The sequence below is a fragment of the Budorcas taxicolor genome, chromosome 19 (assembly GCF_023091745.1).
Source record: "Budorcas taxicolor isolate Tak-1 chromosome 19, Takin1.1, whole genome shotgun sequence".
Taxonomy (NCBI): Eukaryota; Metazoa; Chordata; class Mammalia; order Artiodactyla; family Bovidae; genus Budorcas; species Budorcas taxicolor.
The window spans coordinates 49,963,879-50,217,282 of NC_068928.1; the positions used below are offsets into that span (position 1 = coordinate 49,963,879).

Here is a 253,404-nt window from a genome sequence, read left to right on the forward strand (position 1 = left end):
AAGGAATAAGCATTGTTTAATTTCATGGCTGCAGTCAGTATGCCTATTAAATCACATTTCAATTTTGTTGTTTTTGACTATTTATTTCCCACAATTTCATGATGTAGTACTGGTCTCTGAGCAGCTCAGTGACCCTTCCTTTCACTTATGGTCCCGCTGATGGGGATTGAGTCTGGTGCCTCTCCTCCCTGCTCTCCTTCACAGCAGAGTAAACAGGCTGGGAGGCCCTACCAAGCTCACCAGAAAGTAAACGGCTTGCAGGCTAGCCTTCCAATTTCACAGCCACTTTCCGTCTTTCTCTGAGGGTCAGGTTCATCGCACATCTCAGGTCATGGAAGATGATCATGTTTCCTAAGTGCTTGCAAGGCCCTCTCTTGTTTCATCTATTTATATTTTACTCATTCATTCTCTGCTCTCATATGCCTGACCTCACAGGCAGCCCCGCAGAGGTATGTGTGCATGTATTTTTTTTTTAATCTCAAGAGATGATAGATTTAAACGCTAACTCTTACTACAATTATTAGCAAGCTAGGAATAATGAAGAAGATCTTTAACTTGCTATGGTAACAACATGAAGCCTACAGCAAATATCCTTTTTTTTTTTAAACTTTAAAATAAACTGTTTATTTGGCTGCACCGTGTGGCTTGCGGGATCTCAGTTCCATAAACAGGGATGAACTCAGGCCAGAATTCTAACCACTTAGGCAACCAGGGAATTCCATAAACTATTTTATTATAGTACACATGTATGTTTATACAAAGGGCTTCCCTGATGGCTCAGTGGTAAAGAATCCCCCTGCTAAGCAGGAGACATTGGTTCAATCCCTGGGTTGGGAAGATCCCCTCAAGAAAGAAATGACAACCCACTCCAGTATACTTGCCTGGGAAACCCCATGGACAGAGGAGCCTGGCAGGCTACAGTTCATGTGGTTATGAAAGAGTCAGACATGACTTAGCAACTTAACAACAACAACATGTTTATAGAAAAGCTGTGAAGAGAATACAGAGTTCCCATATACCCCACACCCAGTTTTCATCTATTATTAGCTTACATGAATGAGTATGATACGTCTCTCATAATTCATGAGTCAATATTGATACATTATTAACTAAGGTCCACACTATTCGGGTGGCACTAGTGGTAAAGAACCCGCCTGCCAGTCTAGGAGATTTAAGAGACCTGGATTCGATCCCTGGGTTGGGAAGATCCCCTTGAGGAGGAAAGGGTAACCCATTCCAGTATCCTTGCCTGGAGAATCCCTTGGACAGAGAAGCCTGGAGGGCTACAGTCCATAGCGTCGCAAAGAGTCAGACTCGACTGAAGCGACTTGGCACACATGCACTCTGTTCAGGCTTCCTCAGGTTTAACCTCATGCCTTCCGGCTGCTCCAGGACCTGTCCCGACCTCACATGACACGTAGTCATCACGTCTCCTCCAGATGCTCTTGGCAGGGAGGGTCATTCAGACTTTCCTGGTTTGAACCACCCCAGTGCTTTGGAGGAGGGCTGGGCAGGCATGCACACACTGTCCCTCTGCTGGTTTCTCTGATGCTTCCTTGTGTTTCTGGGCTTGTGGGTTTGTAGGAGCAAGACCACTGAGGGAAATTCCCCTCTCACCACATCCTGCCAGGGCTGTTCTCTCAACACGACTCTTCCTGTGCCCTTGGTCACCTGACTGAGGTGTGTCTGTTAGGTGTCACCACTGAGGAGTTCCTCTTTCTCCCCCTATCCATCCCGTTCTCCCCGGAGAGGGGACCCACACTTGTGGCCCATACTTACGGAGGCTTTGTTTTCCCTCCCAGAGGGCAGAGCATCTACATATGTACCTTCAGAGTCTTTCACACAGATTTGTCTCTTCTCCTCATTCCTGTATTTATTCAGCCATTTTTCTATCAGTATGGACTCATGGATACCTATGTTTACACTGTGTGTTTTCATCTGAGGGCTTCCCTGTTGTTTATTTTGTTGCTCAAGCTATTCCAGCCTCAGGCTTGGGAACTCCTTTGCTTTGTGTCCCTTTTAACAGAGCCCCTTTGTTGTGGGTGACTGTTTCACTTTGTTTTTGCGCACTTCTTCCCTTTCTAGCTATATTTGCCTGCTAGGGATACCATAACAAAGCACCACAGACTGGGAGCCTTAAACAACAGAAATTTGCTTTCTCACTGAGATGGAGACTGCAAGTTCAAGATCAAGGTGCTTGCAGTTTGGTTTCTCCTGAGGCCTTTCTCCTTGGCACTCCTTGGCCATCTCCTCCCCATGTCCTCACACAGCCCTTCCTTTATTTACTCACCCACTCCTGCTGTCTCTTTCTCTTCTTGTAAGGACACCAGTTCCATTGGATCAGGGCCCCACCCTTATGACCTGATTGAACCTTGTGCGTGTGCTATGTTGCTTCAGTCATGTCCGACTGTTTGCGACCCTGTGGACTCCAGGCATGAATGCTGGAGTGGGTTGCCTTGCCCTCCTCCAGGAGATCTTCCTGACCCAGGGATCAAACCCTAGTCTCTTATGTCTCCTGAGTAGGCAGGCAGGTTCTTTACCACTAGTACCATCTGAGAAGCCCACTCTAACCTCTTTAAAGACCTTAATTACCTCTTTAAAGACCCCGTCTCCAAATACAATCACTTGGGGAGTTAGGGCTGCAATCTATGAATTTTGTGGCAGGGTGGAGGGGGTAGATTTTTGGCCACAGTTCAGTGTACTAACGTGTATGTATACACATATCTATAAATATTTCTACATGTTCCCACAAGTATCCATAATAAGCATGAATTCCTATTGATGTCTCTAATTCTATCACCTCCTCCTAGCCTTTTCCCTGCCCTGTCTGTAAACTCCCACTCCAACAGAGAGAAGCGGCTCACAGCATCTACCATCATACACTCAGTAGTTCAATTGCAAAGTGCCTGCATGGTGGTTTCAGAGTTAACTGGTCCCAGTGGGAAACAGCATTACCAACTACAGTACAGGTCTATGTACTGTTCTTTTACTTTCAGTCTTAGAGACCGACACATTCCCGAAGTCACTTAGGTCAGCACCTTCCCTCACCCCTTTCAGTGAGATGGTCTCAGCTACAAACTGTGGTGCTGGAGAAGACTCTTGAGAGTCCCTTGGACAGCAAGGAGCCCAAACCAGTAAATCCTAAAGGAAATCAACCCTGAATATTCAGTGGAAGGACTGATGCTGAAGCTGAAGCTCTAATACTTTGGCCACCTGATATGAAGAGCTAACTCATTAGAAAAGACTCTAATGTGGAGAAAGATTGAGGGCAGGAGGAGGAGGTGGTGACAGAGGATGAGATGGTAGGATGGCATCATCGACTCAATGGACATGAGTCTGAGCAAACTCCAGGAGATAGTGAAGGACAGGGACGCCTGGCATGCTGCAGTCCACGGGGTCCCAAAGAGTTGGACATGACTTACTGACTGAACAACAACAACGTGTAATGTAGCTGGATTCTTCTGTCATTCCATCTGGAGATCCCCATCTCCTAAATGATCCCTTTAAATTTGCATACATTAAGCCTCATATAGTCTCTGGGTTTTAACAAACGTACACTTTCATGTGTCCACCATTACATTACCATACAGAGTAGTTTCACTGCCCTAAAAATCTTCTGTCCTTCAGCTCTTCTTCCCTCTCCCTATCCCCACCCCTACCCTTGGTAATCATTAATCTTTTTGCTTTTTTCCAGAATGTCATATAAAAGGAATATACAGTATATAGCCTTTTCACACGGACTTTTTTCAATGTAACATGCATTTATGATTTATCCATGCTTTGTGCGACTTGACAGCTTGTTTTGCTAAATAATATTCCATTGTGTGGATGTTCCAGTTTGTTATCCACTCATATAGTGAAGGATATCTTGGTGATTTCCAGTTTGGGGCAATTATAAACGAACTTGTTAAAAATATTTGCAAGAAGGTTTTGGTTGGATGTAAGTTTTTAACTGTTGGGTAAATACCTGTCTGCATGCCTTGGTCCAGGCTGCTATGACATAACACGCAGCCTGGGTGGCTTAAGAAACAAACATTTATTTCTCACAGTCTGGAAGATGGATGGCCAAGATTGAGGCGCTGGCAGACCTGGCTGTAATGGAAGCTGCTTCCTGACTTGCAAAGACGTCTTCTTGTGTCCTCACTTGGCAGAAAGCAGAGAGTGAGAGTGAGCTCTCAGGCCTCTTCTTAGAAGAGCATTGATCTCATCAGGAGCTCTGCTCTCCTGACCTGTTGTCGTTGTTTAGTTACTAAGTCATGTCCAACTCGTTGTCATCCCTGGAGTGCAGCATGCCAGACCTTCCTGTCCCTCACCATCTCCCAGAGCTCACCCAAGTTTGTGTCCATTGAATCGATGATGCCATCTAACCATCTTATCCTCTGCCGCCCCTTCTTTTACCTTCAGTCTTGACCTACTCACCCCACCAAAGGCCCCACCTCCTCACACCATCACACTGGGGGCTAGGATTTCAACATAGGAAATGGCATGGCGGGGGGGCAACATTCATTCAATAGCAGGGCATGACAGCTGGATACTGTAGTCTCTGGGCTGGTCTTGGTCTGAGCCACCACACATTCTCCAGCCACCAGTACTATAGGATTGGGGGCATGATTTCCCCTGGTCTTCTGTTTCTGCTGTGCTGACAGCTTTTTAATCAGTAACAAAATAGACTAAATCTGTTGTATTCAAGACACATGTCAAGTGCTTTTCTGTCCCTATCAATTTATTCATAGGATCTTTCTCCTTTATTTATGGAATGAATTTGGATTGATGTGTTTGGTGTTAAACTAGAGAAACCCAGACCATAAGGTCTATTTCTCACTTATAATCATGAACTTTGTTCATTGGCTCCACCTCGCAGCATGTGGGATCCAAGTTCCCTGACCAGGGATAGAACCCACTCCCCCTACAATGGAAGCACAGGTTTTTAACCACCAGACTGCCAGGGAAGCCCCCTATAATTGGGCCAAATATTTTATTTCAGATGTTCTGCACCCACGTTCCTGAGTGAATGGGCCTCTCGTTTTCCCTTCCCATTTGTCTGGTTCAGAGCCAGACACAGTGAGCTGGACGCATCCCACACTCTTCCACTTTCTGGAACATTTTGTCCAAAGCAGGAATTAACTGGTCCCTGGAATCAGGGTGGGACTCAACTCACAAAGCAGCCTGGGCTCCAGACTGGGAGAGAGGAGGGCTTGGACCATCACTTTTTAGTTTATTGCTGTTTGCCCTTCTTTTTGTGATTATATTTTTTTTTCTAAGATTTATCTACTTCATTTAGGTTTTCAATTTTATTAGTTTATGAGTGTCCCTAATTCTATTATTTTAAAACCTGTGTTGTGTCTGCATTTATTCCCTCTTTGTATGTTTTATTCGCAGTGTCGTGCTCTCCCCTTCTTTCTTGCCAGAGTGTTTTCATGTGATTGTTCTTCCAGAGAACCAGCTTAGGGTTTTGTTTATCTCCGCTCTTCCTACTCTCTCCCTCCTCCACTGATCTCTGCCCTTTCCAATTTCTTTTTGTGTGTTCTCCTTCTTGTTTCTTGGGCTTGCCATGAGTTAAACTGCATTTCTGGAAGCCATGCTTGGTTGGAGCCGAGGTGGTCCTGAGTCAGCTGCCTTCCCACCCCATCCCTCTCTCGATGTCACAGAGATTGTTTCCCACAGTCGTGACTGTTGCCCTTTCCTGGGGTTTGTGCATCCTGCATACTGCAAGACCCTACACCACATTCTCCTCCACCTCTGCCCTGTACTCCTAGGCAGGTGTCCTCAGCCTCATTTGAGACACTCTAGCCTTGATTTGACCCCGGAATCCTCAGCTCTTGTCCCAGTTCCCAGGGCACCCCTCCTGGAGGCCTACCAAGGGAACAGGTTTCAAACTGGCCGGGGTTGGGTCATTCAACCAGACACCTTCTGCCAGCTGAGATGGTGGGGTGTTCTGGCTGGAGGGCCCCTCTGATGTCAGAGGCCCCAGCCCCCACCCTGTCAAGGACTGTGCCATGGAACCTTCCAGGTGTGTGAGGCCCCAGAGGAAGGGGTGTTCTGGAAGTGCCTGTGGTCACCAGCTCACTGGTGGCATCCATAAAGGCTTTGCCCACCTGGGGCAGAATCTTGGCCCAGTGACTCACTGCCCAGTCACATAGCACAGCTGGAGATGCAGAGGTTGGCAGGCGAGGGGTCTGGGCTCTACCAGCTGGCCTGTCCACAAGGCACACAGGGTGGCCACAAGAAAGGGGAGACCACCCGAGGCCAGAGAAAAGCCAGCAGCTGCAGCCCATCAGAAAGGGGATTTGAGGGTGACCCCAACTTCCTTCTGTCCAGGCTAAAACCACAGGTGCCTCAGCCGTGTGGGCATCACTCCCTGCCCATAGGCTGCCATTCCTGGAAGCTGGGACAGCATCTACAGCCCTGCCCATCCCCAGGGTGAGGAGGAGAGGGCTCTCGAGGGAGCTGGATGGACAAGTAGGGGCAGGAGCAGGTCTAGACCCCAACTAGAGGACACTCCCAATCTGCCTACAGGAGATGACAGTGGACAGAGAGTGGTGGGGTCAGGCTCTGGGCCAAGAGTAGAGGTGAGAACCCAGGAGAAAGGCCTCCTGCAGAAGGGGCTACCTCCAGAGACCCTTCTACTCATGCCGGGGCAGGGTTGGGGGCCAAAGGGGTGCTGCCCTTGGACCCCAGAGAGGCTGTAGGGACCTGCTTCCTGTCCAGGAGTAGGGCTGGGGACCACTTTGGGGGAACCCTCTTGCATCCACTGACCATGGGTGACAGCAGTGGGAGCTCTGGGAAGTACCTGCTCTTTACAGGCCTGCCTGAGCCAAGGATCCAGGCTGGAAACCAGCTCCCCACGCTGAAAAGCAAACAGGGAACCACAAAGAGCGGGTGGGGAGCTTGGGCTCAAAGGTCAGTGTTGATTTGCTTTCAGAGCCAGGTTGCTGCCTCAGCGCCTGCAGGCTCTCTGTCTGTCCTGTCCAAGTGCTGAGGACCTGCTGAGGCTGTGTAGCCAAGTCCCTGCCCTCCAGAGAGGCTGGGGCGGGGTTGGGGCGCTCCCGAGCTGGGCCTGCTAACACAAAGACGGAAGACATGACCCATACCCAACCTAGGTGACCGGTCGCCTCTTGAGTGTGCCCCTCCCCACGCCTCCACAGATCTGAGGCTCAGAACTCCAAATGTCCAGTCCCCTGCCTTACAGAGAGAAGGGCAACACACTTGTGGGTGTCCTTGAGCATGCCCCCCACCCCCACCAGAGGCTGGCACAGTAGAGCCATCCATCCACCAGGCCTCCTCCAAGCTCCAACCCTCACCTAGCCCAGGTAAAGGACCCACGTGGGGGTCAGTGGGCAGAGATGCTAATCAGGCGCTGGGCTCCGTCTAGGGCAGGGAGCTCTCCACCTTGGCCCCTGAGACACTTGGAGCCAGATCATTCTCACTGAGGGGCGGGGGGTGTACACTATGCGCTGTAGGATGTTGAGTATCCTCCACCCATGAGGTGCCAGTGACCGCCTGACTGTGATAACCCAACATTGCCAAACGCTGCCCCACCACCACCCCATCCCCACGCCAGTTGCGGCCCCTGGCCTCCAGCAGCCCTGCCCAAGAGAGCTTTCTGGAATGGTGGAAACACTCTGTTCTATGCTGTCCAATCCAGGCATCACCGAGCACATGGAACATGGCTGGTGAGACCAAGGAACTGGGTCTTTATTTTACCTCATTTTAGTGGCGCTAAATAGCTATGCATGGCTAGTGGCTGCCTCTACAGCAAATACCCCTCAGTCCTAGCCCAGCTCTGGCCTCCACCCCAGTCTGGCCTGGGCCTGGGCTGACTGTGGGAGCTTGGTTGGCGGCATGAACTCACTTCCGTTTCCTTCCTGGTGTGGGTCAGGGCTGCACACCTCTACCCGATGAGTCATGAGGCTGGCACAGAGCACCCAGAGCCTGGAAGGTTGTTCTGCCCAATCCCAAGGGTCCTCTGTTAGGCCGGGGACCCTGGATGACCCCAGTATTTTGTGGAGTTTTCCTTGGCCAGTGGCTGTGTGCTAGCTGTTTGGGAAACACTCACACATACACACACACACACACACACACACAAGCTGCTGGAAGCCAGAGACCGTAGCCCAGTGCCCTGCTATGCCTGTCTGGAGCCTGTCTTGGAGCTCCACAGTTCACTTCCCAATGGTGGGTTCGGTCCCCTAGATAGGGATTCACTGGGCAAGTTAGGTTAATTACGTGGGGATGATAATACTAACTGGCGGCAAGGGGTGGTCACAGAACCTGCACCAGGACCTGAGCAGGAGGCTCCTGAGGAGGGCCTGGCCCTGGACTGAGATGAAGAAAGCATCCCTGCCTGGAGGGCACTCTGCTGTCTGAGATGCCCCGGAGGTTGGGAGTCAAGGATGCAGCTGGAGAAGCCAGGCCCAAAGCACAGGCAGAGTGGTTGCGCTCTGGGCCTGGTCTGTGGCCCCTGAGGCAGGCCCTGCCGTGGTCCCCACGATCCCCATGCTAGCCCTAGAATCATGCCCTAACCCCAGGGTCTCCTCCTGCTTCCAGGGAGAAGCTGTTAGCAGAAAAGGCATGCCTTTCAGTAACAGGGAGCAAAGTTCTTCAGGTAAGGGAAGGGGAGAGGCTGAGAGCAGGCTGCATGGTGACCCCAGGGTGATGGAGACAGTCCAGGCTCTGGGCCGCACCCCAGGAGAGTGGGAGCTTGGAGCAGAGAGTGAGAGGGCTGATGTGTAGGCCTACTGTTTAAAGGTCAAAGGTGGTTTCCATCAGCCAAGGTGTGTGTTCCCACGAAGGAAGCACAGCTTCACCTTGGTCTCCGGGAAGAGTGAGGAAGTGAGCACGTCTTGTGGGCTGATCTTCCCCTCCCCCTCTACCCTGGGAGCAAAAGGAAGGTTGGTCGTGCTTGTCCTGGTGGCAGTGGAACCCTGGACCCATTATGCCCTCAGCTAGCCCGAGGGGAGCTTTCCTCCCCACTAGGAAGGCCCAGAAGAGCAGCTCTCAGACAGCTCTTCCCAATGCTCAGATGAGGGCCCCAAGAGAGAGTTCCCAGCTCTTGGACTGCACGCTGGGCCCCTGGATGGGGCGGGGCCACAGTGAATTGTGTGTGGAAGTGGTACTCCCACCCCTGCCGACCCACAGAGGTCTCTTCATGTGCTCTCCCTTTTGAGAAACCGGCTGCTTCATCTCTCTGGGCCTGTGAATGACTAACAAGCAGAGTCTCCTCCCAGCCGTGATGGGGGATAAGCAAGAAACTCTTGCTTTTTGTTCCTGGGGGCTGAGGTCTGGGGGCTGTTTGTTACTCAGCTTATCCATCCAGGCCTGACTGAGACAGTCTGTACCTATTTGATCTCAAAGTATTCAGGGCTGGGGACTGGAAGGTGGCTACCTGGAAGGGGCTGGGAACTTAGGAGAACGCCCCCCTCCCCAACTCAGGCAAGAAACACTGGTTCATTGTGGGGACTCAGGAGAAGGTCGGTCAGAGAGCAGGTGTTGGTGGGTGGCATACCCAGCCCCACAGAGAGCACTGAGGGTCCAGAACTTTGCCCACTTTCCCTGTTCTTCCTCCAGCTCCAGTTCAGTTCAGTTGCTCAATTGTGTCCGACTCTTTGCGACCCCATGGACTGCAGCACACCAGGCTTCCCTGTCCATCACCAACTCCTGGAGCTTGCTCAAACTCATGTCCATCGAGTTGGTGATGCCATCCAACCCATCTCATCCCCTGTCATCCCCTTCTCCTCCTGCCCTCAATCTTGCCCAGCATCAGGGTCTTTGCCAATGAGTCAGTTCTTCGCATCAGGTGGCCAAAGTATTGGAGCTTCAGCTTCAGCATCAATCCTTCCAATGAATATTCAGGACTGATTTCCTGTAGGATGGACTGATTTGATCTCCTTCCAGTCCAAGGGACTCTCAAGAGTCTTCAACACCACAGTTTGAAAGCATCAATTCTCCAGCTCCAACCACCGGGGTAAAAAAGCAGACACAGGAGATGAAGGGACTGTCCCCTCCAGTACCCAGAGCTGTAGGCGACCTGGGCCAGCGAGAGACTGGACCTGGGATCTCTGGAAGGCTAACTACCTTGGGGTTGTTGTTTTTTATTTATTTTTGGCTGTGCTGGGTCTCCGTCGCTGCTTGGGCCTTTCTCCAGTTGTGGCGAATGAGTGCTATGTTCTAGTTGTGGTGCCCAGGCTTCTTACTGCAGTGGCTTCTCTTGTTGGGGAGCACGGGCTCTAGAGCTTAAGGACTTCAGTAATTTCAGCCTCCAGAGCACAGACTTGGTAATTGTGGCACATGGGCCTAGTTGCTCAGAGGCCTGCGGGATCTTCCCCGACCAGGGATCAAACACGTGTCTCCTGCATTGGCAGGCAGAGTCTTTACCAGGGAAGCCCCCTGGGACTTGGGTTTTGATAAATGAAGAGGCCAGAAACCACGGATCTGCCCAGAAAACCCATCGGGCCTGGAAAAGCAGTTTTCTCAGAGGAGGCTCGGGACAGTGGGGAGGAAGTTGTAGCTGCTCCTTGCTCTGGCCCCCAGATTCAGGCTGCCCAGCCATTCCTGGTCCTCCCTGCTCCTTCCTCTCCCCACATGGGCTCCCCTGCGCTCTGCTGCTGCCCTGGAAGCCCTGCAGTATTTTCCATTCATCCATGATGTTCCTTCCCCTTCCTGATGTTAATAAGCACAGTTTTTTTTTTTCTGCTGTTATTTGAAAGGAAGACACCAACTATTTTTCTCACCAAGACGCTCTACTCCTCACCCTGCACCCCATAATAAGATGAAATCTGTGGAACAATCTTTCCTGTTTCCCCCTCCTGATCACCTATCATGAGACCTGGGGAGGAGCCTATTCCCTGACCCCTTCCCCTCAATTTCAGATCTGGTAGTGCTAGCCTACTGATAGTGGCTTCCCCGGTGGCCAAGTCGGTAGAGTCTGCCTGCAATCTGGGAGGCCTGGGTTCAATCCTGGGGTCAAGAAGATCCCCTGGAGAAGGGAAGGGCTACCCAGTCCAGTATTCTTGCCTGGAGAATTCCATGGACAGAGGAGCCTGGTGGGCTACAGTCCCTGGGGTCATAAAGAGTCAGACATGACTGAGTGACTAACCTTCACTTTCAGTCTGCTGATAGACTTCTTGGCAGCCACCTCTATGTATCAAGCATCTTTATTTTTAACACTTACTTCCCCCAGGTCCCCAGATATGACCACTACCTATTTTCCAGCTATATGCCAGCATGCATGCGAGTATATGTATGCAAACCACATGTATGTGCACATGTGTATCTGGGCACACATCTGCATGTATGTCTGTGCATGTGTGTGCGTGCAGGTACACATGTGAACTCCCAAAGCACACATGCATCCGTGATTGTGGTGTGCATATACACACACACCTATGTACAGGTGCACACATGCAGGCACGCACAATGCGTCTGTCTGTGCCGGCATGCATATGTACAGATACGGGGCTGGGGAAAGACAGTTCAGCACAGCTCTCGTGGTTCCTTTATGTCTCCGCCCAGAGATCTGGCTCTGTCTCGTTCTTGTTTACCAGGAGGCCTCTCTGGGCCCCTTTCTGGTTGGGCTCAAGTTGTCAGGTGCCGGCACATGAGTTCTGGGAGTGGTCCAAGCTGTTCAAAGATGCTCTTCCCCCGCCTCTGCAGGTTTCCGGTCACATAAGGAGCCCAATGCCAATCTGACTGTCTTTCCTTTGTCAGCAACCTCTTTCTCAATGAAGCTTTGAAAATCTCTTTCCCCGTGGGATTTAGGAGTTTAACCAGGATGTGGCTGGGTGGGGCCTACCTTGGCCTGCCCGGAGCTCGCCGGGGCTAGCATGCCTGCAGCCTTGGATCTTCTGGGATATGTTCTATTATCTATCCAGTGCTCCTGGTTGCACTGACCACCTGTTGCTTTTGCCCCTCTGGGACTCCATCCACAACTGAGGTCTAAGCCTTTCACCTTTTCTTGTGTGCCTTGCCTCTCCTTACATTTTCCCTCTGTGATATGAGGTGTTCCTTCTACCTGGACATCCAGGTGTTCTTTGATAGCCACCTCTCCTTCAGTTCATTTTTCTAGTTCAGTTACAGGGAGTCCGCTCTGCATGTGAGCACGCTAGTGTGTGTGTGTGTGTGTGTGTGTTCAAATGTGTACACACAGGTTTTCTTCGTCGGAGCAGAGGGGTGGGATGTTCGCATGGCCTCCTCTGGCAGATCTTCCTCTTTGACTCCTGGGCTTGGGTCCTTGTCCCCCTGCATCGTTGCCTCGTTGGTACTGGGTCTGATGGGAGGGGATGCTGGTCTCAGCATCTGTGGTCCCACCAGCGAAGAGGACGAAGCCACCATCGTGTCCTGGACTGGTGGCTGCCCTGGGCTGGCTGCCCTGGGCTGGCCCACTTGCCCCCTTCCTGGCACCATCTCCACGGCACCTGTGGCCTCATCCACAGTCTCGGTTACAGAGTTAAAACACAAACAAACAAGCAAGACCCGAGCACACAGCACAATACTGTTGCAGCTGTGTGAAGCTCTTGGCACCCAAGTGAGGAAGGCAAGAAAGACTGGAGCCATCAGAGTTACAGCGGGCAGGGAAGGTGGGCGGGGCTGTGTGCAGGGGAGGGGTAAGAAAGAGCAGGTGCTGAAGGGGGCAAGCCTTCTAGGATGAAGGGTCCCAAGTCCCCTGGAACCTCCTCTGCCCCTCTTCCCCTCTGTCTCTTTTTCAATCCATGGATTTTTTTTTTATGTGTTAAATATACATAACATACACTCACCATTTAAACCACTAAGTGTACAGTTCAGTGGCATTAAGTACAATAAGTACATTCATGCTATTGTGTAACCATTACCACCGTCCATCTCCAGATTCTTTTTCACCTTCCTAAACTAAGACTTTGTCTCCATTAAACACTAACTTCCCCTCTCCCTCCTCTGGGAACTTCTACTTGACTGTCGCTATGAATTTGCCTGCTCTAGGGACCTCATGTACATGGAATCAGACTGTCCTTGGCCTTTTGTGACTGGCTGATTTCATTCAGTATAATGTCTTCAAGATTCATCCACGTTAAGCACTTGTTGGAATTTCCTCCCTTTTTAAAGGCTGAATGATATTCTATTGTATGTATGGGCACACCTCATTTTCCTGTGCTTTGCAGATATTGCATTTTTAACATTTATTTTTATTTTTGGCTGCATTGGGTCTTTGTTGCTTTGTGCAGGCTTTCTCTAGTTGCGGTGAGTGGGGGCTACTCTTCCTTGTAGTGTGCGGGCTTCTCACTGTTGAGAGGCTTCTCTTGTTGCCAAACACAGGCTCTAGGCTCGAGGGCTTCAGTAGCTGCAGCAGGTGGGGTCAGTAGTTGCAGCTTGCAGGTTCTAGAGCATGGGCTCACTAGCTGTGGCACAGAGGCTTAATTGCCCCACAGCATGTGGAATCCTCCCAGACCAGGTATTGAACCCATGCCCCCGGCATTGGCAGGCAGATTCTTATCCACAGTGCCACCAGGGAAGTCGTGCTTTTTTTTTTTTTTTTTTTTTACAAATTTGAACATTTGTGCTCTGTGTCGAGCAAGTCTATGGACACAATTTTTCAACAGCATTGTTTTAAAATTAAGGTATAGGGACTTTCCTGGCCATCAGTGGTTAAGACCTCGCACTTCCCCTTGCACTTCCAATGCAGAGCACACTGGTTTCATCTCTGGTCTGCAAACTAAGATCCCACATGCTGTGTGGTGTGGCCAAAAGATAAGTAAAATTTAAAATAAAATTGGGGTATTTTTAGCCATAATGCTTTTATACAGTTAATAGACTATAGAATAGTGTAAACATAATTTTTACTGAAGTATAGTTGTACAACATTATTATATGCTACAAGTGTACAATACAGTGTTTGACAATTTTTAAAAGTTATACCCCATTTGTAGCTATTATAAAATAAATGGCTATTATTTTACATTATAAAATAGTTGGCTACATCCCCTGTGTTGTGCAATATATCCATATTTCTTACTTTATACATAATAGTTTGTATTTCTTAGTCCCCTACCCCTATATTTTTCTTCTCCTTTTCCTCTCCCCACTGGTAATCACTAGTTTGTTCTCTATCTCTGTGGGTCTGTTTCTTTTTTGTTATATTCACTAGTTTGTTATATTTTCTAGATTCCACATATAGGTGATATCATACAGTATTTGTCTTTCTCTGTCTAACTTATTTCACTTAGCATAATATCCTCCAAGCCATCCATGTTGTTACAAATGGCAAGATTTAATTCTTTCTTTTTTTTTTTCATTAAGTCGCTCAGTCTTGTCTGACTGTTTACAATCCCATGGACTGTAGTCTACCAGGCTTCTCTGTCCATGGGATTTTCCAGGCAAGAATACTGGAGTGGGTTACCATTTCCTTCTCCAGGGGATCTTCCTGACCCAGGGATCGAACCTAGGTCTCCTGCATTGCAGGCAGATGCTTTACCCTCTGAGCCACCAATAGTCCATTATACATATATACACATCTTCTTTTTTTCCAGTTTTATTTATTTATTTTACTTTACAATATTGTATTGGTTTTGCCATACATTGACATGAATCCGTCATGGGTGTACATGTGTTCCCTATCCTGAACCCTCCTCCCACCTCCCTCCCCATCCCATCCCTCTGGGTCATCCCAGTGCACCAGCCCTGAGCACCCTGTATCATGCATTGAACCTGGACTGGCGATTCGTTTCACATGTGATAATTTACATGTTTCAATGCCATTCTCCCATATCATCCAGCCCTTGCCCTCTCCCACAGAGTCCAAAAGACTGTTCTATACATCTGTGTCTCTTTTGCTGTCTCACATACAGGGTTATCATTACCATCTTTCTAAATTCCATATATATGTGTTAGTATACTATATTGGTGTTTTTCTTTCTGGCTTACTTCACTCTATATAATAGGCTCCAGTTTCATCCACCTCATTAGAACTGACTCAAATGTATTCTTTTTAATGGCTGGGTAATATTCCATTGTATACACATCTTCTTTACCCATTCATCTGTTGATGGACGCTTAGGTTGCTTCCATATCTTGGCCACTGTAAATAATGCTATGAACATTGGGGTCCCTGTATCTTTTTGAATTTGTGTTTTCATATTCTTTATATTCTACACCCAGAAGTGAAATTGCCGGGTCACATGGTAGCTCTATTTTTAGATTTTAGAGAAACTTCCATACCGTTTTCTACAGTGATTGCACCAATTTATAATCCCATCAACAGTGAACCGGGGTTCCCTTTTCTCCACATCCTCACCAACACTTGTTATTTGTATTTTTTTTGATGATAGCCATTCTGACAGGTGTGAGGTGGTATCTTGTTGTGGTTTTGCTTGCATGTCCCTGATGATTAGTGATGTTGAACATCTTCTCACTTGCTTGTTGGCCATCTACATTTCCTCTCTGGAAAAAGTGTAAACACAGCTTTCATATGCACTGTTGTTGTTCAGTTGCTAAGTCATGTCTGACTCTTTGCAACCCCATTGACTGCAGGATCCCAGGCTTCCCTGTCCTTCACTATCTCCTGGAGTTTGCTCAAACTCATGACCAGTGAGTCAGTGATGCCATATAACCATCTCATCCTGCCCTCAATCTTTCCCAGCAACAGGGTCTTTTCCAATGTGTTGGCTCCTTGCACAAGGTGGTGAAAGTATCGGAGCTTCAGTTTCAGCCCCAGTCCTTCCAATGAATATTCAGGGTTGATTTCCTTCAGGATTGACTGATTGGATCTCCCTGCTGTCCAAGGGACTCTCAAGAGTCTTCTCCAGCACCATAGTTCAAAAGCATCAATTCTTTGGCGCTCAGCCTTCTTCAAATGCACTAGGAAACCCCAAAATTCAGGTGACTGACTTTACTGTGATATTTGTTTTGTTTTGATAGCCTGGACCTGAACCTGAAATATCTCCTAGGTGTCCTGTCTATCTATGCTACATTTTGTTTATCCCTTTATCCATCTTGGGTTGCTTTCATCTTTTGGTTATCCTATCCTCTCTTGAATTTCTTGGCGTTTGTTAAAATCACAGAGACGTCGAAATTGCAGGTGCCGTGGAAAATCTCGGAATTTTAGTCAGATGGCCTCTCTGGGCCTGTTTCTGCATCTTGTAATGATGTAATGATGATCTCTAAGGGAACAACATGAATCAGCATTCCTATGGTTTGTTGACATGTAGCAGAAAGGAGGAGAATCACTCCTGGGTGCTCTGGTAGGAGCCAGTCAAGGAAGGTGGCCATCAGGTCAGCCTTCCCTCCAGGGTGTGAGCCTGGGCCACAAAACCCCTCCTTGGTGACCCTGGGCTGCCCCAAGCTCTGACCAAGGGGAAACCACAGGTGGATACAATTTGCAAATAGCCTTGGCCCCTATGATAGCTTATGGTGAACAAAGTCGGATTTGTGATCTCTGAAGAAGATTTAGCTTCAGGACCAGGGACCAGGCTGATCACTCAAAGACTTTCGTGTAGCAGAGTTTTATTAAAGTGAAAAAGGGACAGAGAAAGCTTCTGAGGACAGAAAGTGCTCCCACTCACTAGTCTTACCAAGGCCTTGTATACTTTACCAGACCCACTCCTACAACATACATCTTAACAAGATCAGAACTAACAACAGAAAGGTCTTACCAGACCCACCCCCACAACATATGTCTTAAGATAACAAGATTAGTCAGAAAAACTTGTTAAGGAGAAACATGTTCTTGAGAAAGATACATTGTTATATTGACTAAAACAAAGCAAAGTAGAAAAAAACCTTTTATCTTCATGACCCAGATAACCACCATGATGTGATTACTGGGCTAGAGCCAGACATCCTGGAATGGGAAGTCAAGTGGGCCTTAGGAAGCATCACTACGAACAAAGCTGGTGGAGGTGATGGAATTCCAGTTGCGCTATTTCAAATCCTAAAGGATGCTGTTAAAGTGCTGCTTTAATATTTCAGCAAATTTGGAAAACTCAGCAGTGGCCACAGGACTGGAAAAGGTCAGTTCTCATTCCAATCCCAAACAATTTCAATGCCAAAGAATGCTCAAACTACCACACAATTGCACTCATCTCACATGCTAGTAAAGTAATGCTCAAAATTCTCCAAGCCAGGCTTCAACAGTACATAAACCATGAACTTTCAGATGTTCAAGCTGGATTTAGAAAGGGCAGAGGAACCAGAGATCAAATTGCCGACATCCATTGGATCATCAAGAAAGCAAGAGAGTTCCAGAAAATTGACTATGCCAAAGCCTTTGACTGTGTGGATCACAACAAACTGTGGAAAATTCTGAAAGAGATGGGAATACCAGACCACCTGACCTGAGCAATTTGTATGCAGGTCAAGAAGCAACAGTTAGAACTGGATGTGGAACAACAGACTGGTTCCAAATCAAGAAAGGAGTACGTCAAGGCTATATATTTAAATAACCCTGCTTATTTAACTTATATGCAGAGTACATCACGAGAAACCCTGGGCTGGATGAAGCACAAGCTGAATCAAGATTGCTGGGACAAATATCAATAACCTCAGATATGTAGATGACACCACCCTTATGGCAGAAACCAAAGAAGAACTAAAGAGCCTCTTGTTGAAGTAAAAGAGAAGAGTGAAAAAGTTGGCTTAAAACTCAACATTCAAAAAACGAAGATCATGGCATCCGGTCCTATCACTTCATGGCAAATAGATAAGGAAACAATGGGAACAGTGATTTTACTTTGGGGGCTCCAAAATCACTGCAGATGGTGACTGCAGCCATGAGATTAAAAGACACTTGCTCCTTGGAAGAAAAACTATGACCAACCTAGATGGCATATTAAAAAACAGAGACATTACTTTGCCAATAAAGGTCCATCTAGTCAAAGCTATAGTTTTTCCAGTAGTCATGTATGGATGTGAGAGTTGGACTGTAAAGAAAGCTGAGGGCCAAAGAATTGATGCTTTTGAACTGTGGTGTTGGAGAAGACTCTTGAGAGTCCCTTGGACAGCAAGGAGATCCAACCAGTCCATCCTAAAGGAAATTTATTGGAAGGACTGATGCTAAAGCTGAAACTCCAATACTTTGGCCACCTGATGCGAAGAACTGACTCATTAGAAAAGACCCTCATGCTGGGCAAGATTGAAGACAGGAGAAGGGGACGACAGAGGATGAGATGGGTTGGATGGCATCACAAATTTGATGGACATGAGTTTGAGCAAGCCCCAGGAGTTGGTGATGGACAGGGAAGCCTGGTGTGCTGCAGTCCATGGGGTCGCAAAGAGTCGGACATGACTGAGCGACTGAACTGAAAACAAAGCAATGTAGAATAAAACATCTGTCTTTTTCTCCTTAAGAGCCCCAGACCCCTTTCTCCTCCTTGGGGACCCTGGACTTCTTTTCAACCTACCTAGGAATTGACTCTCTCACCTAACCCATTAATTGACTCTTGCCAGTGACCCGTGACCTGGGGCAGAAAAAGAACCAAGGACCAAGACCAGTCAGTCAGCTGAAGATGGCACAGCAGGGAGGTCAGGGGAGCTCAGGGACAGAAATTACCTGAAGCCAGAGCAGCTAGCCAGAGGAGGAAGGAGAACAGAGGCAGTGGCTGGGAGGTATGGGGCTACAGTGAGATACAGCAGCCAGAGGACCCAGAGCATCTCCCAGATCCTACCCAGGCCCAGGTCAGGTGTCCTTCCAAGGACACAGGCACATTCATATGCCTCGTGTCTCTGGAGACTGGGGTGTGTATCTATCCCTCTCCCCCAAAAGGGTCTGACAACCCACAGCATGATGCCAGGATAGGATAAGGGAGGTGTGTGCTCTCAGGGGACAGGAAAATGCAGACCTTTGCAGCCTGATGTCAGCCCTGGTCTGACCTCAGAGAACACAATGGCTTCATTCATGCATGGGACATGCAGGAGTAGGTGTGGGGTACAGGCTTCTTTTGGGGGTGATGAAAATGTAAAATTGACTGTGATGGTGGTTGCTATATACTAAAAACCACTGGACTGTACATGAATTGTATACTCCGAAAGGGTGAAATGCGGTTTATCAACTCAATCTTGATAAAGCCACTCACAGAGGCGCATAGTCGTACCCAGCAGAAGCCCAGGAACCCTCTGCATACCAGGACACACAAGGTCTCAGCTTGCTTCCTTCACGCTCTGCTTTCACATGAGGGCAGAGGACAGGCTGGGCAGCCCCCTCCCTCAGAAGCTTCCTCACCTACCCAGGGAGTCACAGGGAGTTTGGGTTAAAGCAAAGGGGACCACGTGTTTGGAAGTGCATTAAAACTGCAGTGCCAGGTGGAGCGGGGATGGTCTGCATAGAGAGACACAGGGCTCTGACAGCGACATGCAGGGGATGGAAAGCAGTGTCAGGGACCCATGGGGAAATCTGGGCAGCAGAGAGGGGCCAGGAGGGAGAGGATCGGGTGAAAGGCCTCCAGCCTTTTGGATAAGACTTTCCTTCTGCAGTTTTAGATTAAAATAAAAAGACGCTGGGCAGAGGCAGATGGACCCCCAGCCCATTGAGGAACACACCTGGGGCAACCTGAGTGTGAGTGAGTTTTTGCGGGGGAGTGCTGGTAAAGTCAGTGTCCCTGCTGGAAGCAGAATCATGAGTCTTGGAGGGATGCACTGAAACCCACCCTGGCTGTGAAAGTGGGGTCTGAACCTGGCAGTTCTGCTTGGAAATGGCCTGGCCTAGGAGCTGGAAGTTCATCCATGTAAGTCATTCATGAAGTCAGGGTTTACTGAGTGCCTACTATATGCCAGGTGCAACCTGGGTGTCAGCTTGGAATCAGCCTGAGTTGGGATGCTAATGAGGCCATTTCCAACAAAAAGAACACTCACCTATGTGGCAGACTCCAGGCCACATGCCAGCCTTCCGGCCATGTTATTCCTGGTCCTGATATCATGCCCCAAGGGAGGGTCTAGGGCACTGACTTTGACCTTCTCAGGGTCACACAAGAGCAGGGATAGAGGGCAGAACATGAACACAGAGAGCATTGTGATTCCCGAAGGTGTATTAGGCCCCGTCCCAGGAGGCCAGAAGTGGGGAAGCAGCTCTCACTGCACAGCCTCTGCAAGCCCTGGCCCTTGGAAGTGTGCTTCACAAATGGGAAACTGAGGCACACACAGCAGATGGCCATGGGATTACCCTGACCAATTCTGGGGGCGGAGAGAAAAGGAGAAGCAGGCAGAATCCTGGGGCATGAGAGGAGCCCAAAGAGCTGCAGCTTCTTGTTGAGAAAGGACACTGAGGCCCCAGCAGGGGACTGCTGACCAGCAATCAGCCACAGGGCAGCTAAGGGAGTGGCCAGTCCAGTATTTCCAGGAAGCTGGGGCCAGACCCCTTTCTGTTTCTAGCCTGCACTCGTGGTTTCTCTGATGGGGGGACTGGGCACCTCAACAGCATATTCTGCCAGCAAGGCTATTTTTCACTAGTTTGCCAAAAATCTTCCCAACCCCCTAAGACTGAGAAACTAGGTTCACCACTGTGCGTGGATATGACATGGTCCTGATTGCCCACCACTCATTAGTGGTTGACCCCAGTTTGCCTTGAAGCCTCTCATACTGTCTTCCGGCACTACTATGTAACATTCAGGAACTGATGCTTGCTCCTCCAACCTGACCACCAATAGTGTTCAAACAGGGGCTGTACTACTGTGGCAGAATGGTGGAGAGGGAAGACTTGTGAATGGAGAGACCAGGCAGTTTCCTCCTCTGCATAATAGAGATGATGATCCAGAATCAACAGCCTGTGCAGCTATCTCACTCACACCTCTATGTAACCCCTGTGCTCAGAGTAGTATGCCTGTTGGCTGTCCAAAAATATGCATTAACAGCTTGTTCATGGTTCCTTCTTTTGGGTTGGGGTAGGAGATAGGCCGAGAGAAGAATCCAGGTGAAACTCATTTCCTTTTGGTTCAGGGGCCTCTCTGAAGAGCCAAAGCAGATTAAATGAAAACGGAGATCCAGTTTCCAGGAGACAGAACTGGAGAGGCAGGCGATGCAGGTCTCATCCTCTGAACCACGGTAACGTCAGCTTCACCTTTCAGCCTGACGCCAGAGGTCCTAGGACTGCTCCTCCTTCCGACAGAGGCTTGAGCTTCCTGTCGGCCCTTGAGCCTGCTGTAGGCCCGGGGCTTGGCTCATAGGGTGGGAGGGGAACTGCACAGTGCACGCCCTGGCCAGCCCAAGAAACCTGTGCACACTTGTGTCCCGGCCTGTGTCACTTCCTGCAGGCACCTGTGCAGGGAAGGGCGTCCCCACTCCCACCACCCCGGCCGCCGAGAGTCCCAAAGGCGTGGGTCTGGGGCCTGGAGAGACAGGCTGTCCCCTCTCTCCCTCCGGCAAAGGGCAGTGCCTGGAAGCCTGTCCCATGCCTGTCGCGAGGAGACGCTGGCTTCCCAGACACCTGCGGGGACAAACGAAGTCCCTGCGAGAGCACGTGGATCCTGCATGCGGAAAGGGACCAGGCAGGGGGCTCTCGGCCAGGGACTGCTGGGCGGGGGTGGGCAAGGAAAGGGGAGGACTGGCCGAGACACCCGTGAGTCGCGACTACGCGACACAGCACTGGCTCCAGGCCCAGCCCTCACCCAGGCTCTCTCCCGAGGCCCCGGCCGCGCCCCTAACCCCGCCCCTAGCCCTGCCCCTAGGCTGCGCGGTCTCGCCGCCTGCCCCTCCGCCCGAAGCCGCGGCCCCGCCCCTCGGCCAGCACAGCCCCGCCCCACTGGGTTGCTAGGGGAAGTGACGTCACAGCGCGATGGCGGCGGCTCCTTCAGGCAGCTGAAGGGAGATTTAGGCCCGGGAGATCCGAGTCCATCCGCGGCGGGGAGAGGGCGAGCGGGGCCGGCGGGGGCCGGGACAGGGGCGGCGGCGCTCGAACTGTCCCATCCGCCCCGTATTGAGGCGCTGGGAGCGGCGGGGCGACCGGAAAGCGATGGTGAAAGCGGGGCCGTGAGGGGGGCGGAGCCGGCAGCCGGACCCGCAGTAGCGGCAGCAGCGGCGCCGCCTCCCCGAGCTCAGACCCAGGAAGCGGCCGGGAGGGCAGGAGTAAACCGGTCCCGCCGTCGCCGTCATGGAGCTTAGAGTGGGGAACAGGTACCGGCTGGGCCGGAAGATCGGCAGCGGCTCCTTCGGAGACATCTATCTCGGTGAGGCGCCCCTCCCCCCGGCGCGGGCCACCCCAAACCGGCGTCCGCCGGCCCCGGTTCCGCTCCGGCCTCCGCCCCGGCGACCCCGCCCCCGACGACTCGAACCCCAGGCCCGACCCTCTTCGCCGCGGGCGGTGAGCCGGGTCCCCGCTGGTTCGGATCTCCCAGCTCCCCAGGCAGGAACTTCTGGCCTTTTTGACCCGCGCCCCTGCACCCCACCACCCCACTCCGAGGGCACCTGCTTAACCTGAGCTCGCGGCCCCTGAGCAGCGGCCGGGAGCCTCGGTTAGGCCCTCGCTGCCCGCTCTGCCTGCCCCGCTTGGTGTCCGCTCCCAGTGGCCCCCCCAGGCAGACAAAGGCCGTCGGCTAGTGCGGCTCCCACGTCCTACGCCCGTGCGGCGGGCACGAGAAGAGTCCGGGGCTGGCCGAGGCTTCCTCGGCGCTCCTCGTGACGGTGCAGCCTCAGCTGACCAGCCCCTCTGGCTCGGAGCCTGGGTCGTAGACCGCAGGTGGCGCACAGGGTCGCCTGGGGGCCAGTAGAGAACATGTTGCGCATCCAAGTTCCGTACTAGGTACCTCGGCTTAAACGAGAATGACATTCAGGTGATTCTGGACAAAGTCAGCGTTAGGGTGTTGGCAGACTTAGAGGCAAATAAAGTGGCAAAGCTCTACTCATTAGCTTACCCTTTTGCTATGAAAATTCTTCCAGGTAGACGAGGGGAAAGATTAGAACGTTCCGGATGGCTTCAGATTTCCAGTGAAAGAAAGCGCATATACATGTGTGTGATAAAAGGTTGTCTTGAGTCTTACAGTTGACAGTTTAAAAATACCTTATTGGGTTTTCCCAAAGGAATAATTGTATATAAGTTACTCCTACCCCCACATTTGGGGACGTTCAGCCTGGCACGCGGTGCGTGTGCAGAGGGACTCTCATTGCGCAAGTTTGGGGGTAAACATGCTCTGTGCTTGCGCAGCCCGCTCTGGTGTTTTTGTTTGGCTGGTGTCAGGGAGGGTCAGGAATAGCTTCGTTTGTCAGTAATGCTTCTGGTTATGCCTTTCAGATGGTCCCAAGTCCGTGTGCTCACTGCCCCATCCTTGGCTATAGTTCCCAAAAGGATGCACAACCTCCTGGGCTGACAGTGTAAGAGGAATCAGCCCTTAGGAGAGTTCCTAACTGTTTTTGGTACCCTTACCATACAGGGAAACCTGTCACATCCGTGTGTGCTTTACTGCCCTGCTGAGTAGAATACACTTTAGAGACACTTGGGTTTTGCTGTTTAAATATTTATGTCCGGTAGTCAGCAGTTGCCTTCTCAGCAGTGTTTTGGGAGGCAAAGTGCTGGGTAAATGCATGCTGTTTGCCTTATTTATAGAACAATAGATTTTGGCAAAAGTTTTAACCTAGGATCTAGGAGCCATACTGAAAAGCCAATCCATTAGCCACCTTTACACTGATAGGAAAAAGTCAGTGTTTTGAAACTTTGTGTTCTCTGGTCTGAAACCTTGCCAGACAGCTCTCTGCTTTCCAAAACTTTGTTCAGTCAGAGTGTGGAACACTGTCACCAGGTCATTCACAAAGAAGTTGAGAGTTTTGCAGGAGACCCTGTAGGCTTATTCACAAGTGTGTCCTTTGGGCCTCACCTTGTTCTGGGCACACCAGTGGTGCTTGATACAGATCATCATGCTGACTGGTCCCAGAGGGATCTGTCTTCAGTTTTCTCCTTCACATTTATCCTAAGATGGATTGACTGTGCCTCTTGAGTGCTCGTTATGAGTACCCACATGGCCCAGCCATTGGAGTACACTTAGAGTTACTTGTGTGCAGTTGGATACAACCAGTTATTTTCGTCAGCCTTGGCTCTTGGCCCATGTAGTGGTGGCTTCAGGCTACATGCTACCTCACTGAGAAAAATGTGACATGGTCTTGTTAGATTGAGATGTGACTGGAAAAGTGGGTCAGAGGTGGTTCAGTCGCTAAGTCGTGTCTGACTCTTTGTGACCCTGTGGACTGCAGCACCAGGCTCTCTGTCCTCGACTATATCCCAGAGTTTGCTCAGAATCATGTCCATTGAATTGGTGATGCCATCCAACCATCTTACCCTCTGCTGCACCCCGTTCTTTTGCCTTTAGTCTTTCCCAGCTCAGGGTGTTTTCCAGTGAGGTGGGTCTTCACATCAGGTGCCCAAAGTATTGGAGCTTCAGCATCAGTCCTTCCAATGAATATTCAGGGTTGATTTCTTTTAGGATTGACTGGTTTAATCTCCTTGCAGTCCAAGGGACTCTCAAGAGTCTTCTCTAGCACCACCATTCGAAAGCATCAATTCTTCAGCTCTCAGTCTTTTTTATGGTCCAAGGACCATGGGATGTATTGAGTCATCTGTACCACTGTTGTTTCTGGGTTTCCTTTTTTTTTCCATTTTTTAGGCAATTAATTAGTCATTAGTTGAGGAATGAGGAATTTGGTTCTCATCTTAAAATTATGTCCCACAAATTATAGTATGATGACAATTAAAAGTTGTTCCAATTGCTGTCACTTTGCTATAGGTCAGATCACTCTGGACGACTCCTCCTCCACCTTGCTTTGAGTGTGGGGTTTGGGGTCTTCTTGGACTTTGTAGCGCTTTCAGATGTTTGAAGCTGAGGGTTAAGAGCTGTCCTTCAGCTTGCTAAATGCCTTATGAACCAAGAAGGCCCAGAGCTGGCCTCCCTTCCCAGCAGCCTGCTGTGCTGACATGCGCACTCGGCACAGTGCCCTGCAGTTTGTTCCAGTCTTTCCCAAACTGTGAGCCCCCTGTTCTCATGGAGCTCTATTCTTGTCCATGTTTGGCTTGTAGAGGTGATTACAGTACCTTGGACCCACCCCGCTTTGTGATTGGTGGAATGGAGGAGGTTTTCTTCCTACCAGCTGTTGGCATTTGTACTTGATCCTGACAATCAGTTTGTCAGAGGATGGCCTCATCTGTCCAGTCTTCAACCCAGGTGGACTTTGCGGTTTGACTTTATCATATACACAGACACTTTGGGGGAGCTAAAGCTTAGTAACCTCTTCATACTTGGCTTTCATGTTTTTCCCTTCTCTGACTTTCATTTTTCTTCAGTGGGGTGTCTGGCACGCAGTAGAGGTTCCAAAATGGCTGACTGGCCAGGAGAGGAAAGCTGTTGCCAGTATGCAGCTCTTGTAGTCATACGCCTGTGTCCTTTACGGTGGTGGCTTGAGTGTTTGTAGATACCAGGTCAGCTGCTTTGTCAGTGGTTGTCCTGCAAGAGTAACTTTTGACCTGCTGTTGAGAGGCCTCTCCCTATTTCTTAAGATAAGACAGCCATCAATGGGAGTTAACCTTTCTCTTCCAGGAAAGGGCCAAGCTTAGAGTTAAGTTCACTTCATTTATCCTCTGTCTTTGCTGTCAACTTGAGGGACATAATTTTGTTTTCCTAGGACCAGCATTAACCTGTGTCTAAACATAGACTAGTGAGAGGGAACTCTCGTCTGACCGGCAGTGGAACTGCGCAAAAGAGCTGAGGTTGTTGGGGGATAAAACATCTCACTATAAACAAACATTAAGAGTAATCATGAAGTGCCATTTGGTTTTGACGTGCTCTGAATCTAGAACCCAGAGCTCAGTAATACCTTTCCAATTTTTTTGTTCCCCATCTAGAAGTATTTATAAAAGTTACCTGTTGTGGAAGGACCAAGTTTTGTCATTTCCAGTTGTGGCAGATGAGCACTTTTGTTAAATAAGATTAAAATGCAGCAGTGTCATGTTGCCATCAGAGCTCTTGGGTGCTTCCTCACTATCCTGTATTTCCCCTTTGTGGATTCGTGGCAGTTTGAGGACAAGACGTGGGCCAGCGCTGGTGGTAGAGCACAGCGGCTGCTGTCAGCCAGGGGGGTTGGGACAAGACTGCAGGGCTCCAGGGTGGTGCACCTCAGTTTTGCTCAGGGGTCTCTCACATTTAGTTCCCATGGAACATACAGAACTTGAAGCTCTGCTTCTTCACCCAGCGGTGAAGACCTTTGAGAGGAGACAGCCTGGAGTGGGTGCTGCCCTCAAGTCTGTTTGGCAGAGAACCCATGTCCAGCCTTTCCTCTTTCAGTCATCAGACTCAGGGCACCCTTCACATCTGTGATGCTGTAGAGGGCTGACTCTGTTGCTGATATGATCGTGGAGGGGGTGGACTCTGTGTCCTGGTGTAATCCTAGGGCAGGCTGACTCTGTTTGCTGGTGTAATCATAGAGGAGGTGAGCTGTTTCCTGGTGTAATCTTAGGTGAAGCTGACTCTTGCTCTGTGTGGTCTTGGGGGAGGCTGGCTTTGTTGCTGGTGTGATGTTAGGGGAGGCTGGAATTCAGTTGTGTTTCAGAGTTGCCTGTGGTCATTTGTCAGTATTGCAGGGTGACTCAGATGTTAGCTTTATCAACCATGATACAGTGGAGCTAGAAATGTTCTCAGCCTTCTTGAAGGTGTACGTTCAGTAGGTAGCCTGTGCAGGCTCAGGCTGTGTTGTCATTGAGATGCCTCTTGGCAAGGTTGACAGAACAGACACAGTTGAAAGAGCAAGAGTGCTATAGTCAGAGACTTCCTGATGCTCCTGCTTTGGGGGAGTAGCTGAGGCAGCTAGAAAGATGAGTCACCCGTTCCTCATGGGCTGGCAAGTTCAGTTCAGAGTTCCAGGTCCTCACAGGAACTCAGAGGTCATTTTCCACTTACACAGTACATTTTAAAATGACATCATTTCTCTTGTGATTATGTAAATTATCCCAATCTGAGGCAGGAAGCACAAAATGTATTAACTATCTTTTTTCGGAGTGCCCAGGAGTTTTTGTGGCATGTTAAATGGAGTTTTTCAGTTCAAGGTGGTCACTAACAGTGATCAAATGGTAGTTATTCCCATGGAACCCCAGCATTGGTGACCAGCTTTGTACCTAGGGCCACTAGAAATGGATACATTTCAAGCACCTGTCTGAGCAGACTAGAGGAGAAAGTTTCTCTTTCTTGGGCATTTACTGGGTTCGTGAATATCAAGCAGACAACTCTCCTGCAGGTCTTCATTGTTCTAGTGCTTGCTGACCTTACTCTGCCTTTTGTCCGGGAGTCTCAGTGTGCTTTGTAACCAGCAACCCATTCATCCCCACAACTCCAAGAAACAGACTCCTGGTCTCCCCTCTGAACTCAGATGGAGAGAGAAACTTGAGTTCCCAGGGACGGGCAACATTGCTTTGCCCAGCGTGGGTCTAGGTTTCGTCTGGGCTGCTGGAGCCAGTGTTAATTCCTTCGCAAACAACTGTACTTCTGGGAAGAATTAAAGTGCTTTAACTTAGAACTGGTGAGGAAAGCAAGGGGAGACCTAGGTATGTGCTGTCTAAGACTGCTTTTCCTATTCTCTAGTGAATGTGCCTTGGGAGGGCGAGGGGGGTCTTGTAGCATAGCTTTGAGTCAGACTGGCACTCAGGAACATTTGTGTGATAAGCCTGCATGGGTAGTGGTTGTCACGTATGTAAGTCCACATTGTAGTAAAGAAGAGAATGGGATCGTGAGGTTAAACCTCTGATCTTCAGTCATGGGCTTGTGATCAGGAGGTGTGAGCAGATATGTTGCTAGTTTTAGCACAAAATTGGCAAAAGATGAGTGACAAGTACGTATTGCATTGGTGTGATTAGGGCTTTGAGGACAAAACCCAGTCCTCATCCAGTGTCTGTAGGAGACACAGAGCAGTGTCCTGGTCCCTGGGAGGGAAGGGATGTGCTGGGTCTCCCTGGGCCTGACCTGTGTTGGGCAAATGATGGCTCCTGCCGTGTCGTGGGAACCAAGCCCCCTTGAGGACCACCCTGCTGTTTGTGGCTTGGTACTTGGGCCGCATGGACTGAGATGGGCTTAGACCATGTGGTTATTCAGTGGAAACCCAGCTTTCCCTCTGGAGAGAGGATTGTACACCCTTGAGGCCTATCAAGGAAGCATGGAGAAATGGGGTCGACTTGAAATGTGTTGCCCTGGGACTCCCTATGGTCTAGCCTAGGGTGGGTGAATGCAAGGCTGACCAGCAGGCTGGATGAGAAGGTTCAGACCAAGTAGGGGTCCTGTGGAGAGAACTGTACAGCCTGTCTCTGGGTCTCTGGTGATCAGCGGAGGACCATATGGAAGTGGTGGCATAATGCCATGTAAGACTTTTCTATACATATTACATACTCCCGTTTTAAAAAGTGAAAATAAGGTTATTTTCCCACAAGGATTTATCTACTGCTGACACCATTTTGTAGTAGAAAGTGGAGTACATCCATCAGCTGGTTGTCCTCAGAAGATTCTCATAGCACTGGTTTCTCCAATGTGTTGTAACATCGGGTTAGGTGGGAGATACCAGATGATTAACATTTGTGTTTTTTTTTCTTTGCCAAGGTACGGACATTGCTGCAGGAGAAGAAGTTGCCATCAAGCTTGAATGTGTCAAAACCAAACACCCTCAGCTCCACATTGAGAGCAAAATCTACAAAATGATGCAGGGAGGAGGTAATGATTTTTACCTATTAAGAAAACCAAGGTGGTGTTTGATAAGGGAGATGGCAGATGTCATGAATCACAGTCTGGTTGATTTGGAAAGGGTGCAGGAACGTTCATATCCTTGACCCCATCCTTTGGCTTCCTTCAGATACTATCTGAGAGGCCTGCAAAGGGCCTCGCTCGACCAACATCATTTAATGCTCTTTGCACGAATATTCCCTTTCTTAGGTTTTGTTATGTACTGGTGTCTTTGAACACGAGCTTATGTCAGCACTGACATGAAGCTTCCTGCTGATTCTCCTGTGCTGTCTCTGTCACGCTGGCAGCTTTGGGATGGTCCACAGACTCTTCCTCCTGAGTGAGACCCCTTCCAGCTCAGTTACTGTCTCGCTTCTGTGAAACCTCTCCTTGGGCTTGAGGGTATCTGATGTCAGAGAGCACCCATCCTGATTTCAGAGTCTCCCTTTTAGAATTCTCTAGACTTTGAGGATGTTTGGCTAATAGAGCAGGAAGGGGTCTTATTGGGGGTCTCAGTCCTGAAGACACTGCAGCATTTTGAAGGGTGTGCCTGTGCTGCTCCCCGGGGAGCTTGGAAAGCCTTGGCACAACCCTGAATGTCTTGAATTTCTCTGGGGACAGGGCTTTGTGTGTGAAGAATAGCTGTGTTATTCCCTTCAAGGCAGAAGCCCCCATGATACTTTCAGAGTTGGGGATGGGGGTAGGCTCCTAGGGCTTTGCCAAAGGAAAGCTTGTCTTCAGCAGAGTCTGTGTTGGCACTTTTGTCAAGTGGAAAGGGAGGACTGGTGAGGTGACTTCTTGGCATCTTTGCTTCACAAAGCAGTTTAATCTGTGCTACTACTACCAGAAACAAATTTGTGCTACTACTACCAGAAACCACCATATCTCTGTTGACGTAGCACAAGGTGTCTCTCTAGCAACATATACATCTTAAACAACATTCAGAGTCCTGTGAGATGATTGCAGAGGGGGTGTCCAGTGCCTCTTGTCCCTGGTATTAAGAGACCAGAAAAAACTGTAGGTTCTCGGATGGCACATAGACAGGAGACTCCCTGGCCCCTCCAGTGCCCAGGAGAAGTTGACAGAGGACCCTACCGGTGTGTCTACCCTCTGGAGGCCCTCAGTGAGCTTCTCAAGCACCAGGTGTGGTCTACACAGCTTTTAAGGTGGTGATGAATAGGAACAGGTGACTTGAGATATGGCCTTCATGGTGGAAGGAGCTTGGTGATGGGGATTGGATGAAACCTTCTGACTGAAAAGCCTGTGCATTTGAGGAGCAGCATCTCTGGGAACTCAGAAGCTGGGTGCCCAGGGACAGAGGGAAGGAGAAGAACTGATGTCAGGGAGGAGCTATGGAGTAGATTAATCTATGGAGTAGATTAAGACTCAACAAAGGGAATTCCCTGGTGGTCCAGTGATTAGGACTCTGCTTTCTCCACTAAGGGCACAGGTTCAATCCCTGGTCAGAGAACTAAGATCCTGCCTCAACAGAAAAGAGTTTATTTGGGTTAGAACAGGGTCTCTCCTCCGAAGCGTTACTGTTTATAGTGGAAGCTGTCTCCTGCATGGAGGACAGAGAGCAGCATCCTAGGTACCAGTAGTCCCTCACCCCCTCCCCCAAGTTGGGGTGATCAGAAATGTCTGCAGATGCTGCTAAACGCCCCTGCGTGTACTTTCCGCTTAGACCCCCTATTTTAGAATGCAAAAGATCACTTACGTTAGTCTTCCCATGCCCTTCCCGTAGGATCATGGAAACCCATCAGAATTCTAGAAAAGATATTCTCCTGTCTGACCCTAGCCACACGTAGATCGGGTTTTACTCTTGCTTCAGATATACACTTGGTGAATTCTATCAAGATGTAAATGTTTGTTTTAGAAAACTGATTCTGTCCGGGAGCAGAGGGCTCCATGCTGGTACTGTTTTGTGAGCTTGTCCTAGCTGGGATGGCAAAGGAGATAGAGGCCTCTGCCTGGAAACCTCATAGCTCTCCTGTTGGCCAGCCTTCTGTATCCATCTTAGGTGGTGCATCTCTGATACGGTTTTTTTTCTTTTTATGCTGAGCTCTGGGCTTCTTTGCAGACAGTTGATAAATTGACAGCATCATAGGAGAAAACTTGTAGCCCAGGGCTTGCTTTGCCCTCTCTAGCTTGTAGTACAGTATTGCCTGGGTTGCTGCCTGGTAACAGTGGCCTTGCAGTACTCCACTAGAGAGAGCTGCTGTGCTGGCTCACTCAGGCCACCTAGGGGAGGGGTTGGCATTTAAAAACAACAACAACATGTTTTGGGGTGTGGATGAGGTGGGTGAAAAGTTTCGGTTGTATGGTAGCATTTGGTAACCAGATTTACAGTGGTGATCATCTTTTATTAGTGTATACAAAGATGAAATTGTATACTTGAAACTAATATGTTTTACACCAATTTTACTTCAATAAAAGCAAAAGCAAAAAAAAGACACACTAGTGTCAGGTATTGTTGAAAGTGTTTTTACATGTGCTGGCACATTCACCACCACAGTCCTGTGCAGTAGGTATCATCACCCTCATATAATGAAACTGAGGCTGTTTCTAAAGAACACAGATTTGAACATGAACACTGTAGCTCCCAGACCACTCCTACAGAGCAGCCCTCCATGGGGGTCAGCAATCAGGAACGAGCCCCAGATCTAGTTGGTGCAATAGATTAAAAAACTTGAAATAGCAGAAATAATTTTAAGTTAATTATGTTGGTGAAGGACTTGGGTGGACACCCAGTTTTTATCAAAACAAAGTGGACTGCCAGGCAGAACCTAGAGGCTGACTGCACTTTCCAGTCCTAAGAACCCCACAAAGTATATTTAGACCACATTCTCCTTGGGAAACCTTTGAGTGGAGATCTTTTGTTTAGGTCAGAGCTACTTCTGGTTGAGGCTTGTGGCGGGTTGGGAGGAGAGGGTGGGCCCTTTGTATGAGAATTCAGGCCAGGGGTGAAGGGTGGGAGCTCTGCGCTGATGGTGGGTAAATGCCACCAGTGACTTGGCAGTAGAAACAGGTGGCCTCTCACCCAAGTTCACTCTCATTTTACATGCCTGGTCAGTTCCCACAGTATATTTAAGACAGTTATGATCTTTTTTATTAGGAAAGGTTTTACAGTACCTAAGAACATGTAGAGCTCGTGGCTATTGGAATACTAAAATGAACCCCCAGAACTCCCATGTGCTTGAGAGAGAGAGCAGGAAGGCCTTCGGCACCTGTGTGCCCACTCCAGGACTTCTCTACAGCTGCCCAAAGCCTGTCTGTCCTTGCTTAGTTTGTTTCTTTTTTTTTTTTCTCCATTATCCTGCAAGAAGTTAGTTTTTTAAAATCTAATGACATTGCCCAGAAACGTTTGGCCATTGTATTTACAGTTGTTTTAAGGTTGAATTGCCAAACACTTCATGAACAATTGTATTTGCATTAATACTGAGTCCCTATGTTTACATTGAAACTTTCCACAAATCCAATGGAAAGCATTTACCTAGCGGTATCCCTCGTTTTTCATCCCCAGGCATGTATTTTGGTTATCTTTGGACTGAATGAGGGAGAAAGTATTAAGTGTCCAGACCTGCACATAACAGTCCAAGTGACCCATTTCCCGTGTTAAGGGTGAGTGAGCAGGGGCAGCTGAGTGTCCCTGGCGTGGCTGGTCACCAGGTGGCACTCCCGTGGCTGTGTCTCTCACCTGCGGCCTCACATGTCCTGCCCCAGCCCCAGGAGCGGCACTCTGGCATCCCAGGTGCGTTCCAGCTTTCTGGTCTCGCTGCATCACACCTCTGAGGTCATGGAGCAGCTGTCTGTGCACAGGGAGTGGGGTTATTCTTGTGAGTGGCTTTAGAGTTGATTGTTGCCTGGACCTCAGCGTTTAGTTTGTAAGACAGTCTGCTAAGGGTGAAGCAGGCTGCGTAGCATCTTCCTCTCTGGCCAGGGAACGGAGAAGAGGAGCACCCTGCTTCTACTGCGTCTTATCCTAGGGTGATAAGGTGTTGTTGGTGTCGCCAGTAAGAGACGGTGCTGCCAGTGAAACAGACCCTCAGAGCAGATGAGTGGCAGGTCCGTGCCCGACGCCTCCCTGGTTCACACGCTTCTGAACATGAGTAATACAGTCTTACTGTGTGTATTCTACAATTTTCCTCTTTGACCTGCTGTGTTCCTGAGGTTCTTCAACGTTGACACAGTTGTGGCTCGATGGATTTCGTTGCGGTTTATAGGCTCTTGTGTCTCCATAAACAGACCTCCCTGTGTTGAGGAGGAGCCCTGGCTGGCTTCTAGGGTTTTGCTCTTAAGCGTGGAGCCACAGTGACTCCCTTGCCCATACCCGCTGGTGCAGAGCCTATTGGTGGAAAGGCATTCTGTGAAGCAGGCAGGTGCTCGGCCTGTAGGGTGGCACCCCAGCCACAGGGATGTGTTCCCAGGTGGTTACCCACATTTGCCTTCACCTGGACAGTCTCAGGGGGCTCCTGTTAGATCCACATCATCTTCAACCTTGCCATTAATCATTTTTCTCCAGTGTGACTTGGCATGTCTCAGCTAGCAGAGAAGGGGGAAGTTTCAAAGAATAAGGATGGAGAAGAAAGAAAATTTACTTGTGCATGATCTGACTTCCTACGTAGGAAACGAGCAAGACAAGTTAGAGTGGTGAGCCAGACACTTCAGATCAAAGTATAAAATTAGTTGTCTTATTACACCAACAACAGTCAGATAGGAAATATAATTCTTTTTCCCCTCAATGCAAGCGAGTGTTTATTCTTTACATTTGACAGGGAAAAGAGCCAGCCCATGTGACAGGACATGGCGAGTGAGAAAGGAAGTGGGGGCACAGCAGAGTCAGCCACTGAGTCTTTGCTTTCCAGGGGTGACGTCCCTGCAGCCCCAAGGCTGAAGTCTCCTGTAGTTGGAGAGCAAGGGGAAGGGGAACCAGGAGAGGACAAACTACTCCTTCCTCATAAATTCAAGATTTCAAACAAAGCTTTGGTGTCTAACAGAGAACATGGAGTTATATTTGTTTCCTGTTGAACAGAGACATTACTTTGCCAACAAAGGTCCATCTAGTCAAGGCTGTGGTTCTTTCAGTGGTCATGTATGGAAGTGAGAGTTGGACTGTGAAGAAAGCTGAGCGCGGAAGAATTGATGCTTTTGAACTGTGGTGTTGGAGAAGATGCTTGAGAGTCCCTTGGACTGCAAGGAGATCCAACCAGTCCATTCTGAAGGAGATCAGCCCTGGGATTTCTTTGGAAAGAATGATGCTAAAGCTGAAGCTCCAGTACTTTGGCCACCTCATGTGAAGAGTTGATTCATTGGAAAAGACTCTGATGTTGGGAGGGATTGGGGGCAGGAGGAGAAAGGGACGACAGAGGATGAGATGGCTGGATGGCATCACGGACTCGATGGACCTGAGTCTGAGTGAACTCCGGGAGTTGGTGATGGACCGGGAGGCCTGGCGTGCTGCGATTCATGGGGTTGCAAAGAGTTGGACACGACTGAGCAACTGAACTGAACTGAACTGAGACAGTCATGTGGCCACTTGGATAGACGTTTCTTATACTTGCACAAAAGCTCTTGAGTGACCTTGAGATACATACATCTTCCCCTGAGTGGTCTCCCAACCTCACTTTCTACAAAGAAGCCCCCCCACCCACCTTGCTTCTCTCTTGCCTAGGATTTGAGATTAAAGTAGGTTTGATCCATGCAAATTCAGCAGTGCGTTTGTCATGAATCATGTCAAGTAATGGCCTTGACTTGGAGTTGGGAACAAGGAATGGAAAATTTCTGGCTGCTTCAATACTTCTAGACAAACATTTTGAGTTGTGGAGATACCCCCACAGACTAAGGTACAGGTGTGTTGGTAAGGATGGAGAAGGGAGTAGGAGTCAAGTTTTTAGTACAGAAGATTTGGTCTGAAATGGGGGAAGGTAACATGAAAGAAGGTCTTAAGACCCGTTTTGAGATGGGGGGTGGGACACCCCCAGATTTGTGTCTCAGATCCTTTGCCTGGTGCACAGCCTTTTATCTGGCTCTTCTTTGAATACAGTAGGAAGCTTGCAACCAACAAAACCCCAGAAGAACATGGGAAAAGGCCACTGCCTTATATCTACACCGACTAAGCTACCTGGTGTTATTTCCAGATCAGTGACTCATGAACTCCTGTGAAGCCCCAGCAGAGAGTGAGTGGAGGGGCAGACACTGGGGCGACAGAGCCCAGCCTCAGACGCGCATCCCTCCGCGTGCTCCAGTGCAGCCACCCCGTTCCAGCACAGAGAGTCCCGGCTCGGGAACTGAGCCCTTTGCCTTCAGCTGCCACAACACTGACCACTGCTGCTGGGGGCAGGTTGCTGACGCCCGACACTAGGAAGAAGCCCTTGCCTGTGGTCTTGAGAAGCCAAGGCAAGAAAGCTCAGCGTTATTAAAGCCTAAGGATTTTGCTTCATCTTCACCTGGAAGCTCGAGCTGCGTATAGATAGAGGTACCCTTTGAACCCACTTTTTACAGACACACAGGAACCTTGATGAAGGCTCAGGGAGGTGAAGCAGGTCTTTGCCTGGGATCGGAGGTCCGAAACGGGAATCCCTCATCACACATACAGACAGCCCTTACCCAACCATGGTTTCCTCTTGGTGCTATTACCTGGTCCTGCCTCTCCTGACCTGTCTACACCACATTTCCTGCTCAAACTGATTTCCACATGGGGCAACAGTTAAAACCTTGTCTCCAGTGGAGCACTGATGGTAGAGAATGGACTGCTCGAGACTGAAATACACAATGGAGCATTTCTATGAAGGAAAAAGTTAAAATGCAGATGGTTCATTTGCACATAGCTAGTGCAGCTTGGCATCCTGAGAAGGTGGGCCCTGGGGAGCAGTAAACAAGTGGTGCTGGCTTCGGTGGAGGGAGAGGGCTAGCAGGTCTGCAGCTGTTGCCAGCCATCTCTGCCTGTCCTCAGTCCCGTGTCCTATCCCAAGAACAGGTCAGGAGGAGGCCGGCGGAGGAGGCCTGCCTCAGCCCTGAGAGGGGGGTTCCCAGAGAGCAGTGGCGTGTCCTGTGGTCTTGTGTTCAGCCTTCTCTGACGCAGGAAGTGTTATTACTACATAGCCTTCCACAGGAAAACACTTCCGTGTCTTGGCCACTTGCAAAAGCTGGAAATTTGGGAGTGGAGACCAAGAGGTATGCGGTTCTGGAGGTATGTCCCCCCCGCCTGCAAGTACTTGCCCAGAGCGTTCTTCCTCTGTCTCACCCCTCCCCTTGCCAAGAAGGAAGTGGGGGGATGCCATGAACCCTGCCTGAGATCCATGGCAGTGTCCCTACTCACCCTTTCCCTGCTTTTGCCACTGTGCTCCTCAAACCTTGGATTGCAAAAAGATAGCCCCTACCGTGGCTGCTTTCAGCCCCCTGGTGCCTCTCACTCCACCTACAGAACATCTACCAGGACTGGTGACTGGAGAGACTCCATTCACTTGGGGGACTTCTCAAAGGTCAGCTCCACTGCTTTGCCCTCCTTCAGGTTCCATAAGCCCTCTGTGTACAGCTCACTCTAGGGCTTAGAGACATCTACTTGGAGGTCAGGTATGACCCCAGGGGTCATGGATGGGAAGCTGAACCTGGCGCATAGTGACCCACTGGCACCTTGGCACAGCCACCTGCAGACATCTCGTTGGACAAAGAACCTAGATCCCTGGTCAGGTGGCTGTTGGCCCCAGAGAAGTCCAGAGGCCAAAGTGTTGTTCTTATAATACTGTTTACAGTAGTGAAAGACAAACCATAAGGTACAGAGGAATAAACCCTAAGCCAGGTGTGACCTGTATGTAGAAAATGCATTGGGGGATACTGATGAGGACTCAAGCAAGCGGAGACATTCTGTTCATGGAGAGGACGACTCAACAAGATGTTGTGTTCCAGAGCTGCTCAGAGAGAGGGCTCAGGGGATTCTACTCAGAGTCCAGCCGGGCCCTCCCCCCACGGGACAGGCTGACAGATTTGAAGAGCAGTGAAGGGCCAGGTTGACCGAGACGTAAATGCCACACACTCAGCCGGCACCCAGATGGCAGCTTCTAGTATCACTCCCCACCAGGAGGAGCCCAGATTCCAGGGTGAGGCGGGAAGAGGGACGGTGAGTCTGAAGCAAGTGACTGAAAGGAAAGACGTGCTTAGCCTCTAACAGGTACTCTGGCAGGAGTCCCGAGGACACAGGAACGCACTTGAAGTGGCTTCAATTAAAGCCTCATCATGAGTAACGGATTATAATATGTGGAAGAGATTCTCAGCACTTCTATTCACTTCATAGTTCTTTTGGACAAAAAAAAGAAAAGGTATCCGAATTGGCAAGGAAGAGGTAAAATTGTCCAATGTGCAGGTAGGCGTGTAGAAAACCCTGTGTACCGACTTCACACACAAACTACCAGAACTGACAATGGATTCATCAAGGCAGCAGGGCACAGGCGCAACATAGAGGAGTCTGTGTCGTTTCTTTACACTAACAGTGGAATCACACAAAGGGAAGGTGAAAAGACAGTCCGTTAAGAATTATACCAAATAGTATAAAATACTTAGGAATAAGCCTAAGCGAGGAGGGTGAAAGACATATGCTGAGAACGACAGAAGGTTGATAAAGGAAATTGAGGATGAGTTAAAGAAATGGAAAGATACACCGTGCTTTTGGATTGGAGGAATGAATACCGTTTAAATGGCCATGCTACTTAAAGCAATCTACAGAGTGGATGTGACCCCTATCAAATTAGCCATGACATGCTTCACAGAACCAGAACAAATAGTCCTAAAATTTATGTGATACACGGAAGAGGGGAGAATTCATGCATCCACAATACTCTGCACACCCACACACACAATCCTAAAATTTATATGACGCATGGAAGAGGGACGAGTTCATGAGTCCACAGTGCTCTCCACACACACAATTCATGAGTCTACAGTGTTCTATACAGAGGCGCATGCACAAAGTTAAGCTCCACAGAGGGGCAGAAGGAACAATCAGATGGAAACTTGCCACTTTGTGGACACTGTTTTGTTACTTGATAGGTTTAAAGGGTAATTGGATGGATACAAACATACCAGGTTGGTACAAAAGTAAATTACTGCCAACCCTGAATTTTAAATCACTTTAACTAGGCTCAAAGACATCTTTATTGATCAAAACAGGAACCATTACAATGAATACATTGTTGCAAACAAGAAATAAGTTTGTTTATTCAAATCTGTAGCATAAAAATCTGTGCTTCAGGATTAGACCAACTTTTGGGAAGCGTTTTCTGCCTCTTGCTGGTTGTAGAAGCATTTTGCTTGCAAAAGAAGGTTGTTGAGATGCTTGAAGAAGTGGTAGTTGGTTGACAAGAGATCAGGTGAATATGGTGGATGAGGCAAAGCTTTGTAGCCCAATTTGTTCAACTTTTGAAGAATTGGTTGCACGAGGTACAGTTGGGTGTGTTGTGGAGAATTGGACCCATTCTGTTGCCCAACACAGCCATTGCAGTTTTCGGTGCATCTCATCGATTTGCTGAGCATACTTCTCAGATGTAATGGTTTCACTGGAATTCAGAAAGTTGTAGTGGATTAGACAGGCAGCAGACCACCAAACAGTGACCATGACCTTGTTTTTGGTACAGTTTTGGCTTTGGGAAGAGCTCTGGAACTTCTGTTTCTTCTCAGTCCAGCCCCTGAGCTAGTTGTTGCTGGTTGTGGTATAAAATCCACTTTGCATTGCATGTCATAATCTGATTGAGAATGGTTCATTGTTTTGTAGAATAAGAGAAGATGACACTTCAGAACAACAGTTTTTCAAAATTTTCGGTCAGCTCTTGAGGCACCTACTTAGCAAGCCTTTTCACCTTTCCTATTTGCTTCAGATGCCAAACAACCACAGAATGGTTGACATTGAGTTCTTTGGCAGTTTCTCGTGTACTCTTAAGAGGATCAGCTTTGATGATGTTCTGAGTTTGTCACTGTCCACTTCTGGTGGCCAGCCACTACGCTTATCTTCAAGGCTCTCGTCTCCTTTGCAGAACTTCACATACATTCATTAGCAGTTCCTGGGTCAAATGTAATGATATTGCAAGTTGTCTCTGCTGCTTTCCGACCTATTTTGTACTCAAATAAGATTGCTTGAATTTGCTTTTTGTCTAGCATCATTTCCATGGTCTAAAATAAATGTAAAATAAACAGCAAGTAATATATTAGCAAAAAAAACATAAAGTGAGAAATGGACATTAAAATGATGCATAGCATAACCACATTGAAGAATGTATTCCATTATTAAACAGCAAAGTTCAGCAATGCAAAACCACAGTTACTTTTACACCAACCTGATACAAGTTCAAGTATTGACACTGCCCTCAAAGCTTCATCCACAGATTACTTTTTTTTCCCTCACAGATTCAGTTCAGTGGCTCAGTCGTATCCAACTCTTTGCGACCCCATGAATCGCAACACGCCAGGCCTCCCTGTCCATCACCAACTCCCGGAGTTCACTCAAACTCATGTCCATCGAGTCCATGATGCCATCCAACCGTCTCATCCTCTGTCATCCCCTTCTCCTCCCGCCCCCAACCCCTCCCAGCATCATGGTCTTTTCCAATGAGTCAGCTCTGCATGAGGTGGCCAAAGTATTGGAGTTTCAGCTTCAGGATCAGTTGCAGATTATGTATTAATAATAAAGAGGGGAATTCCCTGGTGGTCCACTGGTTAAGACTCCATGCTTTCACTGCCTAGGACCCAGGTCCAGAACCTGGTGAGGGAACTAAGATCCCACATGCCCTGCAGGCACAGCCAAAATAACTTACAGTAACAAAGAAAAAGTACTTTTTGTTGGAGAAATCTGGCAGATTTCCATCTGTCAGGTGATCAGAACCAGCAATCAGGCAAATCCAAAACTGAGGACCATTCAGAATTGACCTGAACTCTTCAAAAATTTCTCTTTGATAGAAGATTAAAAAACTGTTGTAGACTTAACCATGACGACTGCATGGCAGTGCATGGTTCTAGATTGTGCCCTAGGCAGGGGGACTGCTGTGAAGGACATTACTGGGACAGGCAGGTGGACCAGTGTGGTGTGGACTGTGTCTGCGCTGTGTCACACATGTCGCCTGCAGTGCCGTGCCGCCACACTCAGCTGCAGAAAGACCCTCGTGGGCACAGGATTCTGACCTCAGTGGAGGAGGTGTAATGGCCAGTGAGGGAGGCCTTGTGAACAGACGTGGCTGAGGTTGCTGAAAGTCCTGCCTCCCCTCACCCCAAAATCCACTTCAGATGGCTCAGGTGACTTTAGCGTGAAGAGAAAACTAAAACATTCTGGTTTTTTTTTTTTTTTTTTTAAGCAGCGTTATTGAGAGGAATCAAACTGCATGTATTTTGAGTGTGGTGGTTTGAGAATTTTACCACGTCTGTCCTCTCAAGAAACCATTGCCGTAATCAAGGTGACAAACATATCCGTTGCTCTTCAAAGCTTGTTGGGTCCTTTTGTGCTTCCTCTACCCCCGCTTTTTGTCATCTGCTTCTGTTGCTATAGGTTGGTTTGCATTTTCTAGAGCTTCCTGTGCAACGAGTAGTACTGTGTGTACTTTCTTTTGAGAATCTATGTGTCAATGGTTACTCCTTTTTATTGCTGAGAGTTATTCCCTTGGATGCCTAGTTTCTTTATCCCTGCACCTGTTCATGGGCACTTGGATTTGTTCCAGGTGTCAGGCACTCCAAACAAAGCTGCTGTGAACTTTCGTGTATATATGGACATTCATATCCTTTTCCTCCTGGGTAAGTGACTAGGAATGGAATGGCTGAACCAAAAGTAGTGAATGTTTTTTCTCTTTGAAGAAACTGCCAGACCGCTTGTACTTATGTTCCCACCAGCAGCATACAAGGGCTTTGTTGGTTCATATCTTTCAAATAACTTGTTTGTTTCACCTAAGTTACTGAATGTATTGGCATAAAGCTGTTTATATTGCCCCATGTTTGTGCGTGTTCAATTGCTTGGTCATTCTGACTCTTTGTGACCCCACGGACTGTAGCCCCCCAGGCTCCTCTGTCCATGGGGTTTTCAAAACCCTAGCAAGAATTCTAGAGTGGGTTGCCATTTCCTACTCCAGGAGATCTTCCCAACCCAAGGACTGAACCTACGTCTCTTGTGTCTCCTGCATTGGCAGGTGGAATCTTTACCATTGAGCCACCTGGAAAGCCTGAATCTAGTGATGTTGCCTCTCATTCCTGTTTGTTTTGTTGTATTTGTTTTTCATTTTGTTGTGTTTTTGGTTGTGCCATGCAGCTTGTGAGATCTTAGGTCCCAGACCAGGAATAGAACCTGGCCCCCCAACAGTGAAAGCACGGAGTGCTAACCAGTGAACCTCCAGGGAATTCCCTCATTGTTGCTGTTGGTAATTCGTGTCTTCTCTGGTTTCCCCTGCAGTCTCATTAGAGACTTATCAACAGTCTGCTCAAAGGACCAGCTTTGGTCTCAGTCATTTTCTCTTGTTTCCTAGTTTTCTGTTTCATTCGTTTCTGCTGTGATCTTTTATTTCACTTCTGATTGCTTAGGGTTTAACTGTTTTCCTAAGATGGAAGCTGAGATCATTGATGTGTTTTCTATAGTATAGGCATTTAGTGGCTATAAAGTTTTCCCCCTACCATAGCAACATCTCAGATCCTGATGAGTTTTCTTTTTCCTGTAGTTCAAAATGCTAATTCCTCTTTTGATCCATAAATTATTTTGAACTGTATTATTTAGCTTCCAGATATCTGAGGATTTTTTCCCATAGAACTGTTATTTATTTCTAAATGAATTCCACTGTTTTCTGAGAAAATATGTTGTATAACTTGAATCTTTTTAACTTTATTGAAGCTTGTTTTCTGACAAGAATGTGATGTGTCTTGATAAATGCCCTGGGGGGAAAAAGCTTGTTCTGCTGCTGTGAGGGGTGATTGACGTCTCTAGTCAGGTTGTGGATTTGTCTCTCTCCTTGCGGTATTGCTTCATGTATTCTGTTGTTATCTGTGTGAACACTTAGAATATATGTTTTCTTGATTAGCTGTTGCGTTTATCACTGAGATGACTGGTAGTATCCCTGGACAGACTCTTCTGCACCAGTCTGCCGTGGCTGATGCTGACGCCGCCCCTCTCGTCTGATGCTGGTGCGGTGCGCTGTCCTCCTTGTGGCCTAGTTGTGCCTGAGGAGTGTTTGGTGTGGGTCCTTTCTTTTCCGTCTAGTCTGAGAAAGTGTGCCTTACCTGTGGGGTTTACATTCAGTGTGATTAATGACAGGATTGGCTTTGCTGTTATTTTTGTGTCATCTGGTCTTTGCTTCAGTTTCCTTCCTTTTTAACCTTTTTTTGAATTGTTTTTTATGTTTTTTTTTTTTTTAAACATTTCTAAATGATTTTTCTTGTGATGACCTCCTCTGTTGAATTTTTTCACTGTCTTTGTGGTGTTGCTCTAGTGGTTCAGTTAGGGTCTGTCATCTCCAGCAGGATGCAGAGGAACCTGACCTTGTGGACTACTGCCTTGCCTGCCTGTGTGATAGTGTCATGTGTTTTATTTACATGTTGTAAACGCTGCAGTGCATTGTTATTTTTGTTTAAGCAGTCATGTCTTAATATTTTATTTTTTGCTGCTCTGGGTCCGCGTTGCTTTGCGTGGGCTTTCTCTAGTCGAGGTGAGCGGGAGCTGCTCTTGATTGCCATGCGTGGGCTTCTCACTGTGGTGCTTCTCTTGTCGTGGAGCACAGGCTCTAGGTATACAGGCGTCAGTAGCGGTTACAGAATTTTGGGCTCAGTGGTTACGGCGTGTGGGTTCTAGGGCACTTTTGAGCTTCAGGAGTCATGGCATACAGGCTCAGTAGTTGCGACTCCGGGCCCTGGAGCATGGGCTCAGAGGTTGTGGCGCGTGGGCTTAGTTGCTGCATGACAGGTGGAACCTTCCTGGAGCAGGGATAGAACCTGTGTCCCCTGCATCGGCAGGCAGGTTCTTAACCACTGTGCCACCAAGGAAGTCCCATAAACAGTCATACTTTTTAAATTTAAAAAATTTTTAATGTACTTTTGTTATTTCCAGTGCTTTTCATTCCTTCTGTAGCCCCACACTTCCATGTGGCATCGTTTGCCTCCTGCCTGAAGGACATCCTATTAACATATCACAGTGCTGGTGATTGATTCATCACCCTTTGTATATCTGAAAATATCTTCCTTTTGTCTCTGCTGAGGTTTTTTTCGGCAGATTGTCAGTTCTTTTCTCAGTTCTTGGAAGATGTTTCTCCACTCTGCTTTTTTTCTCTGGCTGCCTTCAAGGTGTTCTGTTTATCACTAGTGAGCAGTTTGACTGTCATGTATGTCAGTGTTGTGCTCTTTATGGTTCTTGTGCTCGGGGCCTGTTGGGCTTCTGTGTTCATGCTAGGCCACAAGCTTTTGTCACATTATGCCTTATAACCTATGGACTTTGTTAAGTTTGTTCTCATGTCATGTGTAAAATGTATTTTTAAAATATTTATTTGTAAAAGTGAAAAGTTGCCCTGTTGATATCAAAATCAAAAGTATTTAGCATCTTACAGTGCCAGAAAGGAATGCAGTGCTCAAAACAGCCTGCAGTGGTGGGGTATTAAAGGGCCCCAGGAGCTGCTCGCTGAGAAGCAGGCAAGGCTGGGATGCTTGGAGCAACAGAATAAGTGATCCAGTGTTGGAGTACAGACCAAAATGTAACACAGACACTCGTGGGCTCATACTGATGGGAAAAAATAGCAAGTAAGTAGATGAGAAGAGACACATCTGTGTGGAAGCATTCCAAGTCGTACATATAAATGCTCTGCCCTCTGGGAAGGGAGCCCAAAAGCCCTCATAAGTGACATCTCCGCAGGGAGGACTGCATGGGCAGGGGAGGAAAGAGGAACTCCCCAGTGGAGACACATGACAAACGCACCTCAGCCACGTGACCAAGGGTACAGCCATGGTGAGGAGTCATGTCGACAGCACAGCCCTGGCAGGACGTGATGAGAAGGGCACTTCCCCTCTGTGGTCTTCCTCCCCAAACCCACAAGCCCAGACTAACAACGAGAAAAACAGACAGGCCAGCAGAGGGACAGCCCGTGCATCACTGCCCAGCCCTCCTCCAAACCTTCGGGGTCGTTCAGACCAGGAAAGTCTGAGAGACCCTCCTGGCCAAGAGCAGCTGAAGGAGACGTGACGACTACTCGTCATGTGAGGTTGGGACAGGTCCTAGAGCAGCCGGAGGGCGTGAGGTTAAACCGGAGGAAGTCTGAGTAGTATACACTTCAGTTAATGACAGTGTATCGGCATTGGGTCATTAGCTGTGACACCTTTACCATACTGGTGCAGGATGTCAGTCGTAGGGAGACTGGGACCCGGTTGTGGGAGCCAGTGAGGCTCTTCCTCCTGAGCCCCTCACTCCACCCCCACTGTGAAATTGGCCTTCCAGCCTCTCCCCACGTCACTTCTCGCTGCTCCTGCCCAGCCGCCCCCCATCAGCATCACAGGCACGGGCATCCTCAGTGCAGATGCACGGGAGGCGGACTGACGCAGACTCTCTTGCAGTGGGCATCCCCACCATCCGGTGGTGCGGGGCTGAGGGGGACTACAACGTCATGGTGATGGAACTGTTGGGACCCAGCCTGGAAGACCTCTTCAACTTTTGCTCTAGGAAGTTCAGTCTCAAAACCGTCCTACTCCTTGCTGACCAAATGGTAAGACTTCATTTTTCTCCACTGAAGGGCAGCCCACGTGCTCAGCACAGGGCTGGTTTGATTGATCAGTCTGATGAGGCCTTCAGGCTTGTTCGCTTCCTTTTTGTGCCATGCGTGCATACAGAGAAAACAGAAGCTTGTTAACTGTGCAAGAGATAGTGACCCGTGGAGGCCAGGGCATGTTTGCAAGTGGGCCAGGGTTCCCCTTGCAACCTCAGGCTGCAACCTGGGGTTCCCCAGGCTGCAACCTGGGGTTCAACCTGTCACCCCTGCTTCTCCACCTGCAGATTAGTCGTATTGAATACATACACTCGAAGAACTTCATTCACCGAGATGTGAAGCCGGACAACTTCCTCATGGGGCTGGGTAAGAAGGGCAACCTGGTCTATATCATTGACTTCGGGCTGGCTAAGAAGTACCGGGACGCCCGCACCCACCAGCACATCCCCTACCGTGAGAACAAGAACCTTACTGGGACGGCGCGGTACGCCTCCATCAACACACACCTTGGCATCGGTGAGCCCTCCCGCTCTGGCTGTCCTGCAGCCTCTTGGGGCCCCTGAGGGTTGGTTGTGGCACACTGGGTATAGAGGCTGGCATCAAACCTTCGTAGCAAAGGCTGGCATCTGGGCCTGCAGACCTTGTGAGGCGTGAGGGACAGCATGTGCTGGGGCTTCCTAATGGGTGGCAGTGCATCTCCTAACGGCACAGCAGGGTTGCTTCTGCAGAAGCAAAGACTCCACGTGTCCTTCTCTAAGGCTCTGAGTTTATCCCCAGGCAGCATCTGTGGGGTGTTGCTGTGCATGCTCAGGCACACCGCCCTGACCTGCTCTCCTCTCTATCCAGAACAATCTCGAAGGGATGACCTGGAGTCTCTGGGCTACGTGCTCATGTACTTCAACCTGGGCTCACTGCCCTGGCAGGGCCTGAAGGCTGCTACCAAGAGGCAGAAGTATGAGAGGATCAGTGAGAAGAAGATGTCCACTCCCATCGAGGTGTTGTGCAAAGGCTACCCTTGTGAGTGTCCGGTGGACAGTCAGCCAGTTGTAGTTCTGTGGGAGGGCAGGGGCCTGTGAGGTCTGGAAGAAGGACTAGGGAAGCCCCCCAGAGGCTGGCTGTCCAAAGCCCCCTCAGCGCCCTGCATAGTTAGGGAGCTGAAGACTGGGCAGGTGGCCTCCCCTCCAAGTGGCCACAGCCTCTGTCCCTGGTGCTCCTCTGCCTTCCTGAGCCGTAACTCAGGGAGTTTTCCTTTTGTTGTTGTGAGACTTCTCCTGGGATAAGTGTCTCCGATGAAGCTGTTATGCTCTGTGGTGCTCAGTTTTCTCATCCTCTTTCCCCAAAGCATGCCTGATGTTTCAGGCTTCAGCGTTCGCAGCCTCTCTCTGTGGCCGTGGGTGGTCAGAGGTTCTGTGGACAGACACCATTTTGGCTCTCAGGCAGGAATACTGCTGGTTACCTCTGAATCTTCTGGTGTTTACAGCTGAATTCGCCACGTACCTAAATTTCTGCCGTTCCTTGCGTTTTGACGATAAGCCTGACTACTCATACCTGAGACAGCTCTTCAGGAACTTGTTCCATCGCCAGGGTTTCTCCTATGACTACGTGTTCGACTGGAACATGCTCAAATTTGTAAGTGTGCTCCCAGCTCACTGACCACTCAGCGTGGAAGGCGCTTGCCTGTCAGCAAAAGGCTGCCAGCTGCTGCCATCCCTTTCTGGGAGCTATAGGGGGTGGGGCTTCAGGAGGCATGGCTGCCACATGGGGAGCACAAGGGGTTCTGAGAAGCAAAATGCCAGCAGGCAAGCCAAGGAGGCACCTCAGGGCCACGATGGAGTCCACAGTGCAAGTCTGCCCAGACCAGGGCTCTCATTTGAACTTTGCGGTCCTCAGGATGTTGTGACTGCACTGGTCTGTGAATTCCTTGTCAAGGGGATGTGACTCCCACCGGGCGGGGTGAAGACATTCCCCTCCTCCCCTCACCTGGCTGTGCTGAGGCCCAGCCTCCCAGGGGTTGGGTGGCCTGGGAGGTGCCGTGTGTTAGGTCTCCGTTTGGCCTTGTGAGGAGCTAGACCTAACATTTGATTTCCTTTGTCACCCAGTTTGTTCGTTAAGTATGAGCCCGTGTTTGTGTGCATGTGCACTGTCAGGACTCGGGGTGGGATAGAGTGGGAGCTTGGACTTCAGTTTGTTTCCTCTAAAACAGGCCACCTGTCTCTGAGTCTGTTGTAGGAGTTTGTTTAATCTTTGACACTACAGCCAGAATCCCAGTTTTTTGTTTTAATTTGCACTTTCTCGTTCATTAAAAATGTGTTCTGTGAGCTTAAAACAAAAATTGGCATATTTCTAGGGTGACAAAATCTGATGGAGGAACAGAACCTCCTCCTCAGAGTGCAAAACAGGAAGCCTTATCCCGTGGCCTCACGGGTGCATGGGTGCTCACACGGACCAGATCAGGGCAGAGAACCACAGCCTCCTCAAGCTGGTGCCAGCCCACAGAGCCAGCGTGCCCTGGACCTGGCCCGTGCCATCCTGCCAGACCTCTTTATTAGGATGGCCTTTGAAGGACAACCTTTGGGGGCAGTGCTGCAGGTTCCTTGGAGTCTGCACATCAGGGTGCACTTCCTGCCAGAGCCACTGTAACAAATTTTTTGTTCTTACATCGTCACCCCTCACAGGGATTCGGCAAACCTCTTCTATAAAGGGCCAGACAATAAATGGTTTTATCTCTGCCATCTGTGTGGCATTGTGACCGCTCGACTCTGTGTTGTGTATAACTGGACAGCCACCAAAGCAGTGCGTCAGTGAGCAGGCATGACTGTGCCAAGAAAACTATTTGCACAAATGAGTGTGGCTGCATTTGGCCCATGGGCTGCAGTTTGCAGATTCTTGCCTTACGGTGCTGGTGATTAGGACATAACCTTTACTAGGACAGGTACCCTGGCGTCACCACTTAAAATCCAGGGTCCCTGTGCTTCTCCCTGAAAGTGTTGACTAGCTGTTCTGGGAGCAGCTAGTTTAGCTGAGGTGGTGCCCACTGCCTCGCCACCTGGGATGAGCCTGGCGGCTATTCTCGTCTCATGCACACTAGCAGGACATCGACTCGAGCCAGGCATCTGGGCTCTGGTTGGACTCTTCAGCTGACCAAATGCTGTCCTTTCTTTCTGCCTGTCGCATGGGTGCCTTCCCCCAGCTGTTGCCACGTTGGGCCGCCTCTGACCTTCGCTGGTTCCCATCCCCACATGAATAATCGCAGAGAAGAGGGCTGCCAGATGCTGTTGGTGGTTGGGTTCTGAGGAGTGATAAGGCGACTGGGTGGAGGTTTCCTCTATTGGGAAAGGAGACAAGCCCGGTTCCGCTCGCCCTCGGTCGTGGGACGGGTCAAGCGCGCCCCTGGAGGGAGGAACGCCTGACTTTTGTCAGAGGCTGCAGACTTCGGGGGGGCCTGTTACACATGCCCCCGTGTTTTTTCGAGTGGTGGCCAAGGGCCTCAGGTGGTTTTTCACCAAACCCAGTTCAGTTCTGGTGTCGCCCTCTTTCCTCCATAGGGAGCCAGCCGGGCAGCTGACGATGCTGAGCGGGAACGCCGGGACCGAGAGGAGCGATTGAGACACTCCCGAAATCCAGCCACCCGCGGCCTCCCTTCCACGGCCTCGGGCCGGCTGAGGGGGACACAGGAGGTGGCTCCTCCCACCCCCCTCACCCCTACCTCACACACTGGTGAGTGGTCCCAGGGCTGCAGCTCACCCTGGTCCCCACACTGCAGGCAATAGGGGTTCTATTTTGTGTGTCGCTTGCTCTGGACACTCCAGTGTGTGACCTCATGGGGTCTGGGCAGTGTGCCTTGTGGGTGAAGCGTGTGCGTCCTCGTTCTGTTCATTTCTTGCTTCCGAAATTAGACACGCCAGGGAACCACCTGGGATAGTGCCTTCCATAATACCTGTTTCTCAGAAGTTGGCCTGTTGAAGGATTATGTTCCCTGTGAGCTCTGTTGCTTTGCCTCTTGTTCTCATGACACAACATTTAGCCTCTTCCTTGCCTGTCAAGACAGGCCTTGTAGGCAGAGGCCCCAGCCACCCTCCCACTAGACTCCTGGTGCTTTACTCCCAGGGATCAACCTGTGATGCCGGCCTAATCTTAGGGTGCAGTAAGCTGTCCTGTGCCTGAAACTGAGGCAGCTGAGGGTCCTTGTTAGACGTGGTTTTCAAGGAGAGACCCTGTGCTGGAGTGTGGGGCTGCATTCCGAGGCCTCACGCTTGCCCCTGTCTCCCTCTCCTCCAGCAAACACCTCTCCTAGGCCCGTGTCCGGCATGGAAAGAGAGCGGAAAGTGAGTATGCGGCTGCACCGCGGTGCCCCGGTCAACATCTCCTCATCTGACCTCACGGGCCGGCAAGATACCTCCCGCATGTCCACCTCACAGGTACGCACCCCGTGGGCCAGCACCTGAGCTCGCCCAGGTCGGGTGCTCTGGGCCTCTGACTTCTCCACGTTTGGTCTGGTCTTATGGGCTCCAAGCAGAGTGAGGTCATAGTTTCAAAGGCATTCCTTCTTTCCTTCCTTCCCTTTCTTCCCATATTCTGGTGTTTTAACTGATGGGGTAACGTTGTACCCCTCAATGCAGCTTGGCCCCTTGGTTGAGAGCCTCCTTGATGAGCTGTGTGAGGTAAGGGCTCTGCACCCCTCCCCTCAGGCTGTGCTGGGACGTGCCACAGGGCCCTCTCTCTCCTGCTGCCCTCCACATGGCTCCCAGCCCCCGGGCAGCCTTGGAGCCTTGGCCATCTTCCCTGTGCAGGCTGGTGCTTCCAGCCTGCTCACACCATTTGTTGTGGGCACATCCAGCCTTGAAGACTCTGTCCTCGATCTTGTTGACCAGCTATTCCCCCAGCAGAGTGCCGGGGCAGGGGTGGCAGGGGTGGTGTGTTGCCGGCTGTCACTGCAATGCTGTGGGCAGAGGCCTTCTAGAGCCCAGCGCTTGGCAGTGTGCTTCGGGGCGAGGGCTTCTGTCTTCTGGTGCCCTTTCTGATGTCTGTCTTCTGTCTGGCGCGGCAAGTGTGCTCAGAGGTGCAGGGCCTGGTCCCAGGGCCCCCCTCCCTCCATGTCCTCTTCCCACTGTGGCTTTCCTCGCTGTTCTTCCGTGCTTGCTACCGTGCCTCCCTCAGCAGAGCAGCTCTTTGCCCACATGCGAACGTTTTTCCTCAAGTCGCGTCAGGGTCTCCTGCAGTCAGGGCAGTAGGGGCGGACGGGTCAGGAACAACCCAAGTAAGTGAACCATTTCTCCTGCTTCAGCCAGTGTCCCGTGGGGACTGGGACTACCCCCTGGTGTCTGCTCGACGGGCAGGTGGCAGGTTGAGGAATGTCCGAAGCCCAGGTCCCAGCCGTGTGCTGGGGCAGCGGCCCTGTGCTTCACCACAATGCCTCACGTTTACACTTTGCGTCCTGCCCTCCTCGGTGCTTTCTGGGCAGTGGGCGTAGAACGTTGGTGAATTTGGTGGGTCGAGCATTTTGTGAGAACTCCCAGAACCTCAGTCCTGTGGCATCCAGCCGATCTTGTGGCAGAGGAACAAGGTGTGCCCAGGCACACTTTAATCAAGTGAAATAATGTTTCTGCCAAATTTACTAGTAATTTACTGGCAAGTCTACTAGAAATGGGTTTTTCTTACATGGTAACTTTCTCTAAGAGACTGAAGATGCAGGTAGTTCAAATTATGCGGCTCAGTGGGTCAGTAATGAGATTGGACCTCTGAGGACTCCCAGCCCCACGATCGTCCTCTGTCACCACAGGGCACAGAAGGGGCTTAACAGGTTTCTTCCCACAAGCCCTGGAATGCATGAGCTAGCAGTTGGAAGCAGGTCCCTGGAGGTGTTCACCATGCCTGGCCAGGCGGGCCTGGTAGAGGGCTCCAGAACACCTCCACCAGCAAGGACAAGGAAGGGGCAGGCTAACTTCTTTTTTAACACAAGAAAACGTGTTTTGCTTTGCGGATCATTGAGGGAAGTGGAAGAGGCTGAGTCCTGAGAGTGCCAGGCAGTTATGGGTTTTAATCCAGCCTCTTCGCCACCTTGTGTCCATCTTCATTCAGCCCATGACCCCTGAACGTTGACAGCACACAGCTTCAAGACCTTTCCTGTAAAATCTTTCCATCACAATTGCATGTCTTTGCCCCCTGGTTCTCTCTGCTTTCCATACGAAGAAGCGGGCCTGAACAGTGGGGTGGGGGGAGCCAGTCTCTGAAGAGATTCAATCTGTGTGTGTCCCTTCCAAAAGAAGCACCCTAGTTACCCTGGGAGTTTCCTTATGATCTTCATGTTGAGGGCAGCTGGACAGCTCTCTCCTTCAGGTTTTCCTGATCATCCCCCAGGTGCTCTTCCTTAAGAGACTCTGAAAGACTGCTCTCTACCAAGGGTGTGATCAGAGTTGCTCCAGCTTTTATGACTGTGGCCTCCATTCACACACCCCACCCCCAACCCCCACCAAAAGATGCAAGCAGGAATAGGGCCAATGACACACGGATCCAGGGGCCAGCACGACGTGTGCACCGAGCCCGGCCTCCTCTTACCAGCTCCCTTTCCTCAAGGAGAGTTGCATCCTGCGCCAGTGTACCTAGGCCGAGGAGGTAGCTCATCGTCAGCATACAAGCGCCTGGAGCCACTCGGCTGCTTGGGGGACGGCCCTGCTGACCCTCTCCAGCTGGGGGTGGGAGGACGTGACACGTCCCTTGCCCTAGCCACCACTCCTCACCCCCTTGTCCTTCTCCAGGGACTACAGTCCCCACACCCCTGACCCCAGCCTGCGAATCTGGCCTCTGTTGCTGGGATGTCATGGAGACTGAAAGGCTTCTGGCGGCTGCACCTGTGTGTGATGTTTCTCTTTGTGAGAAGTGTCTTTTTCATCCAGTGCTGTTAATAGAACATAATGCTGACCTGTGGTGCCAGTTTTTCCTTCGGGTGGGCTGACTTGTTTTAATTCTGGCTCTCCAAATAAGGTCCACAGCCCTGTCCTTTTCCGTGTGTCAGTGAGAAAATACATCCAGTTCTTGTGTCACGGGGAGGTGGTGTCCTCTCCACCTCCCGAGCACAAGCCTCAGGAGCCCCTGATGCCAAGACCTTGTGTAGGGGCTGTTGTCCGGGCATCCAGTTCTCTTACTGCTTGAGGAGTTGGGAAGGATCTCCCTCATTGGCCTCCCTGATGGATCCATCCTCAAGGAGCAGGGGCCACTCTGGAAAGGTGGGACCCAGTTCCTTGTGTGGTCCCAGGATCCCCTCGAGCAGCCCCAGCCAGGGGTCCTGGACCTGGTTGAGGCAAGGCAGCACTTGTGGAAACAGGAGGGCCTTACGTGCTGGTCCAGCCAGTGGAACCCTTACCAACAGCTGTCTTTTCCCCCCACCTCAGAATAGCATTCCTTTCGAACATCACGGCAAGTAGCTGCACGTCTCCCCGTCGGAAGGCAGCACTGGGTGAGTGTGCTCACGGCGGGGCTCCTCGGCAGGCGCCGGGCCGGGTGGGAGCTGCCGCCCACTCGCCGGCCTGAGGAAGCACGCAGCGGGTCGGGCTTGCATGCCAGGTGCCCCAGATAGAGCCAGGCCCCAGCCCAGGTCGTCTCCTTATGTGGATTCCAGAGCAGCTACGGTGGGCTGTCCAGTCTGGGGTGACCCCAGAATCCTTTCCGTCGGCCTTTGGCCCTCGCCGTGGTCTCTAGTCAGGAGCTGGCATGGGGAGCAGGAGCCCAGTCTTGGCTCCAGTGGCCCCAGAAGGCTCGGGGCCTCGTGGTCCCAGGTTGGTCGCCGGACGTGTATTGTATTGTGCTGGCTGTGGGGGCCGCGCTTGGTGGGGCCTCTTGCGCTCTTGCTGCGTGAGACACTCTTGATGGTCTCTGCTGTCCTGGCTTTGTCATCTCTCTTCCTTTAGCATTGATTTCTGTCCTCCTCGTTTGCTTTTCTTTTCGAACTTGGTCTCTGCCCAGCATCTTGTCCACGCTCTCGTCTGTATTAACCCATCAGCCACAGCCGCCTGCTCCCTGCCGTTGGTGCATGGCTGGGCCTCCCAAGCCCAGCTCCCCTCTTGGTGGCGACTCTTGTGGCTCCTCCCAGCTGAGGGCTTGCAGCTTCTGTCCACTCGGCACCGCGGGGCAGACCGGCTGTAGTTGTAACGTGACTGCACTCTTGGGGGACATCTTGATGGGAAGTGCTTTTCACGTCTTCCCCCAAGTGGAGTCCCAGTGCCCACTCGGGGCCTGGTCCTCTATTTCAGAACACCAGGCTACTTTCTAGGAAGGGGGCACTGGGTATCTCTTGCCCGCTTGGACTCCGTCCGGTCTGACTGATCATGAGCTCGCGGCCCCGCGGCCTCCTTGCCTGCATGGCTCTTCTTCCTTCCCCATCTTCCTGTCACTCTTTCTGCTGCACGTGTTCTGGCCTCGAGGGACCTTCCAGAGCGGCTGGGGGGCACATGTCCAAAGGGGCTAGGTGGCATCTGTCCCTTCCTCCTCCCCGGGCACTGTTACTGGTGTTTTGTGCTCAAGCCTGACCGGCTCCACTCCTCTGGCCTCACGCTGACCTTCTCCTGTGCTTTGGCTCCGACAGATTCCCGGTCGGGTGGCGTCCAGTGGTCTGCAGTCTGTCGTGCACCGATGAGAACTCTCCTTTTTGCTGAGGGCAGACAATGCATGGCTGATCTACTCTGTTACTAGTGACACGCCCCCGGTCTAGAACCGAAATGTTAACACCGGGAGCTCTCCAGGCCACCCACCCAGCAACGCCCATGGGGGAAACAAAACATAAACCCAACTGGACAGACTCCAAGCGCTGCCATCGCCAGGGGCTGCACTGAGCCCCCATGAACTCGGTTCTAGCGGGGCTGGGAAGAAAGCAGTGAGACGGTTGCAGAGAGAATCAAACTCCCATCCAAGAGCCTTTCAGTCCCCTCCGTGGTGGCGCACCCGTGTCCCTGCCGAGTCTACTGTAACTACCAATCTTCTACTTGGTTAAGACAGTTTTGTATCATTTTGCTAAAAATTATTGGCTTAAATCTGTGTAAAGAAATCTGTCTTTTTATTGTTTCTTTCATGTCTGTTTTTGCGGTCTTAAAGATGCTGACTTAAAGAATTCTGAAGCAGGTGCTGGTGTGGAGTTTGTGTAGGAGTGAGGCAGGGAGCAGAGCACACGTGGGTTTCTGTGGTCTGCGTCTCGTGGTTTGTTATGTGGTCCACTGTGGAGAAGGGATTTTCTCATCAGAAGTTCTGTCACGTATATGCGCGTGTGTAAGTAACGTGTGTCCGTGTGCCGTGTGTCTCGTGACTTCATTAATCTAGTTTTGGCTGTCATGCTCCCTTCCCCACTGTAAACTGAAATGCCCGCTCACTGCAGACCCGCTGGGATTCTTGGATCATCAGGGCAGTTAGAAAGTGCTGGCCACACGCACAGGCGCAGCGGGTGCTTCCTGACAGAGCAGCCCATGGATCTGACCTTCCTAGACGCGACGAGAAGGAAGCCGAGCCTGAAGACTGCAGAAGCCACGGCTTCGCGTCATGTTGCTGATCCCTCGGGAGAGGATTTCAGAGACTTGGGCTCCTCCCTGGAGTCATGTTTGGTTATGTTGGTGGTGGTTGCCCCAGTGCTTTCGAACTTAGGAGATTTTCTAAATAGGCTGTCGATACTACCAGTGCAGGTTGGCCCCCAGTCTGGGTTAACAGCTCTGCTCAAAACCAAGGGCCGTGGTGTCCGCCCTGTGTGCCAGCATTGCCCAGAAAGGCCAGCGGGCCCAAGGGAATCCACTCTGAAGTGCCAAGAAACAGGTGACTCTGACGACTTGATGTCCAGGAGAGTAAAAGATAACATGCTTTTGTGACCTTCCCTGAGACATAGTGACCCCACAGAGGCCAAGAGGCAGAGCAGGGCCAAGTCTCCCCAGAAAGACCCTCCAGGGCAACCAGGCTCCAGGTGGGTTCCTGAGACACCCTCCCTCGCTTTGCAGCAGCAGCAACAGAGGCATCAGCTGGTAGTGGCGGCTGGTAGACAGGAGCCTCCGTCTCTGGAAGTGAGGTGCAATATATATGTTCATAGGTACTTTCACATTTCTTCCCATCATTGCCCTGCAGTGTGTTCTGTTTAGAAACAGGCACTGGGAGGAAGCTAGGGACCTGAAAGGTGTCCATGTCTGTGTTCTCCCTTCCTGCCCCCAAAGTCCCAGCACAGCGACGCTGGTCCCTAGGAGGCCCCGACGGCTGTGTTGATGGCGCAGAACGCAGCTGGTTGCTTCTTTCTGAATCCTGAGCTGGCTACTCTGTAAGTGTTTCGGGGTGTGGACACTTGGCCAGGTGGGGCTGTGTTTCTGGGAGTGTAGAGGGAGCTCGGGTTGGTTGGAGTGAGTTGGGGGCTTTCATCGTGGCCCAGTGCCTTCCTCAGAGGTGGGCGTCCCGCTCCTGGAGAGCTGTTAGCAGCTGCGGCCCCGATGTTCTGCATCCAGGTTTTCACCTGAAATTGCCAGATGGCATTTTAGAAGTGGACTCCAACCCTGAGTCCTCAGCAGTGTGGTTGTGGACAGTTGTGTCCCCCCCCCCCCGTCCCCCCATATTTAACTCCCCATCCTGACTTGCAGGAAACATAGTTGGAATGTCTGTATCAACCTGTGTTATCAGTGGCCAGTCTCTGAACTGCGCTTTTGTATGACCACTGTATTTGTGTCCTTAACCACCATGTAAATAATAAATTCATGCCGACTTCTGCCTTTCTTCCCTGCCCCTGCCATGTGGTCTTTATTTCATCAGTTTTGAGTTTTGATTTGTGTAGATTAACTTTGTGAAACTAATTTTCTGAGACTGGGCATTCGTGTCTGTCCTTTGGAAGCCTGTTGGTGTACTTTCATAAGCTGATCGAGAGCAGGTGGGATGAGCCCCTGGAGCGTGGCGGGGATGTGGCTGAGCTGCTGCGGGTGTAGGCCGTGAGCACACACCCGTCCCCTGCTTTAACCACCTCTGTGGGAAGGACATGCTGCCACTCACCTTGTGTTCTCTGGGGAGTGAAGAGCATAATAGTTGGCCCGTAGCCGTGTTCCTACTGCCCGTGGGGGTGCTCAGGGTACCCATGAAGGGGCCCCTGCTGGGACAGGGGCTTGGGCCCGGCTGTCGTCATCCCAGTGTGAGCACCAGCCTGCATCCCTCATGCCCCAGGTGCTGTCCCTTCTAGTCAGGCAGTGCTGGAAGGGGGCATCATCTCTCCAGCTGTTGGGCTCATGGCCTCCACTTCCCTCTGCCCCTGGAGTTGTTGGAGACCAAGACACCCCTACCCCTGGGAGCTCCAGGCGGAGCCGAGTGAGAAGGTGTGGCCCCGCAGGAAAGTCCTTCCCTATTGAACTGGGGCCACAGATGTGTTCCCATAGATGTATGGTAACTAAGCACCTTCTGGTCCACACCCACTTGTCCTGGAGCGGAGTATGCCAGCCTTGCATGTCCTACAGGGAGAGTCTTGGTGATGCCACCCGCATGCATGGGAAACAGGTGGGGCAGGTGGGTCTCCTACCCGCCACTGGTTTATGTTTACTGCTCACAAGCCAGGTGTGCCAGGCTTGTGCCAGATGGTCCCTGAGGATGTGAAAGAGCCTGAGCTCTTCTTTATGGGTTCCCCCTCCTCCCCTAAGCTTGCTGACACTTGGACTCAGCTGAAATGGTGATGAGGTGAACCCTGAACCACCTCTTGTTCTCCTGCCAGGAGGGAGGTCACAGGCAGAACAGGGACTCTGGCCCCTTTCACTCAGAGCCTGCCTGCCCTGTTCCCCAGCCCCCTCACCACCTCTGTCTTCACAACATGGAGAACTCTACCCCCTGACCTGCCTGGCAGGCTCCGTGCTCAGGAGAGCAAGCTCTGGGTCCAAGCTTCCCCCTCCTCCCTGCCCCCAGGCCCTGTCACCTCTGAATGGGGTGCTTGGAGCTCCTCCTAGGGACCATGCCCACCCCCATTGGCTGGGAGCTACAAAAGCAGCACACCCCTTGGCACCACTGTTTGCAGGGATGTTTAGGGTTACAGGGGCGTGTCCTTTGGGGAGCCATGAGGGGTCCCTGCAGGTCTAGGCAGCTGCCTCCCAGACTGCCATTGGCAGAATCCTGGGCAGCCACTGACAGCAGGGTCTGCCTTCCTGCCAGGCTCTCCCAGCGTGGGCCCGCACATGTGTCCCAGGGTGTTCTCCACACAGGGTGGCAGGTGCCCCAAGTTCTGGCAGGGCGCCTGGCTCATGTGCCCCCCACTTCTGATTTAGGCAGATGTGTATGTGTCCTCCAAGGAGCTGCTAAGGGCCTGTGAGAGTGGGCTTAGCACACGCATCTGTGTCTTCATGGGAAGCTGGGTGTGAGCCTCCTCCGGTGGGACGTCTGGAGGACTAGGGAGAGCCCTGTCCATTCCAGAGCACTGACCGCTCTCCTAACTGCTTTTAGGGCCATTGGCCCTTGGCAGCCACAGCTTCCTGAGGACAGGAAGTTTTCTTTCTCTGTGTCTTGGGCACAGCTGGAAATGTCTGGAACCAGAAAACCAGGCAGACCGAACTATCTGGTCACCCTCTCCCCAGGGTTAGGGTTAGACTGCAGGTCAGTCTCCAATCTGGGCAGAGCCCCTGCATGCTTTAACCAGCTAATGTGGGGGTAGGGGGCCTCAGGTGCACCGTAGGGTGCATGGATCCAGCTCCAGACCAGCCGTGGGTCCCACCCCCAGGGGAGGGACTCCCACACCATCTCAGTCACTGAACGGTATACCCAGTGTGGCTGTAGAGGGTCCCAGATGGGAGTAGGGACGAGTGAGGCAGCTTCGGGTGAGAGTGAAAGGGTGGTGGTGTGGAATACAGGGGCCCTGATCACCCCCACAGCTGGTCCCAAGAGACCCAAGAAAACTGAATGACTGGCAACAGCCAGGCCAAGGTCTTGCCAGGAGAGAAGGGGGTATCGTGATGAGGGCTGGGGGGGGTTGGGGGAAGGGCACAAGCAGGCCACCCACTCGTGCTCTTTTCCCTGCCCCACTCCAGTTCAGAGACCACAGGTGGGGCTGACAAGTTGGGTGCTCATGGCTCAGCTTTCCCAGGGGCTGGCCCCTGCCTGGCCCACCTTGCACAGGGTGAGGTCAGTGGATGCAGGGCTACCACCTGACCCTTGCAGCTGCTCGCACTGCCCACAGCCCAGGCAGAGGGGAAGGACAGAAAGGATGAGATGGGGCAGGGTGCTGTAGGCAGGCTCCCGGCTCCCTCATAGAGCTCAAGGGCCAGATGGAGGAGGGAGCCAGCAGCCCCCTTAGGGCAACACCTCTTGGGGAGGGGGGCCCAGGACGTGAGCTTTTGCTTGCTTTTCGTTTCAGAGGAGCAGGGATGTGGCATCTCTCCGGCTGCACGCGGCCCGCCAGGGTGCCCGCTGCCGTCCCCAGCGCCCTCGACGCACCACCTACTGAGGCGGCCCCAGCGGCCTCTGACCGGGCTCCCAGCCACACAGGCCGCCGCTGGCCACGAGGGCAGGTGGGTGTGAAGTACCCAGGGCAGGGCTGAGCAGGGCTGTTCGAAAAGGACAGGGACCAGACACCAGCCCTGGGCGCTGACCACGTGGGATGACTGTCAGCTAACCAAGGGGTGAATAAACAAAAAGCAGGCAGACCATTTTTCTTCAAACACACACCAGTGAACAGAAACCACATGTACATCCCAGCCTGGGTGTCCACATCCCTGCTGTGTGGCCCCTTCCCTGCCGACCACCAGGGTGCTATGTGAACACGCTGAGCCGTTTGAGGTCCAACAGGACAGGGTCCAGAACAAGCAGTATTTAGAAGGCTGACGTGGCTGACGAGGACCGAAACCACTTTGTAAAAATAAGCAGGCTGTCTTTTGAGAAAGACATTTGGGGTCAACGGTTAGACCGCTGTCCCTAAGTAAGAGCAGGTTTATCTCAAACCTTTCAGAGGTGAAGGAGGGAGCTTTGTCCACTAAGACGCTCAAAAAAGGGGTGGGCTGGGGCACACGGGAGACCCAGTAGGACAGGGCGCTCATGGGCACGTGGGGAGGCCTGTTGTGGCAGTGCCCGCTCCATAGCTGTCCCTGGCCCCGCCCCTGATTAAAGTTGTGTTGTCTCCAAAGCGTTGGGTCTCTGGGTCCTTGAGCCCAGCAGTGGGCACTGGGCTCCCTGGGGTCAGCAGGTGGGGTCCCTGGTGCAGACGGCTCATAACCTCGCGGCTTGGCTTCACCGCAGATCCGCCTCGGAATGACACGTTCCCACCCCGCCACCTCCCCTGAAAAACACTGATCGGGTGATGATCCACTGCCCGGGCAGCCGGCGCGGAGCCGAAGGCCCCGCCCAAGCTGGTCCTGTTTGTGAAATAAATACGAGCGTTGACGGTCTCTGTCCAGTTCCCTGCACCCCTGCCGTCCTCCCCAGGCTCAGACGCTCGTTTCCGGGGTGTGAACCACCTCCCCGTTCTTCTCAGGCTCCGTCTTCAGGAACTGCTCCACCTCCCGGGAGTCCACCCTCACATCCTCTGGGGGCTTGTGGCGCTCCTCCTCCGTGGCCGTCTCGGGCCTCTTCCTAATGCAGAAGAAGTTACCCAGCACCAGCACGAGGGAGGAGGCCAGCACCTCGGCCCCCGCCAGGATAAACACGTACTGGTAGACGTGCGTCGCGTCCAGGAGCTTACCTGCAGTGCAGGGAGACAGGGTCAGCCCAGGGCTGAAGCTTCCACCCCCAGTCACCAGGATAGCCTGGGACCCTTAAGGCAGCCACCCTCACTGCCCACCACCCCCCAACCCCGCCCCAGGCAGCAGAGACCCAGAGGCTAAAGCAGAGTGGATCTGACAAGGGTTTAGAGCAGAGCCTTGAGTAGGGGCCTCATCCAAGGCCACCTGAAGGGTCTGACCCTGCTGCCTGTTGCCGCAGTGGCCTTCACAGGAACCACCTGGACCCCAGAAGGACCCTGGGACCCCAGTTCAGGCACCTCCTCACACCAGAACCCTGGCCCCCCCACCCCAGGCAGGAAGAGCGAAAGGCCCCAGGTCAAGTGGGAGGTAGAGGGCCTACAGGGTTGGCTGGAGAGACCCAAACCCAGGTGCAGAGACTTGGCAGGGCCTTGGCCACGCTACTCCCACATCCCCACCCCTATCTTCTCAGCTATCAAAAAATAAAGCAAAAGTCCAGGGTAACAGAAGCCAACCCTGGCCTCAGCTCTGAGTGTCCCCGGGGTGTGGGGACAGCCAGAAAGGAGGACCAGGACTCCAACCCTAGAGCCATCGCCATGGCTCAGGCCCATGGGCTTCTTCCCACAATGAAACCAAGCAGGTCCTGGGATGTGCAAGAGGCTGTGTTCCCCCACTGAGGTCAGCTGCCCATGTGCAGAGATACATGGTGACCTGGCTAGACAGGGGTGGGAGTGGTGGTGGAGGCCTTTCCAGCTAAGAGCTCCCCAGGGTGAGTCCCCTCCCCAGGAAGAGCAGGTGTGGAAACTGCCCAAGGGCCTAGCCAGGCCCAGGGAGGGAAGGCCGCTCGCACCCCCACCCCCACCCCCCCCGCACCCCCCACCAGCACTCACCTCCGGACGGCGGCCCAATGAGCACAGCTATGGCCTCCAGCAGCAGCACAAGGCCAATGGCGCTGGAGAACTTCTGGGTGCCCACGATGGCCATGAGCACCTCGAACTGCAGGGCCCCCACCATGCCGTAGGAGATGCCGAAGAAGATGCAGAAGACCACCAGCCCACCGTAGTTGCTGGCCGTGGATCCCGTGAGGTCGGCGAAGCCATTGAAGAACATGGCGAAGCTGAAGAGGTAGACAGAGTAGGGCCGCACCTTCTTGAGCCCCGTGATGAAGCCGGCGGTGGGCCTAGCAAAGATGTCGACGAAGCCCAGGATGGTGAGCAGGAAGGCCGCCTGGGTGTCAGGCACCCCCAGGTCCTTGGCGTAGCTCACCACGAACACAGGTGGTACAAAGAGCCCCAGCACCATGATGGAGGCGGCCAGGGCATAGATGACGAAGCCACGGTCCCTGAAGACGCTCAGGTCCAACAGCCGCCGGGGCGGCCGCTGGGGTGCAGGCCCCGAACCTGAACTCTGCCGGGGTGCCTCCAGGGGCCGCATGAGTGCGGCGCACACGCAGCAGTTGAGCAGCAGGCCACCCAGGATGAGGAAGCCGCCCCGCCAGCCATAGTGGTCCTGCAGCACCTGCCCCAGCGGGGACAGGGCGCACAGGAACACCGGGCTGCCTGCTGCCGCCAGCCCGTTGGCCATGGGGCGCCGCTTGTTGAAGTAGCGGTTGAGCATGATGAGTGAGGGCTGGAAGTTGAGCGCCAAACCCAAGCCTGGAGGGGAGCAGGCAGGTGAGTCAGGTGTCCCGGCCCAGGTTCTCCCAGGCACAGGCACCCGCCTGAATGATTCACGTGTGGACCTGAGGCATCCAAGTGAGGGGACTCAGTGTGTGTTCAGAGCCCCCGACACCAGCCCACGTGTCTGGGAGAGACGGGGAACAAGGGACAGATGGGCGCCTGGCAGGGACACCCCACAGCTGGCCTCCCCCAGGAGGTCCTATCTCTTCTGTCAACAGGAACCACTGCCACCCAGCCACTCCACTCCTGGCGGGGCCTCACTCACCAGTAAGGACCCCTGTGGTGAGGTAGAGCTGGATGATGCTGCCACAGAAGGACGCAGACACCATGCCCAGGGACGCCAAGAGGCCGCCTGCAAGCATGACTGGCCGGCAGCCAAAGCGATTCACACACACGCTGCAGAGCGGGCCTGGAGGGTGAGGGATAGCAGCTAAGGCGCGGGACCAAGGCTGTCCATGCTCAGGGAGACCTGCCCCTCCCCGAGGCCCCTACAGCCCGGCGCAGGAGACACAGGGGCACCGCAGTCGCGTGTCAGTTCCTAAGTAAAGCATGGCTCACAAGGAACGGTCCCCACTGGGGGCATCTCTCCTGACTGGTCTGGGCAGGCAGCGAGGACGGCTCTGGGATCCAGCACGGCTGTGCGGATACGGCCCTCTGGACAGGGTCTCAGACAGCTTTGGCCGTGCCAACCTGCCCTCTGGAGACCCCTCGAAGGCTTCCCACCAGCTGCCTCTAGGGACCAGGGCTGTGGACACTTGGATGCACCACCCAGCCCCCAGCCCCCAGGGCATTTTGCCCAGAAGTGAACTTGGTGAACTCTGAGAGGTGGTCACCTGGCATGACAGCCCCTGCTCACCTGTCCCGTAGAGCATGGCCAGCAGGATGGAGGAGATCCAGGCCGTGTCACTGTAGCCTATCCCAAACTCTCGCATGAGTTCCTTGAAGAAGACACTGACCGCCTTGGGGAAGGCGTAGGAGAAGCCCGTGATAACGAAACAGCCCCAGAGGATGGCCCACCCCCAGCCCCCATCCGGGGCCTTGATGCCGGTCGGGCCGTCGTCGATCACTGCCCCTCCCATGACCAGGAGGGCTGATTCCGCGTCCCTGAGAAAGAGGAAGCCAGGCTGACTCAGTTGTCAGTCACCCAGCTGCAGCCCAGCAGCGTGGGGACACAGGTGTAGCTGAGGGCGGGCACCCGACAGGCCGCCCCTCCCTTCAGGCCCTAGCCCCCAGTAGGAGCTCAGCTCTGGGCCGGGCCAGCCACCTGATGTTACCTGAGAACCCTGCCTCTGCCCCTCACCTGCACTGGGTGCAGGGCAGCAGGGTGTGGGGTGACCAGAGCTGCAGCTCCTCCTCCCTCCCCTGCGCAGGCCTGGCCTGCTCCCACACAACTAGCTCTAAAGGGCAGTGGCTTTTTTGGGCTCAGCCAGGTCTCAGGTTACCTCTTGAGGAGGGCAGACCCCAGTGGGGAAATCAGCCATGCTCTGGTCTCCTGCCTGACCTTGTGTCGGGAAGCCGCGTGGTGCTAGCCACCAGCACCTCGGGCAGTGAAGCCAGGACTGGTGGGGCCTGGGGCTCGGTCTGTGGTGCTGTCCCTCAAGACCTCAGTCTAGATGTGGCCAGCCTTGCTCTCCCACTCCCAGGAGGACAGGGCTTCCCCATCCTTCCCACTCTGATCACACTGCACCAGAAGTGAGAGTCTGAGGAGGCACACACAGTGCTGTGCAGGGACTGAGTGGGGGAGCAGACGGGGAGGCTGGGGGTCACTGTGCTGGCCCCGACTTGTCCCATCCTGTTATCACCCACCTACCTCTGTCCGGCCACTGGAGTTTAACTCTTCTGGTGAGGGAACGGTGGGAAGAACAGCTTCCATCCAGCCCACCAGAGCAAACCATTGCAGCCCCCAGGCTGCCCAGTGGAAGCTGGCCACACCCACTGTCAGCCCCAAACCGGCGGAAGCCTGGGGTCAACTTCCCTCTTTTAAACCCCAGGAACTTAGCTCATTTGAGGCCCAGGAACTTGATTTCCACCTGGAGATCCTCCTCTCCCCACCCATTTTCATCCCCGATCCTCGCTCCAGAAATCCCCAAATCCCAGAAATCAGCCTCACCTTACAGAAGCTGTTCCAAGGACAGAGTAGGCCTCTTTGCTGCAGGCGTGGGCAAGGGAGGGCTTGGTGGATCCAGCCACTCGCTGCCCACTGAAGCTCCGTGTCTCCCCACCCGCGGTGAGCTATAAGCCAGCTCCCTGGTGGAGGAAGCCCTGATAGGTAGTATCTGCCGATTTCGTGGTGTAAACACTCCTACCTGCGTGATGCCCAGGGACCTCCTGACCAGGGCAGCTGCACAGCAGCGCCGCTGCCCTCCTATCAGCCCGCCTGCCTGGGTTTCGTAATCTATCCTGGCTCCACCCCTTGCCCCTTTTCCTCGGATCCTTGTTGACCTGGCACAGCCTTCCAGGTGGCCAGTCCTGCATCAGAGGCTCCACAGAACCTGGGACAGGACTCTGGAGTGAGGACAAGGGCCTCTGTGCCCGGCCTGTCTGAGCACAGCTTCAATGTGCAGAGCAAAGGAATGTGGGGAATAAGACCCACCCACCCCCACCTCCAGCCTGCCCCCCAGCACCCTGGCCACAGGGGCTGTGCCCTCTGGGGCCCCTGATTCAGTAGTCTGGAGGGATCCAGACTCTGATTCAGTATGGGGAAGGGGTATCCAGGTTGTGATCCCGCAGTGGAGTTGGGGGGATCCTGGGCTTTGATTCAGAGGGTGTCTGGGCGGGGGCGGGGGCGGGGTTAGGGGCTTTGTAGATGATTGCAAGCAGGAGCTGTTGTCTGAGCACCACCCTTTGATGGTTGGACCCCAGGAGCCAGCTGGCTATCAGGGTGATGACAAGGCAGATACAGCCCACTGGAGCAGAACAGCAGCGCTGCCATCACCCCCAGACTGGGCCAGAGGTCCACCTTCAGAGCCTGTACTGCTTCTCAGCTGGGCCAGGGCCACAGGCGCCACTGGGAAACCCAAGAGAAGCCCTCACCTCTCCCTGCACTCAGACCCCGGTGTTCGGAAGACACCTGGACTTCAGTGAGCAGGATGGAGGGTGTGTCTGAGGCCAAGAGGCATGCAGCCATCTGGGGACACAGCCAAAAGGTACACGGGGGCACCCCAGTCAAGGGAGCCCTCATCCTCCCGCAAATGCAGGCACAGCCCTGTGACCCGGTGCAGCCCGCTGGGTGGCCACCTCTGCATCTGAGGCCACACACAACCCGGGACAGGACTGGAGGAAAGACAAGGGCCTCTGCGCCCGGACAGTCTGAGCACAGCTCCAGAGTGGCCCACCCCAGGTTCTGCAGAGCCCTGCCTTGGATCACATGGCCACATGCCTGAGCCTGGCATGGGACGAGTGGACAAATGTCATCCCAAACTCACTGGGTGCCGTGGGGGTACTGAACCTCTGCCCTTCCCCTTGTGAGCATTAAGTTTAAAGGGTCTCTAAGGTACGTGCAGCTGAGTGATATTAAAACAAACAAAAAACAACGAAGTATATTCTTAGGAATGTGAATGCTCTGCGATGCAATGACACTAAGGCAGAAAACATAGGAATCCCTGACCGAGGACTCCAGACAGTGGTCGTGATTGTGGTCACGGCGACACTGAGGGATTGGTTGTCCTCAGTATCCTGGCTTGTTTGAGGTTATGAGCTTTGTAAAGTAAATCAAATGGATCATGTGGAGGCCAAAGAGGAGAGTGTGTCTGGGGTGAGCAATTAGGAATAGCCAGACACTTATAAACCCACGGTTATAAGACAGGGCCTCCCTCTAAGATCTCCCTGGTTCCATCAGCCAGGCCTGGGGCACCAGGGGAATCATGGGCACCACAACCTTTGAAGCCCTATTCTCTGCCCGCCAGGGCTGGGTCCTCCCTGGAGGCCTCCAGGATCTTGAGGAGAAAGAACATTGGGGAGGGTGAGGAGACAGAGGGACAGGTGCCAAGGCCCAGAGGCAGGAGGGTACAGCGTGTTCCAGGACCTGTAGGGGCCAAGGCTCACACAAGGAGGGGGCCATCTCGCACTCCTGGATCCAGGTCATGTATGGTCATCTCTCCCACCATCCCCTGAACACCCCAGAGACACTGCTTTCTCCCGGCTAAGCCCCCAGTCCAGGTTGCAGCCACGCTGAGATGACCCCCACCCTGTTCCCCACATCAGATGGTTCTCGAAGGGAGATTTCTAGTGAACTTCAATTTGCAGTGGGGGAGGGTGTGCAAGCAGGGAAAGATGATGGAGAGCAGGGGTCTCTAGGTTGGGGGCAAAGGGGATTCACCCAGAAGTGCTCTGTGTATTTATGGCGAGGGGTGGGGGCAGCTAAGATTTCCAAGAGCAAAATGGCCTCATCAGGCCAGCCTATCCTGTGGAGGAGGCAGGCTGGGGCACAGGCTGGCTGACACTCCAAGGGAAACCTAGGGTGGGAGGAGCGGCCCCCTCGGGGACTGGTCGGGGACCCTCAGCACAGCACAGAGGGAGGTGGCGCCAGCACATCTGTTGGCACGTGCCGGCTGGCTGTCCTTTCAGTGACATTTACTCTCACAGGGAAGCACGCAAACCACGTTCCCAGCCTAGAAATAACCCACCCTCCAGGCCTCGGAAAGCTGATCTCCCAGGTGGGTATGTGTGCCCACTTCTGGGTCAGGTGAGGCTCCAGGGGCTGCTCCCAGGTCCTGGCCCAAAGAGGCACGTGTACAGAGATCCCTCTGAATGACCCATCCCTCGTGCCCTCCTACATCAGGGGCCCCTGCCAGCTGCTGCCTCAGGGACCCACTGGCTCTCTGGGTGAGGGTCCTAGCTGGCGTGAGGCTCCAAACTTCTGCATCACCCCTCTTCCCATGGCCCCCTTCTCTGACTACATTCACCAGTTTTGAATGTCCTTGGTGGCGAGGGTGCCCAGCCTCACCCCCACCCCTACATCTCCACCCAAAGAGCTAGTGCAAACCTCATACCAGCGTGTTCCCAACCTGACCCCACGCTCCCACCTCAGAGTCAGCCCTGACCATGTCCTGGTGGCCTCACCACCTTCCGGGCCCCTTCTGCCACTCCATTCCAGCCACAGGCTTGCTGCCCCTTAGGCCTCTATACTGGCAATTCCCTCACCCACCTCGGGTCCTGGGTCTGTGGCCTGTCAGCCTCCAGGGCAGGCCATGAACCAGGAAAGGGGCATTCAGTGTAGGGGGCCTCCAGCCCCAGAGCCTGTGGCCTGTCCCACGTGCTTCGTTGGTGCACTTTCCAGCCTGGCCAGTTACCTAACTGGACCTCTAGTCCTTGGAGACTAGCTCCAGGTGGGCGGGGCAAGAAAGGGGCAATTACATTCCTTCCTGACTCTTCCCGCACCAGGAGGCTTGGAAGACATGCCTGAGCAACAGGGAAACAGCCCAGTGAGGCTAGCTCCTGGCTCCTCAGGCCTCAAGGCCCCTGAAGCCCATGGGGGTGGCTGTACCCTCAGGAGGAGGGAGGGGCTCCCCTTCTTCTTTTGCCTGCCGTCCCTGTTGTGCACAGGTAACCAGAGCATTCAGGACACTCTGATCAGAGTGCCTGTCTCCTTTCCAAGAGTGGGGACAGGATGAATTTCAGCGCTTCCCTCATTGGTGTTTGGAGCTGTGACTGGAGGGAGGTGCCTGAGGCTTTTTCTGGGGAGGTGGGAGCTGGGCAGTGGGTGAAAGTCTGATCCAGGCCTTCTGAGCCTGGCCTGGGCCCTCCACCCCACCTTCTCTGACCACACACATGCCCAGCGCTCCCACAAGCTCTCCTGTGGGCTCATGTCTTGTAGGGGCCAGTGGGGTGGAAACAAAGGTCTCATTCACCAGACTGGACACTGCTGCCCAGGCCAGCCCCTAGCTCTGAGTCATTCTCCACCTCCATCACCCAGTTATGACAAGAAGGCCATTCGAGAGTGGCCCTGAGGATGTTTTTTTGTTTACCTTGTTGGGGGGCCTCCTCCTCTAGGAAGCTCAGAGGGCAATGGGGAGGGGCTTGAAGGTAGCTGAGCAGGCCCAAGCTAACCCCCCTCAGGCCTGGACCCAACCCTGCCCAGCCTGGCCCTGCCTAGGCTGCCCATCCACGTGGCCACCTTGTCCCACTCAACTTCCTGCAGCGCACCCCCGCCCCAGCCCTAAACTGTCACCTAAGACCAAGGCCCAGAAGGTGATCTCTGTGTCAGCAAGACCCACCAGCCAGGAAGGGACCCTTCCACCAAAACTGGGTTCCTAGCTCCCACCATCACCACCTGCGGGCTTTGGAGCAAGTAGAAGGTGGGGGGTTTGGCTGAGATCAGAACGGTTGGGGAGGGGGAAGTCGAACCCTGGCTGTCCCCCACCCCCACCCTAGGGAGCAGGATGGATGATCCTTCCTATTTCAGCTTCCGGCTGGGCAGGTGGGAATCCGGCCGACCCTGGGGGGCGCTGGGGGCAGGTGGGGGTGGGAAGAGAGGATGCTCCGGGCGGCCCCGCCCCAGCCCCGCTGCCAGGCAGCGCGCGGGACGTGGGGGACGTGACCGCACCAAGGGAGGAGACGCTGCCGTATTGCCTGGAGTAGACGCCCTCCCTGTCCGCTACCGTATTGGCCAGAGCGCAGGGCCAACACGTAAGGCCACCCAGGGTCAACGAACCCCTGAGCCGCACTAGGCATCCCAGCGCGCCAAAGGGGACCCCGTGGTTCCCCCCGGGCGGGGCACTCTTCATTGTTCCCGCGTTGGAGCTGGGCCAAGTGGGCGCGGCCCGACGCTCGAAACATTGACTGAGAACTCTGGGTCTCCGTGACCGGCTTCCTCTCACGGCCCATCGCACAGATGGAGACTGAAGCCGGGAGGTCTGCGCTCGCCGAGACGACGCCGGCAGGAGCCCCAGGCCCTGTCCGCTCCCGCCCCGCCCGGCCCCGCCCCTGCGTCCGGGCCCAGTGCCCGAAGCGCCGGAGGCCTGATCCCGCCTGATCCCGCCTGATCCGGAGGCGCGTCCAATGGACTGATGGCTCTGCCTGGCTGTCTTCTCCACTGGCTTCCTCGCAGAAGGGCCGCGGGGGGCCCTGGGGTCGCTCTACTGGGCTCCTCACCTCCAAGGGGCGGCACCGGCCCCTCCACACCTGCTAGGTCCCTGCGAGTCCTGCCCTGGAGCAAGCCAGCCTTGTCCTGCAGACACCACCAGCCAGAGAGTGGGGCCCCACAGACCCTGCTCCACACGCTCTCCCTGGTCAGTTTCCTGAGGAGCATGAACGCCTGCCTCTCCTCGCTGCCCTTCAAGCAGAGGTGTCCAGCTGTAGTGAGTGAGAGCTGAGTTACCTTCTAGGTATCAGGCCCTGCCCAAGGTCACATGGGGTCATTACAGAGCCTGCCTTGGGATCTCCTTGGGCCTCCCAATGTCCAACCTAGGCACTGACTATACCACAGACTGGGCAGCAAGGTGCCAGACCTGTCTGGGCACTGCCACCGCCATCCTCAGAACCCCTTGGGGACAGACCTCACACCATGGGAGCAATTCCTTAAGCTGAGCCCAAGCCTCTGTCCATCAGTCAAGGGGCTGAGTCCATCCTCCAGGACACACTCCTCCATAAGCCCGTCCCTCCCAGCACCCATCTGACAGTCGAAGACTTCCTGAGCCTTCAGAATGAGGTGCTGGACCCCAGAACCCTCCAACCCCCACCACACCCACTCCTCCTCTTGACTTTGGACAAACCTCTCTGACCTAGGTTGCATAAAGGCCATAGGTCCAGCTGCCATCCTCTGTCCCATGGACCACTCAGCCTGGCCATGGTCATAACACAGAGTGATTGTGTCGTCCCAAGCACCTCTGGACGTACAGCCTAGTGCCTCTGGGACAGAAAAGCACTTTGGCCCCAGGGGCTGTGCCTGACCCTCTCCCAGAATCCAGGCAGCACTCCCTGCCACAACCGGAGGCCATTACCCCCACTGCTTCCCTCCCATTCACAGGCCTGCCGGCTACTGGCTTGGGCCAGCATCCAGGTGGATGAGTTGTCAACCCACTTTGCAGATAAATAAACCAAGGCCCCGAGGCCCCACCTGGTTTTCCCAGAGCTCGGGACCTGGGAGGGGAGTGAAGTGAGCTCGGGGAGTCCAGTCTGATCCCAGAGCGGGTTCCCTATTTATCTACCCAGGTCTCGATCAGAACCCATTGCCTGAGGGCAGGTGTGGGTTGGTGAGTGTTTAGGGCGGCGGTGAGAACAGGAAGGAGGTGAGCCCTCGGGTACTACCACCCCACCCCACCCCCCGGCCCGGAGAATACGTGCTCCCCATTTCCCCCCCGGGAAGGGGGCCCGGGCCAGGCGTTAGCTCCACCAAATATAGCCGGCGCGCCCAGGCCATACGCAGCGAACTGAGCTATTTATACCCGGAACCCTCTCGTCCGCCCCACAGAGCCGCCTCCTGGCGGTGCCCAGCCTCCGAGGGTCGCTCGACGGAGGGGCGCCCGGAGGAGCCCGGGAAGCCGAGGTCGTGCAACCCAGGTCCGAGGGCTCAAAGGGGTGCGGCTGGCTCCCTGGGCTCCTCAGTGAGGCCCCCCGGAGGTGGGGAGCTCGTATGTGCCCGGCGTGTCCCCAAACCAGAAGGGTGAAAGGCAAAAAGCGCGGACCCCCAGATCGCCTCCAGTCCGGAAGCAGACTCAGCACCGGGGCGGCTGGGAGAGTCCCGGTCCCGGAGCCGCGGAGCATCGGGCCATGCCTACCTGCTGCCGCTCGGTAGCCGCGCGCCTCTGCCCGCCTCGCTGCCAGGCGCCGCGCCGGGGGCGACTCAGTGCTCCGGCCGCTCGCGCGGCACTTCCCCAGTGCACGTCACCGCTGCCTGGCGCCGCCCCGCCGGGACCCCGCGGGAGGGGCGACCCAGTACTCCCCGACGGCGCAGACAGCGGCGCGGACTGAGCCTTCTCGCCGGATCAGTTCCGCTGCCCCGCGCCCTCAGACCGGCCCCCCAGCCACGTCAACCCCTGGCGCTGAGAAGAGAGCCCTGGCCCGCAGCCCCCTCCCGCCCCTTCGTCTCCCACTCTGTGCGGTCTCGCCTCTCTCTGCCCGGGCTGGTACCGAGCGCACTGGGTCCCGCGTTCTCCGAGGCACCGACCCCTGTCGCCCCCCGCGCCCGGGGCCGCGCTGACAAGTGAGCGTGCGCACCCAGCCACACCCCACACCACCAAGAGCACGCGGAACCCGTGGGACTCCCAGCTCTCAACTCAGCTCTGAGACTTTGCAGGCCACCCTAGCCAAGCCCCCTGGGATCTGCGCCCCCACCGAAACCTCTGCTTTCTCCAAGGCGGGCGGCGCCCCTTTTCCTGGGCTGGGGAGGAGGGGGAAGGCGAACATCGCCCGTCCCCCCACCCCGCCTGAGTGATCTTGGTCAAAGATGTCATCCTCTCTGACTTCCGTTTCCCCTGTGGAGTCAAATACAACCGCTGCTCCTCCAATCGAGCTCCCAGAACCTGGCTGTGCTGGGGGATGGTGGGGCCCCAAGGCGTGTTCCCCATCGCCATACTCCGCAGACCCTCATTTAAGGGGAGATTTAATCGCAGCCGGTCCTAGGCAAAGTGCTTCAAGCCCGCTTTTTCTCATCTGCAACATGGAAAGAACTAAGGTTTAAAGAGGAACCAGAGTGGCCTGGGCCCAGGACACCGCTTGGTGACTGGTCTCAAGTCACAGGACACTTTCCACGAGACACCCAAGTGTTCAGGGACTTCAGGAGGCCAAGCAATGGTGTCTCTGGGGTTTATCTCAAAGATTCCTGTTCATCCCAGACAGGGTGACAGAGTGAGCATCCCTGGGTGCATCCTCTGGAGGATTACCCCCTCCAGAGGCCAGTGGGGTGGCTGACCCCCCTTGGCACAGTAAAGAAGGGTGGGCAGAGGGTGGTGTGGGCCTTCTAGCCCAGAGTTCACCATCCAACCACTCCTTCGGAGACACCAAGTCCACTGAGGACTTCTGATCTTTTTTTTTTTTCCCCCGAATGCTGGGAGACCACCCCAGCACCATCCCCTGTCCAAAGAGCCCTAGCAATCACAGAGGCTGGGCCAGGTGTTGCTGCCACCCTGGCCTGGGGCCCAACCACCCTCACCCCCACATGCTAGAGAGGTTGCCACATAGGCATGCATATACAAGACAGCAGGGAGCCCAGCCCAAGCCCTCCAGCAGCAGCTCTGCGTAGCCCTCCCAGGAGAAGCCCCACTGAGTTGGCCTGGACCCTGGGTGTCTGTAGGGGCCCTTGGGAAGGAAGAGGGTCCCCATAGGGTCTCAGGTGATACCCCCACTTGCCTGCACCAACCAACAACGAGCACGGGCTTCCTCACAGCTGGAGGTAGAAGGTACACCAACCTGGGAGGGCATCTGTGGGGGTGCAGGGCAGAGCTACAGAAGAGAATCCCACCCCTGTACTGAGACTTCAACCTTTGGGGTGGGGCATCTCCCTGCTCTGCCTCAGATCATTTAGACCCACACCCTGCCCTGCGTGGGCCCCTCCTGCTATCACCTGGATGCCCTACCCTATCTTCATAAGACTTGGGAGCTGGTGCCCCACCACCACCACAGGGACCAGAGCCCCAGGCCTACAGCCCCCAACCCCCATCTCCTGCCCCCAAATGGAAGAGCTCAGGGTGGCCAACGAAGGGAGACAGATGTGGTGTGGCTGGGGTCCTCCTGACTGCTCTCAGCGCCCCTTAAACTAGGGCTGGGTCTTCTCTGAAATCTGAGACCGGGGAGATCTGAGACCCAGTGCTCTGAGAGAGTTCCTGGGGCCCACCCTTGCTCCTGCAGAAGGAGAGAGACCCCAAGGGTCCATCTGGGAGGGCTGGGGATGGTTATCCAGGGACACTGTGTCCCTGCAGGAGCCCCAAGGAGGGAGAGAACAGTTTCTCAGACCCAGGGCCCCTCAGACATGGAAGACCAGAGGGGAGAGAGGGGGCAGGCTGATCAGGCACCTGCTTACCAGCCCCCGCCCCCTACCCCCTAGCAGCAGAGGGATTGTCTCGCCCAGACGTTGGAAGTCCCCCTAGCCTTGACTGGGAATGTGAAGGAAGACCAAAGTCGGGTAGCAGTGATGGCTGCTGTGTGTGGCTCTGCGTGGGAAACCAACCTGCTGCCAGTCAGTGGAAGGGCAGAGCAGACTCCTCCCAGGCCCTCCCCAGGACCAGGGCCCTGGAACGGAGGGCCAGGAACCTCCGCCACCTGAGACCCTCGGCCTTCCAAGCCCCGACCTGCCCCTGCGTGCTTCAGTCTTCTTTTCGGGACCAGGAGCCTTAAGCACAGGAGGGAAGGAGTGGGTGCCATTCTGCAGTGCAGTGGAGGAGCAGAAAAGGCCAGTGGCAACCCGCCCCAGGCCTCCTCCAGTGCCTGGCCCCCCACAGTCACCCTGGGCTAGCCCCCACACCAGGCTGCCCCTTTCTGAGAAAGGAGTGGGTGGAAAGGGAAGTGGGTAGGTGACCTGGGGGGGTCCAGTAGCTCCCGGTGAGGTGGGGGACACTCTCCCTCATGACCCAACCTGCACCCTCCCCTGCAGCCCACCACACCCCTGCCAGTGCCCCCACCTGCCCCGTCTCCTGGATTCTAATTCTTCTAGTTGTTCCAAATCACAGCTGCAGGTCCCATCAGGCCCTGGAACATGCACCAAGGAGCATCCAGGGCTGCCTGCACCCCCTCCCCAGCTGCTGCAGCTCCTGGGGGGTGGGCTGTGCTCCACCGTCCCCAAGGGGAGAAGAAGTCTACCAGGCCCATCCTCATCCCGGCGTCTGAGTGGGTAGAAACCAGACTCCACTGTGCCACTATCTCCGAAAATTATCTTTGAAACCTGGAGAGACTTCTGAGGGTCTTAGCAGCAGCACCCCCAGGGAGGGTGTGGGACAGGCCCCCTGCTCCTACACAGAGCCTGACTGTAGGCGAGGGGAAGCCTTCCTGGGCCTGATGGGGCCATACAGATGGCCCATCCTTGAGCCCTGGGTGCTCCCCATGCGACTCCAGGCCCCACCCAGTCCATTCGTCCTACCCCAGGCCTGCCTGTGCCACCCAGCACTGGCTGCCACCACCCTGTGGTCAGGATCGGGGCCAGTGTAGGCTGGGTCAGTTGAAGAAAGCCAAGTCATGGGACAGGCTTGATGGCTGAGCCAGGGCCCCCTGTTGTGGGGTCTAGCTCCTGTACCGCACTGTCCTTAGGGACCTGGAAACAGGACTGTCACAGCTGGTCCTCACTCAGAGCACCCCTGGGCCACACCTTCCACGATGCAGGGTGGGGAGCCCACCTTTCCAGAAGACTCGAGGCCAGCGGTGCACGGGCCCCTCCTTGAGGCAGGCCATTCCCCTTCCTCCTTGCTTGCCCCTCAGCTTTTTCTCAGTACAAGAGCCCTGAAAAACTAACCTGTTGACCACTTGGCTGGCCCAGGCTATGGGCAGAGATAGAAACAGGCTACAGAGGCCAGATCCCTGCCCAGTCCAGCCTGATTCATCTGCCCTCCCCACCCAGTGTTGGGCATGGGGGTGAGGGTATGGGTAGGGTTTGGAGGTGTCTGTGGGGGTGGGAATAACCAACTTACTGGAAAAGACCCTGATGCTGGAAAAGACAGAAGGCAAAAGGAGAAGAGGGCAACAGAGGATGAGATGGTTAGATAGTATCATCAACTCAATGGACATGAACTTGGGCAAACTCTGGGAAATAGTGAAGGACAGGGGAGCCTGGCATGCTGCAGTCCATGGGGTCACAAAGAGTCGGACATGACTTAGCAACTGAACCACAACAAATGGGGTGGGAATGTCTGAAGTGGGGTTCTATGGGGAAATTGGGGTGTCTGTAGCAGGAATTTGAGTTGGGGGTTGTGATTGGGGGTCAGGTGGGCTCTGCCTTGGGTCCTGGTGGGTGATCTCCCTGATAGCCATTGACTTTCTCCTGCAGACCTGGCTGGTTGCTGTTCCTTGGGCCAAGCTCAGTCCCAAGAGGGGCCGCCCCATTGCCTACTCCTCCTGACCCTTCAACGGCCCGGAAGGGAGGGTATCACCTGAGAGGTGAGGAACAGCAGCGCATTGTGGGGGGCTGGGTCCAGGCAGGGGTAGCAGGCTTGGGCAGGCCAATGGCCCCTCTCCTCGGTGGCCACAGTGCCCATGCCATTAAGAGATAGGACTGAGATGGGGTAGATGCTGCTCCCAGAGCATTCAGAACCCAAGGTCAGTGGGGCCGCTGGGCAGGTGGTGCCCAAGACTCTTCTCGTGGGGTGAAGGGGCCCAGCAGAGAGGGAGCTGTGCAGGTGGCCCAGGTCAACCCTGACACACTCTGGCCTCAGTGTCCTGCCTGTAAAGTGACCACTCTTGGCAGGGCTTGAAAGCTCACCCAGTTCACCTGTCAGGGACATCCCCCTCCCGCCTTGTCGTGCAGCGGGATTGGTTGGGTCCAGGCCGGGGCTACCACGGGGACAAGCCTGCCCCGCCCCCTCACGCACCAACATCTATCTGCTGGCTTTCAGATCGAGGCCTGTCCCAGCCTGGCATCTCCCTCCATTCTTCCCAAAGCTGCCCATCACCCTGCACCCCTGATTCCCACCCCCGTGTCAACTGAGCTCTGCCTTGGGTGGCCAGTGAGGGCATCGAGGTTGGGGCACACACAGGGGACAAACAGGGGAATTCTTAAGGCCATGGGCTCTGAGGACAGTAGCCTCAGCCTTGAGGCCACTGCCACACCCTGTGGTACCCTGTGATGTTCTCAGGAGCTCTCCTCTCCCCTTCCCCCATCATAGATGAGGAAACGGGCTTGGCCCTGTGGGAGGAAGGACTCAAGTGCAGACCTGAGCCCGGATGTGGAAGAGAGGAAGCAGTGCAGGCAGAGGCAGGGCGTGGGGAGTGGGCACAAGGCCACTGGCCTGGCCAGGTATGGATGGCATGTCTGTGAGGGGTAGAGACCGGGGATGTGCAGAGCAGCGCCCGCCCTGCCCCTGCCAGATTGAGAGGCTCCCGGGACTCTTCCGTCCAGGCTCTCCTCCAGGCCTCTGCACCTCTGCGTGTGCTCTCTGTGCCCCCTTCCAGGAGAGAGCAGTGAGCCTGCTGTGGCGCTGTTACCTGGAGGGTGGCTCCTCCCCAGGTGGGACTGGGGCCAGAGCTCAGGGCCCAGGTGAGTGCGGGAGGATCCTGGCCAGGGGGAGGCAGGTCTGAGCTGTCTCAAAGCGTCCGGTACTTAGCCATGCCTTCCCTTCTGCAGGACTCTGTCAAAACACTGGTGTCAAAATGCCCTGCCTCCCTCTGCCCACATCTCTCTCTCTATATATATATATACATGTGGAGACTCAGCTCCGGGGTAGATCTCTACAAGAGAAGACAAGGAGCCTGGTGTTGAGGTCCCCTCTATACCCATAGGTGAGAGATGTTGTTATTGTCTTTGTTCCGTTGCTAAGTTGCATCTGACTGTGACCCCAGGGACTGCAGCACGCCAGGCTTCCCTGTCCTTCACTATCTCCCGGAGTTTGCTCAAACTCATGTCCACTGAGTCGAGGATGCCATCCAACCATCTCATCCTCTGTTACCCTCTTCTCCTCCCCTCAATCTTTCCCAGCATCAGGGTCTTTTCCAGTGAGTTGGCTCTTCAAATCAGGGCCCAAAGTATTTGGACATTCAGTTTTAACATTAGTCCTTCCAATGAATATTCAGGGTTGATTTCCTTTAGGATCAACTAGTTTGATCTCCTCACTGTCCAAGGACACTCTTAAGAGTCTTCTCCAGCCCCACTGTTCAAAGACATCAATTCTTTGGCACTCAGCTTTCTTTATAGTCCCAACTCTCACATCTGTACATGACTACTGGAAAAACCATAGTTTTGATTATACAGATCTTTGTCGGCAAAATAATGTCTCTACTTTTTAATACACTGTCTAAGTTGGTCATAGCTTTTCTTCCAAGCAGCAGGCGTCTTTTAATTCTGTGGCTCATCTGTGTGTTAGTTGCTCAGTCATGTCCAACTCTTTGCAACCCCATAGACTGTGGCCTGCCAGGCTCCTCTGCCCATGGAATTTTCCAGGCAAGAATACTGGAGTGGGGTGCCATTCCCTACTCTAGGGGTCATCAACCTATAAAACCCCATAAAAAACCCATCCAGTACTCATTAAGTCATCATTTCCTATTTCTTCCTCCTCCATCTTCTGGGAATTGCTAACCTGCATTGTGTCTCTGTGAATTTGCCTATTTCACATCCATCACGTAAAAAGCATCGCACGGTATGTGGCCTTTGTGTCTGGTCTCTTTCATTCGGCACAGTGTTTTCAAGGTCCAGCCACATTGTTGTCTTTATAACTTCATTCCCGTTTATGAGTGAATAATAACCTACATTTCGTTGCCCATTCATCTGTCAATGGACATTTGAGTCATTTCCAGCTTTTGGAGGTTGTGAGTAATGCCACTATGAGCTTTCCTATAAAGTTTCTGTGTGGACCTATGTTTTCGTTTCTCTTGGGCATATACCTAGGAGAGGAGTTGCTGGATCATATGATAATTCTATGTTTAACTCTTTAAGGAGCTGCCAAATTGTTTTCTAACCATACCATTCTACATTCCCACCAGCAATATATAAGAGTTCTTATTTTTCTACATCCTTACCAACTCTTGTTAGTTTTCATGTTTAAAAACTCAAAGTCATCTTACTAAGTGTGAAGTGGTATCTTATGGAAGTGGTGTCATATTGTTTTGATTTGCATTTCCCTATGACTAATGACATCATGCGAAATGCCAGGCTGGATGAAACACAAGCTAGAATAAAGATTGCCGGGGGAAATATCAATAACCTCAGATATGTAGATGACACGACTCAAATGGCAGAAAACCAAGAGGAACTAAAGAGCCTCTTGATGAAAGTGAAAGAGGAGGGTGAAAAAGCTGGCTTCAAACGCAACATTAAAAAAACTAAGATCATGGCATCAGGTCCCATCACTTCACAGCAGACAGATGGGAGGGAAAATGGAAACAGTGAAAGATTTTATTTTGGGGGGCTCCAAAATCACTATGGATGGTGACTGCAGCCATGAAATTAAAAGATGCTTGCTCCTTGGAAGAAAAGCTATGACAAACCTAGAGAGTATATTACAAAGCAGAGACATCACTTTGCTGACAAAGGTTTGTATAGTCAAAGCTATGGTTTTTCCAGTAGTCATGTACAGATGTGACAGCTGGACCATAAAGAAGGTTGAGGGCCAAAGAATTGATGCTTTTGAACTGTGAGGCTGGAGAAGACTCTTAAGAGTCCTTTAGACAGCAAGGTGATCAAACCAGTCAATCCTAAAGGAAATCAACCCTGAATATTCATTGGAAGGACTGATGCTGAAACTGAATGTCCAATATTTTGGCCCCCTGATTTGAAGAGCCAATTTATTGGAAAAGACCCTGATGCTGGGAAGGATTGAGGGCAGGATAAGAAAGGGGTGACAGAGGATGAGATGGTTGGATGGCATCATTGACTCAGTGGACATGAGTTCGAGCAAACTCCGGGAGATGGTGAAGGACAGGGAAGCCTGGTGTGCTACAGTCCATGAAGCTGCAGAATCAGACCCAACTGGGCCACTGAACAACAACAATGACTAAGGACAGTGAACATCTTTTCACGAGTTTATTAGCCATTTGTATATCTTCTTTGGAGAAATATCTATTCAAGTCTTGTACCATTTTTTCAAGTGGATTGTCTCTTTTGGTTGAGTTGTAAGAATTCTTTACATGTTCTAGAGCTTTATCATATATATGCTTCTCCTATTTCCTGGGTTGTCTCTTCACTCTCTTATATAGTCTTTTGATACAGAGAAGTCTTTTTTTTTTTCCATCTTTTTTAAATTTTTTTTATTATTTTTAAAAATTTTTATTTTTACTTTATTTCAAAGAAGTCTTATATTTGTTTCTTGGGTTGTTGTGTTTTTGGTGTCATAGCTAATAATTCATTGCTATGAAGATGTACCCCTATGTTTTCTCCCAAGAATTTTATGGCTTTAGCTCTTAGGTGTTGGCTGTTGAGTGCTGAGTAGATTTTGTATATGGTGTGAGATGGGGATTAGACTTTATTATTTTGTACACGAAGATCCAGTTGTCCCAGCACCACGTGTTGATCTATTACTTTTGTAATCACAATAATAGATTTAAAAAAATAAGCCTCTTCTTGTGTTTAAACTGGAGTAGATGTTGCTGAGCAAGGACAACCCTTTGGATCTAGAGGCTGTCCTGGTCTCCCCTTCCTACTCCTGGGGCAGTAGAGCCCTGCCCCAGTCCTTTGTCCCTTCCAGCACTTGCACTTCGGTGGGCAGATCATCAGCCTCAAGCTGGAGGCCTTAGTGATGGGCATGGAGCAGGAGGCAGGCTCGCCTGGGTGCTGCGGGAGGAGCAGCCCACGTGGCATAAAGGGTGTGGGTTGTCTGCAGCCTTGGCCACGGCAAAGGCCACTGGCTCTGCAGGGCTGATCCAGCCTGGGGAAGACAGACCAGGTCAGGCAAGGCCGTCAGAGAGACCCATCTCTCCCTGGGATCGGGAACCAGTGGATGGGGGCACAACCTTCCCCTCTTAGTCCAGCCTTTTGGTCTGGAGGCTGGGTAGGGCGTGGCTCCCAGGGTTTGCCCTCTCCCTGCCCCCACCGGCTTCCCCACCCCTTTGGATCCAGTCACCACCACCCCCACTTTTCCTCCCACTTGCTTCATTCCACCTGTCCCACAGGTAGCCACTGGGGCTCTGCCATCTCTGCCCCATCCTGGGCTGTGGGCTGGGGGCAGGAAGGGGGTCAAGGCTCCCTGTGGCCCTTCTTGGAGCCAGTCTAGGTCCTAGGGGTTGGAACCGTCACTTTATGCTCCCTACTGGCTGGACCCCCCCCCCCCCATCTCCCTATTTGCTCCTTGTATCCACACACTGCCCTCTCCCTGGGTCCTCCCAGACCTGTGCCCTCCAGGCCCCACAGGCAACCCTTCCAACCTTGGTCCCCACTACCCATTCCTCCCTCCTTTCCTCCTGGAGGCCACTCTGTCCAGGGACCCGATGGACAGCTCCTCTATCTGCTGCTCGCCGATCTCCCTCCGGAGGTCCTCCGGGTCCTGCAGGCTCAGGGGTTGCTGCTGTGGGACGTCACCTCCCTGTGCCCCCGCCCGCCTCACCTGTTGCTGTTTGCCCCGACCTGGGGCCTGAGTGAGGCGTGGCTAAGAGCGGTGGAGTGGCCAGCCAGGGAAGGACTGGGGGCTGGAAGACCACTGGGGGCTGGCGGAGGGAGTCCCTCTGCTGGTGGGTCTGGCACAGCCATCTCAGCCAGGGGCTTGGAACAGAGCTGGCAACCACACAACCTGTGCTGGCAGCGGCTGCTCACGTGGCCAGGCTAACCTGCGACTGCACCCACTCTCCAGGTGGGGCACGAGGCCCCTTCCCAGGTCTGGGCAGCCGAGGAGGCTGGCTGAGCCCAACACAGCGCAGACTCCCGCTCACTTGGGTACCTTGCCTGGGGGGCACCTTGCCCAGGGGGCACCTGGCAAACGCTTATATTCCACATTCCTTGTCCAGTTCCTGACCCCCAAGCGCAGTGGTGCTTTCTTAGACCCCATCCTCTTTCTCTGGCCATCTTGGGGTAGCTCTGTCCCCTCTCAGGGCCCCCGAGACAATCCTCCTGTTCGTGACCCCAAGGCACACTTGCTTCCCAGGCTCCCTGAGGACCCTCAGTGCCCTGGGCCCCTTGCACAGTGGGCCTCCCCCTGGAGTCTCTCTTTCCCCCACTCCCATACCTGAGCCCGGGTAAGTCCTGCAGCGCCTCAGACCTGGGCCATGGCCCCCCAATCCTGGGAGAGCTTTGCCTGCTCTGGGGTCTGGAACGGTGCCCGGAACAGAGCAGGCACTTCATGAATGCAGGTGAGTGAGGACATTCAGGGAAGGGCGCCTCCACACACCGTCCAGCCTCCTCTCCACCCCCGTAGCCCATTTGCCATGCAGCGGCCAGAGGGAGCCTCCCAACCGCCCCCCTGCCACACACTCCCCACCCCCGCCAGGCCTCTATCTTTCTTCATCGGCCACCATTCAGGCCTCACTCAGATGGGCTGCCTGGTGGCCCAGACAACTTAGTCCTGGCCATGCACTCAGCCCCTGACCTTACTTTGGCCAACTGTCTCAATCTTACCCTTGCCGGGGATCTGCCTACTTGATTAGGGGTGAGCTGGGTGTGGGTTTTTTGATCATCGGTTTTGCTGTCTAGGGCTCCAACTTGGCTCACCTGGGCTGCCTTCTCTGAGGTGGTATCCAGATTTATAGCTCCCCACTCACCCCCTAATCTCAACCTGGAGCATCTCAGCCCCAGGGGACTGAGGTCATGCCCCAGCCCCTGCCTGGCCCCTAGAGGCCTGGGAAAGTCCTCCTGAGGTGGGAGATGGATGTCGCAGCCCACCCTGCACTTGGCTTTCACCAAGCCAGCATGGACGGCTGGAGGACACAGCCAGGTGTTGGCAAGGAGCCAGGCCAGGAGCCACTGAGGGGCTGAGAGAGTGGACCGGGCTTTCTGCCAGGCTGAGTGTCGGTGCAGCCACTGAGAGGAAAGGCCTTGCTCAACCTTCCTGCGCCGACCGCAGCCCTCCTCCTCCCGGTGACTCAGCACAGCTCGGCGGAATGCCTGGGGGCGCTCAGGGGCGGGCAGGACACAGCCAGTCCCTTGCCCCTTGAGCGCCCCTTGGTTTCCAGGAAGGCATGTGAGTGGGTCCTGTCCCCGCTCTGCTTGGCCACTCCAGCTCCCGGCCTCCCTCACCTTTGGATGCCTCACTTTCACCCCAGAGTGTGGACCTTATGGTCTCTGGGGGTTTGGTGACTGGAATTCCTCAGCCCAGAACCCCCCAGCCCAGAACCACCCTACGGGCTGCAGTGGACAGCAAAGTGAGGTGGACACCAGCCCCCCAGGCAAGGCGGCTGTGGGGGTCAGTTGACCTGGTGAGGCACACCCCCTCTTGGTTCCCACTCATCGGGCAGCTTGTCCCTTTGACATCGGTCTCACAAGGAATACCCTCCTCTGTCCTGCCCACATCCAGAGCCCGGCTTCTGCCTCCAGGCCTTGACCTCTAGGAAATGGCTACCTTGGGCCCCCTCTCCACTCATCTCTTCCAGGAGTGCTGTGCTTGCCACCAGAGGCCCTTCCTGGTTGTGGGCCATGAAGATGCCCTCCCCTGCCCCAGTTTGCTGCCCAGTTCACAAGTCATCGCTTGTTTGGGGACGTGGGCAGGGACCATCCAGCTGGCTGACCATGGCCTGGCACATACTTGGGGGAGGGGTGAAGGACATCTCCCACAAAGCCCCCACTGGTCCCTATTTCCTTGGGACCACAAGGATTGGCCCAGCCCCTTCTGGAAGTCCACTGGGGCACTCAGAGGCCCAGGCAGCAGGTAGAAGCCTGGCCTTTCCTGCCCTGGGGCCTGTGAGCAAGTGGGTAGGTCCTTGCAGCCCAGCACAGGCACCTTCCTAATCTGAGGGGAAAGACTTGCTCAAGGCCATGTGCCCAAGCTGGCCCCACCCAGATCCCTGTGATTTTGGGGACCCCATGAGAGGCCTGCAGTAGGGTTCCCACTGTGAGATCATCTCCCAGCACCATGAGAGCCGTGGGCAAAAATTGGAGGAAGGACCTGAAGTCATGGGGCAGTCAGAACCGGGACCTCGACAGGCAGCTCTTTGTTCTTTCTGCCACCACTAGGGGGCACTGTCCTGGGAGGGCATCCAGCTGCCAGGCCAGTCTGCCCACACAGGGGTCACTCAATGATCACCCAGAAACAGGACAGGCAACGTTCCAGGATCTGGGGGCCAAAGCTCAAGTCCAGCCCTTTGATGGGTGGCCATCCTGCTTTATGCCACCCCACAATGAGCTATCCTGCCACCCAGTGTTGACATCTGCTCTGAGCTTAGGTGTGTGTGGCGGGAGCGGGGCGCCAATGGGAGCAAAATGGCTGACCACCCCCGCCCCAGGCTGGCAGCCTTGGCCCACTCCTGAGGACCCCTGGCCTCAGTTTCCTCATCTGTAAAGTGTGGAGAGTTCTAGAATCACCCGAGCGTGGCTATGAGGGCTGCATGAGATATGGGCGCCATCCCAGATGACATACTGGGAAGCAGGGCCCCTCAGAGCCCACTGGCTTCTCAGGAAGGTCCAGCACTAGCTCTTTGCCAGCCCTTCAGTGGCCCTGCAATGTTTTTATTATCCCACAGGCATTGTGCCCTCATAGGCTCCCACTGTATGCTTGGGGTGCAGGGGCAGTTTGATCCTGGCTTTGCTGGTCACGGAGGTGCTGGGCAAGGAGTTAACCTAAACCTCCACCGTTCTGTTACCACATCTGTGAGTATAGGGTGGCCTGTGGGGAACTGGCCCTGGAGAGCTATCATCCCAGGGGAAGCAGTCTGTAGTGGGTTGAATGGTGGCCCCAAAAAGTTGTGTTCTGGTCCCAGTACTTCAGCATGTGACCTTCCTTGGAAACAGAGACTTTTAAAAATATATTTATATATTTGGCTGTTCCAGGTTTTAGTTGCTGCACGCAGGATCTTCAGTTTCATTGTGGCATGAGAGATCTTTAGTTGCAGCATGTGGGATCTAGTTCCCTGATCAGGTATTGAACCTGTGCTCCCTGTATCGTGAGTTGTGGAGTCTTAGCCACTGGACCATCAGGGAAGTCACTGGAAATAGGATCTTTATAGATGTAATTAGTTAAGATGAGGTCACATGGGAGCAGGGTGGCTCTAGCCCAATAGGGCTGGTGTCTTTGGAAAAGAACCTGTGAAGACAGACCTGGGAGGAAGGCCACATGATGAAGGTGGAAGAGAGTGGAGTGATGTGCCAATGGGCTGAGGGGCAGCAAGGATAGCGCCACTAGATACCTGAAGCTGGAAAGGGTGGGTCAGGATTCTATCCAGGGCCTTTGGAGGGAGCAAAGCCCTGCAGACACCTTGATTTGGGTTTGTGGCCTCCCGAACTGTTGTCTCATGCCCCGTTTGTGGTCACTGTGTGGCCCCAGGACAGACACATGGTCCGTCAGCACTGGCTACAGTGTGGTTGCAGCAGGCTGGCTGAAAAGTCACCTGCCTTGAAGGGTGGGCAGAGGGCACTCTGGGTGGAAGAGGGGGTCTGGTCTGACTGGCAGGATGGTGGGCAGGTCGGGGGAGACAGACTGGGAGAATGTTGGGTCTGGCCTGACCTGTGGGAAGATCGGGCAGGGAGCTGGGTAGAGAGTGATCAGTGTGTCCCTTCTCCCCTTCCACGAGCATCTACTGAGCTCCTGGACATGGGGCACAGTTAAGGGGCCGAGCTCCAGAGCCCAAGTGGACAAAGTTGCCATCCCTAGTGGGGCTGTGGGCCCACCAGAAGTGACCAGGCCCTTCCCAGGGTGGTGAGGGCCCACCACCGGCCTCTATCATTCTGGGAGGGAGCGCGTGATGTGCAGGGGCAGGGGAGTACCATCCCTCTCTGGGCCCAGCACCCCAAAAGCCTTATTTGGGGCTCAGGTGAGGGAATCAGAGGTTCTGGGATATTGGGCGATTGAAGTGGTAGAAGCTGGCCCCACCATAGGAATCGAGGGCCACCCTTAGGGTTAGTGCCCAGGGTCAGGGTCAGGATGGGGTTTATTGCAGGGACAGGGTTATGGTTGGGTGGGTCAGGGTTAGGGGGTAGAATTCGTGTTGGTGAAGTCACAGAGTTAGGGTCAAGGTCAGGGCTCAGGTTAGGGTTAGTGTTGGGGTAACTGGAGGGAGAAGGTCATGGTGGGGTTGGTCAGGTTTCAGAACGTGGATGGTGAGGTACAGAACTCCTGTTTGTTGTTAGGATTTATTTTTATTCAAAAGTGTGTATCCTCTTGGCCCTTTTGGTTTACACACACACACACCCCAGAGCCCCTTCACTGGGGCTGACCCAGCACACATGTATTTCATATGTTGTTTCTGATCCTCAAATCCACGGGGAATGGAAGGCATTATCTCTACTTTATGGAGAAGAGCAAACAGTCCCAGAAAACTGTAACAAGAGGAGTGGGCCTGGGGTTTGAAGCTGGACTGCCCTCTGAAGCTGGGCTGGGGGCAGTGAGGCTGCCCAGGGCCTATGGGATATAGGTTAAATGTCATGCGGATCCTCTGTGGCTTCCCCAGGCAGGAAGGTGGCTATTTTCACATGGTTTCTGTGCACTGATAGGATCACTTCTTCCATTTTCAAGGAGGCTTGAATTATTGATCTGCCTGACGTTTAATAACCCCTGGACCTCCCTCTAAGAGCTGCCTCTTAAAGCAGAGCCTTTCTTACTATTAACTGTGTTGAGAGGTCTGGTAGGAACAGCTTGAGGACTGGCCCTGTGCAGCTAGAATGCCATCAGGGTGGAGAAAACACAGATGGAGAGGAGAGGCTGGACCAAAGATATGTCCCCCTCTCTGCTGCCACCACTGCCTCTGTGCCCATTACTTCCTGGAGCTCCACGGTGCGATTGCCCAGGCAGGCTGAACATTTGTTTGGACAACTGGTCCTCTTCAGCTCCAGTAGACCTTCAGATACTGGGGAAGAGGGTCTCTAAGTATGGGGGCAGTGACATAATGGTTTGCTCGTTGCCTCTGTGAGGTGTTTTTGTTTTTGTTTTTTTAACTCGTAACTGGACACACAAACAGCAAAGCACACAGGTTATGAGTGCACACAAACATGAATTCTCATAAGCCAAGCACACAGTGCAACAGTGCCCAGATCAAGGGCGCTGGCCAGAAAGGCCATCCTGCCATCCTGAGCCCCGCTAATCCCGGACACGCAGAGCTCACTGCTTGCCCGCCTCTCCTGGGTCCCCCTCGCAGTGTCTGCCTGTTTCACTGCCGGAGGATCCACGCGTGAAGACGCAGTTCTCGTTGTCTCGGACTTTTACTCCGCTCCACGCCCACGTGCAGCCTGGGCCCCTCCCCTCCCAGGTACTGCTTCCTGTAGGCCCCACCCCGACCCGTCAGAGCCGCCAACAGCTTCGGGGCTACGAGACCGGCGGGATCGCGGAACCCGGCCACCTGCCATCCGATAGTCCGAAACCTTCCTCGTTTGGTGTACCTGCGCGCGCGGGCGGGGCGCGAAGAATCCGGAACCAGATGTCAGGGCTCCGTTTCCGGCCGGCGGAACCCGAGCGCTGTACCGAGAGCGCCCGGACGGCGGCCGACAGACTCAGGTTACCATGGCAACGCGGAGGGACAAGAGGCTGCTCGGGGCCAGTGTTCCAGGTGAGGCGCGGGCGCGGGGGCGACGCGGCGAGGCGCCAAGGGGCCTCAGGGGCCGGCGACGCGAGAAGCTGTGGCCCTCTGGGTCGCTTTTCACGGGCGTCGTCTCTTTTCTTGGAAAAACCCGAGACCTCCAAGTCCTGCCAGACGCCGCGCACTCCCTTGAGGCCACCCTGCAGGGCTGTGGGCGCGAGAGTGGTGCCGGGCCCGCGGAGCCCGGTACGCAGAGCCCGCCGGGCCCTTTTCTGAAGCGCGCGCGTCGCGTGCGGGGTGGGAAGGCTAGGGCATTCGTCGGCGCCACGCTTTGAGTGCTCTGCGTTGTTGTTCGACTCCTTCAGGAACCTGAAGACGTGGGCGCTGCAGAGATGGGAGAGTTTACCGGTTCCACAGCCAGTGAGGACAGGTTCAGACCCAGGCAGCCTGGTCCAGAGTAACTAAAGAAAAAAAATTGAGATTTACAAAAGAGTTGCAGAAGAAGTATAAAGATTGCCTCGGTACTTTTACCAAGGTGCCCCCAAATGTTAATCTCCTATGTTACCATAGTTCTTTTTAGCAAACTGAGGAAACTTAACTCATACAAAACCATGATCTAATGTACAGGATTTATTCAGACTCAGCAGTTATCCCACGGATGACTTTTCTCTTTTACAAGATCCAATCCAGGACCGTCCGTGTTTTCTTTCTTATTCTTTAATCTGAAGCGCTGCCTCAGTCATTCCTTGACTTTTATGAGTCAATTATTTTGTAGAATGCCCCTCAGTTTGGGTTTATCTGATGTTCCTTTATGATTACTTTTAAGTTATGCATTTTTGGTAAGAAAAACCTTACCTGTGAAATTGTGTTTTTCTCTGCATCTGATCAGAAGTCGTATAATGTCGATTTGTCCCATTACTGCTGATACTAACTTTGGTCGTTTGTGTTAGGAGATGTCTACAAGGTGTTTCCATCATTGAGTTACCATTTTTCCCGTGGGGAGTTACTTTGAAAGTGTGTAAATATATTGTTTAAAATCACTAATTTTAGCATCCAGAAGTGAGCATTTTCTGAAACAATTGTAAGTGTTGCTTTTGCCACAGAGTGATTTTTTCATTTCCATTATTTTTACTTTCAAGTTGGAATTCTACTGTAAGGAAGAACCTTCCATATTTTAAGTTACTCAGTTATTTATCTTGGCATGGACATTTTAATTTATTTCATAGGTTATAGACCATTACTAAGGGCTTCCAAGGTGACTCAGTGGTAAAGAATCTGCCTGCCAATGCATGAGACACGAGAGATGGGGGTTCAATCCCTGGGTCAGGAAGATCCCCTGGAGCAGGAAACCCACTCCAGTATTCTTGCCTGGAAAATTCCATGGACAGAGGATCCTGGCTGGCTACAGTAATGGGGTTGCAAAGAATCACCCAAGACTGAGCATGCACACACAGAAATCCATTACTGTCATTTATTTTGTTGCTCTGTTGTGCAGATTTGGCCCATTCAGGTTGGCTTCCGTGTCCTTTTTAGCCTATCCCCAACATTTTGAGCACTTCCTTATTTTCTGGTACCATAGGATATTCTGGACTCAATCTTGTGCTTTCCTTGACATAACCTGGAATCAGAAATTTCTCTAAGGAGTGTTGGTTCCTTTTAATTTAGAAGATTTTTTTTTTTTTGAAACCAAGATCTTTGGAGGTGTGCTCGTTGCTACTGGAGGGTTATTACTTTTTGGCTTTCTCAATGGGCAGCACTAGGAAGCATAAATTTGTGTACACCCTATACATCTGTATCTATTTCTATATCCGTATATCTGTATATGTATTCAAAACTGAGTTTATACCTCCAATTTCAATCCGTCACCACAGGGTTCCTTCTATTAATACCTCCCTTTTTGCTCTCCAACTCCGGCTCCCATTGCCTCAGTCTGGTCTGGTCTTTGTCCCCCAGTCATGTCTGACTCTCTCCAACCCCAGGGACGATCGCCCACCAGGCTGCTCTGTCCATGGAATTCTCCAGGCAAGAATATTAGAGTGGGTTGCCATTTCCTTCTCCAGGGGATCGTCTCGACCCAAGGATCGAACCCACATCCCCTGCACTGGCAAGCAGATTCTTTACTGTGAGCCACAGGGGAGCCCTATTGTCCTCAGTATGCTTAACGTTTTTGCTCAGTCCTAGACCACATATAGTTTCAGTATTGCCAAGCCATATTTCTGTGAAAAACAAACCTACTTAAGTAGAGTATGATATTTGCATGTGATTTTTTTTTCTTTAAATATATAGTCAAAATCTATTTTACAAAGTTGCCTTAGTGTATTTATGTTATTAATTTGTAATAAAGTTAGGTTCATTTGTTTCTGGTTATATTTCACTTTGAGTCCTTATTGATTCCACCCCCTACCCCCACCTCCTATGCTGTGCAGTTTGTGGGATCTTAGTTCCCCAACCAGGGATTGAACCTGGGCCCTCGGTGAAAGCACAGAGTCCTAACTACTGGACCGCCAGGGAATTCCCAAGTCCTTATTGATTTTAAGTCTTGGTATGTGAAACATTTATGTGGTTCTAAAAGTATGAGCAGATTATCAGCTCTTAACTACAGACTGTTCAATTTATCGCCTATCATTTATTTGCTTTTTTGGGCGGGGTGGGGGAGGCATGGGAATTTGGCGGCTGTAAATTCGGATTAAAAAAGCGCTATATTCTCCTCACTTGAGCAGTATCCCTCATCCCCAGCAAGTTCCAGTGGTGGAATTAAGATCCATCTGCTGTTCTTCTCTCACCTTAGGTTTTACAAGTGGTTGTGGGTACTAGTCAGTGAAGGACAGGAGTCACAGGCCCATAATTTTCACCCTCTCGATCCCCGTAATGATCTCCTGTACTGAGCTTCGTTCACTCGGGGGTTCCAGAGGGTGCCAGCCTTGAATCCTTTGTCCCGAATACAGAGATGAGCCACCTCTGGACTTTCTTTCAAGTCCCACAAACATTTTTCATAGATTGAGCTTATTAAATATATTTACAGAGCCACCAGTAAGACAGCATTCTGTATCTGACTTTGAGCCTTTACAAATGGCGTTTTGTGTAACTGCTTAGGTTTAATTGAGGTCATGCAATGTATTTTCAGTTAAGTACTTGTCAATGTTTATTATAAAACAGTTGCTCTGAGTTTTTGGTCAGATGAACAAAAGTATGATCAGTTCCATTGTGATGTCTGCAGTCAGGTAGCCGGTGAGTTCCTCTCTGACTTGGACGTGTATTTCTCTAATGACTTGGTCATCTTGGCAAGGGCTGAGATTGGCAAGGACAGAATCATTCTCCCAGACTCCTGCCCTATACATCTGGCTCGCAGTCCCAACAGGCAGCATGCCAGAGAGGTGGGGCCCTGCCAGGGCAGAGCAGGGCAGGGCAGGCCCCTCTGCAGAGCCCACTTGGCTTGGAAAGCTTTTTCTCTTCCATGGAGCTCCTTTTCATAATTCCTTAGGACTCATCCTTTGCCCCAAACTCTTTTTAAGTATGATACTGGCTGTCAGGAGATGCTTGGCCATGCATCCTCCTTGCAGCCCTTTCCCTGTTGTTATCCATGAAGAGACACCTCTGAATCTCTCACTGCCTGGACACGCCGACTTATGAGCCTTTTTCTCGCTGGTCCCTTTGATCTGGCAAGGATGGTCAACCACTGCAGCCCACTGCTGGGTTTTGGGTAAGAGAGTGAGTGAGTGCCCAAGCTCTTCCACACTGTCTGCTGTCTACTGTGTAGCCTGGCAGTGTCGGTGCACCAGGGGTGCATTCCAACTCACTCAGGACTGAGGTGTTCTTCCAGATGGGGCTTCTGCTGCTTGTGTCTGTCTGTAGCCTGCAAACTTTCCATGTTTGGGAAACCAAGGCTTTCATGAGGAGTAATTTCCCTCTTCCTAAAACCCAGGCGTTTCCAAGTGCCTTTTAGAACTGACAGATTACTCCTCTTTAGATTAAAAAAAAAAACCCAAAGTTTAGAAAGCTCAGCATTTTACAGATGAGAACATCAGAGTGATGAGACGACCTAGCATAGTCGCGCTGAGCCCACTGGTTCTCTTTGAAGACCGTGAGTACCGTGGGCCAAGCTGAGTTGACAGCAGGCTCCCCACCTACCACCTACCAGTTTCCCCAGTTTTGTTTGGTCCCTCCCGGAAACTGGATGTTTGCTGGGGATGCCTGCTGGCTGACAGACAGACTGGGTCCAGATTTTGAATCCAGTGTTTAATAAAAGCTGTTCATCTCAGCCTCAGCGCTTTTAGGATTTATAACGGAAGCAGGGCAGGCTGTCTGTTGGAGTAGGAAGGAAAGGAGCGCGAGCGCCAGGCATGTCGGGGTGCAGTGGAGCGCGCACAGTAGCAGCTGGTTTCTTTCCGGGGATTTTGTTTAGTTTTTGGCAGTGCTGGGTTCTCACTGCTCTGTGGGCTTTTCTCAGGTTGCAGAGAGCCGGGGCTACTCTCTAGTTGCAGTGTGCGAGCTTCTCATTTCGGTGGCTTCTCTTGTGGAGGATGGGCTCTAGGACATGCTGGCTTCGTCAGTTGCGGCACGTGGGCTCGGCCCACGTGTGACTCGCTGGCTCTAGAGCACAGACTCAGTAGTTGCGGCACACAGGCTTAGTTGCTGTGAGGCGTGTGGGATCTTCCCGGATCAGGGATCATACCCGTGTCTCTTGCATTGGTAGGCGGATTCTTTACCACTGAGCCACCAGAGAAGCCCCTTAGGTGTCTTCATATACTGTGCCAAACAGGTTGAACTTTTTTTTCAACAAGGCCATGTGCCGTGGGCACAGTATCACGTGATCAGATTTTTATACTAGAAACGTAATTCCCATGGGTGACTGTGCGATCGGTGCATTCAAGAGGCAAGCCTACGAGAGTCCTCAGAAGAGGGAGCCCTATTGACCTCACAGACCTTGGCCTGCTGTCTCCATAAAGAACCATACTGATGACTCATGGGCACTTCATCAACGATAACAGTAGCATCAGTATCCTTTGAAGTTGTATATTTGCTTAAAAACTGATTCTTTGCCTGTGATAGTGCAGAGGTATGTGGGTGGCCTGTGAATGCATGATTTCTGCTGACAAGTGAGTCCTGTGCCAGACCCAGAACTCGCTAGGCCACCCACCAGCTCACACTCACACAGCCCCACCATAGGCAGTTGGGTTTGTGCATATGTTGGGGTTTGTGGGAGGCCAGCCATTAGATGTCCCGTTAGCGTGGGTGAACCTGAAATTTTGGAGGTCACCGAGTCACCTTGTTATCTCACACTGGACTTCGCCTGAACTTGGTGGCCAACCTGACCTGCCGGAACCCTGGTTTCCCAGTGGTCCTGGGCCCCCTGCACCAGGGGAGGGGCCACAGCTGAGCAGGATGTGAGCCTTGTAGAGGCTAAGCAGAGCCACTTCCTGCCATTTCCTGCTGGAGGCTGGGGCCTCCAGCCACTCCCAGAAGTTACCTCCTCCTGCCTTTGTTCCCGTGCATCTCTGTCTTGTCCCAGCAAGGATGACAACTCGTTGGGGTGGGGACCTGGCCCCTATGTTTCCAGCAGGTGAAACAGCTCCTGACATGTAGTGAGTGCTGAATAAATACTTGTTAAATGAATAAATGAATGGATTTAAGAAAGGTTGCTATGTCTGTGTGAATTTTACATTACTTAATATCATGTTTCTCTGGCTACAGTGATACACATCCTGCATGGAACAGAAGCAAGCATTTGTTCTCTGCTTCAGTGTGCCAGGAATTGGGGAACAGAACAGTGTACCTGGGACATACATCAGGACATACTTGGGGAATCCTCTCAGCTGTCTGCATTGGGGAAATACTTAGCACCTGATTGAATTTGAAGCCAATAACTCCAGTTTTTTTTTACTGAATTCAAAACTTGTTAAAGTGAATGTTGCTTTTCCTGTAGTTCATTGATACCTCCAGTAACACCTGTAAAGCTCAAGTAATTGTCCATCTAGAGGGACCGGAGCTGAAGGGTGAGGGCTGGCGATCAGAGTGTGGGGGGCTAGGGTATTTTGGAGTGGGGGAAGCCATGGATGGGGTGGCAGAGGTGGGCCAGGCAAACCCAGTGGATGCAGGGCTGTCCTCTGTGGTGGAGCGCACAGGGCTTTGGGCACTTTAAGGAAGCCGAGCCTTTGGAGGAGGAAGGGTTTGGAAGGCCCCTGGGGAGCAGAGATACCTGCCTTCCTCCAGTTCCTCTGCTCTAGCCCCAGAGCCCCACGTTTATGATTGTCCTGGGATAGTTTTTTTTTCCATTTAGTTATTTAGTACATACTTTTGAGCGCCTCCTGTGTGCTGGAGTTCCAAGTATGGGATACCATGTGGAACGTGTAGGAAAGAATGGCACATAAGCAGTAAACCACCGTCTCCTGATAAGTGCCAAGCAGAGAATTTGAATGTGAATAGGGCTCCGTCCTTGCACCAGTTTTGGTTGAAGATTTGGGAGGATTTCCTGGAGTAACACTTGAGTTGGTCTCAGTGACAGGAAGGAGCCTACATGCCAGTTTCCAGGCAGAGGGGCAGCTGACTGACAAGAAAGATTAGGCACCTCCCAGCCCTGAAGGTGGTGATCCAGGTGTTGTAAGTGGACTGAGGAACAGGAAGCCCTTGTCGGTGTGGTGGGAAGGGAAGAAGGGAAGGCTTTTTTTTCCCAACCCATCCCTTTGGTGGCCATAAAAGGGCAGGTGTGTAGCAGAGGCGCCAGTTCAGGGTCTGGAGTCAGCGAGGCTCCAGGTGAGAGATGATGGCGGCTGAAGGGTGGCCTGGTGGGTGAGAGACAGCAGGAAGTCCAGGCTAGTTCTGGAGGGGAGTGCCATTGACAAGCTGAGGGCTACGGGGGCAGGGGCACACAGAATCAAGGGTAGCAGGCCCCGGGGTCTCCATCAGGTGCCTGTGTGTAGGGTGAGACTGCCTAGCAGGAGTGGGCGTGGAGGCTGCAGCTCTGTCCAAGGTCACCCCGGTGCAGCTCTCCTCTGCTGCAGAGCCCTGGGGGGAGGCCACCACGTGCTCCTGGTTAGGATAGCGCTGTCAGGACACTTGCTTCCTCCTCCCTCCCTGCTCTCAGTCAGAAGGCCTGCTTGCTCCCTGAGGCCCCTCGTCGGGGGGTGCTTCCTCCGCCATGCATCATCAGCACACGCATTATCTTACTCAGTTTCCACACTGACTGCCGGGGATTAGTGCCGGCCCCGTGGGATGCCCGTGGCAAGTCCAGGTTGTCGTCTGTGCTTCTCCCGGCTGCTCTGAATCAGGACAGGAGCCCTCTCCTCAGGTTCAGTAATGTCCCAGAGCAGCTCACAGAACTCTGGGAAGTGTTCACGTACCAGATCACCGGTTTATTGTAAGTGGACACAACTCTGAGCGGCCAGATGGAAGAACTGTACAGGACAAGGTGAGCGGGAGGGGCTGGGAGCTCGCACCCCCTCTCTCCCAGCATGCTGTCCTCCATGTCTCCACACCTTCACCAGCCTAGAGGCTCTCCAAATCTGGTAGTTGAAGGATTTTTATGGGTGCTTTTGAAACCGTGCGTAATAATTAGTCAAGCCCGTTCACCTGCCATCACTGATCAAGGTGGTTTTAAGACTTGGATATCCTGCCAGCAACATGTAACCTAAACAATGTTTGCCTGAGTTGTTTTCCGGGACTTGGAGTCAGCTGCATCTAGTTTGAGCTGAGCCAGTTAAGACTGGATAGGATCGCTGACCCTCCAAAAGGACAAGTAGGAATGTCCGCTTGGTGACCTTTTGACGTCGGAGAGTCGAAAACCCCACCCTCAACACGTGCAGGGGAGGACTTCCCTGAGGGTCTGTCTGGCCCCTGGTCCCTGAAATTACTGAGCCCGCACGCTCTGGAGCCCGTGCACCACAACTCGAGAGACGCCTACACCTCGCAATAAAATACCCTGCATGTCGCAACTAAGGCCTGATGCAGCCACATGAGTTAATGAATTTAAAATAAGCTTACGAAAGCATGCAGAGGCCTGTATCCTAGTGTGTAACTAGGATACTGTGGATAATAATAACTAGGATGACTGTGAAGATCGATTACCAATCTTCTTCTTCTTTTTAGTATTGACTTATTTGACTGCACTGAGTCTTAGTCATTGCTCGCAGAATCTAGTTCCCTGACCAGGGATTGAACCCAGGCGCCCTGCATTGGGAGCGCAGAGTCTTAGCCACTGGACCACCAGGGAAGTCCCATTTTTCAATCCCCTTTCCTCACGCTCCCCACACCTCTGACCCCCCTGCCTCTATTCCTGATCTCATAAATACCCCAAGCCGCCTCTGGGGAGGTGGATTTGAAATCCACTGGTCGCTTGACTGTCTTGCAAATAAAGACTGCAAACCTTTTTGTCTAAGGGAGGTTTGTTGTATGGGGGCAAAATGAACCTAGTTGCCAGCCAGGAGGTTAAGTCCAGAGGGACTTTTTACCTGTGGCTAGTTGGCCCCTTGCCTGTCCTCAAAGACTGTGGACAAGTCTGAGCAGCTGCCCGGTCTATTTTTTTCCAGGGACTAGCCCCTGAGTCTCCCCAGGAAGGTGCTGCTGAGATATGGTGCTTAGTTTTGTTTTGCAGCAAACAGACAGGTTTTGGGTTTTGGGTATCTGGGTTTGGAAGATGTCTTTTGGTTGAGTAACCTCCTTTAAAGAAATGCACTTGTGCCTAGATTGTTTGGCTGCTGCTGCTGCTGCTGCTAAGTCGCTTCAGTCATGTCCAACTCTGTGCCACCCCATAGACGGCAGCCCACCAGGCTCCCCCGTCCCTGGGATTCTCCAGGCAAGAACACTGGGGTGGGTTGCCATTTCCTTCTCCAGTGCATGAAAGTGAAAAGTGAAAGTGAAGTTGCTCAGTCATGTCCAACTTTTCGCAACCCCATGGACTGCAGCCCACCAGGCTCCTCCATCCATGGGATTTTCCAGGCAAGAGTACTGGAGTGGGGTGCCAGCCCCTTCTCCGGATTGTTTGGCAGTCCTATGCAAATCATGGGTTGGAGGCCAATCTGGCAGGATTTTGACAATCCTGACCAGATTATTCAGGCTATTCAGTTCAGTTCAGTTCAGTCGCTCAGTTGTGTCCGACTCTTTGCGACCCCATGAATCACAGCACGCCAGGCCTCCTTGTCCATCACCAACTCCCAGAGTTCACTCAGACTCACGCCCATTGAGTCAGTGATGCCATCCAGCCATCTCATCCTCTGGCGTCCCCTTCTCCTCCTGCGCCCAATCCCTCCCAGCATCAGAGTCTTTTCCAGTGAGTCAACTCTTCGCATGAGGTGGCCAAAGTACTGGTCCGTTAGCCATTGGTAATTGATTTCCGCCTCCAGCTCCTCTCAGTTCCCTGAAAGTTGGGAGGTGGAACTGCAAGTTTCAATCCTCTAATACTGTGGTTAGTTCTGCTGGCAACCAGCCCTCATTCATTGGTTATCCAAGGGCTTTCCAAACTCACATCATTAACTGACTCAGGTGTGGTTGAAAGAGGTTTTTTATGAATAATGGGGGACATCGTTTCATCCAGTTTTTTTTAGGAACTAGGAACAAAAACTCAGTATAACTAAAGATACCTGTTTAGCTCCTGTCATTTAGGAAATAAGGGTTTTAGGAGCCTGATGCCAGGAACCGTGGATGAAGCCCAGTGTTTACATCTGTTACTCTATCGCAGCATCACAGGGCCCTACGCTCTCCTGCCGCTCTCTCAGCCTCTTGTGTCTGTGCCCTCTCCCTGAGGGGTGTGGCGGGGACTCCCCTCTGTGCCTCCTCTCTGGTGCAGTAACCCTGAGACTGGCTGGGCTGGAAGTGCGTGTGTCTCTTCCCCTCCGTGAGCCTGGCCCAAACCCCCGGTGGACACCAGGCAAGAGCTGTGGATGGATATTTGTGTCCGAATTGAGCTCATCTCGGACCCCTGAGGATTAGGGGTGCAATGACCAGTCTTAAGAAATGACGGTATTTGTCACACAGTTGCTGATAAGAGCATCTCCTGTGTAAGGTTCAGGGGGTCAGCACAGCAGGCCATGGGCCAAACTCAGCCTGCCCATTTTCTGTCTTCTTCGGCTGCTTTCATGCAGAGTTAAGGCATTTCCATAGAGACCCTGTGACCCACAAAGTCCCAAATATTTGCTGACTGGCCCGAAAAGGAACAAAGCTTGCCAGGCTGTGCCCTGCACCATTCGTTGCCCTTATAGGAAGAACTACATAAGGAATTTGTCTAGATCTAGTAAATGCCAGTGGCTTCACCTGGGAGACTGCCTTACTTTTTCCATATGAAAGATGCAAATCCGATGATGGATCCTGTCTTCCTTTGTGCTTTGCCTTCTAACAAGCCGCCCTTAGTACTCAATAATTACCTGGCCTTTATTGCCCAGTCCTAATGTGTTTCATGTTGTGTTTTCTTATTTTATTTTTCTGTGTTCTGACCACTGCTGTGCTCAGCTCAGAAAAACAAATGTCTGGAAAGCTTGTTTCATTTTCCCACTGTCCGCTGGGGTAGCCCAGCACACAGCACACATCTTCCAGAAAACACACCCTTACTGTTTCTTTAGTCCTGACGGAATATTTTGGGAGCCTCTAAATCAAAACCCAGACCATTCTGACAATTTCTCCTTTACTTTTTTTTTTCATATTGCTACCAGGATGTTATAGTAATAATTTTTATTACAATAGGTAATTTTTTGGTGGGGTATGTATGGACTTGTTTTTTGGTTTTTTTGTTGTCTTCCTCTAGAATTTTATGTGTTGTACTATTAGTGATCATCTTTCACAGGGCAGAGAGTTCACAACTCATCTACTAAGCACGGCTTGGGCCGTCTGAGGACACAGGACTGTCTGTTTCCGCGGTGCTGGGGGCAGCAGCTCTGCAGGGGTCTGAGTTGAGGTCCCTCAAAACATTCCATCACAAGAAACCTGATGCCATCAAAGCCTTGAACAACATGAAAAGTTTGTCCATTTCTTTCTTACCTCCACTGAGTTCTGGAAAGTAAGGGTTCATGGTAGAACTGTTGTTGGTTTTTGTTAGTAATTTCAGGAGTGAAATGAACTTCATGTCTCTGAAAAAAGTAGTGTTCTTTCTGGTTCGGGGAGTGTTTACGGTCAATGTAATGCGTAAGCAAACAAACAAAAAGACCCTCAGGTTCTCTTGTTCTTGTTTCTGAGTTTGCCTATGGATATTTGCTTTACTTTGACCAAGGGAGACCAGTATTGATGCTGCTGGTACCCCTCACGGGAGGGGCTACATGGAACCTTCACAACCCGCAGGGTGTCTTCACAGGCCCCTGAAATCCTGTTCCTGTTAGAAATCTCTCTCTGTCCAGGAGGAATTCTGTGAATGTGTATTGACCTTGTGGCTTGAGATGGCCTGGGACCGTATGTCTTTTCATCTTAAAAAAAGACCCACTTAAAATGAATCAGACATTTCAGATGCTTTGAGGACAATGATACACAGAAGTTAACGGCCAGATGCCTGTCTCAGACCCCACCTGGCCTTCCTGGAAAAGCCCTCTCAGAGCCAGGCATCACTCACATTTCCACCCTCTGTCCCAGAAGATGCTCACGGCACCTGGGCCAACCTGCATCCCTCTGGGCCTGCTGTGTAGCTGGTGGGGCATGACCCATGGCCTCAGACTCACTGCATAAGTCAACCAGGGAGATATCACTCCCACTCCATTCCCACTCCACGCCCCCACAAGCGATTTTGCACATGAGAATCCACCCCATCTCCGCCGGTGCTGGGACCAGGATAGTCATGGAGGTGCCCAGGTGGGGAGCAACTCTCAGTAGCCCTGCCCCATGTGTGGGCATCCTCAGTGGACATGGGAAGCAACAGATCTCCAGACACTTGGAAATTTGACAAGGTGGTTTTATGCTGTTGAATCTAACAATTAAAAAATTGGAGTAGTGTATTATGTATTTTTTCCCTTTTTTCCCTAGCACTTTATTGTGTTTTTAAAAACATGTCTGTGCACAATAGATTGGACCCAAGAGCAGTGGAGCATGATCCTGGATGGTGGATCTCCAGAGCTTCATTCCAGCTCCAGGAGTAGAACATGGGGGTGGGAAGGGGCACTGGCTCTCCGGAGCCACATGGGGCTGGCCGGAGCAGCCTCGGGTTTTTATTTACAAAATAGAGAGAGCACTTATGAAACTGGAAATGGCACCCCACTCCAGTGTTCTTGCCTGGAGAATCCCAGGGACGGCGGAGCCTGGTGGGCTGCCGTCTATGGGGTCGCACAGAGTCAGACACGACTGAAGCAACTTAGCAGCAGCAGCAGCTCTTGTAAGTGAGCAAGCAACACTCCCTGTCTTTCCTTCTCCTCTTCCCTCTGTGATCCTGCACTTCCTGTGTGTTCCCTCTCCTGCAGGGTGAGGAGAGGGTAGAAAGAGCCTTTGGAGTCTGGGTCTGTGTGCCCTTGCCCTGCTGGACCCTAGGGGAGCTGCCTTTGGCTCTCCAGGATTCAGGGTGTGACCAGATAGCTGGTAACTAGTCAGAGCATCCTCCTGCCTTGGTTGCAGCAGGCACTAAGGTGGGGGTCTGAGGTGGGTGTTGTGGAGCACAGGTTTCCTAGCAGTGAACCCAGTGCCCACCTTCTCTTTGCTGCAGCTGCTGACATGATGCCCCCACCCTCGGAGCAGGACCTGAACGCCCTGCTGGCTCGCAAGGAGGAGGAGTGGCGAGCGCTGCAGGCTCAGCGCTCCCAAATGCAGGAGGCGGCCCTGCAGGACACGCAGCGCCGGCTGGAGGAGGCTCAGGGGAAGCTGCGGCGCCTGCGGGAGGACTTCATCTACAACCTGCAGGTGCTGGAGGAGCGGGACCGGGAGCTGGAGCACTACGACGCTGCGTTCGCCCAGGCCCGAGGGCTGGAGGAGGCCAGGCAGGCCGAGGTGAGCGAGCTCAAGATCGAGGTGGCCAAGCTGAAGCAGGCGCTGGCCAGCGAGGCCCGGCGGCTGGAGGACCTGCAGCAGCAGTACCAGCAGAGGCTGCAGGAACACCGCCTGGAGCTGGAGCGGGTCCACAGGTGAGGGCCAGCGGACCCCACGCCCCTGCCCTCTGTGGGCCTCCTTACCCACAGGGCTGCCGGGCTCCCACCTGCTCAGTGTTTGTCACAGGAAGGCAGGCAAGGCCATACCTGGATGTTTTTTTCTGGGTCCCAGTGCAGCTGAAATTAGTGGAGGTTGGTTTAACTATTTGAAATTTTTTCCATGAGTTACAAATCTGAATTATTGTAATAAAACATATTTGAGCTTATAATTACAGTAAGTCCTCTACATATGACTGATATTCTGTTCTGAGGGCCTGTTTGTAAGTCCAGCAAAGTTAGTCCAGGTACAGCCGGTAACTCGTCAGAGCATCCTCCTGCCTTGGCGGCAGCAGCACTTAGGTGGGGATCTGTGGTGGGCGTAGTAGAAGTACTGCTGTACTGTGATTGGTTTATAGTACCCTTCACACAAATAATACATAAAAAAACAAAAAATAAAACATTAAAAAATGTTTATTGTAGTGTATTTGTTTTACAGTGTTAGTTTCTACTGTACAGCAAAGTGAATATATGTGTGTGTATATATATATATTTTTTTTCCTTCCCATTTAGGTTACCACAGAGCTCTGGGTAGGGTTCCCCGTGCTATACAGTCCCTCCGCTTTCCCCCTTGGTGTTCATATGTTTGTTCTCTACATCTGTGTCTCTATTTCAGCTTTGCAAATAAAATTGTTCTTACCATCTTTCTAGATTCCACATATAATGTTAATTATGTTACTTGCCTTTCTGTTTCTGACTTATTTCACTCTGTGTTACAGTCCCTAGGTCCATCCATGTCTCTACAAATGACCCGGTGTCGTTCATTTTTATGGCTGAGTAATATTACACTGTATACACGTACCACTTCTTTATCTGTTTCTCTGGCGTTTTTTGCTTGGTTGGCTTTTTGTCATTTAAATTTTTTTGTTTTTTTTTTTTACTTTTTAGCTGCACCGTGCAGCATTGTGGAATTTTAGTTCCCCAGTCAGGGGTTGAACCCCCACTGCCTGCATTGGAAGCGTAGAGTCTTCATCACTGGACCACCAGCGAAGTCCCTGCCCTTTCCTCTGTTGATGGACACTTAGGTTGCTTCTGTGTCCTGACTATTGTAAATAGTATTGCAATGAACATTGGGGTGCATGTGTCTTTTTGAATTATGTTTTTCTCTGGGTATATGCCCAGTAGTGAGATTGCTGGGTCATATGGTAGTTCTATTTTTAGTTTCTTAGGGAATCTCCATACTATTCTCCATAGTGGCTATATTAATTTACATTTCCACCAACAGTGCAGGAGGGTTCCCTTTTCTTCATCCCCTCCCCAGCATTTATTGTCGTGGATTTTTGGTAATGGCCTTCTGACCAGTGTGAGGGGATACCTCCTCGTAGTTTTGGTTTGCATTTTTCTAATAATTAATGACTTTTGAACATCTTTTCTTCATCTGTTTGTTGGTCACTTGTGTGTCTTCTTTGGAGAAATGTCTTACTTAAGTCTCCTGCCATTTATTTTTTATTTTTGAGCTGCATGAACTATTTTGTATATTTTGGAGATTAATATTTTGTCAGTTGCTTTGTTTGCAAATACTGTCTCCCATTCTGAGGGTAGTCTTTTCATCTTGTTTATGGTTTCTCTTGCCACTATTATTCAAAATAGTTTTGAAAGTCCTGGCCATGGCAATCAGAGAAGAAAAAGAAATCAAAGAAATCCAAATTGGAAAAGAAGAAATAAAACTGTCATTGTCTGCAGATGACATGATACTCTAGATAGAAGTAGTAGTAGTTTAGTCGCTAAGTCGTGTCCGACTCTCACGACCCCATGGACTGTATGTAGCCTGCCAGGCTCTTCTGTCCATGGGATTCTCCAGGCAAGAATACTGGAGTGGGTTGCCATTTCCTTCTCCAGGGGATCTTCCCGACCTAGGAATTGAACCGGGGTCTCATGTACTGCAGGCAGATTCTTTACCAACTGAGCTACGAGGGAAGCCCGATACTCTACATAGAAAATCCTAAAGATGCCACCAGGAAACTACTAATAGCTAATCAATGAATTTAATAAAGTTGCAGAATACAAAATTAATACTCTATAACCTTTTGCATTCTTATACACTAACAACAAAAGATCAGAAAGAAAAATCAAGGAAATAATCCCATTTACTGTTGCAACAAAAAGAAGAAAATATCTCGGAATCAACCTACCTAAGGAGGCAAAAGACCTGTATGGACTAAGCTATAAGATACTGATTAAAGAATTCAAAGATGACACAAACAGATGGAGAGATAGACCATGTTTTTGGACTGGAAGGGTCAATATTATGAAAATAACTATACCACCCAAAGCTATCTACAGATTCAATGCAATCCTTGTAAAATTACCAATGGCATTTTTCACAGAACTAGAATAGCAACAGCAACAAAAAAACCCTGACAATTTGTATAGAAGCATAAAAGGCCCTGGATAGTCAAAGCAGTCTTGAGAAAGAGAAATAGAGCTGACAGAATCAGGCTGTCTGACTTCAGACTGTACTACAAAGCTACAATAATGAAGAATCTATGGTACTAGCACAAAAACAGAAATATAGATCTGTGGAGTAGGATCAAAAGGCCAGAGATAAACTCATGCACCTATGGTCACCCAGCCTATGACAAAGGAGTCAAGATTTTTGATGGTGGCCATTCTGACCAGTGTGAGGTGACACCTCATTATAGTTTTTATATGCATTTTTCTGATAATTAGTGATTTTGAGCATCTTTTCATATGTTTGTTGGTCCATAGACAATGGAGAAAAGATAGCCTCTTCAATAAGCGGTGCTGGGAAAACTGGACAGCTACATGTAAAAGAATGAAATTAAAACACTCCCTAACACCATATACAAAAATAAACTGAAAATGAATTAAAGACCTAAATGTAAGGCCAGACACTATAAAGCTCTTACAGGAAACATAGGCAGAACACTCTGACATAAATTGCCACAATCTCTTTAAAAAATATTTATTTATTTAATTCTGTCTGAGCTGGGTCTTCTTTTCTGCGAGGGCTTTTCTCTAGTTGTGGTGAGCAGGGGCTATTCTCTAGTTGTGGTGCTCAGGCTTCTCATGCTGGTAGCTTCTCTTGTTGAAGAGCATGAGATCTTAGACCCGAGGGCTTCAGTATAGTTGCAGCTCTCAGGCCTAGAGCACAGGCTTAATAGTTGTGACACACGGGCACACATGCTTCGAGGCACGTGGGATCATAGTTCCCTTACCAGGGATTGAACCCACTTCTCCTGCATTGCAAGACAGATTCTTAACCACTGGATCATCAGGGAAGTCCCAGAAAACATTTTTAATCTTACAGTATAGTACCAGCCACATCATCACTGCTGCTTTTACGCTTGCTTCTGGACATCCTGGGGTTGAAATAAAGATACCGTACTACTGTAGTCTATACAGTACCGTAAAGTACCCGAAAGCACAGCCACGTGTAGAGGATGCACGCACATGGCAGAGGACGCCAGACACACGAACTGGCTTATGTGATTGGACTTGCAAACACCTGTTCTCATCTTGGAAAGTTCGCCTCTAGAAGGTTCGTATGTAGGGGACTTATTGTTTTAATGATGTGAAATATATATTAAATCTGAAACTAAGAGCTGACTTGAGGCAGGTCGACTGAGACCCTGAAGCTGTCGTCAGGCGCATGGGCTCTGCTCACGATGAGAAAGGACAGGCCTCAGCTGCATGCTCTGCTGCAGTCTTGGCGTGCTTTATATTGTTTAGTGAAGTGTCTCCCCAGAACTTCTGCTCATTCTTTTTCACCACTTTTGGGACATTTTCAACCATTATTTCTTCAAGTACATTGTTGGCTCCACCCTCTTCTTCCTTCCATCTTGGGACCGCGGTGAGGACAATGTGAACGCTACATCTTCTGTTATCATCCCATGGGGCTCTGAGGCTCCGCTCATTTATTTCAGCATATTTCTATCTGTTATCAGGTCAAGTAACTTTTGTCATTCTCTGGTTCTTTTCTGTAACGTGTTCATTCTGCCTTTGAGCCCAACTAGAGTGTCCTTTGTTTTGGTTATTGTACTTCTTAGTTCTCACGTTTCCATTTGATTCTTTGTTATATTTTCTTTTTCTTTTCTGAGAGTTTCTGTTTTCTGTTTGTCCCAAGGCTGTGTGAAATTGCTTGTCAGAGCATTTTTATGATGGCTGCTTTAAAATCCTTGTTAGATCATATCAGCAGCTGTGTCATCTTGGTGTTAGTATCTGTGGACTGTGTGTTCTCATTCAAGTGGAGAGTTCCTGGTTGTTGGTATGACCAGTGACTTTTCTGTTTCTCTTTTCTTTTTTGGCCACACTGCTCGGCATGTGGGATCTTCATTCCCCAAACAAAGAACAAAAACCTGTGCCCCCTACAGCAGAAGCTGTCCTAGTCGCTGGACTGCCAGGGAAGTCCTGGTATGACCAGTGACTTTTGATTGTATCCTGGGCACTTGTGGGATTGTCCTGAGAGCCTGGGTCCCACATCATGTTCTCCTCTGCAGACAGTCACCTGTCCGGATATAGCATGCGGGTCCCCTGGGTCCTGCCAAAGCCACTCCTGCAAAGAAGCAGCATTACCTGTCACCTCACGTTTGCAAAGGAAACCCTGCAAATGTGTAGTTTGGAGACTATTCAGTGTGACTTTTCTTAATGCTGAGCTTTTTTTTTTTTTAACATAGTGACAGGAACAGTGAGCTGGATCAGCAGCGGGAGCAGTATGGGAACCTGAAGTGGAAGCTGGAGAGGAGGCTCAAGGAGCTAGACGGCGAACTTGGCCTGCAGCGGCAGGTAGGGTGGGGGATCTGCTTCTTCCTCAGCACTGTTGTTTTGTTGGTCGTATAGTATCAGCCCGGGATCACAGGTTTCCACTTTGTGGTAATATGTGGTGAAATGTGTCAGGGTATCTAAATCTTCCTCTGTGCTAACTCCCCCAGAATTCTCCTTCCTTGGGAATGAATAAACATTTCATCCTTTATTTATTTGAGAAAGAAGTATTATGAAGTCAGAGTTATTTACTGTGGAAGAGAGCTGGGAACTCAAATTGTGATAGTTGTATTTCTTTCAACAAGCAATAAATGACACTAAGTTTAAATATAGCTGTGTCAACTGACAGGAGACACTTAAACCTGTCTCCGAAATTTCTCCTCGTTGTCCCTGAAGCTCAGCTTCCATGTCTGAGAGGCTTCGCTATGTTGGAGTTTGGGTGAAGGACATCCTTCATACTTAGGGCTGAGTCTGGCAGGGCTGCGTGTGTGCAGCGACATGGGTCCCCTTGTTCTTCCAGGATGTACCGAGCTTGTGTTGTCGTAGCAGCAGCAGGTGTTTATGGAAACTGCCTCATGTAGCTCCTTGTGCATGTGTGTGGATTTATCTGCTCAATACAACAGAGACACCATTTTGTTCTGCATTTTGCAAATAGGGAACCGAGGTCGAGACATTAAGTAACTTGCCCAAGATCCCCCTCCGTAAATCGAGGAGCCGTAATTTGAGTCCAAGACACTTCCAGCGTGTGAACTCTTAGGCACTGTCCTCCTGCCGTGGGTTAGCGACTCACGACTTATTTTTAGACTTGTGTCCGGGATATTGGAGAGGAGCTGGAGCTGGAAGTCAGCCTGGCTGTGTCCCCACTTCTGCCCTCCTTGGAGTGATAGTGACTGAGTGATCCGACCTTGGATCCTGGTCTCCCAGTGGATGTGCCACAGGGCGGATATGAACTTTGTGCCTGCCTGTGCTGGCTTGTCCTTTCTTGGCACTGGGGTCAGCAGTTCTCAAGGAGGGCAGACCGGCCAGCTGGTGGACTGAGGCCGAGTGTCAGGCCCTCCATCCCATAGCATGGCGTCGGTGCCCTGAGATAGGACAGCATCCTGATGAGCTGTGCCCATCGGAATGGAGGATACCCATGGACGCAACTGTCCTTATGACCGAGCTTTCAGGCCTGGCCGCATCTATTAACCACCGCAGGCGCAGGAGGAGGCCCTGTCCTTTCCTTCCCCTCTGGAAGCTCGAATTTCATTGTCCACAATGATGCCATCACCCAAACATTCTGTAGAGCCTTTGACATTTCCTGCAGAGGACTTTCTTTTGGAGTCCTTGGGGACCAAAGAACTTTGCCTCTTTTGGGTGGTTTGACTTTAGGAAACATCCGAGGTCACTGGGGGCTGAGCCGGGCGATCTAGAGACCAGTTGTGACTCATCTAGGTCATGAGGTTTCCTCAAGTGGTGTCGGAGTCTCTTCCAGAGACGGAGTTTCAGAAGGGCTCTGGGTGGCGGTGGAATCATCCCTGTTAGCAGGGCAGTCAGTGGCACGTGGAGGCAGCGGTGACCCTGGTGGGTGTTGTGGTCACTGGGCTGGGTCTCTGGGTGACTTCCCAGCTTGTCCACACTCAAAGAAGTCCTTACTGTGACTCAGGCTTGTTCAGGCTTTGAGCCCCCTTGTCCACAAGGAAGGCCCCTTCAGATGTGCGTTTTCATACCAGCCCTGTCTCTTGCAGGAAGGAAACTTGATGTCTGGACTCTCCAACTGTAGGCTCTGTCCAGGGCTGCTGCTGCGAACCTGGGCAGCCTTTGCCGCCTAGTGTGGTTCAGGGCCAGCTGGGGCCCATGCCAGCCCTGAGGCTCTACTACCCGTGCCCGACCCTGTGACTGAAGGAAGGGTATTATGCGCTCGTCGGCTTTGTGGCTTCCTTTGGGCTGGTTTTCGGTCTCCTTTTTCTGAAGAGCTTTGTGTTCATTACTGACTTGTCAAAGGTAGAATTGATTCAGTGGTAATGTTGATTATTACCTTGAGGAAAGAAATGTAAGACGACGGGAGCTGAGTTAGTCTGTTTAATGTTTATTATGTCTGCAAGCTGTAGACTGTGCACTTGTTTTTTTTGTTATTGGTTAGCAGTCCCAGGATTAGAAGCCTCTAGAGGAGAAACAATGACTTATTGATTTATTCATTCATTTAACAAAGAGATTTCACCAGGCATGTTCCTGGGCCCTGAGGTTAGGGCTGAGCACTAGCCCCACCTGCCCTGGCTGTGAGCTGGCCCTCATCGGGGGTGCAGTGAACACCTGAACAGTATAGTCTCTGGCTTTAGCATCCTGCGGACATCACCTGTGTGACATGGGGGCAGGGTGAGGTGGAACTGGTCTTTTAATAGGCAAGTCAGGGCACCCTGAGAAGAGAACTTGTGAGCCCGAGTCTGCAGGTAGCAACAGAGTTCGAGTTCAAGGAGGCTGAGGTGAGGGCTATGAAGGCCTCCCAGGCCTTCGTGAGAATTACCTTTGCTCCAGGTGAGGTGAGAAACTCTTGGGGGCTTGTGAGCCAAGTCATTTCTTTAAAAGAGCCTCTTCTGTAGGGTTGAGGACAGACTGTGGAGCTGGGGAGGCAGGGAGACATAAGAGGGCTGCTACAGCCCTAGGTGAGAGGTGGGGGACTTGAGCCACTGACAGGTTCTGGATACACCTAGACAGCAGAGCCAGCGGACACGCTGATAGATCAGATGGGGTGAGAGGCAGGCACCAAGGACATGCCTGCTTTGGGGCTGAGTGCCTGGCGGGACGACTTGCCATGTACTGAGATGGGGGAACTGCACAGGGAGGATGGGGAGGGCGCTTGGTCAGGCTGTGTACAGGGAGGTGGCTCCTGGGCTCCCAGGAAGACATGCTGGGAGGTCAGGGCGGAGGGGGGGGGGGTTACAAGGTACAGAGCTGGAAGCTTGGGGCTTCCCCAGAGGGTGGCTGTAGACAGAGGAGCCAGCTGTCCAGGCTGAGCCTTGAATTCAAGAACAGCGAAGTTTAGGGGACATCGTCACAGGGCAGGGGTGTGGCCTGGGGACTAGCAGGAGAGAGGCCTCCAGGAACGAGAGGAAGGCGGTCAGAAGGCAGGCCTGAGCCCTGTACCTCTGTGGTGAAGTGGGGACGGAGAGTGCAATGGGTTTCTTGTTTCCTCACCAAGGACCCTAAGTGCTCACCTACTGGTCTGGGCCAGGCTCTGCCTGTGCGCGGGCTTCCTGCCCCCTGGCGGCCACAGCCTGCACAACTGTGAGCAGAAACCAAAGGCTTCAGTGTTTTGTAGTGTTAGCAGTCAAAGCAATGCTCAAGCTTCTCCAAGCCAGGCTTCAACAGGACGTAAACCGTGAACTTCCAGATGTTCAGGCTGAATTTAGAAAAGGCAGAGGAACCAGAGATCAAATTGCCAACATCCATTGGATCATTGAAAAAGCAAGAGAGTTCCAGAAAAACATCTACTTCTGCTTTATTGACCACGCCAAAGCCTTTGGCTTTGTGGATCACAACAAATTGTGGAAAATTCTTAAAGAGATGGGAATACCAGACCACCTTACCTGCCTCCTGAGAAATCTGTATGCAGGTCAAGAAGCAACAGTTAGAACTGGACATGGAACAACAGACTTGTTCCAAATTGGGAAAGGAGTATGTCAGGCTATATGTTGTCACCCTGCTTATTTAACTTATATGCAGAGTACATCATGTGAAATGCTGGGCTGGATGAAGCACAAGCTGAAATCAAGATTGCCGGGAGAAATATCAATAACCTCAGATATGCAGATGACACCATCCTTATGGCAGAAAGCGAAGAAGAACTGAAGAGCCTCTTGATGAAAATGAAAGAGGAGAGTGAAAAAGTTGGCTTAAAGCTCAACATTCAGAAAACTAAGATCATGGTATCTGGTCCCATCACTTCATTGCAAATAGATGGGTAAACAATGGAATCAGTGACAGACTTCATTTTGGGGGGCTCCAAAATCACTGCAGATGGTGACTGCAGCCATGAAATTAAAAGACGTTTGCTCCTTGGAAGAAAAGTTATGATCAACCTAGACAGCTTATTAAAAAGCAGAGACATTACTTTGGTGACAAAGGTCCATTTAGTCAAAGCCATGTTTTTTCCAGTAGTCATGTATGGATGTGAGAGTTGGACTATAAAGAAGGCTGAGCGCCAAAGAATTGGTGTTTTCGAACTGTGGTGTTGGAGAAGACTCTTGAGAGTCCCTTGAACTGCAAGGAGATCGAGCCAGTAGATCCTAATATTCATTGGATATTCATTGGAATATCCTGAATATTCATTGGAAGATCCTGAATATTCATTGGAAGGACTGATGCTGAAGCTGAAACTCCAATACTGTGGCCACCTGAGGTAAAGAACTCTCATTGGAAAAGACCCTGATGCTAGGAAAGATTGAAGGCAGAAGGAGACGGGGACAACAGAGGATGAGATGGTTGGATGGCATCACCGACTTGATAGACATGAGTTTGAGCAAGCTCTGGGAGTTGGTGATGGATAGGGAGGCCTGGTGTGCTGCAGTCCATATGGTCACAAAAAGTCGGACATGACTGAGCTACTGAACTGAACTGAGCAGTCAGTCTCAATGATTTTCATATTCTGATCCCAACAAGGGTTACTCGTGTGACCCCCTTAAACTTCATCTGGCTTCTCAAGGGATTAAAAAAATGTATATTTTCAGTTGTACCATGCAGTGTCTCTGAGGCTCCCAGCCTCGACTTTCAGAGGAGGGGAGGGAGCCTGCCACGCATTTATCTCAGGGAGGAGGCAGAGACACACCTGTTCTTGCCTGCACGCTCTGGCTGGGCCCAGCCTCCGCTGACCCTTTCCTTCTGGTAACTGAGTCTGTCCAGCTCTCTTCAGAAGCAGGGCCCTCATTACTTGGTCAGAAACCTGGAATCCTGCTAGTGTGCTGCACTTTTCACGCACTGCGCTGGGCGGGCTCAGCCTGTCCTCACAGCTCCTCCATGGGCTGGGCCTCCTGTCTTCCCACTCTGTGTTAACCTGTGCTCACCTTAACGACGAGCGTCAGGTAACGTCACTGTGAGGTTTTAGGCCAGGAGAGATGGTTAGATTCAGACTAACTCCAGGACGTGCATTTCAGTTTGACTCTGTCCCTCGCTGTGATTTGTGCGTCTCTATCCAGACCTCCTATTCAAAGGCCACATCAGCCATGCGTGTCTGCTCTCCGGACACCGCTGGAGACAGGACTGTAAAGGATTAAGGACAGTGAGAACCCATAGCAGCGGCAGGAGCAGGAGAAGGGCCTCCGCACCCGGACGAGCCTGCGCCTTCCCCGGGGTAGGGTAGCAGGGGGAGGGGACCTGTGGGAGACGCACCCCGTGGACCTACAGACTCAGAGATCGTAGGCCTCAGGATGTTGAGGGCCGTGTGTGTGCAGGTGGAAGTCTGTGTTTGGGGCCACGAACCCCTGCTCACATGCAGATAGAGTGCCCAGCAGCCGGGGAAGTGCCCTTCCCCAGGCAGAAGCTCAGCACAAATTTCCTGAAATGAATTGAATCACTCATGGGGGAAGGAAGGCAGCTGTGTGGGCCCAAGTGCCTGCTGCGTAGGTCTAACCTTAGGGAGACAGCACCCTCAGTCAGCTCTGGCAAGATTCAGTTTCATTAAGCTGTCATTTCCTACAGTCCACGCAACCATATTGTGTGCAGTTTGACAGGTTAAACACAGCCAAGGTAGCAGGGGAACAGCCAAGACAGAACTTTACTGCCACCCAAAGTTCTGTGTGCCTCTGCAATCAGGGAGCAGCGCCCCCAGCCCTGGTCCCACCAGCCTGCTGCCTTCCACTTGCAGTGAGAACTGGTTTCTCAGAGTCCTGTGAGAACGGAGCCTTGAGCTGTTTTCCCTTTTTGTGTGGCTTCTCTCTCGCCGTGACATGTCTGAGGCACATGGATGTCGTGCGGTTGGCGGCTTGTTCCTTCTCGGTGCCTGCTGGTGCTGTGTGCTGCGTGGAGGTGCCAGTAGGTTTCCATTCTCTGTCAGCTCACACTTTGGACACTTGGGTCTTTTCAGTTTGGGGCCAGTTTGAATAAGGCTGCTGTGAGCATTCTTGGCTGTCTTTGAATGTACACAGGCTCCACGACCAGGAGTGCAACTTCTGGGAAGCGTACTATGGCTCTGTCTAACTTTTTGAGAAACTGCTGAGCTGTCCTTTAGGATGGTTATAGGGTCACATCCCACCAGCTGCAGATTAGAGTTCTGGTCACTTCTCGTCCTTGCTCGCACTTAGTGTTGTTAGCCTTTTCCTTTTTAGTAGTCTAGTGGGTGTGTAGCTGGGGATTGAGTGCGATTATCCTTGATGATCAGCATTTAGGCATCTATTAACATGCTTATTGGCCATTCATATATCCTTGTGAAGTGTCTGTTCAGCTTTTTTGTACTTTAAAAAAAATTAGGTTGTCTTCCTATTATTGATTTGTGAGTTCTTCATGTGTACTCCAGAAATAAGACCTTAAGTATATATTTTTTTGAATATTTTCTCCCATTCTCTGCCTTACCTTTTCCTTTTCGTAAGTCTTAATTTCAACATCCTAGGGAACTATTTGTTGCCTCATTCCTGAGTAGGAGTGTGTAACTGAGGCAGGATTACAAGACAGAGAAATGCCAGCAACCCAAGAAGAGGCCCAGAGGAACAGGGAAGGTGATTCCTGAGACAGTGACCCTAAAGCCCACCATTGTGTGATCAGAGCGGGGCAGCAGGGTGGGCCCTGTGGACCCGCCGTGCCAGCTTTGCCCGTGTGTGGTGTCTGGTTGTCCGTGCTGGGCTAGTTTTCTGCACAGGTGGCTCTGGTGCCATGGCCTCCTAGGCCCCACAGGCGGTGCCAGTGATACTGAAACTCTCACCAGCCTGGTCCTGGAGGATGGGTCTGGAGAACAGCTGCCTTCCTGCTCCTGGGGCAGAGGCTGGCAATTTCCCTCCTCCCCACAGGGCTCTTCCTTTGTCCCTCCCCTGAGGTGAGAGTTCAAGTCTGCAGGGGTTGGCGGGGAGGAGGGAGAATGGGCTGGGAACAGGACAGGACCAGCCATTCATCCCATTGTATCTTCACTTTCAGTGCCTCAAGGCGCATTGTGGGGGCTTCTGTGATCAGTGCCCCCAGGAATGTATTTTGCATCCATAACTCAGGATGCTTGGAGGAAAGGCCAATCAGAACAAGAAACAATTTTGACAATTACAAGTACATATAAAGGAATAAATTCAGAAGATAGAAAAAAGACACAGAAAGTCCAACAGAAAATTTAAGAGATGTGGAAGATAAGTCCAGGATTCATCTAACAATATAAATTCCAGAAACATACAGCAAAGAACGGGAAGGGATCAGATTGTCAAGTGAACGGTGCAGTTGCTCCTTAGGGTGGAGACTTCAGACTGAAACCCCTGCCCGCCCTGAACGAAAGTGTGTCAGAGAAACAACGAGGAGATGCTACAAACATCCAGAAAACCTATAAGGCAGAGCCTGGCCCCAGCTCCTCCGCCGCAGCTTGGGATAGACTTGAAAAGGCCTTCAGCCCTGTAGGGCAGCGATGCCAGGCCAGAGCCCTGGAGTGTGGGGGTGTGGATGCCTCGCCTTCTCAGGAGGTTACTGGAGTGTAACTACTGAGTGAGCTCTGAGCAGCACCTGTGGGTCAGGGCCAAGGGCTCAACCTTTAGCTGCCTCTATTTCCCTTCTGAGTTTAGAACTTTGAGAACCAAGAGATGGAGGGAGTGGAGAAGGCTGCCGGGAGAAGGAGGGTCTGAGCTGGGCGGGCTCCCTGGATCCCCAGGACGGGGTGGCTCCAGTCACAGGGCCCAGCTGGCAGCCTCACATGGAGCCCATGAGCCTGAGCAAGGTGGGGCAGGGGGTGGCTCCCGCTCCCACAACTGGGAGAAGGCCCACTGGGGCCGAGGATCCTGGGACTCTCACCCTGATGCAAGCTCTTGAGGCAGGAAGGGGGGTCCTTTCCTGCAAGAGTACTCGGAGAGTAGGGGAGAGGGCATCGAGGGATCCTGGGGACCTCCTGGAGAGCTGTGAAGGGCAGGCCTGGATACCGGCTGTGGGGCAACCCAGGGAGAGGAACCCCAGGAGGGGAAAGAATCATACTGTGGGCTGTGTCCTGGGAAGCGGACACCACTGGGGAAACAGGAGAGAACCAGAGGAGTGACGGGGGAGGGGGAGGAGGGGAATTGAAAACTCAGAAAAACAATGAGGTGGGAACCGTCATAATTGTACACTCTTGGGTGTGCAGTGAATCACTACTATAATAATTTAGGGACTTTTGGATTCAGCCCATGAGTGAGGCATTCACAGAGCTGGGGGGTGGAGCCATGACCTTGGGCTGGGGAGTGGGGTGGGGCTGCTCAGGAACCCGGCAGGCAGCATGGAGGACTGATGGGGAAGAATGGCATTTTTTTAGAGACATAGACAGAGCCAGCAGCTTAACTGCTAGGAGGGGTGGTTCTGGGTTCACTGGCCTCTGCTAACCTTTCCTTGTGGGTTTGCTAGCTGCTCTTTCTGGGCAGAGCCAAACCCCACAGGATCACGGAGAAAACAGACAAACCCACGCCCGGGGTGAAAACACAGGCTCTCCGATGCCCTTCATCAGGTGTTACAGGCCCCAGTCCCACCGTTGACCGCGTCCTCCATGAGGCCCTCTGCGTCCCTCCCACCCTCAGCGAGCCTGTAGGCCTCTGCCGGCCCCACTATGCTCCTTTCGCCAGCAGCCCTTTTCTGTTCCAGGAGCTGCTCCAGGAGTTTGAGTCTGAAATGCAGAAGCGGGAGCACGAGTTCCGCCTGCGGGCTGACAGCATGAGCAGTGTTGTCCTGGCGCATGAACTCAAGGTAGCGGGCCCCTCGGACTGTGACTGTGTCCTCGGCATAAGTGGGAAGCCCTTGGCCAGTTAGGGTCCACACCGAGGCCTCCCTCCCCCTTTGTACCTGGGCTGGGGTCTCTCATGCAGGTGACATGCTTGCCACCATGCCCACCGGGGCCCTAGCCAGGAGTGACGGCCACTCTGCCCAGCAGGAGGAGCACCGGTGCCACCAGTCTGGGTCTGGTTACTCTGACTTTGAGGAAGAGCCTCCCCCAGGAGAAACCGCCATCCCACAAACCCTGTCCTTGGCCTGTGAAATCCCGTAACACCTCGGAAGGGGCCTGTGAGGAGGTGTCACTCGCCCCCTATTTTCAGAAGGAGGCCTGTCTGCTGTTGGTGCTCCCAGCTGTGGTGCTGGCTGCCGTCCACGAGCATGGCTTCTCTAAAGCACTGACCTGGCCAGGGGTCACGTGAGGAGCGCACACACCTGGCCTTTAGCACCAAGACAGGGACCAGCCAGGAGAGGAGGGGGAGGTGTTCAGGGGACAAAGAAACAGGGCTGACGTCTGGCCCAGTCCTGCCACCTGAGCTGGTCACACCTGGGCAGCGTCCAGCCAGGTGGATGGATGCTTGCCCTAGTGATATCAAGGTGCCTCCTCCAGGCTGCCAACCTCCCACAGGGCCACAGTCCAAGAGGCAGCACTGGGCCTTGCGTGACCCTTGAACAAGAGTCTCTCTGACTTCCCCCTGGAAGAATGCTGTCCCTGTCACCCAGGGCCAGCAGGACTTTGAGGCTGGGGCTGCCGCAAGGTGACCCCCATGAGGCCTCTTTGGGGACTTCTGAGCACCAGGGGACAGAAGACAAGCGGGACGCATGGGGCTAACCTCTGCCTCACAGTGGAGTGGGCACGCCTGTGGAGAAGAGTGGGGAAAGGTGGGCCAGGGCATGCCTCGCTCCCACCTCTAGCTGCCGGAGACGGTCCTGGTCCCCTGAACACCTGTCCCTGGAGGGCATCACAGCTTGTACACAGGTTATACACAAACTTGGGAGCAGCAGTACCATCACCCCTACGTTATAGTCAAGGAAGCCAAGGGGTCCCAGAGAAGCTATTTAAAAATTGAGCATGTGGCTGGGATTTGAGTGGGATCACTCAGCAGGCACCCGCATTCTTACAATCTCCACCTGCCTCTGTGATTCCAGTATCCAGATCATGGCCTAGTTGGGGTGCTGGAGTACGACTTGGATTCACAAGGAGGTCTGCTCTCAAGGCTGTGAGAGCATGTGAGGAGATTCTCACTGTTTTGTTGCTTCTCAAATTCCGGTGTTTCTTCTCTCCTTGTTCTGATAAGATAATAACACTTAACTCTTAACACCTCTCTTTGTTCCACTTACATCCTCATTTTGAATCCTCTTCTCAAAGATTAAACTGCTAAACAAAGAGCTTGCAGCCCTGAGAGAGGCTGGGGCGAAGGCTGCGGAGGCCCTGCAGGGCGCTGAGGTGGCAAACGCGGAGCTGGAAGACAGGCTGCAGCGAAGAGACTGGGAGCTCCGAGACCTGGTGGCCGTGAAGGACGCCCGGTGCGGAGCCTCCCCACCTCCCTGTGGGTGGACGCGGCCGGCGAGCAGTCTGGGCTCTAGCCCCGAGGCATCTGCCTGTCCCGGGTTATTCCAGGTTGGCTTTGCAGTAGCCTCTTAGGTGCTTTTTCCACTAACATTTGCTTCTTTTCAGGATAAAAGACTTAGAGGGTAAGCTTCACTCTGTGCAGCTCACCAGGAAGAAAGAAGAGGAGACATTTCGGAGGAAGTGAGTGTTTTCTGGCTCCAGTGTCAGTGTAGGGATAGAGTCCCCCGACCACCTTGGAGGCAAAGCCCACCCTTCTGTGGGACGTCAGCAGGGTCAGGCCTGCTCTTCTAGGATCACCCGTCACTTTTCAGTTCTAATGAGCATATTTGTGTGTGTTTGGAGGAATATCAGAACACTGAGAATTACAGGACACGCGTGGTGAAATGACTTGCTGAAAGCCGTCCAGGTTAACGCTAATATACTTGACCCATTGACACAAGTCACAGGAGCAGGGTGCACACAGATGTTTTGTGTCGTCACACTGCATGGCCCTGCAGAGTCATGTGCAGCCCAGGTGGCATTATTTATTTAGCCAAGGTGACAAGGACTCTGTGTTGCCTGCTGTGGGCAGTGGTGTCTGTGCCCTAGAGTCTTGGTGTTTGCCTCTCGAAAATAACTAACCAGTGATCACAGGATGATATGTTCAGAGATAACTCCTTCCCTTCACTAGTTGTCATGATCAAACACTTTTTGTGATTTGGTGAAAAAGAAAGGTATATCTTACCAGAAACTAACAGGTACAGCAGCTGCTATGTATATATTTTTTTGCTACTAGAAGGTGGAAAATACTGAACAGTTTGCAAGATGAGTAAGATGAGGACTGATCGTAATTGGAATGAAAAGTACATCACATGACTTGATTAAGTAAGGCTTAACCATCTCATCAAACAACGCTGCAGAAATCTGAAGAGAATGCTGTAGGATTATATTTTTTACGGCTTTTTACTTTTCACTGAAGCCAAATAGAATAAAAGCATAAAAAGTCATCATGTCAGCATGGTGTTGCATGTCAGCAACACCTGTATTTTCGAGACGAATATCTGTTCCATTGACAGAGTTTCGATAGGTTTGGCATCTCCGACCAAGGCAGACATGCAGCCTGCCTCCCAAGGCCCCCAGTTCTTGGAAGTCTCCAATTCTGGGGTGAAAGCAGGTCAGCAGTTGGGGTAGCTGTGAAGGGAGGGCAGTTTGCACCTGCGTTCTTCTTCCCTAGTCGGTGGGGGTTCTGCTGGTGGTGCTTTGCAGAAGCACCTGTTCTGGATTCTTTTTCCCAAGGCACAAATATCTGCTCAAGTCTCTTTTTCCCAAGGTCTGTGAGCTTGGGAGGGAGGGGGGGCCACTGTCTGAAAATCTCTCAGTTAGTGGTTCCTCGTGAGGAATGAGGAGCAGAGAAGTGGGCAAAAGTGCCTCTAAAAGGACACATATGCAGCCCTCCAGCAGGACGAGGGAGGTTCTGGGCTCGGGGGTCCGGAACGGGGCCCATGTGAGCTGTTGGGGACCTCCCTGTGTTTCAGGCATGAGGAGCTGGACCATCTGGCCAGGGAAAGGGACGCTGTGCTGATGGCAGCAAAGAGCGCCCACGTGGAGCAGCTACAGGCCGCAGAGGCCAGGGCCCTGGAGCTGCAGGCGCGTTGCGAGAACCTCGAAGTACAGCTCCGCAGGGCCGAGTGGAAGCAGGTGGACGCTGCCAAGGAGAAGGACGCCGCCATTGACAAGTGAGCCCGGGCCAAGGGCCTGGCTGCCTAGTTACCTGTTTCAGATGAAGGGAAGTGGGCACCAGGTGTTGGGAGTCACTGCTGCAGCTCTCCTGTCACTTTTCTTAACCGTTCTCTTTCCTTTTGTTTCCTTTGAAAGCGTGTGTGGACGTATGTATGAATGTGTGCGTCTATTTATTTATGGTAAAACACACACAGCAGGAAATTCACTGTCTTGGCCATTTTTAAGTTCAGTGGCATTAAGCACATTCACGCTGCTGAACAACTGTCACTCCGTTTGTCTCCAGAACCCTTTTCTTTGTAAAATTATAACTGTGCCTCTTCAATAATGATTCCCCATCCCCCTCTCCCAGCCCCTGGCACCCACCATCCCACTGCCCATCTCTGTGAATCTGAGTACCCTAAGGGCCTCACACGAGAGGAATCCTTCAGTGTCTGTCCTTCTCTGACTGACTGATTCCACTCAGCGTGATGGCTTCAAGGTTCATCCACGTTGTTATAGCAGGCATCAGAATGTTCCTCCTCTTTAAGGCTGAGTAACATCACATTGCTTGCATACAGCTACCTTTTGTTTATTATTTCAGCCGTTGATGGCGATTTGGAGTGTTTCCACCTTTTAGGTGCTGTGACTAGTGCTTCTGTGACTGTGGGTGAGCAAATACCTGCTCAGGTCTCTTTTCAATTCTTTTGGATGTGTACCTGAAAGTGGAGATGCTAGATGTAACTTTTTGAGGAACTGTGTTCCACAGTAATTACGCCGTTTTCCACAAGGGTTCCAGTTTCTCCATAAACTAGTTTGTTTTTATTTCTTTTTATTTTTTAATTAAAAATTCTTTTTGGACTTCCCTGGTGGTACAGTGGATAAGAATCCGCCTGCCAATACAGGGGACTCGGGTCTGATACCTGGTCCAGGGAGATTTCACGTGCCGAGGAGCAACTAAGCCCCCATGCCACAGCTACTGAGCCCTTGGGCTAGAACCCTCGAGCCACGACTACTGAGCCTGCCTGCTGCAACTGCTGAAGCCCGCGCGCCTGGAGACTGTGCTGCACAACAAGAGAAGCCACTGCAAGAAGAAGCCTGTGCGCCGCAACTAGAGGAAACCTGAACACAGCAATGAAGACCCAGCACAACCAAAAATTTAAAAAAATTTACTTAAACTATTTATTTGTTTGGCCATGCCGTATGGCTTGCAGGATCTTAGTTCCCCAACCAGAGATTGAATCCAGGCCCTTGGCAGTGAAAACACAGAGTCCTAACCACCAGACTGCTGGGGAATTCCAAACTAACTTCTTTTCAAACCCAGTTTTCTTTTTGACATCTAAGCCAGGCCATACACAACCACTCTATCCCACTGTGTTTGGTGTCTCTGAAGGATCATTGTAACTGAAGCGGTAACTGAACTCAGCCTCTTGGCAGCCAGTAAGGAAGTGATCTTCAGAGAAGCTGTGTTTACGGAAAATGATTAAGACAAATAAGTCATTTGCAAATCCTGCTGTTTAGCAACTGGGTTTTCCCCTTTGTTTGGGAACTATTTCTGTCTCTCTCTTTTACAGAGAATTCTCTACCAAGTTATATTTCTACTGAAGGGGAAAATGGCTCTTAAACTATAAAATACCAGGAAGTCAAAGCTTATTAAGGATAGCTTCTTTAGAGTCATGCGTCTTATTGTTTGATCTGTTAAACCTAGGCGGCAATAGCTGGAGGGATGAGGCAGCTCAATCTCAAGGGTGTGTGTCTCCCAGCCACTCCTTGTTTGGTTTGGACAGACTCTCCCGGGGCCCTTTTCACAGACAGTGACTCAGAGCCCAGGGTCCGGGTGCACAGGCCTTCCTGTGGGGAGGCCTCCTCCTCTGCTCTCTCCTCTTGGCGGGTCCGCCGACATGTTCCTTCACTCTTCCCCACTGGACAGTCGAGAGGCCGTGACGAGCAGCATCAGTGGGTTCCCAGGAGAAGCCTTAGTGTCTGTATCAGCGTCTTTTCCCACCGAGACGTACTCTTTACAAGTCAGCAACAAAATGGCCCATGTTATGATTTTGTTGTCTCTTTGGGCCTATTTGTGCTGGTTTTCTTGTGACCATTAATTTGTGGATAGCAGGGTAGAGAAATGATGAGCTGAGACCATATTGTGAGAACCTTGTGTGCGTGTAACCATGCAGACATATAACCTATCGAAAGGAATATGGTGGGGCCAGAGGGCACTTTAACCTCCTCATAGTCACAGCTCAGACGCAAAAAGAAGTAGACGAAATTAACTTCAATAACATTTTTTAACCCAGCATGTCCAAAATACCATCTCATTGTGTGCTTGTGTGCTCAAGTCACTTCAGTCGCATCCAACTCTTTGTGACACTATGGACTATAGCCTGTCAGCTCCTCTGTTCATGGGATTCTCCAGTCAAGAATACTGGATTGGGTTGCCGTGCTCTCCTCCAGGGAATCTTCCAGACCCAGGGACTGAACCCGCATCTCCTGCATTGGTAGGCCAGTTCTTTACCACTGCTCCACATGGGAAGGTAATTGGTTAATCAGCTATACTGCAATACAAAATTAAAAGTTTAAGTTTGAGAAAAAAATAAGTAATCAATTTAAAAATATTAATGAAGATGGATGCCTAAGCTTGCCTAAGCAAATTGTTATTGAGGTATTTTGCATTTTTTGATGCTAAATTTTAAAGGCATATCTCAATTCAGACTGGCCACGTGCCTGGGAGCCCTGAATGGCTCTTGGCTCAGTGCTGGGCAGTGCTGGGCCAAATGCTGGACGGAGGCCAGGACTCAACGAGGGCAAGTTCTCCGCTCTCCAGAACACAGGCCTACTTGTGCTGTCTTGGTCTCGGCAAAGTGGAGCAGGAACCAGGATCCCATTCATGGCCACATACAAAGCCCCTGCTGTGTGCAAATCATCTCGTGAGAATTCAATAGAAATTAAGAAGAAATAAAAATATGGCTCTCAAGCTCCAGCAACTTCTCTTATAGTTGTGGAAGCCCAACACATATGGAATCATGAAAGATCAGGTCAGGGACTATAACGGGAAGCTCAGAACAGACATCCTGCTTGATGCATGGGGCCCGGGCAGTCGACTTCCCAGGGCTGTCAGCTGCTTCCCTTTCCTTGGACCTTGGAGCAGAGTTGCGAGTGAGTAGGTAGAGGGGAAGGAGTGCTTTGGAATTCCAGGGCAGGCTAGGCATCTCATGTCCTTTTGTCTTTTAGTGACACACAGAACAGAGAAGAGCCTCTCATTTCCCTCTGTCATGTCAGACACTGGACACTCGAGGCTCTGGGGCTAACTGTCTGGTGGGACACTGCCAGGGTAAAGCCTGGATTCCATGAGCACCCTGCCCGCCTATACATCCTGCCCCATGTAGTCTTGGCTCTAGGTTGGCTCATGGGGTTGGGGGCAGCTTTGTTACAGGCTCTTGGGCCCCCTGATAGCTCAGTTGGTAAAGAATCCACCTGCAATGCCGGAGACTCCAGTTTGATTTCTGGGTCGGGAAGATCCCATGGAAAAGGGATAGGCTACCCACTCCAGTTTTCTGGGCTGGAGAATTCCACGGACTGTATAGCACATGGGGTTGCAAAGAGTTGGACACGACTGAGTGACTTTCACTTCACCTGGGCCCCCACCTGCTACTTTTATCACCCCAACAACTACATGGGACCAGAGCAGGCATTGCCCCAGAGAAGGGGTACTGGGTGGACCGGGAGAGGAACAGCTGCAGCCCCTATTCTGACACGAGCGCTGTGTCTGACCTGGACGTGTTCTCAAGTTTCCAACGTTTTGCAGCCCCCTGTGTTACTAGGATGAGCTGGTTTATTTTAGGTAAGAGATCAGTATGAATCTGGACATACTAGAAGTAATTTGTTTAAATCATACTAAGAAAAATGACTTTTTCTAATAGCTAAGAATAACACTGGAAACCTCACACTTGAAAGGTCTTAATCCTTTAAGAATGTGACACTTTTATTACATACTGTATCTAGGCAGGTTCAAAGAGGGTGCCTTTTCCTAAGTTAGTAATAGAGCTGAAGAATCCTAATGCTTTACCGAGCAGCATGGCTTTCCTCTGGACTGTGGGGTTTTGTACATTTCCCCATACTCATTCCCCTTCTTCATTCCCACCTTGGTCTTTAAAGGGTTTTCCTAAATGAGCTTCACTGCAGTACTTTATGAACAGAGAACTCTGCTACTCAGAGTGATGATAATCCTGGCTTGACTAGGACTGAGGTTGTGGGAACCCCTCACACCAGCCTCTGCCCACTGCAGTGGGCTTTGCCTGTGAGCAGAGAGCCCTACCCAGCTACCCGCATGTCTATGCCCGGCGTGCGAGGGCACTGGGATGCCCGAGAGAGTGGAGAGCACAGGGCTCCTCAGGCAGGGGCTCATAGGCCTGGGGGTCAGAGGCCAGGGTAGGAAGAGCAGAGCAGAGCCGTCTCGTTCCTGTGGGGCTGGCTGACCCTTTGCCAAGGGCATTTTAACCAGCACACCAGCCTCTATGTTGAGGCCTGTTTAAGCTGAAATGGTGAAAGAAGTTTCCCATGAGGGCAGCTGCTCCTCTCTCCTTCCTGTCTCCGCCCCTGTTTGGATGGAGCTTTTTTAAGTCTCAAGGCAACTGCAGTCAGGACTTTGGTCTAAGACCTTGTAGACTGATGGCCATCTGCCTTCCCATGGCTTGTCTGCCTCTGTGCTGCAGTCCGTGGCCCAACCATGGGCCTTTGGCTCTGGGCAGCGGCCAGTGCATGACCACAGTATTTACCCCACAGCATGCTGAACGCAGCTTAGGAGGGGGACAGGCCGGGGCTGCAAATAGGGTGACTACCCTGCAAGCTTTCAGTGGTTACTATTATAGCTACTCTAGTCAATGTCTCTACATGTTTTTCTCAAGTTTTGCTTCTTGGGAGATTTATCAAATTTTTCGAGATTCTACCAATGAATGTAGAACCTTATCTTACTGTTCAGTTTGGAGATACGTGTTGAATGTCTCTATGGGGAAGGACTGTGCTAGGCATGGCAAAGGGTGCCCAGGTGTGTCAGACGGTGCTGTCTCAGGATCTCTGGCTCCAAGAGACATCTCCTGGCCCCTACTTCCTCACACTCGGTGTGGGCTTGGCATGCTACAGGTGTTAGTCAGTGCCTGGGCCAGTGGGAGGGATGGGTAGATATTTCTTCTTGGGTAGGACTATTTCTTAATCTAGGCAGGGCAGTCTGTGCCCTGATGTGTGTAGAAGAGACCTTGATCTGCAGCATTTCCTCTGAGGACTGTGTGTGTGTGTGTGTGTGTGTGTGTGTGTGTGTTGTAAAAGAGAGCTTGGGTGAGAACCACGCCCACATTCACGTCGCTTCCCTTCTTGGTTTAGACTTCAGGAAGATGCATCAGCTCTAAAGTCTAGCTGGGACGCCCAGATTGCTCAGCTATCCAAGGAGATGATCTCCAAAGACCTTCAGGTTCAGTCACTGCAGGAAGAGGAGATGAAGCTGAAGGCACAGCTGACCAGATGCCAGCAGGATATTGGAAGGTGTGTGTGATGGAGGAAGGGGACGAAGATGGGGGCGGCAGGGTGGGTGGCCAGAGGTGGTCTTTCCCACAGAGCACAGTTACCAGTCTGCACCAGGGCTATTTCGGCCCGTGTCAGGAATCATCTCTGAGTTCTGATTTGTTCTAGTGTCTTGGTGTCTTTTCCTATCAACCAGAACAAACACTTGAGTAAAGATAATATTCTCTCTCCTAAGGAAGCATTGAAATATAATAAACGTACCCATTTTAACTGTACAGTTGATGAATCTTGACAAGTACACACTTAAGTATGTGGTACAGCCACCATGTAAAACCCTTCCATCGCCCAAAGTCCCCTCCCTCCCTGGCACCCTGTGGACTGCTCTCTGCCACTGTGGGTTTCTCCTGTTCTGGAATTTCATCTGCATAGAGTCTGACGGTTTATACTCTTTTGTGTCTGGTTTCTTTGGATATTTATTTGAACCTTCAGATTTTCTATTTTCTGTTTTGTGCGTGTGTCACTTGGTAATTTGTGTCTTTCAATGAGTTTGTTCATTTCATCTAATTGTTGACTTTACTGACATGAAATTGTTTATAGTATTTCTTTACTGTCTCTCTAATATGTGTAAAGTCTGTAACAAGGTCCTCTCCCCTTCTTCATACTGATGACATGTATTTTCTCTTTTCTTCTCATCAGTCTAGCTAGAGATTTATCCATTTTACAGATCTTTCCAAAGAGCCAGCATGTGGTTTCTTTGACTTTTTTCAGTGGTTTTTTGGTTTTCAACTTCAATATCTATTCTTATCCTTATTATTGTCTTTCTTCTCTTTTCTTTGCTTTAATCTGATGTTCTTTTGCTAGCTTCTAAGACTTTCCCCACAAGGTCTCATCTGCTAGAAAGACTGGTGAGGGGTTTTTTTGCGGGGGGTTGGTATTTTTATTTATTTATTTGGCTACACTGGGTCTTAGATGCAGCATGCAGGATCTTTAGTTGCGGCATGTGGGATCTAGTTCCCTGAGCAAGGATCGAACCCGGGCACCCTGCATTGGGAGCACAGTCTTAGCCACATGAACCGTTAAGGAAGTCCCAAAGCTGGTGAAGTTTTTATTTCACACATTTTACTTTTCATTAATCTCCTCACTGTGTGTGTGGTTGCTTTTAATCTCTGAACATATTTGCAGGAGCTGCTTTACACATGTCACAGCTGTCCATGGCCGTCAGATATGTGGCCACTGTGTCAGCAGGCCTCTAGGTTGGTCATCTTCCTTTCACAGGCCCCCGCTGCTCAGCTGTGGGTAGCTAATTAGTTAGTCCCACTGAGAGCTCGGAGAAGGCAATGGCACCCCACTCCAGTACTCTTGCTGGAACATCCCATGGATGGAGGAGCCTGGTAGGCTGCAGTCCATGGGGTCGCTAAGAATCGGACACAACTGAAATGACTTAGCAGCAGCAGCAGCGGCAGCGGCAGCAGCGGCAGAGCAGCTTAATCGTTTAAAGGTTTGCTTTAAATCTTTGTTATGGTGGCTCTAGGGTCTCTTTGTGACTCAGTGGTAGAGAATCCACCTGCCAAATAAGGAGACATGGAGATCTGGTCCCTCCAGTCAGATCCTTGGACGAGGAAATGGCAGCCCACCCCAGGATTCTTGCCTGGAAAATACCGTAATCCCGTGGACTGAGGGGCTGGGCAGGCTGCTGTCTGGGGCCGCAGCGAGTCAGGCGTGACTGAGCACGCACGTGCACGTGAGATCTCCCGTGAGGGCCAGTCTAGCCCTTGTGCCACACGCACGCCAGGGTCTCCACTGGGCACCTGGACATCCTCTGATGATTCCTAAAGACACTGTGCTCACTGGCGGAGCCTACCAGTTCCTCCTACTTGCGTGGTTCTTTCCTCCTTCCATTCTGATCTCTCCCAACCCCCAGTAGATGGACACTGAGTTACGTTTGACCTTTCAGCTTATTGTTGACCCTCCAGCTCTGTGTGCTCTGCTGGGAACCCTCCCGCACTTCTCTAGTGTGGCTGTTTTCTTGCTTGTCTGAGTTTGCTGGCTTTCTTCCTGTCTCTTACTGAGTTTGACCTCATCTTCTACGGTGCTGAGTTTCTCAGGACTGGGGGGCCCGGCCGCCTGCTCCCCTCTGAACCTGAGCCTGTGTGAAGGTGTTGGCTGAGCCCGTGAACATGGCTGGCCAGGGAGCCCAGGAGGGACACCTCCCATCTCAGCTACATCACAGCCCCAAGGAACCTCAGGACAGTGTTAATGTTGGCACTTTTTACCCCCGCAGGTACAAACAGCAGCTGTCTCTAGCGGTAGAGAGGGAGCAGAGCCTGGAGCGTGACAAGGTGCAGCTAGAGCTGGACTGGCAGCGCCGCTGCGAAGGTGTCGAGCGGGAGCAGTACCAGCAGGCCGAGGACTTGATTCAGGGCCTGACAGCGGCCAGAGATCAGGTCTGCACTCCCCTGGGCTATCTGACTGCTTTCTGCAGAAGGAAGGGCTGGGTATGTCCACTGCAGCATGGAGCTGGCTTGGGCCCTCACCAAGTTATCCTTTGCACTTGAAGGCACTTGGCCTCACTGAGCAGTTTGGTTTATATCAGCAGGACTTGCAGTGATGAGTCCCTGCCCACAGCCTTTCTCTAATGGCCAGGCAGCTGCCTCTGGAGCTGGATGCATAGGTGGCCCCAGCATTTGCTGGGCTCCTCTGGCTCTGACGGCCACATATTTCCTGGGGTTTCTCACCCTCGTGTCTGCTCTCTGCTTCCCAGCAGGGTAGGGAGCTGGTCTGGACCTTGAAAGTGGCACCGCTCCCTTCTGATCCTCCCAAGATGAACTGAGTCTGCATTTTCCCCAGGTTGTTGCCAAGCTCCAGGAGACGGAGCGGCGGCTGTGTGACCGTGAGGTGGTGCTGAAGGCCGTGACCCGAGAGAGAGACCAGGCCCTGCAGGCTCTGCGGACACGTGAGCTACTCCCTGAGGAGGAGGCGCAGGTGAGGGGCCGCCCTCCTCCTGAGTCTCCCTTGCAGCTCTTCCTCCCGGGCCCCTTGGAGATACCCGCTAGCCCCACCAGAGGGGAAGCATGCCAAACAGAATCAGCACTGGAAGTAGATCTTTGCAGCCATGCTTCTTTTAAGATGACTGTTCACACCAGGTGAGACCAAAGCTCAACCAGCTAATGGGAATCTGCACTCGATCTTCTTTGTGTCTTTAGTATCTGAAATATCAAAAAACCTCAAATTCAGATATTGTACCATGGCAGACGGTAACACAGAGAACCAAAAGGTCAGAGCTTTATCCCAAAACACGCTTTTTCACATGTGGTGACTGAACCATTCGATATGTGACGATGGCTGTTCCTCTCAAAAAGCACAGACTCCCGTGCTGCTGTGTGCCAGCCAGAGCCTGACACTGACTATGAGATGACCCCAGGGTGAATGGTGGCCCCGAAAGGCGTATTCTAGTCCTGGTGCCTCAGGGTGCAACCTTCCTTGGAAATAGGGTCTTTGTGGATGTGATTAGTTAAGATGGATGATTAATTAAGGTCACATGAGAGCATCCCAGCAGGACATACTAGACTTGATGCCCTAGGGGTCAAGCTCCGGAAGGTGTGTCTATTAACAAACCTCTGGGAAGATTCACACTCAGCCAGTGGTCAGGCTTGGGAGCACTGGTGTTCCCAGGAGGAAAGGAGGGGCCAACCCTAGTCTCCAGGGTCACCTATGGTCCTGGGGACTCATCGCTGGTGGTTTTTGCATGGGTGCCTTCTCTAGGTAGAAAACGAATGCTTCTTTGTTGTTGTTTTTATTAATAAGCCTCCCTACCCAAATTTTTCTTTTTTGTATTTTACCGCCAGGCTGGCAATTACAAGACATTTGTCTCTAAGCACCAGCTCAGCTGGTCAGGGAGGCCTGTCAGCAGCTAGTTGCCTTGTTAAGTGAACAGGAACCTTAGAAATGGCTGAGGGGTCAGAAACAAGTGCCGCATGCAGAGTCGGGGGGATGTGCACCTCTGTTCTGTACAGGGGCCCCTGGAGGCAACATGAGGGGGCGTGGCAGAGCAGCACCTCAGACACCAGTGAAGGTGAGCTGGCTTGGTGGTCTTAACACAGAGGTGTGGCCTCCTTACCAAGCAGGGACCTGGGGTGGTGGAGGATGCTGTGCAAGTTTCTGTTGACCCAGAGGAGTGAAGTCTGGAATCCTCCAGATAATAGCAAAACACCTATGTCCCCCCTTCAGGGCCTTAATACTGTGACCAGGTTAAGGGTGTGGCCTGGTAAGGCGGCGGATGTCGGCTGGCAGGCGGCGGTTGGTGCTGAGTTCTGTAGAGGTGGGCCCTTGGCAGACACTAAGTAGGAGCAGCAGGGGTCTGTCGTGCACTGAAGCTGAGACAGAGGCTGCTCAGGGAGGAAGACATGGCGCTTCCTGGGAAGCGCTGAGCCCACCACTGATTGCACTGCACAGACAGGCAGCCTCTTGGCTGTGGCCACAGCTTCCTCTTTGCTTGGCACTAGTTTCAATGATGGCGCGTAGGCAGGGCCGGAGTGATCACCCCACAGAGACCAAGGCACCACCGCCAGGCAGGCTGCTAGGGTAAACGCAGCCACAGCCACAGGGACAGAAGATTCACTTTGGGAATGGGCTGCACTGCAACTTTGAGGTGGATCCTGTTGTTCAGGACAAGGAAGCTGAGGCCCTAAGAGGGGTGGTCCCTTCCCCACAGGTGGCAGAGGGAGAATGTGAGCAGTGCCGGCCAGTTGGCACAGCCCTGACCACTCTACTGTCTGCCTGAGCGGGAGCAGCCTAAGGCTCTGCCGCAGAGAAGGTGGCGAACGGCCCAGTGGGCACAAAGAGGGAGGTTGGATGTTTGCAGGAGGAGTAGTAAGGCAGTAGCAACCCACTCCGGTGCTCTTGCCTGGCAAATCCCATGGACGGAAGAGCCTGGAAGGCTGCAGTCCTTGGGGTCGCTAGGAGTCGGACACGACTGAGCGACTTCACTTTCACTTTTCAGTTTGATGCATTGGAGAAGGAAATGGCAACCCACTCCAGTGTTCTTGCCTGGAGAATCCCAGGGACGGGGGAGCCTGGTGGGCTGCCATCTATGGGGTCACACAGAGTTGGACACGACTGAAGCTACTTAGCAGCAGTGGGGCCAGAGCAGTGGCTGGAAGGAGGCAGGCAGGTGCATAGCGGAGCCAGAGGTGGCTTGAAAAGCTGGGGACTAGCGGTAACAGAAGAAATAGCTTCACTTTGGAAACAAAAGTAATATATACCACTGCAGAAATTTTACATTAGTTCACCCTAGTGCTCTGGAATAAAGCTGGCCCAACGTTCACCCCAGCTCAACTCCATGGCCGGACCTCTCGGCATGGTATCTTAGTGGGAAGTCTTCTAGGTTTCATTGGTTCTTATGAGAAGTTGGCAGTTTCTTTTATTTGTCCTTCCGCAGGAATGTAATGTGCCCTTTTTCCTCTGGTGGTTTTTAAGAGATTTCCTTCATCACTGTTTTTAAACAGTTTGACCATGATGTGCTCTTTGGTGTGACTTTCTTTGTGTTTATCTTACTTTGGGTTTGTTGAACTTCTTGGATCTATGCACTTAGGTTTTCATCAAATTTGAAATTTTTTTGCCAACACGTTCTGCATCCTTTTCCATCCCCTCATTGATCTGGGTTCGTGTATGTCTGCTTCACATTGTTCTGCAGTCGTTAGAGCTCTGGTGTTACTTGTTCTTTTGTCTTTCACTCTGTTCTTGAGTTTGAAGGCTTTCTACTGCTCTGTGTTTATGTTCACTTAGCCTTTCCTCCTGTAGTATCTTATCTGCTCTTAATCCCATCCTATCCAATGAATTTTTCCTTCAAACAATGTATTTTTCATCTCTGTAGATGCTGTTTTGTTCTTTTTGATATCTTCCATTTCTGTTTTTTCATATTTTTGTTTAAATCCTGGTGTATATTTATGCGAACTGCTTTAAAGTCCTCGACTATCACTCAGCATGATGTTTTCATGTTCCATCCATGTTGTAGTGTGTGTCAGAATGTCATTCCTTTTTATGGCTATATACTGTTTCATGCTGTTAACTTTGTCCATCATCTGTTGGTGGACATTTGGATGTTTCCATTTTGGCTACTGTGATTAATGCTGCTCCAGACATGTCTGCAGGTTTCTGTGTGGATCTGTGTTTTCACTTCTCTCGGGTCTGTACCCAAGAGTGGACTTGCTGGGTTATGTACTAGCTCTGGGTTCACTTTGTTGAGGAACAGCCAGATTGTTTTCCACAGCAGCTGCACTGTGTTACATCTCACATTTACAAACCACCGAGTACTTTTACTTTTTACAGTGTGCAAGGGTTCCATTTTCTCCACATCCTCACCAACACTTGTTATTGTCCACCTTTTGTTATATTTATTTATTTTATGTGGTTGCACTGGGTCTTAGTTGCACCATGTGAGATCTAGTTCCCTGACCAGGGATCGAACCCAGGCCCGCTCCATCGGGAGCACAGTCTTAGCCACCAGACCCCCAGGGAAGTCTCTCTCTCTCTCTCTCTTTTTTTTTTAAATAACTGCCCCTCTAACGGGTGAATGATGAGTTTTTGACTAAAAAGAAAGAGTCCCCAAATCTCTCAATAAAAATTATCTTTGAAAAACAGTGGTCTTGTCTTTATGAAACATAAAAGAAAAAGCATTTTCATAGTTCTGCCAACATTACCCACCTCCAGGACAGATGAGGGGCAGCAGGGACAGGGGGGCTGGAGGGTGCTGGCAGACACAGACACAGCCAGCCTCAGATGCACAAGGGAATCACTGGTTCTTGGCTCTAACCATTTTCTTTTTCTTTTTTCTGTATTTGGCAGAGGCCTCTAAGGTATCAAGGAGAAGAAATCAATAAAAGTTTTCCGTCTAGTGAGATCCAGCAGCTAAAAGAGCAGAACACAAGTTTGCGAAATGTTATTGCACAAATGAGGAAAGAAATGGAAGCTCTAAGTGACCAGATTCTTCCTTCTGCCCGGTTAGGAGGGGAGCCCTCACAAACAAACCAGCCTGACCCAAAGGCAGCAGCGGATTCTGCGGTTCCTGGTGAGCAAGGGGGAGAGGGAAGATGAGGAGTCATCTCTACTGGGTCCATAAATAGGCTTCACTTGGAGTCTTAAAAATGAGCATCCTCATTATAGATTATGCCAAAGTATGACAGCTGCTTTCCCTCCAAGAGAAAGGATCTTAAGTCATATTTTTTATGTACAATAAAAACTTTGTATTGGTTCGTGGAGGGGGAAAGGGAAGGATGCACACGTGACACAGCTGGAAACCAGAGACAGACTTGGGCCAGGGGCTCGTTGGCACTGCGCTCTCCTGGAGGACCAGGCCTTTCCTCGGGGAAGCGTCCCGAGCCACAGAGGTGGCCTTGCCTCCTGCTGTTCAGGGCAGGGACTCAAAGGATGGTGAGTGGAGGGGCAGCACCTCTGACGGCTGCGCTCAGGATGGGATTGTCACGTCTGCATCAGGGATCACAAGACTGAGGGCTCCTGATAATGGGGCCCACTCGGAGAGCATGGCGAGCTGGTGACACACAGACAGCATGGGACAGTCTTGAGGGTTGGACTGGGGGGCCGCAGGAGGTAGATAAAGGGTGAGAGTGTAAACGCCCCTGCCTATGTGTTTACTGTGTTTTTTGGAAGGTTACGTTCTGGCCCTTGAAGCAGAAATGCAAAATCTAAAGCATAAATTTAAAACACTGGAGGAGCAACTAGATGTGTTAGAACCTTCGAAGACATCCTTGTCCCGTGCTTGCGCTCAACCCAGTGTCCCGGCCTCCACAGATACCACCGGTGAGCGTCCTCGTCTCGTGTTGTGTGCTCTAATGACTTCCCAGTAACACAGCCCAAGGAGACGTTACAAAGGTGCCGCCCCAGCCCCACCTCCTCCTGCCGAGCCAGCCACTCTCCTGACTCCTCACCCTATGGCTGAATTTTCAGATAAAGGGAATTACAAGTGTGTATTCTCGTCTGACTTCTTTTGAGCAGCAGCATGTTTTGGTTGATGGTCAGACCAGACTGTTCACATCATTTCCTCCCCCATTAGCAGCTTTTGAACTGTGGTGTTGGAGAAGACTCTTGAGAGTCCCTTGGACTGCAAGGAGATCCAACCAGTCCATTCTAAAGGAGGTCAATCCTGGGTGTTCTTTGGAAGGACTGATGCTAAAGCTGAAATTCCAATACTTTGGCCACCTCATGTGAAGAGTTGACTCATTGGAAAAGACTTTGATGCTGGGAGGGATTGGGGGCAGGAGGAGAAGGGGATGACAGAGGATGAGATGGTTGGATGGCATCACCGACTCGATGGACGTGAGTCTGAGTGAACTCCGGGAGTTGGTGATGGACAGGGAGGCCTGGCATGCTGCGATTCCTGAGGTCGCAAAGAGTCAGACACGACTGGGCAACTGAAAACTGAACTAGCAGCTGAGAGAGCCATTGCTCTGGTTCCTGCCCACACTGCACAATGAGCCCTCTCCTGTGCAGTATGTCCTTGTATCTTACTTACTTTATACATAATGGTTTGTACTTCTAAATTCTCTACCATTATCTCACCCTTCCGTGCTTCCCTTTCCCCACATTAAGCGTTATTTGTGTCTGTGAGTCTGTTTCTTTTTCTTTATATTACTAGTTATATTTTTTAGATTTCACACATAGACATCATACTGTGTTTATCTTTCTCTGACTTATTTCACTTAGCATAATGCCCTTCTGGTCCATCCATGTTGTTGCAAATGGCCAAATTTCATTCTGTGATCAAGGACTCAAGAATATGCAATGGGGAGAAGGAAGTCTCTTCAATAAGTGGTGCTGGGAAGACTGGACAGCTAGCTACATGTAAAATAGCAAAATTAGAACATTCTCTAACACCACTTATAAAAATAAACTCAAAATGGATTACAGACCTAAATGTGAGGCCAGAAATCATAAAACTCCTAGAAGAAAACTTATAGGCAAAACCCTCTGCATAAACCTTGGCAGTATTTTTTTGGATCCATCTCCTAAGGCAACAGAAATTCAGAGTGTTTAAGACAAATTTATTCATTAGTTTGTTCCTCTATGGTTGGTCCAGCCTTACAGGCTTGTTCTGGTCTCCACTTCCATTTCTCTTAGCTTCCTTTTCCAACGAGAAGCCTGGCTCCTTGTCCTCCATACGTTACTTCTTCCATCCAGTTCTTGGGTGTGAGCACCCTCCCTTGCATGGACGGAGGCCTTTTCCCACATAGAGGCCCCACCCTTTGACCCAGGCCCACCCTGGCTCTGACAGCCGAGCCAGGCTGCCCTCCATCCCAATTCCCTCACCAGCTGGATTGCAGCTCTCAGGCAGATCAGCCCCGGAGGGTAACTTCCAGCCGCCCATCTGATGATTTATGGGCTCGATTGTTCAGGAGGGAAAGAAAAAGCCAGGCAGGACACTCTGCCTATACAGTCATCTTGTCCCAGGTAGTAGAAGTCTTACTTTTGGCTTTTCCAATGCTGATATCTTTTACTTTTTTTTTTCTTATATTATTTCCCCCTGACTGAACTCTTTATTATGATGTTGATCATAGCTGACTTTCTTCCCGATCCCAGAGAAGAATTTTCAACACTTTTAAGTTTAATCATTACTTTTTTGTGTCAGATTAAGGAAATTTCTTCCTATTCCTATTGTAATACGAATCTGTGTTGTTTGTTATGATTCTGCCTCCACTGGGTTCAGTTCAGTTCAGTTCAGTCGCTCAGTCGTGTCCGACTCTTTGCGACCCCACTTGAACATTATTTAGTGTTCTAGTTTGATCTGGTTTTTTGGTCTATCTCTTTAGGTACTTTTTCTAGTGTTTTCCCCAGGAATTACAGTATACTTACTTATCACGGTCACCTAGTGTCAGCACTTTGCAATTTCAAGTGGAATGTGGGGATCTTACCACCAGTCAGGCCTAAACAGCCCATTTTTGTTGCAAATACCACCCCTGTGTACATCGAGAACCACATCAGACAGGATTCTCACTTTTGCTTTCAGCTGTCAAACATAATTTTAAAAACTCAGGAGGAGAGGTATGGTCCATTCTTTCCTTGAATCCTTATCCTTTCTGTGACTGTTTCTTCATTCTAGGTTCCTTCTGTCTGAAGCACTTGTTTCAGCAGACCCTTTTCAGCAAGGCTGCCGTGACAGACTCACAAGGTTTCCCTACATCTGAGATGTCTTTGTTTCACCTTCATCCCTGAAGAGTGTACTCACTGCTATAAAATTATGAGTGTATAGTTCTTTGCTTTCAGCACTTAAACCATTTTCTTCTGGGGAGAAATCAGATGATTGTTTCTGATGAGAAGTCTATTGCCTTTCGATCATTTCTCTCTGCCTGCTTTCAAAGTTTGTCTTTAGTTTCAGAAATCTGATTATGATGGTCTGGGCATAGATTTCCTTGGCTTATCCTCTTGGCATTGAAACTGAACCAAATTTGAGAAGTTTTCAACCATTACTTCAAGTATTTTTTCTAGCTCCACCCTGTCCTTCCTTTTTGGACTCCAGTGGCAAGAGTATTAGAACTTTTGTTTTTCTCCCCTGGGTCACTGAGGCTCTGTCTGTCTGTTTCCAATCTGTTTTCTCTGTTGTTCAGATTGGAAATTTTCTGTTTTTTCTTCAAGTTCACCAATTCTTTCTTCTGTTGAGCCCATCCAGTGAGATTTTTATTATGGTTTCGGTGCTAAAATTTCCATTAAAAAAATTTTTTTTTCATACCTTTGCTGAAACTTCCAATATTCCATTTGTTTTGAGACTGTATTATATTGCCTGTTGGAATTGCTTTAATCTGTCTTCTTGATATGGACTTTTATCATTCAAGGTACAGTCTTCCTTGTTGTTGGTATAATGAGTGATTTTGGATTCTGTCATGGATGTTTTGAGCATTGTGTCATCCGCTATTACACATTGTTTTGTGTTTCCTCAGCATCTGCTGCTGCTGCTAAGTCGCTTCAGTCATGTCCGACTCTGTGCAACCCCATAGACGGCAGCCCACAAGGCTCCGCCGTCCCTGGGATTCTCCAGGCAAGAACACTGGAGTGGGCTGCCATTTCGTTCTCCAGTGCATCTAATGCTGGCTTATTCTGTCCTTTCTTCTACCTTATTTGCTTTTTCCCTCATTTTTGAAATGGACATTCAGCTCATTTATCTTTCATCCTTCTTTTCTAAAAAAATCTGCTGTGGCTATAAGTACTTTTGAAAGGACAGCTTTAGATGCATTCCTTAAGTTTTGATAAGCCATGCTTTTATGGTAATTCGGTTCAAAGTAATTTCTAATAGCCACTGTGATTTCTTCTTTGACCTGTGGATTGTGTGGACATTTTCGTTATTCCTAGCCAAATGACTAGGAGTCAACACAGGTTGGCCTCTAACAGACACTAGCTGGTAAAGCTGGATTTTTCTTCTGCAAAGACTCCTACTTTATTGGCATAAGGTTTGTTCTTCATGTGCATCTCATCTCAGTCCTTGTGGGCACCCAGCTGCATCCACTTAGCTTTAGAATGTCTTCAACGTCCCAGTGGACCAGCAGTGACAAGTAGTCATCCTTGGAGGAGGGCAGAGAAGAACATACCTACGCACCTCTGCCCTGGACACCACAGACGTCCTTCTCGAGGCAACAGCAGGCAGTTGGAAGCTCCCCCAGGATGGTAGGAATGTTATTCTGACAAAATCGCTCTTTCTGCAGGAGGAGCTGTGCCAGTCGATAGAGCGTCCATGGGACTGGCACTCAGAAGGCTTGGAGACAGAGTGCATCTCCTGAGCTTCCTGGTGGCACGACTGAGACAGAAGGTATGGCCACCCTCTGATGCTCAACTGCGTAGGTCTCCCAGCTGAGGGCACTGCCGGGGTGGCAGTGAACCCCAGGAATCTGCTGTGGCCTCTCTGTGCCTCCGGCTCCCTGTGAGGACGGGGTTATTGCTGGGAGCAGCTGGTTCGCCTCTCATGTGTCCCTGGGAGGCACACGGTGAGGACCGGGCAGACGACAGAGGGGAGTCCAGGGCAGGGGGGACAGTGCTGGCCGTTGACAGGCAGGGCCTGTCTCTGCCCACCCAGGGTGTGCTGGGCAAGTCCAGGGACCCACGTCAAGCCCAGGCACCGAGCTACGGCAACAGCATGTGCTGGTCACCACTGTCTGTGACTCCAGATGCTTCACCCAGTGCCGGCCCTTGCAGTCCCCTCGGCCCTGCCTTCTCGGAGACAGGTTGTAAGCAGGCGCTGGGGTGACCCACTCCTTCCTGTGGAGGTGGGACAACTGGTCAAACTCCAGTGCATCTCCACCCTGGCACCTGGGGCTGGTGACCCAGCCTGCGTTTTATTGCTATTATCTCATGATACCTCTTTTGTTTAGTGTTTTTTTAAAAATTCTGGTAAAATATACATGACAAAATTTGACATTTTTGCGTGTACAATTCAGTAACATTAAGTATATTCACAGTATTGTGTACCCATCACCAGGGTCTATTCCCAATAGGACATTTTTATCATTCGAACAGAAACTGTCCCCATGAAACACTTAACTCCCTGTTTCCTGCCCCCAGCTCTGGTAAACTCTACTCTTCCGGTCTCTGTGAAGCCGGCTCCTCTGGGAGCCTCCTATGAGTGAAATCACTCAGTATTTCTTCTTCTGTGACTGGCTGCTTTCACTCAGCATAACGTCCTCAGGGTTCATCGATATTGAAGCAGGGGTTGGAACTTCCTCTTAAGAACCCCACATTCAGTGTACCCGCTCATCTGCCAGACACTTGGGTTGCTTCCGCCATTTGGCTGCTGTCAATGTGGTGGATTCCTGTCTGTCCAAGCGTCTGTTTCAGTTCTTCCAGGTAGACGCAAAGGAGTGGAATCCCTGGTCGCAGCGTAATTCTACATTTAACTTTCTGGAGAACCACTAAACATTTCCACAGTGGCTGTGCACTTTCCACTCCCAGAAGGTGCACGAGGGCCCCCGTGTCTCACGTCCTCACCAGCAGCAACTGCTTTCTGTCTTTTTGACTCTAGCCATCCTAGCAGGTTTGAGGTGGACCTCTCTGTGGCCCATTTGCATTTTCTTGATAAAAGAAATGGGGTGGCAAAGAGCTGGACATGACCGAACAACTGAACTGAACTGATAAAAAATGACGTTGAGCATGTTTTCATGTGCCTATCAGCCATTTGTATGTCTTTTTTGAAGAAATGTCCATGAGTATCCTCTGTCCATTTTTAATTGGGCTGTTTGTCATCTCACTGTTGAATCATCAGAGTTCTTTGTATTTGGGGGTTCGAGTCTCTGGTCAGATACGTGATTTGCAGACTTTTCCTCCCATTCCCTGCCTTAGCTTTTCATGGTCTTGATGATGTTCCTGGGAGCACAGCTCTTACTGCTGATGTTGGTGGTGTCACACCTCCATGTTGCCTTGTGGTGTTTCTCTCCCATGGGGCCCTTTTCCCATGTCCTTTCAAGTCCATAAGTATGTAGGTTACACCATCCTACAGACTCTGCATCTTCTGTGGAACAGGACTCCTGGCTAGTGACAGACATTGCTCGGAGCTTTCTGTCTTCTGTGGGGAGCAGGCAGTGCCTGGAAATCAGATGCCTTATCTTGACTGAAGAGCAGTTGTGCTATTGCAGTGGAAATGAACTTGACAGCTTTTCTCTTTCTGGGATTGCAGACCTATGTCACATATGAGGGCAGGGGTCCTTCAGATCTGTGCCCTTTCCCAGTTCTGCTCCACCATGAGGATTTCACACGCCCCACAAGCTACAAACAGGAAATAAATATGTAAATAAGAACTTTTGATTTTGTCTTGGTAATCACAGATTATTTGATTGTCCTGAGGGAAAAAGTCTACCCTAAAGTGTTTTCTATTTGTTTTTACTTGAACACGACTGAGTGACTTCACTTTCATTTTTCACTTTCATGCGTTGGAGAAGGAAATGGCAGCCCACTCCAATGTTCTTGCCTGGAGAATCCCAGGGACAGGGGAGCCTGTGGGCTGCCATCTGTGGGGTCGCACAGAGTCAGACACGACTGAAGTGACTTAGCAGCAGCAGCAACAGTGTTTGTTTATCAGATGATCACCTTTTTTGGTGTATGTGACAAAGAATAAAGTATTCATTACAAACTCGTTATTGAAATCCCTGGAACAGGAAAGTGTTAGTCACTCAGTCATGTGTGATTCTGCAATCCTATGAACTGTGATCTGCCAGGCTCCTCTTTCCATGGAATTCTCCAGACAAAAATACTGGAATGGGTTACCGTTCCCTTTTCCAGGGAATCTTCCTGACTCAGGGATTAAACCCAGGTCTCCTGCATTAAGGCAGACTCTTTACCAGCTGAGTCACCAGGTGGAAGCCTGGTGGAAGCCTCCAGAATAGGAAGATGGTATCTTATCTTCCTGAGAATAAAATGGGAAAGTTGAGGTTGTAGAGAAGTGAGTCTTTCTTTTTGCCTGTCTCTCCCTCTTTATGCCGGGAGAGCAGATGTCCAGAGAGGCAGCCGAAGGACAGGGTGGCCCCAGAGCTCTGGCCTGGACTCTGCTCGTGCACCTCCTGGCCACCCTGCAGCTGACCCAGCCTGCTCATGCAGAAGTGCAGTGGCTTGGTTGCAGTGATGCAGTCTTATGGAGGTTGGAATTAAGCCAGAGAGGGGAGGCTGACCAGCATGTGTCCTTCTGGTCTTTCTGGACTTCCTGCCACCTAGTACCTCCCTTCTCCTGCTTCCCAGTCCTCCCTGCTGATCTGTTCCAGACCCCCTCCCAGAGCCTGCCTCCTTCCTAACATTGCCTCTAAAATGGCCCCCCAGGTGCTGCAGGAACCCCTGGACGTGGACACCATCCAGCGAGAGCTTCCCCACGAGCTGGACCAGGTGCACCTGGAGGCTCTGCAGCTGCAGAAGCAGGTGGCCGAGCTGGAGAAGCATCTCGGGTCAGCTAGGAAGGAAAGTGGGGGCGCTGCCGGCAGGCAGCAACCAAAGGCCTCAGATACTGCAGCTGTTGGAGGAGAGGTGGGTGCCCCGTGGTGCTCTGCATCCTGTGCGGGACTGGTCTGGGGTGCGGTCTTGGCCAGTGGGGAGCCCTCCCCTCCCTCCCTCTTCTTCCCTGGCTAGGCTGGCTTTGTCTGGGCTGTTCTCTGCAGACTCCGTAAAGGGCTGCCACCGTGCCCTTGTCCTGCAGGTCGCTGAGATCCCTCATTTAAAACTATGTAGGGAGCCTGCACACATGAAGGGGGCCATTCTGTGTCCTCTGGAACAGGAGGCCTTGACCATGTGCTTCAAGGGCCTGGGAAGCCCTGAAATGGATGTAACAAGGTGACTTTTCCTTCCAGAGGACCCCCGGGGTGGACCCTGTGTATCTCATGAGCTTTTCAGAGTGTTTGAGATACTGCCTGAAGCACTGGCCAGCAGGCCACCTAGTGTCCTGGTCCCGGTCAGGCCCTTGGCACCCAGCCCCCCTCCAGTTCCGTGGTTGGGTTTAGGCCAAGGTCCCAGGCCAGGGCATGAGTTCTACCACAGCACGTTTCCCCTGCGTGCCTACTAGACAGGCTGCTTTCCCACTTCCTGAACGCTGTTATAGAAATGCTGCAAAGAATGGCTTTTGTCACAGGACATCACGTGACACACCTCCTGAGACCTGTCAGGTACCTGCGATCACAGATGGTGACCTGCAGTTACCCGTGTCACCTGTTTGCAGATGGTGACAGTCGTAAGTGGGAGGTGTTAGGGACAATAAGATGAAGGTGCTGAGAGGCCTCGGGCAGAAACAGCATTGACTGTATTCCCCACCCACCCCACCCCCTGCTGAGTAGCTCTCATCCCACAGACCAAGCTAGGAAAGTGACTTAGGGACACACAGGGGACCCGACTCCAGGACCCACTATCGGGGGCTGTGAAGGGCCTCGAAGGGAGAATACGCAGCCCAGGACGCCGTCTGGCCCAGTGAACACGGTGGGGGGCCGCTGTGCCTTGGCGGAGGCAAACGTGAGGAGTGTCTTTAGGGGCTCGTGAGGGGGAGGCTGAGGGAGTCTGAGCTGTGGGGACACTGGAAGTGGAAAGTGAACCCTCTGTGCCACGGGTAGGTAGATGCCATCCCCAGGAGCCTCAGACAGCTCCACAGCCCTGCGTCTCAGGAGTCAAGTCCAGCGGCTCCAGGCCCAGGCAGCAGTCGCCAGCGGTGACGTGTCTGCTCTCCTGCCACGGCCACGGCTGCTCCAGGTGCTGCCAGGGGCTTGCTGCAGCCCCAGTGGCCCTCATAGCTCCCCTGTTAGCAGCCCTCACAGAACTCACTGACCCCACCCACTTTGAGCGAAAGAGGAAGAAACCCTGCAAATTAGTGGAAATTAAAGTTGAAGTACTTATCTCTTGGCAGACAGCCTGGGATCTGAAGCAACTTGAGGCCCACGGCTATTCTCCCAGGGTGGGTGTTGAGTGAGCTCTCTGGGTCTAGTAGTTTCTGCACAGTTGTCAGGGTCCCACCTCCTTCCAGGTCTAGGTGTCCCATGACCTTGGTGAGGTCACTCCTAGGGTGAAAAATTGGACGTACAGGAAACCCTTGGCCCAGACTAGGCCCACCCAATCCAGGCTCCACTCGTAATTCCCCAGCTGTGTGTTGGGTGCCCAGAGAAGAGGTTGTGGGCATCAGGCTTCTGAGACTTGGGGAAACGGTGGTGGGGAGGGCTGAGGTACCTCTGGGGCACAAATTGGGGTTGGAGTCACCAGGTTAAACTCGTGGGTTACTTTGAAGAAAGGGGTGTTCACACATCCTGGCTCCATCCACTGGGAGCCAAGGAACAGTGGCTCCCCAGGGTGGGTGAGCACACAGCCAGTGCCTAGATCGCATTCCTGAACTTCTGCTCTGTAGAGAAGAACCAGGGTAGGAGGCCGATTCCACTGCCACAGGGACATGACAAGGGGCCAGGAGCCAGCATAAAGGGCTCCCACTGACCAGATCCAGACTAATCAATCATGAAGTCACAGTTATAATTTGCCTACCAAAATTTACATTCATGCTGATGCAAATAAGCTGACAAGGGAAGGAAGGAGAGAGGGAAACTCTTTCTTACTTAGAACATCAGCTAAGGATGTGAAGGGAGTGACACCATGGGAAAGTCACCAGTGGATGCCGAAATTCTGGACAAGCTGTTTATGAGGAGTCTCCCCACAAGTTCTTCTTATTGTGAAGGGAAGACAGTAACTTTCCAGTGCAGCAGCCTGTGGACACCACTTCCAAGGGATCAGCTTCCTTTGCCAACACTGGGACAGACAGACATCGTGGGCCAATGGACAGGAGAGGGACAGCCTCACTCCTGACTCCCAAGTATGAGATTTTGGACAGATCCTGAGCGAGGGACTCTAAACATGCAGCCTGTCCTATTGAGAGCATTCTGTCAAGGACTGAGGGGACCCAGGACATGGACCCCAGGCAGGAGAAACAGGCCATAAAGGGTGTCCTCTGGGCAGCTGATGGAGGTGCCTGTGGACTGTGCATTAGGCCATAATGCCATGGCCCTGTAAAACTTCTGCCATGTTCCTATAGAGGAGGACCAAGCCTAGAGAGAGGATGGCCTAGCCGCTCCCCCACCGCCTCAACCTTTGCACCCCTAGAGGCTGTGCAGCTTTCAAGATGGGTTGGGTCAGCCATCTGGGCAGCTTTCTTAACTGATTACTAAGAGAATGTCCCTATTTTTAGAAAGTACAAACTGAAGTATCAGGGCATAAAGGGGTGCAATGTTTCCAACTCACCCTCAGATGGTTCAGAGACAGATGTATGTGGAGAGGGGAGGAAGCACCAGCAGTGAGACAGGGGCGTGGGGCCTCAGGCCACCCCTGCAGCCTCTTCCTGGGGATGAGATTCTGCCACATCAAGTCCAGACTTCCAACCCAGAAGGGCCCTGCAGACGGCGGAGCTCCCCTCAGGCTGCATGGTCACACTTCCCTGTTTATCTGCTCACCGAGACCCCTCCCTCCCGTGGGCCCCTCTGCCCAGACCCCAAGACGCCTACTGGGCTTCTCCCGGCTTCGACCACTAGGGGGCAGTGCTGGCTGCCGGCGCTGCTCTCCCTCCTGCTGGAGCCCTGCTGCTTCTCCCTGGTCCTCAGTCTCCCCACAGGGCTTCTCAGGAAGGGGTGGGGGGCATGGGGGAGCCCAGGCACTCCCTTCCCTGGGGAACAGAGTCATTAGGAATCCTCAAGCTTCCCCTCTGCTGCGTGGATTCTGGCCAAGATGCTGGGACTGGCAGCCGAGCAAGGTAGGGGCAGGCGGATCTGGCCGTCACAGGGTGGGACCTTGGCCCCTGAATGTAGCAGTGTAGAAGCTCCTAGGTGTTTCAGGTCATTGTTAGCATTGTGTCACTGTGGGCTGAGGCTGTAGAGTCATCAAAATAAACTTCATCTTACCAGGAACTGAGCTTACGAGCGGGGGCCCCAGCTGCAGCCCCCTGCTCATCGCATGCGGTCACTGTGTGAAAGAACATGGACCATTCAAGATCAGGACTCCCCAGCCCGGAGTGCTGCCACGTCCTGGGCAGCGTTGGTTCCTCGGCTCAGGCCAATGGCCATCTGTACTGGGCGGGGGGTGAGGGGTGGGGTGGAGTGGTGGTGCAGGGGTGCTGCTTTTGAAGAGATTTTTAGATTTCTAAGTGTTCTGAGGCTTGGAAAGTCTGTTTTCAGGATTTTACTTCAGATAACACAAGATAATCGTACAGCATATCCCTGTAGAGAGGGACCAAGCCTGGAGAATTGACCGGGCTGGTACCCCAACCCCAGGGCTGCACCCCTGGAGGCTGTATGACTTCCCAAAGGGGTCGTCATGTCAGCCGCCTGGGACCTGTGCAGCCCCGTGTGTGAATTCACACTCCAGGTCTCCCACCAGTCCTGGTCCTGTGCCCTTGAGAGACCCTGAGCCAAGGCCTTTCTTTGATGTTCCCTTTGCCATCTCACCTCCATATGCCCCCTTCACGCCACATGCCAGGCATGTGCTGGAGGCACTGCTGTGCAATCACCGTGGCTCCAAGGCCATAGGAGGGCACAGGTGCATGCCAGCCCTGAAAAGACTCACCAGGAAACTGGGCCAGGACAGGGTGTGCTGGTCTGTTCCAGGGACACAGAGCAGGTTCGTCGTTCCGGCGCCAGTTCGCTTGGCTGGGTCAACAGTGCAGCTTTTCATAGGTGTTAGCAATAGCCATGCCTAAGTAGGCCACCTGCTTCCCTCGGGGCCTTGGACACCACTGGCTCTTCCTGGGCCCCTGCCCAGCACAAAGGCAGCCACACACATTCTTCTTTTTCCCTTTCTCTTTTCCCCATACCCCACCCCATTCCAAAAACCCCTCTAGGTGGGACAGCATGTGTGTGTAAGAGCCATGTGGTTGGACCGTGGGATAGTGGGAAATGGGACAGCCGGGCCAGTGGTAGACTGAAGGGCCACATGGTGCCGCCCGGGCAAAGGGGCTCAGACCCTGGGTGTTTTTCCCGGGACTACCTCCTGGCCCACAAGTAGCCACTGCTCCTGCCTTTGGCCTCCTTTGCTTTCTCTCTGCACTCTTGTCAGGGTCAGGACAGTGGGAAACCTGGGCCAGCCTGTGATGGTTGAGGGAAGTCTGAAGGACAGGTGGAGAAAGTGTCTGAGTTAGGAGTCTGGACAGATGAAGTCAGAGAGGAGGCAGGGGAAGCAACGTGCTGAGCGAGTGAGGGCAGAGGGGGCACTGGAGAGGGGCCCAGCCGCACAGACGTCCAGGGCTGGAGAAAGAGTAACCGAGGCTGGGTTACCTTCACAGGCCTCACTTCGGGTCTCCGCTGGCCCCCTTCCACACCAGGCAGACAGCAGGCACCCAGCCTATGACAGAGGGGCCAGCAGAGGAGGCGGTAATCACATGTGTATCCCTCGTGGGTCCCGGGCCTGGGCTGCTTCCTCGTTGTCTTTACTGGCAAGACACAGAAGCACTGGTAGTGAGGGGGTGGGGGAGCCACAGAGTAAGCAAGGGCAGGCAAGCCTTGGCCTGGGAGCTTTGACGAGCTTCATCACTTACCTTCCCCAACTTCCCGCCCGGCCCCGCCCCGCCCCCCCCCGCCGCCCCCCCCCGCCCCCCCGCCACCATGAGAGCAAAGGCTGCTGTGGATGCATCATGTTGCAGGGATGCAAGTTTGTCTGTTAGGCTGGAGGGACGTCACCCAGTGGTGTGGGTTCTGGGACAGTTGGTCAGGCAGTGGCTCCCGCCGTCCGCACCCTCACTCCCACTTCCTCCTACCACCCCCCACAACCCCAGGCTCGTCTGATGGTCTCTGCTGTGTGGATTTGTTCGCAGGTTCCTGCAGACGGCGGACCCACAAGGACAGAGGACCATGGGACGCAGCCCCTGCAGGTCCTGTCTGTGCCCCGACTCCAGAGGAAGCTCAAGGAGGCTGCCAGGAAGATCCTGCGGCTGCGCCTGGAGAAGGAGCAGCTCCTGGAGCTGGGAAACCGGCTGCGAGCAGAGCTGGGGCACCTCACCGGTGGGTCATTCCCCCTCACTCCACCCCTGCTCTGGGGATGGAGGTGCAGGGTGCAGGGGAGGGCTGGCCCGAGGAGGGCTGGGTGGAGGGCTGGGCAAGGGAGGCCCAGCCCAGGCTTGGGGTGGGGACAGAAGGAAGAACAGACAGGACTTGGTTTGATCTCTGCAGTGAGAGTCCTGTGAACCCACCCTTCTGGCAGCATTTTATGAGAAAAATGCCACAGGTTAGCGAAGCAGCTGGCGTTTCTATGCAGCTTTGTGGTGGCAGCAAAGGCTGCCGTGTTCCCAGGCCAGCCACAGCCTTGGCCTCCTCAGGATAAAAGCGGCAGTGTGTGCAGTGCGGCCAAAGCCCGGACCGTGGGCTGCAGACGCCCAGGCTGCCCGTCGCGGGGGTCTTGGGTGCTGGTTCCTGAGAAAGGGACCCATGGACCGGGCCTGAGGTCCCACGATTAACCCACTAGAGCTACTAGACGTTGAGCCTCTCCTGGCGTCTCAGCGCACCAGCCTACCTGCTTTTAAACCCCTTGGTTTTCCTGCAGCCAGGGCGCCGGCCCCTTTCTCGCAGCCTCCCCCTCACCTTCTGTGGCTCCTGCCTCTGTCCTTTTCCAGCCACAGCTTTGAGTAACTGTGATGATCTCCAAATCTTGGGTCTTTGGGATTTCACCTTGTTGTTGATGTGAAACTAAGCCACCCTTCTCTCCATGACAGCTCACCAACTTTAGGAGCAAGGTCTCTGACTTGCATTTCCTATTGGAGGCAGAGTGCCCCAGTGTGCCTGTAAAGTGCTCAGAGCAACAGGGTATCCACAAAATGCTTCTCTCGGCTAACGAGAGCCCCGGCTTCCCTCCCGGCTCCTTCTCACCCCCGACCACTGCAGTGTCCAGAAAGCACTTCCCACTGAAGGGGAGGAGACGGGACAGAACATCCACCCTGGTCTCTCCCCAGCATTTACCTGCGTGAACGAGAATAGTTGTTTTGAATACATTAATATTTAGCCTTAATATGTTGACTCCTGAAATTACCAAGTGATTGGAAGTTGGACTCAGGAGCACAAAGGAGACTGCGGAACTGAGAGGAGAGGGTGTGGAAGACCCTGGAAAATCTAAGGAGGAGCAGACAAGTCACTTGTGTTTTCAGCAGACATCTTGCTGAGTGGTTGCTATGTGCCAGGTGCCCGAGACACAGAGGTCAACCAAACCATCCATGTGAAGTGATCCCCAGTTGTATTTGGAGACCGCTGTACACATCCACCTTTTGTGGCTAGGGGACCTGGGCGAGACTTCCCTCAGAGGCTCTGTCCTTCTAAGAACCCACCCCTGAAAGAAGGGTGAGCAGCACTCAGTGTATTTCTAGATGTCATCAGTGTGCAAGCAGCAACAGTGGGTATCTTTCACGGAGCTGGCTCCTTCCCTTGGGACCCGTTGGACAAAGCCCTCCTTCCGTTCAGTCCTCCTTCTGCTCCACAAGTTGAAGGGGAAGGTTTGGCTTTGCTTGTTCCCTAGGGGCACTTCTGGGCCATCTTCTGCCAAGTTCACTGAAAACCCTGTTTTTACTTTCAAAGGCCATGCCACGTATGTGCTCCCCGCCCCACACACCTGTCATTTCATGGCCTCCATTCACTTACGGCTCCATTTCTTAATTCCACTGCATTCCCTCCCACATCTGAACCTTGCTTCTCCTTGACCTTGGCCTCTGTGCCAAGCCCTGCCACTGCTCAGTTGCCCTTCCAGCCCCCGAGGCTTCCAGAGGGAGGCACAGCCATGCCTCCCTCCCCCTCCGACCTTTTATTCCAATGAACCTGTCTTTCCCCTCATGGTGACTTCCTAGTCTAATCAGCTGGCCTCACAGCCACCAAGTATGTAAGTGAGTCATCCACCTGCCTATCTATCCAGCATCCACTCACTGACACATTCACACGTCTCTCAACCCATCTACCCCACATCCATCCATCCGCCCATCCATCCAACAAAGGAGCAGATCCTCCATTGCCAGGCCTGCCCTCCTGTGCCTCCCAGTGTCAGAGAAAACTACACATTCCTCGCGGCCAAGTTTGCAGCCTTCTCTGACAGTTAGAGACCTCAGAAGAGCCTTCCATGCCTGCTGTTTTCATTAGTGGTAGACTTTTAGTAATATCTTCTGTTTTTCTTCTCTGGTGATCTGTCTGTATGGATTTTCTGCCTCTTCTTGGATCAATTCTGGACATGTGCATTTTGCTGGAAATCTCTCCAAAGTCCCTAGTCTTTCAAATACTACCATAGAGCAGCACATAGTGGCCTGTAACTGTTTTCGTCTGCGTCTCTGGTTATCCCTCTTTCATTTCCTAAGACTTCCGTATGTGCAGGGATGTGGGATTCTGCTCAAACTGCCCTTTCCTCCATTGGCTGTGCACACACTGGCTCAGTTCACCTTTGTATGATGAAGGCTTCCCTAAATAACGGTAAAAGAAAATGTCTAAAACCACCTAGAAGTGGGAAAGGCAAAAATCAACAGAGTTGATGTCGTCACATCCTAAAACATCTGTAAGAAAAAGACATCGTACACAAAGATAAAAGACAATAGATGGGAGAAATATTTGCAACATACCTGACAGATAAAAAAGAATCAGTACCCAACGTGGGCATTCACTGATGACAGGCAAAGTGCTGGACAGAACGTCCAGGAGAAATCCCCAGACGTGACAAGGCTGTGGATGCCACTTGCCTCTGCAGGAGTCTGAAGAGGGCAAGTAAGTCAGCACTGAGTTCACGCCCAGAATAAAAAGTCCCGTCGCAGGAGCTGTCATTGGTGAAGCGTCTCGGAGGGCAGTTTGCCTGCATCTCACAACTTTTTAAATCATCATACCCTTTGAATACGCAAATCTTCCCCTAGAGATCTTTTTAAAATATTTTCTCACAAATCTGAAGAAGATGCATATGCAAGGATGTTTGGCGGTGTTTTTTGTTACAGTAAGAAAGCAATTAGGAAGGTCTAGGGGTCCTTGTGTGGGACATTGGAATCGGACCGTGGATGCTGCTTTAACCCTCAAGGGCATGTGGGGTGGACTTCCTTGCTGGTCCCGTCCCCTTGCCAATACGGGGGCATGGATTCAATCCCTGGTCCGGGAAGACTTCACATGCCACGAGGCATCTAAGCCCCTGCCACACAACTCTTGAACCCGCACTCTGGAGCCCATGAACTGCAACTTCTGAGCCCACACACTGTAACTGCTGAAGCCCGTGCAACCTAGAGCCTGTGCCCTGCAACAAGAGAAACCACTGCAGTAAGCCTGCACGTTGCAACAAGAAAAAGTCCACTCACAGCTACAAAGACCCAGCACAGCCAAAAATAAGTAAGCACATATTTAAAAAGAGAGCGTGTGGGCCGCTTGCATGCCCACGGGTCTTTTGCACCCCCATCGGGCACCATCTCTGCACGGCACTTCTCAAACGAGAGAGACAGCCCGTTTTCCCCCTCCAGCTCCAGTCCACTGTGGATAATTATTTTGTTAAGTACAATAAAATGTGACCCTTCCAAATGACTTCAAAACTCCTCACTTTGTGTTGTTTGCTCGTGGGCTTGGACACTTTGGACCAGGCTCAGCCTGCTGACTACATGATGTGTGTGCCAGCCCAGACAGGTCAGCCTATGAGAAGAGTGCCCGCATAACAGTGTGCTCTGAGCCCAGGTGAACATACACAGTGTGTGCACGCGTGCACACAGAGGGCAGGCTGGCAGGAAGCACCTCCATCCTAACACTTCGAGGAGGACAGTAGATGAGAGGCGAGGGGTGAGGGGTTTGCTCTATGAACTTGTGCATCATGGTGGCTTGTAAGAATGCCCAGCACAGGGCTTCCCTGGTGGTCCAATGGTTAAGAATCCGCCTTGCAAGGCAGGGGACACAGGTTTGATCCCAGTCTGGGAGGATCCCACATGCCCCGGAGCAACTAGGCCCGTGTGCCACAACTTCTGAGCCCACATGCTCTAGAGCCCACGTTCCACAACAAGAGAAGCCACCGCAATGAGAAGACCGAGTGTAGCAACTAGAGAGTAGCCCCCAAACTCTCTGCAACTAGAAAAAGCCTGCATGAAGCAATGAAGACCCGGAGCAGCCAAATTAATTAATTTAAAAAAGAAAAAACTATTTTAAGAATGCCCAGCACACTCCATTGGTTCCCTTTTGAGAAGGCCACCCTCCCCCAATACCATGTGGCGATAGGTTTCTGCTCTCCCACATAGGGAGACAGCAAAGGTTGTGACTAAGGCTGGTCTGTCTGCATGTTTTTTAACAAAGCTGATTTATCCAGGTCATCAATCGTGTGACTGTGGTCGTTAAGTGGTACAGAGTGACCAACCATGACAGAAGTATGCTGTCATCACTTGACAATATTGAAAATGCGAGACCATCCAGCCAGGGCAGAGCCACGCCCACTTGGGCTCCCTCTGGTTCCAGCACCACCAGGCAGGGTCAACCCCAGGGCTTGTCCTCACCTGTCCGCCTATGGGCGGACTTCATCTCCCAGGGAGCTAGCGGAGCCGCCCCTTCACTGGTCCTGGTTTCATCCTGCTCCCCCCATGGCCTGGGATCAGGCTCCTGTCCCAGCCACATACCCCCTTCTCCAGTGCCAGGCCTTAAGATCTGCATTTACCGACAGGCAGGCTCATGTGGTTCAGATCTGTACTTTCAGACAGGCAGACTTGTGTGATTGGGCATGTGGCCCTGACTCAAAATTTCACTCTCCTATCTCATCTCTAAGTGAGTGGGTAGGTGGCAATGCTTGGGCGTCACCTGTCCTCAGGTGTCCCAGCCCCTTTTGCACTCCCATGAGCCTAGCTGCAGGTGCTCACCCCTCACTTCTGAGACAGAGGCCATCACACCATCTGCTGGGGGTAAGGCCAAGACCACGACAGATGCCAGTACAGCCTGAGCCGGCCTGCAGAATGGAAAACCAGAAAAGGACAGGCCATGAGGCCAGACCAAGTGGACTTCAACTCGGCCCACCTCTCCCCTGCTTTGTTCTTCCTCCTGCTGCCAATTCTCCTTTTCGCCAAAACTGGAACAGCCTGTGATGCTTTCTTAATCCAGTACACAGCTGGGATTCTTTAGAGTGTTGGTTATCAGGATCCTAACATCTGACAATTTTGGAAGACTTTATTTTGGAGGGCAAGTAAGTTTAGATTCACAGCCAAACTGAGCAGAAGACAACAGACTTCCCATACACTCCCTGCCCTGCACACGCACACCTCCCGTTATCCACATTTACTTGGTGCAGTTTAGTTGCTAAGTCATGTCCAACTCTTTGCAACCCCATAGACTGTAGCCCGCCAGACTCCTCTCTCCTTGGGATTTCCCAGGCAGGACTACTGCAGTCGATTGCCACTTCCTCCTCCAGGGAACCTTCCCAACCGAGAGCCGGAATCCAAGTCTGCTGCATTGCAGGCGGCCCCCTGCACTGCAAGCATGTTCTTTCCTGCTGAGCCCACATCCACTCTAGATGGTAGATTCATTGCAATCAGTGAAACTGCCTTGACAGAGCATCACCCAGACTCCTGCAGTTTTACATCAGGGTTCACCTTCATGGTGTATGTTCTGTGGGTTTAAACCTTGTGCGCTCCACCTGGTCACCTTCTCTCTCTCCTGCCCTCTGACAACCACTCATCTTTTCCGTGTCTCTGTAGTTTAGCCTTTTCCAGCACGTCATAGAGTGGGGATCACACAATATGTATTCTCTAATACCTAACATTTCTTAAAGGCTCTTTTCCCGCCCCCCTCCCCCCAATTTTGAAAAGGCTACTTGCTCACTATAAAAATTTAAATGAATGCTGAGAGATAGTTAATTTACACTGGAAAGCACAAATTGCAAACTAGAACCTGTCTGCATTTTGCTGCATGTCTGTTTTATTGTTCACGCTGACACATGCACCCTTATGTTAAAACTGAGTGATTCCTGCCTAGCTCTGCACACCCTCCCTCGGGGCCGGCACCGAGCTGGCCCCAGAGGAGACTTCAGGCACTGGACTGTTGCTGTCACATGTCTGTCCAATGGGCTCTGGCAGACATGCTCCAACCAGCCTCTCAGGAGAGTGTGAACTGTTCCTCATCTCCCCCTACCCCCACCCTGCCCCCAGGGAAAGTGCATTTGGGTGTTTTTTTACAATAGTGAAGTGCCTATTTGACCACAGCTTCACAGAAGCTAAAAATTCATTAGAAATTGGTTTTTGCCAGTTTATTTAGGTAAAATTAGTTCATTGTTTTAATTTGTATTTCTTGACATTTCTGTGTGTGGATGTGGGTGTGTGTGTTGGCCATTTGTATCTCATTATGTAATTTTTCTGCTGAATTTCTTTTGTGCTCTCCCCTAACTTTCTTGCTGCTGAATCTTTGATTCATCTAGAAATGATTTGGTAAAATAGAAACAAGTTAGGGATCTAGCTTTATTTTATTTTTTCCTAGGTGGTTAGCTGGTTGACCCAGTACTGTTTATTGGGAACACATGCATAAATAGGAAAATACCTCTTTACATTTAGTTTATTAATTATGATTCCACATGTGCATCTCCAGTCCTGTAAACGATATTAATTGAGAAGCAGTGATTTTCGGTCACATTTTATGAATTCTTGGTGTGTTAGCCCCTTGCTATCAGCACCCTGCCACACTCTGCGTCTTCGAACCCCTGGAAGCCCTGGGTCATGCACAGCTTCACTCGTGTGATCTGAGGGCCTTGGAGGGAAAGGATCTGATATTCAGGGATCTGTTCTTTCCTTCAAGAAGGGCCTGTGGGCAGTAAACTTTGTCTTCATAAAATGATTTCATTTTGACCACTTCCTAGAACGATGGCATAGCTGGAAGGAGATTTCTGATTGGCATTTTCTTACAACTTTCTTAGCAGACAGTACCCTGCTGTCTTGTGAGAAGCCAGCGTCAGTATGAGCCTCTTCCTCGTAGGTGGCCTGCCTTTCCTCTGTGGCTGCTTTAAGATTTTTCTTCCAACCCATTTGTGCTGTTCTATCATCCTGTGTCTACATGAGGGTTGTTCTGCTTTAATTTAACCTGCTCTGGAATCAGTATTTTTTTTTTTTTACATCTTAAGACCTACGGTTGGTTGGTTGGGTTTTTGGGGTTTTATTCCGTTCTTTAAATTTCTCAACTATTTGTCATTTTTTTAAAAAAAATCTGTTTATTTATGGCTGTGCTGGGTCTTCGTTGTTGTGCAGGCTTTTCTCTAATTAAAGTACAGGGGCTTCTCATTGCGGTGGCTTCTCGTGTTGCGACGCACGGGCTCGCGGGCTTCATTCAGTAGTTGCAGCAGGTGGGCTCAGCAGTTGCGACTCCCAGGCTCTAGAGCACAGGCTCCGTGGTTGTGGCACTTAGGCTTAGTTGGGCTTCCCAGGTGACGCAGTGGTAAAGAATCTGTCTGCCAGTGCAGAAGATGCAGAAGACACGAGAGACACGGGTTCGATCCCTGGGTTGGGAAGATCCCCTGGAGTAGGAAATGGCAGTCCCCTCCAGTATTCTTGCCATGGGAAATTCCATGGACAGAGGAGCCTGGCGGGCTGCACTCCAGTGGGTCCCAAAGAGTCAGACGCAACTGAGCAACTAAGGGCACACACACACAGACTTAATTGTTCGCAGCATGTGGGTTCTTCCCAAATCAGGAAAGAGGATGTGTCTCCTGCATTGGCAAGCAGATTCTTTATCACTGAGCCACCAGGGAAGCCCAGTCATTGTTTTTTTAAATTCCACGTCTTCCCATTTCTTTGTGATCTCTCCTAGAGCACGTTAAATGTGTTTATTAACGTGTGTGTTTTAGAATTTCTTTGCTTCCTTCCAGGGGGTTTCCTCAAAGATGACTGCTTGGAGTCAATGGGTGGTTTTCTATGTCTTTATCAGAAGTTTCCATTTTATTTTTATTTGTTCCTTTCCTTGGGTTTATTTTATTGTTCTTTCCCTGACTTCTTAAGCATTTATTTTATCCTTTCTTGTTTAGTAATTGCGTAGTTTTAAGATGTGAATTTCCTTTCTGAGTATCAATTTTGCCATGTCCCAGGGTTTTGCTTTTTTTTTAAATTTGGCTGCACTGGGGCTTAGTTGTGGCACAAGGGATCTTCAGTTGCTGCATGAGGGATCTAACCTGGGCCCCTGCATTGGGAACACAGAGTCTTAACCACTGAACGACCAGGGAAGTCCCACCCCAGAGGTTTTGAGGGATAATATTATCAGGATGACTAGTTGCTAGTTATTCTACCACTACAGACTCAGGTTTTCTATTTCACTCAAGTTGATTAAGAGTATTCACCTAAAAAACAAAAGGCCAGTTATTTTCCCAGAAGAATGAGTTTATTTGGAAATAACAAAGAACTGCAGTTCGGGACATGCAATTAGGGTGAACCACATGCAAATCCAGTAAAAAAAAAACAGAACTTGAGTTTTCTCTCAAGTGAAATAGGAGTAATACAAGAACCACTGTAGGGGATAATGAGGCCCTGAGCCCCAGTAGCCTCTTCTGTTACAGACTTTATATGTTGAAGTGCTTATTTACTTGGGGAGGGCATTTGAGGGAATCTATTTGAATCTTGATGGGAGGATTTTGCCAATATCAATTGGACAGTTTGCCCATAAGGAGGGCGGTAGCTGATTCAATAGAGACAAACGATCAGTGTTTCAGAAGCAGCTCCAGTACTATCAGAGACAGAGCAAATAAAAGAAGTCAAAGGGTGGTTTAATTCACCTGATTGGTTATTTTGATGGCAACTGTCAAATTTTAGAACTGTTTCTCGCTTTTTGGGAGAAAGAAATTCCAGCATGATACCTCTTAAATGGTCTAAGCAAAAGGGAAGAGGTTCAGAAACAGGACCCTGTTGAGGTTCATTAGAGACCTCACTATTTGGACCATTTTAGTATTTTTCTTTATAGTGGTGGGGGTGAGCACCGAGAGTGTGATCTGGGGTCTGTAAAGACAGAGATTCGTTCACAGTCTGGAGAGTGGTTTCTTCAAGCTGATTCAAGGAGAGGATTGAGAGAGCCCCAGTCATTCCTCAGAGCCCCTCACAGGGAGTTAAGAGGATGTTTGAGGGTCTGGTTAGAGGGTTAAAGATGCCCAGAACACAGTTTTAGCAATCTTTTTCCAGTGTCCTGGCTCTTTACAGTAATAGCAGAGACTAGAAGTGTTTTGTTAAGGCGCCTTCATTTTCAGAAATTAAAGATTAAGAATTTAGTGGTCTTGACTCACCTAGGATTCGAGTCAGTTGATTTGCCAAGTTAACTAAATCTAGAGTGGACATAATCTCCCATTCCACCCTTGTCCTTCTAACTAAAAGAGAATGATCCTGGTTCATCCCATTGGTGAGGTGATAAGGGCTATCCAAGTGATTTCAACATCTGAAGGAAGACCAGCATTTTCTTTAAAGACAATTTGGAGTCAATTAAATAGTCACGAACAGGTTCATCAGATTATTGTGTGCAAACCTGAATTTAGTTCCCATCAACAGGCTTGGGAAAGGCAATTGTAACTGCTGTGGGGGTTTTCACCAAACGTTCTGACCTCTTAACAGAAGCTGTGGTGGTTTAGTCATTAAGTCATGTCTGATTCGTGTGACCCCATGGACTGTAGCCCTCCAGGTTCCTTTGTCCATGGGATTTCCCAGGCAAGAATATTGGAGAGGGTTGCCATTTCCTTTTTCAGGGGATCGTCCCAAACCAGGGATTGAACCTGTGTCTTCTGCACTGCAGGCAGATTCTTTTACTAGAAGCTAGGAGTTTGTTTTTCTAAAGGCCTACCCAGGGTGATTCCTTCAGTCTAATTTTATTCAGTGTTTGGCTTGCCGCTCAAAAAGCTTGTGAACTAACTGATATAAATCTGAGAAACCAGACTGGTAGGTTTGAATAACTATGCTAAATTCTTCGGCAAATCTACCAAGGTCCTCAGTTACTTTTGGAAACTTTTAACTGTGTGTGGCAATTCAGCCTTTGTCAAGGGAACATAAGTAATGGGTCTTACTTACTTACATAAGTAATGGGTCTATTTGGACCCTCAGAAGATTTCTCTGTATTTTTTTAGTTAACTATTTTATTTATTTATTTGTGCCAGATCTAAGCTGCAGCACTGAAAGGTCTTTGATTTTCATTGTAGTATGTGAGACTTTAGTTGTGTTATTCAGACTCTTAGTTGCTGCATGCAAATTCTTAGTTGCAGAGTGTGGAATCTAGTTCCCTGACCAGGCATTGTGCCTGGGCCCCCTGCATTGGGAATGTGAGGTCTTACCACTGGACCACCTGGGAAGCCCCAGAAGTTTTCCCTTTAAAGGGCAGTTTCTGATAGAGGGTGGCAGAGACTGAGACAAAGAAGCAAGGGGAGGGGGAGTCGGGGGATGCATGAGCTGATACCAGGGACAAAGAAGTGGGGGGGATGAGCCTGAGGCTTCAGAGCCATTTTGTCTTTGTTTGCCTCGGATGGTATAATTATTGTATTTGCAGAGAGACAACTTTAAATTCCTGATAATGTTTGGAAGCCTCAAAATAGCAATCAACAGAGGCACCCAATTTAATTTTGATAATTTCAGAGTCATGGCTGTCTAGTAGTTTTAAGAAAGGGAAGCTTGGGGAGTCTGAAAGTTCTCCATAATGGCCAGTGATGTTCTAAATTACTTTGGGTTAAAATTTGTCCATTTCTTTAGAAACATGCATGAGAAGGGACTGTGGTTTTTAAACATAAAATCAGACAGGGTCTTTAAATGTGGGGTACCCTCAAGACAGTTTAGATAACTGGGATCCCGTTTTCTGGAGGTTTCTTTTTTTTTTCTCTCTCTCTAAAGCAAAGGGAGCAATTCTTAAACAGCCTGCAGGCCAAATAGCAGCACAGTTCCAGTTGGGACAGCTTGATCCCAAAAGAATCAGGCCAAAGGCCGAATGGCACAGTTCCAAATAGGAACAGCCCAATTCCGAAAGGAATTGGACCGAAGGCCAGCACAGTTCCAGTTGGGACAGCCTGATTTCAAGTAAGGCTGAAGTGCCAAATGAGTGCTCACAGACAGAGCAAAGCCTTAACAAAAAGGGTAAAGCCTTTAAACATATCCCAGATAAAGCTTTTGAGAGTTCTAAATGCACTAAGAGTGGAACTCCAATCCAGGAGAAAACCTTCCCCTTAAACTCCAGGGGTGACTAGAAAAATAGTAAGCCCTATAGACTTAGTGAGTACACACCCTTTTGCTCACCAGCCCCAGGGTTGTCAGGAGTCTGCTGTGGATCTCGGTGGGACCTCCAGTGTTAACCTAAAACTTATTTTTTGTCAGCAAAATGAGTTTATTCAGGAGCAACAAAGAATTCCAATTTGGGACTACAACTGTGGTGAACCACATGCAAGTCAGTGAGTTCAGTCTCAGCCATGTCCAACTCTTTGTGACCCCAGGGACTGCAACACACCAGGCCTCCCTGTCCATCACCAACTCCCAGAGCTTCCTCAAACTCATGTCCATCGGGTCAGTGATGCCATCCAACCATGTCATCCTCTGTTGCCCCCTTCTCCTCTTGCCTTCAATCTTTCCCAGCGTCAGGGTCTTTTCCAGTGAGTCAGTTCTTTGCATCAGGTGGCCAAAGTATTGGAGCTTCAGCTACAGCATCAGTCCTTCCAATGAATATTCAGGACTGATTTCCTTTAGGATGGATTGGTTGGATCTCCTTGCTGTCCAAGGGACTCTCAAGAGTCTTCTCCAACACCACAGTTCAAAAGCAGCAATTCTTTGGCACTCAACTTTCTTTATAGTCCAACTCTGACATCTATACATGACTACTGGAAAAGCCCTAGCTTTGACTAGACGGACCTATGTTGGCAAAGTAATGTCTCTGCTTTTTAATATGCCGCTTAGGTTGGTCATAGCTTTTCTTCCAAGGAGTAAGCGTCTTTAAATTTCATGGCTATAATCACCATCTACAGTGATTCTGGGGCCCAAGAAAATAATGTCTGTCCCTGTTCCCATTGTTTCCCTGTCTATTTACCATGAAGTGATGGGACTGAATTCCATGATCTTTGTTTTTTGAATTCTGAGTTTTAAACCAGCTTTTTCACTCTCTTCTTTCACTTTCATCAAGAGATTCTTTAGTTTCTCTTCACTTTCTGCCATAAGGATGGTGTCATCTGCATATCTGAGGTTATTGGTATTTCTCCCTGCAATCGTGATTCCAGCTTGTGCTTCATCCAGTTTGGCATTTCACATGATATACTCTGCATAGAGGTTAAATAAGCAAGGTGACAATACACAGCCTTGACGTACTCCTTTCCTGATTTGGAACCAGTCTGTTGTTCCATATCCAGTTCTAACTGTTTGTTCCTTCTTGACCTGCATAGTCCCGTAAAGCAAATAGTCCAAGTCTGGTTCTAACTGTTGCTTCTTGACATGCAAGTCAGATAAAGCAAAAGAGAGAAAACCTTTTTATAGAGGAGTAGGGGACCTTGTGGGGAGCTGTTACAGAGTCCTTTGGAGGAAACTGGGAGTTCAAAGTGTAGTGATTTTTCATTGGCTGAACTGTAATGATCTCTCATTGTCTGGGCTGCTGCCAGGCAAAGAGAGTATCTTCCTTCTCCTTGTGGCAGTAAGGCAATGTCACTTCCGTCTGGAGATCCAAAGTAGTCTCTTCTGTTAGGATCTGTTTTTACATGAGTGAGGTAAGAATAAGGGCTCCGCTTCTGGCCTCCTGACTCCTGTCTTAGTGAGTTCAGTTCAGTTCAGTCGCTCAGTCGTGTCCGACTCTTTACGACGCCATGAGTTGCAGCACGCCAGACCTCCCTGTCCGTCACCAACTCCCGGAGTTCACTCAGACTCACGTCCATCGAGTCAGTGATGCCATCCAGCCATCTCATCCTCGGTCGTCCCCTTCTCCTCCTGCCCCCAATCCCTCCCAGCATCAGAGTCTTTTCCAATGAGTCAGCTCTTTGCATGAGGTGGCCAAAGTACTGGAGTTTCAGCTTTAGCATCATTCCTTCCAAAGGATACCCAGGGCTGATCTCCTTTAGAATGGACTGGTTGGATCTCCTTGCAGTCCAGGGGACTCTCAAGAGTCTTCTCCAACACCACAGTTCAAAAGCATCAATTCTTCAACGCTCAGCTTTCTTTACAGTCCAGCTCTCACATCCATACATGACTACTGGAAAAATCATAGCCTTGACTAGACAAAGTAATGTCTCCGCTTTTGAATATGCTATCTAGGTTGGTCATAACTTTCCTTCCAAGGAATAAGTGTCTTTTAATTTTGTGGCTGCAGTCACCATCTGCAATGATTTTGGAGCCCCAAAAAATAAAGTCTGATACTGTTTCCACTGTTGAGTTACCCTTGGTTAATTTTCACAAGAGAGAGTTTCACAATTGAAGAAAGAATTGAAGTCTACTTTTGATTGTGTTCTATTAAGCAGCCTTTTTTGGGAAAAAAAAACAAAAACAAAAACAGTTTTATTAAAGATGCTGAAGAAGACCTGGATAAACAGAGGTATAATATTTCCACTGATAGGATATCCATACTCTAGTATGTCTACTAGAGTTCACTTTTTTGAGGACATCCAGTTCTCAAATAGATGAAAATTCTAACACATTTTTTCATGGAGCTAGACAAGCTGGATTTTAGGTTCATGTGGATGAACAAACGAGCAGAACACCAAAGGTGATCCTGCTGGTCTTGGAGGGTCTCTGGGGAGGTGGGAGGCTGCTGTGGCTCTCTGTGGGGACAAGGACACTGGTGGCGGAGGTACTCACCAGGGTGAACTCTGCTGGAGGCCAGCCACCACCCTAGCACCAAGACCCAGCCCCACCCAACAGCCTGTAGGCTCCAGTGCTGGGACGCCTCAGCTTAAATACAATGATTAACACTCTTTCTAAACTTTTGTATACTCATCAACCTGAAATGCCAAGAACTATGATTTTTGCGTTAAAATCTTGCACTGTTCTTGTATTTCTGTCCATTTCTCCTTCCCTTCCTTACCACTGTGTTGTGTCAGTTTTCACGCCATGTTACATAGAGCAGAAGTGCTCATGCCAGTTATAGTTCATCAAGGTTCATATTATTCAGTGTCCTTTCTGATATCTGATAACATTTTAATAATATTTCTTTAACAAGTGTTAAAAGATAATCTTCAGGGAGAAGTAAGATATGACTGTCAAACAGATATGAAAGCCAGCACATGTTTAGAATTTTCCCCTGTTCATTGAACAGTGAGGAAACCAGTCAAATGTTATAACCAATTCAAGGAAAAATCAAAAGAGCAAATGTATATGGAGTAAAGGAATTGAATTGCAAATAGAGGCAGAACCAGTCTCTAAAGGGAGGAGGGGGAGCCCATGAAAAAGCCAAGGGACAAGGTATAGTCTGCATGTCCAGTGGCTTCCAGAGTTGTAAAGTAACTCAGGTACCGTGAGAGGCAAGACCCTGATAGCTCCTCAGGATGTGCAGTAGGCAATGCAGTTTCCATAGTTTTTTTTTTTTTCCCCTTTAGTTTCTCAGCTTTTGATAAAATTCATCTGAAAGATTATTCTTGATCACGAAACAAGGCTGGTCTCATTTGGCCTGATTGTTTCTGTATGTGCAGTCAGAGTGTTAATCCATCATGTTGGCCCTCTTGAGTTTGCTTTGCTGGAAGTTCCCATCAGGATTTCAGGTTGGACTTTTGAAAGCGTCTTATTTGTTGTCCTGAGTCCAGGAAGCCAAGAACCCACCATGTTTCACCAGAGATTATTTCAAGCAAATTCCTTTTTTCTTGAGGTTTCCAGAATATCCTGAGGCTCCTGGACCTGCCAGGAGATGAACTTCCTTATCCCCCTATAAGGCTGGCACCTGGCAGTTTTCCAGGGAGGGCCTTGTGAGCCTCAATCCCTGAGCTGCAGATCCTTACACATGCTGGGTTCTGGTGATTGAATGAGTATCATTCTTCCCTGTGGCCACCAGGCAAGGCCTTGGCTGCAAAATCCATGTTGCCAGTCAAATCCAGGTAGAAACAAGATTTCCTTTGAACCTACGCAAATGATTATATTGCCAGGAAAGGAAGAATACTCAACAAGAGTTAACAAGTTCTGGAGAACTTAGACTTAAGAGACCAAGATACCACTTAGAAATGTTTCATTTCAGTTTAGAAAACCAGAGGCCACTAAATTTGTATGGACTACAGATAGCTTAAGGGTTTCCCAGGTGGCTCAGTGGTAAATAATCCACCTGCCAGTTCAGGAGATACAGGATACACAAGTTCAATCCCTGGGTCAGGAAGATCCCCTGGAAAAGGAAATGGCAACCCACTCCAATATTCTTGCCTGGGAAATCCCATGGACAAAGGAGCCTGGCGGGCTACAGTCCATGGGGTTGCAAAGAGTCAGACACGACTTAGCGACTAAAACCACCACAGACAGCTTAAGGGGAAAGAGAAAGGGTTCCTTGTGTATCTAGAAAGAGCATTAAAGTCACATGTACAGTGTTCCCAGCAGCAGCTGCATTGTCCCTCGTCGGTCCCTTCAGTCCTAGGTGATTAATCCTTATTCCACTCCGTCTTGGTTCTGAAATCTCAACAATCCATCTGCTTCTTTACTAGAGTTCTGGAAATCCTGAGTCAGGCCACTGGATGGCCTCACGGTGGTTTAAGCAATGCCCATGACAGTGTTTTCCCACTGTGCTGGCCTGACTCTCTTTTTTTTCTTCTTTTCATTAAAGTAAAACAAACTCTTTGTAGCTGTTCACTGAAGAGAAAATGCACAATCTAAAAGTGCAGAATTCAGTTTTATTCAAGAATATTCCTGAGGACTACAGTCTACTGTTGCTGAAGCTGAAGCTTCAATACTTTGGGCACCTGGTGCAAACAGCCAGCTCATTGGAAAAGACCCTAATGCTGGGAAATATTAAAAGCAGGAAGAGAGGAGGACGATAGAGGATGAGCTGGTTGAACAGCATCGCTGATGCAATGGACATGAACTTGAGCAAACTCCAGGAGATGGTGAGGGATAGGGAAGCCTGATGTGCTACAGTCCATTGGAAAGAGTCGGACACAACTTTGGCAGCTGAACCACAACAACAGTCCAAGAAGTCAGCCTATCTGATGGCTCTGAGAGACTGTTCCAGAGAGGTCAAGGAGAACAGGATATGAAGGAGTTTTTGCTAAAACAATATATATGTAGCCAAACATCGAAGAATTACTATTAATCACAAAAAAAACCAGACATCTCAAGGATTTTAGTGCCTTTGTATATATGGGAAGATGCAAGAATCTGGGCCCGTTGAAACCGTTCCTCTGATGTGCATCTGAACTATCTAGGGCCAATATCCTGTTTTTGTCCATTCTGAATCCCATTAGGGTGCACAGTTGGAACAGCTGCAGCAGCTGATTGCTTGGTGGCAGGCAATATTCTCTGTTTATTGAAATGGCAGACCACATTTCTTTTTGTCCACATGGATGACAAAGACATAATATGGCCATGGTTAACTTATACTACTGATAATTTGCAAAAGTGAAAGATCTGATGGGAGTTCATAACAATAAAAGTGCCGCTGAGAAGTTATATTTGGTTGTTTCTGTGTCGTGCAAAACAAAGCCACGCCCCGAAAAAAGTTTTAGATAAAGTTAATCTAAGATATTTATGCCTGTTTTTAAAGAAGACTGTGAATACTATATCTGATTTCTAAAAATCAATGAACATAATTTTTATAGAAAGAAAATTCCTGAGATATAACATAAAATAATCCTGAAACATAATGTACCATGAATATACCAAGAATATCAAGCAGAGAGTCAGGAGTTGTGGGGCAGGTCCTGACCATCTGCATATTAACTATGAGATGTGAAGGCACAGCTGCAGACTCCTGGCCTCCAAAACGCTGGATTCAAGTTAAAGAAGTAAGGTTGTGACCAAGTAAATATTTAAAACAGTGACTGAGTCTACCAACTTTTAAGCTCTATGCCCCTATTCCCTCATGGCACTGGGCAGACACTTTAGGACTCTGATGAAGAAAAACCTGACAGGCACTCAGGACCCTGACAGATCACTAGAAAGTTCCTCAAACACATGATATGAACAACATTTTACCAACAAATATAAAATGGGGTTGGCTGAACATTTCTTTGGACTCAGCAATTCTTCTCATGAAACTCATGGATAATAATACTTCAAATAAACCTAATTATTTCTAATACTTCTATTATAAGAACAAATCTGTGATTTTTCCAAGGCACAAAGATAATTTTAGGTGAGAAGAGTATCCTGGAAGTTTTATCTCATTTTTACCCCTAGGATTCAGTTTGAAAAGGAAAATTATCAAAGGCTATCAGGAGATTTGAACACTAAAATAGGATCATGGATGCCTGGGAAACAACAGTATTTGTCTACTCAAGTGAAAGTGACAATAAGCATTTAAAAATAAACACAGAAGTTAATGTCATTGTAAAGAACTTTAGCTCTCCCATAAGCGAGGTAGCTTTGTTTATTTGTTTTTAATAATGAAACTTAATAAAGTCAACATGAAGTAAAGAAAACTATTCTGGTCTTCTAGTACGCTTGCCTGGAAAATCCCATGGATGGAGGAGCCTGGTAGGCTGCAGTCCATGGGGTCGCTGAGAGTTGGACACGACTCAATGACTTCACTTTCACTTTTCACTTTCATGCATTGGAGAAGGAAATGGCAACCCACTCCAGTGTTCTTGCCTGAAGAATCCCAGGGACGGCGGAGCCTGATGGGCTGCCGTCTATGGGGTCGCACAGAGTCAGACACGACTGAAGCGACTTAGCAGCAGCAGCAGCAGCAGCAGACATTTTATGTAAATGGAAGCATGCATCATGTGACCTTTTATGTCTGGCTTCTTTCACTGAACATAATGTTTTTGAGGTTTGATCACACTGTAGTGTGTATCGGTGCTTCATTCCTTTTTATGGCTGAATAATATTCCCTGTGTAGACAGACTACACTCTGTTTATCCGTTCATTAGTAATAGACGTTTGGGGTGTTTTTTTTTTTTTTCTGTCTTTTGGTTACTGTGAATAATACTGCTATGAAAATTCTCGTATAAGTTTTTGTTTAGACTTGTTCTCAGTTCTTCAGATACATACCCAAAAATGGAATTGCTGCAGTGACGTGGTAATTCAATGTTTAACTCATTGAGAAGCCACCAAGCTGTTTTTGACTGTAGCTGCATCTTGCTTTCCCACCAGTAATATATAAGGTTCTGATTTTCCACATCCTCAACAACACTTACTTCCTGTCTTTTTGTGTTTTTTTTGGCTGTACCTGTAGCATATGGAACTTCCCTGACCAGGGATTGATCCCGTGCCCTCTGCAGTGGAAGCACAGATTCTTAACCACTGGACCACCAGAGAAGGTCCTCTGTCTTTTTTATTTTAGCCACATAGTAAGTGCAAAGTAGTATCTCATTGTGATTTTGGTTTTGCGTGTCTTTAATGACTAATGACGTTGAGCGTCTTTTCATTGGCTTGTTACCCATTTCTGTAACTTCAGAATTGATAGCCTTTAAACTTAGGTATTAGAAACTAAGGAAAGTATATTCATTTCCAAATATTGTTCTTCATACGTCTTTCTATCATCTGGAAAAAACATACATTACTTTAGGCCTTATCTCAGAAGGACCATGGTGGCAAAACTAATTTCATAACTACTCAGATGTTAATAACACGCAATATGCCCATCGTCGTTATCTTTAAATGAATGGGGAAATAAGCTTTTGAAAAATTTCTCTGCTTCAGTTTCCAACATTGTAAATAGCAATAGTTATTAACCAAAAACAGTAAAACAACCAGTAATTTTACCCGCCAAAAGACTTTATTTAGGAGCATCAAAGAATTGCAATTTGGGACATGCAGCTACAATGAACCACTTGCAAGTATGTTGAGGCAAATGAGGGGAACCTCTTTTATAGAGAAGGGGAAGTTGGGAGGAGCTGTTAAAAACAGAGTCCATTGGAACAAATTGGAACTTCAAAGCACAGTGGCTTTTATTGGCTGGGCCATTGCCAGGCAGGGATAAAATCTTCCTCCAGCTGCCAGCAGTGTTACTTCCTTCCAGAGATGCAAGGTGGTCTCTTCTGTGAGAGCTCCCCTTCTGGCCTCCCAACTCCATTTTAGTGAGGATCCCATGATTAATTTTCACATAAATCACACACACACACACCAAAAAATAAAAAAAGAAAGTCAGGGTCCTCAATAACCTTGTATTTAACCAAATTAATTCATTATTCTGACAAACTTATTTCAATGGTAATTTCTCTCTTGTAGTATGTCAGCTTAAATATAAATTTCTAAGGTTTTCAGGTAACATGACCCAAACTGAGTTAACAAGTGAATGTTCATTTGATGCCTAGGTCATATCTGATTAAGGCAGACTGCTGAAGCATTGATTACAAGAATAATCCTCGAGCATACACATGTAGACTTTTGCTTCTTATTTTTCCATGCTACAGAGAGGGTATGTCTTTGGGTCTGTTAATGGGTGTGCTCATGTCTGCCACTCTGAGAAGCTGTGTCAGGCTATGTGCCTTTGTGGAATATTTCTGTGTGTTCTGGAGTCTGCTGAAATGCTGGCGTGTGTTGCATAGTTCACACGTGTCCATTCACCACCCCCACCCAAATTCTCTTAAAAGAGAAGTGACTTTGGTTTTAAAGATGCACATGCTGTTCTTCTTGAGTATTTGTTTTCAGCATGGGAGGAACCCAAGTGATAGGCACACAACGGATAAACTCCCTTTCCCTCATTTCGTTTATAGGGAAGCCGCCTCATCACCCCTTCCGCACCCCTGAGGCGCAGGGCTCAGGTGAGGCTCCTGATGTATGCTTGGGACAGTGGCAACCCTGCCTCACAACTCAGGTAACAGTCCTTTATCTAAGAAATTTTTTTTAATAAACTTTTTACTGATTGCTCAAATACTGCATTTTAATAACAGAAACTTTAGAATACGGTGAACACAATTTTAAAAGCTTCCAGTTTTCAGCACTTCAGCAGAGTTAGCAGTAACTTATCAGTGTATTCAGTTCAGTTCAGTCACTCAGTCGTGTCCGACTCTTTGCGACCCCATGGACTGCAGCATGCCAGGCCTCCCTGTCCATCACCAATTCCCAGAGTTTACTCAAACTCATGTCCATTGAGTTGATGGTGCCATCCAACCATCTCATCCTCTGTCCCCTTCTCCTCCCGCCTTCAGTCTTCTCTGGACAGATTGATGGACAGAGTCTTTTCAAATGAGTCAGTTCTTCACATCAGGGGGCCAAAGTATTGGAGTTTCAGCTTCAGCATCAGTCCTTCCAATGAATATTCAGGGCTGATTTCCTTTAGGATGGACTGATTGGATCTTGCAGTCCAAGGGACTCTCAAGAGTCTTCTCCAACACCACAGTTCAAAAACATCAATTCTTTGGCACTCAGCTTTCTTTAGAGTCCAGCTCTCACATCCATACATGACTACTGGAAAAGCCCTAGCTTTGACTGTACAGACCTTTGTTGGCAAAGTAATGTCTCTGCTTTTTAATATGCTATCTAGGTTGTTCATAACTTTTTTTCCAAGGAGCAAACATGTTTTAATTTCATAGCTGCAGTCACCATCTGCAGTGATTTGGAGCCCCCAAAAATGAAGTCTGTCACTGTTTTTCCACTGTTTCCCCATCTATTTGCCATGAAGTGATGGGACCAGATGCCATGATCTTAGTTTTTCAAAGTTATGAAGTATATCCTATATGTATTTTATTATATAGCTTTACCTACCTAGGTATTGTTTTCTAAATCTTTACCAATATAAGAGGTTTAAAATGCATCTTCTAAACATTTCTTATATCCTGAGAGTGTTCAAATTTTTAATCTGTTCATCATCCATTTGTATTTCTTCTCTTGTGGGTTATTTATTCATGTTTTATGCTGATTTTCTACTTGGGTGTTTGTACTTTTCTTTATATATACTAATCCTTATCTGTTGGATGACTTGTACACTGTGTAGTTTGTCTTTTCAGTTTATTTAAAATAAATAGTCAAGTAACAGATAGATGGCTTGTTACACCATGAGATGACATGTCAAGCTCCATCCTGGGTAAGAGGCGCAGGTGGGTGAGGGTGGGATGAGGGGCTGGTAAGGAGGAGTGAGGCTGGGATGGTGGCTGGATCATAATGGGTGGGAGTTGGGAGGGCGCCATGCGAGTCAGGATTCCCTAAAGAGTTTGAGGCCTGGGCAGCAGCTGGGGATGGAGATTTGATGGATGGACTTAAATATGAGATGATCCTTTGCCATTCCCACACCTACATTCAGTCTGAGCTCGCACATCTAGATGTGGAGTTTGAGAAAGAAGTCTTCAGCAAAGTGCAGGGGTTCTGAGTCACTAGCACAAGGTCAGCCAGGAATGGGTCGGGGGGACAGAGAAGCCTAAGGAGGCAGTGTGCCAGACCAGCAGACACTGGCCTGAGAAGCAGAAGGGCTGGCTCTGAGAGGGGCCCAGGAAGCCAGTGTTTCCCACCAGCAGACTCCTCCACTGACAAAAAGCCTGTGGAGGATGTATTTGGGAAGAAGGAAAGAGCATAGAAAGAAGAAATGCAGAATCACTGAGGCCTAGGCACCCTGGGCTGGGCCTCACCTGGGCGGGTCTGCTGGAACCCGATAGGCTTTGTTCCAGACTCCTCTCATGTGCGTGCACACAGACACTCAGAGTCCTTCCCTCTTCACCATTCATGGAAAGTGGTATTAAAGCATCGAAGTAGCTGCCTGTCTGAGCTGCTTGTACCTTTCAAGTCATCTGCATTAATCTAATTTAAATTAATTTAATTAATTTAAGTCTCTAAATGTGTGTTATTAGAAGAAATCTCTCCCAAATCATCAAATAAATGTGCCTGCTACCCTCTGTGGTGAAACACATATACTCTTATCTAGACCTCCATTTCTTTCTAGTAAAGTAGTTTATTAAACTTTATCAATCTCTTTCAAACTACAAAGCTATTCATTACATCCAGTGAAATAACTCATCTTAAAATTCGAGAAAGGAAAACTCTTTGAGATCCTCTTTTTATTGGTTCCTCTTTACTTCCACTAGTAAATGGTGCTGTGTAGGAAGAAACAGGAAGAACGTACAGAAAAGAATGCCTATAGTTCAAGAAGAAAAAGACAGATAACCAGTAGAAAAATAAGCAAAGGATAACAATCAGAAGGGGCTTCCCAGGCAGCTCAGTGGTAAAGAATCCACCTGCAAATGCAGGAGACACTGGTTCGATCCCTGGGTCGGGAAGATCCCCTGAAGGAGGAAATGGCAACCCGCTCCAGTATTCTTGCCTGGAGAATCCCATGGACAGAGGAGCCTGGCAGGCTGCAGTCCATAGGGTCGGGTCACAAAGAATTGGACACGACTAAGCAACTGAGCACGCACACACTCAACGTTCAGAAGCCATTGAAGAAGAAACTCGTTGAGTCAGTCAACAAACATGAGAAAGTTGCTCACTATCACTGCCAGCCAGACACTGAAAGTTAAAACCGAAAGATATGCATGCATCACTCAGCTCACAATCCAAACGTAAGCTTGAGCAGGAGAAGCGGCCCCCGCACGTGGCCCTCTGCACAGTCCGGGGCTTCGGTTCTCCTCAGCTCCCCCTCCCAACTGCTTTTCCACAGGCCTCCCCTCAGAGGGCAGATGTGAGTGTTCAGGCCGCAGGGGGCCAAAGTGGCCTCAGCTGTGCATTGAAGATGTGCCACAAAGGAGAGCTGCAGGGCCCCTCACCCTGTGCCCGGCGGGGCACCACAGGAAGGTTATGTGACTGTCAGGTACTTGGAAAGGGACTTGGATCACCATCTCGAGGCCTGTTAAGTTCGTACTGGCTGGTGGAAGCACAAGCACGTTCTCCACTTTTGGCTCATCACAGAGCCAACTCCCTAATATCAGAAATGTGGGGAAGGTGTTTCTTCCTAATCCTGAGGGAAAACTCAGTAACACACCCCATCAAAGCCCCACAAACACTGAGAACTCAGTAACACGCCCCATCAAATCCCCACAAACACTGAGTTTCTTGTACTTAAATTTCCACAACAGGACCCTAGGAAAGCCAAGAAAGAACGTTTCTCCGAATGCTCAGGAAAGAGCCAAGCCCGCCTGGCACAGACAGTCTGCAGAAAGGATGCTCGGCCAGGCTGCACGGCAGGTCCAGGACTGGTATGCAGGACCCACCAGGGCCAGCTCTTCATGCGGCCCATATCCCTGCTCGGGAAGCACCCAGAACTGGAGCATTTAGTGTTGCAGAGAGTGGCCACTGCCTGAGTGTCTTCACCTCAGGGCCTTGGCCCTGATTTCCAGGCCCATCTCCCTCACGATCCTGTTTCTTTGGCGGGGAGGTTGGCCACACTACATGGCTCGTGGGGTCTTAGTTCCCTGACCAGAGATTGAACCCAGGCCCTTGGCAGTGAAAGTCAGGAGACCTAACCACTGGACCGCCAAGGAATTCCCCATGTTCCATGTTTGAATGTCGAGAGCTTCTTGGGCCAGGTTCACTGTCTTATCACCCCGGGAGGGCAGGGAGAGAGGGTGGCTTTCAAGGATAATTCTCTTTACTCTCTTTCACAGAGACAGCACAGGAGCTCCACAGTGACTTGCAGATCAGCTCCTCAGAAAGAAAATCGGTCCCCAAAGCCACGCCTGGCTCAGGAATTCCAGGAGGAAACTGGCCACCACACCCGGACGTCCTCGTCACTCGCCAGCAGTTCCCTCCAGGACACGTGGAAGTTGTTGGACCTGGGATCCAGCCCTTCTGGCCTCACTTCCCAGGATGACTCACCTCCAGGTAGGCCGCTACTCTGTCAATCCAGATACTGGCCATGAGAACTGCAGTCCTGTCCTCTTTTACCTGGTGCCTGAGCGTCCCCCAGGGAAGGCGTGTGTCTCCCAGGCCCACGTCCAGCTGACCACATGACCGCATCTACTGAGAGTGGAGACCACGGGTCACAAGGACCCTCAGCCCGCAGGGGGTGGGTGCATTGTGGTCCGTGTGTGATTCTAGGGGGGGCAAGCGTTCTGTGTTCTGCTCAGCCTCAGGAGGCCGGGCAGCCCATGAAGAGTGTGTCTTTGGCCCCCTGGAAAACTTGCTCCCGCTAATGTCACTGTGAGGTAATCAGGAAAATTCATCTGAGGGGCCACCACCTTTGGGGGAACTGCGTGAGACCAAGGTGTAGCAAGCATGGTGGGTGAAGGAGAGGCTGTTTGAAGACTGGGGTGGGGGGAGTGAGCTTGGAGCGCCTTGCAGATCAGTATGCAGCTAGCATCCTCATTCTCAGCCTTAATGCGTGACTGCCTCCCACTGTGCCCAGTGTGCCAATGGGCATTTTAGGTTATTCCCGATCTTTTGCCGTTACAAATAATGTTACAGTGAATTAGCTTGTACATGCTATAATGCATGAATTAAAGTATAAATGTAAATTCCCAGAGAGGGGATTGTTCTGTCCAAAGGTATGTGCATTTCTGGCTTCCCTGGTGGCTCAGCAGTAAAGAATCCACCTGCCAAGGCAGGAGACACAGGTTCGATCCCTGGGTCGGGAAGATCCCCTGGAGAAGGGATCCAGGGGATCCAGTATTCTTGCCTGGGAAATCCCATGGACAGAGGAGCCTGGCAGGCTGCAATGCATGGGGTCGCAAGAGTCAGACACAACTTAGCAACTAAGCCACCACCACCACATGTGCCTGTCTAGTTTGGGAAGATATTGTTAGTTGGGCTCCATCAGACAGTAGCAGTTCACACCCACCCAGCAAAGGCTGAGAGGGTGTCTTTCTCCAGACCGTCTTCAGCAGTGTCATCGAACTATAATCTTTGCCAGTCTGATAGGTATCGATTTACTTCGTATTTTACCTGGTAGGAGGTTGTGCATCTTTTCACATGTTTAAATTATGTCTTTTCCTTTTCTTCAGCTCTCTGCTTATTGGTTTATTGGGTTTATAATCTTTTTCTTATTGATTTGTATGAGCTCATTATATTTAATGGAAGTTAGACCTTTCTGAGACATAAATTGCAAATATTTTCCTACAGTTTTTCATTTGTTCTTTTACTTTGCCTACGGTGGCTTTTTGTCATGCACATTTTTTAAAATGTAGTCTAACTTATGTTCTTGTTTTTAATCCTTTCTGGGGTTTTTGCTGTACCTAGGTCTTTTCCATTTCAAGATGAAAGATTATTCTGCCACGATTTCTTCTAACACAGTTATAGTTTCCTTTTTTCATATCTAAATCCATGATCCATTTGGAATTTTATCACACTTGTAGGTTATGAAATAGGAACCAAACTTTATTTTTTAACCCCAGGTGGCAATTCAGATATCTTCCCCACCCCCAGCAATTACTGAGTAACTCACGTTTCCCCACTTGTTTGAAATCCTATGTTCACTATAATATTAAATGTTTCGTGTGTACTTGAGTCCCTGGGCTCTTGTTCTTTCCCGTGGTTCATTGGTCTCAGTCCGTGCACATGCAGTGCTGTTTGGATTGTTACCGCTTCCTGGTCCCTCATAATGTCTGCTGACTTTGACTCTCCAATTATGCTTCTTAGAGTTTTCCTGGTAATTCTCACTTAATTTATTTTTTACTTTTCCTGTACAGCCTTTAGTCCCAGCCCCAAAACTCTGTGTGACTCTTCTCAGGATTTGTTAATCTTGGGCCTGCGTCCGGAAGGAGCCGAGTCCTCCTATTAGTCTGAGTCCTGCTCCCTGGGGCAGCAGTCACCCCTGTGATGCCTTCAGGTAGTCTCCTCCGATGCAGACTGGTCTGTTCTCCTCACATCTCCTGCCCAAGCTCATGAATCTGAGAAGCTGCTGCTTCAGTGTATATATTTTTAAAGCCATACTGTCTTATACGTGTATAATTTTATTTACTTATTTTGGCCATGCTGGGTCTTCGTTGCTGCCTGGGCTTTTCTCTTAGTTGCAGCAAGCTGGGACTGTTCTCCAGTTGAGGTGCCTGGACTTCTTTCTGTGGTTGCTTCTCACTGCACACACTTACTGCAGAGCACAGACTCTAGGGTGCACGGGCTTCAGTAGCTGAGCTCCTGGGGTCTAGAGCACAGGCTTGATAGAAGTGGCACATGGGCTTCGTTGCTCCAAGGCCTGTGAGATCTTCCTAGATCAGGGTTGGAACCCTTGTCTCCTGCACTGGCAGGCAGATTCTTCACCACTGAACTATCAGAGAAGCCATTCAGTACATTTTAAATTCAGGAAAGTTTTTGCTGTACTTTTCATTGACTCTGCTGGAAGTTTTTGGTAAATGTTCATTGCCATTTTGCTGGTTTCCTTCCTCCTTTTTTCTCATAGTACTTTTGTACCTTTATTCCCCCTCATCTTTAAAAGAGGTAATTTTCCCTCTACCAAGTATCTGTAGGAAATGTGTGCGGGAAAAGAGACCAGGAACATTGTCCTGTCTAGCAGTTTTCTTGTTGATGGTTTTTAAGTAAGTTTAGCCTTGACTTATCTTTGCCCATTTTCATGAAGCTCAGCTTCTTTCCCCTCCCACCCAGACATGCTGACTCCAGTAGTTACACACAGGCTCAGTAGTTGTGACACACAGGCTTAGTTGCCCTGAGGCATGTGAAATCTTCCCAGACCAGGGCTTGAACCAGTGTCCCCTGCATTGGCAGGCAGATACTAACCACTGGACCAACAGGGAAGTCCTAGTTAGTGATTCCTAACATATTTGCATTTTGGTTAGAGACTAAGGTCACCATGGTATCAGCTCTCCTGAGAGTACAGTTTTGCTCCAGCTACAGTAACTGACATGCCTGCTTCCGCCAGCGGCACCCGCTTGTAGAAAGTGTGGTGCCCTTTTGTGATTCCTTTCCCTCGGTCTGAAAGCCTGTTTCTGTTCAGTGTCTCCTGCACTTCCGTTACCATGCTCCTGTATCAGCGCTGTCCTCCAACAGCTTAGTTTGTGTTTTGTCTTTAGCGTGCTTTTAAAAGTCTTTATTTCCTCCAGTCTCATCTGGGAGATCACGTTTCCATTGCCTTCTGCCTGTTTTTAAGTTACATTCTCTATGCTTATTCTTCCTCAGTGACTAAGATTCCACTTATTTTCATTTTACCCATCCATTTCTTAAATTTATCAGCCTCTGTATTTTTCTAATTTTCTACTGATATCAATGAAAGCATTAGCTATTGGGCAGGAGGTGATTGTCTTTTAAACAAAAGTGAATTTGACTAAGTCCTTTATAATTTATCCATATTTGCTTTCCAGCTATCTCATAGTAGCCTCTTAGATGTATTTTTCTTCTTCCAAGGTAATTATAAAAGAGAAGTTTTATATAGGAAACTTTGAGGCCTCTGTGTGACAGAGTATTTTTATTTGTCTCATATTTACATGTTTTAGTTGAGTATAAAACCCCAGACTTCCATTTCTCATAATGTAGCAGGCTGGGTAGCTGGATTAACACTATCACTGAGAACAATTAAAACTGCTGAATAAAAAGTAAAGATACGCTTATGAGGCATCAGTAAATAGCAAGAAGGTAAAGAAGTCTCAAGCAAAGGCTGAGAGGAGCAACCTGAGACTGCCTTTGACCAGGGACTTCAGCCTGAAGTCTTGAAATCTGGTGGTGTCACCTCTCTGGCTTCAGAAAACAGGTGATGGTGATGAAACCCAGGCCCACCCAGGGCAGGAATGTGATGGCGCAATCCCCCCCACCTCCCAAAGCTGAAACTCCAAGGACCATAGTCTCTGTGTGCAGGTGGACAGGTAGACCCCCACCGCCATCAGGGGCCAGGGACATGAGGACTGAGGACGTGATCTGGCACTGAGTGACAAAGGGAAGATTGTTACATATGTTAATAATTTGCCACCAAGAGTCAGTCCTCATGGCTTCGTCCCAGTTAACCCTTGGGTGCCTAGAACTTTCATTTCAAGTGATTGTGAGCTGGTGGCATCCCCAAGAACTAGCAAAAGCAAGTGGCAGCTCACTTCAGGGGGAATCACCTTTATCCCAGGCCGTAGAAAATTTGCGCAGAGCAGATTCCTATGAAAAATAAGATCCCAAACACAGGGTGCAAGGCACCAGGCATGAGGCCAGCAGAAGCAGACCTGGGATGTCAGGGTATAAGTAACTGTGTTTCATAATGAAGTAAAACACCAGCAAGAAAATACATTCAAGAAGCCAAGGAAATATAAAGAAAGACCAAGCAGACTTAAAAAAAGAACCAAATAGAGGGCTAATAAATGAAAAATTATAATTACTGAAATTAAAAATTCAGTGGATGAGCTTAACAGCAGGGTATGTACTATAGAATTCATGAAATGATGTTATATGTGAATAAATTAGCCAGAGACACACAGATTTTAAAAAAAAGAAATAGAAAAGAAAGAAAAACAGGTCAGGAGCCTGGCAACTAGAGTAAGAACGTCTGACTCATGTTGGTCAGAGCTTTAGCGGGAGAGAGAAGATGGGCAGGGGCCACATTTGAAGGGATGGGGCTGAAGCAGTATGGCAAGATACTAATTTCAACCCCAGGAAGTCTATCAAATCCCAATCCAAATAATTAAAGGAAACCCACACCTGGATTGGTCCTAACAAAGCACCAGAGGTGATGAGATTGTTTTGAAAACTGGCAGAGGAAGTAGACAAGTTACCCTCAAAGAGATGTGCCTGAGGAATGCTGGACTTCTCACCAGCCACAGTGGGGAGCCTGAGACAGGGAGACAGTATCTGTCTGAGCTGAGGGAAGACAGCTGTCACCCTAGAATCCCACTAAAGAGGGCAAAACAAAGACTTATCAGACACTAAAAACTGAGCAACTTTCCCCACACATCCCTCACTGAAAAAAAAAAAAAAATTCCAGAGTAGGCATCAGGAAACTTTTTCGTGAAGGAGGGCCGAATGGTGAATATTTTTGGCTTTGTGACCCAATGGTCTCTCTTGCAATCTCCACCTGCAGCTCAAAAGCAGTTGCAGACAACATGTACGTGATGGGCATGGCTGTGTACCAATAAAACTTCATTGACAAACACAAGTGATAGTAATGCTCTTTCTCAAGCTGAGTACACAGGTTTTTGTTTAGTTCTTTATTTTTAAAAAATTCTTTAAACAATACATGTATATTATATGTGCTTGATGTAGTTTGGGTATCTTTTATAAAGAAAAGTTTTAAAAGGGAGGGGGTGGTCAACTGGGCAGAGAGGTCAGGGAAGGTCAGGGCAGAAAAGTGTTCCATGTCACTGTGGCAGTCTTAGTGGAGTAGTGGAATGGTCATCCATCCTCTTCCTAGCTGAAGAGGCTGGGGAAGAACAGGTGGACTGCTTACTGAAGAGGTCTTGCTCTGAAAAGCAGCAGTTAAAAAAGCAACATTGGGGCTTCCCTGGTGGCTCAGTGGTAAAGAATCCGCCTGCCGATGCAGCAGACAAGGGTTCAATCCCTGATCTGGGAAGATCCCACATGCCACAAAGCAACTAAGCCCGGGCACCACTACTATCAAGCCTGTGCAGCCAGGAGCTGCAACTACTGAGCCCACACGCCACAACCGCTGAAGCCCTCTCAGCCTAGAGCCCGGGCTCCACACTACAGCGAAGAGTAGCCCCCGCTCTCTGCAACTGGAGAAAAGCCCCCGCAGCAATGAAAACCCAGCTCAGCTAAAAATAAATAAATAAATGTAGTTTTAAAAAAGCAACATTGGCGGAAACTGTGAAGGTGTGGCCTGCCTGTATGCAGGTGGGGAAGATGGGAGAGACAAGCCGATGCTTCTGGCTGGGGAGGAGGGCAAACTCAGGAGAGAAGCGAGGTGTGCTGAGGAGCTCGGATTTAATAGGACACGCCAGAGGCAGGAAGGCGATGGACACCCAGACTGGGAACTTTACTGACCGCACTTGACAAGCAAGTTGCCACAGCCTCACAGACACCTGCAGAAGACGAGGAGGACTCGTCACTTGCAGCGCAGCAGACAGCCAAAGGGTCTCCTCAACCCCTGTCCCACGGGCCAGGTCAGGAGTCTCAGCTGAGTGGCCCCAAATGGACAGAACATGAATCTTTTCTAGTGGGCTACAGGCACATCTGCCCTTTGCCCCAAAGGGAGTGGTACTCTCATCTTCTGAAGCTGTTAGCCATGCAGACACCCAGTGAGAGAGTCCAGAGCAGAAGCCTGCAGGGGCTGGAGGAGAACCATCCCGACAACAGGTCTGGTGGTGGGAAGAACAGGTCCCCACGGGTTCCTTTTATGTCCTCCTTTCAGTTCAGTTTAGTTCAGTTCAGTCGCTCAGTCGTGTCCGACTCTTTGCGACCCCATGGACTGCAGCACACCAGGCCTCCCTGTCCATCACCAGCTCCTAGAGTCTACCCAAACGCATGTCCATTGAGTCGGTGATGCCATCCAACCATCTCATCGTCTGTCATCCCCTTCTCCTCCTGCCTTCAATCTTTCCCAGCATCAGGGTCTTTTCTCAGCTCTTCGCATCAGGTGGCCAAAGTATTGGAGTTTCAGCTTCAACATCAGTCCTTCCAAAGAACACCCAGGACTGATCTCCTTTAGGATGAACTGGTTGGATCTCCTTGCAGTCCAGGGGACTCTCAAGAGTCTTCTCCAACACCACAGTTCAAAAGCATCAATTCTTTGGTGCTCAGCTTTCTTCACAGTCCAACTCTCACATCCGTACACGACCACTGGAAAAACCATAGCCTTGACTAGACGGACCTTTGTTGGCAAAGTAACGTCTCTGCTTTTCAATATGCTATCTAGGTTGGTCATAACTTTCCTTCCAAGAAGTAAGCGTCTTTTAATTTTATGGCTGCAGTCACCATCTGCAGTGATTTTGGAGCCCAAAAAAATGAAGTCAGCCACTGTTTCCACTGTTTCCCCATCTATTTGCCATGAAATGATGGGACCAGATGCCATGATCTTCATTTTTTGAATGTTGACCTTTAAGCCAATTTTTTCACTCTCCTCTTTCACTTTCATCAAGAGACTCTAATTCTTCTTCACTTTCTGCCGTAAAGGTGGTGTCATCTGCACATCTGAGGTTATTGATATTTCTCCCAGCAATCTTGATTTCAGCTTGTGTTTCCTCCAGCCTACCGTTTCTCATGATGTACTCTGCATATAAGTTAAATAAGCAAGGTGACAATATACAGCCTTGACATACTCCTTTCCCAATTTGGAACCAGTCTCTTGTTCCATGTCCAATTCTAACTGTTGCTTCCTGACCTACATACAGATTTCTCAAGAGGCAGGTCCTCCTTTCAAGTACAGGGCAAAGCCACGGACTCTGAGAGGGGGAGGAGGTGGAGGAGGAGGTAGAAAGAGAAGTGCAAAACTATCATCTGACAGGGCCTTCCCTGGTGGCCCAGTGGCTAAGACTCTGAGCTCCCAATGCCAGGGGCCCAAGTTCCATCCCTGATCAGGGAGCTAGATCCCACATGCTGCAACTGAGAGTTCACATACCACAACTGAAGATCCCCCATGCTGCAACTAAGACCCAGCAGAGCCAAATAAATAAAATAATAAATATTAGGGGAAAAAAAAAAAAAGAAGGGTCCCATCTGACGAGAGAAGCAGGGACAAGTAAGGGTGGTGCCATCAACCCAGCAGGGCCTGGATCAGGGGAAGAACAGCTCACTTGTGGCTGGAGGTGAAAGTGATGACCGTGATGGAGTGAGAGGAGCGTCACTGCCAGCGCCAGCCCAGAGCAGTGGAATTGGCCTGGTAGGGAGGCAGGGGTTGTGTGTATTAGTTTAAATGCTTTTGGCTTACAAGTTACAGCACAACCTGATGAAAGCGGCATTAGGCATCTTCGCAACCGTTATCTCATCATGGCACCCGTAGATAATCACACATGGTCACTGAATGAGGAGGAGGAGCCAAAGCAGCCAGCATCTGCGTAGCCTTTCTGACAGTGTGCACGTACAGCAGCAGGATGTCAAGGCCAAAGTAAATGGCTCCTCTTTTTCAAAAGCTGACTTCTCTGAGGCACTTTTCTCCTAATGGTTTCAGGATGGCTGCAGCAGTTCCAAGCATCACAACAGAAGACCTATTTCTCTCTTCCTGCTTTTCTTCCTTTTAGTTGGAAAGGGATACGTCTCCCTAGAGCTCCTGGACTCGCTCTTCCATCTCACTGGCTGCCGGGGTCATGTGGCCTCTCTTGACCAGTCACTGGGAGACTGTCTTAGACCCTGAGAACTTGCAGCGTAGAACTAAACAGTGTTGGGATTCCTTGGCCAGAAAGCTGAGAAAGGGCTATAAGTGGGCTACAGCTGAGTGCGCAGGGGAAGGTGGTGAGACACCTTCCCATAGCAGTTGAAGTTGCTACTGCTTTTTCTTTGCAGTAAAAAACTAGGAACGATTACTGCCTAGGCTTTTGGTTCACCCTGTGAAAGATTTGGTTTGATTTGGAAGAAAGATTGAAAATAATGCAGTTTAGCTGTTTTAAGCTCCCACAAAGCTTCTTTATGCTCTCCTTATAATCTTGAATGTTTGAGCATGCATCACTTAACTACCTGTGATATGTCTACTTTGTAAACAGTACTTTTTAAAACCTTATTGGTGACTCAAATGATAACCACAACTTTGGTTAAGATGTAAGCATGTTAGCATTTATGATAAAGGATGGTGTGGGTATTGGTCCTCAGTCAAGCAGTCTGGAAGCTCCATTCTGGAAAGTGGAATGTCTTGCCCTCTGCTTTTTTTTTTTTTTTTTTTAACATTTTCAGCACATTGTGAATAGCAGACTGTGAGACCTAGCAGTCATGAACAGAGTTAAAAGTGATAATGAAATAGTTTGCAAGTTGTGGCATCTGCATTAATAACATGAAGAACTATATGGTATTTCTCAGGACGGAGGGAGGTTTTCATGCTGAAAAGCCACACTCCTCTTGGTTTTGAAGTGAGACCAGAGCTGACCCTCCCACCTCTGCCCTTCCCCTACCTGCCCCACCTGTCCCCGCCACCCCCCACCTCCCGCCATGCCCCTGCCTCGCCACCTCCCCGCCCCGCCTTTGCCCTGCCCCTGCCCCACTCCATCCCGCCACAAGCACACAGAGCTGCCACTTGGCTGCAGCCTGACACCCTGTGCCTTGCCCCACCCCAGACCCCAGGGCCGCTATAACCCCTCCTCCATCCTCCTGGATCTTGGATCCGATGGGTGTGGTCTCTCCATGCCTAGCCTCCTCTCACGTTCCCCACCCCTTCTTCCCCCACTTCACTCCCTCCTCTCTCCCTCCTGCCCCCCACCATTTCCTGCCCACTGTGGCTCTGGGACTCTGACCCCATCTCCCCTCCTCCCCAGACACAAGCAGCCCAGCTCCCTGCTGCACCTGAGGATACCACCCTGCCCCCCACCTTGTACAGGCAAGCAGCCCCTTGTGCACATGGGCTCCACCTTCCTCTCCCTAGCAACCGCCTCTTCTCCGAAGCCCTCCCTCTTCACCTCCTCCAAAATTCACCCCCTGCTTGCCTCTTGTCTTCTTCCCACTTAATGCTAGTCCCAGATCACTTGCTGTTTTTCTCATTTAGCTTGAGTCTGTCCTCCTCTCTGCTGGAAAAATGTGGAGGTGGGGGCAGCTTCCTTGATCCTTGTCCCCTGGCCAGCACAGACAGGTAGGTACACAATAGGTGCTCAGTCAGGATGTGCAGAGAGAGAACTGCGAAGAATGGGAGTCCAGCAAGGCCTTGTGTCCACAGCGCAAGGATCCAGAGGCTCAGGAAGTGTGTGTGATTAGAGAAACCACCATGCATTGTCTAAGAAGTATCAGATTTGAAAGACAGACTCTTCTTGGATAGAGTATTAAATATTATAAAGACAGCTGTTTTCTCCTAATTGAAGTAAACAGTTAGTGTAATTCAATGAAATAGGGACAGAATTTCTCTTGAAGCTAAAGAAGTGGGTTTTCAAGTTTAGGAGCAATAAAATGCATGGGGAAGAGGGAGTAGGGAGACCCAGTCTGCTGATAGCTGGGGGGCAGGCACAGAGCAGAAGCCCTTCCTTCCAGAGTCTGCAAATCAGAGCCCCAGACACAGCGGTGTGGGGATGCAGCATGCTTCTGTCCTCACTGCATGCATCCAGACCATGCACTAAAATGCAGCCCAGGCCCAGCTAAATGCCTTAAATCAAACCTAAAACTACACCGAATTATAACTATTTACAAATGACTATATCAGTTGTAAAGGTTGTATCATCTTAGATGTAACTTAAAAATCACAGATTTCTAAGATATTTCTTTTTTAACTTCAAAAATAACCCAACTAGAAAGACATTTTTAAGCAATATGACAAAAGTCAGCCATGTATAAATAACTCATCCAAGTTGACCAGATATATGCACGGTGGCAAAAACACTCAGCCAAGGCAGTACCAGAAAATATAGGCGTCTGACCTGCCAGCAAAGCAGCCCTTGGAGAGCTGATCCCGGGCCTGGAGGGGGAGGCGCAGCTGCCTGGCTCTCTTGGAGGGCATTTATTGGTGACTGTCCGAGGGGTTGTTGGAGTCATTGGCCTCCCTAGTGTCCGTGCTGTGCGTGCAGGCAGCCCAGCTCAGCACGACACCGTGGCATGTCCCCTGAAGCAGAGGGGCTCCAGGCCTCCTCCAGCATGAGTGACACTCCGTTTGGCTAAGAAATAAACCAAACAGCGTAGAGGGTTTTCAGTGGAAATCAGCCCTCTCTGCCACCCCTCCCCTGCCCACCTGGCCTTCTGTCTGGTTCCCTTGCTCTTCTCCAGCTCTGTACTCTGTGGCTATGGAAGCTTATATTTAAATGTGTGTGTGTGTATCCTCTTGCTGCTGCTTAAGTTTCTGTATGTAGTGTTTCTCCATTTTGGTTGACACTGAGCTCACAGATCTTTTCAGTAAGTAGTTCAGTGCTCCTGAGTGTGAGTACTTCCTTTTACCTGTCTGACATTCATGGACACTTGGGTCGCTTCTAGTTTTCAGTACTGCCATGAGTCTGCTGGCGTGGGTGGTTGCTTATGGGAATGTGTAGTCAGGGGAGTGTCTAGGAGTGAAATCTCTGGGTCAAAGATGTGAGTGGTCTGAGCTCTGAGAGGTATTACCAAATCACCGTCAGAGAGTTGGTGCAATTCATGTTCGTGGCCACAGGGTGTAAATCACGTCACCTCATACCTGTACTGGTAGATTTTTATCAAGGTTTTTTTTTTTTTTTTTGCCAGTCTGATAGGTTAAAAAAATAGTATTTCAGTATGGGTTTTAGTTTGCAGTTTTCAAATTGTGGGTAAGATTGGGCATTTTACGTGTGGTTTGTGTGTTATTCAGTTTTGTACCCTTTTTTAAGGTGACCATGAAAGGTGGCAACAGAAGAAAACACGTATTCATTGTGGTCTTGAAGTCAGAGCACCAAGGGTAGAAAAGTGCTTTAGAAGAGGCTGTGGCCCCTGCTCTGGGGAGGGCATGGGGTGCAGGATGGGTGGAGGAGCTGGACATGATTTTGACAAATAAATGCAGTCGGAATCTTTTTTTTTTTTTTTTAAGAGTCCAGCTAGAAGCAAATGTTTGTTGAGTGCCTGCCAGGTGCCCACCTGTGCTAAGGCAGCCACTCCCACCATAAACCCATGCCATCTAGTCAGTGGGTCCTCTTTCCAAAGGAAGACTCCAAGACCTCTGGCAGTGAGTCACTGCCCAGGCCAGCGTTCTCAAGTCCCAACCCTCTCCCCACCCCATGGAATTCCAGAGCAGAGACACCTGACCTTATCCTCAGGCAGATGGTCCAGAGGGGCCAAGGTTGTCCCAGGGGTCACACAGATAATGGGCAGAAGCTCCCAAGAAATGCAAACATTCCTTCAGAAAGGGAGGAGCCGCCTTTCCCTGCCCTGGGGGCTGGACACGCCTTCCCCTATTTCAGCTTTCTGAGCGCTGCCAGCCCCACCCAGCACCCCTGTGGCACTCCACAAGTTTCTACCAGGGGGTCTTAGACGGTCCTGAGCAGTCCATCTGTGAGCCCTACGTTCTCGTAGGTAGAGGCTCTTCCCCCTGGGTCCTCCCCACTCACTGAGGATGAACGAAAGGGGACAAAGCTTTTAAAGGGTTGGGTTTTTTTTTCTCTTTAAATGTTTGTTGTTTTGAAAATCATATTAGTTTCTCCTGAAATTAATTTTTTTTCCTTTAACAAGGGTTGCACAATATTTTAAGATGAAGCATGCATGAGCCTGTTAACTGCTGCTAATCCAAAGTTATTTTTAAACCCTGTGTAATGAGAACGTTTCTGTGCAGATCTCACCGTAGAGATGGCACCTAAATCCTAGTTGCCAGGCTGTTCTGAGGATCCAGGAAGCAAGTAACCAACCACTTCCTGTTCTCAGCTCAGTGTCTGCTCACGCAGGGCCCAGTGCTGTCATCAGCCCAGATATCACTCTGCCCGCCACCGTGGATCCTTTCCCAACAGCTCCTGGAGGCTGAGGCTTGACATTCAGATGACGAGACCCAGGCCCAGAGACGTTAACGCTGCTTGCTCAAGGTCACACAGCCCCCAGTTCCTGAATCAGAATCAGAATCCAAACTGTCCAACTCCTGCCCGTGAACCCACAGAACTGAAAAAGGTCCCAGATGATGGTGCCCTGGGTGCCAGGCAACAGGTGGCTGAGTGAAGGGAGGCAGGACCATGTTGACTGTTGGGCAGTACTTGGCCAGCGGGTCATGGGGGCCTGACCAGCCAGCCTGTCCAGCAGAAGCAGTTGATGATGCTACCCCATGGCAATCCCTGCACAGCAGTGCGGGTTCAATAAGCCAGATCTTCCCATTTTTTAAGAGGTGTTAGAAGTCTTGTTTTTTTATATGGTGTTCAGCCACTTAGTCGTATCTGACTCTTTTGTGACTCCCTGAACTATAGCGCCCCAGGCTCCTCTGCCCATGGAATTTTCCAAGCAAGAATACTGGAATCGGTTGCCATTTCCTCCTGCAGGGGATCTTCCTGACCCAGGAATCACACTTGTGTCTCCTGCATTGGCAGGCAGATTCTTTACCACTGAGCCACCTGGAAAGCCCCATTTTTTTATATGAAATGTTTCAGCTTTTTAATATTGGCAACTAGTTAAAATATACAGGCCAAACTGCAGCTCAGTCTGTAAGCTACAGAAAACCCTGGGAGCCAGATCCAGCCATGCCCAGTGGTACATAGTCTGTGTGGCCTCCAGCTCCAGGAGACAGCCTCCAGCAAAGCGCCTTCCCAGACCCAGAATAAAGTGACTGCCAAGCAAACTGAGATTCTCCTACTCTGAGAGTCGCGTGTGATTGACTGCAGAACCAACATACAGGTCCCTTTGGTCTCATCCTGGTGGTTAGTGAGCCATTCTGCAGGGTGTCACCAGTCACTGAATAGGGTTGAGTGGGCCCTGAGGATACCAGCTTACCCTCGTATTGTGTATTTTTGAGTGGAGACTGTTCCAGGCCTCCCCTGAAGGATGCCTGGACTCAGAAGCAGCGTTTGGGACCTTTCTCTGAAGGCAGACTGATTCAGCCATGGGTCTGCCAGCTTAGCCATGCTCTGAGGACATACAAACATACTCTGAACACAGGACCTTAGAGTCACCTTGCCTGCATGCTCTCAAGACCAGGAGCATCACCATCTGGCCTCCCCACAGAAACTTTATGTTTCTCAGTAAACCCAGGGGCTGAGTGAGGAGAGCAGTTTCAGGCACCCCAGCATTGCACTGAGTGACGGACGGAAGGAGCAGCCACTTGTGGTTGGATTTGTGATAAGAAAAGGTGAAAATCTCAGGGCAGGCGACCTCTGAGAATAGTCAGAGAACAGGGCAAACACACCTGGAGTGTTATATTCTCTTTTCCCCATCTGTGGTCCTCATACCTGTATGCAAACCAGGGACTGAGAATCTGTACTCAAAAGTGGACATCAGGCTTCTAGTGTATCACATTGAGATGCAGACCCAGCTCAGAGATGGGCAGACCTGACCCATGGGGACAGAGGCCAGCGTGAGACTCATGTGACAATGGGAACACAAGCCGTCGGAGCGGCTCTGCCCATGCTCTCGGCAGCCATTCTCACAGTAACCTTGTGGAGCAGATGGCGATGGGAGCTGCCCAAGGGGGCACCACCAGTGGCTCATTGAGCACGTGACCAGAACTCCTCCAGCATTCGCTGGGGAGCAGGGGGGATCGAAAGGGCCCTGCCCTGTTTGCCAGCATCACATTTGTCCTTTTGGCTGTGCACATTACTACTCTTGCACCACCCTTTAGCATCTTCTGTAACTGCAGCCACAGAAATCTAAGAACCAGGGTTCTGGTCCAAGAAGGGAGCCGTGCAGTATCTTGAATTAGGTGAGCAACTCCAGCTTCCCGCCTTTCCTGCTTATTATAACCTGAGACTTTTTAGGACGTAGAGTATCCTCTAAACTTTTTGAGAAATATGTGGTCAAATAAGAGCTTCCCAGGTGGCACCATGGTAAAGAATCCACTTGCCAAAGCAGAAGATGCAAGAGCTGTAGGTTTTGATCCTTGGTCTGGGAAGATCCCCTAGAGGAGAAAATGGCAACCCACTCCAGTATTCCTGCCTGGGAAATCCCATGGACAGAGGAGCCTGGCAGGCTACAGTCCAGTGGGTTGCAGAGAGTCGGAGACAACTGAGTTTGCACACAAACGCTCACACACACACACACACACACACACACACACACACAGAGTCAAATAGATCTTTGTTAGCTCTTTTTTGAAGTTGTTATGATGAAACAGCTTTTCCTGCCACTTGGGAAAAAAACTTGTGTTGAAATAACTTTTAAAACAAAGTAAATACTTTGATGTAGCCAAGTTGGCGTCTACTTCAGTGCTGTTTTTTCTGGGGCCACAGTGTGACTGGCACTCACTCCTACTCCTGGCCAGACTAAGGACTATACGTTAACATCCCCCCCTGCATAGACAAGATATATGAAACAGCTGTTTTCAGACGTCGTAAAATAGGTAGCAGAGGACCGCGATCCTTGAACGAGGAAGACAAGTGAGGCGCCTGTCGGGCCCCCTGGCTTTCTGCCCCAGGCTTCTTCTGGGCTCAGTCACAGGGATGGGAGCACCAAGCAGGGCGCGGTGCCTTCTCTGGTGGAGGAAGCAGGAACAGGTGTCTGGGAAGGCGGAGGGGCTGGAAGTTGCAGGAAAGATTTGCGGGGAGAGGGTGGTGTGGGGGGCGGGGTATGCAGAAGAGAGCTCCAGAAATCTTCGTAGGAATTGTCTTGAGTCTTTACCTCTTTACCGTCTTTACCTCTTTACATGTCCTAGTTCACTGATGTGCAGAATAAAACGCCACAAATTCAGGCAAAGGGAAGATAAGCAGCTTGTAAGCGTAACCATTTCGAGACCTCTAAGATGATGGGGAGATAGTCAATCTCCAGCCTTCATTCATTGGAGACCCAGAGAAGCCACACCTTGATCATAGAGCTATGTGTCTCTGAAGTGCAGACTCATCTAGACTTACCCTAGAAAGGCTCAAAAACAGTCTTTGAAATGATGAAATGAGAACCTAACAGCCTGTAAAACAAAGCTCAACATTCTTAAAAAGACAGAATTACAACACAATACCTAAAATGTACAATAGCCAGTTAAAAATTTCAAGACTTGTAAAGAAGCAGGAAAATGTGATCCAAAGCCAAGAGGAAAACCATTAATGGAAAGAGGTACAGAAATGACAGAAATGAGAAAACAAGCAAACAAAGATGTTGAAATGACTGTTACAACTATATTCGGGTATTCAAAGGGAAACAATGATAAGAACTGAAACTATAAAAAAGAACCAAACACCACTTCCAGAGATGAAAAATACAGTATTTGATAAGGAAAACACATTGGTAGGATTAACAGTAGAATAGAGATAGCAGAAGGAAAAACAAGGAACTTGAAGACATAGCAACAGAATCAACCCAAAATGACACACAGAGAGAAAACATAGGGCATAGAAAACAGCTTTGGCAACCTGAAGGAGAGCACCCACCAGTCTAACAGAGAGGAGAAAGAGGGGCAGAAAAAGTGTTTGAAGAAATGATGCCCTTTTTCCCCCCCCTAAATTTGACAAAAACTCCTAACTCACTGATTCAAGCAATTTGTCAACCCCAAGCACCAGGATAAACACACAGGCACAAATGCAATCCAGGGAATATCATAATCAAGTTTCTGAAAATCACCAATAAAGTAAAATCTTAAAAGCAGTCAAAGAAAAGACACATTACTTAAATATGAATGAAGGTAAAAATTATGAGAGACTTCTCCTCAGAAACTATAGCTACCAGGCGACAAGGGATCATCGATCGTCTCTAAGCTGAAAGGAAAAGGAGCTCACAAAGTAGAATTCTGTATCTAGCAAAAAGATCCTTTAAAAATGAAGGCAAAATAAAGACGTTCACAGACAAACCAGATAGAATCCATCACCAGCAGACCTTCACTACAAGAAATAGTAAAGGACATTCTTCAGGCAAAGGAAATGATGGCAAATGAAAATTGGGGTCATCAGAGAGAAATACAAAGGCAGCAGGTGAGTTTGTGGATAAATAATGGAAACAGGCTTACGGTTTTCTTTGGAAGATCACTGGCTGTTTAAAGCACACGCGAAGACAGTGTATGATGGGGTTTGTGACACACGTACAAGTGAAATGTGTGACAAGGCGGCAGAAGTGATGGGGAAGGGAAAAGAAAGTACACTCCTGTCGGGCTCCTGTTCGTGAACTTGTATACTACTACTTCAAGGTAGAATGTGACAAATTAAAAATGTATATGCCATAAACAACAAAACAAACAGAAAGCACAAAGATGTATAGCTAATAGGGTTGTAGCAGAGATAAAACGGGGTTAAAAAAACACAGCTTCAAGAGTGGGTAGAAAGAGACTTCCCTGGTGGTCTAGTGGCTAAGACTGTGTCCCCAATGCAGGGGCCCCAGGTTTGATCCCTGATCAGGAAACTAGATCCCACACGCTACAGCTAAAGATCCTACATGCTGAAACTAAAAAAAGATCCTGAATGCCACAATAAATATCCAAGTTCCTGCATGCCACAACTAAGACCCAGCATCACCAATAGATAAATATTAAAAAAAAAAAAAACACTATAAAACGTCTAGAAGAAATCATAGGATATCGTTATGACTTTGGGATAGACAAAAATTTCTTAGGATAGAAAAAAGTCTCAACCTTAAAAGAAAAAAATCTGATGGATTGGGCTTCATCAAAATGTTCAGGTTCTGCTTTTGCAATGACACTCTCAAGAAGGTGAAAAGATAAGCTGGAGGAAAATATTTGAACACATATCAAGGACCTGATCCAGAATATATAAAAAACTTTACAACTCAGTGGTAAATAAATAAGCCCAATTTTTAAAATAGCCAAAATACTACAGAAGACACTGCAAAAAAGAAGAGATACAAATGGCCAGCAAGCCCATGAAAGATACTCAGTGTTAGTCATCTGGGAAATGCAAATTTAAACCACAGTGAGGAGGCCTGGCATGCTGTGATTCATGGGGTCGCAAGGAGTCGGACATGACTGAGCGACTGAACTGAGGTGCCACTACACAGTCGCTCAGACAACCAAAATCTTACAATAATATGGCGATATCAAGTGGTAGCAAACACATGGAGCCGCTGGAACCACACTGCCTGAGAGAACGCAGGGTGGTCAACTGCTTTGGAAAACAGTTCGGCAGTTTCTTAAAGAAAAAAAACTTGCAGCTGCTCTCGCCTCCTCAGGTCCACGCTGTGTCTGTGGTGTGTGTTTCTCTCAAAATAAATCCACTTCTTACCTTTCAAAAAGCAAAAAACGTGCTACACGACTCAGCCATTCAGTTCCATGGTAACCATGTAAGAGAAACATCCACGCCCCAAAGGCCTTAACACGAATGTCAGACTGGAAACAACACAAACATGCATCAGTAGATAAATGGAAAAGCAGGTCACTGTGGAGCAGTGTGACGTGCTGCTTCTCCGTTTATCCGTCGATGGCCAGTGGTAAAGAGTCCGCCTGCCAATGCAGGAGACGTGGGTTGGATCCCTGGGTCTGGAAGATCCCCTGGAGAAGGGAATGACAACCCACTCCAGTATTCTTGCCTGGAAAATCCCATGGACAAGAGGAACCTGGCAGGCTACTGACCATGGGGTTGCAAGAGTCGGACACGACTGAGGGACAAAACAAGTGTGCTGAACTACTACTCGACAAGCAGAAGCACTACCAGTACACGTGACAACAGCAATGAGCCTCAGAAACGTTGCTTTGATCTCTGGAAAAACCAGACATCAAGCAGTCCCTAGTGTACTGTGTGTGTGTGTGTATGTACTTTTGGCCGTGCTGGGTCTTTGTTGCTGCACGGACTTTTGCCTGGGTGTGGTCAGTGGGGGCCGCTCTGGCTGCAGTGCACGAACCTACTGCAGTGGCTTCTCTGGTGGAGCACAGGCTGCAGAGCGCAGAGGCTCAGCAGCTGCAGCTCTGAGGCTCGTGGACTCTGGCTCAGTAGTTGTGGGGCACAGGCCTAGCTGATCCCAGATGAGGGATCAGACCTGTGTCTCTTACGTTGGCAGGTGGATTCTTCATCTCTGAGCCACCAGGGAACCCCCCTAGGGTACTCTGTTTTTATGTGAACTTCTAGAAACGACCTGCTGCTGCTGCTGCTAAGTCGCTTCAGTCGTGTCTGACTCTGTGCGACCCCATAGATGGCAGCCCACCAGGCTCCGCCGTCCCTGGGATTCTCTAGGCAAGAACACTGGAGTGGGTTGCCATTTCCTTCTCCAATGCATGAAAGTGAAAAGTGAAAGTGAAGTCACTGAGTCATGTCCAATTCTCAGCGACCCCATGGACTGCAGCCTACCAGGCTCCTCCGCCCATGGGATTTTCCAGGCAAGAGGACTGGGGTGGGGTGCCATTGCCTTCTCCAGAAACGACCTACATAGTTAGCAATGACAAAAAGCAGATCGGTGGTTGCTTCAGGCTGGGAGTAGGGATGTTTGGAGTTGAAGGAAATGTTCCATAGACATCGATGTATAGATTTTATACAACCCTTTGAAATGTACCTTTAAAATGGGTGTGCTTTATTGTATATAAATTATAGCTCAATAGAAGTTATTTTTTTAAAAAAACAGCAAAAGATCTCCTATGTTCAGCATCACCCAGACAGCAGCTGGGAGCAGCGTATTCTGGAGAACTCTGGCCTTCTGCTCTCGATGTTCTGTCTCCCGCTGCATGGTCCCTCTTGATCTTGGTTTCTAGTCTGGGTTATCTGTGTCTGTTCCAGGCAAAATCAAGAAGAGCCAAAGTAGGACAGACACCCAGTGTCAACTTGCCTCACGCCACTGCAGATCCGTGCAGAATTCCTGTAATTCATATCAACTTACTCAGGCCCTCTTAATTATCCTCCAGTGGGCACTCAGGACTCCTCAGGGAGGTCATTACTGTCGACAGTGCCCTCCCAGCAGGGCCCCAGAGCCTTTTGGAAGGGCCTCAAGAGCCCTGAAGGTGGGAGGGGTAGAAGAGCCTTTGGCATCCTACAGTCATCCCAGCCAGGGCTGTCCTTTCCTGCAAGCCTGCACTCGAGATTTTGTTTGAAGAAGTAGTAACTCAACTTAAAAAAAAAAGGTATAGAATCAGTGTATAGAACAAACCCACCCACTTCTGTTTTTGTTTTGTTCTTATCCATAAGGGGTTATTTGCTCTCTGGAGAACAGTGCACATTTCACAGTTTGTGAAGAGAGGGAGGGCCCCCAGGCGCTGGTAGCAGAAGCAGCAGTGGGAAGAGCAGCCACCCTCTGGCCGCAGACAGCCATGACGGGGCACATCGGGCTGTGTTCCAGTGAGACTTCATTTTCAAAATAGGGCAGGCTGACTTATAGAGTTTTCTTGCGGTTTCCAATACTTTATCCTATTTGCTGGAAGGTCACAGTTCTTCAGAGAAGTGCTCTGTAGTACACAGCAGGCTCATCTGTCCATCCTCCCTGCTGAACTTCCTTGGTGGTGGTGGTTTAGCCACTAAGTCATGTCCGACTCTTGCGACCCCATGGACTGCAGCCCGCCAGGCTCCTCGGCCATGGGATTCTCCAGGCAAGAATACTGGAGTGGGTTGCCATTTCCTCCTCTAGGAGATCTTCTTGACCAATCCAGGGATCGAACCCGGGTCTCCTGCGTTACAGGCAGATTTTTTACCAACTGAGCTATGAGGGAAGCACTAACATTTCGTCTTGCAGTGCTTTTTCCCCTAAGTGGATGATCCTGCTATCTTCAGACAGTGACTGTTTCTTCCCTTCAGTGCTTGTAGTCCTGTTTCATTTGATTTCCTTACAGAGCTGGTTGGGGCCCTGAAACTGTGTTAACAGAAGTGTCATCAGGGCATCTTGTCTCATTCTCTGACTTGAAGAGATTGAGGCTCATTTTGCACTAAAGTGATTGCTGTGAATTTTTAAATATAACCTCTATCAAGTTAAAATTTTTCCCTTACATTCTTGATTTACCAAGAGTTTTCATCATGAATAAGTGTTTTCACTCATCAGATGTTTTCCTGCATTGATTAAGATAATCATATATATATTTTTTGCTTATCGTGATGAAATATGGTGGTAGATTTTCCGATATGGAACCCGCCTTGCATTACTGGGATAAACTATACTTGATATATTTTTAATACTAATTTGGCTTGCTAATGTTGATATATATAGTTTTTATAGGTACATTTCTAAGTTAAATATTTCTGTGATTTTTTTTTTCCCTTGGGTTGTCTTTATCTGGTTTAGAAATGTAGATTACCTCATAAAATGAGCTCTTTTTCTACTTTTCTGAGTAATTGGAATAAGATAGAAATTGACTATTCCTTGAAATTTAGGTCTCTTCTTTTGAAAATTCAGTAGAACCTCCTGTAAAGCCATCTGAGCCACAAGTCTTTGGGGAGGGAAGTTTTTGATCATCATTTCAATTTTCTTATTAATTATTGGATATTTCAAGTGCTTTTTTTTTGGTACTGGTTTTGGAACTTTCCATTTCATCTAGATTTTATTAACTTACTAGTGAATAGGTGTTTATAACATTCATTTTTACCCAGTTATTTCCCTGCCATGTTCATTTTCTCTCCCTTTTTTTTTGGGGGGGGGGTGATCCATCTTGGCAGAGGTTAATCTTATTCATCTCTGCAGACAACAGTTTGAGTTCTGTTGACGCTCTGTGCCACTTGTTTTCTTGGAGTTTCCATTTCACTGAATCTTGCCTTTAATGCCGCGACTTCCTTTTTCTTGTTCCCAAGTTCGTCCTGTTCCTTCCTCTCCAGTCTCTCCCCCTGAAGGCTAGCTCATCTCCTGGTAGATGGAACGTTAGTATTTCCAGATAAGTGTATTGGCAGCCGCTTGAGCTCTGTCCTACAAATTCTGAGATTCGATTCTAAATATTTTTTGAATTCACCATATGGTTTCCTACATAATTCAAGGATTATTCAGAAATAAGTTAGTGTCCAAGCAGAAGGGATCTGGGGAGATTTTGATGTTGGTTTCTAATTTTATTGTATTAATATTCTATTTGGAATGAATGGAGATTTGCCCTGTGGCCTGAGGGGCTTTCCAGGTGGCACTAGTAGTAAAGAACCTGCCTGCCAGTGCAGGAGACGTAAGAGACATAGGTTCGATCCCTGGGTCAGGAAGATCCCCTGGAGAAGGAAATGGCAACCCACTCCAGTATTCTTGCCTGGAGAATCCCATGGACAGAAGAACCTGGTGGGCTACAGTCCATGGGGCCGCAAAGAGTATGTGTGGTCTGATTCTGTGTATGTTCTGTGTTTGGCAAAAAAAGAAAGTGTACTGTCTGCCTACTAATTTAGACATCTCTGTGTCTAATAACTCAAACTAATTAATTCCGTTGACTAAGTCTTTGCCATCTCTGTATGGGTTTGTGATCAATAGGGGTGATTAAAACCTCCACCTACCTGTTTTTGGATTATTGACTTTGCCTTGCAGCTCTTTCAGATGTTATTTGGTATGTTTTGAAGTTGTCCCTTCACCAGGACTCAGAATTCTTCTTTACACCTTACAACAGTTTGTGCCTAATTTTATTTTTTTGTTTGTTTGTTTTCAATTTTTATGTGTCTTTTTTGTTTTTGTTCTTGGCCACGCCACCGCAAGTCATGTGAGGTCTTATTCTCTGACCAGGCCCCCTGCAGTGGAAACAGAGCCCTAACCATTAGACCACCAGGGGATTCCCTGTCTTTTGTTTTAAATGGGTCTAAAACATCTTTACACATCTTGCTGAATCTTGTTTGTTTGTTTTGAATAAATCCAATTTGAGAATTTTTCTTCATTGGTGAATCTAACTCATTTATCTATTGGGCTTAATTCTCCATGGTATTTATTTCTCATCTGTTTACTTTATTTCAGTTTATTTTTTCTACATTCCTACCTTTCATTGGAGAAATCAAGTTTCCTTCTGCTGCATTATAAGTTACACATTCTCCTTTTGCCCAAGGATAATCTCACTCACTCACACGTGTTTACGCAGCCCTATTGATTTCTCACACTTGTTACCACTTCCGGGTTTCCCCTCCATAGGCATGTTCTCTATGCGCTCCCTTTCTCCCCACATCTGGCCATCCCACCCCCACCACAGCCACAATGTCTGGAATTCTCATTTGGGGTTGTTGTGGGTTTGTATAGGTTTGATTTTCCTATTTCTCAAGTGTCCGGCACCTTCTTCTATGTTTGTTTTTCTCCATATGGAAGCACTTCTCCCAAGAGTATCTCAATGTGGCTCCTTAGACGGAACCAGAATTTTTATCCCACTTGTTTGAGAAACCCTCCTGCCTGCATCCCTGTAGGGATTTTAAACTTTGTATTTAACAGAGTTCAGTACAAAGATGTAGAAGTTTATGTGTAAGTTTAACATATCCAAATTAGGCCCTCCGTTAACATCCTATAAGAATGCCATTCATTCTTCAAGTAAGCACAGTAGCAATGGAACATGCTGGGAAATGAGGGGTTTGTTTTATTTATTCTTACTTCTGGCTGCGCTGGGTCCTCTGGGTCTTTGTGGCTGCACATGGGCTTTCTCTAGTCACGGGGACCAGGTACTGTGCTCCAGTTGTGGTGTGTGAGCTTCTTCTTGCAGTGGCTTCTCTTGTTGTGGAGCACAGGCTTGAAGATGCGCAGGCTGCGGCTGTGGAGGTATATCAGGTTAGCTGCCCCGAGGTGTGTGGGATCTTCCCCGACCAGGGATCGAACTGGCGTTCCTTTCATTACAAGGCAGGTTCTTAACCACTGGACCACCAGGGAAGCCCAGCGTTTGCTTTTTAACTTGGGAAAGATGGTGAAAGATTTTCTGTGCTTTGCATATGTGGCTCTCATTGGCCTGGTTTCTTTTGATTCAAAAGTTCGACCACGAGTGCTTTTGGTACCACCATCACACACACTACTCCGTTTATATCTGAGTTTAAAATAGAGAGCCAGTTACAGTCCTGAACGACAGATGTCACACACAAGTGAGCAGGAGATCTCGTTGCATAAAATTCTGTTCAACTTTCCACGGACCCTGCTACCAACACGCGGGTTTCAGGATTCACTCTGCAACCAGGGCTGAGCCTTCTTTGGTCCATGTGGGGACTGAGGGAACCCTGCAGAAAAGCCCAGCCATCTACAGAAGGGGTGCCCGACTCAGGGCGGGGGACGCAGGTCAGGCGTTCAGAGCTCCACGGGAGCCCTGCTCTTGGCAGTGCCTGAGGAAGGCCTGACAGGGGCAAGAGCTGCGTTCTCACCTCCAGCCCAGAGGCTGCAGGTTGCCTGTCCTGGCCTTTTGCTCTCAGCCCAGCTGCACCACCCCTGTGTCAGGCCGGGGGCCCCCATATGTAGGGCCCGGGCATGAGGTGGCTGTGTGTCCAGGAAGCTTCGCTAAGGGCTGGGCCTGGCACCGAGGCGGCACTTGGCACATGCCGTGCTTGTGTCCACGTGGTCAGTTGTTCTGGGCCCAGGCCCCTGGAGAGGCTTCCTGGCCTCCTCGCCAGCCTCAGGCTCCCCACTTGAGCTGAAATCAGACAGCAACAGAGAAGCTGTGGGCAACTACGGGGCACACAGTAGGTCTTTGCAAAGCTCACCCCCAGCCCTGAGTGCTGTGTGCCTGCTCTGCAGGGCATATCTGTCCTGGACAAGGAGTGAGGGGATTGGGAGGGGGTTCCCATAGCAGCCCACAGGGTCCTCAGGGTCGTCACTTGGGGCCTGGAACAAGACCTGCAGCTACTGTGCTTGGGGCCAATTGGCAGCCCTCCCAAGGGGGCACATTTCTATGGAAAGGAAGAGTGTTGCCTCACTCACAGCATCCCCCCTGCCAAGAGGAGCAGAGGGCAGCCCCTCGAGGCATGTGTACTGCCAGTCCTCACCCTGGCTAGGTGCAGAGGTGGGTTGCCCCTCCATGGGAGGACCCTAGGATTCTTGGGTTCCTGGTCTGACCTCCTGAGGGGCAGAGCCTCCACGAGCGCCTTTTCATGAGTCACCTTGTTCATCTGGTTTCCGTTGTTGGATCTCTATGGAAAGAAGTGTGTTAGTCGCTCAGTCATGTCCGACTCTTTGCAACCCTGCCAGGCTCCTCTGTCCGTGGGATTCTCCAGGCAAGAATGCTGGAGTGGGTTGCCGTTCCCTTCTCCACGGGATCTTCCTGACCCAGGAATTGAACCCAGGTCTCCTGCATTGCGGGAGGATTCTTTCCCATCTGAGCCACCAGGATAGCCCCTCTATGAAAAGAAGGCAAATCAACATCAACCCACACCTCGTATGGCATCATGCCCTCCCTGCTGTGTCCCCACACCACCTTACAGAGGACACACGTTGTCTGGGTGCAGCCTGGGCACTCAGCTGCCCTCCACCCTCCCAGTGGGGGAACCAGCCAGGCTTGGAGGCCCAGCCACTGCTTTCCCCCGCCTCCCCGTCCCCAGCCCCCACCGTCCTGACCTCTGTCCTGGCGCTGTTTCCCCCTCCCCCACTTAGCCCCTGCACTCAAGAGCCTGCCCCCTCTGCCCACCCACCCGATGTGGCCTTTCCCAGCCCCTCTCCTCTGAGGAGCTGGGCCCCAGACAGGGCCCGAGAGGGGGTAGGGTCACGACGGAGGCAGTGCCGGCTCTCCTCTGCCACAGAGCCTTTTCCCTCTAAGTCCCCTGCCTGAGGCACTTCCTGAAGCCCAGGAGGGGAGCCACGCAGGGCCACACTGAGGGGCACTAGCAGACAGTCCTGGGTGAGCCCAGAACCAGGGAGGAGGTACCCCCAAAAATGATGGTAAGAAAGAGCAATTAGGGGTTGGCGTCAGGCGTTAACTTCAGGAAGGTGGGGGGTAGGAGTGGTGATGCTGGTCTGTTAACCAGGGCTGTCTGGTCAGTGCCCCCAGCCCACGGCTGGGAGTGGCTGCAGGGCCCTGAGGATCTGGCATTTCCTGCCTGCCCCTCCTCCACGCTGCTGAAGGGAGTCAAGCCTGGAAGTATCAGCCCAGAGCCTCTGCACCAGGGGCCTGCAGCAGTTCCCAGGCAGGCAGGGCTGCTCAGGACAGGCTCAGGGGTCCATGTCACTCACCATCGACACCTCTCATACACTGAAGGCTTGGGGCTCTATCCCACAGGATTTGTGGCGGGGAGTGTAACAGAATCTAACTTTTAACCACTGATTCACAAGGATGCCCAGGGTGAGGGTGAGGAGTCCTAGTGGGTATAATTCCCCCAACTTGAGAAATGTAGAACTTGGGGACTCAAGGTGCTCCCAGGGAAGCGGGAGAGAGGTCTCAGCAGAAGCGAGGGGCCATCAGCACCCAGAGGGGATCACCCTAGAGTGGAAAGGGAAGGCGCCGCAAGACCAGCGAGACTGAAGGGAGCCTGAGGGGGTCCTGCCCCTTGTGGCCTAGGCTACAACTGGGACCTGAGTCTCAAGTAGCGCCCCAGCTCCACGGAAGGTTCTGGAGAACCAGGGTGGACATGGCTCCATATCCCCTTTCTCAGGAGCTCAGGGAGTGCCTTTCCAATTGCCTTTAGAGGCCTGACGTGCCTGTGCTCAGAGCCACCCTGATGGGCAGGCAGATGGGAAGACAACTGAGAAGGGAGCTGGGCAGCAGCTCCGAGCAGCCAGAGAGCTGAGACTCCTATAGGCCCCTGTGCGCAGAGAGCCCCAGGAGGCCCCGAGACAGGAGACTAACCCTCCTCCCTGCAGGGCTCTGGTCCATGAGATGTGCCAGGCTCCAGGTCAGTAAGGGAAGGTCATGGGGAAGACCACCCACCAAAAGGGCAGGCCCACAACCCCCTCGACTCAGCCAGCCCCTGCTGGGCCCCCATCCTGACCCCAGGTTCATACTGGGAGGTCTTGGGCATTTCACTGAACCTTCTCGAAGGCTGGGGCTGTACCAGCAGCCCATAGGAGGTAAGTGCTATGCCCCTAAATGTCCCTGAAGCCTCACCAGAGCCCAGAGCAGAAAGAGAGCAGAACAGGTCAGGCGAGGAGGAGACGGGAGAGAGCACCACGGGGGCCTCACTTCCACACCCCACCTGCTAAGTGAGGTCTGAGTGAGGGCACAGATCACTCAAGCAGAGACCACCACTCGGGCACAGGAAGTGTCCTCAGGCGAGCAGGCCTGACTTGTTCAGCTTCATGCCTGACTTGTTCAGCTTCATGCCTGAGCCAGGACTGCCATGCTCTGGACGCCTGTCCTGGAGGAGCCAGTCACTCCTTCAGGGCGACTTTGCAGAGAGAGACAGAAACCAGTGCCCTGCAAGGCTGGCTGTGCTGTCCTTTCAGCTCAGAGGCCCTGCTCCTAGGCAGACAAGTTGGTCAGCCTGGCCTGTGCTTCCAGCAGAAACATTGGAACCACCTGCTTGGCATCTGGCTGAACTAGCAATCAGCTCCTAACCGCTGGCCACAGGGAGCATGGCCTCCCAAGCAAAGGTCTTGGGCCCTAGGCTGGCCCTTTTCCCTACGCCTCATCCCCCAGGCAGACAGTGGGATGGACTCAGGCCACGCCCACGAACCCTTGAAGGGGCTGGTCCCTCAAGTTGTAGGGAGGGACCCCCAGCATCGCAGTGGTCAGGCTCCTGACCCTCCCCAATGGCAATGGCCTTCCAGAAGGAAACCAAGTTAGCAGGATAGGGCTGACCAGAGATCCCTTTATAAGCACTTGTAAAGGCATCTAGGGTGAGAAGGTCTCTGTGTAGAGAGGAAGAATTCACCCAGGGTTGAAGAACCAAAGACATGGGTGCTTTCTCAATGAGGGAGGAGCAGCCATGGCCACAGGAAGTAAAGGGAAACCTGGGGATATCCAGGGACCCCCATCCTCACCCCACTCTAGGACCTGGCGCTGGCAGGCTGGGGGCAGGGGGAGAGCGGGACCTGGCTCAGCTTTGGGTCTGAGGGCACAAGGCAAGGCCACTGGGTGTGACCCCCGAAGCCCCCAGGAAAGGAGAAGCAGCTCCAGACATCTCCAGAGGCCAGAGGAGCAGAAAGGGCACAAGATGAGAGAGGGGACCAGGGCCTGGGTGCCCCTGGCCAGCGCCCAGCTCGTGGTGCTGGAGTCACTGCAAGAAGCCTGGCTCACAGCCCTGTGTGTGCTTTCCAAGTCCCGGCCTTTCCTGCCACCCAGCTCCATGCCAACCCTGTTCTTTCCCTCCAGAGGCTGTGCGGCTGCTCTGCTGGCCTTTCCCCAGATGTCTGGGCCAGTTTGGTCCCTGACGTCCACCTGTGCAGCACGTGGCCATGTGCTGGGCGGACCCCTCCAGACTGCTCAGTGTCACACCGCCAGGCCCAGGGTGGTGGGCTCGGTGACACTGGGCAGATGGTGTGTGTCCCTGAAGTGTGTCTCACATGTGTGAGATGCCAGTACCAGGCAGGCAGGCCCCACCTATCCTGTCTTGACGCCCTGTGTCAGTGTTCTTTTATTTTTTACTTTTTTTTTTTTTTTGGCTGAGCCACATGGCATGCGGGATTGCAACCCCGACCAGGGATCGAACTCATGCCCCTTGCATTGGAAGCACAGAGTCTTAACCCTGCATGCTGGGCCAGCCCAGGAGGGAGAGCTGCCGCTGAGCTTGCATCATCTCACCACTGCTTTTTATTTTTTTCATTTTTTATTTATTTTTATACGGCTTTTAAAGGTTATGCTCCATTTACAGTTATTACAAAATACTGTCCATATTCCACATGTTGTACAATACAGTCTTGTAGCCTCACAGTTGCTTTTTAATAACATCTGCCTGGTACATTTTTTTAAAAAAAGAAATACATTTTTAGTTTTAAAAACTAGGAAAACAGTGAAAAGCTCAAGGGACTTTTCAAACATCACCTAGAATGCCCTCGTGCAAAGACAATTGTTGCCAGTATTTTGGGAGGGCTGCCCTGGAGCAGTGGCCCACACTTAGAGCATGTGCTATAGCTCCAGGGTCCTTGGCCTGGGCCTGGCCACGCGCATCAGGGCCGCTGTGCCGCTGGAGATGCTCGCAAGCATGGCCAGAGGGCACAGGGTGGATGACAGCCTGGGAAGTGCTGTGAGTCAACCATTAACCTTGGAACCTCCGTGGGACCTGTTACGAAATGATCACGACAGGAGATGTTTTCACAGCCAAATATCCTGTGTGCCCAGTGGAGGGGCAGGTCCAGGTCCTGCAGAACACCTGGAGAGCACATGTCCACGCAGACCCTCTGTGCGGGACACCAGGGCCAGGACCTCCAGATACAGCTGTTGCCCCGGAGGACACTGGCCTGCATGGGCTCCCACAGGAAGCTGGCACGGGATCTTTGGTTCCTGCTGGTGGGAAGCTCAGCCAGCACTCAGTGAACCCAGCTCTCCTTGCACACCGCATCCTCCTGCCCCATGATGACTCACCCTCCTTTCTCTTTTCTCTTCACCTGCTAGAGCGCCCAGCACCGACAGCCTGTAGCCTCCGGCACCCCGAGGGGAGCCCCATCACGACGTGGGCAGCCTTTGGTGTTGAAGGGATGAAGATGGAAGCCCAGACAAGGGGCAAGCTTGCTAGACACCCCAGGGCTCATCCTCCAAAATATAAAGGCTGCCAGCGGCCCCCCAAGATTCGGAACTACAACTCCAAGGACTGACCTCCTCGCTGCCCCACCCCACGCCGCCCTCTCCCCGTTCTGATCCCCTCCTTTCTCCTCTCCCCACCCAGCGCCTTCCCTTTTCCCCTCCTGCTCCCTTCCATCCAACCTGTCAGTCTTCTTCCCGGCCGCCTCCTCCTCGGTGCTTTTGTCTCCATGTCAGGGCTGCGCGCATGTGTGTACGTGTGTGTGTGTGTGTGTGTGTGTGTGTGTGTGTGTGTGTGTGTGTGTACAGTGAGGGTGGTGAACTGCTAAGGCACCTCACAGAGTGACCACCGAATCCCAAATTCTTCTTCGAACTCGGGAGGGACAGTAAAAGATTCCCAGGGCTTTGCACATGTGGCTCTCATGGCCCGGTTTCTTGTGCTTCAAAGATTCGACCATGAGTGCTTTTGGTACCATCACACACCCTACTCCGTTTATATCTGAGTTTAAAATAGAAAGCCAGTTACAGTCCTGAACTACAGATGTGACAGACAAGTGAGCAAGAGATCTCGTAGCATAAAATTCTGTTCAACTTTCCACGGACCCTGCTACCAATATGTGGGTTTCAAGATTCACTCTGTGACCAGGGCTGAGCCTTCTTTGGTCCATGTGGGGACTGAGGGAACCCTGCAGAAAAGCCCAGCCATCCACAGAAGGAGCGCCCGACTCAGGACGGGGGACACAGGTCGGGCGTTCAGAGCTCCACGGGAGCCCTGCTCTTGGCAGTGCCTGAGGAAGGCCTGACAGGGGCAAGAGCTGCGTTCTCACCTCCAGCCCAGAGCTGCAGGTTGACTGTCCTGGCCTTTTGCTCTCAGCCCAGCTGCACCACCCCTGTGTCAGGCCGGGGGCCCCCATATGTAGGGCCCGGGCATGAGGTGGCTGTGTGTCCAGGAAGCTTCGCTAAGGGCTGGGCCTGGCACCGAGGCGGCACTTGCCGTGCTTGTGTCCACGTGGTCAGTTGTTCTGGGCCCAGGCCCCTGGAGAGGCTTCCTGCCCTCCTCGCCAGCCTCAGGCCCCCCACTTGAGCTGAAATCAGACAGCAACAGAGAAGCTGTGGGCAACTACGGGGCACACAGTAGGTCTTTGCAAAGCTCACCCCCAGCCCTGAGTGCTGTGTGCCTGCTCTGCAGGGCATGTCTGTCCTGGACAAGGAGTGAGGGGATTGGGAGGGGGTTCCCATAGCAGCCCACAGGGTCCTCAGGGTCATCTCCTGGGGCCTGGAACAAGACCTGCAGCTACTGTGCTTGGGGCCAATTGGCAGCCCTCCCAAGGGGCACATTTCGGTGGAAAAGAGCGTTGCCTCACTCACAGCGTCCCCTCTGCCAAGAGGAGCAGAGGGCAGCCCCTCGAGGCATGTGTACTGCCAGTCTGCATGCTGGCTAGGTGTGGAGGTGAGCGGCCCCTCCACAGGACAGTGGGGTGCTTAGCCTGGCCTACAGATGGGCAGAGCCCCCCATAAGCCCCTTTGAAAAGCATACATTTCATGAATGTCATCTTGTTTATCTAGCTTTCAGGCTTTGATTTCTGTGAAAAGAGGGAAGATAAAAATCTACAGAGGCACATTGACGTCCTAACCACTGATGCACTGCTTATCCTGGGCACACAGTGTTTGGGGAGCTGTGGAGAAAATGGCAGGTCTCTTCCAGTGTGCCAGGAAGGAGCATGCCAGGAGCAGCTTTGCTGCCGGGTGGCAGGGTCTCCATACTCTGTTTTGTCTGGCACATGGCCATGTAAGTGAGATGTAGCCATGCGACTTCCTTTAGCTGAAAAAGTGAGCCCTGTCTCCTTTGCTAGAAACAGATCCCATAAGTCCCCATCCCTCTGTGGTGCAAACAAGGGTCTCAAACTCAGCCACCCAGCCTGCAATCGTCCCGTCACCTGGGCCCCTGGTAGACTGCAGTGAGCAGAGCCCCACTGACCAGCGGGAAGTAAGCCTGGGATAGTTTAAGACACCAAGAGTTGAGGGTGTTTGTGCAGCATGGTCTACCCATTCCTGATCCAGGATACCGGGTGTCTGAAAAGCTCTTAAGTAGGAAGGAAAAGAAAATCCCACAAAGTTATTTGGGACAGCAATTGAGCTGCGGGATCTCCCTGCCCTCTCTCCTTTTTTCCTGTCTTGCTCTTTCTTTCAAACCAGAAGTGCAAACCAGAAGTCCCCAGTGATGACGCCAAGAGGAAGACAAGAGGAGGAGGGATGAGCTGCCACTGGAGCACTGTAGGGTTTGAGGGAGGGGCACCTGAAGCCAAGTTACCTGGTTTGGCGGGGCAGTCCCCTTCTGTCCTGCCCAGAACATCTGTGGCCAGTGCCATGCTCCACAGTCTTCAGTTTCCGAGACAGGGGAGGAGAGCAGCAGCGTTTGATTACAAGAGGAATCGGCCGGGCACCTCTGCCAGGGCTTTTCTGACCTCACAAGGGTCTATCAGTGGTCCCAGGAGATAGTAAGGGCCGTGCAGGGCGTGGCCACCAGGCCGTCCTTCCCGGGTTCATGTGATTCCCGATCCGTGTTGTCTTCAGTCTGGAAAGTCAAGGATTTGTGTGTGTGTGTGTATAAAATCGATAAACATTTGAGCACGGGAATTACAGAAGGAGGGTGTGCGGGCGAGGAGAGAATGCACTTTCATTGGTTCGTGTGCGTGCCGGTGGGTGAAAGTGGCCACGTGCGCGCGCGAGTGCCTCTGCCCAGGGAGACTCCTTTGTTCAAACCACACCAAGAGGTGTCCGTGCATAGCCCGCTCGCCAGATGGCCGCGCCCCGTCCCCGCGGCCATCTGCGGAAGGCCTCTGCAGGCCTCGGAGCTTCCCCCGGGATCCCGCACTCGCCCCGCGAATTTCGGCGGCGAGGCAGGGAGGACCGGAGGCTCTGTGCTGCAGTGACCGACAGTAACCCCACACAGGGCACCCTCGGCCGGGTCAATGACCGCGCTCGCTCCGTTGCGGCCCGCGCAGCTCTCGGGGCAGCCCGGCCCATCACCCTATCACCTAGCAACGCCCACTCGAGGGGCGCCATTGGGCCAGCGCGCACGCCCCCGGCCCCCAATTGGCTGCGGCTGCAGAGAGAGCCACGCCCCCGGCCCGGCCCCACGCAGCCCGGACGCGGGCAGGTCAATTCGTACGCCTGGGGGTCCGTCTAGCCCCCAGTGTTGCCCTAGTATGACCCTCAGAGTGACCGAAGTACGCCCGTTCCGTTTCCACCGCGCGCCGTGCACACGTGGCCCCCGCGGTCCCGGGGGTGGGGGCGGCCCCGGGAGGCATGGAGCACGGAACGGAAGTTGGGGGGCGGGGGTGGCACCGTGCCCCGCCCCGGAGCCCCCGGAGTCCGGGGCCCCCAACCCGGCGCCCCCCGGGCGCGCCCCCGCGCAGGGTCCCGGCTCCCGGCGGCGGCGCGCCGCATCACCCCACTGGCGGCGGCGCGCCTGCTCCCGGGGCGCAGCCCCGACGCTCATTGGCCTGGGCGGCGCAGCCAAGCTGTCAGCCCATGTGGCGTGTCCGCACGGGGACGGCCGCGGTTAAATAGCGCCGGCGCGGGCCTAGAGGGAGCCAGAGAGACAGTAGCGGCCTCTCCTCCACCGCGCGCTCCATCCTCGCTCTCCTTCAGCCGTTCGCACAGCCGCCCGCGCCCATACCAGGTACAAGCGGCCAGGCCGGGCCGGGGTCGGAAGTTGTGAGTCGGGAACCCGGTCCTGGGGCCAGACTGGATCAGGGGCTGGGGCGGGAGCAAGGCGGCCGGGCTCGAGGGGGCGCCGCCGGCCCGCATCCTCTGGCCTTGGGTGCGCATGGTTCGGCGCGCTGATGGTGAGGGCTCATCTCGCGCAGCCTGCCCTGGTCCCGGCGTCCGAGCCTCCGGTCTGTATGTTCGAGTCCCACGAGACCCCCGAGGCTAGGCGGCGAAGGGCCCTCGCGCCGTGCCTAAGCCCGGCGGGGCAGGTGGGCAGATGGCGAGGGGCGGACGCCCGGGAACGCCGCGAACAGCCATTTTGGTCTTGGGCTGGGCCGGGAGGCTGCAGACCCTCGAGGGCCTGTTGGAGCCCCCAGCCGCCACGCCCTGGAGGGCCTCCTTTTCCGGCTTGGCCGCCGAGCCCCTCCACCCGCGGCATCCCGCTGCCTTCGGGTGCAGGATAGCCGTCTCGGCCGACCGGAGGGCCTGAGAAGAGGGGAAGGACGTGGATGGAGGAGGCGCAGGGTCGTATAAGGACGGCTTCTCCACCACGTGGGCTCCGTTTGGAGCCCCCAAAGTTCCGGGGGGAGAGCCACTCCTGCCGGGTACAACCTCGCGGCGGCGCGCGCGGTTTCGCCAGCGCCGCAGGGGTCTCCACCCTTTTGCTTCGTCCCGCCGGACTCCGCGTGAATAGCAAGTAGGGGGAGAACAGAGCGGGCGCTTTCTGGAGAAGCAGCCGCCCCGGGAGCTGGTGCTTCTGGGCCGGCAAAGGGCTCTTTATTCAGCGCTGGGGGAGGGGGCTCCCTCTGCCGGGACGCCAGGGCGATCAGGCCACCCAAGGAAGACGCTCTCCACTCCTACTTTCCCATGCTCAGAGAAACCCTAAAGGGCCGGTAGTTGGCGAGTTCACCAGTCATCGGCGCCATAAGGCCCTGGAGCCTTGGTGGAAGTTTGCAGGACCAGCCTTGGCCTTGCCCCCTTCCTCAGGGACTGCACAGGAGCCCCCATCCTGGGCCCACAGGCTCAGGGTAGACTAAGTTCCCTCGTTGGTGCTGGGAGAGCTGGGTCTGGGTGGACAGGCAGGCTGCTGGATCAGGAAGTAGGCAAGCGCAGCCCTGAGGCCTCGACCTGTGCAGATGTGTGGGTCTGGGTAGTGCTTGCCTGGCAGCTGACCGAGAGTGGTTCTCCAGGTTGGAGCCTGCTGGAGGGGCCGTACAGGCTGGGGCTGCCCACTGTGGGACAGGGACCAATTTTTCCCCAGAGCCCCTCCAGGTCTTGGCACTGTTGAGCCCAAGCTGTGGTTCCTGCCTGGAGGGCAGCTCAGGATGCTGAGCGCAGAGCCAACTAGTCAGTGTGGGCACTTCTTCCCACCCCCAAATTTGCCTTTTCTCCTTCGCCTACTAAATTCCCTGGGCCACCTCTTAACAGGATGACAGCCAGGCAGTCCCTTCCTCAGAAGGGTTTGGGCTCTGCCTTCCACTATGGGGCCCCTCCTGAGTCCCCTGCAGCAGGGCTGTGGTGGGGTCACCCCAGGCCAAGGCCAGTGCCCAGAGAGCCCAGTGTGCGGTGTCGGCAGGCTGGACCAGAGTGGACTCCCCTTTCCCAACCACCATACATGCACTTCACACACGTGCACACACAACGTCCCAGCAGGGGCACAGCCCCAGAGCCGGCCATGTGGATCTTTGTTGCAGGGCTTTCTGAGCTGCTGTTCTCAGACCCTTGGGTGGGCCAGATGGAGGAGGGGGATCAGGAAGCCAGGGTTGGGAAGCAGCTGGGTCTCCAGCGAGGCTGTGGACTGGCAGTGCCGGGGCGCAGGCTGACCAGTGTCCGGGCCCCCACGCCACCCTCCTTGCAGAGAGAGCAGCCATGGAGGAGGTGGTGATCGCTGGCATGTCCGGGAAGCTGCCCGAGTCAGAGAACCTGGAGGAGTTTTGGGCCAATCTCATTGGCGGCGTGGACATGGTGACAGATGATGACAGGCGGTGGAAGGCGGGTAAGTGGGCCTGGGGCTCCCCGCCTACTTGAGAGGTTCTTTTCTCACCGCTTCTGTGGACGCGCTCTCCCGGGTTACCAGGGCAGGCCTGTTCTGGCCTGCACTCTGGTCCCAGTGGCAGAGCCAACGGTCACCTAAGGTGAGGCCATGTTATAGCCTCTTTCTGGAGACGGTACCAGAAGGCTCTGGGCTAGGGAAACCTGGGACCTCTGGCCAGTGGGCTAGGTACTGTGGGAGTCTGAAGTTCCCTGGGCGTAGCCTTTGTCCCTTTCACAGACCAGGGGCATTGCTTGGGGGTGGAGCCAGGGCAAGGCCAGGTGGGTGAACACCTCCGGCCAGCCACTGCCCGCCCACGTGCTGTCCCAGGCGGTCAGATAAGACATCAGGCTCCCCTGGGAAGCTGGTTTGACTCCCTCACGCCCAGTAGGTTCTCCCGCAGAGCGGCTCCACCTGATCTACAGGGTGTGAGTCAGTGTGGCAGAGCCTGGCTGGCCTTAGCTGCCAGGCTGGGATGGGGCCAGGCAGAAGGTCTCCAGCCAGGTCAGGACAGTGGGAGGTGGGAGGAGGCAGCGCTTCCCCCTACAGTGCTCTGCTCTGCTCTGGGGCCATCACCCATGAGGTTACCCCTGCCCCAGGGCCCCTCTCAGAAGTGGGCCCACCCATCCCAGGGAGCTTCCTGTTGCAGCAGGGACTCCCCCGCAATCAATCACTTGGGGCCGTGATGTCCTATGACTGATTTCTCCACCTGTGTGTGTTCCCTAGGACTATATGGCCTGCCTCGGCGGTCAGGCAAGCTGAAGGACCTGTCCCGGTTTGACGCTTCCTTCTTCGGGGTCCACCCCAAGCAGGCACACAATATGGACCCCCAGCTCCGCTTGCTGCTGGAGGTCACCTACGAGGCCATTGTGGATGCAGGTGGGCCATCTGGGGGGCTGCAGAGGGCCTGTCCCCGAGTTTCCTGCTGCCCTTCTTGAAAACCTCCCTTTTTGCTTCTAAAAAGCATCGTGTGTTCATAACAAAACATCCAAAATGGACGGTACTGAGGAGGGAGCGGAGTCCCGGGCTGGGGCCGACAGGGTGGAGAGGTGTGGGCCTCAGGCAACTCAGGTTTCACAGCTGCACACCAGAGGTATCCTGGACATGTCCTGTCGCCCCAGTTTCCTCACTCCCCATTGTGTGGCTGATCTTGGAGGCGAGGGCAGGACACCAGTGCCAGGCAGAGCAGGAGGAAGGATCTGGCCCCAGGACTCTCACCCTTCACTCCCCTCTGCTGGGTTGTGCCTAGCCTTGGAAAAGTGCTTCAAGGGCACAGACTTGTCCCGGGGACACTGGGGAACATGGAAGTTCTGCTGAGTGGGAGAGGGAAGGCTGGCCATGGGGGTGAGGCCCCTCAGCAGCTGGGCGACGGGGCAACCCAGGACCTGCCTACTGCCACCTGTGGTTTGCAGGGCGGGTACCCTGGCCTTACAGGTCTCTTGTCCTGCAGCAGATGCTAAGTAGCCCCTGGGGTTGACCCTTGAGTGTGACACGGGACTCTTGAGTGTGACAGGGTCCTGGACAGGCACTGCTTGGGGGGAGGGGCTGGGAGGCGGAGGCCTTCCCACTGCCCAGGCCCCCCCACTGCCCAGGCCCCACCCGGAGACCTTGGATGCTGCTCTCCAGGGGCTGGCCAGTGCCCCTCCCTCCTTCCCAAGCCTGGACACTCGGCCTTTGTCTCTCTCTGTCTTCTTATCTTGGCCCGCCCAGGGCAGGCCGCTCTCAGGGCTCATCAGACCCTGCCAGCAGTACCAGTGCCCAGGGGAGTAGCCTTGGGGACAATACTCTCCTCTGTCCCCACCTCCGACTGTCTCTGGCCTCTGCCTGACCCAGAGACTGGAGCACCATCTGGCACCCTGCCTGTCCCCCTGGCCCCAGTTTCCTGTGACCTGATTATCCGTTGTCAACCATACCTGGGCCGGCCACCCCACTCTGGCTCCACTGTCTCTTCCCTGACTCCCCAGCCACTTGAGTCAGGTGAGGTGGAGCTCCTCTCCCCTGCAACGTAGGATCGAACCCTGGGTTCGATCCCATGGAGATGGGAACAGCAACCCACTCCAGTATTCTTGCCTGGAGAATCCCATGGACAGAAGAGCCTGGGAGGCTACAGTCCATAGGGTTGCAGAGAATTGGACACGACTGAAGCGACTTAGCATGCACACAGTCACCCCAGCCAGAGAGGCCAAGGGGCAACGCCTCACCTCCCAGAGCTCGACAGCAGGCTGGGCACAGCACAGCTGCAAGTTTGACTTCTGCCTCCCACAGGCATCAACCCAGCTTCCATTCGGGGGACAAACACTGGTGTCTGGGTGGGTGTGAGTGCCTCTGAGGCTGCAGAGGCTCTGAGCCGAGACCCTGAGAACCTCGTAGGCTACAGCATGGTGGGCTGCCAGCGTGCCATGATGGCCAACCGCCTCTCTTTCTTCTTTGACTTCAAAGGTAGGTGCCCACACAGCCCTTTTGTTTCTGACTCAGGCCCGGGGTTGGGGGAGGCAGGCAGGGGCCGGATGACAGCTGAGACCCTTCCAGACTCTGACCGCACCTTCCCCGGGAAGGCTAGCAGGAGCAAGGTCCTGGTGTTGTGGGTTCCACGTGGAGAGCAGTCAGTAGAGCTGTCGGAGCCCCAGGGTGGTAGGGGGGGAAGGCGGTCCCACAGCTGCATTGTGTCCTTGCCTGCAGGGCCCAGCATTGCCTTGGACACGGCCTGCTCCTCCAGCCTGCTGGCCCTGCAGAGGGCCTACCAGGCCATCCAGAGAGGGGAGTGTGCCATGGCCATTGTGGGTGGCATAAACATCCTGTTGAAGCCCAACACCTCGGTGCAGTTCATGAAGCTGGGCATGCTTAGCCCCGAGGGCACCTGCAAGTCCTTCGATGCATCAGGTGAGAGCATTGGGCATGGGGCCCCGGGCAGTGCCCCCACCCTCGATTCTATCTGGCACCAGCCCCTGAGCCCTTTCCTGAGCTCGTGAGCCTGAGGTGCCCTCCGCCCCCAGGGGATGGCTACTGCCGTGCAGAGGCTGTGATGGCCGTCTTTCTGACCAAGAAGTCCCTGGCCCGACGGGTGTATGCCACCATCCTCAACGCTGGCACCAACACGGATGGCTGCAAAAAGCAAGGTGGGAGCTGGCCTGGGGCAGGCGAGAGTGGGGCTATGGGTAGTCAGGCGGGGCTGGGAGTGCTGAGGCCTGGCCCTGCCCCCAGGCGTCACGTACCCCTCCGGAGAGGCACAGGAGCAGCTCATCAGCTCCCTGTACAAGCCGGCCGGGCTGGACCCAGAGACCCTGGAGTACATTGAAGCCCATGGCACTGGTACCAAGGTGAGACCCCTAGCCCTGCTCACATCCCACATCCCATGCCAGAGAGGCACCAGGGTAGGGTCCTGACCTCCCTGAGTTCCCCACAGGTGGGCGACCCCCAGGAGCTAAATGGCATCGTGCAAGCCCTGTGTGGCAGCCGCCAGGGCCCCCTGCTGATTGGGTCCACCAAGTCGAACATGGGACACCCGGAGCCTGCCTCAGGGCTCGCGGCGCTGGCCAAGGTAGGCAGGCGAGTCTAGGGCTATCTTGTCCCTGCCCCGTCAGCTTCTTACGGCCTGCTGGGGGAGGGTCCCTCCAGGCTGTGCTGTGGGATATGGGCCAACTGAGGCCCAGAGAGCAGGCCGCCAGCATGTGGCCAGCCCCTGCCCGGCTTCCCAGGGCCAGACATTTCACCCAGCACTTGCTCCACAAGGGGCCAGCCAGAGGGAGCAGAAGCAACAGGGCAGCCTACCTCTCCAGGCTCGCCCTCCCTGTGGCCTCCTGACCAGCTGGTAGCTTGGAGGGCCCAGGTCACCACTGGTTGAGCTTCTGGGTGTGATGGGAGCTTCCTGGTGGTCTCAGCTGCCTGGGCCACCACAGCCACCTGTCTGCAGCTCTTGGCTTGGGAGATGGGGTGGGGAATGGCTGAGGAGCCTTTGTCTAGACCCACAGCCAATCAGGCCGGGAGGTGGCAGGGCCCGGGTGAGGCCTAAGGCTGAGAGGAAACAGAGCATGTGGCTTGGTCACCAGACCTCCGCACTGGAGCAGGGCGAGCTTGCGGGGCGGGGGTAGTGGGGAGGAGATGAGGTTGCTTGCAGTGGGCGGGGCCTCTGGGTTGACACAGAGGGTCCTCAGGAGGGGATGTACCTGAAGCCCATCCCGACCAGCAGGGGCAGGGAGCCCAGGGCCGGCCGCCCTGCTGACTGCGAGGCACCCACAGGTGCTGCTGTCCCTGGAGCACGGGCTCTGGGCCCCCAACCTGCACTTCCACAACCCAAACCCCAAGATCCCAGCACTGCGGGATGGGCGGCTGCAGGTGGTGGACCGGCCCCTGCCCGTCCTCGGGGGCATCGTGGGCATCAACTCCTTTGGCTTCGGTGGCTCCAACGTGCACGTCATCCTCCAGCCCAACTCCCAGCCACTGCCACCGCCTGGCCCACATGCTGCCCTGCCCCGTCTGCTGCGGGCCAGTGGGCGCACCCTGGAGGGTGTGCAAGGTCTGCTGGAGCTAGGCCTCCAGCACAGCCAGAACCTGGCCTTCGTGAGCATGCTCAATGACATCGCGGCCCCCTCCCCAGCAGCCATGCCCTTCCATGGCTACGCCGTGCTGGGCAGCCAGGAGGGCAGCCAGGAGGTGCAGCAGGTGCCAACCAGCAAGCGCCCACTCTGGTTCATCTGCTCCGGTGAGCCCCGACCCCACCCCACCTCACCCCACCCCAGGTCGTCCCCGAGGGCCGCACGGGCTGGGACTGCACAGTGCTGCCCTGACATCTCCCTCCGGGACAGGTATGGGCACACAGTGGCGCGGGATGGGGCTGAGCCTCATGCGTCTGAGCAGCTTCCGTGACTCCATCCTGCGCTCAGATGAGGCCGTGAAGTCTCTGGGAATGCGGGTGTCACAGCTGTTGCTGAGCACAGACGACATCTTTGATGACATCATCGTCTCCTTCGTGAGCCTCACTGCCTTCCAGGTGTGCCCCTGGGGTTTGGGGTGAGCCGGTGGGCAGGGCAGTGAGCCTGGGGTCCCCAGGACTGGCCTGACCCATCCTGTTCCCACCCCACCCCCAGATTGCCCTTATAGACCTGCTGACCTCCATGGGCCTTCGGCCCGACGGCATCATCGGGCACTCCCTGGGTGAGGTGGCCTGTGCCTATGCCGACGGCTGCATCTCTCAGGAGGAGGCCATCCTCTCTGCCTACTGGAGGGGCCAGTGCATCAAGGAGGCCAACATCCCGCCCGGGGCCATGGCGGCTGTAGGTAGGTGCTGCCCTCTGCTCCGCCATCCAGCTCCACCCCTGGGCCTCAGGGTCTCTGTGGGAGGTGGTCATCTGTACTGGCACCTTTCTGTGTTGGCGCTGGGCAGAGGCCAGGGCCTGGGGGCAGCTCGCCAGCCACTGTCCTCACCACAGGGTGAGAACGACCCTGACAGCCTGCCCCGCTGTGCCCTAGATGGCCTTGGAGCCCAGCATACTTGCCCACGGGTGTCAGTAGAGGCCAGCATGATTTTCACATGAACCCCTGGTGGGGATGCTGCAGGCGGAGGAATGGGCCTGCTCACACTGGGGACAGGCAGGGTTGGGGACGGGAGGAGACCAGAGAGAGCCGGAGGGGCTGTTGGGAGAGTGAGGCCAAAGCCCACTCTGGTGGGCCAGGCGTGGGACCCGAAACTGGCTCCCGCCTGTAGGACGGCATTAATGACACCTCCGCCTGAGACCAGACAACGGCAAGGGTGAAACTGCCTCGTAAAGGTGCCGCTCGGCAGCTGTCATTAGGGCCACCCAGGCAGCATTCCCCTCCCCGGGGAGGGCTGTGTGGGGGTGCCTGCTCCCCATGCCACCCTTTGAGGCTCTCTTCTGCTCCCAGGCTTGACCTGGGAGGAGTGTAAGCAGCGCTGCCCCCCTGGCATCGTGCCTGCCTGCCACAACTCCATCGACACTGTGACCATCTCGGGACCTCAGGTGGGCCCTGGGAGGCGAGGCCTCGTCCCCAAGTCCCCTCCCACCGCCCCCCCCCCCCCAGGGCGCGCTCTGTGCGGGGAGCCCGGCACCGGCCCAGACCCGGACTGCCGTCAGCGCCCCCGTCCTTCCCCGTCTGCGCCCCCCAGGCCTCCATGTTGGAGTTCGTGAAGCAGCTGAAGCAGGAGGGCGTGTTCGCCAAGGAGGTGCAGACGGGCGGCATGGCGTTCCACTCCTACTTCATGGACGCCATTGCCCCGACGCTGCTTCAGCAGCTCAAGAAGGTGGGCGGCTGTCCCTGCGCTGTGCAGCAGGGGCCCTCCCTGAGGACGGGCAGGGAAGGCAGGCCCCAGTTCCCTCAGGCTGACCCCGCCCGCACCTGCGCGCAGGTGATCCAGGAACCCCAGCTGCGTTCCCCACGCTGGCTCAGCACTTCCATCCCCGAGTCCCAGTGGCAGGAGAGCCTGGCCCGCACCTTCTCGGCCGAGTACAACGTGAACAACCTGGTGAGCCCCGTGCTGTTCCAGGAGGCGCTGTGGCACGTGCCCGAGAATGCTGTGGTGCTGGAGATTGCGCCCCATGCCCTGCTGCAGGTACGCGTGGTCCCGAAGGGCCGGCAGGCTGGCCAGGCCCGGGGGGCTGAGCGGGGGGCCAGTGGGCACTGGTCGGGGGAGGCCCAGCTTGCCTCTGCCTCTGCAGGCCATCCTGAAGAGAGGCCTCCAGCCCAGCTGCACCATCATCCCCCTGATGAAGAAGGACCACAGGGACAACCTAGAGTTCTTCCTCAGCAACATAGGCCAGCTCTACCTGACCGGGTGCGGCTGCTCTCCCTGCTCAACCTGGGAGGCTCCTCAGCAGCCAGGCCACAGGGCGGCCTTGAGATGGTCCCCAGAAAGCGGGCCTCTGGGTGCTAGGCCACCTCCACCCCCCCCGGCATGCCCCCCCTCCCACCCTGTCTCGGCCATCTCCGGGGTCCTAGGGGAGACGGGTTGACCGTGGGTCAGCATGGGTGTGGCTGGGCAGTCACAGCTCCCCTCTCGCACCCTCCAGCATTGACGTCAACCCCAACGGGCTGTTCCCACCCGTGGAGTTCCCAGCTCCCCGGGGCACCCCCCTCATCTCCCCCCACATCAAGTGGGACCACAGCCAGACCTGGGATGTGCCCGCTGCTGAGGATTTCTCCAACGGCTCCAGCAGCTCCTCTGCCACTGTCTATAAGATTGGTGAGTCCTTGCGATGCAGGCGGGCCGGGGGGGCAGAGTGGCTTCCCCCTCCTCAGAGGTGGCACTAAGGCCCAGGCCCCACAGACATCAGCCCCGAGTCCCCTGACCACTACCTGGTGGACCACTGCATCGATGGCCGCATCATCTTCCCGGCCACTGGCTATCTGTGCCTGGTCTGGAAGACACTGGCCCGAGCCCTGGACCAGAACATGGAGCACACACCTGTAGTATTCGAGGACGTGACGCTGCACCAGGCTACCATCCTGCCGAAGACAGGTGAGGCGGGCGGCTCAGGCTACGGGGCGGGAGGGCCCGCTGCCGACCCCTGCAGCTGACCTCTGCTCCTGCTGCCCACAGGGACTGTGCTCCTGGAAGTGCGGCTTCTGGAAGCCTCCTGCACCTTTGAGGTGTCTGAGAAAGGCAGTCTGCTCGTGAGCGGTGAGCAGGGGCCCCAGACCAGCCTACAGGGTCCCTGCCGGGGGTCTCTGAATGGACCTTGGCTGCCGGCTCAGCCCTGCCCTCACTCAGGCCCTTCTGCCATCCCGCCCACAGGGAAGGTATGCCAGTGGGAAGATCCCGACCCCAAGCTCTTTGACAACCGGTATGGCACGGAACCTGCGACCCCCGTGGACCCCACAACTGCCATCCACCTGCGCTGTGGTGACGTGTACAAGGAGCTGCAGCTGCGGGGCTTCAACTACGGCCCCAACTTCCAGGGCATCCTTGAGACCAGCTCTGAAGGTAGGTGCAAGGGAGGCCCCACTTTGTGCTTTGGGGCCAATTCCTGCTGCCTGGTGTGAGGGGGCCTCGAGGGGCCCCCCAGGTTGGGGCACACAGAGGAGAGGGCCCACAGCAGGAAGAGACCCAGCCTGGCTGAACCGACAGCCCCTTCTCCCCAGGCAACATGGGCCAGCTGCTCTGGAAGGACAACTGGGTGACCTTCATGGACACCATGCTGCAGATGTCTATCCTGGCCCCGGGCCAGCGCAGCCTGCGCCTGCCCACACGCATCACCGCCATCTACATCCACCCGGCTACCCACCAGCAGAAGCTGTACACGCTGCAGGACGGGACACAAGGTCAGTCCTGCCCTGGCCCCGCACGCATGTCTCCCCGTGCCAGGCCCTGTCCACCCTCACCCAGTGTGTCCCCACAGTGGCCGACGTGGTAATGAACAGGTGTCTGGACACCACGGTGGCCGGCGGCGTCTACATCTCAAGGATCCACACCTCGGTGGCCCCCCAGCATCAGCAGGAGCAGCCGGTGCCCATCCTGGAGAAGTTCTGCTTCACCCCACACGTGGAGAGCGGGTGCCTGGCCGGGAACCTGGCCCTGCAGGAGGAGCTGCAGCTGTGTCTGGGTGAGTCTTTTGCACCCAAAATCCTCATGCCGGGGTCCAGCTCCCAGTTCCTGGGCCCGTTATCCCCTCACAGCCTCTCCTACCTGTGGGGTCTACACCTACCTTCCCCTGTGAGTGCCCCTGTCTTCCCCCCACCTGGAGCTGATGTCTTCAGAGGGGCCTCAGCACAGAGGTGACAGATTTCGCCCCTCTTGTCTGTGCCAGCAGCCAGCTGCTCAGGCGTGAGACCACCCTCTACCCAGGGCTCACACCCAAGCTGAGGAGTGCGGGATGGTGGTGGGAGCTGGGGAGGGGCAGCCAGGGCCGGCAAAGCACGGAATCCACCCTTTGGGGAACCCACAGTCTGTGGGGCTCACACCTGCATGGGGGGCAGGGCCCCCTTTGCCCATCTAGTGTACCAATGGTCAATGCCAGTTTCCAGCCCTGGAGGACTGGACAGTCCACTCCATCCCTCTATTTTCCATCAGTGGACAAAACCAGGTAGTGGGTTCTGCTCCAAGCAGTCACCAGTTCCTGGTCGGGGGAGCTTCAGGAACCCCAGCCCAGCTGAGGCTCTTCCCTGACATGCGACTCTTCCTTCCCCAGGGCTGGCACAGGCGCTGCAGACCAAGGTGGCCCAGCAGGGGATAAAGATGGTGGTTCCTGGGCTGGATGGCACCCAGGCTCCCCAGGAGGCCCCACAGCAAGGCCTGCCCCAGCTGCTGGCCACCGCCTGCCAGCTGCAACTCAATGGGAACCTGCAGATGGGGATGGGCCAGATCCTAGCCCAGGAGAGAGCCCTGCTGTGTGACGACCCGCTGCTCAGTGGGCTCCTCAACTCCCCAGCACTGAAGGCGTGCGTGGACACTGCCATGGAGAATATGACCAGCCTCAAGATGAAGGTGGTGGAGGTGGGTGCCCCGCACGGCCACAGGCCCAGTGCACAAGGACTCAGATACAGGCAGTCCCGAACCTCAGGGAGGGCCAGGGCCTCCCAGACGTGAGGTCGCCCAGCTCGTGATGGTGCTGAGGCTGCCCAGACACCAAAGGGGAAGGGGGCTCTGGGAAGGGAGGGACTGGTTCCAGGGGTGTGGTGGGCAGGGCAGCCCTGGCCAATGACCTCTGCAGAGTCGGTGGGCGGGCCTTTCTGAGAAACACCCAGCTGAGGAGGGGGGACGCCTGCCCAGCGGCAGTTGATCCGAGAAGATACTCCATCCCAGGTGCTAGCTGGTGACGGCCAACTGTATTCCCGCATCCCTGCACTGCTCAACACTCAGCCCCTGTTGGAGCTGGACTACATAGCCACTGACCGCCACCCCCAGGCCCTGGAGGCTGCCCAGGCCAAGTTGCAGCAGCTCAACATAACCCAGGGCCAGTGGGACCCCTCGGACCCGGCCCCCAGCAACCTGGGTGGGGCCAACCTCGTGGTGTGCAACTATGCCCTAGCCAGCCTCGGTGACCCAGCCACGGCTGTCGGCAACATGGTGGCTGCCCTCAAGGAGGGAGGCTTCCTGTTGCTGCACACGCTGCTCAGAGGACACCCCTTGGGAGAGACTGTCACCTTCCTCACCTGCCCTGAGCCACAGCAGGGCCAACGGCACCTCCTGAGCCAGGTGCTGGCGGGGCCGGGATTGGGTGGACGGGGGTGGGGCCGGGATGGGGGTGCGGGGCTGGGGCAGGGCCAGGACAGGGTGGACGGGCCAGGAGGCTGCCGAGCCCTGACCCCCTCAACTCACAGGATGAGTGGGAGAGCCTGTTTGCTGGCACGTCCCTGCACCTGGTGGCCCTGAAGAAGTCCTTCTACGGCTCGGTGCTCTTCCTGTGTCGCCGGCTGGCCCCACGTGACAGCCCAATCTTCCTGCCCGTGGAGGATACCAGCTTCCAGTGGGTTGACTCCCTGAAGGTCAGTCCTTCCCAGCCCCCACCAGGCCGGGCTGACTCGGCTCCAATGCTAGGACCAGGGGAGCCCACCCCATCAGGCAACCCTTCCCTCGTCAACCCTTTCTTCATCCTTCTACAGAACATCCTGGCTGATTCATCTTCCCGGCCCGTGTGGCTCATGGCTGTTGGCTGCACCACCTCAGGGGTTGTGGGCTTGGTGAACTGTCTCCGGAAAGAGCCTGACGGGCACCGGATTCGGTGAGATGCCCACTGTGCCATGTGCCCCTTGCCCCCAGGACCCCACCACAGCCTCCCCTTACCTGTCTGGCTGCCCACAGGTGCGTCCTGGTGTCTAACCTTCACAGCACGTCCCCCATCCCTGAGATAGCCCCGAAGTCCTTGGAGCTGCAGAAGGTGCTCCAGAGTGACCTGGTGATGAACGTCTACCGTGATGGGGCTTGGGGAGCATTCCGCCACTTCCCGCTGGAACAAGGTGAGCCCCCGGGACTGCCCTGCTCCTCCGGGTTCCTCGCCTCCCAGGTGGGTGGACTGAGGAGAGGGCAAGAGGACTCTGGCTGGAAGCCCTGCTCCAGGCCAGGGCCACATGCGATCCTGGGGCTCCACTCCCTGTCACCCCCTAGACAAGCCCGAGGAGCAGACGGAGCACGCCTTCATTAACGTCCTCACGCGAGGGGACCTGTCTTCCATCCGCTGGGTCTGTTCCCCTCTGCGCCACAGCCAGTCCACGGGCCCTGGCGTCCAGCTCTGCACCATCTATTACGCCTCCCTCAACTTTCGCGACATCATGCTGGCCACGGGCAAGCTGTCCCCCGACGCCATCCCAGGTACAGGCAGCCCACGGTAGGGGGACCAGAACAAAGCCCGCCCCTCCCCGGGGCCAGGGCCTGGGACGAGAGGGGTCCTCGCCCCGCAGTGCTCAGGAACCTGGGAGACTCCTCCCAGTGAGGTCAGGGGCTCACTCACCTGCCATCTGCTCCCAGGAAATTGGGCCTCTCGGAACTGCATGCTAGGCATGGAGTTCTCTGGCCGAGATGCCAGCGGGAAGCGTGTGATGGGGCTGGTACCCGCCGAAGGCCTGGCCACCTCCACTCTGGTGCCTCAGAGCTTCCTGTGGGACGTGCCTTCCAACTGGTGAGTCACCAGGGCTGGGACCTGGGGCCCGACGTGGACGTGGCCAGGCATCAGGCCAGAGCTGATCCCTGCACTGCGCCCTTAGGACCCTCGAGGAGGCCGCCTCGGTGCCCACTGTCTACAGCACAGCCTACTATGCGCTGATTGTCCGCGGGCGCATGCAGCCAGGGGAGACCGTGCTCATTCACTCGGGCTCTGGCGGCGTAGGCCAGGCTGCCATCGCCATTGCCCTCAGCCTGGGCTGCTGCGTCTTCACTACTGTGGGTAAGCCTCCAGCTCTTCCCAGAGCCCAGGACTGTCCGCCTGGCAACGCTGCCAAAGCCCAGACTCACCAGGTGTGCCTCTCTCTGCCAGGGTCAGCCGAAAAGCGGGCATACCTCCAGTCCAGGTTCCCCCAGCTCAACGAAACCAGCTTTGCCAACTCCCGGGACACATCCTTTGAGCAGCATGTCCTGTGGCACACAGCCGGGAAGGGTGAGTGGTCCCCATCACTCACCACCCACCATCGACCTGTATCCTCAGCCCCTTCTTCCTTCCATCCCCCACTCACCAGCCAAGCTGGAGGAGACGCTGGCCCATGCTGGGACAGGGTCCAGCCCTTCAGACTTGTGTTAGGTTGGCCGGGCTGTGATCTTCACTATGGGGACCCCGCTTGCCCCCCTCTCCCAAGGTGTTGACCTCGTCCTCAACTCCCTGGCGGAAGAGAAGCTGCAGGCCAGTGTGCGGTGCCTGGCCCAGCATGGTCGATTCCTGGAAATTGGCAAATTTGACCTTTCCAACAACCACCCCCTGGGTGAGATGGGGCAGCAGGCCTGGTGGGCGGCTGGGTGGGCAAGGGGCTGTTGGCAGAGTGGGGATCTGCAGGGTGGTGGGCTGTGGGCTATGTGGTGAGGCCCCCCTGCCCGCCCACCTGTCCAGGCATGGCCATCTTCCTGAAGAACGTGACTTTCCACGGGATCCTACTGGACGCACTCTTTGAAGAAAACAACACCATGTGGCAGGAAGTGTCATCGCTGCTGAAGGCGGGCATCCGGGAGGGTGTGGTACAGCCCCTCAAGCGAACAGTGTTCCCCAGGACCCAGGTGGAGGACGCCTTCCGCTACATGGCCCAGGGCAAACACATCGGCAAAGTGGTCATTCAGGTGAGTGGGGTGCCCTGGGGGTCTCTGGCCCCTGCCCCTGCCAGCAGTGCGTGAACAGGGGCCCTGCTTGGGCTGCAGGTACGTGAGGAAGAGCAGAAGGCAGTGCTGCACGGGACCAAACCCGCCCAGATGGCGGCCTTGTGCAAGACCTTCTGCCCAGCCCACAAGAGCTACATCATCACTGGGGGCCTGGGTGGCTTTGGCCTAGAGCTGGCCCAGTGGCTCGTGGAGCGAGGGGCCCAGAAGCTGGTGCTGACCTCCCGCTCTGGGATCCGCACAGGTGAGTGGCCCGAGGGTGGGGCAGTGGGAAGGGGCTTCTTCAGACCCCTTTATGGTGCTCTCAGGGCACCTAGACTTGGGACCAGACCTTCATTTGCCCATCCCTTCCCACTGTCTGTGTCCCACAGGCTACCAAGCCAGGCAGGTCCGTGAGTGGAGACGCCAGGGTGTGCAGGTCCTGGTGTCCACCAGAGATGTCAGCTCACTGGATGGCACCCAGAGGCTTATCACTGAGGCCGCCCAGCTTGGGCCCGTAGGAGGCATCTTCAACCTGGCCGTGGTGAGGACGGCTTTAGAGGGGCTGGAGCCGGCTGCCCAGGGAAGGGCCCCTCCCAAGAAGCCCTCCAAAGGCCTGGGGCCGAGGCAGGTGCTAAGATCCCCTCACCCCAGGTCCTGAGAGATGCCATGCTGGATAACCAGACCCCTGAGTTCTTCCAGGACGTCAACAAGCCCAAGTACAATGGCACCCTGAACTTGGACAGGTGGGCTCCTCCCTTCTCCTCTCCCTCCTTCTCCCTGCACGGCCCTCACACTGGTGTTCGGAGACCTGGCCATGGGCCTCTGCTGGGGTCTGACCGCAGGTCCAGGGAAGGGGAGGCGGTTTGGTGGACAAGCAGGAGTCCTGGGCATGACAGCCGGTGGGCTGGGGAAGCCGGCTGGGGGTGACTTAAGAACCCACAGGGTTACCCGGGAGGCATGCCCGGAGCTGGACTACTTCGTGGTCTTCTCCTCGGTGAGCTGCGGGCGTGGCAATGCCGGCCAGACCAACTATGGGTTCGCCAACTCCACCATGGAGCGCATATGCGAGAAGCGTCAGCACGACGGCCTCCCAGGTGGGCCCACCCGCCACTCCCGGACTCGCGCGGTGCCACCCTCACAGCTACCCCGACTCACCATGGCGCCACTGCCCACCCACAGGCCTCGCCGTGCAGTGGGGCGCGATTGCTGATGTGGGCCTCCTCGTGGAGCTGAAGGGCACTAACGACAAGGCCATCGGCGGGACACTGCCCCAGCGCATCACCTCCTGCCTGGAGGTGCTAGACCTCTTCCTGAACCAGCCCCACCCCGTCCTGAGCAGCTTTGTGTTGGCAGAGAAGGCTGCGTCCCGTGGCCCCAGCGGCAGCCAGCAGGACCTGGTGAAGGCTGTGGCTCACATCCTGGGTGAGGCAGCACCCTGCCCCCTCCCCACCGGCAGCCACTCCCGAGTCTGGTCTTCCAGGCTGCCAAAGGCGGGCTTGCTGGGCTTGCTCATGGAGAGAGAGGCACAGGCGGTCTGCAGAGCTGGGTGGGGGCTGTGGGTCCCGTGGTACAATCTGTTCAGTTCAGTCGTTCAGTCGTGTCCGACTCTTTGCGACCCCATGAATCGCAGCACACCAGGCCTCCCTGTCCATCACCAACTCCCGGAGTTTACTCAAACTCATGTCCAGGGTACAATACCCACCCAGGGCCCCTCCCACATTGCCAACTGAGCTGCCTCCTCACCCCCCAAGGCATCCGTGACGTGGCCACCGTCAACCCGGACAGCTCGCTTTCAGACCTCGGCCTCGACTCACTCATGGGTGTGGAGGTGCGCCAGATGCTGGAGCGTGAGCACAACCTGACGCTGTCCATGAGGGAAATCCGGCAGCTCACCATCCGCAAGCTGCAGGAGATTTCCGCACAGGCTGGCACAGCTGATGGTAGGTATGGAGGGGGTGTCCCCAAAGCAGCAGTGTCCGCTCAGGGCTCTTGGCCTCCAAGCAGGTCAGGGCTTGTCCATCTGGCCCCTTCCTGAGAGCCCTCCTTGGGCCCCCAGTGGCCCCATCCACCTGCCCTGGCCACCCGCGGCTGACAGGTGTGCGTGTCTGTGTGTTTGTGGCAGGGGACCCTATGGTATCATCCCTGGTATCTGCCCCTCTTCACAGAGCTGACGAACTCCACACACAAATTGAGCAGCCCTGCCCAGTCGCAGACCCAGCTGAACCTGAGCACCCTGCTGGTGAACCCGGAGGGCCCGACCTTGACACGGCTCAACTCGGTGCAGAGCTCCGAGCGGCCCCTGTTCCTGGTGCACCCCATCGAGGGCTCTACCACCGTGTTCCACAGCCTGGCCGCCAAGCTCAGCATCCCCACCTATGGCCTGCAGTGTACAAGAGGTATGTCAGGGGCCTACTGGGCTGCCCCCCAGGGAGTTGGGGATGGCAAGGCACCTGCAGACAGGGCTAAGCCTCATGCTGTGCCCACAGCGGCACCCTTGGACAGCATCCAGAGCCTGGCTGCCTACTACATCGAGTGCATCAGGCAGGTGCAGCCAGAGGGGCCCTACCGCATCGCCGGCTACTCCTACGGGGCCTGCGTGGCTTTTGAGATGTGCTCACAGCTGCAGGCCCAGCAGAGCGCAGGCCCCACGAACAACAGCCTCTTCCTGTTTGACGGCTCCCACACATTCGTGATGGCCTACACTCAGGTGAGGGCGGCAGCAGACGGGAGTCCCCGGGTCCGCAGGCCCAGCCCCTTGTACCTGCCACTGCAGCACCTCCTCCTCCCTTTGCAGAACTATCGGGCCAAGATGAACCCCGGCTGCGAGGCGGAGGCCGAGGCCGAGGCCATGTGCTTCTTCATGCGGCAGTTCATGGAAGCGGAGCACAGCAGGGTGAGTCGCCCGGCCTCCCGATGCCCTGGCACCCCCCAGCGCCACTCGCTCACTGTCCTGTCCTACAGGTGCTGGAGGCCCTCCTGCCCCTCGGGGATCTGGAGGCGCGTGTGGCAGCCACCGTCGAGCTGATCGTTCAGAGGCACGCAGGCCTGGACCGGCAGGCGCTCAGCTTTGCTGCGCGCTCCTTCTACCAGAAGCTGCGCGCCGCGGAGCACTACGCGCCGCGGGCCACCTACCACGGCAACGTGACGCTGCTGCGCGCCAAGATGGGCGGCGCCTACGGGGAGGGCCTGGGTGCCGACTACAATCTGTCCCAGGTGTGCGACGGCAAGGTGTCCGTGCACATCATCGAGGGCGACCACCGCACGCTGCTGGAGGGCAGCGGCCTGGAGTCCATCCTTAGTATTATTCACAGCTCCCTGGCCGAGCCGCGCGTCAGCGTGCGGGAGGGCTAGGCCACCGGCCGGCCTCCCACCCGCCGACCCTGGCACCGCACCCTGCGTGCAGACGCCCATAGGACCAGCACCCCCACGCACAAACACACACCCCACCCCGCGGCTGCCCTGGGCGCGGGGCCGAGACCGGCGCCGCCGACTCGGAGACCTGCCTGGTCTGTGAAGAGTCGGCTGAGCCGCTAGCCAGGCCGAGCTTCCAGAACCGCACGGGCTCTGCCGCACTGGTGTGGTTGTCGTTTTTCTGTTTCTCCTATTTATTGCGTTGCCATGGGGGGCGGGGGTTGGGGAGGGGAGACACTGGTCGGTCCATCTGTGCGGCCGGCGCACGCGGGAGCCGGGCCCAGGGCCCCATGATGCCGGAGGTCGTGCGGAGCAGCCCTGGGCGCTGGGCACCCACCCTGTTTGTCTGTGTTCGTTTTTCAAGAAATAAGGTTCAAATTGCTGCGTGGGCTTTGAAATTTACTGTAATTGTCTGTGTAAAGAACCATGTCTGTATTCTGTTTCATTTTTACACCAACCCGGTAAAGATCTTGTCTCCCATGATTAAATCCCTCGTTCGCTCTGGCGTCTGGGCATCCTTTCATCCTGCCTGCTAATCAGCTCTGTGAGCCTCCACTGTCCTGATGTCCCAGGGAGTACCACCCTCTGCTCCCCACAGGAGTGTTGGGGGGTGGGCGATAGCTGGCTCCAGGAAACAGGCTGGACACCTCCAGGGAAGAGGCCCTTGATCAGGGAAGCTTGACCAGGAGGAGACAGGCAGGCAGTCTGATAATCGGCTGGCATAAATTGTGGAGGACCCCCCCGCAGGGTAGCCTTGCCAGAATTCCTTCTCCCTCAGGGAAACCTTGGGTTTTCTCTCCTTGACCTCACCTGAGTGCAGGATGCCCACCCACATTATTGAGAGTAATTTTTACTTGAAGTCAGCTGGTTGTAGACCTGCACCACATGGACCAAATACCTTCACAGCAACACTTAGATGAGTGTTTGCCTAACTGGCCAAGTCCAGTGGAAGACTGACCGTCACTGACTCACCCAGGTTTCAGTTCAGTCGCTCAGTCGTGTCTGACTCTGCAATCCCATGAACCGTAGCACGCCAGACCTCCCTGTCTACACAGGTTTAGGAGGAATGAAGGCTGGATGAGAGGGAGTAAGAGGGGCAGGGAGGCCCTGGGGAAGGCTGAGCCCTTCCAAGCCAAGGGAGGAGGTGGACCCGCTGGGCTGGAGGCTTCCGGGCCAACAGGTGAGCTGGAACAGGGAGAAGATGGGCCCTGCAGTGAGCCAGGACTACGTTGGGCAGGGAGAGTAAGCCCCCTGCTAAATTCCTATCAGAAATTACAGATGTGACTCAACTAAGATTATACATATATTAAAAGGCTAAGGACTTTGCAGTGGTCCAGAGGTTAAGCCTCTGTGCTATAGCAAGGGGTGTGGATTCAAACCGTGGCCTGGGAACTAAGACCCTGTGTGCTGCATAATATGGCCAAAAAGAAGGCTAATCAGGTCAGTTGTTCAGTTGTGTCCGACTCTGCGACCCCATGAATCGCAGCACGCCAGGCCTCCCTGTCCATCACCAACTCACAGAGTTCACTCAGACTCACGTCCATCAAGTCAGTGATGCCATCCAGCTATCTCATCCTCGGTCGTCCCCTTCTCCTACCCCTAATCCCTCCCAGCATCAGAGTCTTTTCCAATGAGTCAACTCTTCGCATGAAGTAGCCAAAGTACTGGAGTTTCAGCTTTAGCATTCCTTCCGAAGAAATCCCAGGGTTGATTTCCTTCAGAATAGATTGGTTGGATCTCCTTGCAGTCCAAGGGACTCTCAAGAGTCTTCTCCAACACCACAGTTCAAAAGCATCAATTCTTCGGCGCTCAGCCTTCCTCACAATCCAACTCTCACATCCATACATGACTACTGGAAAAACGATAGCCTTGACTAGACGGACCTTAATCAGCAAAGTAATGTCTCTGCTTTTGAATATGCTATCTAGGTTGCTCATAACTTTTCTTCCAAGGAGTAAGCATCTTTTAATTTCATGGCTGCAATCACCATCTGCAGTGATTTTGGAGCCCAAAAAAATAAAGTCTGACACTGTTTCCAGTTTCTCCATCTATTTCCCATGGAGTGATGGGACCGGATGCCATGATCTTCATTTTCTGAATGTTGAGCTTTAAGCCAACTTTTTCACTCTCCACTTTCACTTTCATCAAGAGGCTCTTTAGTTCCTCTTCACTTTCTGCCATAAGCGTGGTGTCATCTGCATATCTGAGGTTATTAATATTTCTCCCGGCAATCTTGATTCCAGCTTGTGTTTCTTCCAGCCCAGCGTTTCTCATGATGTACTCTGCATATAAGTTAAATAAGCAGGGTGACAATATACAGCCTTGATGCACTCCTTTTCCTATTTGGAACCAGTCTGTTGTTCCATGTCCAGTTCTAACTGTTGCTTCCTGGCCTGCATACAGATTTCTCAAGAGGCAGGTTAGGTGGTCTGGTATTCCCATCTCTCTCAGAATTTTCCACAGTTTATTGTGATCCTCACAGTCAAAGGCTTTGGCATAGTCAATAAAGCAGAAATAGATGTTTTTCTGGAACTCTCTTGCTTTTTCAATGATCCAGCAGATGTTGGCAATTTGACCTCTGGTTCCTCTGCCTTTTCTAAAACCAGCTTGAACATCTGGAATTTCACAGTTCACGTATTGCTGAAGCCTAGCTTGGAGAATTTTGAGCATTACTTTACTAGCATGTGAGAAGAGTGCAATTGTGCGGTAGTTTGAACATTCTTTGGCATTGCCTTTCTTTGGGATTGGAATGAAAACTGACCTTTTCCAATCCTGTGGCCACTGCTGAGTTTTCCAAATTTGCTGGCATATTCAGGATTTGAAATAGCTCCACTGGAATTCCATCACCTCCACTAGCTTTGTTTGTAGTGATGCTTTCTAAGGCCCACTTGACTTCACATTCCAACGTGTCTGGTTCTAGATGAGTGATCACACCATCGTGATTATCCGGGTCGTGAAGATATTTTTGTACAGTTCTGTCTAGTCATGCCATCTCTTCTTAATATCTTCTGCTTCTTTTAGGTCCAGACCATTTCTGTCCTTTATCGAGCCCATCTTTGCATGAAATGTTCCCTTGGTATCTCTAATTTTCTTGAAGAGATCGCTAGTCTTTCCCATTCTTTTCTTTTCCTCTATTTCTTTGCATTGATCGCTGAAGAAGGCTTTCTTATCTCTTCTTGCTATTCTTTGGAACTCTGCATTCAGATGCTTATATCTTTCCTTTTCTCTTCGGCTTTTCGCTTCTCTTCTTTTCACAGCTATTTGTAAGGCTTCCCCAGACAGCCATTTTGCTTTTTTGCATTTCTTTTCCATGGGGATGGTCTTGATCCCTGTCTCTTGTACAATGTCACGAACCTCATTCCATAATTCATCAGGCACTCTATCTATCAGATCTAGGCCCTTAAATCTGTTTCTCACTTCCACTGTATAATCATAAGGGATATGATTTAGGTCATACCTGAATGGTCTAGCGGTTTTCCCTGCTTTCTTCAATTTAAGCCTGAATTTGGTAATAAGGAGTTCGTGATCTGAGCCACAGTCAGCTCCTGGTCTTGTTTTTGTTGACTGTATAGAGCTTCTCCATCTTTTGCTGCAGAGAATATAATCAATCTGATTTCGGTATTGACCATCTGGTGATGTCCATATGTAGAGTCTTCTCTTGTGTTGTTGGAAGAGGGTGTTTGCTATGACCAGTGCATTTTCTTGGCAAAACTCTATTAGTCTTTGCCCTGCTTCATTCCATATTCCAAGGCCAAATTTGCCTGTTACTCCAGGTGTTTCTTGACTTCCTACTTTTGCATTCCAGTCCCCTATAATGAAAAGGACATCCTTTTTGGGTGTTAGTCCTAAAAGGTCTTGTAGGTCTTCATAGAACCGTTCAACTTCAGCTTCTTCACCGTTACTGGTTGGGGCATACACTTGGATTACTGTGATATGAATGGTTTGCCTTGGAAACGAACAGATCATTCTGTCATTTTTGAGATTGCGTCCAAGTACTGCATTTCGGACTCTTCTGTTGACCATGATGGCTACTCCATTTCTTCTGAGGGATTCCTGCCTGCAGTAGTAGATGTAATGGTCATCTGAGTTAAATTCACCCATTCCAGTCCATTTTAGTTCGCTGATTCCTAGAATGTCGACGTTCACTCTTGCCATCTCCTGTTTGACCACTTCCAATTTGCCTTGATTCATAGACCTGACATTCCAGGTTCCTATGCAATACTGCTCTTTACAGCATCGGACCTTGCTTCTATCACCAGTCACATCCACAGCTGGGTATTGTTTTTGCTTTGGCTCCATCCCTTCATTCTTTCTGGAGTTATTTCTCCACTGACCTCCAGTAGCATATTGGGCACCTACTGACCTGGGGAGTACCTCTTTCAGTATCCTATCATTTTGCCTTTTCATACTGTTCATGGGGTTCTCAAGGCAAGAATACTGAAGTGGTTTGCCATTCCCTTCTCCAGTGGAAAGTGATGAAAGTGAAAGTAAAGTCGCTCAGTCGTGTCCGACTCTTTGCGACCCCATGGGCAGTAGCCTACCAGGCTCCTCTGTCCATGGGATTTTCCAGGCAATAGTCCTGGAGTGGATTGCCAGTTCCTTCTCCAGGGGATCTTCCCAACCCAGGGATCGAACCCGGGTCTCCCTCGTTTTAGACAGATGCTTTACCGTCTGAGCTATCCGACCTCTCCACCATGACCCGCCCGTATTGGGTTGCCCCATGGGCATGGCTTAGTTTCATTGAGTTAGAAAATGCTGTGGTCCTAGTGTGATTAGATTGACTATATTTCTGTGAGTATGGTTTCAGTGTGTCTGCCCTCTGGTGCCCTCTTGCAACACCTACCATTTTACTTGGGTTTCTCTTACCTTGGGCGTGGGTACAAATGACTTTATGTCAAATAACTGGACAACTTAAAAATGAACAAATTCCATGAAAAACAAAGTCAAGAAGAAATAGTTCAGTTCAGTTCAGTCACTCAGTCGTATCCAACTCCTCGCGACCCCATGAATCACAGCACGCCAGGCCTCCCTGTCCATCACCATCTTCCGGAGTTCACTCAGACTCACGTTCATTGAGTCCATGGTGCCATCCAGCCATCTCATCCTCGGTCGTCCCCTTCTCCTCCTGCCCCCAATCCCTCCCAGCATCAGAGTCCTTTCCAATGAAAGAAGAAGAGATAGACAACCTGAATAATCCTCCATCTATTGAGGAAAATAAATTTGTTTTTAGAAATCTCTCCACAAAGAAAATTCCAGGCCTGAATAACAGAATTTGAATAACAAATTCTACCACTGTTTAACAGGAGTGAGTGACACGGATTTAACAAGAAAATGTCACCAGTTCTATTCAGACTTTCAGAATTTTGGAAAGGAAACCAGCCTCAATAATTTCAAAAGAATTCAACTTATATAAAACGTTTTGGGGTGTCCTAGTCTCGGGCGCCATAACAAAATCTGTAGACTGAGTGGCTCACACAACGGGAATTTGTTTTTCTCACAGTTCTAGATGCTGGGAAGTCCAAAATTAAGGTTCCTGCCAATTTGGTTCCTGGGGAGCGCTGCCATTTTGCCTTGCTATGTCCTTTGGCAGAGTAAGCACAAGCCCTAGTGTCTTTCCCTCTTGTAAGGACATCCATCCTATTGTATCAGGACCCCACCCTCATGACTTCATTTAACCTTTTTATTTCCTGCTAGGCCTCACCTCCAAATACAGTCACATTCAACTTGAATGGGGGAGGGGAAGACCCAATTCAGTCCGCATCAAGGGGATAATTTACAACTCTTCTGTAAGGCCAACATTACTTTTGATACCCAAACCTGACGAAATATTATAAGAAAACTACCAATATCTATCATGATCATATATGCAAAAATTCTAAAAATAATTTTAGCAAGTAGAATCATAGTATAATAAGACAAAATGGGATTTTCCTAAGAATGCAAGGCTGGTTTAACATTCAAAATTCAATCAATATAACTCACCATATTAATTTTAAAAAGTGATTATCTCAGTGGATGTAGAAAACATCTATTGAATGCAGATGTACAGAATACAAAACCATTTATGAGAAAAACTCACAGCCAGCTAGGAACAGAAGGAAACTTCCTCAACCTGATCAAAGATTTCTATGAAAAGCATACAGCTAACCTCATACTTAATGGTGAAAGATGATATATTGTCCAAGATCACGAACAAAACATTCCCAGTCTCACCGCTGCTACTCAACACTGTACTGGAAGTTCAGCCCAGTTCAGTAAACCCAAGAAAGGAAATCAAAGGCATATGGATTAGAAAGGAAGCAATGAAACTTCCCCTATTTGCAGATGTCAGTGTTTTCAAAGCAAAGCTGATGACATCTACAAATCTAGAACTCGTGAGTGCGTTTAGGAAAATCGCGGGAGAGATCAATATACAAAACCCAGTCATAGAGCTCCCTTGATGGCTCAGTGGTGAGGAATCTGCCTGCCAGTGCGGGAGACACAGTTTCGATCGCTGGTCTGGGAGGATCTCTCACGCCATGGAGCAGCTAAGCCGACGCACCACATCTTCTGAGCCTGTGCTCTAGAGCCCAGAAACCACAACTACTGAAGCCTGTGCACTCTAGTGCCCATGCTCTGCAACAAGAGGAGCCTCTGCGACTAGAGTAGCCCCCACACCCCACCACTAGAGAAAGCCCATGCTCATCAGTGAAGACCCAGTGCAACCAAAAATAAAAATTTTAGAAAACTTATTGTCACCTTATATGCAGTTTTAAACTATTAATTCTACCTCAATAAAGCTGTTAAAAAATTATATATATATGTATGAGAGTGCACATGCTCACGTCCAACTCTTTGCAACGCTCTGAACTGTAGCCCACTAGGCTCCTCTGTCCATGGGATTCTCCAAGCAAGAATACTGGAGTGGGTTGCCATGGCCTCCTCCAGGGGATCTTCCCAACCCAGGCATCGAACCCACGTCTCCTGCATCTTAGGCATTGCATGTGGATTCTTTACCCACTGAGCCACCTGGGAAGCCCATCCATATACACAGACGCCAGATAAGAGTCGCTGAGAAGCCTAACATACAATAAGACACTTAACTTCTTTTATTCTAAGAAAAATGCAAAATATAGCCACACTGGACTATTTCATTCCTTACCCATCAGACAGACAAAAATTCAGAGACCACCACCTACATTCTTGGCTGGTGAGACTAAGAGGAGACAGGAACTCATGCATGCCTGGTGGCAATGCAGAACAGCACAAACCCTCTGGAAGGAATTTGGCAATCTACAGAAAGATTACCCATGCGATTCCATGTCTTGTATTTTATCCTAAATGTGCACCTACAGCAATATTCATAGAAAACAGAACCACACGTGCACAAGCAGATTCATTGCAGTATTATTTGAAATTGCAAAATATCAGAGATCACATGTTCATAACAACTGTGGCTCAGATCATGAACTCCCTATTGCCAAATTCAGACTTAAATTGAAGAAAGTGGGGAAAACCACTAGACCATTCAGGTATGACCTAAATCATATCCCTTATGATTATACAGTGGAAGTGAGAAATAGATTTAAGGGACTAGATATGACAGACAGAGTTCCTGATGAACTATGGACAGAGGTTCGTGACATTGTACAGGAGACAGGGATCAAGACCATCCCCATGGAAAAGAAATGCAAAAAAGCAAAATGGCTGTCTGAGGAGGACTTACATATAGCTGTGAAAAGAAGAGAAGCGAAAAGCAGAGGAGAATAGGAAAGATATACCCATTTGAATGCAGAGTTCTGAAAAATAGCAAAGAGAGGTAAGAAAGGCTTCCTCAGCGATCAATGCAAAGAAATAGAGTAAAACAATAGAATGGGAAAGACTAGCGATCTCTTCAAGAAAATTAGAGATACCAAGGGAAATTTTCACGCAAAGATGGGCTCAATAAAGGACAGAAATGGTATGGACCTAACAGAAGCAGAAGGTATTAAGAAGAGATGGCAAGAACAGACAGAAGAACTCTACAAAAAAGATCTTCACAACCCAGATAATCACGATGGTGTGATCACTCACCTAGAGCCAGACATCCTGGAATATGAAGTCAAGTGGGCCTTAGGAAGCATCACGACTAACAAAGCTGGTGGAGGTGATGGAATTCCAGTGGAGCTATTTCAAATCCTAAAAGATGATGCTGTGAAAGTGTTCCACTCAATATGCCAGCAAATTTAGAAAACTCAGCAGTGGCCACAGGACTGGAAAAGGTCAGTTTTCATTCCAATCCCAAAGAAAGGCAATCCCAAAGAATGCTCAAACTACTGCACAATTGCACTCATCTCACATACTAGTGAAGTAATGCTCAAAATTCTCCAAGCTAGGCTTCAGCAATACGTGAACTGTGAAATTCCAGGTGTTCAAGCTGGTTTTAGAAAAGGCAGAGGAACCAGAGGTCAAATTGCCAACATCTGCTGGATCATCGAAAAAGCAAGAGAGTTTCAGAAAAACATCTATTTCTGCTTTATTGACTATGCCAAAGCCTTTGACTGTGAGGATCACAATAAACTGTGGAAAATTCTGAGAGAGATGGGAATACCAGACCACCTAACCTGCCTCTTGAGAAATCTGTATGCAGGCCAGGAAGCAACAGTTAGAACTGGACATGGAACAACAGACTGGTTCCAAATAGGAAAAGGAGTACGTCAAGGCTGTATATTGTCACCCTGCTTATTTAACTTATATGCAGAGTACATCATGAGAAACGCTGGGCTGGAAGATGCATAAGCTGGAATCAAGATTGCTGGGAGAAAAATCAATAACCTCAGATATGCAGATGACACCACGCTTATGGCAGAAAGTGAAGAGGAACTAAAGAGCCTCTTGATGAAAGTGAAAGTGGAGAGTGAAAAAGTTGGCTTAAAGCTCAACATTCAGAAAACGAAGATCATGGCATCCGGTCCCATCACTTCATGGCAAATAGATGGAGAAACAGTGGCTGGTTTTATTTTGGGGGACTCCAAAATCAATGCAGATGGTGATTGCAGCCATGAAATTGAAGACGCTTACTCCTTGGAAGGAAAGTTATGACCAACCTAGTTCAGTTCAATCGCTCAGTTGTGTCCAACTCTTTACGACCCCATGAATCGCAGCACGCCAGGCCTCCCTGTCCATCACCAACTCCCGGAGTTCACTCAGATTCACATCCATCGAGTCAGTGATGCCATCCAGCTATCTCATCCTCTGTCATCCCCTTCTCCTCCTGCCCCCAATCCCTCCCAGCATCAAAGTCTTTTCCAATGAGTCAACTCTTTGCATGAGGTGGCCAAAGTACTGGAGTTTCGGCTTTAGCATTATTCCTTCCAAAGAAATCCCAGGGCTGATCTCCTTCAGAATGGACTGGTTGGATCTCCTTGCAGTCCAAGGGACTCTCAAGAGTCTTCTCCAACACCACAGTTCAAAAGCATCAATTCTTCGGCGCTCGGCTTTCTTCACGGACCAACTCTCACATCCATACAATGACCAACCTAGACAGCATATTAAAAAGCAGAGACATTACTTTACCAACAAGGTCTGTCTAGTCAAGGCTAAGGTTTTTCCAGTGGTCATGTATGGATGTGAGAGTTGGACTGTGAAGAAACCTGACCGCCGAAGAATTGACACTTTTGAACTGAGGTGTTGGAGAAGACTCTTGAGAGTCCCTTGGACTGCAAGGAGACCCAGCCAGTCCATCCTAAAGATCAGGCCTGGGGTTCACCAGAAGGACTGATGTTGAAGCTGAAACTCCAATACTTTGGCCACCTGGTGCAAAGAGCTGACTCATTTGAAAAAACCCTGATGCTGGGAAATATTGAGGGCAAGAGGGGAAGGGGACAACAGAGGATGAGAGAATGAGATGACAGAGGCTTCACCGACTCAATGGATATGGGTTTGGGTAAACTCCAAGAGTTGGTGATGGACGGGGAAGCCTGGCGTGCTGTGGTTCATGGGGTCGCAAAGAGTTGGACTTGACTGAGTGACTGAACTGAACTGAACTGAACTGAACGGTTGATTGACATACTAAGCAGCAGCCTGTTCCCACTAAGAATGAGGGAGACCATTATGATATTCTGGACATAGTACTACGTGAGAAAGTGTTAAAGAATGATATCTCTGTATATTTGAGAAGGAGAAATAGGAATATATATGTTCACCTATGCTTATTTTTTCAGAAAGGAGCAAGAAGCATGAAGGAAACTCAGGGTCAGTTGAGAAAGGGTTGGTAGGACATTTTTCCAAGCTAGTCTTTCCATATCGCTTTGACTTGGGGGATTACATTAATATTTTATATATTCAAGAGTAAAATTGAGGCTCCCCTGGTGGCTCAGTGGTAAAGAATCCACCTGCCAGTTCAGGAGACGTGTGTTCGTCCCATCCCCGATCCAGGACAATCCCACGTGCCACAGAGCAACCAAGCCCACGAGCCACAACTACTGAGCCCGCAGCCGCAGCTGCTGGAGCTCGTGCACTGCAGAGCCTCTGCTGTGCACCGAGAGAAGCCACCGCAGTGAGAAGCCCATTCACCACAACTAGAGAGGGACACTCACTCACCGCAATTAGAGAAAGCCCTGGGAAGCAATGAAGACCCAGCACAGTCATAAATAAGCGAATTTTTCAAGTCCCCGAGGGCACAGAGCCCATGGCGGAACAATTATTCAGGAAAATCTGCAATGACTTGAAAGAAAGTTACAAAACCTTGCTGAGGGGAATTAAAGAAAATCTAAATAAAGGGGGAAATGTGCCTAACTCATGTATTCAAAGAGTCAGTATTGTTCCTATTTCTGCTCTCCCCAACTTGATCTATAAATCCAGCGTAATCTGATTAAAAGTCCCACAGGTGTTTTTTCGTTTTTGTTTTTAATGTGAAAATTGAAAACCTGATGCTAAAATTTAAGTGGAAATGCAAAGAACCTAACATGGACGAAATAAATTTTGGTAAGTACAAAGCTGGAGGAATTACACCTTTGATTGTAAGACTTACGATAAAGTTATATTAACTAAAACTGTGTGATATGGGTGTAAAGCTAGACATATGGATTAATGAAACAGAAGAGGAGACTCCACAAAAACACACTCACATATACAGATGCTTTTTAAAAAGGTACCCATCACACTGATAATTTATGGGGTAAAGAGTCCTTTAACCAGTGCTGGAACAACTAGAGGTACGTGTCGGGGAGGGGAGGAAACACAACCACAAGCACATCCTGTACACAAACTAATTCAAAATGGATTATATCCTGGAAATGAAATCTAAAACTATAAAATTTCTATAAGAAAATATAATAGGAAATCTTCAAGATCTCTGCAGAGGCAAAGATTTTTTAGGCCATGGAAAGGGCTAAACATATGCCTAACTGGTTATCATCAAATTCATCTGCTCCTCAAAAGATGCTGTTTGGAAACCAAAACTAGAACCAACCATCCCACTCGGAGGAGCTATTCAGCATTCCTATATCTAACAAAAGATTTATATCCAAAATTATATAAAGAACCATTAGGAAGCAGTAACGAGACAAATGGAGCTTTCCACGTGGCAGAGTGATGAAGACTCCACCTGCCAATGGAGGAGATGCAAGAGACACAGTTTCGACCCCTGGGTCGGGAAGATCCCCCGGAGAGTAGGAAATGGCCACCCACTCCAGTATCCTTGCCTGGAAAATCCCATGGACAGAGGAGCCTGGTTGGCTACAGTCCATGGGGTCGCAGAGAGTCAGACACGACTGAGCGACTGAGCGCAGTACGTACATAGCACAGCACAATGAGACAAATAGTTCAATGTTTTTAATGACAAAAGACTTGAACAGTCACTTCACAAAATAAGACACACAAACATCCCAATAAACATATGAATATAGGCTCAATATCTTTAGTCACTGGGGAAATAAAAACTGAAGCCACAATGCCTCTCTGAAATATTGATTCTATTTTTGGCTGTCATGGGCCTTGGTTGCTGCACGGGCTTCCCTCCAGCTGAGGAGAGCTGCGGCTGCTCTCTAGTTGTGGTGCAGAGGCTCTCCTTACTGAGGTTCTGGGGCTCCAGAGCACAGGTTCAGTAGTTGTGGTACAGAGGCTTAGCTTCACCGTGACATGCAGGGTCTTCCGGGATCAGGGACCGAACCTACGTCTCCTGCATTGGCAGGGGGATTCTTTACCCATGAGCCACCAGGGAAGCCATCACAAGGCCTTTTATTTCTTTTTCTTGTCTTATTGCACTGGTTAGAACTCCTAGTACTATTTTGGATTACAGTGGTAAGTGTTGGCATGCTTACCTTTTCCTGATTTTAAGGGAAAAGCTCAGTCTGTCACCACTGAATATGATGTTAGTTGTAAGTTTTTTGTAGATACTTGTTATCAAATTGAAATTTTCCTTCTATTCCTAGTTTATCAAGGTTTTTTTTTTTTTAAATCATGACTAGCTCTTGGATTTTGTTCTCTGAATTTATTGAGACGATCATGTGATTTTTGCTTATTTAACTTATACGCAGAGTACATCATGCAATTGAATTGTGGTGTTGGAGAAGACTCTTGAGAGTCCCTTGGACTGCAAGGAGATCTAACCAGTCCATTCTGAAGGAGATCAGCCCTGGGATTTCTTTGGAAGGAATGATGTTAAAGCTGAAACTCCAGTACTTTGGCCACCTCATGCAAAGAGTTGACTCATTGGAAAAGACTCTGATGCTGGGAGGGATTGGGGGCAGGAGGAGAAGGGGATGACAGAGGAAGAGATGGCTGGATGGCATCACTAACTCGATGGACATGAATCTGAGTGAACTCCGGGAGTTGGTGATGGACAGGGAGGCCTGGTGTGCTGAGATTCATGGGGTCGCAAAGAGTCGGACACAACTGAGCGATTGAACTGCACTGCACTGACATCATGCAAAATGCCAGGCTGGATGAATCACAAGCTGACTACTGCTTTCAAGATTTTGTGTTTTTCTTTTAGCAGTTTGACTGTCATGTGTCTAGGTGTGAATATCTTTCTATATATCCTATTAAGGTTATTGGATTGGTAAATTGTTTTTCTCATCAAATCTGGAAAGTTTAAGGCCATTGCTTTTTCAAAAAACTTCTTCCTGCTCTTTTTCCTCTTTCCTTTCTCCTGGACGTGCATGTATTATATGTGTATTCTTGATGGTATCTCACGGGTCTCTGAGGTGCTGTTCATTTTTCTTTATGCTTTTTTTCGGTCTGTTCTTCAGATTGGATAATGTTTTCTGACCTATCTTCAAATTCACTGGTTCTTCCTTTTGCTAGTTCATGTCTGCTGTTGAGGCCCTCTGGTGAAATTTTCCTTTTAGTTACTGTGTTTCCAATTTATAATTTCCATTGGCTTTTTAAGAATCATTTAAAGATATTGATAATCTTAACTTGATGAGTCACCATCACATTTGAAAACAAAATCTTTAACAATGGTTTCTTTCTGTCCTTTGGACATATTTACAATAGCTACTTTAATTCTTTGCCTGCTAACTCCATCATCTGAGCCCCCTCAGGGACAGTTTCTAGGAACCATTTTTTTTTTTCCTGTGTATGTCCTAAATTTTTTGTTTCTTTGACTGTCTTATAAAATTTTATTAAATACTAGGCATTTATAATATGTTGTAGTAAGTAGCTCTGGACTCTGACCCCCTCCCTGCCTTACTGTATGTGTTTATTGATGTTGGTATTTGTTTGCTCAGTTCCCAACCTGGGTGAATTCTATACAGTCTGTTTCCCCTACAGTGTGTGGCCACTGGTATCTCTACTGGATTTTTTGGTTTTATTGGCCACACTGAGGCATGTGGGATCTTAGTTCCCTGACCAGGAATGGAACCTGTGTCCCTTGCATTGGAAGCACAGAGTCTTAACCACTGGACTGCCAGGTAAGTCCTCTACTAGATTTTTTAAAAATCTTTTTTTTTTAGGGAATTCCTTGGTGGTTCAGTGGTTAGGATTCTGTACTCTCATGGCAGAGGGCTGAGGTACAATCCCTGGTTGGGGAACTTAGCTCCCACAAGCCATGTGGCAAGGCCAAAAATAAAACCTTTTTTTTATATGCAAGCCTGGTTTCCTAAGACTTATCCCTGGGCCATTATAGTTTAACGGCCAGCCAGTTATTGGTTAGCGATTATGCTTAAGTCTACTGAACTGGTAAGGCCTCCACCCTTCGCAGTTAGCAGTTTATAGTTTGGACCCGCCTTTTTCCTTGCACAAAGCCTCTTTCTTCTTCAGTCAGACAGGAGTATTTAGCTGTGGCCAACTCTGGTCTTTCCTTGCTATACGCACAGCCTAGCAAATCACTATCTTATCAAGACCCATCATGGCTAGCTCATCTACTGAATTTCTTTGTTAAATTTATGGCTGGACTACTGCTTTCTCCAACCAGTATCAGGCAGCCAAGATATAGGTTTCTACCCAGTTGTTTGGGGCTTCCCTGGTTGCTCAGATAGTAAAGAATCGGCCTGCAATGTGGGAAACCCAGGTTCAATCCAATCCTTGGGTCAGTAAAATCTCCTGGAGAAGAGAAAGGTTATCCACTCCAGTATTCTTGCTTGGAGAATCCCATGGACAGAGGAGCCTGGCGGGCTACAGTCCATGGGGTAGAAAAGAGTTGGACTTGACTGAGCAGCTAACACTTTCACCCTGTTGTCTGCTATGTGATTACAATTGTTCTCTGGAGCTTTCCCTAATTTCCCAGTCAAGTCAGCTCTCTCCAGAGTGTGTAGGAACTAGGAGCCCTCAAGGCCTACCAGGCTCTGGTGGAGTTACCAGTGGAAGGGAGGAAATAAAAGTTGTACGGTACTGAAATCACAGACTCCCACTGGTCTTCTCATAGATGTGCGGTTCTTTTTTTTAAATAAGTGCTTTTCAAATATGGTATGAAATTTGATCAACTTCCAGAGTCCTGAAATGGTTGCTTTTAACAATTCTGTCCATTTTTTTTTTTTTTTGTCCAGTTTTATCTTTGCTTTTTTGGGAAGAAATTTGGTGAGCTCCTCAATCTGCTGTGCCACAAATCCCACCCACGTATGTAAATTTAAAATTTCCAGTAGCCACATTTCAAGAAAGTTAAAAAGATAAAATTAATTGCAATAATATACTTAACCTGAAAAGAGAAAAAAAGCAACAGTGTTAGTCTTAGTCTCTCAGTCCTGTATGACTTTTTATGACCCCATGGACTGTAGCCCACCAGGCTCCTCTGTCCTTGGAATTCTCCAGGTGAGAACACTGGATTGGGCAGCTTTCCCTTCTCCAGGGAATCCACCCAGGGATCGAACCGGTGTCTCCTGCATTGCAGACACATTCTTTACCATCTGAGCCACCAGGGAATTTGCCATATTAGGCACTCACATGTAACCTAATGTAATATAAAAAATATAATTTCAACATACCATTAATATTTTTTAAGTTATCAATTAACTTTTACTTTTTTCCCCCTAAGACTTTGAAACCTGGTGTGTCTTTTTCCTGTTATAGCACGTCTTAATTCAGACCACATTCCAGCACTCAAGATGTGACAGCTGGCTGCCATACTGGACACACACGGATGGATATTTGATCTTAGGACATAGGGATTTTCAGGTGTGTTAATGATACTGCTCTAAAAATTCCTGTCTTTGGGGGGATACTGAGATACTTAAGGATGAAATGATAAAATGAAACTTGGTTCTGCTAGAGGAAAAACTTTCCCTCTTCCCTTTTGGGACTGTTTAGGGGTCCTGCAAATTAAATTGACAAAAGACAGGTGAACAGGAAGAAAGTATATTCACAACCCTCTGGCGGATACAGAAGACCGACACTCAGTAATCAGAGGTAGAGGTTTCTGTACCAAAGGTAATAGCAGAAATGGAGGGAGAAGGGGAAAACGAGGATCAGTCGGTTTCTTTAGGACAGGGAAGCGAGTATTTAGGAGAATGAGCAGGAGGTAAGGTTGTTATTATATTCGCTAACCCGGTGGCTCTCGCACGTCTGAAGTTTACAATGAAGAATTCTGTGGGTCTGGGAGGCCGAGCGCGGCGCTTTGGGGGCCGCGGGACAGGAATTTCACGCGGTGTTTGCTTTCCGAAATAAAACAGAGATTTTTGGTCCTTCGAAGATCTTTATGAGATTCCGCCTGGGGGCCGAAGAGAGGACTTCAGCCCCGAGCATCTGCTGGGAAGGGCGGGAGCTCGGGTACGGTGGCACCCGGGCGGTAACCAGCCCCCGCAAGCGAGGGGAGAGTCCCGGCGGCCCCTGTCCGGCCCTACCGCTGCGAAACTGCCCCGCCGCGCCGGGAGGAGTGGACTTCTAGTCTACGACCCCGACTCCGCACACCGCCCCTCCGCCGCGCGGCGGGCCCTTCAGCAGCCGGGCGCGGTTTCCCGGGAATGCGTTTCTCGAAGCACCGCGGGCCGCCCGGAACGGCCTGGCGGAGCACCTCCCGGCGGCCCCAGCGCGGAGCCCTGGGCCCGGCGGCGGCCGGGTGGCGGCCCCAGCGTGGCGGTCTCAAGTCGCGGTGCGAGCCCAGGAGCCTCACTCCGCGGTACCCTAGCCGCATCCCCGGAGCTCCCGGTGGGACCCCTAGCGGGCCCCTGGCTAGTACCCCCTGTTCCGAAGGGCCCAGCTGCGTAGAGAGGAGCCGCGACCCGGTTCGGGCGCCCAGGTGGCTCGGCTCCGCCCAGGTAGGTAGGTTCCCTTCAGGTTTGACCCGCGGTTCTCTGGGGCCCCAGGGCTCTTCCTTCGGGTGGAGGTGGAAGGCCCCGCGCTCTGCGGCTCGTGTCCAGGCCTCTGTGGGCATCATCTTGATTTTTACATGTAGCTTCAGAGTTCCCGAAAATAAACCCACAGCTGGGCGCTTAGGCAGTTGTTAAGCCCATGACCCTGCTTAATAACTCCCAAAGTAGTACAGGAGGTGGGTGTTCTCTGACAGTGAGCCCCTCGTCACGATCTGTTCCTTTGGGGTTTCGATTGTAAGCCTCAGGCTACCTACCACCTGTTAGGTCACTGTAGGGAACGGTGTCTCTGATAAGGTCGGCCAGGCATGGGTAAGATAAGCCAGAGGGAACGTCCTCGTAGTGCTTTTATACATCTGACACCCAGAGGAGGGCAGAGTGTCCAGGTGACTGCCCTGCGCCCCTTGGAGGGGTCGCCACAGGGTGGTCTGCCTTGGTGGGGGTCTCCAGGCCTTGTGGGTTGTAGCTGCCTTTTGTGATGACCTCCCCTGGGCAAAGCACTGACAGGACATCACTCACTGTTCCATTTATTCTTCATGCTAGTCCTGCCAGGCAGACATCTTAATCCCGCTAAGAAGTGAGAGGTTAAAGCGCAGAAAGTTTGAGTAACCTGTCCACGGTCTCCACTGGAAGGCGATGGCAATGAGGTGTCAGTTCCTGTCCTGCATCAGCTGACACCCTTAGCACCCGCATTTGTGACCGTCAGGCAGCACTAGAGCAGCCTTGAGGGGGTCACCTCCTGCACCTGCGCTCCACTGGCTGCGGCTGAGCCCGTGATCTTGCCCTTCAGTGTGGAGGCAATGCCAAAGCTAGAAGGCTTCGAGTTCTGGAGCCGCACCCTTCGGGGGGCCCGCCACGTGGTGGCCCCCATGGTGGACCAAAGCGAGCTGGCCTGGAGGCTGCTGAGCCGCCGACACGGGGCCCAACTGTGCTACACACCCATGCTGCATGCCCAGGTTTTTGTCCGTGATGCCAACTACCGCAAGGAGAACCTGTACTGCGATGTGTGCCCTGAGGACCGGCCTCTCATTGTACAGGTTAGCGGCCCAGCCTTCAACGCTGGCCGAGAACCCTTTCCTGGGCCTTTCCAGAAAAGGCTTCCCGGCTTTCCGAGATCAGACGGGCAACAGCAGGCTGGTTCTTGCAAAGGTTGACCTCTCCCCAGTAGCTGCCTTAGACTTTTGGCAAATGGATGGCTTGGGTGCCGTGGAAGATTTGCAGGCCCTCCCTCCCGCCCCCTTGACATCACCCCAAGTGCCCCCTCTTTATCAGACAGACAGAACAGCTCTGCTCTTGGCAAAGTCAGTGATCCTGGCTTTCTGCTACATCTGGGAGGACTGTGTGAATCTGTAACTTGCCCTGCTGGTGGTATGGGGGTGCATCCTAGCTTGGTCACGTTGCCTTTTTTTTTTTCTTGTGCCACACTGTGTGACATGTGGGATCTTAGTTCCCCAACCAGAGATTTGAACTTGCGTCCCGTGCAGTGGAAGCATGCCATCTTAACCACTGGACCACCAGGGAAGTCTCTAGCTTGGTCATATTGTAAACATCTAAGATAGGATACCATCCTGCAGTCATCCGCTGGGGCCACACCCTCACTGGGTCACCTATGAACCCCTGGGCAGCCCTCGTACCAGAGCCTGGCTGGGGCTTGTGGCAACTTTCATGTCTCTTCCAGTTCTGTGCCAATGACCCAGAGGTGTTTGTCCAGGCAGCTCTCTTGGCTCAGGACTACTGCGATGCCATCGACCTGAATTTGGGCTGCCCACAGATGATCGCCAAACGAGGTAAGAGTTCCTGTTCTGGGGTTCTGCGTTGAGTACCGGCTTTTGGCTAGGGCAAGGCTTGGAGTGCAGAGATGCCAGGTGTGTGGGTGAGCTGGCTGAGGGCCTGGCCCTTCCTCTGGCAGCTTTCTGACGTCGGCCCTTTCTTTGCTCCTCTCTCTGCAAGGCGGCCCTTCTTGGTCGCTGGAGGTAGGGGGCAAGGTTCACCTGGCCGTCAGGGGCTGGCCACTTCCTCCATGCTCAGGAAGTTGCTGGGCTCCCTCTGGATAAATGTATTTTGCTGAAGAGTCCCTCCTCTACCTTTGTGCTGCCTCGGGCACCAGTGCCCACTGCCCTGGCATCTCAGCCTTTCTCCCTCACTGGCCTGAGGAGTTCCTGGTTGGTCAGAGACCACGTGGGGTGGGCACTCAGCTCAGCACCCTTGAGTTCAGGCCACCGAACTGAAAGAACGTGGCCGGGCAGGTGGAGGCCAGTGTGGATGCAGGGGGAGGGAGCAGAGGCTGTGCTTGTTCCTCGCAGGTCACTATGGCGCCTTCCTGCAGGAGGAGTGGGACCTGCTCCAGAGAATGAGTGAGTTGGCCCTGCGCTGCCCTCGGGGACTTGGGGCCACATTGTGGTTGGGTGGCAAGCCCGAGACAGCCTAGCAGGGATCAGGAGAGAACAGTAGCTGGCAGAGTCCTCCTGGCGGTGTGCCCTCCCCCTTCCTGCTGTAGAGGGCGGCTGTGAAGTCGCCTGTCCCATACCTGTTGCCCTCCTTCGAACCAAATAGACTGTACTAGAGGGAGGCATCCTTGCCTGGACCACCTCTTCCAATGTGGTCTGAGGCACAACTCACAGCTCCCTGTTAGCAGTGCGGGGCATCTGCGGAGCCTGTGTTCTTTTGGGGGCTTAGCCATGGGTCCCCACAGCCTGCTTGAAGATGGCAGCACAGTTCTCTCAGGAGCCGACTCTGCCCTTCCCCAGTTCTGCTAGCCCACGAAAGGCTTTCTGTTCCTGTCACATGCAAGATCCGCGTCTTCCCAGAGATTGACAAGACCGTGAGATATGCCCAGATGCTGGAAAAGGCTGGCTGCCAGGTGAGGACTGTGGGCTTCCAGGGCTCCATACTGCTTCCGAAGCTCCAAAAACGCCCCTTGAAGGCTTGCCCCTGGGATGGGCAGGAATCAGTGACCTTTAGGTGAGGCCTGAAGCAGGCAGCGAAGTCCCATGCTTGCGTCCAAGAGGCCAGTATTGCCTAGGGGTGGTGCTGGGCCTGAATCACCTCCCGACCCACCCCCACCAGTCCTGGGGTCAGGCTGGTGCTTGTTCCTCCCTCACACCTTTAACCTTGGCAGCAGGAGTGTTGCCACTGCGGAGAGGACTGGCCCTTGAAAGGACAGAAGGACAGCTCTGACATGGGAGTCCTAGGCAGCACTCCCAGGGCATCAGCTGGCCCAAGTGTGGCCCAGAGGAGTGAGGGAAGCCGATGCCCAAAAAGCCGAAGGCAGGGGGTACGCTGGAGTGTTGGGGGCTGCAGTTGCAGGTGGAGCTGAACCAGGTGCTCCTATGCTCTAGTTGCTGACTGTCCACGGGCGCACCAAGGAGCAGAAGGGGCCCCTGTCAGGCACTGCGTCCTGGGAGCACATCAAGGCTGTGCGGTGAGTGGACACAGAGTGAACCCAGGGCGGGGAGACAGCCCAGCCCCCAGGCGAGGCCCTTAGCCCTCTGGGCACGAGATGAGGGCACAGGGCCTGAGGGTGAGCAGCACAGTGGGAGGATGGAGTTTGGGGGCCTGGTACTGCCCCCAGGGTTGGGCGAAACAGCATCCTTCTGAGCATCTGCTCGTCCTGTTCCCTGACAGGAAGGCGGTGGCCATACCTGTGTTCGCCAACGGGAACATCCAGTGCCTGCGGGACGTGGAGCGCTGCATCCAGGACACAGGGGTACAAGGGGTCATGAGTGCAGGTGAGGCTGTGCCCTCGCCTGCAGCTGGTCCACCGTCAGGTGCTGGAGGGGTCCGTCCACATCGTGGCACCACTGGCCCAGCTGAGGAGCCTCCATCTGCCTGACTGGCCAGCACTCTCAGGCCAGTGGCCAGCCTTGCCCCGGGGATGGCCAGGCACGGGGGCCCCTGAGCCTTGCGTCACCTTCCCCTGCAGAGGGAAACCTGCACAACCCTGCCCTGTTCGAGGGCCGCAGCCCCGCCGTGTGGGAGCTGGCCGAGGAGTACCTGGACATCGTGCGGCAGCACCCCTGCCCCCTCTCGTACGTCCGGGCCCATCTCTTTAAGCTGTGGCACCACACGTGAGTCAACCCCCATGGCAGATGCTGTCTGATCGAGCCTTGCCTGGGGCCTTCGCGGTTTTTAAGACGAGCTGTCCACATTCACAAAACCCCCACCTGCCACCAGGTCAGGTCTGGGAGGACCACAGTGACGTGGTGAGGTCGGGTGGGAGGAGAGATTGTGCCCCTCTGTGCCCAAGGCTCAGGGTCAGCAGTTGGGAGGTGGGGGCTGAGCTGGCTCTCTGATAGGGCGTCTGTATCAGGCTGCAGGTGCATCAGCAGCTTCGAGAGGAGCTCGCCAAAGTGAAGACCCTGGAGGGCATTGCTGCAGTGAGCCAGGAGCTAAAGCTGCGGTGTCAGGTAGGTGCTGGGCCACCGTGTGGTGGGAGAGACTTGGTCTCGGGCCTCTTACTGAGGGCCCTCTGGGCTTTTCCAGGAGGATATATCCAGGCAGAAGGAGGGAGAGAAGCCTTCAGGAGGCTTGCCTTTTTTTCACTGGATCTGCCAGCCCTACTTCCGGCCAGGGTGAGCCTCCTGCACATGGGCTGACCTGGGTGGGAGGTGTTACACGGAGGAGGGGATTCTTCTGCCTGCTGCCCAGCCTTGGTGGGCCTGTTGGAGGCTCAGCTCCATCCCTTGGCAACTAGGGGCCTCCTTCCTTGTAAGCCTGTGCTGTTTTATTTAAATTGCTTTTTCCGTATGAGGCTTCTCTAAGGTCCTCTGACCCTGAGTGGATTTGCCCTGGGGTCAATTAGACCCCCTCTCGCTTCGTCTGGACTTGCTGAAGTGAGGCTGGGCTGTCACCTGCAGCCACAGCCCTACCCAGGGTTCAGACGCTGGCGTCCCAGCCTCCATGCTGGCTGCTCGGGCCTCAGCAGAGCTGCACATGCATCCTCATCTAGGGACTGTGGCTGGTGGGCTGCCTCTCATGGGTGTCCCTCAGCTCTGCCCATCATCCCCACTTTCAGGCCTAAGGAGGGGAGCAAGGAGAATGGAGGTGCCCGCAGCAAGCGGGCCCTGGAGGAGGAGGAGGGCACCACGGATGTCTTATCCAAGAACAAGCAGAAGAAGCAGCTAAGGAACCCCCATAAGACCTTTGACCCCTCGCTGAAGCGTAAGTGGCTCCCACCACTGGAGTCTGGGGAAAAGGCCAGCCCCTAACAGGTCCCCCAGGGTCGGGTGGCTCTGCTGCTTCCTAAGCTGTGGGCAGTACAGCAGGAAGGGCCCTGCAGCCCCCAAGGAGACTAGTGGGTTCCCCGAAGCCACAGCCAGCCAGCCATCCTGCCTGCCACAGTCCCTCAGCTGTTGCCCTAAGCAGCTCGAGAGGCAGGAGTAGCACTAGGGGCTGCCGTGCCCAGGAAGGACCTTCAGGTGGGAGGCACACAGCACAGGGCATGGAACCCATGGGTCCTGGGTGGGTGGGATGAGGTTTCCCAGCAGGACCATGTATGCTGTGTCCTCTGCCCGCCCTAAGGGAGCAGGGACGGCTATCCAGGGCTACATGTGAGAGGTGGCAGTGGTGGGTGGCCTTGCCTAGTTCAAACAGCGCCTCCTTTTGCTCTTTTCTCAGCAAAATACGCAAAGTGTGATCAGTGTGGAAACCCAAAGGTGAGTCCGTCTATCCTGGCTATTAACACCTAGGGCAGGGCCCAGCCCCAGGATGGGTGGGGACCTGATGGGCAGTCCTTTTTCTGTCTGTGCTGGTGGAAGTCAGGCCACAGCCCATAGTAGGGGGGGCTTCTTTCCTGTAAAGTAGCTCTGCCTGGCCTCAGGACAGCTCTTCCATGCTCCTGGCTACTCACTCAGGCTACAGGGTGACCAAGGAACGGGTATTAGCCCCTGGCTCACAAGCTTTTCTGTGTCCAGGGCAACAGGTGTGTGTTTAACCTATGCCGGGGCTGCTGCAAGAAGCGAGCTTTCAAAGAGACCGCTGACTGCCCAGGTGAGGAGCGCCTGCCGCCATCAGCACCACCCCGTTCCTCAGTGGGCAGTGGAGCCTCAGCCTCCTGAGCCCCATTTCCCTCTTCCTGCCCCTCTGCCAGGTCACGGACTGCTTTTTAAAACCAAATTGGAGAGGTCTCTGGCCTGGAAGGGTGCCCAGCCACGGCTGCAGGAACCACAGCAGGCTGGGCCTGGAGAACCAGGTGGCTTCCCTGAGGTTGTGGGCAGTGCCCTTGCCTAAAAAGGGCAGCTATAGCCCCATGTGCCACCCCCTCAGGCCTGCTGCTGAAGCCTCAACCCACGTCCCACTTAAGGAAACGCCTTTACTCAGGGAACCTCCTGCTACTTCACACGGAAGGACAAGCTGGTCTTCCCTTCGGCCCATGCTGGGGGCCCGGAGATGCTGCACCGAGGAGCAGGCTCCCAGGCTGGACCTGCCCATCCTCACAGCCCGCGTGTGTTCAAGATGAACAATAAACCATTTTAAAGATGGGACGTTTTTGATACCTGAATATTGAGGCCAGTAGGGGCCGACCTTAGAACAGGGGAAGTGGGCAAGGCACCGCCTGCCTTCATCTTCTTAGCCATGGAGACCTGCCTAACGGAGGGCCACGCGCTGACCTCGGCCCTGCAAAGCCAAGCAGAGTGTGAGGAAGGGGTCCCCACAGAGACAGGAAGGAGTGGTGCCAGGGGCTGTTCTCAGGCTGCCCTTTAATGGACTAAGATTCAACAACGCTGCAACCTCAAACGATGTGTCCACATGGAGGCTGGGGGGCCCAGGTGCCAGGTGGGGGGCCCAGGTGCCATGTGGGTGAGCCCTGTCAGCTTCTCCTTCAAGAAAGCCCACCTCCTCCCCAGGGCCCCTGACAAGGTGCAGCAAGGGGGAGGGGCCATGAGAGTCTGGGCACATGGAAGCCCAGGCGGGGGCGCCGAGGACTAGCGTCATCTGCAGCCAGGCCCCTGCAGGTGGGCCACAGGCAACACCTCCGGAGGTGCCGCTGGAGCAGATGAGAGGCCCAGGAGTCCGAGGGTAGGGGTGGGCAGGGTGGGGGTGCGCAGACCATCCTGGAGACAGAGGTTGCTCTTACATGTTGGTGCTCATCCGGGACTGGCTGTTGGCCGGTGTCAGCTCCCCTTGGCTCCCTTCCCGGGGAGGGGACTGCAGTGGACACAAAGGCTCAGACCAGGAAAGTGTGTGCACCCGTCCCAACCCCCAGTCCCAGGGCTGTCCCTGCCCACACCTTGACGTGGATCTGGTTGCGCAGAACGGCTGCCCGTAGGATCATGGCTTTGGCACGGCGCTGGAACTCCTTGCCCATCAGCAGAGACTTCTCAAAGGTGGTGCTGCGTTGATCTACGTCCCGGGCATACAGGATCTGTGGAGGTGCAAGGTTCAGTGGGGCCCAAGGTCCCCCTCCTGCACCCCACGGCCCTGAGTCTGGCCACCTTGCTGTGGGAGTCGATGCGGGCATTGATGAGCCCTTCCAGGATGAGCTGCGTCAACTCATCCTCCAGCGCCGCTACTGTGGTGTTGAAGGCTGTGGCCATCTTGCGCATGTCAGCTGACACGTAGGGGCTGAAATACTGCAGAGCAGAGGGGACATGAGTTACCCAAAGATGCCTTCGTAGCGCCCTGCCTTGGCCTCAGCCTCCACCAGAATGCTCACCTGAATGAGAGCCCGGTTGCGAATCTGCGTGTACAGGGTCCTGACGTGGGGAGCCAGGTACATGTCTAGCAGCAGATTGTCCTGGCGAGGACAGCCAATCAGGGACAGCTTGCCCCAGGCCTTCTGAACTTGCCCACCCTCCCAGCCAGGCCAGGCCAGGCCCCTCACCTTCATCTCATCCAGCATCTTCAGGCACGAGGCATACTTGGACTCGTAGAATTTGAAGATAATGTCCCGAACCTGTGGCTCCAGCTCCAAGAACAACTTGAAGGAGCTGCAGATGCCAGATTCCTCAGAGCTGGCCCTGCCCACCCACCCGCCCTGGAGGCAGCCAGGGGCACAGGAGCAGGGCTGCAGGGCCCAGCACCCCACCCTCCACCCACCTGCTGGAGATGACATTGCGCTGCAGCTCCTGCCGATCAAAGGTGGCCAAAGCGCACAAGCCGCCGTACACAGCCACGTTACTGGCAGAGAGCAGCTGCGGAGCAAGGGAGGTGATCAGAGGCCTGGGGCCAGCGGCAGGCAGCACGGAAGTCTGGGCCAGGCCCACCCCAGCTCACCCATCGCCCCCTCAGAATGCCCAGGACCTCATGAGGATAAGCCCTCAACAGACAGCCCAACTCTTGAGCCCTCAGCCTGCTTCCCAAGTCCCAGTGAGGTCTCCCCAGACACCCTCACGCCCCTCACCTCAGGGAAGTCGCAGTGGTCGAAGGAAGCCAGCAGAAAGCACTTGGCAGCCTGCTTGTACTTGCGTGCTGCCAACTCAGCCAAGCCTGGGGGGCACAGGGGGAGGAAGGATGAAGCCCAGAGGAAGCTGCCCATCAACAGGCGCACCTGGGACAGAAACGCTGGCGAGGGAGAGGTAACCTCGTCGGCCAGTATCAGCAGCTTTCTGGGAGAGCAAGGCACCCAAGGAGGCCGAGCAGCTGCTGTTACTACTGCAAAGGGCACCCGAGCTGTTCAGCTGACAGGGTGGGAATAGTGGTGAAGGGGGGGACGGGGATGGAAGTGGGGGTAACCAGCCAGGATGGCAGCTATCAGAAGGCAATGCCTCTACCCCCAACCACGGGTTACTACCCCCGACCTCCCCGAGGGGGACGTGAGTCGGGCAAGTATCAGGTGTGTGCAGCACAGGTTTGGGGCTTGTGTGCTTCCTGGGCTGGGGTCAGTTGGGGTGCCCTCCTGCCCCTATGCCCCAGGGTCCTTACCTGCCGCACACTTGAGCTTGGTGAGGATGGCCTGAGTCTGGGTGTCACGCTCCCCACGCTGCTGCAGAAGGTGGCACAAGTGAGCGACCCATGCCCTCCATACCCGCATCAACTCCCAGGCACCCAGTTCCAGCCTAAGAGGAGCAGAGGCAGACTCCAGGAGGATGGGGCCCACCAGGGTCAGTAGTGGTCAGGGCTCCTGGATCAGGGTTTGAGGGGTGGAGAGCTATCTTTTTACCTCGGCGATTTCCGGGGTGGACTCTGCCTTGCTGACGTAGCTCAGCACATGAGACCAATTCTGCAAGTAGACACTGACCTGGCAGGCAGATGGGATGCACTCAGCCTGGGCCGCCCCCTCCTGGCCCACTGGCATTGCTGCCCCATGGCCACCCACCCTGGGCCCACCTTGATGACATTGAGGCACATGTTAATGACATGCTTGGCGCTGGTGCAGTAGTCCCGGGCCCGGGAGTAACACTTGAGGGCATTGCTGAGATCCCCACAGTCCAGATAGTGGTCACCCAGGTCATCATGTCCACGCCTGTGGGTCCAGGCACAAGTGGTCATTGGCTGGGCCATAGGACTGGCTGTCCAACCCCCAACTCCAAGGGCACACCTGAAGCTCTCTTGATGAAGCCCACCTCCCAGCCCCCTGGGCATACCTGATGCTCTCCTTGATAGAATTGCCCTTGTAGTTCTTCAGATCTGTGTCCAACTTCTCCAGCTTCAGCAAGGCCTTCTTTCTCGTGGCCTCCACCCAAGCTGTGTCCAAGGGTGGGGGCTCCACGCCACTCTCAGGGATGGCATCAGGTGCATTCTGCAGCTCCCTGAGGGAGGACCTGGCCATCAGGGGCCCACGTGCAGGGGGGGCGGGTGCCTCCCAGCGGCCCTCACCCCCATCGGGAGAGCGCCCAGTTGGCACAGGGGCAGCTGTGACAGCAGGAGCCCGCAGCCTGGCGGGAAAGCCCAGCAAGAAATAAGTCACACAGCTGTGCCGAGAAGCAAGAAGTTGCCGTCTCCACAGGCTCTGCCCGGTGTCAGAACTGCACACACGCGTGCAGATGTGGAGAGAGCCTGAACGCTCAGCAGGGAGAGTGAGAATCTCGCCCATTGAGCCGTTCCCCACCCCCTCCTGGCTTTTCAACAAGAAAGCCAGATCACTGTGTTCTGGAGCCAAATGCTGCAGGAACACAAGAAAGGCCCCTGCCTGGGCTGGCCATACACTACACCCTGTCCCTGCCCCACCTTGCTGAGCCCTGGCCTCACCTGGCAGCCTCTGAGAGCTTGCGGTGGATCTCCTCATACATGTCCACATTGAAAGTTCTCTGCACAAAGGACAGGGCCATCTTCAGGGCCTCCACTCGCAGAGGGGGGCAGTGGTCAGCAATGAACTGCAGTCGCTCGATACGCATCAGGCCGCTATAGCTGGCCGCATACTGCTCCAGATCCTGGGGGCAGAGGTGGATTGTGCAAGCTGGGACCCTGGACCCCAAGCCCCGGCCAGTGGATCAGGAGCCAGGATATGTGGACACCAAATCAACCACTGTCTGGGGTCCGAGGAAAGACCACTCTGGATGGGCCAGTGCACGGGCCTGGAGTAAAGCTCTGCCCTGGGGGTGAATGGTCACAGCCATGTGGGTGAGCAATGAGGAGGCAGGGCTTCCCAAGGTGGGCCCAAGGAAGACCTGTCCTCACAATGAGACTTGACCTTCAGGGGCCTGGCACAAGGTGCTTCTCCATGTGGGGGAGAAGAAGCTGCAGGGTCTGGAGGAGGCCAGCAACCCATTAAAACGGGCAACTAGATATTTCAGTCCATTTGGTGGCAGAGTCAGACACGACTGAGCAACCGAACAACAGAGTCTAAAGGTTTCTGAGTTAGAAAAAGATGTGGTCAGGGAGCCTAGCCTGGACTTCCCGGCAGGACTGACACTCCAACCAGCCCCTGACCCACCCCGGAGGAGAGCCTGCCAGACTCCGTACCAGGGTGGGGTTCTCCACCACGTAGTTGACATCGGGCGCATTCTGCGGGTCCTCCTGGGGGTCCACGTCAATCTGCATGGGCTCCACGGCCCCCTGCAACACGAGCAGTCACCTTGGCACCTTGACGGGGAGAAGCCCAGGGAGGGCGAGAGGCCCTCACTGTGCCCAGCTCAGCTCTGCCCGCCATCTCCCAGGCGGGCGGGATTCTGTCCCAAGACCTTCCCCACTGCCCACCAAGTCCCGCGCCGCCACACCAGGGATGGGGGTTCCTGGCCAGACTGTTGGCTCAAGAGCTGAACGCTCGGCCGGACCATGATGGCCCATCTCTGGAGCGGGAACCAGATGCCGGAGGACCACTGCCCAGGGACCCCCAAGGGTCGCTACGCGCTCCCAGCCACCATCCTGACAGCAGCCTCCTCCAAGCCACGGGGAAGACACGGGCGGCCTCGACCCCGGCGCGGCCGAGCAGCCGGAGCCGCAGCGCCGGGCGAGTCCCGCGGCTGGACCGGGCCGCAGTCGCGGCCGGGAGGCGGGAGTGGGGCACCTGGGCGCCCTGCGCGGCCCGGCGGGCGGGCGGGCTGGTCCCGGCCCCTGTCCTGGAAGGTACCTCATAAAGCAGCGTACAGGCCGACAGGCTGGCGCTCAGGCTGAAGTCCCCGGCCGTGCCCGGCAGGAAGAGCTCTGACCTACCGCTGGGAGGGGTGCAGTGCACATCTGCCACTGACGACGCGGCCGCGCGGGGGGCCGGGCCACCCTGCATTCTGTCCTGACTCTCTGCACCCCCCGACCCTGACACAGAGCTGGCTGGCTGCTGAAGGAGAGAGAGCGTTAGCGCGCCGGGCCTGCCGGGGCCGACGGGAGGGACGCTGCGGCCGGAGGCCGGGCGCGAGAAGGACGCCGCGCGAGGGGCGCGCACGGCCGGCCCCGCTCCGGCCCGGCGGAGGGGACGCGGAGGGGCCGCCGGCCGCGGCTCGTTACCTGCAAGTTAAACACCTGAACCGGCAGCGGCATCTTCGCCCACCCCGCCGCGGCGCACCGTCCACTTCCGGGGCAGCGCGGCCGCGACTTCCGGGTCGCGGCGTGGGCGGGGCGGCTCTTAAAGGGGCCGCGGCGCGCCTGGCCGGGCGGTGCCCGCGGGTCCCGCGGCCGCATGAGCCGCGCGCGGGGGGCGCTTTGCCGGGCCTGCCTCGCGCTGGCCGCGGCCCTGGGTGCGCTGCTGCTTTTGCCGTTGCCCCGCGCGCCTGCGCCCGCGCCAGCCCCGACCCGGGCCCTGGCCCCCGGCTCCGGCCCGCGCGCGCCCCCTGCCCGGCCCGCCACCGCCCCCCGCCTGCGGCCCGAAGACATCTTCATCGCAGTCAAGACCACCCGAAAAAACCACGGGCCGCGCTTGGGGCTACTGCTGCGCACTTGGATCTCCCGGGCCCGACGGCAGGTGGGTCTCGCCCGGGGACCCCGCCGACTCCGGAACCCCCGCTGACTCGGGACACCACCAACCCCCCCAGCCCCCGCCTCTGGCAAACTCGCACGCCCTGAGATCCCCGCTCCTTCATCCTCAAACTTGCATCCTGCCCTGGACCCCACCCAGGATCCACCCCAAGACCCCCTACCCACAGATGTGTCCCCAACATGGCTGTCAGGCCCCAGGCCTGAGAATGCAGGGACCCAGGACCCCCAGTGCCCACCCTCTCCTGCCCCTTCTCAGGCTCTAGTCTTGAGTGGGTTCTCCCAGCTGACACTGGGCTGAGACCTCAGAAACTCCTCCAGCAAGAGCAAGCCTGGCCCTGGCAGCACTGGGGATGCTGCGGGTAAGAGCAGGCTGTCCCTGGTTCACCACCCTCCCTTCTCCTGGATCCCCAAGCCCAGGCTCGCCTGTCCAGGTTCATTCACCCTTGCTCACCAGGCCAAGGCCCTGCCAGGCCCAGAGTCCCTGGGGTGGAGGGCTGCCCCTTGAAACCTCACAGGCCATCTCTCTACAGACGTTTATCTTTACCGACGGGGACGACCCTGAACTGCAGCTCCAGGGAGGTGAGTGCCCTCCCCAGCCCAGCCCAGCTGCCGTGTCTGAAGGGTCTCCTCAGCTATCTCTCGGTCCAATGCCATGCAGCCCCCTGCTGTGTACACAGGTCCAGAAAAATTAAGGCACCTGCTTAGGGTCATACAGCTGGTAGAGAACAGAGCCTGGCATCCAGGGTCCACCCTTCCAGCTGCGCTCTGGTTACTGGCTGACTTCCCAGGGCCTCTGGCTGGAGCCACGTCCCCTGAAGAAGGGCCAGCAGGGAACCATGTCTTCCAGGCCTGCCCTGACGGGGATGGTCCAGCCTCTCAGTCCTGTTTCCTGGTGGGTTTGCTTTCATGGGATTCCAAGTGGTTGTCATCTGCCTGGACCTCGGATGGTGGCAACAGGGTCAACTGAGCAAGGCCAAGACAGGACTGTGATTGGGTCTGACATCATGGTCTTGAACAGGACAGGCCTCGTGCCGGCCAGCCAGCGGCATTTAGCCCAACTTTAGTGGAGTGGGCTGGCAGCAGGTCTCACCCCGGCCCTCAAGCTTCCGTTTCTCCAATGGGCAGGTGGCCACGTCATCAACACCAACTGCTCTGCCGTGCACACCCGCCAGGCTCTGTGCTGCAAGATGTCAGTGGAATACGACAAGTTTATTGAGTCCGGACGCAAGTATGTGGTGGTCCAGGGCCAAGGGAGGCTGGGCCCCAACGTGGGTCAGGGGCTTCCCCGCCCCCACCTTCAGGGCCCAGCCTGGCTCCAGACTTCTACACGTTCCCAGGTGGTTCTGCCACGTGGATGATGACAACTATGTGAACCCCAAAGGCCTGCTGCAGCTGCTGTCCACCTTCTCACCCAGCCAGGACATCTACCTGGGGCGGCCCAGCCTGGACCACCCCATCGAGGCTACCGAGAGGATCCAGGGAGGTGGAACCGTGCGTGCTGGGGCGAAGCGGGGAGGGGCAGCTGAGAGTATGGAGACCCCAGCAAGGAAGGGCTGGGGCTGATGCCCAGTCCACCCAGATGGGGTGTTTTGGGAACTGGGGCAAGACAGGAGGGGCTGGAGCCTCAGGCAACTGAGTTGTGGAAGCTCCTGTCTTCTTGTGCCTTGGGGAGCTTCTGCCCCTGGGCCTGGAAGCAGTTAAGGGACAGCTGAAGGACAGTTCTCAGGGTGTCCAGATAAAGAGTTAGGGTGAGGGACCTGACTAGTGGCTCCCTCCTTTTCAGGTGACCACGGTCAAGTTCTGGTTCGCTACCGGTGGGGCCGGGTTCTGCCTAAGTAGAGGCCTTGCTCTCAAGATGAGCCCATGGGCCAGGTGACGGAGGCGTGGCGGGGGGGGAAGCAGGTGCTGGCTGCTGTGGGTTGGGGGTTGGGGTTCCCTAAGGCTGGAGAGTCGCTGACCTGTCCCCCCTCTGCTCCCCAGCCTGGGCGGCTTCATGAGCACAGCCGAGCGGGTACGGCTGCCAGACGACTGCACAGTGGGCTACATTGTGGAGGGGCTGCTGGGCGCTCGCCTGCTGCACAGCTCGCTATTCCACTCCCACCTGGAGAACCTACAGAAGCTGTCACCGGACACCCTGCTCCAGCAGGTAGGCCAGCTGGGCCCCTGCCGCGTCCATGGCCATCCCTGCACGGGGGCCATGGCCCCGTGGCTCCCCCCAGCTGAGCACGGGCTCAGGGAGGGATTCTGGTGAGACAACCGTGGGTCCCAGCATGACAGCAAAGTTTCGTGGACCCTGAATCCAGGCTGCTGGGACCCGGAATCCCAGCCATGGGGGACCCCCAGGCTCACATGAGGGCCTGTTTGTAAAGAACAGCTGCTGCACCTTCCCAGAGGGCGGCCCTGGGTAGCAGGGCTTGGGACAGTGGTCTGGGCATGACCAGTGTTACAGACCTGGCCCAGGCAGGGGGTTCAGGACCTCTCGCCCCTACACGTGTGCCAGCGGCCTCCCCCAGGTATTTGCTGTGCTGGCCACACCGCTCAGCCCGCATCAGGCCCCATCACCTTTCCGTGGTGTTCCTGAGCTTGCCCTAAGAATGCTGACTCCGGATGGGGCAGTGGGGTCCCTGGAATCCAGGAGGCCAAGCAGCGTCTCTGTTGGAGAACAAGATAGGAGGCGCCGGCCCTGAGAGTGACTCTGCTTCCTCTCCTCCCCCAGGTCACCTTGAGCTACGGGGGACCCGAGAACCCACATAACGTGGTGAACGTGGCTGGGAGCTTCAGCCTGCAGCAGGATCCCACGCGGTGAGCAGGCCGTGGGGAGGAGTGCTAGGGCCAGCGCACCCCTCCCGCAGCCTGACCCCCACTTCCCTCCCAGGTTTAAGTCCATCCACTGCCTTCTCTACCCGGACACGGACTGGTGTCCTGTGCAGAAGCAGAGCGACCTCGCCCCTCGGTGATCCCGGACCCGAAAGCCTGGTTCTGCCCCAGGTGCAAGTGGGCGAACAGTGCTGGAACAGTGCTGCCCCCTCCTGGGCTCAGTTGGCTACTCCAGGCGGCGACGGCCGGGCCCTCATCCAGGGAGATATGGGCGCCCAGCAGGCCTCCCCACAGCCCCGGGCGGGCCCGGGTGACCTGGCGCTGTGGGAGAGGAGGACAGTGCTGGGGGTCTGGGAGGGGGCTGGCATCCGCCTCCCAGGGCTCCAGCCTGTTCCCCTCACCTGCGGGAGACAGGATTCTAGGCCAGGGTGGTGTGCAAGATGCTGCCCCCTAGAGGTGACTGCCGGACGCCTTACTTGCTGTTCTCTTGGGATGCCACCCTTCCCACTGGAGCCCAGCCAGGGCCTCTGCCTCCACGGGGAACTGCACGCAAGGCTGCAGACCCTCTGGACAGCTGTGCTCTTGGGTGCAGCTTACTCCTAGCCAGGTTGTCTCCATTCAGAGGCCACCTTCTCTTGGCCGAGAGGTCCTTCCTGAGGGATCTGGAAGACACTTTTCCTCCACTCTGACTCATTGCTCAGTACTTTCCATCCTTCCCCCGTCCCAGGGGCCGCAAGTCCATGAAACGGCAGGAGCCTTTTGTTTGGGGCCCCCTCTGCAGTGAGACATCCCCATCCCACCAGCTGACCCACACTGACCTTGACAGTGCCTTTCCACAGGAGGAGGGAACAGAACAAGGGGAACCAGCATCTGCCTTCTGGTCTCTCGCGCTGCTATTGCAACAAGTGAATAAAGGCTGGATTGTTACTCTCTGTTGGTCACTGTGTTAATTAACCAGTGACACCTGGCAGCTCAGCTCCAGGCAGGGCCACACAGCATCTAGCTCCTTCCCATGAAGGCACTGCCCGAGACCAGCTCCCTCCCAGGCAGATCTGTGTTCCTTGCAGCCTTGCCCGCCCAGCTGAGCCTAAAGCTGCCCACTGGGCTCTTCAGTGTGAGCTGAAGAGTATATGGGGTGTGGAGGTGTGGTTCCTGCAGGGAATGATGCAAGCAAGACAAACCTTGCTCCAGAAGGCAGACTGCCTGTTAAGACTTGCCTTTTCAGCATACTGTGGAACTATGTGTGTGTGTGTGTGCCAGCATGAACAGACGCACACATGAGTGCGTGTGCCTGTGTGCATGGGTGTCCACACGTGTACTTGCATATATCTGTGAATTGCTGTGTAAATGTGTGTATGTGGGTATGAATGCACGTTGCTGTATACATGTGGGCAGGTGTACGTGCACAACACAGGCCAGCAACACCCGGTAAGCAGGTTGGAGTCAGCACTCACTGGTGGTCAGGCCGAGCGAGGTTACTTGAAGAAGGGTATACAGCAGGTCACCAGGAAGTGTCCATGTGCAGCAGCCACCCCCTACCATCCTGTTCCCAGATGTGGACTATGTAACAGCCCTCAAGACCTAGATACGCACTGAGCCCGCCAGACCCCAGTCCACTGGGCATCCACAGCACAGAACCAGGACAGCATCAGTTAGACCAAAATGTCCCTCCCCTGGCTGGAGCCACCTCAGCCCTGGATCTCTGGGCGAGGGCCACCTCAGAGGTACAGACTCCTCTCTTACCGGGTCCAGAGGAACAGTCACCCCCAAGCCCCTGAACCACCTCCAAGGAGTGGTGGGACTGGCAGGCATCCCGAGGCTGCAGCATGGTCTGCCAGAATGGGTGGTCCATGTATTGTTCAGACAGAAAAAAGCCTCAAAGAAAACACAAAATGTTTATATGTGATTGTTCCTGAAAAAAATGCGAAATTGGTAAAGATGCTCTTTTCCTCTTCCTTTGTTGTTCAGTTGCTCAGTCATGTCCCGCTCTGTGACCCCATGGACTGAGCATGCCAGGTTCCCCTGTCCTTCACTATCTCCCAAAGTGTGCTCAGATTCACATCCATCAAGTTAGTGATGCATCTGTTTCATCCTCTGCCACCCGCTTCTCCTTTGCCTTCAATCTTTCCCAGCATCAGCGTCTTTTCCAGTGAGTCGGCTCTTCACATCAGGTGGCCAAAGTATTGTAACTTCAGCATCAGTCCTTCCAATGAATATTCAGGGTTGATTTCCTTGAGGGTTGACTTGTTTTCTCTTCCTATTTTTTGATATTTTACCAGTATCAAAATATGTTGTATGATAGACATACACTATGTATAATCAGAAAAAGTTAAAAGTTTGGTAATTAAGGTTCAGAGTTAAATTGTGTGTACTTAGCCCTCCATCTGACATTTTTTTGGAAAACTGTTTACTAAGCATCAGTCCATCCCACATCACTGCATGCCAGAGGAATGATGATCTGCAAAATGAACCAGCTCTCAAAGCTGGAGAGAACCAGGGTGTATAGGATGTAACCGCTGACGCGTATGAGCTTTCTTTGAAGTGAAGTGAAGTGAAGTGAAAGTCGCTCAGTCCTGTCCAACTCTTTGCGACCCCATGGACTATACAATCCATGGAATTCTCCAGGCCATAGTATTGGAGTGGGTAGCTGTTCCCTTCTCCAGGGGATTTTCCCAAGCTAGGGATCGAACCCAGGTCTACCTACATTGCAGGCAGATTCTTTTTTGCAGGCGGATTCTTTACCAGCTGAGCCACAAGGGAAGCCCTGAGCTTCCATTGAAAAGAGTCAATCCTCTTTATACTCCGTGTTTCCAAATTCACTCACATAATAAAACTCAAACCAATACTTATTTTCCTGGTCAGTCTCAGACAAACAATGGTGAAAATTTTGAGTCATCAGATGCAGCCATCCCCAACTGAGGTTGAACTAGGTGAGGCTCCACCTCAGAGATACCCAGAGGATGAAGACAGCAGAGGGCAGTGCAGAGTAAAGCAAGAAACTCAATGGGACCTAACTTTATTCTAGAATTAGATTTTGGTGATAGTTACATAATTTTGTCAATGTAATAACAAGAAAAAAAACTCTAGTGAATTATACACTTCAAAACTGTACACTTTTTGATATGTGAGTGATGTCTCAATAAAGATTTTATTTAAAATGTAAACCAAGATGAAATTTAAAATTGAAATAGTCCTATATTTATTACATAATTTGAATTGAACAAAAATAGTCCATAAAAAATCTCTAGGATCAGATGGTTTCATTGGTGAATTCTATCAAACATTTGGGGGAGGAATAACATCAATCTTAATGATCTTCCAGAAAATAGATGAGAACATTTCCCAGATCATTTCATGAGGCCAGCATTACTCTGGTACCAAAATCAGACAAACACACTACAAAAAAATTGACCAGTTGAATCTAAATTTTACACGAGGGACTTCCCCTAGTGGTCCAGTGGCTAAGACCCTGCACTCCCAAGGCAGGGAGCCTGGGGTTCCATCCCTGATCAGGGAAATAGATCCTGCATACTGCAAAGAAGATCAAAGACCCTGCAACCCACAACTAAGACCAAGCTCAGCCAAATAATTTTTTTTTCAAAAGCAAACTTGAAAAAGAACAAAGTTAAAGGATTTACACAGCCTGACGTCAAAACCTACTATGAGATGTTGATGAAAAATTAATCTCTTGATATATGAAAGAAATGGAAATTTTTTTTGAGCCAAATTTGAGGATTATAACCCAGGAAGAGCATCTCAGAAAGCTCTGAGAGCCATCTGTTAGATGTCAAGGCACAGTTATATAAGTTTTTGAGACAGAGGGCCATACATCCAATGGCATATTTTTAAAATACTTATTAACTAGCCAGTTTATTCGGCTGCATCGGGTCTCAGCTGCGGCATGCAGAATCTCAATTCCGTCACGTGGGGTCTTCTGCTTGTGGCACAGAGACTTTCTAGTCCTGGCTCTTGGGCTCAGTAGTTCCAGTGCTCTGACTTAGTTGCTCCACTGCATGTGGGATCTTAGTTCCCTGACCAGGGACCAAACCCGTGGCGCTTGCATTGCAAGGTGGATTCTTAACCACTGCACCGCCAGTAGTTCAGTCACTAAGTCGTGTCCGACTCTTGCGACCCCATAGACTGTAGCCCGCCAGACTCCTCTGTCCACGGCATTTTCTAGACAAGAATACTGGAGTGGGTTGCCATTTCCTTCTCCAAAGGATCTTCCCAATCCAGGGATCAAATCTCATGCGCTGCAGGCAGATTCTTTACCAACTGAACCGCACCACCAGGGAAGACCCCCAAATGATGTATGATTGACAATTCACATGATCCAGATCTAAGTGTCATGCTAGTGAGTCACGTGACCCCATACGAGGTGGAGGAGGAGTGCCGTCTCTTCAGGAGTTGTCTAGTTGATGCTGGGAGAATGTTGCTCTTTGTAGCTGAGCCGGTATTCCTGCCGATGGGGGAGGTTTGCGTGATGCGTATTGCAGACACACAATGCATGGTGAGGGGAGAAGGTAGGCCAAAGGGCAGAGAAGATTTTTTGTTTAAATCTCTGGTCTTGCCGTAAAAATATGACTTTTATTTCACAAAGCTACAGTATGGAGACTGTGGTGCTGGCACTGGGACCAACAGATGGATCCATGGGACATGCAGCAGAACCCAGTCACAGATACACGCTTCTACCGTCATGAGCTCCCAATAGAGTCGTCAGAGCAATTTAAGGCGAAAAGTCTTTTCAGCAAATGGTGCCAGCATTAGTTTACTGATTAATTTTTTATCATTAAAAAAAAAAGCCAACTTAGAGAAAGTATTAGTTAGGATGAGCTAGGCTGTGCTGCAGAAACCACTAAGCCCTCTAAGGAAATTTGTCCATGTCACACGGTGATATGCACGGGTGGCTCTCTTCTAATTGGTGAATCGGGAACTCAGGCTGCTTCTATCTTCAGAGCCCAGCATCTTGTAGTTTAAGTCCCCCTCAGATTGTCCAGGTGAAATGGAGGAGAAAGTGGAATGAAGGCACCAGATCCACACCACCTAAGCCCAGAAGTGACATTAACTTCTCACATTTCACTGACTGAAAGAAATCACATGGCCACCATAACAGCCAGGGAAGCTGGAACATGCAAAGAGACCCATGGGTTTGCTGAGCTCTGTGGCATTGATGTTACAGAGATGTATGACCGACCTCAGTCAGTTCAGTTCAGTTCAGTCGCTCAGCCGTGTCCGACTCTTTGCGACCCCATGAATCACACCGTGCCAGGGCTCCCTGTCCATCACCAACTCCTGGAGTTTACCCAGACTCATGTCCATCAAGTTGGTGATGCCATCCAGCCATCTCGTCCTCTGTCATCACCTTCTCCTCCTGCCCCCAATCCCTCCCAACATCAGGGTCTTTTCCAATGAACCAACTCTGCATGAGGTGGCCAAAGTATTGGAGTTTCAGCTTCAACATTAGTCCTTCCAATGAACACCCAGGACTGATCTCCTTTAGGATGGACTGGTTGGATCTCCTTGCAGTCCAAGGGATTCTCAAGAGTCTTCTCCAGCACCACAGTTCAAAAGCATCAATTCTTCGGCACTCAGCTTTCTTCACAGTCCAACTCTCACATCCATACATGACTACTGGAAAAACCATAGCTTTGACTAGATGGACCTTTGTTGGCAAGTAATGTCTCTGCTTTTGAATATGCTGTCTAGGTTGGTCATAACTTTCCTTCCAAGGAGTAAGCATCTTTTAATTTCATGGCTGCAATCACCATCTGCAGTGATTTTAGAGCCCCCCAAAATTAAATCTGACACTGTTTCCACTGTTTGCCCATCTATTTCCCATGAAGGGATGCCATGATCTTCGTTTTCTGAATGTTGAGCTTTAAGCCAACTTTTTCACTCTCCTCTTTCACTTTCATCAAGAGGCTTTTCAGTTCCTCTTCACTTTCTGCCATAACGGTGGTGCTCCTGGCAATCTTGATTCCAGCTTGGGCTTCTTCCAGCCCAGTGTTTCTCATGATGTACTCTGCATATAAGTTAAATAAGCAGGGTGACAATATGTAGCCATGATGTACTCCTTTCCCAGTTTGGAACCAGTCTGTTGTTCCATGTTCACTTCTAACTGTATCTTCCT

The 253,404-nt window shown here is 51.9% G+C and overlaps 7 protein-coding genes across 25 annotated transcripts; 5 read left to right on the plus strand and 2 right to left on the minus strand.

The window, feature by feature from the left end:
* Positions 1 to 21,729: 21,729 nt before the first annotated feature.
* Positions 21,730 to 58,592, plus strand: CSNK1D (casein kinase 1 delta). Of its 5 annotated transcripts, none has more exons than XM_052658174.1 (10): positions 21,730 to 22,115; positions 28,506 to 28,616; positions 44,172 to 44,320; positions 44,608 to 44,836; positions 45,167 to 45,337; positions 45,801 to 45,949; positions 47,866 to 48,037; positions 48,599 to 48,738; positions 57,648 to 57,801; positions 58,526 to 58,591. In XM_052658174.1, the coding sequence occupies exons 1-9, from the start codon at positions 22,040 to 22,042 to the stop codon at positions 57,735 to 57,737; spliced, it is 1,287 nt and encodes a 428-aa protein (XP_052514134.1). In that variant the 5' UTR covers positions 21,730 to 22,039; the 3' UTR covers positions 57,738 to 57,801; positions 58,526 to 58,591. The 5 variants fall into 5 exon arrangements, with proteins under 5 accessions (XP_052514134.1, XP_052514137.1, XP_052514136.1 ...); XM_052658177.1 differs by lacking the exons at positions 57,648 to 57,801; positions 58,526 to 58,591 and adding exons at positions 51,709 to 51,773; positions 52,899 to 55,048 and having other exon boundaries at positions 21,732 to 22,115; XM_052658176.1 differs by lacking the exons at positions 57,648 to 57,801; positions 58,526 to 58,591 and adding exons at positions 52,899 to 53,575; positions 53,682 to 55,048 and having other exon boundaries at positions 21,732 to 22,115.
* Positions 57,930 to 69,406, minus strand: SLC16A3 (solute carrier family 16 member 3). 4 transcript variants are annotated; one of them, XM_052658171.1, is made up of 6 exons: positions 65,791 to 65,807; positions 62,755 to 62,891; positions 61,501 to 61,748; positions 60,910 to 61,053; positions 59,856 to 60,620; positions 57,930 to 58,967 (listed from the first exon to the last, which is right to left on the minus strand). In XM_052658171.1, the coding sequence occupies exons 3-6, from the start codon at positions 61,721 to 61,723 to the stop codon at positions 58,714 to 58,716; spliced, it is 1,386 nt and encodes a 461-aa protein (XP_052514131.1). In that variant the 5' UTR covers positions 61,724 to 61,748; positions 62,755 to 62,891; positions 65,791 to 65,807; the 3' UTR covers positions 57,930 to 58,713. The 4 variants fall into 4 exon arrangements, with proteins under 4 accessions (XP_052514131.1, XP_052514132.1, XP_052514130.1 ...); XM_052658172.1 differs by lacking the exons at positions 62,755 to 62,891; positions 65,791 to 65,807 and adding an exon at positions 69,362 to 69,406; XM_052658170.1 differs by lacking the exon at positions 65,791 to 65,807 and having other exon boundaries at positions 62,755 to 62,963.
* Positions 69,407 to 84,769: 15,363 nt separating this feature from the next.
* CCDC57 (coiled-coil domain containing 57) lies at positions 84,770 to 193,803 on the plus strand. Its single transcript, XM_052658304.1, has 19 exons — positions 84,770 to 84,830; positions 97,402 to 97,816; positions 102,514 to 102,622; positions 111,359 to 111,460; positions 112,854 to 113,011; positions 113,163 to 113,237; positions 114,572 to 114,772; positions 120,129 to 120,287; positions 122,548 to 122,710; positions 123,114 to 123,248; positions 127,110 to 127,332; positions 127,932 to 128,081; positions 131,972 to 132,075; positions 135,066 to 135,266; positions 140,557 to 140,743; positions 160,449 to 160,549; positions 163,737 to 163,856; positions 164,265 to 164,481; positions 193,457 to 193,803. The coding sequence occupies exons 1-19, from the start codon at positions 84,785 to 84,787 to the stop codon at positions 193,654 to 193,656; spliced, it is 3,066 nt and encodes a 1,021-aa protein (XP_052514264.1). The 5' UTR covers positions 84,770 to 84,784; the 3' UTR covers positions 193,657 to 193,803.
* A 3,359-nt stretch (positions 193,804 to 197,162) lies between these two features.
* Positions 197,163 to 215,661, plus strand: FASN (fatty acid synthase). The gene is made up of 42 exons (XM_052657238.1): positions 197,163 to 197,267; positions 199,155 to 199,292; positions 200,055 to 200,207; positions 201,594 to 201,767; positions 202,008 to 202,208; positions 202,322 to 202,444; positions 202,530 to 202,645; positions 202,732 to 202,866; positions 203,565 to 204,027; positions 204,131 to 204,315; positions 204,413 to 204,602; positions 205,209 to 205,303; positions 205,450 to 205,584; positions 205,690 to 205,893; positions 206,000 to 206,115; positions 206,351 to 206,523; positions 206,608 to 206,799; positions 206,881 to 206,961; positions 207,076 to 207,264; positions 207,423 to 207,602; positions 207,680 to 207,883; positions 208,469 to 208,773; positions 209,083 to 209,475; positions 209,601 to 209,765; positions 209,883 to 210,001; positions 210,082 to 210,236; positions 210,385 to 210,588; positions 210,745 to 210,895; positions 210,981 to 211,159; positions 211,250 to 211,369; positions 211,566 to 211,688; positions 211,814 to 212,037; positions 212,116 to 212,317; positions 212,445 to 212,596; positions 212,707 to 212,798; positions 212,998 to 213,149; positions 213,235 to 213,477; positions 213,807 to 213,995; positions 214,221 to 214,451; positions 214,542 to 214,762; positions 214,850 to 214,948; positions 215,017 to 215,661. Exons 2-42 carry the CDS (start codon positions 199,166 to 199,168, stop codon positions 215,404 to 215,406), a joined length of 7,545 nt encoding a protein of 2,514 aa, XP_052513198.1. The 5' UTR covers positions 197,163 to 197,267; positions 199,155 to 199,165; the 3' UTR covers positions 215,407 to 215,661.
* Positions 215,662 to 231,902: 16,241 nt separating this feature from the next.
* On the plus strand, positions 231,903 to 238,648 carry DUS1L (dihydrouridine synthase 1 like). Of its 6 annotated transcripts, none has more exons than XM_052657636.1 (14): positions 231,903 to 232,122; positions 232,713 to 233,206; positions 233,848 to 233,956; positions 234,473 to 234,523; positions 234,917 to 235,029; positions 235,508 to 235,590; positions 235,794 to 235,897; positions 236,092 to 236,236; positions 236,479 to 236,575; positions 236,652 to 236,740; positions 237,184 to 237,329; positions 237,786 to 237,823; positions 238,082 to 238,157; positions 238,258 to 238,648. In XM_052657636.1, exons 2-14 carry the CDS (start codon positions 232,970 to 232,972, stop codon positions 238,395 to 238,397), a joined length of 1,428 nt encoding a protein of 475 aa, XP_052513596.1. In that variant the 5' UTR covers positions 231,903 to 232,122; positions 232,713 to 232,969; the 3' UTR covers positions 238,398 to 238,648. The 6 variants fall into 6 exon arrangements, with proteins under 6 accessions (XP_052513596.1, XP_052513599.1, XP_052513595.1 ...); XM_052657639.1 differs by having other exon boundaries at positions 232,960 to 233,206; XM_052657635.1 differs by having other exon boundaries at positions 231,903 to 232,118.
* Positions 238,649 to 238,850: 202 nt separating this feature from the next.
* On the minus strand, positions 238,851 to 244,071 carry GPS1 (G protein pathway suppressor 1). 5 transcript variants are annotated; one of them, XM_052658824.1, is made up of 14 exons: positions 243,990 to 244,071; positions 243,012 to 243,104; positions 242,298 to 242,479; positions 241,694 to 241,858; positions 241,437 to 241,572; positions 241,270 to 241,347; positions 241,032 to 241,089; positions 240,511 to 240,596; positions 240,207 to 240,301; positions 239,992 to 240,097; positions 239,824 to 239,904; positions 239,603 to 239,740; positions 239,398 to 239,532; positions 238,851 to 239,315 (listed from the first exon to the last, which is right to left on the minus strand). In XM_052658824.1, exons 1-14 carry the CDS (start codon positions 244,020 to 244,022, stop codon positions 239,241 to 239,243), a joined length of 1,461 nt encoding a protein of 486 aa, XP_052514784.1. In that variant the 5' UTR covers positions 244,023 to 244,071; the 3' UTR covers positions 238,851 to 239,240. The 5 variants fall into 5 exon arrangements, with proteins under 5 accessions (XP_052514784.1, XP_052514782.1, XP_052514781.1 ...); XM_052658822.1 differs by having other exon boundaries at positions 241,032 to 241,092; XM_052658821.1 differs by having other exon boundaries at positions 241,032 to 241,092; positions 241,694 to 241,984.
* A 90-nt stretch (positions 244,072 to 244,161) lies between these two features.
* Positions 244,162 to 248,204, plus strand: RFNG (RFNG O-fucosylpeptide 3-beta-N-acetylglucosaminyltransferase). Of its 3 annotated transcripts, none has more exons than XM_052657374.1 (9): positions 244,162 to 244,443; positions 244,988 to 245,036; positions 245,583 to 245,685; positions 245,795 to 245,948; positions 246,241 to 246,329; positions 246,438 to 246,603; positions 247,174 to 247,259; positions 247,333 to 247,445; positions 248,002 to 248,204. In XM_052657374.1, the coding sequence occupies exons 1-8, from the start codon at positions 244,162 to 244,164 to the stop codon at positions 247,412 to 247,414; spliced, it is 1,011 nt and encodes a 336-aa protein (XP_052513334.1). In that variant the 3' UTR covers positions 247,415 to 247,445; positions 248,002 to 248,204. The 3 variants fall into 3 exon arrangements, with proteins under 3 accessions (XP_052513334.1, XP_052513333.1, XP_052513335.1); XM_052657375.1 differs by adding an exon at positions 244,714 to 244,816 and having other exon boundaries at positions 244,336 to 244,443; positions 247,333 to 248,204; XM_052657373.1 differs by having other exon boundaries at positions 247,333 to 248,204.
* Positions 248,205 to 253,404: the final 5,200 nt, after the last annotated feature.

Coding starts and splice junctions, on each gene's coding strand:
- DUS1L (XM_052657636.1), top strand. CDS start 232,970: ATGCCAAAGCTAGAAGGCTTCGAGTTCTGGAGCCGCACCCTTCGGGGG. Junction 233,957..234,472: donor ACAGATGATCGCCAAACGAG/GTAAGAGTTCCT, acceptor TGTTCCTCGCAG/GTCACTATGGCGCCTTCCTG. Junction 235,898..236,091: donor ACAAGGGGTCATGAGTGCAG/GTGAGGCTGTGC, acceptor CTTCCCCTGCAG/AGGGAAACCTGCACAACCCT.
- FASN (XM_052657238.1), top strand. CDS start 199,166: ATGGAGGAGGTGGTGATCGCTGGCATGTCCGGGAAGCTGCCCGAGTCA. Junction 199,293..200,054: donor TGACAGGCGGTGGAAGGCGG/GTAAGTGGGCCT, acceptor TGTGTTCCCTAG/GACTATATGGCCTGCCTCGG. Junction 205,304..205,449: donor TGACCATCTCGGGACCTCAG/GTGGGCCCTGGG, acceptor TGCGCCCCCCAG/GCCTCCATGTTGGAGTTCGT.
- CSNK1D (XM_052658174.1), top strand. CDS start 22,040: ATGGAGCTTAGAGTGGGGAACAGGTACCGGCTGGGCCGGAAGATCGGC. Junction 48,038..48,598: donor CACCCCTACCTCACACACTG/GTGAGTGGTCCC, acceptor CCTCTCCTCCAG/CAAACACCTCTCCTAGGCCC. Junction 48,739..57,647: donor CCCGCATGTCCACCTCACAG/GTACGCACCCCG, acceptor TTTTCGTTTCAG/AGGAGCAGGGATGTGGCATC.
- GPS1 (XM_052658819.1), bottom strand. CDS start 243,771: ATGCAGGGTGGCCCGGCCCCCCGCGCGGCCGCGTCGTCAGTGGCAGAT. Junction 243,105..243,618: donor CCTGTACGCTGCTTTATGAG/GTACCTTCCAGG, acceptor CTCGTGTTGCAG/GGGGCCGTGGAGCCCATGCA. Junction 239,741..239,823: donor GCAACCGGGCTCTCATTCAG/GTGAGCATTCTG, acceptor TCTGCTCTGCAG/TATTTCAGCCCCTACGTGTC.
- RFNG (XM_052657373.1), top strand. CDS start 244,162: ATGAGCCGCGCGCGGGGGGCGCTTTGCCGGGCCTGCCTCGCGCTGGCC. Junction 244,444..244,987: donor TCTCCCGGGCCCGACGGCAG/GTGGGTCTCGCC, acceptor ATCTCTCTACAG/ACGTTTATCTTTACCGACGG. Junction 247,260..247,332: donor CTGCAGCAGGATCCCACGCG/GTGAGCAGGCCG, acceptor CTTCCCTCCCAG/GTTTAAGTCCATCCACTGCC.
- CCDC57 (XM_052658304.1), top strand. CDS start 84,785: ATGGCAACGCGGAGGGACAAGAGGCTGCTCGGGGCCAGTGTTCCAG. Junction 84,831..97,401: donor GCTCGGGGCCAGTGTTCCAG/GTGAGGCGCGGG, acceptor TCTTTGCTGCAG/CTGCTGACATGATGCCCCCA. Junction 123,249..127,109: donor TCCCTGAGGAGGAGGCGCAG/GTGAGGGGCCGC, acceptor TGTATTTGGCAG/AGGCCTCTAAGGTATCAAGG.
- SLC16A3 (XM_052658172.1), bottom strand. CDS start 61,723: ATGGGAGGGGCAGTGATCGACGACGGCCCGACCGGCATCAAGGCCCCG. Junction 61,054..61,500: donor GGCCATGCTCTACGGGACAG/GTGAGCAGGGGC, acceptor CTCACCCTCCAG/GCCCGCTCTGCAGCGTGTGT. Junction 58,968..59,855: donor CATTGGGCCGCCGTCCGGAG/GTGAGTGCTGGT, acceptor CCTGCACTGCAG/GTAAGCTCCTGGACGCGACG.